The 288,358-nt window shown below is 33.7% G+C and overlaps 2 protein-coding genes and 1 pseudogene across 5 annotated transcripts; 2 read left to right on the top strand and 1 right to left on the bottom strand.

Annotated features, from left to right (window-relative positions):
- Nucleotides 1-4,346: 4,346 nt before the first annotated feature.
- LOC124367280 (fatty acid 2-hydroxylase) lies at nucleotides 4,347-183,099 on the bottom strand. Of its 4 annotated transcripts, XM_046824007.1 has the most exons (10): nucleotides 183,016-183,065; nucleotides 161,176-161,218; nucleotides 139,616-139,707; nucleotides 99,439-99,480; nucleotides 44,403-44,726; nucleotides 29,361-29,592; nucleotides 19,937-20,097; nucleotides 16,417-16,549; nucleotides 9,638-9,757; nucleotides 4,347-4,653 (listed from the first exon to the last, which is right to left on the bottom strand). In XM_046824007.1, exons 5-10 carry the CDS (start codon nucleotides 44,619-44,621, stop codon nucleotides 4,568-4,570), a joined length of 951 nt encoding a protein of 316 aa, XP_046679963.1. In that variant the 5' UTR covers nucleotides 44,622-44,726; nucleotides 99,439-99,480; nucleotides 139,616-139,707; nucleotides 161,176-161,218; nucleotides 183,016-183,065; the 3' UTR covers nucleotides 4,347-4,567. The 4 variants fall into 4 exon arrangements, with proteins under 4 accessions (XP_046679963.1, XP_046679947.1, XP_046679971.1 ...); XM_046823991.1 differs by lacking the exon at nucleotides 139,616-139,707 and having other exon boundaries at nucleotides 183,016-183,099; XM_046824015.1 differs by lacking the exons at nucleotides 99,439-99,480; nucleotides 139,616-139,707 and having other exon boundaries at nucleotides 183,016-183,068.
- Nucleotides 183,100-214,483: 31,384 nt separating this feature from the next.
- On the top strand, nucleotides 214,484-218,376 carry LOC124372166 (annotated as a pseudogene).
- A 5,375-nt stretch (nucleotides 218,377-223,751) lies between these two features.
- On the top strand, nucleotides 223,752-283,179 carry LOC124367301 (long-chain fatty acid transport protein 4). The gene is made up of 13 exons (XM_046824026.1): nucleotides 223,752-224,042; nucleotides 258,061-258,211; nucleotides 258,772-259,009; nucleotides 260,268-260,493; nucleotides 263,454-263,655; nucleotides 266,699-266,773; nucleotides 267,768-267,885; nucleotides 269,702-269,845; nucleotides 271,901-272,038; nucleotides 273,238-273,304; nucleotides 277,140-277,230; nucleotides 279,609-279,762; nucleotides 282,157-283,179. Exons 1-13 carry the CDS (start codon nucleotides 223,849-223,851, stop codon nucleotides 282,306-282,308), a joined length of 1,950 nt encoding a protein of 649 aa, XP_046679982.1. The 5' UTR covers nucleotides 223,752-223,848; the 3' UTR covers nucleotides 282,309-283,179.
- Nucleotides 283,180-288,358: the final 5,179 nt, after the last annotated feature.

The following is a 288,358-nucleotide window of genomic DNA, read 5'->3' on the forward strand; positions in this document are numbered from 1 at the left end:
CTCAAGACGAATTTGAACAGCAGGGTAAAGGGAAACGTCATAAGACATCTAGTAATGCACTCTCTGTAACTAAGCCTACATTAGTAATAGATTTGATGTATTGGCTGAGCTTAAGGACTCTGATCTGAACTCAAAACCCCTTCTGGTAAATGGATTAAACACTCGAACCAAAGTCAGAAAAGCATGTCTAAGGCTGGTACTAGTAACCACAAAAGTGTTAACAGCCACAGGTACTCTCGACCCAGTCCAAGGGTGAAGTCTTTTTCCTTAGAGACTGATGCTGGGGCTAAGCCTCTTCTTACTAAAACTAAACCTAAGTCATCCACTGAAAGGCCTATCTCTAATAAATCTTTTCTCTCTGTACCAGCTGGCCTCAAGTTGACATCTAATCTTAATGTGAGACGAAAAATCAGGGTCCTCTCAGACAGCCATGGTCGCTCTTTGAGTGGCTTGTTACACGACAGATTGTATGATGTTGTTGATTTGTTATGCTATGTTAAGCCCAGTGGTAGGATGTGTGATGTTATTGAGGAGATAGACAGGGTGTCTGATGATATGGATTTTAATGACTTCCTGATATTATTTGCAGGAACAAATGATGTAGAGACAAATATCGTTGGGCTCCTTGACTGTGTCAAATCTATGTTAAAGGTGGCTGAAAAGACTAACATTGTCTTAGTGGGTTTACCATATAGACATGATAAGCCTTCTTTGAATGATCTAATTTCATCTCTGAACACCCAGATTCAGAACCTTGTCTCCTCCCTGAAAACTATAACTTTCTTATCCCTCACTCCTATCAGAGGACCATCCTATTACTCTAGAATGGGCCTACACTTCAATTTGACTGGTAAAAGAGTGTTCGTCCAGCTTCTTTTCAAATCTATCCAAGAGGTCCTTGAGCTGGGCTTCTCCACTTCCTCTGTTGCCACACATGTGGGTACTCAAGATGCTTTACATTCAACTCAATGTCAGGTTGTATCCCAGCCTCTCCCTACTCCGGTATCAATTAGTGGCCAGAACTCTTGTCTCCCCTCGGCCAACTCCCCCCAGCTGGCTTCCCATGACTCGGATACCTTGCCTCTCCCTCGCACCCCATCCAGAACCGACAAGCCTTTTTTAGAGAAGAGTGCTGCAAACGAAATGGTGACCTAAGTAATCCTTCTATATGCTTCAGAATCATTCACCACAACGTTCAGGGATTGAAGAGCAAGCTGTGCCAGATTGAAGTATTGCTGGAACTCTACTCTCCGGAGATTCTATGCTTATCTGAGCACTTCCTAAAAAAATCGGAACTTGATTCATTTTGTCTCCCTGGATATAGTGTCTCTGGTGGATTTTGTAGAGCCAATATGGAGAGGGGAGGTGTTTGTATCTTAACACGTGATTCGTGCAAGGTATCACCGCTTGATGTGTCGGGTTTTGCTGTTGAGGGTGTGTGCGAGTTGTCTGCAGTGAGGATTGGAATCGTTCGTCATGCCTCGGTAGTGATTTGTCTGTACAGACCTCCCGGTGGAGGCTCTGCTGATTATGATTCTTTTCTGCTGTCATTGCAGCGTTGTTTGGAGCATGTAAATCGGCGCGGTGAGTGGATGGTTCTGACCGGAGATTTCAATGTGGATTTTTCAGTTGTCGGCGGGAGTGCTGGAAAGGTTGTGGAACTTGTCTCATCTTTTGGCCTTTATAGTGAAATTACTTCGTTCACTAGAGAATACAGCGGTTCATGCTCTCTTATCGACAACATATTTACAAATATCCCTAGACAGCAGGCTTCATCCACTGTCCTTGTCACTGGGATTTCTGATCATCATGCACAATTGAAGAGCATCTCTTTATCGGTTTCACCTCAGCACATTAATTTAAAGTTTAAAACCTGTAGATTCTTTTCCAGTAATAACATCAGCATCTTCACAAATCTTCTTCGAAGAGAATCCTGGAAAGAAATGGTGGCTGGAAAGGCTATTTTATCCACGTTTTCAAAGGTATTCGAGAAGCTCTTTCTTGCAAGGTTATCTTCTTTTCTGATTTCAAACAATATTCTTTATGCACATCAGTATGGCTTTAGAGAGGGTCTGTCTACAACAAACGCAATGTTTAGTCTTATATCAGACGTAACAAAGGCTCTAGATAACAAGGAACATGTGCATGGGCTCTTTTTAGACCTATCTAAAGCCTTCGATGTGGTAGATCATACTTTGCTTTTGAGGAAACTGGAGTATCTTGGGCTGAGAGGCAATGTGTTTGAATGGATACATTCTTATGTGACTGGTCGAAAACAGATGGTTGAGATTCCCTATATGGATGCTGACGGACTGCTAAAAAAAAAACTTTCTCAAGAACTAATTGTCAGAACCGGGGTGCCCCAGGGATCGGTCCTTGGTCCTGTATTTTTTCTCCTCTTTGTAAATGACATAGCCGGGTGTATTTCGGACTCTCACTTGTACTTATTTGCTGATGACACATCCCTCGTAGTCTCCAGTAAGAGTAAACCACAGCTGGAGAATCAAATTTTCATAGACGGGAGCTCATTATTTCAGTGGCTGGAGGAAAACTCTTTATGTATTAATACAGCAAAGACCAAGCTAGTTGATTTTGCAATCAGAAACCAGTTGGATAATGAATGTTTGAATATTATCATAGGGGATACCGAGTTTAGTCCGTCAGCCACTGTTAATTATCTTGGTGTTGTTTTTGACCGTAATCTGAACTTCTCAAACCATATTGAGAAAGTTACAGGTAAGCTAAGTAGCAGTATTTTTTTATTGTCTCGACTTGCCTGTTTCAAAAGTGCTGACATCCTCTTGTTGGCTTATCATGGTTGTTTTTACCCTTATTTATCTTATGCAGTACCAATTTGGGGCCATGAAAGCACCAAGACGCAGTATGTTTTCAGGTTGCAGAAGAGAGCTGTTCGGATAGTTTTTCACTTGGCCGGAAATCAGTCATGCAGATCGCTATTTCGAGAGAAAGGCATACTCACTTTTCCATCAATATACATCCTCAACAGCCTGACATTTCTAATCAAGAATTTTAGTTTATTTACTTCTCATATTACACATACTTATAGATACCAACTCCGTCACAACAATAACATAACCCTACCTCGCCATAGCACCACTTTTTTCAGAAATAAAACATATTCCTCCTGCATATCATTGTTTAATTCTCTACCACAGTATCTAAAGAATGTTAAGGAGCCCAACAAATTCAAAAGCCAATTGAAAGAATTTTTAATTCAAAAGGAATATTACAGTGTCCAGGATTACTTACTTGAGAAGAAAGACTAGTTTTAGTATGTTATGTTTTGGTTCTGTATGTAATGTTAAATTTAGTAATTTAGATAATTTTACTTTAATTTGACCTCTGCCTGTGCAATCCTTGTATTGTTTGTGGCAATAAATGATTTGACTTTGACTTTGAACGAAGTGGTCGCTAATTTAAACTGTTCGCCTTGTTACGGTTCAGGTTACTTTGTGACATCACATGACCACGCCCTATACAAATACCGTGATTACACTACACTACCCGAAAGGCCGAACCCAAAACTATTGTTTGATACTTTATGATTTAAACGAAAGGACAATTATATTTTTAACAACAGTCACTTTAATCAATTGAATGTTTGTAGACAAGAGTAATGGTAACTCCCCTGCTCCATGCTTAATTTATTTTTGAATACGTCTTAATATTTCGGGGTGGGTCCGGACCCCCCGGACCGCCCCTTCGCTACGCCACTGTTGTCAACCGTGCTAGTTTGGGTGGAGGTGTATATAGGAGTGTGTTAAAAGCATTAAAAATATGAAATGTGTTCTCAGATCATATTTTTTTAGCTTGTTACACTTAAAACCAGCTGTCAGACAGGTAAAAGATGTTAAATCAGCTTCAGCTAACTATACAGTATGCAGACCCTTAAGCAGCGATTTTCAGTTTCTTTATCTAGTTGTCTACAGTGACATAGCTATTATTTATGTGTCTGATCGTCAGTTTTAAGTATATCAAGATTAATAAAATATAATCGTTAAAACACATTATCATTTTCATATTTTTTACTCCTTTTGATACTCACTCATTTTGACCTCCACCAAAATTGACGACGAATTGAAGTTTTTTCTATTTATTTCTTATGAAAAATTTCTGTATCGTTTTCAAGATAAACCAGGTTGTGAACTTACTTATACAATGCAAATTGGTTCTTGGCTTCTAGACTATTCACACAAGGTTTCAGTTTTCACTTAAGACTGTAAGGATCTTTTAAAGATTATACAATGGATATGTATCACTGGAATTTCAGGATAGATACAGAATAATATGACTGAAACAAATATAAACCTAATAATAAAACACAGTTACATGTACAATATATAATATATTTTTACTCTGAGGAAACAAAGAAAGGAAACACAATAACAAAGGCAGTGAAATAGCGTATATGTATACTGTATATATATATATTACAATAAATAAATAATCAACATCACTGGATTAAAGCAAGCATACAACAACAGTGATGGGTGTTTGTGCTTGCGTAGATTGCGCTATTACGCAGCCTGCATGATTGCGTAGCGAGTCACCATTTCATGGTGTATTTCAGCTTCCTCAGCGAAAGCCCTGTGTTGAACACTTTGTCCCAGATGTGGTTGCTTATACCAAAACCTGCAATCAACAGTAATCAATTACTAATGTAATATATATTTATAATAGTTTGTTAGAAAAACGATTTCTGCTGTTACATGATTTTTATTAAGTTCAACTTATACTTAATTAAAACTGTAAATACTTTTAGTTTGGCCCTAACCTACCATTAAACCCACAGAAACCACCTCATTGAGTAATGACAACTGACTAAGAGACCATTCTAACAATCTAAGAACACTTAAGAACAGCTTAAAGTTCAACCATGCATTTCTTAAAAAATGTATTAAGGTACAAAGAGAGAGTGATGAATCAAACACACAGCTGTAACCCACAGGACAGAGTGTATATCTGGTTACTGGACCATACACTCCAAAACAGAGATAAATGAACAATGTATCTGAGAACTCTTAGAACTATATGTTACTCTGCTAAACTGTGACCTGCAGAACTAAAAAAATCAAGTCTAACATGGTACAACAGGTAGAAACAGTATGGGTAGAACTTCCTTTCACACATCTACTTTAACTAGCTTAGGAAACTGGAAACTTCCAAACAGTCTGTGAAAATAATTTCCAATGCATGACCTCAATTGCTACAAGGCACTTTTATCATGTTAGGATTATAGTACTGTATGCACTGTAAAAAGTGTGTGTTTCGCTTTCCGGCATTGTATTTCAGTTCAACCATTCAACTAACAATAGTTCCAATATCAAGTATGACTTTGGCATGTACATTACCATGCTTTTATTGATCTATGTGTTTGCTTGAACGTTTGAAAAAGAGAACACATCCCAGTTCTCAGAACGTATGTTTAACTTTTTGTTAACACATAGTGATGGGAAAGTCCTAAATATTGCTACTCTTTCAAGTCATCAATTTACAATAATGAGCTTTAAACAGAGAATTATTTGCCAAAATTCTGTAGCCAAACTGTATGCTATAGTAACAACAACAATAAATAACATTCTGGTATTGGGAATGTATTGAATCAGCTATACGATCAACTATCAGTGTTACTGATGGAAGGAAAATGTTCTGACAATTAACTCCACCAAAGCAAGATCAGAAGGAACAATAAATTAGTGTATTGATGAGGTTTATGATTGCAAATTGTACCATTGAGTCAACCAATATGGGATAAATGTCAACAACTTTTGAAATTTTCCTCATCAGAATATGCTATTTTGAGATATTTTCATCATATCAGGTTTCTAGCAGATCTGATATGACCTGTCATCAATATACAGGGTGTTTACTAAAGGTGTTCCAATATTGTGGTATTATGTTCTAGACGTGAAAATGAGCAAAAAACTTCATATGGAGGTATGTCCTAAAACTTTTAGTTTTCCGTCTATCTGTCTGTATGTGAATTTTACCAAAAAAGTTATATCTTTTATACCAGTAAAGATAAATTTATGAAACTTTGCAGTTGAGTTGACCTTTTGTATGCCCATTTGCAGTAGCGTAGCCAGAAATTTCGTTCGGAGGGGGGGGGGTCCAAAACCGGGGGATCCGGGGGACGTTATGTGTGTTATTTGCCAATGAATTCACTGGTAAAAGGTAAATACCAAAAATATGGAGCTTTAGTAATTACGCCTTATAGAAAGTGGAAAGATGTAATAGGCAAATTAAACTCTCACAGCAACTCTAGTACCACAAATATAGCTACAGAAACTTTACGAAGTTCGATTCTGGCCGAGTAGAAGGCACCAAAGTGATGTTGGATTCACTGTATAAGAAAGAAAAAGAACAAAACAAATTCAATCAAGAGTATAATTGACACAACTATATTCTGTGGAGAAAATGAAATACCCCTTCAGGGACATTGGGCCACTGACGGCCAAAAACCCATTAGAAAAGGAGGGCAATTTTCGAGCGTTGCTCGGGTACAGATCAAACTAACAGTCGGAAAATGCACAGGAAAAACTCTACTAATTAGAAGTTCGGCTACTTTGGATTTCACTGATTGAGGATTTTTTGAATGAGTCATAATGACGATTTTTTGTACCATTACACCGTATACGAGTATATAATTATCGGAAAAAATTAAAAAAATCACATTCTGTCGGAAATAAAATACACCTGAAAAACTCTAATGATTAGAACTTCAACTACTTCGGACTTCGGTTATTGAGGTAAACGAGGTATTTTTGATCGAGTTAGGACGACAATCATTAAACTGTACTCGACTACCTATATAATTATCGAGAAATAAATCACTTCCGGTCGGTAAATACCAAAGAAAAGCTCTCTACTGATTCAAGTTTTGACAATTTTGGATGTAAAACATGGTATTATGTTTAGTAGTACTCATCAGTTATTTTTTATTAGATTTTAGTGAAACAACCACTGTTAGATTTAGAATAAAGTTTACAACATTTCATTATTCTGGTAAAATTTTCATACTGGGTATCGATTTTGCGGAATTTAACATCAAAATTTATGATTGGCTGCCATTTTGAAACGGGTAAAGATTTGTTCATATTTTTTTCTCTAATGGGTATACAAAAAGTCAACACAACTGCATGCAAACTTTATCTTTACTGGTATAAAAGATATAACTTTTTTGGTAAAAATCACATACAGACAGATAGACGGAAAACTAAAGGTTTTAGGACATACCTCAGTATGAAGTGTTTGCTCATTTTCATGTTTAGAACAAAATACTACAATATTGGAACACTTTTAGTAAACACCCTGTATATACACTCTGCTGTACTGGCTAATAAGATACTACTTACACTAATACTATGTATATACTGCATTTTCATCTGTAGCTGCAAAAAGTTAACATTTTCTTCTGACATAAAACTAATTACTTTGGCTTGGATTCACATATTAATTATATGTGAACGATTTTCTAATTTTTATGGCTGTATTGTTCCTCATAGACATAAAATTAAACATGTTGGCTCAGTCGGAAGAAATGTAGATTTTATATGAGGCCTTCATCTCGAGATGCAAACTGAAGATGGATTATTAGTTTGGATGTTTAATTTGCACAAGACTCTCAATGTTGGCATAAGAATATTGTTGTGACACTTTCAAAGGTTTATGAAATCTATAATCTTGAAAACTTACAAGACAACAATTTTTGCATATGAATCTGTTTGTAAAATCATGACATAATATAGTTACAATCAATCCAAAATTATGTTTGTAAATATATTCACCTATAACATTCATTTGTAGGCTATACTTCTGTAACTTTAAGAAGCCACCATCTTAAAACCTTAAGAGTTATGAAAATAAGTAGTTGCTTGTAATTGCTTGACAATTTTAACAAATAAAGTGTCAATTTGATTTATGTTGTGAAATACCCGAGATAAAAATTCAGCCCAAATTAAAATTATCGTTATCTTCCTATATTCCTGAACAAACTATGGTAGTTATCGTGATCACAATTATTTCTGCTATGTTATATACTACTTAAAACATTATTTTGCCCTCTGTAAATCTTACAAGATATTGACAAAAATTAAATAAAAAAGTTTCTTCTAATTATTTAATTTTTTAATGACTTTTTTGGGTCTAAGTGGAGTTAAAAGTTTTGCTTGAAAATTGTCATTAGTTAAGACTTGACTAATGAACTCATCCAGGGATTGTGTAAGTACTTTTTTTGTACAAAGTTTAGTCTGGATATTTTAAAAATTATGGCAGTTACTGTGTTCACAAGCTTGCATCATATTGCATAAACCCATATATACATATATTTTTGGATTATGGTAGTTTTGAATTCTGGGGATCATGATCAGAGAAAATGTACAAAATCTCCTAGAAATTCTGTTATGAGAATGAGAGAGATTGCAATAGGCAGATTTCTATGATATCTACCTACAACCTGAGCAGCAGTATTGAAAGAAATGAAAGGGAGCATATTAACCCTGTTATATGATAAAAGAAGGTGATAACCCCAATAAACCCGAGATTGAAAATGGAAGTGTTCAACGTCACAAGAATTGTTCAAAAGTGTCCCCTGTCTGTCATGACCACTACACCTGGGCTGAAAATAACTTTATCATAGTTTTTACTGGGTTTAGGAATTCAGACCTTATTAAACTATGATTGATTAAAATAATCTATAAAACTTAAAACCAAATAAATCTATTTCAACCCTATAGTACAAACTACATCAAGAGAAAAAGGTACTCATCCTAGCATAGACGAGATCATTAAAATGTTTTATTTCATAAAGTTGATTTTAATAAAAGCCTTACAATGTTAGTAATGGTTCTTATAAGATGAAACATTATGAAAGAATAAAAGCTGTAGAATAAAATTAAATACAATTGTTTTTTTTAATAACAAACCTTACAGTATTAATAATGGTTTTTTAAAAAAGAAAAACACATGGAAGAGGGAAAGCCATAGTAGCAACATTAAGTCCAAGATGATTTTGTTGACAATTTTATCAAAATTATAAAACATTTAAATTTTATTTTCCTAATCTAAGAATTTATCATGTGTAATTAACACTTGGCAATAAATAGCTTTTCTTAGATTTGTATTTCAATCTAAACTCAGCACTTGACAAATTACACTTCACATTCTTTTGATAAGATAACCCATTTATGTCCAAATATTTTGCAATCTCTGTTGTCTTTTAAGCAATATAGTTTTAAATACTTTCATAATGCACTGGTTGGAGGATTTTTCAGGGCTGAATGTTGGTTCCTATAGTCCTTATTACAAGCATTTACTTATCCAATTTATTTCCATTGTCAACAGTACTTCACATCTGCAAGACTTAAAATGCCTTATTTCATAAAAGCACACAATAATACTCATTATAGACAGAGTTATTCTATAAATAGTTATTTTTGGTTTGGAACATTTGGGATAAAAATAGTATTAGTTCTGATAACTTTTTAATCAAATAAAGGTCAAATAAAAAAAGGTTATATCAGGGCTATAAGTGGATCAAGTCTGGATAAAATTAATTCAGATCATATCCATCACTTTTGATTAAATTGGGCATTAAACCACAAAGAGGTTAACTTACCATGGTTATGATGTACGAAATGATGTTGGTTATGGTATCGCTTCATGAAGTAAAGGTAAGTGCCTTCCCGGGGTGATCCATAGTGTAGATAGTAATGGATAAGGTCATACATGATGTAACCTGTAACAAAAATTACAAAGTAAAATTTTGGAATGCTCTATAAAATTACACGCTATCCTTTTGTCTAGCAAGCAGAACTAAAAATCTCTCAAAGTAATTTAATTTAATTGAAACACCATTCTGAAATGGTTAAATAAGAAGCTAAAAATCCCTTTTATGATTGTTAAAATTTATGGATGTTGAAAGATTATGAGGACTGGGAGTATAATTTATCTTAGCTTTTCTAAAATTTGAGAGTTAAAACAATGAGAGGAAACAAACACGCGTTCATTGTACAAGCAGCAGAAAAAGATGCCCTTGTGAATTCCTATACATCTTATCTTTAATTGCAGTAAGATCTTGATAATCAAGAGCAAAGCCTACAGTGTGCTATAAAACACTAAAGCAAAAAACTTCATTTAAAAATAATTAAATGTCTTTATTGTTTCTCACAGCAATATTTTATTTTTTAATTTATATAACATGCCCCTTTAATTTTGGCTATAAATACAATGTCAGATTAAGGCATTTACTCATGTCACCTATTAGAAACTCATTATATGCTTCCTTTAGAACATAGAGCAATGAATAATATTTTTAAGACAGAAAATTGTACATTACTTTTCTTGAACCTGAAAAAACTAAAACTATTGCTAACTTCATGATGGAAAAATCTTTATACCATGAAGATGAGAAAAAATATTTTATACATCATTTTTATAATATGATATAAGATAAACATATGAAACCTTATTATAGGTACAGACAGAAGGACTCTACTTAAAATGTTTATACATCTGATGTCTTGATTGATTTCATTTTTAAGAAGTGAGGTTTCTTATGAATTATGTTGCTAGTTTCATCCAGTTCTTATCATAAACTTTGGACTAATAAGTATGATCAAATTTTTAATTTTCTGTTAATCCTATGCTTTCTTTTATTCTCTTATACGTACAATCAAATAAAGCTTTAGTGTTAGTTAGTATTTTCATTTTTAAATAATTTTAAAATATTATAAACAAATTTCAATTGAATAATCTTTTTACTGGTGTTATCTATTGGTTTAGTAGTTGGAGTTTATTGAGATTAAATGTAAGAAAGGGCCATCTAACTCTACTTTCACCTCTGTACTCATATACAAATAAAGAAAGTATGACTATGACCATGTATGATGATATTTTTGACTATCTTATTTATTCCTTTGTTAATACATAACCATACTTTTAAAAATTAAATTTTACAATTCTAAAATATGAATAATATATGACAAAAGTAAAATAACATAAAAATTCACTATTATTACCATCTTAAAATATAGTATAAAGAATAAAAGTAAAGATCAAATAAAAACAAAAAAGTTTTTATCACACTATATTATAAGTTTTTAAGATTGGTTTTTCCAAACAAAAAAATTCACCAACCTTCACATTTACTTGAACTATTACCATTGGAACTAACAAATTCAGTAACTTCTAATTGCTATAATTATTAATAATCAATTTCCTTTGGATTGCTAATGATCCCTGACTCGTGAACTGTAATGTCAGCTGACTAATGACTCCAGGTTCATTTAAACTGAAACTGAACAAAAAAACTGTTGAAATGAATGAGTCTAAAGCCTCATTACGGTGGTCTGGCAAATGCATTTTGTGTAATTATTGATGAATCTTGCTTTATTTAGTTTCGTGTTTTTTGTTACAAAATTGGATGGTCTCAACTGGGAGCTCTGTTGGGTTAAGTTTCAATGCATTTTTCTCCTTCCACTTAAATACATCCTTTCTTACATAAAAAGATAATCTGTTAAAATAGTGTTTGTTGTGTTTAGTGTTTATAATGCAAATAGGGTGGTTATTTGAAAATAAAACTGGTGGCAACACCATTGATATAATAATTAATTACTAGCCGGTATGTAAAATAGTGTACAAAAAACTGTCTAGATTTAATTTTCAATTCATTTTGTATATAGAAGATTGGCATGAAAAATAATTAGTTGTTTATTGCCATTAATCTGTAAGTATATACATATATATATATATACAGTGCTCGATTTCTAGAAATTGAGGTACCGGAACTACAACCTGCCGAGACTTATCCCCCACCCCCTTCTATTATATATCATTCCATCACCACAAAACAGTGTTTGCCTGTGTAAAGAATTAGGTTCTTGAAAGGAAACAAGAAGATTTTATAGAACTCAAGCTTCTTTTATTAACATAAATAGCAGTAGAGCAATACAGTGTTACTTTTTGTATTCGGATTCTTTTTAAATGTTCTTTGGTGAGGCGTGATAGATAACATAGAGTTTATCAATAAAGGATTTGAATCTGATTACTCCTGAAACAGATTTAATAACGTCTGAAACTGCCAGCTCAAGTCTATGGTTTGCACAGTGCCAGACAATAATAGAAGGGAATTTCTGACAAAATAATGCCCCAATTCCTTTGTGTTTTACGAGCATGGTAGCAGCACCATCACAAGTTAAGCTTGTCAAGTTATCGCTTAAAAACTGCTCAGATAACCCATTTGAATGAAGGCAGTTCATTAAAGAGTCAAATACTTCTTAGCGGTAACGCCATCAGGTTCTACCAGATCCAGAAATACGTTTGTGGAGCCACACATACCAGTTTTTTTCAAAGAACACCGGACATATACAATAAAACTTGACTTATTACTTAAGGAAGTGGATTCATCAATTAACAGACCAATTTTTGTCTCATTCTCAATAATTTCACTTACAAATATTTTCTTCATTTCCTTACTGATGTGCAAAGCAATGTTAGCACAAGCTTTGTCAGAATGTAAAATGCGACCCATGTTAATCCCGTTAAGTTCTTGCAAATCTATTTCTGTTTCAAAATCATTAAACGATTGATTTTCTTTAACAACCTTGAATGCTGTTTGAAATATTTTTTCAGTCACTTCTTTTTCCTGGGAACGCTGTTTCATGATATTTTTCTCCAATGCTCCGTCTTTAGCTTCGGATAAAATTTCATCTGCTGCTTTATGGCCAGCACTCTCTTTGTGGTCATGAATTTTTTCCTTAATGAAGTTTGTTTTTTCTCTTTTGTGTCTCCATAACTGTCTATCTCACCAATTGCCCATTCTTTTGAAATTTTCATGCCTGTTTTTTTTCTTTACAGATAAGATCCCAACTTCCTTACAAGTCCTACATCCTAACATTCCATTTTTAATAAACAACCAGTCATACCTTTCACAAAATTCTGTTTTTTGCGAGTTATTCCAACAATCTGGCAAGTCATTGTTGCTTTCAATCTGCTGTTCTTTTTCTTTAGGGGGTTTCACATTAATTTCAAATCCGGTTACCTTTTAACTGCTAGAAGATGGTTGTGACGTCGATGAAATCTGTTGTTCATGGTTGTCTGGACATGCAACAGTTTGTTTAAGTCTTTTACTGTCACCCGAAGATGAAAAGTAATCTGTTAATTTTTTGCTCATTTTACTTCACAATAAACACTTCACTAATAAATACAAACACAGAAAAATATGTAACCTCAATGTAGTAACATAATAAATGCAAGAAAACCACGTTTTCGATGGAGAGGCGCATACACATTTGAAACCACTACTACTGAGCAACTGAGCGAATGCGTAATACGACACGTCAACACAGCCAAACGGGCGGTTCTATACGTCGCTGATGGAGGAGAGGGAACATGTGGGGGGGGGGGGAGTTAGTAATCGGGCGAGTCTATATGCCACTGACGGAGGGGAGGACGCATGTGGAGGAGGAAAGATTAAGAGGCTTCTGGCGCATTTTAAAAACTGTAGGCACTTCGAGATAGCTTTGTGATACATTTGAATGTTTTATTATTGATTGCGAGGTAAACTATAGTAATCATATATTTTAAGAATTTGATGTTCATAATAAATTTGGTAATTAACTCACCAACCAAAATTTAGTTTTGGTTTCAGTGGCTTTTTGGTACAGATTATTATTATTATTTTTTGAAGGATAGAGGTCCCCGAACGCCGTTCCGTCTCAAATCGAGCCCTGTATATATATATATATATATATATATAAGTATAATATTTTATAAGTATAATCTTGATTGTTGAAAATTTCTGGAACAAACTAGATGTCTCATTTTCAAGTGACTTCTTCACTCTTAAAGCATTTTAGGGGTTACAGAACCCTTTCAGATCTATTTATTTGGTTCAGCTTCCATGATATGCTCATTCATTGGCTGATCATTTCAAAACTTTACACATTTACAAAATTTTAAATCAAGAATGGTGTCTAAATCTATATTCACAAGGTGGTGTTTTTTTGCAGAAGCAAAGTGATGGTCGAGAGAAAAATATTTTTAATCAAACTCTTAAAACTGTTTTATTATGTTCACAAAATAAACTATTATTGCCACAGATATAGTTTGATGAATTTTTAAAACTAAATATTAATGAAAAGTTGATTTTATAATCTATTCATTTAAACTGAAACCCATCCACAGTGACAAACTAGTGACTGGTGAGATAAACAAAGTCCTGAGGTATATGCAGTAATTCTTCTTTGATAAAGCTCACCATTTCGCTTCTGCACACATGAAAGAGTTGTAAATTTTACTCATTATTCTTGTTATTCTAATTGTATGGTGTGTAAAATATAAAATCAAGTGGATAGTAAATGAGCATATCGTGAAAGCTTAAACCTGTAAACCCTTCAGTGGGATGCATTTTATAACATTATATACATACATACAATTACAGGATTTTTACAAGAATGGAGTTTCCTTGGGAAATAAAGTTGAATGTAGAAGTTCAAATAAATAATGAATATGAGCTTGCAGATATCACTATAATGGAGTTAGAACTTATCACGGAAGGTATAATGTAATGGATAGCCACAATACTCTTTTATTCTGATACTAGGACAAATTTATATAAGATAGTTGATATTTTTTTAAAGCTGCATTTAAAATGTGATGAAAAAGGCATTTATTAACTATTATAAGAGGAGCATTTAACTATCTGGAAATATAGCATAACAAAGTAGCCCTTGGAACATTAACAAGAAACAATGAAAGAAGGGATGGGGGTTTCAACAGATGGATGCAACATGTATTTGTACTTTGGAGCCTGTCCAGAATTGTGATTGCAAGGAGGTCAGAGTGAATATAATAACATCAACTGTAACAATAGTGGCCACCCTGGAGTGGCAGGGGGGGAAGAGGAGGAGGGGTGAGAACTTCTAACATCTGGAAATTATATCCATTGCTGCTGAGTTTATTATTATAAATGTACTGACAGTGTGAATCTGTAGCCTCATGCAACACTCCATCAACACACTTAGTTGTATTAGATGTAATATGTTTGAATATTTACAAATTATATGTATTTGTATGATTCACACTGTTTACTCAATGAGGACTTGCACACGATTCTGTGATGGCCAATTTCATTAGGTCATTTTCAGGTGGTCCTAAATTTCGTTAAGGAATAATTCCATGATAAGTACATAAAATATTACCTCCAGCCTTTTTATACATTCATACACTGTTAAAAAAATTGAAACAGAAAAAGATGTAATATCAATATGAATATTATAATATTAATATAAGAGTAAAATTATAGTAATTATAGACTATGAATTGAATAATCACTAGTAAATTTTAAACTGGTGAAATTAGTCCTTTTCATCCACAAGGTTATCTTGAACACTGTAACTCCTTTTGAAGCAAAAAGGCCCTCAATTGGCTTTAAACCTTTTAGTTTCAGATACACTTTAGAGATTTTGGCAAAGCGTTAACTTAAATAGTGAGATACAGATGGCATATGTTTTTTTCTGAAGAAAAGAAGTGTTATGGCGACGTAAAGTTATGTTGTTGTTACAGAGTTCTTTCAATATGTGATGTGAATCTACAATATGTTATAGCTCAATTCATTCTTAAAATACCATTTTAAGTTATAGAATTTGCTAACCCTCAGCCAAATCCCATAGAGGAACGTGCACTGTCATCGAACTCTATCTTTTCTGTATACAAATAAAGTGATTCAACGTAATACTGAAGGACCAGACAAAACTAAAGTAAGTCTTACTAAATAATAGAACAAAGTAAGCTCTTTATATGTGTTAATTTATTGTGATACATGGAAAGTGTCATACGACTGAACTCTATTTAAAAATTTGTTTATTCTATGATTGTTTTTTGGCATCATGGTTGCCCATAAGACCATTGAAAAATGCTCAGCCAAATTCCACGGAGAACATGCACTATAATAGAACTTGATGTTATCTAAATAGAAATAAAGCTTCATGTCTAAAGTCAGTTTGTTTTCGAGATATCATGTGAACAGAGAGACAGACAAAAATTTAATTTTTTCACCTCCTCAAGTGATAGGCTCTGCTAATGCTCAGCCAAACAGCAAAAGGTGTATTGCCCATTGTCAGTTAAAAGAAACAGAAATTAGGTAAAATTTCTTTAAATACACCGTACCAATAGAATGAACTTAAATTTTCATGTTACTAAAAGGAAGTAAGTGGTAACGCAAATAGAATCTGTCAGTGAGGATGGCACTGTATGATACATTATGTATTTTTAATATAGGTAGGTATTTGGGTGTAAGAACCGTACAGTTCTTTGTCATTCAATGCCATGAGAGAGAAGGGAGGAGTCACCTGATCTGTCATGTATTTACAACGCCAATGTAAGTGAGTGCTGTACCTGCAAGAGTGCCAGCACCAACGGATGTGGCAGCCCAAGGTGGGAGTATGGCGCTGTAGACGCAGTAGACGAGCGTGGCAAGTGCAGCAGCTGGAACAGGCGGGAACAGTAGCCTGCGCTCATCAAAAGGCACCTGTCACATTCAAACACTGAGCTTAAGAATAGTGATGGAGGCTGTATGCAGGACATCAAGTTTGGCTTATTGCAGTTTTATGGAATACATAGAAAATGTATGTACTTAACATCTAATGAAATAATTACAGTTCCTTCAAATTTGGTCCGCGTTTAGTCTAAACTAACAAATATTTTTCTTATCTCTTCAAGACAATTACTTGGATGTTATACAATTTGAATCCACCAACTCCTTATCCTACCCCCTATCACACTAAAAAAGAAGATGATTATGAAGAATTAGGTTTTTGGCTCATATGTTGATGAAAGTTGCATTTTAACTAGCTGAATCAAACTAAACAAGTCATTAAATCAATTTCATCATTAATATATTTTTGAACTCATATTGAACACTGAATTAAAATATTAAAGCCTAAGTAATGTGTATTTACGATTAGCCTATTAGTTTTCATTATTAAAGAAGTATTTTCAAAAAATTGTTAAATACATTTTGTGTCAAAACAAATGTTAGTTACAAAATTTGAAAATGTGTACTTTTCAATAAAGAGTTCTGATTATTGGCTAAAAGTTGAATGGATATTTTTTTCTGAAATAAAATATTACTGCTGTGTTCTGGGGAAAGTAAGAAGCATAGAGTATTCAGGAAAGGACTTTGATTAATGAACCAATGAGGTCAGGTTGATTGATGGTGTGAGATGTTCAGTCAATACTTTTGTGGTAATGGACAAACAATCAAATAGATGGACTTCTTCTGCACTTTCATTATGGCACTGCTAAGCCAAAGATAGACTGAGTAATGAAGTTGCTGGCTGATTGATGGTACACAATGTTCAGCAAGTTCTTCATGTAATGGGATAACAGTCAAGCATTTTTTCCTGCACCTCAACTATCACTGTGAATAAAAGGCAATGTGTTCATTGAAAGAGGTTTAAGTGAAATGGAATTGAGAATTAATTCACTGATTGGTTGATGGTACAAGATATTTACATCCATAATGTAGTGGAGAACAAACAATGCATGCATTTTAAATACTGATGTGGTCATGACCGTATCTATCGTCCGTTTTTAAGCCGTCTCTCATTGGTGGACAGATCGCGTGGTTTTAAGGGAGTTTTCGGTAAAATAGACTTGAGTAATGAGTCAAATGTGATGTTAAACTGATTGACAGTACAAGATGTTTTAGCTATTGTTTGAATAATAAACTAACCTTAAAGTAATGAACCAGCACTTATAAAGTTGTGTTCAAGAAAAACAAAGAAGGGATTGGTGAAACAAACATCTTCTTGAGTGATGACTATGTTTGACAGAGTGTTTGAGTAGTACACTGTCAGTTCGATAACAATGCAACTCACATTGTGAGGCTCAACCAATTCTATTAATATGATTCTACAATTGGGGAGTGATTACAATTTGTAGAGGTATGGAATAAAAAACATGGCTAATGTTTTTTTATTGTATGCATTAAATATAGTCACTTTCATGTAAGATACACCACTCTTATATTTTTGTATGTTTGCATTCTTAACTAACAATCCCTTACTATAACTCACACTCAAAATAACATGTACAGTGAGAACTATTCTCATCTCACTGAAATTAAAGATATACAACTTCAGACGAAACAGTATGGAACTAAAAATAAATATTTTTACTGTTTTCAAAATGGTGGCTGTTTTTAAATGTTTGTGTTAAATTCTACAGATAACAGTCAAGCAGCAAAAATATAAAGTTACATAGAAATTTTATTAAAAAGTTTAATAGTCACTTTACTATTTATATTTTTGACATACTTTCTGAATAAACATTAATCCTAAGTAAGTTTGCACAACAATGTAAAGTGATTTTTCCAAAAGATGTCTGTAAAAGTGGTTGTTAATGCACTCTAAATAATAGGAAGCAAAACAGCTGATTCCTGAATATTTTTCCCATGCTGTTCTCATCACATTGTTTTTATATTTCTACACTTCAGTAATCCAATTCATACACAGAATCTTGTACATTATTTAGAGCCAGAAAACAGTACACACAATGTTACACATTTTAAAATTATTAATGCCAGTTTCTAATAGCACCTTATTGTACACAGATATTGCTAACAAGATAAGTACATCACAATATTGATTACCAGGAAATGATATGTTTACTTTCATATATGTATTTTCCTAGTTTTTGAAACTATGATATAAAACTTATAGTGATTACGCAAGTTCATCTGATGAGGGCGTAGTAGTAATCAATGTGGAATAGTAATTATATGTCTGTTGACAGGCAATGTTTGCTTTCACTTATCTGAATGAGAAATTTAATTTCTATCTCAAGTTAAAATATCTTTGATACACATTTCCACATGAGCTGAAAGCAAGTAATCGTTTCTCTCAAATGTCACTTATTATACTAGTTGCACTAATGATTACTCTCTGTTGTTTTGCCTTTTTACTTTAAGAGATTAAATATTAAAACTTATGATGTTTTTGGATACATTTCTTATGAAAATGTTTTAGTATCATTTAAGTTATTGTTACAATTAAATACATAACAAAAACAAACATGCTTATCCAAAACTTACTAACAAATTAAAAAAGTGATAACATCAAAATGGATTTTAAAGACTGATGTTCATACAAACAATGTTATATGCTACAATGCTATCAGGAGGGAGAAGCTCCAAAGGTTGAAAGCTCCAATATATCTGGAGAATCAAGAAATGTAATACTCTGTATTCAGAGAAGGCTACAGGACAAGAACGCATATAACAATAGAGATTATTGTTTGACCCAGTAGGTTAAACATTCTAGGAATCAATGGTTCCAGAGAATAGGTACACCAAGAGACTATAGTGGTCATATAAGGCTAGGTAGACTTTTTTGTAACTTGACAATTTTGAGAAGCTGAATAATATAGTGAACGGAAAGGGTGATTTCAGAAGTTGGTTCCTAGTGCAAGGTTGCTTTAGAGATGTGTACACTCAAAGACCAAAGATTTTCATAGACATTATCCAGAGGTTTCAAAAGTTTTCATCATTTATTGAATTCGATTAAAATCTGTTTTTATCCTTTGACTTAAGAGCAAAAATCTTATTTTTTATAAAGTTTTGCATATTAATGGAATAAGAAAGTTAGTTTTATAAGATTTGTTTATTGATTTATCTGGCTTTTAAACTTTGTTAAGAAAGAAATCCTTTTTTTGGGTTTTCAAAGCAAAGAGATCTTAACTTTAAAAATGATAAAAAAATAACAGGTAGAACTAAGAAACACAGATTTTTTTACTGATCACAGATGCTGATTATTTGTGTGATGTATAATCACTAGTAGGACAAACTAGACTAATAAGACATATAATTTAACTAACAAAGTCGTTACAAAAATATGACAATTAAATACCAGGTTACCTTATGGTGGAGGCCATGTAAACAGAAGTGGATGGCTATGAGTAAGGGAATGGAGTCGGGTGGTTTCAGATGGAACAGCCAACGATGCGTTGCATACTCGATCATCGGCCATATAAGGAACCCTATGACTACAGCGCACCCGAGGTACACCCACACGTGCACTGGAAATACAGATGAAATAAATAGGGAGTTTCAACTCAAATTGAATGATAAGTTGAGTTGTCTTACACACAAATCTTAATTGTTAGGCTTACGAACTTAGTGTCATGTACAATCTAAGAAAAATAACCTACAACTTCACTGTGCACACTTAAAGTGTAAGAAATTGTAGTTGTGGCGCAGTCTATATTGGGAAAATGAAACGTTTAATATCTACTATCACTAATGAGTGAACACGTTAGTTACAGGCAACAGTTAGTTATAGGCAACGTCAGGATACGAAAAAATCAGACATAGTGAAGGACAATTCAGTTTCAAAATAAAAAATGAAACTAGATTTGGCAAAACAAAAGCTTGAAAAATTCCATACTATTATTAATAATATAATTAAATTAAAGTTAAAACACATCATGTCAAGTGAGAGATCCGGGTTCGAGTCCTGGCGGAGCAAGTACTTTTTGCGATTCAATGTTTAGTGAAATTAAATTAAATTAGGCTATTGCCACTTATACAAATTTAATGAATATATATATGGTGTTTCCTAAAGGTGTTCCAATATTGTGGTATTTTGTTCTAGACAAGAACATGAGCAAAAAACTTCATATGGAGGTATGTCCTAAAACTTTTAGTTTTCCGTCTATCTGTCTGTATGTGATTTTTACCAAAAAAGTTATATCTTTTATACCAGTAAAGATAAAGTTATGAAACTTTGCAGTTGTGTTGGCCTTTTTTATGCCCATTTGAGAAAAAAATATGAACAAATTATCTTTACCTGTTTCAAAATGGCAACCAATCATAAATTTTGATGTTAAATCGCAAAATCGATACCCTGTATGAAAATTTTACATGAATATTAAAATGTTGTAAACTTTATTCTAAATCTAACAGTGGTTGTTCTTTAAAATTGGATAACAAACAACTGATTAGTACTATTAAACATAATACCATGTTTTACACACTACACAACAGGAAGTATAGTTTTCTAAACTGTTTTACTCTGAACAGCTGATTTAAAGTCAATGAGCTGATTAATGTGAACAGCTGTTTATTTAAGCTATTAAAAGTTATTTATGTTTCTGGTATGGTTTGCATTTTACTCATAACTAACTTAACCTATTTCTTCTATAATGTAAAAGTTGTTTTGTCTCCATTCCAATTACTTTAGTATAAAGTATTGTTTGTTTTAATTAGTAAAAGTTTATGATTTAGTTTTTTTTTCATTAGCAACAGGAATGGCAAATAATGATATTACCAATTTTACCAACTCAGAATTAAAATCACATACAGATAGATAGACGGAAAACTAAAAGTTTTAGGACATACCTCTGTATGAAGTTTTTTGCTCATTTTCACGTCTAGAACAAAATACCACAATATTGGAACACCTTTAGGAAACACCCTGTATATATTATATATATTTATGTATATATACATATACATATCACTGTTTTCAAAATGGTGGCGATTTTCAAATTCAGATCTAACATTTCACAGAAATCTTTAACATTTTTAGAGTTCAATGAATGTAGTTTGTTAATTTTAACACAAATACCTACGTTATTTGCATGGGATCAAATAAACATTAAAAAATAGTCTTGAAATTTAAATAAGACTATCCTATTTAATGAAATACTTTGGATTACCACCCAATATTCAATCAATACAATTTATAAGTAGAGATCAAATAAATGAATGTAATATACTCTATTATGACTACATATGGGCCGAACCATGTAAAAAGAAACGTTTTATATTCACTGAATAATTATTTAGTTGTCCTCAGATTCCATGTAAGCAGGCTATTAATTAATTAGCCTTCATCAATACACAGATTACTCTATGTTAGTTTGTACTAAAGGCCTCAAAATGTGATTTTAATAATTCCGCTCTAGAATAATGTTTAGATATCTGATAAATATTAAGTATAATAATAATACAGTTTTGTGCAAATTATTTAAAATAACTTTTTTCATGAAATCGATTATTTGACACATTATTAGTTAAAAATACCAGCCCTCTTCAATCATTTAAAGCATGTATTTGATACTAAATATTTAATTTCTTACAGAACTGGAGACGAGTAATTAATTCATTTAAAATATATAATGTGCAAATTTATCCGAACAGGAGATGAGTCCAGCTGAATTTTTATCTAGATAAACCCGTTTTTAAACTGACAATTCTATTTGAAACTCTATTTCAGCATCACTACACTTTGTCCTGTATGGATATAAATGGATTAAATAATTTTCAATTATGTACGAGTTAGCTCATATTCTCTCCACCATCCATAATCACATCTTGAGAACCGCAAAACAGATATAGAATAGATCTGTATGACATGAATGTCTAAGTTCAAGTTATTGTTTCTTCATAATTTCAGTTTACTATTTTTGCCACAAATAGAATTTTAAAAACAAAACAAAATTAAATTCATATATTTATCATTGAATCCTTCATCAGAATTTTGGATTGACTTATATAATTTTCCATTATCGTATAAACTCATTGGTGCACTAGGTTGCATAAGTGGTCGAATAGTCTGGTCATCAGATCGCACTGTTTCAGTAAAACTGTATTTAATTCTTGCCTATGCTCTTTCTTCACTAGTACTCCTAAAACTAAACCACCTAAACTGATGTTGAAGGATATCACTTTACAGAAGAATGTAATAGATCTTAGGAAAAATAATTACTATTTAATTACGAAAGTAGCATTTCTTCGTGTTCTTTTATAAATACAGGTTTTAAGATTAATTAAAGATAGAATAATCAGATCTAGGATAATCAAAAACACAATAGGGAAAATATCGAGTCGGTATTTAGAGAGTGGCTAAGACAAAGAGTTATTGTTGACAAAGGGTTGCTGTGAAACAATCAGCTGACATTTACAAACACAGAACTGCCCAGCTCAGCTTTCAGGCCATTACTGCAGTGACATTGGGGGTAGGTCAAGTTAGGTACTTTTACAAATATTCTCTAATTATAAAGACAGGTGTCCAGTCAGCCTCAGACCAAATCTGTACACTTAGAAACACATATATATTATACACATATATAATCTGGTAATATATTGCTTCCATTCTTACGCACGCCCTAAACATCGTTTTCGAATCCGATTCAGAGATCCGCATACTCGCCTTTAATTAAATTAAAAGTGGATATGAATAGTACAAAATATTAGATTCGACAAATATATTCAAAACATTTGCAATAACGCACGCTATCATAATTTATCCACAAAACTGTTATATTTATTATTATACGTAGAATCATAAAAATAAGAATAACCTATGAGATTGTAACAAAAGATATTCTAATGTTTTTAAAAGAAATGAATTGATTTCGTAAATTTTGACAGCTTTTAAATTGGAGCTTAAGTAACACAACCTTAAAAATTTCATAATCAAGGAAAGCCTGCTGAAGCAGGGATAGTTCCAGACGATGCGATATTTCGGACAACATTTACTTCAATAATAATATGAGTAAACTGATCGAATAGTTAGAAAACAAATTATTGTAAAACACTGCTAGATTAGAGAAGCGTTTCGTTATTTTCCTTATCATATATAATGTTGTATGTTAATATCTCCTAACAGATTTTTCATTAATGTAAACTTTTGTTAGTTCAGATCAGATATTTATATAACGGTTTGTTTACGTTTAGGTAAAGCTGTCATTCTACTTTGAAAGCATGTGAAAAACGTAAACGTGCGAGGCGCGAAACGAAAGTTTTCCCCGTGCAGAACGTACATCCATATCCCGCCAAAAGAAATAGTCACTTCAATAAGGAGCGAGAATATCCTCTCACTAGCACGCTTAGGTATTCACTGAACGGAGAACGTACTGACATCAAAATGGCCGCAGCAGTCCTGCCCCTAGAGGCTACAGAGTGAACAAGCGTGACGTTCCGTGACGCGAAACGTAAGCCCCCCCCCCCGTGTAAAACGTACAGCTAATGCCCGCCGTGCGAAGTGGGAAACTGAAAATCTTAACTACAGACATATTTGCTTCTTATTTGATAGCATACGGTAGTAAAAACAATTCTAAACACACATTTTTTCCAGTATTTGCAACTATTAAATTCTTAAAAAAGTCCCAACTAAATGTCATACGATGTTGTACATACTTCACTATAAACCCATAGGTACTGATTGAGAAAATTATTTGTTCTCTAATTTCAGGTGCATCTACACCAACGGCCATTAAAGATTAATAAAAACTACTAAAACCCCAGGAAATGCAAAAATAAATTTTCACGGTGTTTCAAAGAACAGTAGGATAATACCAGCTGTAGTGCTGATTGCAAGCTAGCTTTCTTAATGCTTACAAATAAACCAGTAAACTGTTGACGAACGATATTTAATAACTGAAATTACAATTGGTGCTCCTCTTTACCTATTGTTAACTGTTCACACTCAATTGCGTTTTCAGATAAAGGAGGACACATAAGTATTGTAACCCGTCTTGGGAGAGAACCCGAACCAGCTGCCGGCCGCGTATCTGAGACTCCGGTTTTAACGTGGAACTGAAGTTGCTACAGTTTAAAACTATGTTGTAAATAGAAACTCGTCTCTACCCCACAGATTGTTTACTTCAGAAACTAAGAATTTAGTGCATCAGCTGTTAAATTTACGATTATCTTTTAGGACTACGTATTTATAATTTGTATTTAGTATAGATCTACTACTCCATGGATATATATGACTCTAAAGTTTCTTAAGTGAAGCATTTATTTATTTGAGACAAATTCCTATTTACAGGACAGTTTAAAAAAGTATCCCCATATTAAAAACAAATATTTCTTAAATAACAGTGTGGGGAAGGGAGGAGGTAAGTTTACTGGAATGATGGTGATGCACAAGGCTCTCCTAGAGATCTGTTGCAAAGTTAAAGGCTAATGCTATTAGTAGTCTTGCTCAGGATGCAATTGGCAGATTTCACTAAATGGCTTAAATTTCGATGTAAAGGTTGCTTAAACACTGTTTCTTTAATTGATTTTAGAATAAAGAATTTTATTACAGCAATAAAAAAGTAATAAGATTCCAAAAGAAACCTAAAATGTAGAAAAATATGTATTAAACAAATTTACCACTTACTTGTATTAGCAGGGGTTGCTTCGAGAAAATGAGAAACGAACTTGTTCAGCAAGTGTTCGATTACTGATGACACATAAGGGACACCCTTGCCGGAAATGGAAGTAAAGCCTAACTTTAAGCAGACTTAAGACTCCCGGTGGATAGACTGCACAAAGATAAACTCCTTGTTTTTCCAATCCCAACCTCAAAGTCCGAGATTAAGAGGACGGAGAAAGTGTCAACCAATCACTAGACTAGTACAAAGCCGGCTTTTGGCTGTCCAAACTCTCTCGACATCTTCTGGACAAACTCACTTCACACCCTACTTTGTGTCCAAATCCACCACGTTATACGGTAGCATCGCGATTGTATAATTTTGAAATATTCTGTACAGTTTTACCATTAAATGACAAATTAAGTATCTTTTCTAGATACAATATTTTTAGATGTTAATTTATTATCTAATGAGACAACGAAATAACACTCAAAACAATATAAAACACGAAAAAAAGAATTGCTTACATTACGTTATTATATTACTTACGCAATACATGGTGTCTTATATTGCATCTTTAATTTTATTAACACGTAAGATAAAACAATGAACTCATTTTAGATGCGACAAGAAAAAAATTATGTTTATGAATGACCCAAAGTTTTCATTATTATTATTATCTTTCTGACTGTAAATTAATTTCCTACATTCAAATAAATGAATTTTACAAAAAATAATTAACACATTGATAAAAAGGAATTGCTAAAGTAAGGAATTAAAAAAATAAATAAATATTTAGAACGTAAGTAAATCACAATACTATTTTATAATTATAAATTAAAATAACTACATTAATACAAATAATTCGTTTCACAAAAATCGAACGAGTGTTCTATCAAGAACAGAATCAAATATCATGTAACTACTTAATTTATTTACGGAATGTTTTAAAAGGGTAACTGTGTTTGATTTATTTGAAGACAACAAACACATTCTATTTTAAGAAGAATTCTCCTTTTCAAAGATAATATAGTATTTTTTTAAGGTGCAGATACAAGATATGGTTTTGAAGTGCATTCATTATTAATGCATAACTATTTTGCATTTTGAGTCAGCGGAACTAATCATCAGGAGGCTGGAAAACAGCCCCTTCCTATCTCCACTGGTTGTCAATTAATCTACAGAGTATTCAGAGAAAGAAATGAGCTACAGATTTGAAATTTTAGATATAACCTCAGCAAGTCCTGATGTTCCTCGTACTATTTATCTTACTTGTAATCTGGTATATTCAAACCTTTTTTTATAAGAAACACAACACGTTCTTCAGGACGATCACCACATATTGGGCTTGATTGAAGGAGGGGTAATAAATTCTGTCTGAGTTTGTATGTGAATATTACACATCCTTTCCAATAACATCCAGTTTATTGACTTTACGACCTAATTTATCATTTACATATTTATTAAGATGAAATGTAATATAATATGATATGTATGTAATCTCGTACAATATATTGTATTTAAGTTTTATACAATAGATACGGGTTTCCTTCTAAAAAAAACTGAATACACTAACACTAACACTAACTAACTTGACCAGTCTAAAAGATCTGACAGAAGATAAAGCATTGTTAGTGGGATATTGTTACATCATACAACACTACTGCTATGGTCCCGATACATGACAGAACTCCACTTTAGACTTAACCACTACATTTAATCGGGTCGCCCTGTCATTAAAGTCCTTGTATAGCTGGTAGTGTACTTATATTGGAATTCAAATCAAGCTTTGCACAACTAATTAATACCCTGTTAGGCACTGCTTTCACCTTGGTTGAGAGAAAACTCATCAACATTTTGTGACTTCGTGAGGGAACCTGGTTTTGATTTCCTGCATGTCTACAAAAAAGACATGTCCATCTATAGACAATTACGAAAATTTACTTTTACGTATTTTATAGATTTACTTATTTAAAAACAAAGAAAACTAAATTATCACTACAATAATACTTTCTTGAACATAAACACAAAAAACTGGAATTATAGGAAACATAATTAAAAATATTATAAAAATCTATAAAGATTCTTAAAAAATCCAAATTAATTATAATATATAAAATATTTTATGACTTCAAAAAGAAAAATAAAAGATAAAAATGTCAGAGAACATTTAAAATGTATTATTATCATGTTAAATTTAATAAATAAGCAATAATACAGTATTAACGATACAATATGGGACACACTGTATGAAAACAATTATAATTTATTAAAACACGTTATCACATTGTGATATAAACACATTGGACTCATGTTACATAGTTAAAATATATGCTGAAAATATATTTACGAAAGAAGGTGGACCGATATAAAATTTTAATTTTACTTTCACAAACACAATATTTAAAACAATTTGAAGCATTTCTAATTTTTATTAAGTACAATCCTAACTTACTAGTTTATTTGGTTTCCAAAGTAGATTGCGCAAGAAAAATGAGTTATTTATTATCAAAAAAATCACACGACGTCTTATTTTTTTTAAATACTGTAGTTTTGTGTAATGTATACTTAGTATTTACTTTAGTGAAGTTTCATATAAAGATAGTCATCCTGTTGAAGTTAAAAGTTTATAAATATTTGTTAGTTATAATGTTCAAACTTAGTGATACCTAGATTAAATAACCAGTATAATTTTTATTTTTAACGTTAGTTTCGTACGTTTCAAATCAATTAAACTAACAATGGTATTGTTGATGATGGTAACTGTTCTCATTATCTGTATACTTATAGCCTTAAAATGAATTAATTTATTTTTAACAATAGTTTCATTTTGATTGGAATTAAATTAAATATTAAAACAAATTATTATTAAATAGACGTTTTATTATTTGATAGTATAAGTTTCCAAAGAACAAGTATAAAAATACACGGCAAAATTACTCGTACGAATTTGATGTTTATATAATTTTACTGAAAGACTAAGGCAAATATTACAAAAAATCAGTGGAGATTACATTATCTAATTTAACTGCATTACACTATGTGGATCCAATACGGTTATAAAATAGACGCCAGAAATTCAGTTACCGATAAAGCAGCCATTGGCTTTGTTCATTGGCATACTGAAAATTCTCATGTATTGACAGCTCTAATAGAAATTGTTAATATCCATTATGAATGGATTGGATATTGTATGCTTGTTTGAGATAATTTTATTGAACATCGGATAACATTATTAACAGAGCTAAGACACAAAAGAGATTTAATTTTAATTTTTCCATATTAATAAATGTTTTAAACCATAATGTTGTTATTAGTGATAGCGATTAGTGCTATTTTAAAAATGTACAATAACTGTTGATAAAAAATTTTGAAAGAATACTGTGCCATTTTATTGTTACATACTCAAAACAGTATTGTTGTTTTCAACAGTAATTCTAAAGTTCATATTCTTAGTTACAGATTAAATCAACTGTAACTAATCATGAACCTCATTGAAAATGCATGTTGAATATTATGGCTATATTTAATTTTACTGAAGAGGCAAATTTTAAATAATTACATTTCAACTAAAATTTAGTTGTAAATTATCCCAACATAACCGTGTTCAGAAAAATAAGGTAATCAAACAGATTTTCAAGTGACTGCAAATAGTTATGTTCTTTCAGTTGGGAAGATAAGGTGCAGACTAAAGTTAGAAAACAATTGAAAAGGTTTTGGGAAATGTATTGGCATCCTTTTCCATGACTCCCTCCCATAGTATTCTACAACTATAGCTTTTCAGTTTATAGAATTTTAGACTATGCAGTTCAACGTTTGCTAGAACAATATAGGTGTTTCAATAGAGTTTGAGCTACCATTGATGCCCTTGAACAAGCTGAGTTTGCAACTTTAGTCTGCAAATGTCAGCTGATTGTCTCTCATTGTCCCGAGTCTTTGTCGTGAACAATGCTGATACTCTAAATGTCAACCGTACCATGGACAACCCCACGTAACACAATTAACTGACCTTCACGTAGCGTAGGGGTAAGGTTGCAGCTATCTAACCGAGAGGTCACTGGTTCAATTCCCGTGAAGATTAATAAAATGTTGCAAATGGACCATATCCTCCTGAATATGGCTAATATGATCGATTACTATCTGGGTAGAAATAACATGTCCATCACAAGTACTTGCTGTAAATGATCACTTACCCTGTGAGTCTATGACATTGACTAGTCGAAGGTGGGAGATGTAGAGAAGTGTGATGTACACCGGCACCCACACCAAGGGGATGACGTACCACTGAACGACGGTCAGCTGCTCCAGCCAGTCGGCATCGAACAGTCTCGCCCTGCGGTCCACTGGTTTCACTACCCATGAATGGTATCTCTCGCCCAGGCCACCCACCTGCTTCACTAGTGACTGGGACCAGTCTATCTGTTCCTGCAGGCAAACAGGAATTTCAGTGTTAGAAGGCATCGAGATAGGGTTTGCATTGGATCAGTCGTAGAAGTTTATTCCAAGCTGATAAACGACGGACAAATTGAACACGTAAATACTTAAAGTTAGTAAATCCCCTACCGAACAAAATTGTACGTATGGCATTATTTGTGTGTCTCTATAATACAGTAGAGTATTCTTAGTACGAGAAATAACATGTCCATAACAAGTACTTTAATTATACCATAATAAGTACTCGTATTTTAATTTTCATACCACTGAGCAATGTGTCGGCGTTTCGCAAAACAAAGTAAAGCAACAGTTTTACACCCCTCCCCCCCGGGCAAAGTAAGCAAAAAATTGTGAGACGAAGGCCGTTTCAAAGTGAGACTCCGCTAATGAGACCTCTGAGCTCTGGGGGAGTCGTCTCATTGCCTACCCCTACTCCCGTCATCCTTCGCTCCCAAGGTGACGTCACGCCGACAGTAAACTTTTCAGACATCGTGACCGGCGGCGACGCGAACTTTTAATTGTCTCCCTCCTCCATTGAACTTTTACAGCCGGGAACGCAAAAGCTCTTTGCAACTTCTTCTTGCATGATAAAGTAATTTCTTCCTCTTCGTTTTTGCAGAAGTTTTTTCCTGAACGAAGACGCGCCTTTTACACTAGTTTAAGAGATCTAATGAACAAATCAATCATTGCCTTCAACAAAGTGACTGTCCAATATTGTACTAAGTAGTGATAACAAATATTTTAGGTACTGAACGTAACTTAACTGCAGTGAAAGAGTTGCGTGCTTCAATTTCTAGAATATAACATTTTCAGAAGAAGAACTCTGATATGATACTAAGTCCAACTTCGTGCGTCCACGCTCTCGATATGATGATTGACGCGAGTGAGGAGACGCCGCGCCGCACCGCGATCACGTGACAGGCAAAGCACTCGAAACGTTTGACAAGTATATTAAAGAGGTTGACAATTCTAAATGTTTATTTTCTAATCTGACCCTATTGTAATGTCTTTGCTGTACAACACACTACAAAGGTATGAAAGGCGTAAGTAAGATACAGAGGTTAAATAACATAAAATACCAAACAATATCTAAAAACTCCTATACCGCCGCACGTGTCTCAGGTTAACCGTACCTGTCAATTCAACAAAAAAGACTAACGAAAAAGTTGGACTAAAAACATTTATTGAAGAGTCCAAAATAGTGAACTTAAAAACTAATCGCTTTCATTTCAGTAAAGAATGTTCAGAAAACACACCGTATAAGTTATATCATAGAACATTGTAAGTCTAATGATTCGATAAAATGTTAAGACATCAAGGTTTTACATATTTTAAGCCCAGGATCGAAACATTGTGAGAAAATGAAAGTTAACCTTTTTTAGGAAAATTTCATTAAACTAGCTTAGAAACAACTGCATACAACCAAGTTTTTAAATACGATATCTACTTTTTTAAATGAAAAATTACCAGTGATTTAAAATTCTTAAACACGAAAGAAGAGTTTTGTTACACATTAAATTAAAATCATTAAAAGCTGAATAATATTTTGATTTAATCTTTGCTTTGAGACAACTCTTGTATATAAGCTTAGCGGATACTTTGCGTAACATCACTGGATATTAGGTACTTTAGTGCTTAGTGCAGCGCTGAAATGTGACTGGTAAACTGGTGGCATCTGAAGTTGAACTGGAGCAAAACTCACTATTCATATTGAATCAACCTTTTCCGTTAAGTGTAGAAAACTCGGTTGTTACACCTTGCTTCGAGATCGTGCTATAAACAAGCGTGGTGCACTCAGTACCTGTAGTAGTCGTGTACCTGATGAGACAAGAACAACACTTCTTCACCTTTACATTTGATTTTGTAGTCTAGTTGTCTCTGACATCGAAACGATGTAAAGAGTTTATTTTGAACTTTTTTGTCGCCGACGTTGGATGGACATCTTTAAACTGGTATGCCTCCAGATTCCAGGAGTCAATTCTGCGACAGGGTCAGATTTCAGACGTTGCACTCAGCGGAAGGTGACATAGAGCTAAACTCATATCCACATTAATAAATTAGTATCTGTTACTTTAGAGGACTATTTAGAGGATATTTTATAAGTTCTAATCAAATCATAACTTTATAACCTGTGATCCATTTTGACCCAAAACTACTTAATAGGACTGTTTTTTTTTATTAGTTAAAAGTAATTTCTAGCGCTAAAAATATTACAAATTTTCGGCATTATAGAAATTCTAATTAATTGAGTTTATACTGTTCCTACACAGCTTAGGTTCCTTATCATAATAGATTGTTGTTTATAAAATAATTTTTACGCTTTCTTTCTTTTTTAAACGTTGTGTGATAATTTAGTTTTCCCTATGAGTAAAAACATTATATTTAGCCTTAATTTTTATTGTTCACATTGAAATGTTACTTTATGTAAAAGTAATTCAGTTCTTAAATATTTTGTAGCTAATAACGCCGCATGGTTTAATGATAATAATAGTACTACTAAAACAATATAGCTTTCAATAAAGTGTTTTTGAAGTCTTGGAAATTATTTTCATTGAATACAATTTGTCAAAACGAAATAAAGTTTTCCAAAAATAGTTCAAGTAACGGAAATTCATAACATTTTATTTATTTCCATTAAAATTCCCCAAAAATATAAATTTATATACATAACAAATACTAAACATACTTATGTACTTTGTATACTATACTATATACTATATATATATAGTATATAGTATATATATATATATATATATATATATATATTGTATACTAACATACTATATACTTTGTATACTAAACAAATATTTATGAACAACACTACCTTAATTACAGTTGTGATTTGTCTACAATTATAAAAATCTTTAAAAACAATACAAATTACACGAAAAAGTCAGAAGCAGAATGTATATTAAGTAATGTAAACCCGAATAATGACATACATTCGTTTAAAAGCCAGAAACACGAGGTCCAGAACAAGGGGTGGCATTAAACGAGTGGTGCAGCAAGGGGTTGAGTTTAATTGTGACATAAACAATTAGTTTCAAAAGGTCTTGAGAAAAATTAGTCCTTTTACTGTATCTCTTTAAATTAACGTAGCGTCCAAACAACTGTACTGTTATTTAAAATGAAATATATACAATTTAATTTTGTTTCAAGAAAATACCTCTACAATAATGAGGAAATAGGTAAAAAACGTATACCATATTTTAGGATATCAATAAATTTACCGAAGTTAATATACCAAGGAACCCCGAGTAAAGAAGACCGGAGCCTCTAGTCCCTAGGGTCGCTGAGGGAAAAAGGAAGCGGACATTGTAATCGAAAAGCTTATTTTACAACTGCACCTCAGAAAAGAAGCAGTTTTCAATTACTGGTAAGTTAATTATGTGATAAAACAGAGAATGTTTTTCGAAAGGGGATTAAAAATTACGTGATTTTGTTACTGAAAATTGTACAAGAGTGATTTTTTGTGTATTTTTTGGCTGAGCGTCAGCGAAGCTTATCACTAGAGTCCAACGATGGTGTTTGTCACAGTGGGATTTGGCTGAGCGTTAGAGAACATTTTTACATTGGTCTTATGAGTTACTACGATGGCAAAGAGAAAATATCAGTATAAATAAAGTTGTAAACAAAACATCTGAGTAAAATGTAACATGTGATAATAATACATGTAGCTATAGACTTGAACTTGTCCACGCAGTCTCAGGAAAGTCTGTTACGCGACACGGAGAGTGACGTAATCCTAACGTTTAAGTTTTTAACAAAAACTGTTAGTTCAATTGTGTCTATGTAATAAAGACTAATCTAATGCCAAGCCTAATCAAAACAACTAAAACATACATGTAGGCCTACATGTTTCTAAGTACTTGGTTTTCAAAGTATCCGCATCTACTGACAAACTGGTTTACAAAAAGTTATAACGTACTACATAATTTCGTAACATTTACATATTTTAAAACAATAACTCTATTTATGTTTACTATTTTAATATTAATATCTTATTCGTGTCGATCCAGTAACGACAATCCTACAACATAGAAACATCGCATACATTCCTAATAGGTTTTGTAAAATGTTTAAATTACAACAGCTACAACTTTTTTTATTAAGGTGTAAAAGAAATCTGGATCTTGATACCGGGAAATTGTTTACTGAAAATAGCTATTACATTTAATATTCATTCATTGTCATTACATATGATCTCAATAACGAATTTAAAATTCAATTTATTCTTTAACGAAATCTTCTTTTGAACTATTCAAATAAACCCGTAACCCGTAATTTTATGTATACCTGTTCACTGAACCTTATTGCTTCAGCGAACCAAAAACCATGATAATTAGCTACAATACATGGTAGGTAACTTAGGGTGTTCAATCAGAGACCTTGTGCTACGCGCAATCGAGAGCCCACTACCCTACTGAAGTTTCACAATACAGTGACATACGACATAATACATGAATATTACACAACTGCTGTGGTCTCTGACAGGTCCGTTTCCTAAAATGATTAATATACGCCACATAACACGAAAAAATGCACGCAAACGTATCTCAGAATAGATAGAAATATATTTTGTTAATAGTCCATTATGTCTCAGTTATATCGTAACGAGATTAAAGCGAAGCTGCAGGTAACGTCTAATTGGTTCATAAAATCATTTACCCACCCATGTCAGTAGGGAAGTATTAAAGTTTATAATAATTAATTTTCAGGAAACTTGTTTTGAAATTATTTCATAATGAAATAACACCCACAAAATGGGAGCAAAATATAAGATAAATTTCTTATATATATATAGGACATTGGGTTTACACATTTACCATATTGTCTGAAATGGTTGTCGTTGTCTTGACATGCAGACAAATATAATTACAATTTTGAAAAAAGTACACAATAAAAAGCGTACAAATTGTTTTTATTAGTAAAGATGGCAAAATATCAGAACATTATACAGCATCATCTGTATTTGCATGTATAAAGATATGTTTTTAGTTTCTGAGTTTACAAGTCTTTACAGCACGTAGGAGAGATTGAGAAAGTTAAATATTAGTACAAGTACAAGTTACAAAGTAGGTTGGTAAGCATATGAGGGCAATATTAAGTCGAAATCACATTCAACAGATGTCTGGTCCAGGTGAATCAATTGTTGTTTAATTACATTGGAGAGTTCTATGTCATATCCTGCTCTGCCGGGACAGTTGCCAGTTCACTAATTTAGCGAGCGGTGCCCCAGCTTTGCTTGGGCATATGTTTCTGAAACAACTCATTAATCCAAACATTCATTTCAGCAACTCTTAAATTCTGTAATCTAATTTTTTATAAACATATTTGTTCGTTATTTACATAATATAAACATTTAACGTTACTTCCAAACAAGTGTTTTTCTTGCAATAAAATAATAAAGTGTCATTAATATATAACTTATCCATTTACGTGGTCAGGTTAATAGAAAAACTTAGCAAAGGATCTGAACTGCCTTACAGTTTTTATATAAACGTTTGATAATTGGCTGAGCGTCAGCGAAGACTATCACTGGAAGGGCTGGAAAATGTTCATAGCTGTCTGTCTGTATTTTCGAACGATATCTCAAAAACGAATTGCCTTATAGACTTGAAATTCCGCACAGAGCTTAATTTCTATATAAAGGACACTAAGTTCAATCACGGTAAAGTGATTCCTTGGGATTTGGCTGAGCGTTAGCAAATATCTTTACATTAGTCTTAAAGGTAACCATGGTAGAAAATACAAAATATCACAACAAATAAATTTGTAAACAAACTAAACACAAACATACGAGATTTTAACATGAGGTGTATTAAAAAATGTATCTCAAGAAATACATTCAACATAATATTTTTGTGTATTCAAGTGTAGACGTTTGTTATTCAAACACTGACACGCAAACCATCTTAATGAACAAAATGTGAATGTGGCAAACTATCGAGAAAAATTGTTATATCTATGGGTTTTACAATATGCATGACACTCGTTACGCGACACATAGTGTGGCTGACACATATCTTGTTAATTTATTAGAACTAGATAAAAATGTCATCTAGAAAACTGATATGATTGATATGTAAATAACCACGCTTAATCAATCATGTTAAACCCTACTTCAAAATATAAAATTATATGCTGATAATAAACGGTTTATGATTTATGAATTTTTAATATCATAAGGTCGCTAAAGAATGAGGAAGATAAGATATAAAGATAAGAGGAAGTGAAACTCAATTCAAAGAACTTCACTTCTTTCATACAGGATGTTTAGGAGTTTTATAATTAGTTTTCGTGTTTAAGGTAAGTTTCATAGCAATGTGTCAATTAAAAACTAATTAGTTAACACATAATAACTCCAATAAACCATATGCCATGCCACTTTATTCAGCATCCGTCTGTGTATGGTTTTTATTTTATAAATACATATTTTTTTATTCCACTAATTATACAAATCCATAGATAAACTGGTTAAATTACATCATCATAATTTTGTACGGTTATTTTGGTAACTTTGTTGATAAAATCCTTGGTTACACAAATATGTTATATGTATAGTAGTTATTTTGTTTGTTTCTAATTGCGTAGTCTACTGTATTTGAGCAACTTAATTGTGGTTATATAGTTTTAATTTCGGCTGGTAAAATAAAGACCTCTTTTTGATTTTTATAAGATAAATTCTAAAAAGAAGATATAAAGTAATTTGTGGGAATTTAGAATTTCAATGTCTTTTATGTACAGAAGAAAGTGAGCGACTTATTTTGGGAAAACTCATCAAGTAATTTACTTATTCCTGTCCAACCAAGCAATATAGTCATTTGGGGCCCTCAATGCCCCTCAGTAGTTACGGACCTGAATGTTAGAAGCGGGAGGGAGGCTTTATGTCACGGTGCCAATGGACAATAAAATTGTTACTGTTACAATTCATTTATGATCGCATATTTTAGCGTCCAATATTCTAGTGCTTAGTGACAGTGCTGCCACCTGCCATGTTATTTACGCGCGGCGCAGCGGCACATAAACTTTTCTGAGCGAGAGTTAATTTGTAGCGCGGGTTCACAAATACACCATTTTAAATAATAGCTCTCTGGTTGAAAGCTGGAAAGAATGAGTCATTAGAACATACAAGTACAATAAAATAAACATTTTACAATGCACGTTAATGAATTTGTGAAACAGGTTTAATCAATTAAAAATAAATCTTATGGGCTTTCCCGACGTTCAATGTTAAGCAAAGTGAAATCGTTGGTAAAACTAAAAACAAACATACCGATGGACACACCTTCGTTAACACCAAGGCGTTCAAATTTACCGTCCGCCAACAAGAGGACGCACTGCGCGTATCTACTAAAGACGCATTGAACATGGGACTGAGATAGTGAATAGGATTGACTGTATTCTAATGTGGTTGGCAAGTTTGATTGTCATTTTAATGGAGCGGGAAAAAGAATTTGTTTGAACTATCAATATGTTATCCGTACAAATGCATTAAAACTGATTGATATTTAAATTACACTGGATGTATAAAATATGTGGCAAGTTAGTCTTGGTACGGTCAACAGGCTGAGATAAACTTAAATTTGTTGCTTATTTGCTATTAATTTTGTTTTATGAGCTACCTGGCTAAATAATCAGAGCTCATGCTTGAATGATGTTTTTCAAACATTCCTCAGGTATTAGGCTTCGGTAATTGGCTGAGCGTTAGCGAAGCCTATCATTCAAGAGGCTGGACAAATTTCATTTATTTATGCCTGTCTGTCCGATATCTCGAAAACAAACTAACCTATAGATTTAAAATGTTTGCATGTAGTTTTTATTTTTATATGAGCAAAACCGAGTTCGGTAATGGTACGTAATGGTCACTCTATGGGATTTGGCTGAGCGTTAGCGAATATTTTTACATTGGTCTCATGGTTAACTATGATGACAATGAGGAAATAGCAGAATAAAAATGTGTAAACAAGCCTTGTACAATCGTAAGAGATTTCAACATATAAAATTGTTATAGAGTCAAAACAAAAATAATTGAGCGGAAAATCAATGTTACAATTTTTTGGTAAGAAGATTTGATTTCAGCGCACTGTTGCGTTGTACCCTCCCCCCCTACCTCACCGAAACAGTTTATTATTTGGACACTGTTATGAAACCTAAATAATGGACAGAAATATGAATATATCGTGTGAGAAGATATATCACGAAACGGTTGCGCTACAACAAACTAACCAGAAAAACATGAATGAAATGCTTGAGTTGTGATTGAGACCTTCCAATGACATTTCGATTCCAATGTTGGCATTCTGAACATTTAAATTCATCGCCAATTCCTAGCTCGTTGTTCACGTGTGGTAGATGTTATTCAATAATTTATTTCATGAGCTTTAATTAATACATTTAAAGTTCCCCTGATAGTCCACACTCATGTCATGTTATTCATTTAAGATTATCACACCCTGCCTTCCCCTTGGGCGGATGCTCTGGAGTTCCCTCGTTAACAAACTTGGACCAAGATTATAGCTCTACAAGCATTACATTAAAATTCTTTTTCAATATACTATAATTTAAAACTACGATCTCTGTTGTGTCCAAAATAAAGCGACATTTACATAAAAACTTATTTAATACGAATAGCTTTTTTCGAATTTTCTATATTTAATGAAACCGCTCATTGATTCCAAGAAGAAAATGTGCTAACAGCAATGGCTTAACATGCGTGCAGCGCGTCATATGGAGTTATATGAGTAATCTTTTACTATATTATCTTATCTGAACCACTCCAACCTTGACAATTAAAGCCATTGAGTAATTTGCCAACTCATAGATATATCAGAACCGAACTAACCGCGTGTTTTAGCTGTGAAAAATTCCCCAGTTTTGTCTTCTCCACTTTACACTAGTACATATTTCCTTAAAACGAAAAACTCATTACAACATAGAATGAAAGTATTAAAATAAAATTAAAAATGTTCACAGATTTCTATATGATTTCTCTCTTCCGAAATTTAGAGATAGTTTGGCATATAATTTCGTTGTTAAATATATTAAATACATTTTGAGTACTAAGTATGTTGTACAGTATGACGAAAGAACAAAAACACGATTAGAATTAAATGTAAGATTCAAAATAAAACCATAATAAATAGTATAACAGAAATTTTAAAATGTTTCTATACAATGAATATATTTATGCTATAAAAAAACACAAGTAAATTAGTATATAAAATGTAACATTAGCTAGGTATACAACTGATTACAATAAAATACACTAATGCCTTCAAAAGTGAACATGCACTACATACACGAGTCTGTTTGGCAAACTGCCTGTAAATGTTTGAAGGGGCTCTAATTATCCGCCAAACCAAGCAACACGTGGGCTGAGGCAATACAATCAATATTAACACGAACATACAATATTTTGGTGCGATTCTGTGTTTAGTTCCAACCTCTTGTTTATATATAAACTGATTTGCATAAGTTACAAGCCATTACAATAATACAATTATTCTAAATAACTTAAAATTCAGCATTCTACGTGCCTAAAAGTCCATTTTTATTTTACAATAAATACAGTGCAAATCTCAGTGGTAGTCAATGTCAGAGTTTTAAGTAGGTCATTCCTTTCTCACCTTAATTCTAACCTAGGTTTTTATCGGAGATACATATATAGAATTACTAAATGTAATTAATACCTTTATTAAAATCAGTTCTAGATTGAGAAAAATGTTCCACTATTAGAGAATGTTTAAAGGCGGCTTCGATCGTGTGAACACGAGTGTGAACCAACGCATAGAACGCAGGGCAGGGTGATGCGCGAGGAGACAGTCCTCTGACGTAGATAACGCTATCTCGGTTACATAGAAATTGTAATTTATTAAACCTAAATTAGAACGGCGAACATTCTGCCGAAGTTTGGTTTCAACAAATATAAAAGATGTGGTTGTACAAATGTATAGACTGCCAAAGTCAGTGTCTGGTAGTGCAAACACCATAGTAATCTCCTACACTCGTTTTCAATTTAAGCAACGGATTAGGACACACACTGTTATAATTTTCTGTTTTAGTTATGCTGTAATCAACAGTCCATGATAAAATTCAAGGGAGCCATTTTAAAATTTGAAACGGACACCAGGAATTGCCAAGTCCAATTCGACATGCCGTATAAACTTAGCTGCTTGTAAACTTGAACCGCCTTGCCAACATGTCTCGGGTGTGTATATTTTGTATGGCTTGTGTTCTGGGTACTCATAATAACAGTCTCGGATGAGTTGTATTGGGACGGTTTCAAGTTTGTATGATAACAGTCCTTAATACAAATGAGGTGTATAAAGCTATGTAGTATCTTAGATAAACTCGGTTTGTACTGATATTGTTTAGAGTACGTAAGTCTCGTGTACGGACGAGTTTTACAGGTGCTATCTCCGTAAATATGACTTTGTATAGATACTGTTTGAAGTACGTGTGGTATCGGTCCGGATATGTATTAGTTGTATGGATACCTTTTCGGATGCGTCTAGTAACAGGCTCGTACACATATGGCAAATGTGTGAGTTGTACAGGATCATGGCGAGTGAAATATTCTTAGAGCAATAAGGAAAGTTTAAATGCAATGCAACTAACAATCATTTGAGTATAGGCAGCTAGGGGTGTCGTGACTATGACATACAAATCCTCCTAGTAAGCGTACTAAATGAGCTCCAGAGCTGCAGGTGCTGCACAATATTGTATATTTCCCTCTTCAATATCATGTACGAGAATTAAGTGAATAAAAGCGAAGCAAAAATAAGAAGAGTTTCTTTCATTTCTGCTCTTTAATCTAGTTTACAATATATTTTCCTTGTCTGTTTTCTTTGTTTTGTGTTTGTTCCAGCAAAGTATAAATGTTATAAATATGTATTACAAAACAATGTTTATACGTTAAAATGACGCCCCTAAATGTCCCCAAAGGTACGCCCCTGTAATCGTGGAGGCCAGTCATGTGACATCACCAGTGACAAGGATCAGAGTCAATTAGTCTCCAGTTGACACCGTCTCTGACACTGACCTCACTGACCACTATATCCGACCACGCTAGGCTACTAGGACCGATCTTGACATTAGTTATTTGGACATGATTTCTCTGTGAGGCAGAGACGGCTAAAACAGTGACTTCAATGGCAAGATATAATTATTTATAAGAAAGCGTCTAACATCCACAAATATAATTAAATATTTCCAGAATCTTCCTAGGTGGATTCTTGTTTTTCCAGGTAACACAATATAGGTAAAAACATTAAATCTAATCGTATAATACATTTATTCAAGTTTATTTAGTATTGTTAAAATCGGTTGACATGAGGAAAGTAATAATGACCTGCAATAAAAAGGTTGTATTTATTTATGCTTAATTTAATAATATACCCTGTTTGAAGAATCGTAATACTTGAAGGATTACGAGAACTAACTCGCCAACCCATGAACTCTCTGACGCGCAACCCCACTCCTTAATGGTCGGCATCCCCTTTCAATAGTCAATAAATTGTGTTCCTAACATGCATTGATGAGCTGTATGTATTCTTATAAAATTCGATTAATTTTATTACATATGAAATCATAAAAAAACAGAAAATGAGCCTAAATAAGATAATCACACGGTATGAACAGTAAACCTGACTTTGAAATCTATAGATACACTGTAATTAAAGTTAGGTTTCTGTAGGCAGCCGAAGGGTTGCCACCGTCAGCTGTGGAAGTGTGTTATTTACATGAGTATATACCGGAGTCTCGGCTCTAGGGACAGAGCCTAAATTAATATATATGACACAGTCATTTTGATAAATCAGTCATGTATAATACGTATAATGGCCAAATGGGTCAAAGTGATAAACTAATTACTTTAAGCAGTCATTATACGAAATAGCTAACGCGATATTGTTAAAGTAATAATAGTCCTAGGAAAAGGTTAGGTTATGTTATGTTGGGCTAGGTTTTAGATAAGGTTAAGAGATATTTTATTATTAGTAATTACCATAATGATTGGATAAAGTAATAAATAACGCATGACTAATTAACTTTCCTCAACTTCAGTAAGAAAATAGTTATAATTGATAGAGTCATAAAGAGAGCACTATTAATGGCTATCACAAAAATCACTAGGTAATAACTATTATAATCTACATGTTTTATATATATATATATATATATATATATATATATATATATGATAGCTGGATTAATTACTTTGGATTAACAATTTACACGGAATAAGCTTACGGCGTTTAAACTATGATGATTAATAAATGCAATTGAGTCCCATTGCTGGAATTTGAAATCCAATACATTACTTCAATATTAAGTTTAATTATAGGTCGCTTTTGAAATACACATGAATAGGTAATGGTTAAAGGATAAAAGGTAAGCCTTGTATTAATGAAAATTGTAGAATTGTAGGTCAGAAGGGGAGTGCTAAAACGAGTTCAACGTAAAGTAAGTTTCCATGCACACAACTAATTTACGGATATCAGCTAAACTCTTGCTTTCTTATCACACTTTTCCCCCCATAAACTCATTTACTACTTTTCTGTATTTTTAATGTTTATTAGGATTTGGTGCAAAATATGGTACAACAATAAAGTGCTCATAATTTTTGTTTCTTCGAATATTTATTTTTAATTGATTGACAAATGTCCAATCCTTTAAATGAAACAGATTCACAAGTTTGACTACTCCTATTCCCTACAGATAACATTTCTCAGAAGCAATCACCTTGATAATAAACACCTCCTTTTCTAAGAAGAACACTAGAAGTTTATACCTTAGAATTTTTTACCAGGATGAGAAAAACATAACACTCAACTGAATTAAAAGCTTATCTCGTCAGTGATACTGACTGCTCCATCCATTTATAATTATCTGAAGACCAAAGTAGCCTTATAAAAAAGAGATCATCGGCACAACCAACTGATCGGCTGAGTCTCAAACTTAAATCCTACATAACGTTGGAAGGAAAAGTAACATCCATTACAAGATACAAACAAAACTGGGTTTTCATCTCTATCTGAAAATTCTGCTGTCATAATCATTCGACATTTAAATATTGAGCATGTTTTCGACAAGTAATGTTTAAGAGTGAGATTCTTAACACATTTACTGACAAAGCATCGCTAACGAATATGGATTAAATTCTACTCCTGAAGAGGTAGACCCTACGCAATGATGTGGGGGTTATAGTTCAGAGTCAGAGCCCGACATCCTTGGATAAACGTGTGGGAGCATAGTGAGTGTGATGACCAACAGTTGGACCCGTGTTCCTGCGACGCATTTAATAGATAAATTTTCTTCTGTCTGGTCACATCATCATGCATCTTTTCTCAACTCTCCGCGTTTGTTTTGATACAACTCTAATATTCTTGCATAGTATCATCACCATGACATACTATTTGAAAGACCAGCCAGATAATATCACACCATTTACCGGGAGGATGGACACCTAAAGAAAACTTACTGCTTATACTCTTCCACCAAACGGCTATCTATTAGCGTTGAGTGCAACTACAAAGGTTTGACTAGAAATACGAAAAACATAAAGGAAGATAGAAAAGAGTGAGTAACAGAACATAGATTTTTATATAATGGTACTTGTAGGGATAATTGTTAATTGTGGGTACGGTACGTCATGGATGCTTGCGCCTGTGAAGAATTTATAAAGTATAGGGTGACGATCGAAAGAAGTTATACAATTATCACCACATATAACGAGGCTATAGTGGGAAGGGTTGCTTCAATGTGCATGTTGAGTTTAGCTCCAGTTCACCTTCCTCTTAGCGCAGCGTCTGGAATCTACTAACCCTGAGTCGTGGAGTAAGGAGTCATGTTCGTCTGAAGAGATCCCAAAATGTCGGCGACGGAGGCTCAAAACGAACTCTTTGATATCGTTTGACATCAGAAACACCTAGAATACAAAATATTGTCGCTGACGTTTTTTTGGATCTCCTCAGACGAACATGACTCCAGATTCCAGTAGTCAAGTCTGTGACGTCAGATTCCAGACGCTGCACTGTGGAAGGTGAGCTGGAGCTGAACTCAACATTCACATTATCACCACTTTCCACCTAGCTGCCAATCATAATAAACTAACGGGTACCGTTACACGAAACTTGGATACGATTCGGGATAGAGAAACAGAAATATCCTGTTTGAATCACTAAAGAAGTGCTTATAGAATTGTTGGTATTTTAAATAAAGAAACGGGTGTTTCTAGATATTTCTTGGATGTTTTAAAACCGAGGAGTTGTTTAGTCAGTTTCTGTCTCAAATACCTGTATATATGTCTCAGATACATATATATCTCAAATAATACATACCAGAGCAATCGTCTCATCGTATAGAGACTGGTTTACAGGGTCAGTTTTGGAGAGGAACGTTGATGTTTCAATGTTCTGTCTGCCAGCAACTTACCGTTTAGTGGGCTTTCTTTGTGGAAAAACATAGAATTTCCTCTTAGAATTTCTTTTTTAAAGGTACTATCAATGGTAAGTAAGCTGAAATTCGATGGCCACATTAACTAAGTTTTGGTTTAATTAATCACTTAACATTTCTATAAGCTCATAAAGCGTTCTTGCACAATCTAGATATTACCTCCAAGATGGGCGTTATAGGAAAATTTGGGTACCGTACATCTCAGAATTGGATTAGTGTGTTTTTCAGCCGTGTTCTCTGTAGGCGGCAGAGCTATAAACTAGATCCACTTTGAAGACCTCATATAAATAAATCAATTAACGCGCAGGAACAAGCCATGCGGTCAGTGATAACACATATCTCACCTCATCAATGTCTCCCTGGAGTTGGGCGCCTACCCTGTAGTCCTCCAGAAGACTGTAGGCCGCCTCGGAATGGTGGGTGTGGACAAGCTGGCTGGTGACGTCACTGCCCCTGAACCACGCGAGGGTGTTGGCACCTCCAGGGTGGAACTTGCGGAACCTCGTCACATCGTACTCTCGCCCGAGATACTTCACGTGGAGTTCTCCATCCTCATAGCCCATAGTACTTGATCACTATAACTTGCACTGTCACTGGCGCTGCTCTGTCCATTACTTCACAAGTCACAGAGGCGTGCAATCGTCACTCCGGACTGCTCGGCATCGTCCCTGCAACAGGCAAGTCGGCACTATTTAGCAGCAGGAACAACATACAATAGAGCATTGCGCAAGATGTTTACAATGTGTCACAATTATGTTACTTAGAAATCATTTTAGAATATTTGCAAGGTAAGTACAACGTTAATTCAACTTTACAAGTTCAAGTGCATCACATTTTACACGTTGGCTAGACATTTGAGAGTCATTCAGTTAAAATCTTCACTAACGCAGAAGCCCGGATGTACAGGCTTAACAGGATAGAGGGCTTTGTTCGGTCGTCAGCAAATGTGAGGTTGAATAATCGACATAGCCACAAATAGGCCTTCAAAACCTACCAAATCACTCAAACCACATTATTATATTTGGATGCAGACGACTATAACGGTAATTTCTTAACCTTTTATTAACAAGTAAATTTATATATGACTCATTTTTTTAGACGTAAAGGCCAAACATAAGGGTTAAAAATTCATTTACTGACTACACTAAATGCCATTCGGTAACAAAAAATACTATGATTAAGGTTCTAGATCAAAAAGAGATATAGTTTAAATGACAACCTCTGGTAATAAAAAGGTAGTTTATATAATCACGAGTTACGAACTAATTAGCCAGATAAAATGTTCTACGTAATAAAGTATTATACGTGTACCATATTGGATGAGATATGAACTCAGGAACTCTGGCTTTAGTCACCTTACTCAAGGATATTGAGAAAACCGTTAATCACCAGAAAAAAAGGGAGTTTGAAGGAAGAATGTCCTATGCAAGCTTTCTTAACATTACGTATTACAGTTATGTTAGTGAGGAATACATATCATGTTCACGGCTACATATTGCAGTTAGCATGTTGTGGCATCACTCAGTATATTATTGCAGCTTGGGAATTAATGTTTTAAGGTTGTGTATTATAGTTACATTAGTAAAGAATACAGATCATGTTCACGGCTACAGATTGCAGTTAGCAGGTTGTGGCATCACTCAGTATATTATTGCAGCTTGGAATCAATGTTTTAATGTTGTGTATTATAGTTACATTAGTGAAGAATACAGATCATGTTCACGGCTACAGATTGCAGTTAGCAGGTTGTGGCATCACTCAGTATATTATTGCAGCTTGGGAATTAATGTTTTAAGGTTGTGTATTATAGTTACATTAGTGAAGAATACAGATCATGTTCACGGCTACAGATTGCAGTTAGCAGGTTGTGGCATCACTCAGTATATTATTGCAGCTTGGGAATCAATGTTTTAATGTTGTGTATTATAGTTACATTAGTGAAGAATACAGATCATGTTCACGGCTACAGATTGCAGTTAGCAGGTTGTGGCATCACTCAGTATATTATTGCAGCTTGGGAATTAATGTTTTAAGGTTGTGTATTATAGTTACATTAGTGAAAGAATACAGATCATGTTCACGGCTACAGATTGCAGTTAGCAGGTTGTGGCATCACTCAGTATAATTATTGCAGCTTGGGAATTAATGTTTTAAGGTTGTGTATTATAGTTACATTAGTGAAGAATACAGATCATGTTCACGGCTACAGATTGCAGTTAGCAGGTTGTGGCATCACTCAGTATTATTATTGCAGCTTGGGAATCAATGTTTTAATGTTGTGTATTATAGTTACATTAGTGAAGAATACAGATCATGTTCACGGCTACAGATTGCAGTTAGCAGGTTGTGGCATCACTCAGTATATTATTGCAGCTTGGGAATTAATGTTTTAAGGTTGTGTATTATAGTTTACATTAGTGAAGAATACAGATCATGTTCACGGCTACAGATTGCAGTTAGCAGGTTGTGGCATCACTCAGTATATTATTGCAGCTTGGGAATCAATGTTTTAATGTTGTGTATTATAGTTACATTAGTGAAGAATACAGATCATGTTCACGGCTACAGATTGCAGTTAGCAGGTTGTGGCATCACTCAGTATATTATTGCAGCTTGGGAATTAATGTTTTAAGGTTGTGTATTATAGTTACATTAGTGAAGAATACAGATCATGTTCACGGCTACAGATTGCAGTTAGCAGGTTGTGGCATCACTCAGTATATTATTGCAGCTTGGAATTAATGTTTTAAGGTTGTGTATTATAGTTACATTAGTGAAGAATACAGATCATGTTCACGGCTACAGATTGCAGTTAGCAGGTTGTGGCATCACTCAGTATATTATTGCAGCTTGGGAATCAATGTTTTTAATGTTGTGTATTATAGTTACATTAGTGAAGAATACAGATCATGTTCACGGCTACAGATTGCAGTTAGCAGGTTGTGGCATCACTCAGTATATTATTGCTGCTTGGGAATTAAATGTTTTAAGGTTGTGTATTATAGTTACATTAGTGAAGAATACAGATCATGTTCACGGCTACAGATTGCAGTTAGCAGGTTGTGGCATCACTCAGTATATTATTGCAGCTTGGGAATCAATGTTTTAATGTTGTGTATTATAGTTACATTAGTGAAGAATACAGATCATGTTCACGGCTACAGATTGCAGTTAGCAGGTTGTGGCATCACTCAGTATATTATTGCAGCTTGGGAATTAATGTTTTAAGGTTGTGTATTATAGTTACATTAGTGAAGAATACAGATCATGTTCACGGCTACAGATTGCAGTTAGCAGGTTGTGGCATCACTCAGTATATTATTGCAGCTTGGGAATTAATGTTTTAAGGTTGTGTATTATAGTTACATTAGTGAAGAATACAGATCATGTTTCACGGCTACAGATTGCAGTTAGCAGGTTGTGGCATCACTCAGTATATTATTGCAGCTTGGGAATCAATGTTTTTAATGTTGTGTATTATAGTTACATTAGTGAAGAATACAGATCATGTTCACGGCTACAGATTGCAGTTAGCAGGTTGTGGCATCACTCAGTATATTATTGCAGCTTGGGAATTAATGTTTTAAGGTTGTGTATTATAGTTACATTAGTGAAGAATACAGATCATGTTCACGGCTACAGATTGCAGTTAGCAGGTTGTGGCATCACTCAGTATATTATTTGCAGCTTGGGAATCAATGTTTTTAATGTTGTGTATTATAGTTACATTAGTGAAGAATACAGATCATGGTCACGGCTACAGATTGCAGTTAGCAGGTTGTGGCATCACTCAGTATATTATTGCAGCTTGGGAATTAATGTTTTAAGGTTGTGTATTATAGTTACATTAGTGAAGAATACAGATCATGTTCACGGCTACAGATTGCAGTTAGCATGTTGTGGCATCACTCACTATATTATTGCAGCTTGGGAATCAATGTTTTAAGGTTGTGTATTATAGTTAGCCTACATTAGTGAAGAATACACAACATGTTCACGGCTACAGATTGCAGTTAGCAGGTTGTGGCATCACTAGTGAGTTCAAGTTATTATTGCAGCTTGGGAATCAATGTTTTAACGTTGAGTACTACAGTTAGTGTTCAAATCGTAAAGTTTTAGGTTGTTACTCGCAAGTTGTGCTAGTACTACTAATTGTACAGCATTGTGCAATACAGTAGGTGCTTTACAGTAGTACAATTTGAAACATATATCTATATAACAAAACATCTCAGAATACTCATATAGATAAAAGAAAGCTTTAGCCTCAATAAAATAATACCCTAGATTAACCACGAGACATGCCTTATCAACCCACGCACTATGTGATAACAGGGTACCACACGTACTTGATTTTAATGAGATGTCTATGTAAGGAACTAATCACACATAGGCTAGTGTTGAGAGCTCCATTTTTCTCTCTTTCAAACCCTTCAAAATTAACATTCCGTAGCTTGATTATTTATTGCATTCTTGTTTTACTGGTTGTTCTAATTTATAGCATAGCGACTAGCAAAACCGAAAATATACTATATGACTTGAAATACAGGCTAAATACATAGATATTGTATCGTAGATATTGATCAGATTATATTCGCTAATGAAAACGTAAACTCCCACACTTCAGAAATTCCTAATGACGTAACTAACACCCGCCTTTGTATCAAACCAGTAGATGGCGAAATTCCCATTTATGGTCTAACCTTTAGGAGAGTATCTCTAGAGCGTTCTGATCTTTAAATGTGAAACTTTTAAATGATTCTAAAAGACAACCAATCGACCATAAGTAAAAACTATTAATGATAAGACTCTTCTATAATAAATATTGAACATTGTAGTAATAGTTAAATGGCAAAACTGTTAATGGTAATGTCTCGTTTGATCTTACATTTACAATTTTGTTTTAAAATTTCAAGATGCCATTGGCCATGCCTTTTGGTAAGATTCTCAATGATGTCTTGATCTTTAGATGTAAAAGCTTTATTCTTAATAAATTCCAATAAACCAAAACCACTGGAATGTTTATACTGCAGAAGATTGATCACCAAATTTTGTTCTTAAGCAAAAAAATCCTAGATAGGGAGATTCACACTAACACAGTAGCTTCTGGAAATCAATTGTCTATATGAAAAGATTCCCAACGACCACTAAGTTTGAAAGTGTCAAATCCCAAAAATGCTTCAATCCTCACCAAGCCTGTAGGTGGTTTATGTTAAAATAAGTGGATATGTACTTAATCTCTAAATAAGGAGATTCCTGACCACCACCGAATTTCTACGTCCTTAATTTCTAAATAAGTGGATTCCCAAAAACCGCCAAGTCTGAAGTACCCACGATCTGAAGATAAATTCCTGACCTCCGCTAAGTCTGTAAGTGCAAATTGTCACGATAGGGGATTCCTAACCATAGAAAATCTATACGCACCAAAGTTTTTAGATAAGAGGACTCCCAACACTGCATGACAAGTCTGCATGTACCAGTTTTCAAGATAAGGGCATTCCTAATTACTCTCTAACTTCTGAATATTTAATGTATACATATAGTGATATTCCAGTAATTTTCATTACATTTAACGTTTGTAAATTTACACGGAAATATCATAGCTCTCTAACTATTAATACAGCTTACGTTTAAACAATCATGAAACAGTTGATTAAACTTGAAAATTATAGGGCAAAGTATTCAATATGCAATAATTGTAATATTCGGTAAACGTTTGTTCATAGTACTATCTATCCAGATTAAAACTTCAAACGATTGAGATGGTCATTCGTTTACATTGACAAGAATAATTATCAGTACAATAAATAATTATTTCGAACATTCTTTCATTATCAGATATTATAACTTAGATAAAATTGTACAAATATTCAAATTCTACAAAAATATATTGAATTACGGAACAATATTAGATACATAAAATAATAAAGTGAACAAGAAAGAGAAAACGATATTCGCGAGCTTAATTCACTTTTAATGCTTATTTAACGACATACGAACCCATTCATCCAGCCTCCCACAATTTTAATGGCCTGTTTACCTTGTGACATCCGCTTTAAATAAGGTTTACAGGTTATCTGACAGAATTACGTAATACTGTATTTCTACTGTGCAAGTTTCTTGCTTTAACTAAAAATACGAAGACATAAACATTAGCACAAATGCAACTAGAGGCACGCTATTCTTCTCGTAAAGTCCAGATGCCCTGTGTGGTTTTTATTCAAGGATAGAAATCTGTAATGGAGCCGATAAGGGCAACAAACGTTTTGTAGCGTAACAAGCTTCGACGAGGTTGCATGCAAATGTCGTTAGGATAAATGAGTTACTAAGTCACAGGTTAAAACGTCATACAATTCTACTCTGTTTAAAAATTTATTGATTCTGTGATTCTATTGATTCCATCATAGTTACTAATAAGACTAACGTAAAACTATTCGCTAACGCTCAACCAAATCCCACGGAATGACTCGATGTTCCTTGTAAATTTAAAATATGAACATCAGTTCAGTCAGTCTCAAGACACTGTGTGGAAACACATACAGTACATACAGATACACAGACATAAATGACATTCTTTCTGCCAATAGAGTGATACGAATCTCTAACGCTAAGCGAATTAATCCATATTAAATTATACGTTTTTATAAATTTACAAAATATAAATCATAATCAATCATATAGTTAACAGGACGAGAGTAAAAACAAATTTTGATGGGATTTTAAATTTCTCTATAACATTCTTTGATTATATAATTTACGGGTTTTCTGTAAGAATTTTTGGGTTTTTCGTTCGTAAATTTAATAAGTATAGCAATATTTACTATGAACGTACTAATTGTGTATTACTTACGATTATAATTGGAATTTAATTAAATAACCGGGAAACCCTTAACAATTTACTGATATCATTTGGAACAGGTAGAGAGAGTGTGACATATTTATATAACAATTCATGGTTACAATATATTAAAACAATAATAGCTTTTGAAGCAATTCGAAATATAAAACCTAAACTTAGAAGGAAAATTATCAAGATTATTATTTATTGTAATTAAGTAGAAATCTTGTAGATGGTCCACACGGTTAGTTTTATATAAATACTCTCAGTGTTCAACACTCTATACTCAAATTCTCACTTCCGTGTAACCGCATCCGTGCCCATTACCCCTCAACGTGATTCTTCGCCGTCTTCTATAAAAAGAGTTTCGTGTAAATTGTACTATATTTTGTAACACCTTTATCATTTAATAATTTTATAATATAATGATATTGTAGTATTTGTAGCTTTTCACTACAAGTAAACTATGTCGAAACCCCAATTAATGGTACTGTGCAGATTTATTTTTCTATATATTTATTGTATTTAATCTTTAATAGAAATTAAATTTCATAGCAATAAATATGTATAATAGATTAAATAAAATTTCTAACACATTCCACTTCATTGAAAAATAAAATTAAAGAAAAATCAAACGCGGCCACAAGTGGTGGACGTTTTGATTTCACTCATGAAGCAAAAAGTACTGTCCCTCAGGACAGAGTTAGCAGGTCGGGGTGTGCTAATAACTTGAAACGTACAGTTCCACGGATCCTTGAGATATAGTTTTGCCAAGAATTTTGATAAATTAATTTCGGCGTTATAAACAACAAGAAGACATCTTCGTGGCAACCAAAACCAGGCCAATTAATAAGTCCGGGAAGATTACCCCATGATATCCAACTCCCATTTCCATAGCCGAAACGTAGCTGCAATACATCTCTCATTATGTTGCTGGTACCTCTAGGCATGATGCTGTCACCTCTCGTCCTGTTGCTTGCACCTCTAGCCATGCTCTGACACCTATCGTCATGTTACTGGCATCTCTCGTCATGTTGCTGACACCTCTAGCCATGCTTTGGCACCTATCGTCATGTTACTGGTATCTCTCGTCATGTTGCTGACACCTCTAGCCATGCTCTGACACCTATCGTCATGTTACTGGCATCTCTCGTCATGTTGCTGACACCTCTCGCCATGCTCTGACACCTATCGTCATGTTACTGGCATCTCTCGTCATGTTGCTGACACCTCTAGGTCATGCTCTGACACCTATCGTCATGTTTACTGGCATCTCTCGTCATGTTGCTGACACCTCTCGCCATGCTCTGACACCTATCGCCTTTTTGTGGCATCTCTCTTCGTGTTACTGTCACCTCCCATTATGTTTCCTGGCACATCACACCATGTTCTGGCACCTTACTTCATGTTGCTGGTACCATCCACCTATCTGTATTCAGGCTGATGCCTGGTGATCTGTTGTATCTTTAAGTCTTAGTTTGTCATTGTTGCTTCAATATTAAAATGAGCAATGTTAGGCTATCTGAGTTTGTCATTCCTACGCGAGTTTCCTTAATTTGAGTGGAAATTATACACTCCTGAATTTACTGTTTTTTACATAAATATTACGTGTATTTGTACAATTCATGCACTGCTACGGTTTGATTTTTTGAATTTCCTGTATTGTCATAGCACAAGGAATACATTTATTTATGCTAATCGTAAGCATCTTCTTATGGAAGAAATACATTTTGGATGCTGACTTTAATTATAGTTAGCAGTCTTTACGATGGATTATGATGTCAGGTGGTATTCATTACACTGTTCTGTCCCATGAATAAGTTTAGAACCACACACAACTCGGCATACACTTACGTTTACATTTTCCTACATAATCCTCCATACATACCTTCAAACTGTGTTGGCTTAAACCATTATAGCGCTAGTATGGTTTATCCTTCACCTTCTACATCCTTACTGAGATTTTGGCAGGTTTAAATAAATTAAGAATTAGTACTAAAATTAAAAAAAACCTAAACATGAAGTATATAATATTGTTTTATTTAAACATTTAGATTTTGATGTTTATGATTTTTATCTCGTGCTTTTAATTCTATTTTACATTTGGCTTTATACACAGACTTGCAATGGATCAGTCATATATCGAGAGCGCTCAGCCACTCATGGTTCTAGGGACACATAGACAGACAGACGGATATGATTATTTGGGGCTTCTGGCCTCTGCTAAAAATTGTTTGATTCTGTCCACTGGAGACATTACTAACAGCCTTTCGAATATATAATAAAAAAAGTTACATTAATACATAAACATGACTATAAAACAGTATCAATGAGACATACATAAAGTTACATGAGTCGAATAAAGTTATTTTTGCAATACAAAAGTAAGTGAAATCGCACAATTCAACTTGTTTAATGGCAAGAGAATCCGATCTCCCTAGGGAAATGAAATTACAAAGCCATTCATCTTCTTTCCTTTGTTTCTCCTTTTCTTTCTTAGGATTTCAGACTCTCAAAACTTTCAATGCTACTTTCTATATATTAATTACTGGCTTTATTCAAATCAAAGGATAGTAATAATATGTTGGCTATGATTTCAATATGACTATTTTAAACTGTGATTAAACTACGAGATGTTAATATTCATGCTAAACTGGTAGTGTGTTCAGAAATGAATTAGATAAAAGTTCATTGCCTCCTGACATTACGATACGGACTCTAGACTCTAAATGATAAGTCTGAAATTGTGACTCAGTATTTAGAGAAATGTTATGACTACTAATCAACCCGCGCAAACCGTATACGATATATATATATATATATATATATATATATATATATATATATATATAAGAGATAGACAGAACTGAAGCCTGACGCTCTAAGGAGATTTATGAACGTATGCTGTGTGTGAAGAAAATGTTTCTTACTTCAGTCTTTCATCAATCTGTTCTTGCATTTGACGTAACATTACTCTGACTGATCGTCCAGAGCCAAGTTCGAGGAAGGCGGTGGACAGTAGATGGTGCTAACACAAGGTCAGCCGTAATTATAAGATAACAACGTAATGATAATAATAAGCCGTAATTACGCCGATTACGTCCTTGTAATTGAAGAGAACATGTAATTTATCCCTTTGGAATAAACTAGGCGTAGCGGTGTGGGCGTTTAGGCTTATTTGACTTTTAATATTGTAAACAATGTACTTGTATTTAAAAGATTATACATCTAGAAAACTTCACATTTATATTACAACACAACTAACTATGGGAAACGACGGCAACGAGTGATTGGTTATTATTACAAAAGATGATATCTTACAATATGTGATTAGCTATCATATACGATATTCTATAAAAATAATAACATAGTATTAGTCCATAATGTTGTATAACAATAATTTATACACTATTTTCAGACAATATAATGATACTTTAGCACAATTTTTGCCTAAGCGTTAGCGAGGTCTATCACTCGAGGAGCTGAAAAAGTTTCATTTCTGTCTATGTGTCTGGCTGTCCTGAAGATTTGCACGAAGCTTTACTTCTATACAAGGGATATCGAGCTTGTTGAGAGTGCACGTCACTCCATGGGATTTTCTGACCGTTAGCGAAGCCAATAAATCAGGGTGATAACTTGAGATTTAATTGAGTTATAAAATTTAATTTTGCTTAGCTGTTACTAAGGTTATGGAAAAGTGTTTTTTTATTGTATATCTGTCTACCTGTCTCAGCATCTCTTTTCCGCTGGATATCTTAAAAACGAATTGAGCTATAGACTTGAAATTTGCATGTGGCGTTATTTGTACGTAGCCAATGCTGTAATTCAGTATTTGCCGATGGGAATTTAGCTAGACCTTTACATTCTAACTATCTGCAGGATAAATGGAGAACGACTCCATTTATAGACTTAGAATTTGGCATGAAAGTTGGCTTAAGAATTAGTTATATGACGGTGTAAGTATATCCACGAGATTTGACTGAGCGTCATTGAATTATATCACTCAGTCGGCTGACAGATTCTATCTTCTGTTTGCGTTCAGGCTGTAAAAATTCCTGTTCTCTCTGATTGTCCACCTGTTTGTCTGCAGTGCATCTCGAGAATGAAATGCGAATAATTTGAGCGAACTCTATTACGCGACATTTGGTGTAGCATATTCTTACTTTTTATACGAAAATACTTGACTAGTTATGGTAGTATACAGTACCCAAAAGCTACAGTAAACGGAGTTATTTTAAAATATTCTCTCATGGTTAGCGACGGCACAAGCTGTACCTGAGTAGCTAGCAATACGATAGTATCTAGGGCAGTACAAGTTGAGCTATTGTAAACGATGTCGATAAAATTCTATAAACATGATTTATATTGTATGGTACACGAATGATATTATATGAATAGGTATGGTACACGTTTTAATGACAATACCTGACTAGATAGGGTGCACATAACTATATGCCCATACTACATTAACCATGTTTACGTTGTTGTATGATAATACGTGATTAACTATAGTAGACGATTGTGATATAATTGCATAAATTATTTACCTGATACTGTACTGAGACCTCCTCCGTCACCATTTAGCCTGCCGACTGACGAAAGGATGGACGTATATAAAGTTTAGAGTCTGAAGAATAACGTTATAATAGCGATAAAAGTTTGATAAACTATTATTTTTAACTAATCTAATAATTTATTTGTATTTCTTCAGACAACTGAAAACACTTCAAGGGTATATTTTAAATAAATATATGATGTCTAACAGTTATATGATATTATCGTATATATATATATATATATATATATATATATATATCGACAAGTATCGTATATATATATATATATATATATATATATATATATATATATATATACGATACAGCTTTGGTTATATCGTTTGGATAAGATTGTAAAAAATTTAATATAAAAACACATTTTTGTGTCTGCAACAATATTCATCTTCTATGCAACTATCAAATTAATATCTAATAGGTATATCAGAAGCACAACAGAACAAAATTTTAAAAGAACAGATTTTCAAAAATTTAAACTTAAACTCAAATACTGTAATTCACATTAGGTACATACAGCAAAATTATACGTAGAGCTAAAAAATTATTTATTTAGTTTATTTTCCATTTGTTTTTAAAGAGCCATGCTTCATTTGAAGTGTTTAACAATAGGAAACTTCAGCCATTGCTCATATGAGTGAGTCACTACTTAATATGATGTGTGTTTTCCTTACTCAATAATTATTATTACAGACTAGTGTATATCTCAACAGAAGATACGAGAATTCTATAAAAATATTTAAAAGCGTCTGCATCAACTAAGAGTTGGTCGCTCTTTAACTATTATCTGACTTCTGACCTTCTCTATGGTACTCAAGGTCAAATATAACCTGATAAGTCGATATCGGTTATAACACTTGAAATGCTTCATGACTGTCACACGCCTGCGGCTGAATCAGATTAATAATATATAGGTTACTATTGTAGTACTTTGTACCCGTATAGTAAATAACAACAGTGGTGCACACAAACTAAATACTTATTTTTAATTTAAAACAGCTTTGGTTTTTTTTAAATTTGTGCTTAAATTTAATGTTGTATATGTTACTATACAAAGGCGAGGATAACTACCTAAATAGTGTAGTAGTATATGCATTATAAGTATATGCATGTGTAGTCGATATGCATTGCTTATCTGCTACTTTCTGAATGAAAGAGTAGATCTGACAGAGTGAATTAAGAATATAATAATTGCAGAATTTGTCTTGAAAAAGGAATGAAGTCTTATTAAAATACTTTATTTTAAAAACATTATTTTTAAATTATATAAAAACCCCTTTTCGCCACTAGCCCACTCCCTTCCAGACATCCATTTTATTTTATTATTACTCTATTTTAGCAGTGGAAAGTCATATTTTTATTTTAACATCCATTTAACATACATTAAAGTGGTGCACGTAGTTTTTATTGGCGACATTTATAAGTAAACTTGGTAATATCGAGTATTTATTACTACGACCTTATAAATCTCCAACCCCTTGCGTTTCGTACAATTTTGAAGTGAAAGAAACTTAACCCATTCACTTAACCTATTCGGGTTAAACGAAAGAAATTACCAAGTGATTTTTACGACGCAGCCTATATAAAACAATAGAAACGCGATACATCAATATCAAATGAACAATGGTAACCCATATATCATACATATTCTGAGTACAAACCACGGAAATTGCGGTCTTGGTTCTGTTAGTGTGTTTCTAAAACTCGGTGTCTAGCAAATTCCTAAGATTCATTCTATTCAACTGTACGCTATGTTATTTTCAGTAGTACAGGCTGTGTACGATAGGTAAATGGAAGCAGTAGGTGTTAGACTGTCCCTAATGGATGGGATGATCCCTAATGGACTTGACTAGATTCCAAGTGTTACCGCATCGTCAGTAATAAGGATAGACCCCCAGCTGGGAGGGGAGGGGACATGAATGGGACTATTCTGGGATAATACCGGGAGAACAGTCTGCGACCACAGGCTTCAGGCCGACTGCCAACTGGTGTTCGAGCTGGTAAAACTTGGAGATATTTCGTTTGGAATAAATAATGTCTACTAGAACTACAGTGGTAGTGTCGTGACAAGGATAACATTAATTACATAACTGCAAAGACTAAAATATTCCTTTCCAAAAATACGTATTTCCTAAACAGTATTCACCTGTAAAATTATGTTAGTGAGTTTTGCCGCTTAATATGGTCAACGAGTTTCATTGAGCATAACTCACAAGACTGTCAAAACCTTTTCTACCAAAATAGGTCAGTTTTAGCATTCCAATAAGAGTAGAGTACTCTTAAATATGGGCCAGCACATTCATAATTTGTGTGTTGCTTTTTAGAATCGAATTTGCAATAAATTAGATTCAGCAACATGAACTCTGACAAATAGTTTACAGAATAGTCATGCTAAAACTATACACGAGCTATGTGTGTGAAGAATGTCAATAAGCATTACGTTACCGGTACTTTATCACATATATTTAATAAGACAAATAAAGTAAGTTTATTAAATGGTTTATTACATTATGTATTATAATTTAATGATAGTAAAATGATATCATAATAGTTAAATAATAACATAACGTAGCAAAAACGAAATTATTTTCATTTAATTTACTTTAATTGTGTTATTATGATATAATTTTTCAAATACGTAGAAACCTTACTTCTTCCAAAATACGAGTATTAGTATAATATAACTGGTTTATATTTATCGTATTATATGAGGTATTTTATTTACTTTAGTATTTAAAAATACAATTTTTATATAATATATTTTGTACATGTTTATGTTATTATTAAAATAACTATTTTTGGTTTTGTAGACTATAATTAAATTTAAAGTCTTATTTTGTATTGTTTGTGTATTCTGTTAAATAAATTATAGCAATGATAGAAATGATTACTTACTATGACTTTGTATGTCATATATACATTTAAAGTTAAAAAATATTGTTGTAAGAACATTTATAATAAACCTGTATAAGCAATAACGACATGAAAATAAACACTTAAAATAAAATACGAAATATCAAATAATAAATTCTTTTAAAGAGTTCCATAAATACATGGCTGGTCGAGTTTTAGTTCACCATTTTGCTGACAGACGAGCAAAGATTTATATCTTCTTTTGCTCGTACTTTCCAACACACCATTCGTACTTTCCAATACACCATTACTATCTTCTTAGGTCGCACACGAGCAGATCATGCACATGCCTCATGTTAACACCGTCCACTAGTGCTACATAAATTTCTGATTAACATGAAATACGTACACTATACATTTATGTATCAGTCTGAATATAAAACTCATGAGCCCTACCACTCCATAATTCATACTGCTTTAGTTACTCACATGTTCTTTATTATTTTCTGATCATTTTGATATATGATACTTATATATTTCACTTTACTAAGCCACATAAATAAATTTTACAAAGTTACAACACATGTTGTTTGAGTTTTACATTCTCGACTTTCATACTGTACTCATTCTGTAACTTTTGAAATATTGATATTTTTGTTTTATATTTATGTTGGCTACACTGCAGTACATCACCTGTATGGACCTGGGATTGATGCTGTTGTGTGAAAAAAGGCAATATTTTCTTTCCTCTTCGTTTACTAAAAACTTCAAATTCTCAACTTCAGGTAAACTTTTTTTCTAACATTTCTCAATGTATTGCATTGAAATTTTTACCACACGTTCCTTTCAACCTCCTTTTATGTTAAACCTAACGTTGCTGTATAATAACAAACAAACAAATAAATATTTAAAATCTTAAATGTTTTTTAGTGTTTGTTTTTACAAAATATATATCATATTTTTGTACAAAATCCTGATCATATATAAATTTAATTTTAGGTTTAATAGTCAGTTAAAGAGTCATAATAACAAGTAAGAAATTTGGTTTATTTTACTGTAGTAGTTTTTAAGAAAATGGTACCGAAATATGACAAATTTAACATTAGGTTAAATGAGACGTCAGACTCCCCTTAAACCAGCAGTATATACAGTGATAGATAATTGTTATATATATTATAGACAGTTTTTTCCGGTGGCATTGCAAGTATATCATACGTTACTGTTCCCTAGTACATCTAGCCATGGCATATGACAGTGGGTTTACAAATAAGTTGTTATTATCATTCTAACATTACCCACACAAATCCAAATGATTAAGTCCTTTGAACGACAATGACTGTGTTAATTCAGTACCAAAAAGTTTTAAAGAAAAGCGGTCTAAAACAACTTTCAAATAGTACTGACCTAACCGGGAATCGAACCTGTAACCTCTCGATTAGAGAGCTGCAGCCTTAGTCTACGCTGCGGTGAATACCCACAGCAGGAATGAATCACTCCGAGCACTTCAGGTACAAGTAAGGTATAAGTTTCTATTTGTCGTTGTTTTATCATCAACGTCTGTCGAGCGCAAAACCAACTAAGTCAAGTTTTGACGAACGAATGTTTAAAAGATATAGACTAAACTTAATTTTGAAACAAGTTTGGATTTTAACTACAGAGAAATGTTGCATATTTTTTTTGACATAGTTAAGTTGGAGCTATTTAAAAAATATTGCATTGGTTCCAAGGACGATGAAAAAACATTAAGAAAAGTTATAACAATTAACTGCTGCATTTCTGTGTGGAAAAGCTTCAGTCAATAATACACAATAACCACTGCTGATCGTAAGCAAAATGTATTAGACGAAAAAGATTTCATAAAACAATGGGAGTATTTGAAGGAAGAATTAAAACCGTTCAATATAATGTCCTTATTATCTCTTAGGTTAATGATGGTATTAAGGGCACATTTTCTCAAATTACTTGAATATATATTGCAGATTATGGCAATTGCGTTATGAAATGATACTTCTTCTATATTGAAAACATGCATACAGGTATTTTGGAAACATTTTTCTCACCGAGGAAAACTAAAGATACTTTAATTACAGTCATAGTTACCTACTAGCAGCATAATAATGGACCGAAATATTATCAGTTACATGGGGAGTCCGAACAATGGATGTATAGAAGTAGTTACCTAGTATCAGAATGAAAATTGACTGAAAGATTATCTGCTATATGGTGAGTCCGAACAATGGATGTATAGAAGTAGTGACCTAGTATCAGAATGATAAAATGACCGAAGGGTTATCTGTTATATGGTGAGTCCGAACAACAGATATTTAGAAGTAGATACCTAGTATCAGAATGATAACATGGCCGAAGGGTTATCTGTTATATGGTGAGTCCGAACAACAGATATTTAGAAGTAGATACCTAGTATCAGAATGATAAATTGACCGAAGGATTATCTGTTATATGGTGAGTCCGAACAACAGATATTTAGAAGTAGATACCTAGTATCAGAATGATAACATGACCGAAGCGTTATCTGTTATATAGTGAGTCCGAACAACAGATATTTAGAAGTAGATACCTAGTACCAGAATGATGATAATTGACTGAAGGATTATCTGCTATATGGTGAGTCCGAACAACAGATATTTAGAAGTAGATACCTAGTATCAGAATGATAATTGACTGAAGGATTATCTGCTATATGGTGAGTCCGAACAACAGATATTTAGAAGTAGATACCTAGTATCAGAATGATAACATGACCGAAGGGTTATCTGTTATATGGTGAGTCCGAACAACAGATATTTAGAAGTAGATACCTAGTATCAGAATGATAAAATGACCGAAGGGTTATCTGTTATATGGTGAGTCCGAACAACAGATATTTAGAAGTAGATACCTAGTATCAGAATGATACATAAGGGTTATCCATATGGTGATCCGAGGAGATTGATACCTAGTATCAGAATGATAACACTGGATGGTATCCGAACAACAGATATTTAGAAGTAGATACCTAGTATCAGAATGATAATTGACTGAAGGATTATCTGCTATATGGTGAGTCCGAACAACAGATATTTAGAAGTAGATACCTAGTATCAGAATGATAACATGGCCGAAAGGGTTATCTGATATATGGTGAGTCCTGAACAACAGAATATTTAGAAAGTAGATTACCTAGTATCAGAATGATAACAATGTCCGAAGGGTTATCTGTTATATGGTGGAGTCCAGAACAACAGATATTTTAGAAGTAGATACCTAGTATCAGAATGATAACATTGTTGAAGGGATTATCTGCTATATGGTGAGTCCGAACAACAGATATTTTAGAAGTAGATGACCTAGTATCAGCAATGTTAAACATGTGACCGAAAGGGTTATCTGCTATATGAGTGAGTCCTGAACAACAAATGGATGTTATAGAAGTAGTACCTAGTATCAGAATGATTAACATGTACCCGAAGGGTTATCTGTTATATGGTGAGTCCCGAACAAGAGATATTTAGAAGTAGATACCTAGTATTCAGAATGATAACATGACCGAAGGGTTATCTGTTATATTGGCGAGTCCGAACAACAGATATTTAGAAGTAGATACTAGTATCAAATGAATAAACATGACTGAAGGGTTATCGGTTATATGTGAGTCCGAACAAACAGATATTTAGAAGTAGATAACCCTAGTATCAGAATGATAACATGTGACTGAAGGGTTATCTGCTATATGGTGAGTCCGAAACAACAGATATTTAGAAGTAGCATACCTACTATCAGAATGATAACATGACCCGAAGGGTTATCTGTTATATGGTGAGTCCGAACAAACAGATATTTAGAAGTAGTTGATAACCTAGTATCAGAATGATGAAACATGACCGAAGGGTTAATATCGGTTATATGGTGTGAGTCCGAACAACAGATATTTAGAAGTAGATACCTGTATCAGAATGATAACATGACCGAAGGGTTATCTGTTATATGGTGAGTCCGAACAACAGATATTTAGAAAGTAGATACCTAGTATCAGAATGATAACATGACCGAAAGGGTGTTATCTGTTTTATATGGTGAGTCCGAACAGACAGGATATTTAGAAGTAGATACCCTAGTATCAGGAATGATAAACATGACCGAAAGGGTTTATCTGTTATATGGACGAGTCCGAAACAACATAGATGTTTTAGAAGTAGATTACCTAGTATCAGAATGATAACATGATCCGACAAGGGTTATCTGCCGTTATATGGTGAGTGCCGAACAATGGATGTATAGAAGTGGGGATAGTGACCCTAGTATCAGAATGATAACATGACCGAAGGGTTATCTGTTATATGGTGAGTCCCGAAACAACAAGATATTTAAGAAGTAAGATACCTAGTATCAGAATGATAACATGGCCGACCGAAGGGTTATCTGTTATATGGTGAGTAATCCGAACAACAGCTGATATTTAGAAGTAGATACCTAGTATCAGAATGATAACATTGACCGAAGGGTTATCTGTTATAATGGTGAGTCCGAACCAATACAGATTTGTTTAGATAGTAGTGATACCTTGTATCAGAATGATAACATTGGACCGAAGGGTTATCTGGTTATATGGTGAGTCCGAACATACAGATAATTTAGAAGTAGATAGTGCCTAGTATCAGAATGATATAAATTGACTGGAGGTTATCTGTTATATGGTGTGAGTCCGACAAATGGATGTATAGAAAAGTAGTGGAACCTAGTATCAGAATGATAACATGGACCGAGAAGGGTTATCTGTTTATATGGTGAGTCTCTATGAACAACAGATATTTAGAAGTAGATTACCTAGTATCAGAGAATGATAACATGGCCGAAGGGTTATCTGTTATATGGTGAGTCCGAAAACAACAGATATTTAGCAGGTAGATACCTAGTATCAGAATGATAACATGACCGAAGGGTTATCGGTTATTGGTGAGTCGAGCCGAACAACAGATGTATTTAGAAGTAGTGATACCCTAGTATCACGAATGATAACATGACCCGAAGGAGTTGTAGGGTTATCTGTTATATGGTGAGTCGAACAACAGATTTTTTTTTTTTTAATTTTTTTTATTTTTAGAAGTAGATTACCTAGTATCAGAATGATAACATGACCCGAAGGGTTATCCGTTTCTATGGTGAGTCCGATAACAACATGGATGTATTTAGAAGTAGTGACCCTAGTATCAGAATGATAACTGACCGGCCAGGATTATCTGCTATATGGTGAGTCCCGAACAACAGATATTTAGAAGTAGATACCTAGTATCAGAATGATAACATGACCGAAGGGTTATCTGTTATATGGTGAGTGCTGAACAACAGGATATTTAGAAGTTAGATACCTATGTATCAGAATGAAAAACATGGCGCGAAGGGTTATCTGTTATATGGGGTGAGTCTGAACAAACAGATATTTAGAAGTAGATACCTAGTATCAGAATGTCTAACATGACCTAAGGGTTATCTGTTAGTATGGTGAGTCCGAACAACAGATATTTAGAAGTAGATAACCCTAGTATCAGAAATGATAACATGTCCTGGAAGGGATTATCATGCTATTATATGGTGAGTCCGAACAAACAGATATTTAGAAGTAGATACCTAGTATCAGAATGATAAACATTGATGGAAGGGTTATCTGTCTATATGCGTGAGTCGAATAACAACCAGATATTTAGAAGTAGATACCTAGTATCAGAATGATAAAATGACCGAAGGGTTATCTGTTATATGGTGGAGTCCGAACAACAAGATATTTAGAAGTAGATAACCTTAGTATCAGAATGTATAACATGACCCGAAGGGTTATCTGTTATATGGCGAGTCCTGAACAACAGATATTTAGAAGTAGAAGATACCTAGGTATCAGAAAATGATAACATGAGCCGCAAGGTTATCTGTTTTATGGTGAGTCCGACTACAGATATTTAGAAAGAAGTAGATACCTAGTATCAGAATGAGTAACATGACCGAAGGGTATATCTGTTATATGGTGCGTCCGAACAAACAGATATTTAGAAGTAGATACCTAGTATCAGAATGATTAACATGACCGAAGGGTTATTCTCGTTATATGGTGTCAGTCCGAACAACAGATATTTAGAAGAGTAGATACCTAGTATCAGAATGATAACGTTGACCGAAGGGTTATCTGTTATATGGTGAGTCCGAACAACGAGATGATATTTTGAAGTAGATACCTAGTATCAGAATGATCACATGACCGAAGGGTTATCTGTTATTATGGCTGAGTCCGAAAACAATGGATGTATTAGAAGTAGATACCTAGTATCAGAATGATAACATGACCGAAGGGTTATATGTTATATGGTGACGTCCGAACAACAGATGTTATTAGAAAAAAGTAGATACCCTAGTTATCAGAATGATAACCATGACCGAAAGGGTTATCTCGTTATATGGTGAGTCCGAAACAAACAGATATTTAGAAGTAGATACCCTAGTAATCAGAATGATAACATGACCGAAAGGGTTATCTGTTATATGGTGACGTCCGAACAACATGGAATGTATAGCAGTAGTGACCTAGTATCAGAAATGATATAACATGACCGAAGGGTTATCTGTTATATTGGTGAGTCCGAACAAACAGATATTTAGAAGTAGATACCTAGTAGTATTCAGAATGATAATTGACTGCCGAAGGGTTATCTGTTATATGGTGAGTCCCGAACAACAGAATATTTAGTAGTAGATACCTAGTATCAGAATGATAACATGACCGAAGGGTCTATCTGTAGAAGTTATGGAGGAGTCCGAACAACAGTGCAATAATATTTTAGAAGTTAGTAGATACCTAGTATCAGAATGATATACATGGCCGAAGGGTTTAATATTGCTATATGGACGAGTCCGAACAACAGATCATTTAGTATGTAGTTACCTAGTATCAGAATGATAATTGACCAAAGGGTATATCTGTTATATGGTGAGTCCGTGAAACAATGGATGTATAGAAGTATGTGACCTCAGTATCAGAAGAGAATAAATTGACCGAAGTATTATCTGCTATATGGTGAGTCCGAACAACAGATATTTAGAAGTAAGTTGATAACCTAGTATCAGAATGATAACATGACCTGAAGGGTTTATCCTGTTAGAATGGGTGAGTCCGAACCACAACAGATATATTAGAAGTAGATACCTGTATCAGAATGAATAACATGACCGAAGGGTTAGCGTTATATGGTGGAGTCGAAAACAGATGATATATAGAAGTAGATACCTAGCGTATCAGAATGATAACATGGACCGAAGGGTTATCTGTTATATGGTGAGTCAGAACAACAGATATTTTAGAAGTAGATACCTAGTATCAGAATGATAACATGTCCAGAAGGGTTATCTGTTTATATGGTGAGTCCGAACAAACAGATATTTAGGAAGTAGTGACCTAAGTATCAGAATGATAACATGACCGAAGGGTTATCTGTTATATGGTCGAGGGGGGGGTCCGAACAACAGAATATTTAGAAGTGATACCTAGTATCAGAATGATAACATGGACCGAAGGGTTTTATCCTGTTATATGGTGAGTACGAACAACAGCTATTTAGAAGTAGATACCTAGTTATCAGAATGATAACATGACCGAAGGGTTATCTGTTATATGGTGAGTCTGGAACAACAGATATTTTTAGATTCCTAGTTTCAGAATGATACATGGACCGAGGTTATCTTGTTATATGGAGAGTCCGAACAAAGATATTAGATAGTAGATTCTAACATGATAACTGACCGAAGGGTTATCTGTTATATGGTGAGAAGTCCGAACAACAGATATTTAGAAGTAGATACCTAGTATCAGAATGATAACATGTCCGAAGGTTTATCTGTTATATGGTGAGTCCGAACAACAAAAACAGATATATTAGAAGTAGATACCTAGGTATCAGAATGATAAAATGACCGAAGGATTATCTGTTATATGGTGAGTCCGAACAACAGATATTTATAGAAATAGTTGATACCTAGTATCAGAATGATAAACATGACCGAAGGGTTATCCTAGTTATAATGGTGAGTCCGAACAATAGATATTTAGAAGTATGATACCTAGTATCAGAATGATAACATGACTGAAGGGTTATCTGCGTTATATGTGAGTCGAACAACCAGATATTTTAGAAGTAGAATACCTAGTGTATCAGAATGATAACATGGACCGAAGGGTTATCTGTTATAATGGTGAGTCCGAACAATCAGATGTATTAGAAGTAGATACCTAGTATCAGAATTGATAACATGACCGATGGAAAGGGTTTATCTGGTTTATGGTGAGTCCGAACAACAGATATGTATAGAAGTTGTAGATACCTTTAGTATCAGAATGATAACATGACCCGAAGGGTTATCTGTTATATGGTGAGTCCGAACAATGGGGGAATGATATTTAGAAGTAGATACCTAGTTATCAGAATGATACATGACCGAAGGGTTATCTGTTAAATGTGTGAGTCCGAAACAACAGATATATTAGGAAGTAGATGACCCTAGTAGCAGAATTGAATAACATGACCGAAGGGTATATCTGTTATAAGGTGAGTTCCTGAACAACAGATAATTTAGAAGTAAGTATACCTAGTATCAGATTGATACACATGGCCCGACTGAAGGGTTATCTGTTATATGGTGAGTCTGTACAACAGGATATTTAGAAGTAGATACCTAGTATCAGAATGGATAACATAAACCGAAGGGTTATCTGTTATAAAGGTGAGTCCGACAACAGGATATTTAGAAGTAGATACCTAGTATCAGAATGATAACATGCCCGAAGGGTTATCTGTTCTATATGGTCGTGTCCGAACAACAGATATTTAGAAGTAGATACCTAGTATCAGAATGATACTATTGACCATGGCGGTTATCCGTTATAATGGTGAGTCCGAGCAATGGATGTATAGAAGTAGTAGACCCCAGTATCAGAATGATAAAATGACCGAAGGGTTATCTGTTATATGGTGAGTCCGAACAACAGATATTTAGAAGTTAGATACCCTAGTATCAGAATGATAACAATGGACGCCCGAAGGGTTATGCTGTTATATGGTGAGTCCGAACAACAGATATTTAGAAGTAGATACCTAGTATCAGAATGATAACATGACCGAAGGGTTATCTGTTATATGGTGAGTCCGAACAACAGATATTTAGAAGTAGATACCTATATCAGAATGATAACATGGTCCCGAAGGGTTATCTGTTATATGGTGAGTCCGAACAACAGATATTTAGATAGTAGATACCTAGTATCAGAATAATAACATCTCCGAAGGAGTTTATCTGTTTATATGGTGAGTCCGAAACAACAGATATTTAGAAGATGTAGATACCTAGTTATCAGAATGATAATTGACCCTGGAAGGATTATCTGCTACATGGTGAGTCGAAAACAATGGATATTATAGAAGGTAGATACCTATATCAGAATGATAAACAATGGACCGAAGGGTTATCTGTTATATATGGTGAGTCCGAACAACAGATGGATGTATAGAAGTTAGTGACACTAGTATCAGAATGATAACTGACGAAGGGTATTATCCTGTTATATGGTGAGTCCCGAACAAACAGATATGTATAGAAGTAGATACCTTGTATCAGAATGATAACATGGACCCGAAGGGTTATCTGTTATATGGTGAGTCCGAGACAACAATGGAAGCTATTCTATAAGTAGTATACCATAGTATCAGAATGATGAACATTGAACGAAGGGGTTATCCGTTATATTGGGTGAGTCGAGCAATTACAACAGATATTTAGAAATAGTAGTGACCAGTATCAGAATGATAACATGTCCCGAAGGGTTATCTGTTATATGAGTGAGTCCGAACAAACAGATATTTAGAAGTAGATACCTAGTATCATGATAATTGACTGGAATGATACATGGACGGATAAGAAGTAGATACCAAGTATCAAATGATAACATGACCGAAGGGTTTATCCGTTATATGGTAGTCAACAGATATTTAGAAGTAGTTACATAGTATCAGAATGATAAGCATGATACGAAGGGTTAATTTCTGTTATATGGTGAGTCCGAACAACAGATATTTAGAAGTAGATACCTAGTATCCATGAAATGTATAACATGGCCGTAGGGTTATCTGTTATATGGTGGAGTCCGAACAACAGATATTTAGAAGTAGATACCTATGTATCAGAATGATAACAGATGTCTCCTGAAGGGTTATTCTGTTATATGGTGAGTCCGAAAACAGATGGTTGGATAGAAGTAGTGACCCTAGTATCAGAATGATAAATATGACCGAAGGGTTATCTGTTACATTGGTGAGTCCGAACAACAGATATTTTAGTAAGTAGATACCTAGTCTCAGAAAGATAACAATGAACTCAGGTTTATACTGTTTATATAGATGTTATATGGTGAGTCGAACAACAGATATTAGAAGTAGATACCTAGTATCAGTAATGATAACATGACCGAAGGGTTTATCCTGTTATAATGGTGAGAGTCCCGAATCAAATGGATGTTATTTAGAGTAGATACCTAGTAATCAAGAATGATAACATGACCGAAAGGGTTTATCTGTTATATGGTGTGTCCGAACAAACAGATATTTATAAGTAGATCCCTAGTATCAGAAATGATAACATGACAAAGGGTTTATCTGTTAAATGGTGAGTCCGAACAATAACATGTATTTAGAAGTAGTGACCTAGTATCAGAATGATAAACATGCACCGAAGGGTTATCTGTTATATGGTGAGTCCGAACAACAGATATTTAGTAGTAGTTGATTACCTAGTATCAGAATGATAACATGACTGGAAGACTATCTGTTATATGGTGAGTCCGAACCAACAGATATTTAGAAGTAGAGATACCTAGTATCAGAATGATACCAACATGACCAATAGGGTTATCCGTTGGTAGTCCGTAACATTGGATGTTGTGTGTAGTGATTACAGTGTTTCAGAATGATAACCATGACCGAACGGGTTATCTAGTATATATGGTGAGTCCGAACAACAGATATTTAATGGTCGTGATTGGCTGGGATCACAGAAAGATAACAATGACAAAGTGGTAGGATATCTTATATTGGTGAGTTGACAACAGCATGGTTTAGAAGCCGGTAGATTCTACGTATCAGAATGATAACATGGCCGAAGGTGGTTATAACTGTTATATGGTGAGTCCGAACAACAGATATTTAGAAGTAGATACCTAGTATCAGAATGATAACATGACCGAAGGGTTATCCGTTATATGGTGAGTCCGAGCAATGGATGTATAGAAGTAGTGACCCAGTATCAGAATGATAACATGACCGAAGGGTTATCTGTTATATGGTGAGTCCGAACAACAGATATTTAGAAGTAGATACCTAGTATCAGAATGATAACATGACCGAAGGGTTATCTGTTATATGGTGAGTCCGAACAACAGATATTTAGAAGTAGATACCTAGTATCAGAATGATAATTGACTGAAGGATTATCTGCTATATGGTGAGTCCGAACAACAGATATTTAGAAGTAGTACCTAGTATCAGAATGATAACATGACTGAAGGGTTATCTGTTATATGGTGAGTCCGAACAACAGATATTTAGAAGTAGATACCTAGTATCAGAATGATGTTATCTGCTATATGGTGAGTCCGAACAACAGATATTTAGAAGTAGATACCTAGTATCAGAATGATAATTGACTGAAGGATTATCTGTGTTTATCTGTTATATGGTGAGTCTGAACAACAGATATTTAGAAGTTGATACCTAGTATCAGAATGATAATTGACTGAAGGATTATCTGCTATATGGTGAGTCCGAACAACAGATATTTAGAAGTAGATACCTAGTATCAGAATGATAATTGACTGAAGGATTATCTGCTATATGGTGAGTCCGAACAATGAATGTATAGAAGTAGTGACCTAGTATCAGAATGATAAACTCACTTTGTTAATCTGTTTGTTATTCTGTTACATATACCGTTATCATTTTTATACTGTTACATATTTATCTCATTGTTACATTCTAATATATCTATATCGTTGCATATTTTTATATATTGATCTCATTGTTAAGTTATTACTATCATAATAATTGTTACATTGTTCTGTCTCTCTTTACTAGTTGCTGCTGCATTATTTGTTATGATTGCTATGCATTGTTATTAATTATTGCATAATGTCTTCCTTGTGTTATCTGTTATCATTACTAGTTCTGTTATGTTATTGGATTGTTGTTACTACAGTTATTAGTCATTGTATGGCATCTTGATTAGTTTATCCTTAGTTAAGTCAAATCATGTATAAATGGTGGAACCGTTGGAAGTAAATAAACAAATAAAGTTATAACATGACCGAAGGATTATCTGTTATATGGTGGATGCCTAGAAGCCCCCGTCTCTTCCTAGAGGATATTGCCAGTGTGAGGTGACACAGAAAGAGCTACTACAATATATCGTCCTCAAAGACAATCTGAAAGATACGTGGCTGAATTGCAGTGCTACACCAACAGGATGTCAAATTGTTTAATCTGCCCAGTTGTTTTAAACCGGACGGCGAGTAATCAAGTGGTCGCGAGCATTCAGGCAAAGCAGTATAATAAGCAATGGCACGAAATAAGTGTCCTCGATGGTTGTTATAGGGATACTTGGATCTACTGGTCCGTAGTCAAGAGGCAGGGAGTTCTACCATTCCCCTCCTCTCTCCACCACTCCACCACTTCTAGAGGAGATCGGGGTTCTGCTATTGTTACCAAACTTTCATTCAACCATGCTATAGTAAAGTCGGTGAATCACTATTCTATTTTGTAAGTGGTTCAGAAACCTAATCATTTACGTAATAAGTCCTTAACTAGTTCTAATCGTTAACTACTAGTTAACGAGTTCATTCATTTCATTAGTTACTATTATACACAACACTTGTCAGTATAATCAACATTTTCTGGACACAATACATTAGGCACTGCAATTAAAATTACACTTGTTGAAATGGTGATAGATAATATACATACCTGTATATTTCATTACTAAGCTATCAACAGCATCAATATATTTCCTATTCATAGGTAGATAAATAACGTAAGGAAGGAACGTCCTGTAAATGGATTAGGTAAATTAAGAGTAATATACTAAATACGCTCGATGCGTACTCAATTTTTGCCTCGTCGTGCAACCTTTTTGCGCATCCTGTGGTTGTCACTCGTTACTCAAGCATCAATCATAAACTAAAGCGATTTAATTTTACAGAAAAGTTACTTCAGTATAACACTGTATTAGTGGTAAATCGACGTGATCCATGATGTGTGAAAATAAATAAGTAATATACAAGTTTCAACACTCGTGAATCGATGTAGTGTTACTGTCAAAAAGCGAACAATAAGACTATATTTAAATTTTAAAATAATTCTAATTATTATTCTCTTAATTTATACGTAATGAGTTATTTATGAATTATGGATACATGTGGTAACAAAGTGTCATTACTATTTTGAAGTGTAATAAGGAAAGTTCTGTACTTTTAAATGAAGAGGTTTATGGAGTGAAAAGACAAGAATGGTGTAAAAAGTGAGCAAAAGAGACAATATGGCGGTGAGTGAAGTGTGAATTTTCTGAGAGTGCTTGGGGGAAAGTTGAGACAAAATAAAGAGCACAATGAACTCAACTCTGGCGTGAGGCCACAGCTCCTTCCCATCAAAAGTTGCTCCATCTCACACGAGACTACACTAACAGACGGATTTTCAACACAAGTACATTTGATAAACCTTTTAAAATATCTGATCAAAGTGCAGAATCATGTATGGCAACATCATGTTAATGTTATGTTTACTTAGAATTATCACAATAGAGTGTAAGGTGTAATCTTACTCATAGTTTATTTACTTGTAGTCGTTAAAACACCTTAGCAAAAGTTGCAAGCTTAAAAAGAATAACACAAACATTCGATAACATTTTAGAATGTTGAAAAAAAGTTTGTTATGACGTTTTGTCTGACATTTAACTCAACAAAATTGTAAATGTGAAATATAATACTGAAAAATATGATAAAAAGAAGTCAATCGCACTATGATGAACTAATTACATTCCACACCACACCACAAGCGACGTCACACTGTTTCCTGTAAGTGTGTTATTAACTAGCTGTAACTATCAGGACCCCAGTGACAGGAATATTGGTTATTTTATTTGATAGCACTTATACGTCACACTTACGATATCTCATACCCATAAATTAGTATTTCTGTTAGAACAAACCATTTTATCTAGTAAAAATATGCCACTAGTTCCATTTTTACATAACATAATTATGTAAATGTTATATATATGTATATAAAAATTATTAATTTTCAACTACCTCTGAGTTATATATCACACAATTAGAAGAAAATATTATTACATACACTTAATTATTAATTATCCTTGACACTAAAATGTTTACTGTTCATTTTTATTAGGAATTATGAGTTCGATAATTGCGTATGATAACAGTATTAAGAAACTATCTTTTTCTTCATTCCACATCTAGATTTATTGTCTTTATCTTTTAATTTGCCCAAATCTTCAAAATATTCTAGTCACTAACAGCCTTTCCAATAAATAACTAGGACGAATATTTTTATACCTTTCGTTCTCTAATTCTGCGGTGAAGAACTGTAATATCCGGTAACATCTCACCACAGCCCGTCTCCATTGTCAGAGGTATTGATTAGTACAGCGAACCGAGTTTTATCTCTTATTGAACTTATCATGACATTTTCAATTAATATATTGATTAATTAAATAAATTTAGTGTAAATCAATTTGAATATTCTGCGATAAAACATTTCAAACATTAATTTAAGAATTTATTTATTTAGCAGCACCAACAAATTTTACAAGACATTGATACAATATAAAATGAACTGAACATTACAATTACGTCTGTCATGAAATATTCAGAAACTTATACAATAGATAGATATATTATCTCAAAACAAACACATCGTAATTTCAAAAAGCAGAGATGGACTTAAAAAATAAAATAAACTTGTTAATTATTATAATATATAGTAGAACATTTATATATATATATATATATATATATATATATATTTACGTTAAATTGTATAAATGGCAATGCCTTATTTAATTTCAATAAACATTGAATCACAAAAAGTACTTGCTCCGCCGGGAGCATATATATATATATATATATATATATATATATATATATATATATATATATATATATGACATGGATATACAAGAACAAAAGATTTATTAGTAATAAATTATACAAAAAATGTGTTTTAATTTAAAACAAATTAAACCGTTCTAAGTTTTCCATTTTAAAAGAAATGTACAAAATATTGAAACAATAGAAGTTAAAAGTGTTTGAAAATAATTCAGTTGAGCTTTGGATCAGGGACAAGCGAACTCGTGAGAGTTGTGTTTGAGCTCATTGTAAAATATTGGCTCAATACATTGTACATGTAAAGATTTCAATAAGGATGTATTTTGAAATATACAAATATTGGCCAGGAGCGAACAGTTCTACTTAATTTAGTAATAATGGAAAGGGAGGATGTTTGAAAAATTATGGAACAAACCCAATTTCTAGTCTGTAGTACGTAAACATTGAATTTTATTACCACTTTAGGTCTCATAATATTAAAGTGAAAAGAAATGTTGTCCATAGATAGGTGAGAATAATTTTTCAAATATCGATTGATTAATTACATTTTTGCATAACTGCGTTGCAATCATAGTATCTTATTTTAAATACCATAGTTTTGCAACGATATAATTTACATGTTGCAGTTGCGCGCTAATTGAACTTTTTACGCAACTTTCTTCAACAGGCACAATTACTTCTCGTCTTTAATCCAGAAAGTTTGGTTTCTTAATATTTAACAGATTAAACATCGATGAAGAATACATTGATTATTTGAATATAATTTCATTATCCAATACAAACTTTATATTCATTTTAGTTATATTTAAATAAAACACAGAATGTAAACCTTTAAATAATATGTAATATTTTTTTATATTCCTTATGATGTAGTCTATAATATTATATATTAAAATAGACTATATTGTATGCAAAAAACCTATTCACGCGTTTTATACATACATACATATGTTGATAAAACACTTATTATATATAAATAATCCTAGTTCGTGAGACATATTACAAGAGGTTTCAAGTGTATAGGTTAGTTCATTCTCGAGATACCGTGTAGATACTGTATACATACATACATACATATGTTGATAAAACACTTATTATATATAAATAATCCTAGTTCGTGAGACATATTACAAGAGGTTTCAAGTGTATAGGTTAGTTCATTCTCGAGATACCGTGTAGATACTGTATACAGACATACATACATATGTTGATAAAACACTTATTATATATAAATAATCCTAGTTCGTGAGACATATTACAAGAGGTTTCAAGTGTATAGGTTAGTTCATTCTCGAGATACCGTGTAGATACTGTATACAGACATACATACATATGTTGATAAAACACTTATTATATATAAATAATCCTAGTTCGTGAGACATATTACAAGAGGTTTCAAGTGTATAGGTTAGTTCATTCTCGAGATACCGTGTAGATACTGTATACAGACATACATACATATGTTGATAAAACACTTATTATATATATAAATAATCCTAGTTCGTGAGACATATTACAAGAGGTTTCAAGTGTATAGGTTAGTTCATTCTCGAGATACCGTGTAGATACTGTATACAGACATACATACATATGTTGATAAAACACTTATTATATATAAATAATCCTAGTTCGTGAGACATATTACAAGAGGTTTCAAGTGTATAGGTTAGTTCATTCTCGAGATACCGTGTAGATACTGTATACATACATACATACATATGTTGATAAAACACTTATTATATATAAATAATCCTAGTTCGTGAGACATATTACAAGAGGTTTCAAGTGTATAGGTTAGTTCATTCTCGAGATACCGTGTAGATACTGTATACATACATACATACATATGTTGATAAAACACTTATTATATATAAATAATCCTAGTTCGTGAGACATATTACAAGAGGTTTCAAGTGTATAGGTTAGTTCATTCTCGAGATACCGTGTAGATACTGTATACAGACATACATACATATGTTGATAAAACACTTATTATATATAAATAATCCTAGTTCGTGAGACATATTACAAGAGGTTTCAAGTGTATAGGTTAGTTCATTCTCGAGATACCGTGTAGATACTGTATACAGACATACATACATATGTTGATAAAACACTTATTATATATAAATAATCCTAGTTCGTGAGACATATTACAAGAGGTTTCAAGTGTATAGGTTAGTTCATTCTCGAGATACCGTGTAGATACTGTATACATACATACATACATATGTTGATAAAACACTTATTATATATAAATAATCCTAGTTCGTGAGACATATTACAAGAGGTTTCAAGTGTATAGGTTAGTTCATTCTCGAGATACCGTGTAGATACTGTATACATACATACATACATATGTTGATAAAACACTTATTATATATAAATAATCCTAGTTCGTGAGACATATTACAAGAGGTTTCAAGTGTATAGGTTAGTTCATTCTCGAGATACCGTGTAGATACTGTATACAGACATACATACATATGTTGATAAAACACTTATTATATATAAATAATCCTAGTTCGTGAGACATATTACAAGAGGTTTCAAGTGTATAGGTTAGTTCATTCTCGAGATACCGTGTAGATACTGTATACAGACAGACAGACAGATATGTGGGTTTCCAGTCCACCGAGTGATAGGCTCAGCCAGTTACAACACTCACGCCATAGGCATAATATATGAAAATATCTCACAGCTACGTACGAAGTTACAATTCTCCGGAAAAGGAAAGTATAAAGAAGAGTAGCCTTTATCAAGGAATAAATTACCAAAAAAGTTGGACTTGACATTTTACAAGTAAACAATCAAGATTTGGCAGAACACCAACTACTATCTGATACAAAATGGGATCCTGGCGGTTGGAAACAAACAATACAGAATTTCATATTTGATATTAAAGCATTATTTGGCATAGAACTGAAAAAAAACAATTTTTCACAATAGTGATACATTAATCGACTTTTAACGGCTATTCTGAAAAATTTAAGGACTGTATGAATATCACGAATCAGTATCATATACCATTCGTATATTTAATTTTATGATGTTTGAATGAATCTTTGAATAATATAAACAGAAATACTCTGTTAACTGAGCCTGATAGCTACATGATGTTTAGAGCTAGAAACACTCCCTTTTTGGCTCATGATGACGCTACGCCTAAATGTAAAGTTCGGCTTTAGCTTATAGCATGTAATTGTATTGCATACTATAAATAATTTATTTCAATTTTAGGCTAGATACAAAATATCACAATCCCGCAAAGTAACAAGGGAACATTCTTGAAAACTGTATAGCGTTTCGCAAAGAACATTTTTCGAAATTAATCATTTAACAGCATTTAAACTTGTTTATATTACCGAAATTGAATTGGTAATTTACAGCTTGAATTCAAGTTCACCAACCATATCATACTTAGCGAAGCATGTTACGCGACAAGTGCTGTGTACCTTGTTTGATTATGTATATCATAGTAAAGTATATCATATTACGAGTACGTCTGACGTCTTCGTAACGAAATACTATGTAGGACTTCACATTTGTACAAAGCCCATATCGCTATGAGCTAAATAATCCTTGAAATAACTCTCCAAATGTCACAGAGCGAATCTCCACTAATAATGCATAACTTAAAAAATTATAGAAACAAACGTGAAAAGAGTATTTGTACTTTCGTCTGACCATTCGCTGGCTGTTTTAGAGTTAAATTGGTTTATTTATATCAATAAAGTGGCCGTTCTAAAAGCAGTGTAGACACTGAAAGGTTCGCATTCTAAACGATAACTTTTAGATCCATAAGAAAGAGATGGACACGATAAAACCGATGAGATGGAAAGAGGATAGTGAGATAAACGTAAATGAGATAGTAAATATACTTCACATCTCAAACAAACTTTAATCCGCAGCTATGAATCACATATTCGGCAAAATGCCAACTCCTTCTGTTTGTCCCCACATAAATATGTCCAGTTTGTGATCTCATATTTCTAGAATAAAGTTGTTTATAAACTGGAAATTCATTAATGATGCATTAGAAAACTTACATTTTCCAGCTATAAGTTTCATATGTTTTGTTCTTTCATCAAAGAAAAGTTTTACAAATGAAGATTATATGACGTCAAAATAATCTCAAAATAATCTGACGGTTGGTGCCCTGTAAATTAGTCTTATTTCTTCATTAACTCACACTGCGTACAGGAATGTTTTCAGGATTCCACGTAGTCCTACTTAACATTAAGGGAAAAGCACAAAGCTTCATTAATTAGGGTTACATTAAATTCGGCATAAATATTCTGATCGTACGTAAGGATCCAATAAAAACTTATATAGAAAATATAAAATTTCAATGAAAAAAATTAATAAAAATTAAATGAATTATATGTACATAACAAATTTCCAAACTTAGACATAAATTTCACATACAGGAAAATAAACCTAAGACAAAAAAAATTTTCAAAATTACCTCAAAGTTTCTCATGTCATTGATGTCTGGTTGAACAGGAATAATAAAAATGTCTTATTGAAAGGAATATGAGTATTTCTGAGATCACTCAAATAAGACAAGATGTGGTCTCCAAGACTTTGAGCTCTTTGACCTTCATGATGACAAGAGTTTTGAAGACGGAGCTGGAATTGCTGGAAACTTTATTATATTAATACATAAGTTTTCATTATTATAATTTTTGACCTCATCTGATAATGAGTAATAAAAGTAAATAGAGAGAACTAAATTAATAAAGTTCTTGAAAGTAATTATAGTAATTTAAGAAGTAATATTACGAGTTTACAAAATTACTTTGCGGCAAATAAATTAATTGTGGTACCTACAGACTTGACTTTTACGTCGGTGGGAAAATGTGGAATACATTTTATAATATCTTGTATATAAAAATAAAAATTGATTTAACAATTACAATATCTATCACAATAAAAGATATGGATGAATTAAAACTAAAATAACACTAGTTTAATATTTAATCTAAACAATTAATTCCATTCTGTTGAACCAGTAAAGCATGTAACATTAATTGCATTACTTTAGTACATTTAATTACAGTGACAGGAAGGAAATAATCAGTCGAGGATATAAGTACAAAACGGTTTCGGGTTATCGACGGAACACAATTTATGTTACGGGGCAGCAAGTTTAAGAGCCAAATGACACAAATACGACTCGTAGACAATGTTAGTGTTTCCCTCTGGCCAGGAGCCAGCCGTAACTCCAGACGTTTTCACTCTCTTGTGATCCTCCTGTAATTGAGTCAAGTGGAACAGTTATCTGCCGAGTTCTGCCAGACACAACTGAGCGAGTGAAGTGTGCGCATTCTTGTGTCCAGTCCTGACACGTTGGCTCTAACCTCATTAGGGGAAATGTTCTTCTGCCGTGTCCACACAATTTAGTTCACTTACTTCCATTTCAAGTTCTTTGTGGCGTGCTCCAAATAGTACTAATATTTCTAAAAATGGGACATTGCCCGGTAAATCAACCGATTTTTGTTGGATCCCTGACAGAAAGGTAAACTCAATAATAATATTTAGAATAATCTTATCGTTTAGACACATAAAACCTGTGTCATGCTTTTGAAAAACGATTCTTTTACGAGAAAGCGCACTTAGCGATTAGATCAGCTTTCATAAATCAGTGTAATGACGAATTGGTTTAGTCATTATTTCTGAATCTTGGTTTGAGTCACGTTCTTAGAACGAGTTCCGGTTATTGAAACGAAACAACCGAAACTAAGTAAAATGAAAGGTGAACAAATTGACTGATAAGGACCACACATTATGTACGCTGCAAGGTATATAGTTAATAACAATCAGGGATCCAAGAAATAAAAGATATTTCCTTTCCACACTACTGTTCTGAATCAATGATATTCATAATACTGAATTGTTAGATTGAAGTATAAATAATATACTATCGCATTTAGATTTGCAAACGTGTATGGCGTAATAAATAAAACAAATTAAATTAGCAGAATGGATATATGAAATAAAATGTGACTGAACCGGTGAACAAGAGAGCGTGAGAGGTTCCAACCTCGAGTTCAAAGCTGAGAACTTGACCCAGTCAGATTGCGGGATTGGGTAATGTGAAAGTTCCTGCCCGTGCAGCGTCGGGTGCGAACTTAAAGTGCGGTGCTTTTAGTGAATATATGAGTGAACTCGTATATACCTTGTAGAAATTACCAGAAAATGTTTTAAATTCGAAACCTTCCATGATAAATACTTTTAAAACGAACTGGCTGTGTAGACTACCAGCGATACTTCCAGGTGGATGTGACTACTGTACATATGACCATGGAGTACAGAATGCTCCATGTTTTATACTCAGTTCCATTCTACACTCTGTGATTACTTTCCGATCGTGTCTGAGTTATTTCCGGCTTTAGCACTCAATAAACTAGCTATAGAGGCATTCCAGTCTTGAACGGCGCAGGTAGGTTGAAATTGTTAGCATGATTAAAAGATCATGATTCAGAACCAAATATAAACTGTTAATAGATAAACAAATTTTAATATTAAAATAAAAACGAAAAGCTTTGATTTCACCATATCACAGATCGTTTAATTGTGATATTACTTACATGTATGATGTTTGGCTTTAAGAACCGACGCACGACACAGTGAAGCGATCTTGGTTTACCCCATAAGAACAATGTTAAACGTACAACACTTGTAAGCCCTTATATTTGATAGTAGTATTTTGCGAGTTGTAGAAAGGTATTCCTGTTAAGTAAAAAATATAAGGAATATGAAAAAAATGATAATTTGGTATTTTAACTCCTTGATTATCTTTCCATCACGACCGCGACCCTGCTGACATTAACGCGTCTGATTATCGATTTTTTCTTAAGGTAAAAGCACAAAACTAGGCGTGGCTTTATAAAGTGCAAATGTATGCATTTACCTCCTAGACTATTGTCCGTTGCATGTATTATTCCAAATGTAACGGAACAAACAGTGTGTTTTCTTCATTTCACGTTTACGTTATAAAACCCCATTATCGTAATGGCACACAAATCTTGACTAATTGTATTTATCGTTTGGCCGCTGTTTGTGGTTATAGCTACAACGCTTTTATCAGTAATGGTTCATTAAAGTCATTTTAATGAGTTAATTACAATATAAACCAATCGTATTGATAACATGACTTTATTACTCGTTTTGAAAGCCTACAGTTTGTCAAGATTTTGCTGCATAAAACACAACTTAATCATTTATTGCACCATATTATAATTTTTTAAATAATTGTATATATAAATATATACATATAACCCAAGATGTACACTGAGATATCTTATTTTTTTCATTTATAATAATAAAACAAAAAAGTCGACGCTGGAACTAGAAGGCCTCTCCTACAAGGTTGATGCAGTAACCCTTTGGTGAATTCACTTATATTGTAGTCATAAGTATCTTAAATAAAACAGGCGCGAAAATAGCACAATTTATAAACAAATAGATGACGGAAGAAAATTTTTGTAAGGTAGTGTACGTTTTGTTAAACAAATCATTTGTAGTTGACAGATATCGTTAAATATGTGAATAGTAGAGTATACGTTATACAGATTTAAGAATTTTTGTCGCTTTTGAAAACTTACCTTCACGGTTCAGGTAGGCTACAGTTAAAAATTTACCCCGATTTTCAAGGTTCACAAACGAGATTAGAAAATCAAAATATTTTGTTTATGTACTAAATTGAGATAGAACGAAGATATAATTGATATAAAACAAATATCCAACGTTAACGGCCAAAATGGTAATTCATTTTTAAATTGGGTTTTTTAAAACGGGATGAGACTATTAGAGACGTTTGCGATATTTTTTATTTTTTGTTTTGGATATTAAATGGCTTCATAGGATACAGCATGGCGGTCAGTACAATGTATAATAATTAAGGTGGAGCGATTGGTTTTTGTGACAGATTAATAAATATCACTTAAGTAAATCAAATTTTACTTTTTGTCATTATTTCGGTCATATTGCATATAAACGGTTTTGACATCGTAAAAAAAAATTATATAAATATCTTCATTCATAAACATGCAACTAACCAAATACAGACTGAACGATCTCAAATAAACAGACAACTATGTAAACAACTCTTTTAACATTTGAAGTGAAATTATTACGCAGTTGTTATCAAACTAGAGAAGAAGGTTTCAACGGTTCATGCTGATAAATATAAACATTACACACGGTAGAATAAACAACCCTGGCCGACTGTTTAATACACTCTATGTTTGTTTGTTTTCTTAAAATAGCACTTAGCACAACGGGCCGCTTGGCTAGTGCCGATATCAACTAAGTGAACACAATTAAAGAATTATGTTTTCTTAGGCTGATTAACGCCTCTAACGATTGTCTGTGAAGTGCTTATTGATAACAAAGCTAATAAAAGAGCAAGGAAAAATCTAACGAAATCGTCAATTAATATTTTCCACAATATTTGGCGTTATTCTACCCATAGTCAGGAACTATTTTTAATTATTCCGTATGGTAATGAACTTTTTCATCGGAAAATTGTGTTGTTGTATTGTATGTAAAGTTGTATTGACAACTGAGATCTGCGAAAGTCATCGTTTCCTTCGTAGAAGTCAGCTGATTTCCCTCTCCCAAACGTTACTTTCCATATGTAAACAATTCTTTCCCTATACTACATGTCTTTCCCTGTATAAACAATTTAAATTCCCGATTAGGCCCACAGGAGGACTAATGGATGTTCAAACAGCAGATTTTAACACCAAATACATTATAAAATTGTGATGTTTCCTCGTGGAAGAATAATTACTAGACGATGAAAGGTGATTAGATAATCTTTTAGAGGATGTCGTATGCTTTTTTGCATTGTGATGAAAGGTATCGTTCAATACTCGTCTCGAAAGCATTTTCCCACGCTCAGCTTCACTTCGCGCGTAAATGCAAACTCGCCCTGGAAACGGTCACTTTCAAGACTAGTAATGTAATTTTATATTTGATAGTTGGCAATGTTACCTAGTGGTTTAGGAATATAAATGAAAATATACATTTTCTTATTTCAAACATTAATTATTGTGAATTGGAAAAAGGAAAAAAATAAAGTGGGTTTCTATCGGTAGTAGGTTCCTGTAGTTGCAAACAACATTTCAGACAGTTAAAATAAAACATATTTTTGGCTTTTTTTCAAATCTAAACTTTAGAACACAAACAGGATGTTTACTGGTATATTAAACAAATTTTTAAGTCAGAAATATTTTTAAAAGTGTGTTATTTTTCTATAACTTTCTGAAAGTTTGGTGTTTTACCTTTTATTATGAATCCCTGACAATTGTTTTGTAGACACTTCGTCCAAACAAGTATATATTCAAAGACTAACTTCTTCACTAACACCACGAGGCGACCAATGAGATCGATATACGCTACCCTCTCCCAAGGTCAGTTTAGATTACATAGCTATCCAGATAAGACTACATAATAACGCCTGTATAGAATTTTACAAAGAGTGAGCTTTGTTTCAATGAGAAGTAATATAGAGATAAGGCTTTTGGTAAAAGCTATCTTAAACCTCCCAGATTCTCAAGACTAACTAATGGTATCGCTAATACTATATGAACATTCTATCATAGAAAGATATGCTATTTTCGCAATCAAATATCATTATATTCTTATCAGAAAACATAATATACAACTTAATGTATTTCCTAAGAAGGTGAACTCATATGTTTGTTCAAAACAAGCTTATACTGGAGACTGTTGTAATGATGAATAAGGTGATCATTAGATTAGAATACGTTTTATTTAATGGTATAATTCTATTACAAGGCAATAATAATGGTAAGTTATATTTGAAACAAATCATTACTTTCCAAATATCAGTGAAACCAAATAATTATTTTTATTTTGAATATAAAATAGTATATGTTGTATTTATAGTAATAACACAGATTAATAAGTTTGACTGTAATTAAATTAAATTAAAGTGTATTAAAAAAAGTAGTTATACATAACTAAGAACTATATTTGGCTTCGTATTTTAAAATGGTTTTGTTATTTCCTTCTGGTTATGTTGGAATTCATGTTTTTAAACTGGTATATTTACTGTTATAAACGATTATTTTTAAGATTTAAAGACCGTCCTATTAACAAAATGCCTTAATTACTCAAACAAAGGCCATTACTATGGAGCTTTTACAACTGGAGGAAGTTATTATATAGTATATGATAGATACTGCTTTAGTTTTGCATAAACAAAATAATATTTTGTAAAAGTATATATATATATATATATATATATATATATATATATAAAATACTTACCTGTATTTAAACGTTGAACACTTTATACAGACGGGGCTGGTGATGGGGGGAGTGGGGGTGGGAGACGAGTTTATGCAGATTGTTACAGTATCAGCGGTAATGATGACAGTGACAGTGGAGCACAAGCGAACAAGCGATCAGAAAACATTCACCCCTACAGTACCGGCGCGCGGCGCGACACTAGTCAGTCCAACTGTCTGACTGACTGACTGACTACTCATCCATAGGAGTGTGGACTATTGCACCTGCGCGAACACACAACTGAGCTCGCGTCAGTTTTGTTATCAGGATTGCGGCTCAATGCAGTGATAAGAGCTCTGCCACACAAACGGTCCTAACGCTTCATTATCCGAAGCGCTATTGTCGACTGAATAAGGCGTTGGCACGAGCGCGTGTAACACCCAGATGTCCGCGTTTCTGCACAGCGCTTTATGCGCCCTTGTGTAATCTTGCCGTGTCATCGTTATGAATCTGACAGCATCACTCTGACTTGCTCTTATTCACTCTCAGTTGTAAATACAGTATTTTCAGCTTTACACTTCAATAGACTCTTAAATTCTTTTGAGATAAAAACAATCTCAAATTACTAATCTCTGTGTGTTTATGTTTAGGAATCATGTTAAAGAATTTCTCCCAGGTTGAGCGGATGTAAGAAAGAAAAATATAATACTTCTAAATTATGATAATAATAGTGGTATTGTATAAAAAACGTTGTAGACAGCAACACAATTACATTACAATATTCAATAGTTCTACATGAGTTCTACGACAACTACAAATCAAGCCTACCAGCCCTTCATTCAGATTCATACACATCGACATACACATGTCAACAAGTTGAATACATCAGTCCAGAATGGAAAGGTGATTCAATATGCTGATGACACGACTCTCTGTATTAAATCGAAATCTAAAAATGATCTTGAAGTAAAATCATTTATCGATTTAAATTCATACATCGAATATTTCTCAAGACTCAATTTGTGAACAAACAGCTCAAAATCAAACTCAATATATTTTTACCTTCGGCATCGACAAGAACAGAAGTATCGTCTCGCGATAATGATGAACGATGTTCTCTTGAAAGAGGCCGAATCCGTTAAGTTCTTGGGATGTAGCTACCTTGATCGAGGACTGACGTGGGTCTTTCACATTGACAGCATCTGCTCCAAGGTTGCTTCTGACATTTATGTTTAGCGTAACCTTGCAAAATTCTGTTCTATCGGTGTATTAAAAACGGCCTACTTTGGCCTGATACATCCACATTTGTCTTACGGTTTGAGACTGTGGGGCAGCTGTTCTAAATACAAATTCGAAAGAGTATTTAGAGCTCAAAAGAAAGCTTCCAGAATTATTTACAAATTGAATTTCAGAAAGTCGATTAAAGATGCCTTCAGACAGCTTGGATTGTTAACTTTACCATGTCTCTATATTCTCGACGTCGTTCTATACTGTCGACTCAAATGCGAGTTGGTCCAAGGCAGTGACGTCCACCAAAACGAGACAAGAGGCAGGGACAACTTTCGGATTGTACAACATAGAACGACTGCATTTGAACACTTGCAGTCCCAAGTTGGTGTGAAACCGATAAACAAGCTGCCTGAGGGAATTAAACATCTCAGCGATTCTAAACGATTCAAATCTTGATTAAAACACCTCCTGGTGTCAAAGGCGTTTTACTCCGTTGAAGAGTTCATGTTGAGTTGCTGGGATGAAAATTATTAAAAACTATTGAAAACAAGAATAAAATTAAACCCCCAGTTCTGTTATACAATTAAATAGCTATAACTGCAACGGAATTAATGCAAATGTATATTTTTATGAATGTACCTGACGGATGCATGCAATCTTATAATTATTGACGCAATAATGATTATTATTATTATTATCGAGAACGAACTTCTATTTCACACGCAATCGCATTTGCTCGTCCAAGTTCTAGCCTCATTTGAGTTTTTAAATTAGATTAAAGAATATTCCCAGGGATACATAATTAATTAATCCATGGAATAGAGATATTTGGACACCAATACGTGTTCCAATCAAACTGGTTGTGATTTTAAATTTGCTTTATGCTGTTGGATGCGAAAGTTACCTTCAGTTCTGTACGAGCGAACGTTGTTACCTCTCACCCTTTCCAACTTAGCATTGGCAGTGAGGGATAACTTAAAAGATATAAAACAACGATCATGAATCCGAACTTTCTGCAAGTTTCACTGTGCGATTCTACGATATCTATTTTCACTCAGAATTTTTGTATTTATAGAGTTTTAAAAATAAAAATGTAATTAATGAACATCAAAGTTAGAAAAATTATTCAATTGTCCGAAGATGAACAAGCAGAAACTTTTTCGCGGTTTGCAAAGTTAAACTCGCTACTGATAGAACCTTAGTTTGTAAACCGATTCACTGAGCACGAGATCGAGATCTATAAATTATCAAACTATCTCCCCCCCCCCCCCGGTGCGGTGTTCAGTTAAAGTTAATAATGGAATCCACGGAGTTCTCGATAGAATGAGGACTAAAAAGCGAGTTCAGCTTCGATGGCGGTAACTGTAATCAGCAGAGAAAATTATTTCCATTAAGTGCAACCGAGGGAAAGAACCAATTTTATCTTCGTCGAACGAGCCCGGTGGGAGATTATAAGATAGAATAAAGCGTGGATACCGATAAACTGGGGAAATTAATTGAATTACTGCTTCATTTGATAATACACTTCAACTAATATTGATTCGTTAATCATCGTCAAGGTACATAATAAAGATTCTGTTTACAGTGAATATAATAAACAGTGGGAAATGTTCCCTACCCCACTTTAACTTGTCAATATTACGAATTTTTTCCAGTTTTAATTTTTTATCAACTTACGTGGTTGTTACATGATGGGGCCACTGTTTCAAACTTTTTACTTATCCCTACAACCACCCTTTGGAGAGTGATTATAACATATGGTTAACCATTGTACGACACCTTAATTTAAAGGGGTTTCATTAATTAACGTTTTGTCTCATCAAGGCCTTTAATTTGAGACATTACTTATTGGGCCATCCCATTTAAAATATTTCAGTTGCCCCCTTCCCACCATTTTAGAAATGTTTAATTCAATCAAAAAGGACCTCATACTTTTACATGTCCCCGAGGGACGTTTGAAAATTTTGAACGGTCTAAGAGTTAAGGTGGAATTGTGAACTTTGTTGTAGTACCCTCCATAGCTCAGCGCAACTTTTATTATTCGCACACTGCTATTAACATAACTTAATGAACAAAAGTGTGAATGTATCATTTGGCAAGAAATCCCGAGAAATATTTCATCCGTATATTTTAAATATCATTCCTAAATAAACAATATTGTGTTCTATAATTGGCTGAGCGTAATTTTTGTGTTAATTTATGTTGTATATGATTGTAAGTCTGTCTATGCTCCCGCAGGACATTTCGAGAATGGAATCAGTTATAGATTTAAAATTTTGCATGCAACCTTACCGAAACCTGTTACGCGACACGTGGTTGATATTCCTTGATATTCAATTTAGAGTTTCTTATGAGAAAAACTGTAGTTAGTATAAACTACTAACAGTTAGTATTAACAGTCAAGTAATTATCACTGAAGCACTAAATTATAAGTTACTACAGTGAAACAATTAAATACATGAGAAGAATTCCTACAAATAACGCAGTTTTAAACTTCAGCGGAGCTTCTGATGCGCGACCGTCCGACAGCTGGTTATCGTTCAATTTTAAAGTGTGACTTAATTTTCTTTAGAGGCTTTTTTAAAATTTAGTTTTGGTTTTAGGTAAGAGTTAACACAATTAAATAACCTATGCAAGTCAGCGCCTACATTCCTCAATCTACACAATGCTTATTGTGTATTCACAGCTCCTATAAAAGCAATCCCATGACATGAGCTAGCTACAATCTTGCTGGAAACCACTTAAGGCAAAGATAAAATAGTAACGTTGAAAAAGACTCAGAGAAAAGAGGAAGAGTGACTCCCCGCACATGTTGTGCAACTCCAAGTTGTCACTCCACTCCCAGTTCCGTCTTATCGCCAGCTATCTGTCAGCTGATAATACGCCGCTAGCCGGTCAATTAACGTCAACTGCAGCTTTTTACTCACTAGGTCTGCTCTTTTTCCTTTAAAAATGACTCATTTAGCTTTTCAGAATTTTTTTGTTCTACATGGTGTAGCTATTTTAAAAATTAAATTATTTGACTTTTTATAACGAACCAGAAAGTAATACTCTTTTTTATTTTCCTGTCCCAAACTGTCCCCAATTAAGAATCTACCCCACCCAATCGATGGATCATCCACAGGCAAGTTCGACTAGCGACTTTTCGACTATCAACCCCACATGCTTCTAGACATTTAATTTTCCTTTGAAAATGTATTATAGAGATAAAATGGGTATGGTTCTTTCCCTGGATGTAATCGCCATGACAACAAATATTCTATACAATCTAGATTGTCAGATTCGACTACGAACATGTTATATGCCACTTGTACTTATTTTTAGTACATAAATTATCCATATAAACTGTATACACAGGGTGGAACTCTCCTTAAAGTTGTGTTGCTTGAGTGCAGCCCTAAATACTCTCGTGCTTTATTATGCGGACAAAAGATTACTAAAAAATAACTTTTTGTTGCTGATCAGTATCAAATGAAGACCATACAAATTTAAACAAAACAGTATACCAACACTTACACGTTTTATGGTTGTAAATCCGTTTTATTCGTTAGTATACCAACATTTTTATGCTGATAACTTAGGTCTTATGTCCCTCAAAAATGTTTAAAAAACGTGAGAACATTTTACTATAGCTTAAATTATATACTATAAACTATATTACAACTCATTAAAAATGTATTGCAAATAAAGCAGAGGAACCCAAAACATTGTGCATGTTTTGATCATGTTATTCAGTATGTTGCGATTTGTAACACGATACTAGTTTTACTTCTTTGTAACCCTGAACACATAGAAAAAGATGTAACAAAACCCATTGCGCGTTAAAATCAAACAGGATTAGTGCTATATTTCTCTACTGGTTGAGCAGAGCAATGAAATCTTGACCACAAGAACCACACACACTGGAGCTGCAGAGACACAGCTTCATATATCAGTAGTGTACGTGTCTAGACAAAGACCATTCTGTATTCTATTCATCACTGAGAGCTCTGTAGAATTCTATTAGCTCGCAAAAATTGGAATGTAGTCGTAAACTTCAATAGTTACAACTATAGAATGATTTAGGTTATATTCTAGGAGCTGAAAACCAATTTGCACTTTGTCAGCACGCGACTTGTTTTATTTATCGATAGAGGAATTTATCCTAAGAAAGAAATCGACCGCCAGCCGCACTAGTTTTAACGGAGGTCGATATACCCTCCTATTTCAATCTCCAAAAGGGTTAAAATTGTGAAAAATATTTTTTTCCTCAGCTCATACTTTTCTAGCTACATACGCTTAAAGCTTACCGTTAGACACAAACATAATAATTATATCACAGTCAGATAACCAAACAAAGACTATGAAATTCGTCTCTTTCTTGGTCTATATATGGTTAGCTGACAGTTAATCAACATATATAAACACGTCTCACGATTGGTTTGACGTGTGTCAAGCTAAGAAGAATAATAATTTATGAAAAATTATTCTTTCATACTTTAAATCAGTAATAGACATACACGTAAAATATACGAGTATGTTCGAGTATAATCCAATCATCAAACGAGATAAAGAAACATTTTCAGTATATTTACCTATGATATGGTGGAATTGAAATGTCAGTTTTGTATTCCATAATAAACCTTACATTTCCATAACGTATTCGTTATTGGTTAAGAATTTTGAACCAATAATTATGTTAACTGAACTATTAATATATGACCGTTACATGACGAGATAAAGAGCCTCTATTGTCGCGATTGGCAGCCAAATAGCCGGTATTTATATGAGTGGTTGATGCTGATTTAACTTTTATTTGTGTGTCATACGATTGGTTTTATATTTTAGAGGAAATTCTTCTACTACTGGTTTGAGGAAAAACTAGTTTATTACTCACGCAATGGAAATGTTTTTTCGGTACACCACAATAATCTCAAGTAATTTATCAACGCTGGAAGAAAACTTTAAGAAGTAACATTATACTTTCGTTGACATTTTGGTCTTCGGCACTATAAAGAACCAATATAAGCCTATCTGTGTTGTAGTTTGCGACATTTTATATGAGCCTTTGACTTTGTAAAATAAAATATGTAAGTGAACACTTTCATATGCTAGTTTGAGTGAAAAGTTTAATACTTCTCGTAATTGCCAAAGGCGAAATGAGTCAAAAACATTGTGGTGAGCACAGCGCCAAACCTAGTGCCGATACGAGCGTTATCTTCGACTGTCTGTGATAAGACTTATCAGTGCGACAGCCGAGTCGGAGCTTACTACCTGTCGCAAGGACGCACCTGTATTTTGTCACGTTTACTGTCCTATACGTCATTAATCAGTTGCCCAAAATCATTCAATTCCTCTTGGAATGTGTACAGCATCTTGATCTCAGTTTTATAAGACCCTATCGATACAATCGTATAGAGATCTCCTAAACACGGCTACTGATACATTCATATGCAGTTTTATACAGCTTTTGTGAGCGATCATCGAACGTATCGATCAACCACACTGGCACATAGTGCAGTATATAATGATATAGTGTTAATATGAGATAATACAAGTTATTAATAATACACCTATCATTATCAGAGACAGAGAGTACTTATAAGGTGCCCTTTAAGGTGGGGATTTTGTCGAGACCACGAACTGATTACTACGGGAGTTAAACAACCTGTTTACTTGCTACTATTAAAGAAGCCAGTCTACTATCGATCTTTGTTAAGCCATTTATAATTTTTACCACCCATATTTTAAGTGATATGATTGGATTATACAAAACGCCGAATAACACAAGAAATCGTTAAGTTAAGTTGAGCCACCTGGATGAAAACTAGACAGCTCACTGTTAATACTGTTAATCATGAACATTCATTCAGTGCATATTCTTACGTAAAACTCTGCTTTGAATGTAAATTATAAACCACGCGCATTATCAGACTATCGTATTTTTAACAATTTGCTATCATTGAAACACTAAAATCTAAGTTTCTAAATTGAAACACTTATAAATTCGAGATAGGCTCATATTTTTACATTTAAACTTTATCTCCATGGTAAAAACGTAGCCTCAATTAATAACACCTAGTTGTATAAGAAAACACTCAACACTAACAGAATGTTTAGTAAACAATGTTATATGATTTAGAAATTAAATAATATGATCTAATCTTGATTGCCAAATGAGGCTGTAAAACGTCCAAGCATCCTGGTCATCACCGGAGTTATTTGAATTGATTTGGTGGGCTAAAAGTCGTAATGTTACCGTGGTGTAAGGCACAGCAAAGAGCTGAATTTGTTTCCCGTATTGTGGATATAGTTCTCACTATCGTGCACTAAAATGTGGGTGTATAATAACTTCGTTTCTTCATAAAATATAATACAATTAAGTTTAATTCAATTTACATGATAAAAAAATATGATAATTTTATACCAGGGTGGTGGAAGTATGGAAACGTTCCAATATATTTTGTACTCGTAAACGTACAAGCATAAATCTTTGTACAGTGATATAGGGCATAAAATCGAACTTTTTGATGCAATCAGTAGATCTTCACCACCTCAGATGGTTAGCCCGTAAGGAGTTGGCGGCAAATCGTAAATGTAAGCATAGGTTGATGTGCATACCATTTTTAAGGTCTTAATTAGTATAACTTCATACCGCAAATTATATCTCCTAAGGTTAATTCTAAAGGCTAAGGTCGCTCAAAAGTTTTAATAGGTACTGATCTTATGTGTAAGTGCAAGAATCGCTTAATTTTATTTATAACCATATCAGACGAAACTACAAAACTACACATGATTACTGTACACAAAAAACTACTTAAAGATTTATTCAGTGTCCTGAGATTCTTCTAAACTTTAACGGTCCTAGAGAGGTCAGTAGACGTTATGTTTAGGTCATATGTGGTATAAGTGGTTATGTGTGTATGTGGTTCAGAACCTTCTACTAATGTTCTACTAATTAAGACCTTTAAAATTTTATGCACATCGACCTATGTTTACATTTAAGATTTTCCGCCAACTCCTTACGGGCCATCCCTCTGAGGTGGTGAATGTCTACTGATTGCAACAAAAAGTTAAATTGTATGCCACAGTACAAAGTGTTATGTTTGTACATTTACGAGTACGGAATATATTAGACCGTATCAAAACTTTTGAGCACACCTGTAAATGAGATACTGCGTTATGAGGGTTACCTCGTACATACATCGCTCGTATTAGACTGAGCAAATGGCGTCACTTGCCTCTCTTTCTGTGTAATGATCTTTTTAGTAAACGAGGTGTGAGTCTAGTTCTTCTCAAATCACGTTTAAATATAGTTTTGGAAGTACCCAATGGGTTCTACCTCTTACCGAATATTTTCAAGTAACTCTTTGTGTGGGATACTGTGTTTGTACTTCATATTGAGAAATCAAATCTCTTAATAACACTTTAGTTTAATTCAAGACGCATAGCTAAATATATACATCTGTACCTTATTCATTAGGCTTTAATATTAATAATCAGCAAGTCATTCTTTGGCTTTTTGGATGCAGAGGTGTGCGTTCTAGGAATCCCATCTCTTGCTTTCAACTTCCTGGTTAAAACGCTTCTGTCGTCATCACTGGTTCCGAATGGGCCGAGAAGCAAATTGCTTGCGGTTTAAACAACTTTACTGGGAATTGTGGAACAAAGCTCTTGCGTATGAACGTACAGAATCATCGGGAGAAAGAGCATTTCAAAGTGCGACTGATTATTTAGAAAGCAAATAAAGAGTCCCGATAGCAACGCATCATAGCCTGGGTAAAATTGGTTTCCTCTGAATTAAAGTCGGGCAATTTACACTTTGTCGACGTTTCAATTAGCCTAATTGCAGTACAATAATACGAAATAAAACGGAAATGCCATGTTTACTCATCCTGTTCCGTGTTGGATGTCATGTACCGGATATTGTTGCACATACAATACACACAAGCTGACAATGGTTTCATTGCGGACAGACTGTGGTAGATGACTTGTTCGACACTTAAAAGAGACGCCGCGCCGTAAATCCGATATGCCTTGCCACATGAGACGATCTGTGTGTCTGTGTGTATGTGTGTCTGGTATCTGTGTTATGTGTGTCTGATGTCTGTGTGTCTGTGTGCCGTGTCCGTAGTGAGTGGGATTACTGTGCTGAATAGGTTGAGATCTAAGTATAATCCTGACGGTAGTATCGTCTTTTTCACCGGACACGATATTATCACATTGTGGGTTCCAACACCCATTAAACATTCCCCTCCTACAATCATTTTCGCGACAGTGGTCTTGCTGAAATAATTTTATTATTTTATGAGCCTGTAAAAATTGCTTCTGTCGAAATTTAGTCGGAATCCTTATTCCTACAATAACTCTTATTAATATTTAAGTTGTTACAAAAACTATCTTCTTCTTTTTCATACTGAACCGGATTTTCCGCTAGTATTCTGTTTGATAAGAATATTTAATTAAGCAATATCAATCACAGAATAGTTTCCGGTGCCAATGTATGTGCAAGCTATGGAGGAATAGATAATGAATGCCATAGGGGAATTGCTTTCTGTGGTGACCTAACCGCAGAGGTTACAACCAGAACTTCCTGAATTATAACATGACCTCCATGATCTATTATTTCATATAAAAAACTTAGAAGAATTTAAACTGATCGACACAAAAACTATTTCCAGATACTTCTACCTACATGACAAATAAGCTCGTTTTTGGAATGAGAGACGTCTTAGAATGTCTTAAAGTACCAAAAAACGAGGCATTTTTACATTTAATTGTGATAAACAGAATATTATGTCACTCAGTGCAGCGCTCAAAGATCCTGTTAGGACTAAATAAAACTTCTCAGCTTCTTGTCCTAAAAGAAAAAATTGTAAACATTATTAACTTAGTTAAAATAAATGTTTAGTAAATAAAGGATTGTTAATTTGAAAAAAATAGATGATAAAGAACAATTTACATTAATAACAATAGTAGGTTTTTTGTGTATCACCCATGTACAATTGATTGAATACTGGTCGCCTCACTAATGAATATCCCTATTGTTGTATAGTGTTTACCTCAGGCATTCCATCGGATGATTGTGTTTGCTAGTGTTTTTCTAGAGTAAACCATTCGAACGATTGCGATATTATCGGTCTTCTTGATCGGCCCATTACACGATCATCGCCATAAGGGTTTTCTGTAGAACAGTTTTTTATAATTGTCTCTACCTATGAATTTTTACGTCGTATAGTTCATTGGCAAGGTTTTTTCAAAATTAGTATCTTTCTTGGGCTTTCCACTGGCATAAGTCTTTAAACCTTTGCACTTTCTTGTTCTGAGGAGTGATTATGGTTCCTGAAAATATTTAGCCATTGTCAGTTTAACATAACGTCTTTATGTCGATTTACTGAATCGTCTTCCAGTTAAGAGTCCTGCGATTTGTTGCATTGCAGTCCAGTTTTAAGAAAATAATTAAATTTGTTCAAGACTGTTTCTACATTATATTTTTAGTGCCTTAGTGTGAGCCGTCCTATCTATACGGCGGTTCTAGCGAGAGGTCCGAGAACAATCTTGGAACAGAAGATGAGTGATGACTATTCAATTATAATTACAACACCTATTATTTAAGGATTGACGAATCCGATTCTCGGTTCCGGAATCATCCTATACAAATAGTTAATTCGGACACTCGACGCAATCCCAATACCCCAATAATTTTCCATTTGTCAAAATAACAGATACATCGAAACTTTTGATTATGCCGGTTTACTGCCGCGTATAATGAGAATACAAATCAGCGGATCGTATATATACGGTGGAATTGGAAATCAAAGTAAAATGTTGCATAAAGAAAGAAAATTTTGAATAGTTCGGTAATATTGATATGGAGATACCGACAATTTGATTGAGCCTGAACGTGGAACGGAAAGAAAGGACGCAGCAGTGAAAGGGCGGTCAGCAAACTTGACACGGCTCAGGTGTAATGAATGGTGTGGCACAGGGTACTTGTTCCACACAATCGAGATACGGATTCCGAAGCGATACTAAATGACAGCGACGTAACAAGAAGCTAACGCTCCCGCCGTAAGCAAAAGACGAAAATAAACCCTTAATTAATTATATGGCAAACAAGACGCAAAGTTCGTGTAATGGCTACTTATCACCGGATTTTTTAATGTAACTTCATAAATTGTTCAAAATAATTTAAATATAATCCGTGTAGTAAAACCAACAAACCAGAAATCCAAATAAAAAAATTGTCGAATAACTCAATGTAAGTAAAAGAAATCTGAATCAATTTCACACTGAGGGAAACATTTTGAAATTCAAATGGAATCTTTTGTGCAGGCGTAATCCTACTATTAACTTTCAGTATCTCTAACAGATTAATTAATCAAATTAAAATTCAAACTAGGACAAATTAAAACAGGTTTAATATAAATGTAAACATAGTTGCAATTGAACGACTTAGTATCGATGGATAAACAATCAATTTAACGGCTACAACAGTCCAGCTATATTCCACTAAGAGAATAAATTGAAACTAATTATATTATGTAATTAAAATGGATATAATTAAACTCTTTCACCCAGTAAAATAATACTATATCCCATGGGAAAACGTTGTAACACAATACAATTATAGCCAGTAAGAGTAATTTATGGACAGCTGCCGCGCACAATTACCCGTCCAATGTGGCTGAAAGCTCTCCGAGCAAACATAATTAAGTCCGGGGTATTTTTTTTCACCCCCTGCTCGTTGGCGAGACCTACTTTAGTTAATGAAATGCGATCAGATAACCGTTGGTGGACAGATAGACGGACGGACTTAATTTAATAATCAGATGTTTGACAAATACTCGCTATAAACTTGTCAGACATGATGATAACATAATACGATATGACCACAATAAACATTCTATATTTCTAGTCGCTTCACTGTGCGTTGACATTTAACGTTAGTTATGAGGCAAACCCTCCTCGGATAGCACCGAAATCAATGTATCCAGATAGAAATGTAAAGTAATGTTGACAAACTTAAATAGTCCTTTCAAAATATTAATAGTTTATTTTGTATTACATTTCCTTGTAATCGATATTCCAAAAACAGATTGTAATATTCTGTAACTGAAAAATATTCACAACAAAAGGTTTAAAAAGTGCTACATGTGTTCCAGAACACGTTTTAATTTTTCTCTTGGTTCATAAATAACGAAATTGTGAAGCGTATGTTTGGAAATGGCGAATCAAACTAGTTTATACTCTAAGCATAATTATTTAAAAGATTTTGTTATATCTATTTTATAATTTCTTTTGCCATTTTTTGAAACATTTTCTATGAAATTTACATGAAATTGCTGTCGCAAAATCTGTTAAATACACAACAAATGTACAAACAGATTTGTATTCTAGAACACGTTTTTTTCTGTAAGGATATAAATAACGAAGTTGTCATATTTATATTTTCAAATAAGTTTTAACCGCCGAGATATTTATAAGATAAGTTTTAACTTGTCTGAAGTAGTATGCGTCATCAAGACTACTATATTCGATACACGAATAGCTAAATAGAAACTAACTGGTCTCGACAGACAAATGATTTGATACCATATGAAAAACTTCATCAATAATTAATTATATTGTATATCGTTCTTGATTTAAGTACAAAAGAAATTTTAATTATAACGTTCTGCAGCGCTGAAAACCTAAATGTGAGTTGTTAAATTGTATTCACATGGAAAACCCACACAACAAGGTTAGATACTATCCTATCAAAGCCATTTTATCGAACATCCTTTTATATTCACTGTCGTGTTTTGCATCAAACATGTGCAATATTAAGCGTGAAATTTAAAACCTATATTAATGAGAGCAGGAGGAATTTTTAAAATATTAAAAATAACTTATTCGTACACAAATTTAAAAACATATTTACAATGCAACTATGAGAAAATAGGATGTGCCCTATGCAGTTTTTACAATCTACATTGACATGTATACAGTATTAGATAGTTTAGCAGCTAGCAAACTCAAGTGACCTAACCATTAAGGTATTTACTTACTACCTAATGTCAATTGTCATGTTAATTGCGGCTTAGCTCCGAATGGCGTCCCTAGTGGTCTAGAACCCAATCAGACTGGGATTGTTGGGTGATGGCGATGTTGGTCGGGAACAACATGCTGATCTCCAGACCAATACTACAATACTCTATACCTTCTGCAGTTAGACCTAAAACCTCAGTGGCTGGATTACAGTATTCGCCGCTAGTCATAGTTACGTTCCACTCTCATTCACTCTCTCCTGTGCGGTATGGCGGTAGTACACGCCTATTTCGATTCTGAAAATGGAAAATGGTTTTCAAAGTGTAAAAGACTGGCTAAAGTCACAGTGAGAGAACGTAATACACTACCAAAAGGACATATAGCAATAGTTGTAATCATAAAATGTAATTAAAGAATAAATAACTCAATCAAATAAAATAATAACAAAGAGAACTGTTCTTCAACATCACTACGAATCACTCTCTGAATTGGTAACAGAAGACTGAAACTTACGTAGTTTGGTATTCTCACTCTCCAACATCGCCATCGAACACAAAAGCTTTGCGTTTTCCCTTACTTTATAAAGTAAACGTACTAACTGTTGTCAAATCTTTAGTCATAGAATAGTTAGGTGAATCTGATGAAAACCATTATTTGGAACAGATTTCATACTTTCCAATTAACGATTTTACTAAGAAATAGGCTACATTCAAAATAAAGTATATGTCTAATTTTGTAAAGTCTACACAATCGAGAATGGAAATTCCGTAGTAATTTCCACCATTTAAACACTGGCATATCAAGACAATACTGTTAATAAAGAATAAAAACCAAAGTCCTTAACAAAATAAATATCTTTTTCAAATTGAATTATAGAGATTTTAGTATTCGACACGAAACTGTATCATATCGTGATGTTAAGTAAAATTAGAAAAGGAAATCCTACGTTACTTTTATTTTATTCATCGCAATGTAAGGCGACAAAGGATGGTTATAGCCCGTTACTTGTATGACTACTTGAAACCAAAACAATTACAGTTCGCCGCTTGATTCAAAACATCAGCGAATGGTTTATTTTGTTAATCACCATTACCTAACTGCCGCATTTATATTTCGCCTCTCACAATAAACAACATAATTTCTTAAGATTTTCTGAAGGGGGTGGAATGTGATTGTATGTTAACAATCAACGCTGTCAATCATGACATAACCACTGCTGAGTTTATTTTTGTTAAATGAATTAAATGTTATTGAGGACATGCATGGCGCCTACTAAACGTATCTTTTCCACCGCATCCTACCTACGGTTTCCACGTGTTTTCTTTTTCAATACAAAGTTATGGCCTGCAAATAGATTAATAAATTATTAATAATGAAACTTCTTCACTGATATCTAAAAGAGAGTTGGGTGAACTGGTTATATTGGCCCTCTAAGCGACGGAATGAATATGAGTGTTGCATTATGCAAAGGTTGGACAAGGATTTGTAAAGGCCATTATCCTGAAAGGTCCTTTTTGCATTGTCACTCCTTACGCTGCCATGAAAATATTATACCCTTCGGCCAACACGTATCACTTCTTTTTCCATTTACGAGACGGAAAGAAGAATGGAAACTCTTAGAATGTTGTCACAATAGATAATATTATTTCTTAACTAACATGTATATATTCAAAAGTAGTGTACCTAAAATGTAGAACATATAACAAATAGAGATTTATAACAAATATGTTAATTAATTTTGTGTACTTTTACAACATAACATAAATTACAAATTTACTTGTATATAAAAATGAAAATATTTGTGAGAATAATAAATGCCATTATTCTTCGAAATAATTTGTGAAACCATTAGTGTTTGCAAATATGAGATATATAACACCCAGAAACATAATCTAATCTCTTTTCAGAATAATAATCACTTGATTTTAGATTGAGTTTGAGAAAGACACATCGGACGTATTAAGTTTCGGAGTTAATATTTTTACATCTTTAACGTTTTATCGGTAAAGACTGACACACACGCACGCACATACACACACACACACACATATATATATATATATATATATATATATATATATATATATATATATTCGACTTATGATAGTTTTGGATTCTGGTGTCACGATCGGAGAAAATGCAATAAAAACTCCCGGAAATCAGAAATGAGAACGATATTGCAATAGGCAGATTTTAATAAAATCTACATAAAACCCTTAACAGCTTAGCTATAAACTTTTTTAAAAAAGGGTATAGGAATAATATAAACGTTTTGTATGATAGGAATTAAGTCAATTTAATTACATGACCTTATTCATTAATAATTGCCGAAGGAATACATCCATAAACAGAGTAATTGCCCTTCCACTTAAACTAATACTAGCTATTTAACCTCTTAAGATATCTCCTCTTACCTTAACCGGTCAATTTTCGATGTTAACAGCTTCACAAAATATCTGAAACACGATGAGTTCATCAAATACCGAACAATTTAATCAATTAGTGAAATTATAAGAAATTTAATGAATAAGGTAAAATGTGTAACACATGAGTATTCAATTTAACTGCTACAAAACAAGAATTTAGTAGATAATTTGTTCAATGTTAATTGAAATTATATATATTATTATATATATATATTATTAAATTATATATATTATATATATATATATTTGCAGCTTGACTTATTTTAGTTGCGATGATGCAGTGGACATACACTGAACCATTAGTTGGTCAGGAAGTTTTGGTTATAAGAGATTTATTTTTTTTGCTACAAGTGATACTACACATATTGATCCTGAGTATTTTAAATTAATCCTGGCTACTTTATGTATACCTGTATACAATTCAAACCAATGTTGTAAAACCTGATCGGATTGAATGGATGTTGGGATAAAGGCAGGAGGGAGGGTTAAATCTCTAATCAGTCAGCGACCCTGGATTGATGACACAGTGTCACGCCCCCTGCTGCTGCCCGCTCATAAATAATGTAGTGGCCATCCCCTTGATTACTTGGACGTCGCGACGCCCCCGCCTTCAGGCTTCACCTGTCTTTGTCCTGTATTTCAACTTCCAGTAAATAAAGGTCAGAGTTGTCTAACCGCCCGCTTAATAATGGTATGACACAGTGTGGAGTTAAAACGTTTAAAAATATTTACTGTAAGATTAGTTAGTGCAGACTGTTCAGTTTGCTCACTAGGAAAAACACAGCAATATTTGAATGCACATTTTTACATTGAGAGATGATGACAAATTTAATTCAAATTCGGTGTCACAGCGTACATATTTTTGTTTTAATGGGCTAATACGTTCATAAAATAATCAACGATTGTCTATTTATGTGTAGGTAAGGTAGAGTATGTTGTGTATATTACACACGTGTGGATGATGTGCTATTCATATAGCAATTCAAACATATGAAGAGTTTTAAATAATTAATGGAAAAGGACGAGGCATCACACACTTTATTCCATTTGGTTAATATTGTGTTTAGATTCGTAAATGGCCATTTAAACTAGCTTTCGTTGTGAGTTTTCTTTTAATATAGTTATTTGCCATAAATAGTCAGACGAATTAACTATGCAGATACCTAAAACGACTGTAATTAAAAGAACGAGAGTACATAAATAATTAGAATCGTCTGTACTTTAGGATAGCGTTCTACTTCTAACACGACAAAAATGTGTGTTTTACTTTGATAAATAACATTTATAACAAAAATATTGAAATAAAACCTTTTTATACCAAACGTACTTCCCTCTCATATTAAAATAACAATTAGGTAATTCATTTCTAGGAGGTCTCCATTAAATTTACACTATAGTAAAGCTCGTTTATAAATATTGAATATAAGTATACACATATGTAAAAAACGGTTAACTAAACTTATGCAGTTCTGACAATTTCATGGCTTCCAAGATGCAAGGACAATCTGCAAAATAGGCTATTTGAATCAAACCGTAGTTAAAATAGTGACAAATTCTGTATTAGTCAAAGATAGTATTACGGGCCAAACATAATTGGTCAGAGATACTACCTTGTATAAAAGCCGTGTATGAAATTAACATACCGTGAGATATAGCCTACTAGAAAAATATATAATTCGTCAATTAAAACTAAAAATGCGTCTGGTTATAAATACCACAAGAAAGATTCTTATGGATCACCAATGGATGAAATGCGAGTAGGTATAATACGATAAATGACGCCTTTTGTTAGACGTATATGCATCTGTAATGTGCGTGGTTTTAGTAAACAAGAGAAGCCCTCGTTTTGCAACTGTCCTCTCTCGTGCCATAATATAGTTCATAATAAATTATAGATGAAAATCAATTTAGAAACTGACATAAGGGCGAAACCCTCCATTAACCCCTCGTCCCAAGAATACCTGACTGCCTTGTGAACGCGTATGAAGAAAAGTCACGATTCTCCCTACTCAGCGACAAACAACTGCTTGTATGTCACAATCCTACCACCATAGCACAGAGTGCAGTCACAGTGCAGCCAGTTCACAGTATTATGATGTCATAGCAACTTATTTACATGTGCAGCAGTCTCCAATAGAAGTCAAGTGAGTTGGTAATGGACGTGTAATTGTCGTACTTGTAGGTTAAAACCATTACAGTCTATTCCACATAACATCAGTACTGGGATTGTACGTAGTCTCATGTACTCTACAGCGTTCAACACAACTGCTGCATTAGCTGAATTTTTAAATTTTTAACCGTTAGTCAGCTGCATTCTGGACTAAACTTTAAGGATCAGTCGATCTAATATAGGAACAAAACTCTACAGGACATTCAAACTCATTCTGAACGAAAGAAACTCATGCAATACAAGTATAAATGGGAAAATTAATTCTCGTAGTGTACGTCGTATGTATATTGTCTGAATAAATATATGGTTCTGGTGTAACCGTTTTCTACTGACGACCCTGAATGTCACCAAGCAAAATTAATGTGAATTCAAGGATATATTTTTGGTTTGTGCATCTTATATTTATCTCATACAGATATTTAGCCTCATAGTTTACGAAACACATAAAGGCTAAACGTAAAGAGGGTTCAAAACGAAAGCGGCAGTGACATACATACGAGCAATCTACATTAATCATTACTGCAAAAAATCTGTTTGGGTTTCCCTGGAAGAAGAATCAAAATGATACAACATAAAATTACTTCAGACTTGTATGATACGTTTTGTGTGATAGTGGGTACTTTATTGTTTCTATACAAGACTGATGTATTTACAATATACATTAGGATCATTGGAATCAGAAGGAACTCCTAACGCTATTTAAACCGATTTCTTGAAAATATTAAAGTTGCTTTAAATATGTTATTCATTATAGATATAAAAAGAAGTAACCTATATTTGAATTAGTTTAATTGTTTAATTTAACAAATGGAACCAATAAGAGTATGGGTACGAAATAGAAGCGTGCAAGTGTTACTTCTGTATTAATTGCATTGGTTAGTGGATGGATTTGATTAAAACTTTCCAGCTTTGTACTGCACTATGTATTAGTTATTTTATAAATTTTACTTACGAGTTAGACGATAATAATATAAATGTTTATGACATTAAGAATGTTCAGTTTTATTAAATGATACGGCCATATCAAATTATTAAATAATAATTTGTGCAAGGTTAAAAAACCCCCTAGGAGAGGGGAGAGATAAAACGGAATATAATTAATAAATAAACAAGTTAGAATTTATTAATCATGGATTTGATAGTATTTTAATCTCGTGCACTTAAAATAAAATTATCAGAATTTAGAGCAACCGTAACATTAATTTTGTCTTAAAAGTTAATGATATATGTTTACATTTAAGACTAATCACAAGCTCACATTAACCAGTATTGTCAATGTCAACTTCTGATAGTAACTGAAACCAAAGTTTCAAGAACAGTTACTACTACAATGAAACAAATACACGATTGTTAGGAAAGCAATAATAAGTTATAACTAACAAAAGATAGATAACTCCTCCAACATGTCTGCGGCGCTATGTTAAAAATTGATTCATAATTAAAATAGATTTTTAACAGAGAACATATTTGAAACGCTTGGGGAAAAGGATGAGAAAGGTTGAGTCTTTCATTGATAGGAAGGCAATGTGCTATCAATCCGTAAGAAACAATTACATTTGATATGACATATGAGTAATAATAACTGAGGATGAAAGTAATTAAATCCTCAATGATTCAATTCACGGTGCAGACAAAATTCCGATACGATCAAAAGCATAGTGGATTGAACCCCTTGTTATATTTCAATCTGCCATGTAGGAGTCCATCATCGGAGAATAGTTGATTGTAGTGAAGCGTTATCGATCAATCCCGGGTGGACATTCAACGACCTAGTTCTGTCAGCGATTGTCGTTAGTCCAGTCCGCGACTATTTCAGCGCTTCTGAGAACCTGGATACCGATAAGGTTGATAATGTTCACAAAAAACCGGTACTAAGCTAGATTCTTGTCGTGTTATTAAAACCTCTCTACAACAATGTGGTCTTAATTTAAAACTCTTTTCTCGAAGTTGGATTTATATTTTTCACTAAACTGAAATAATAAGTGATATAAGAACAAAACTAAATATACGCTAGAAAGTAATGATTATTACACAAAACTCAAATTTATCTTTACAATCGATGGGAAGGTACTCGTACTTTGGAATCAACTGAACCAAATTTGATGACTGAAATAAGATGCCATATATTGTCTAATGCTGTAGTTATTGTAATTGTAATTCGTATTTACTAAATAATTTAAATTAAATATTGATATTGAGTTTTATGAATGATTGTTTCATAAAGATGAGTGGCAAAACAAAATATCAAATTAAAATTTTTACAATAAAAACATTATCTCCTGCTCTACTGACAAGCAAAAATAGCAACTTTATTAATATCAAACTGACAGAAATCTTGGAAGAATGTTTTTACTAAGTATCAGCACACAAAGTTTACATATGATGTGAAAGAGTTTAACTTCCATTATTATATGTCTCTGGCCATAAAAGTAGATTGTCTTGCTAGTGTTGTAAATTATGATTTAAAACTTTAGAGAAAGATTTGTTTTTAAATTTGGTTACCGATATCTTGAAGAAGGTTTAATTATGACTGTATTAATAAAAATAAATTAGAAACGTCTCCTATTGTTCTAATAATAATTCCAGTTACTTACCAATTATATGTATTGTATTCCTATTTAAAACAAGGAATTTGCGGTTTATACAATTCATAAAACATGAATGACATTCCTGTGGAAATCCACAAACTTTCGGACTTGTTGCAGTGGGAAGGAATGAGGAACGGTGGCGGAGGTCATACTGTGGCAATGGTTTGTTCATTAATGATACTTGTTACCATCTGGCTATACAGACAAGGTTATAGATAATGTGTATTGGAGACATTGATTTTTTAGCTTAATCTATGCAGAGAGATTGAGAATTATGCTGTGAAGGAGGCCAGGAGTCGAGATAACCAATCACTAAGACTGGTGCTGTCTCGTACGTACATGTCGAAGCCCTCATATAATTTTCTTGTAGTGTAATATCACATACACAGGGATTGAGAATTATGCTGTGAAGGAGGCCAGGAGTCGAGATAATCAATCACTAAGGCTGGTGCTGTCTCGTACGTACATGTCGAAGCCCTCATATAATTTTCTTGTAGTGTAATATCACATACACAGGGATTGAGAATTATGCTGTGAAGGAGGCCAGGAGTCGAGATAACCAATCACTAAGGACTGGTGCTGTCTCGTACGTACATTTTCGAAGCCCTCATATAATTTTCTTGTAGTGTAATATCACATACACAGGGATTGAGAATTATGCTGTGAAGGAGGCCAGGAGTCGAGATAACCAATCACTAAGGCTGGTGCTGTCTCGTACGTACATGTCGAAGCCCTCATATAATTTTCTTGTAGAGTAATATCACATACACAGGGATTGAGAATTTATGCTGTGAAGGAGGCCAGGAGTCGAGATAACAATCACTAAGGCTGGTGCTGTCTCGTACGTACATGTCGAACCCCTCATATAATTTTCTTGTAGAGTAGTATCACATACACAGGGATTGAGAATTATGCTGTGAAGGAGGCCAGGAGTCGAGATAACAATCACTAAGGCTGGTGCTGTCTCGTACGTACATGTCGAAGCCCTCATATTATTTTCTTGTAGTGCAATATTGCATGTAGCAAGATTGGAGACATAAGACATTCTTGACAATTTGGTCCTAACTTCCCACATACGAACGAAAGCCACGACTATAATTCTCCGAGACAACCAAATGAGCTTCTGTAGGTGGATAAGATTATCTCTAGTCATCTTAGGTCCAGGCAGAAGTCGCGTGATGCCTGGTCGCATGATCCATCCACTTCCAACTCTGGTGAGTTAATAGGACAATATTGTATATATCAGAGCCTATCCTAACATTATTTACCTTTCTTTATTATATCCTTAATTATTTTTGATTTCCTTTAATAGTTCTGGCAATGTTGAAGAAATTTAAGTTCCTCCCAAAGACAATAACTGAAATTGAGAATACTTGGAGATATTCATTTACATTCCTAAAATATATCTTCACTAATATATGACCTTTCTTGAAAGCCACGAACTTCAAGATTATGTGCAGTCGAACGGGGTTGGATGTCGTGGCGTACTGATCTCTTGTTGGCCATTTCTGCCCATAGAGATGATAGGAGTGGTGGTGTCATCACACCATCCTGCTGTGGTTGTCTCATCCCACCAACTGTTTCGTCTGAAGCAAGAATCACAATGGGGAAGAGGGGATAAGTTATTTCTTGTAGATAAGGGCGGTTTTGAACATTTTATTGAGTAAAAGGATTCCAATCAGGCTCTTTTGGGTGGTCGCTGTGTCACGAATACTGGTGTAATAAGTCGCAAATGGTTTTTGACGCAAGGTTTTCTCCAATGACAAGCATAGACTTGTGAATATATCACCATGCGTGTAAGGATCATAACTGTCTTTGACCCTATGTTTCAGCCCCTACATTCTTTACATACAGGTTTTTAATTACAAAAATGAAATACTATGTTGAAATATAAATTGGCGTTGGAGTTTACCTCAATTATAAACAAATTACAAACCAAAGGAAAACCTGAATTATGTCTTCAGCAATGTCAGGTTATACAAGAAAATTACCAGTCTAACTTGCATGTGATAACTGCAAGTACAAAACTATAATAAATCATTCATTCATTTCAACTGCCTCAAACCTATAAGACAATTTTACGGCTTTTTACAGTGTTACGGCTTGTTTCAAACCGGTACTTGCTACTTTTTCACACGCACTAAGGACTAAGGAACTATTTTTGAACGATTTAAAGTTAATAGTGAAAATTTAAATCATAACAAAAAAATTAATTTGGAACATAGTATAGTGTGAATATTTCTGCGGTTAACGGCTACGGTTTAAAATAAGTTTAGAAACATATAGGTAGAAATAGTCGTCACTACCTGGAATATACAACTAGTAGACTAAATATCGGGTACATACATATTGGGAAGGGGAGCAGCGACATTACGGCTAGGTTTAGCTTGAGGAAAATACTTGAATACTTGTCATATTGTGGTCATAATACAATGTAATATTTGACATATTCCCATATAATTTACATTTTTTAATTGCAAGACAAAAAGACGAATTATTTTTCTGAATGTGCATTTTAATCTCAGGAAGAATACACATTTAATATCATACATTATTGATGTAAATCTTAAAACATTTTTCTTCTTTTGAAATTGAATGTTATGGATTTTGAGGTTTCAAAACCTATAAACGTGTTTACCCTCTTAAGTTTATAAGTTTATAGTTAAGAAAGATAAAAGTCAAGCATGCCACGCCCTTCTGTAAAATCTAAATGCGTATTAAATTTAGCAAGTTTAATTTTATTTTTGTAAGAAACTACATTAAAACACTTACATTAGCTCTTTATATACAAAAACATTATAAATATAAATAAGCTACAAATACGTCACATTTCCGGTTAGCATTACGTCATACTTCGTCCTAGTAGACTTACTAAATAACTGACGTGGGTATTTCGAAATATTTTACACAAACGCATATCGGACCAGACTACTCAAACAAGTTGTATTTTTAATAATCGATATTTTGGACAGAGAATATTATGGACAAATATTAAGAACCATTTAGTAGTAACCTTATAAGTAAAATGATGTGGCTTTTAGACACAATATGAAGGGGAAAATTATGAGTTTGAAAGCAGATTTATTGAACAGTACTTGCTATTAATAGATCACAAGACAAATTATTAAGGATGTAGAGTAAATAAAACGTGGTCTTTAAGTTTTTAAAGTAACTTATGTTTATACAATTCGAATACCTACACTAAAAAGTATACATAGCTGCGTACTTAAGTAAAAAGTTATAACTTTTGTAACAAGTAAAACATTTCTTTCCGGTTTTTACTTGTGATACTCCCAACTGATGAATTAAAGCAAAAAGTTTCGACATATCCACACATGTGCCAGCTTTCACACCGATGCGTTATAAACTACGTTCCTCATGTATTGTTAAACTTTCTCAATTTCTCCACTCCATCTTCTCTTTTCCGCTCTTCAATTGATTGATCACTGTCACCTCTACACTCACAACTTGCTTGGAATCCATGAATTCATGAATTATCGTTAAAGTTAACAATGATAGTAAAACACACACACACCCTTTTTAATGGAAGATATTAGTCAAATGAAGTTATTTCTCTGGTTCTAAACATAGCTTTAATCTAGTATCTATATTAAATGACTGGACTATGTGTAGTAACAGTAATTTATAAAAGAGATATAATTTTTCCAGACAATCGCCATTGTAAAGTGATACAAATAATCAGTAACACTGCGTTCCGAGATGATGATAATATGACCTCTTCCTGGGGAGAATAACTAACCTAACACAAAACTACAATCTAAGTCAAAATAAACAAATCATGTATACTAAAGCGTTGTAACACGCATGGTAAAAAAAATCACGATTAACAATAATAAAACTAACAATTATAGACAAACTCAAGTATTTAATACACGTTAAAAAGGGGTGGCATGACGGGAATTGGCCTTGAAATCTCCCGAATATCAAGTATATACTTATAGTTTCGTTTATTAGAAAACAATATTCATGTTTGCGGGTTAGCAATAAAATTGTTAAGTTATTTTAAAAGTAATTTTAGGTCGATTTTGTGTTGAAACTATCAAGATTATAGCTTTTTGTATCTAAATAGTTATAACTTATTAACTTTTTTCAATAAGAGAGATCATAATAACATTATGTGAATTTAAATACATTTAACTGAATAAAATCTAATTATAAATGAACTCAAATAATAATAACAAACTCATAACGTAAATACATATTAGGTAGACGGGCCTATCGATTTCATCGAAAAATATTAGAGTTTCTTTTTAGCCAATAGTTTTAGTGACATTAAGATCATTGGTGATATTATCAATAATAAGTGGAGGGTCAACGTTCGAATGACAAAAAATAATTTGTTTGCCTAACTGTATGTGTATTGGGAGTATAACTTCAGTGTTGTTGTGGTGGTCACGCTATGTTTACAGTTACGGTCGGTTGGCAACCCTGACAACACATGTGACATCACAATTCGCTCTGGGAAACTTGCTACTGACAATTGTGTCACTCTACTCTTCCCGTATTAATTCGATGATACGGCTTCAGTTCCGGTTAATTTTCATTAAATATTGATTGTATGTATGTAGATTTTTGAGGGTAATTTTATTCAATATGACTAATTTCAAATGTAAAAAATATTTTAATAGACACTGCATGCGTTGCAAATAAGTACTGTACGTATTCGTAGTTATAAAATAATGGTAACTTACCCTGAGTTCCTAAGTTACTTAAATTTCCTTCTACCATATTACCATCTTTCTTTCTGTGATCAAGGAAATATAGGGAGTTATCTATCCCTGGTCTTAGTATTCCTGCACACTTAACCATTGAATAGTGAAATAAAACAAAATAGAAAATATTTTTTTACTTTTAAGAAATAAAAGAAATGCACACAGTTACGTAACACTTAGATATTTTTAAAAAGTAAAGAAATTTAAACATAAAAGACTTTTTATTTATAACTCTTAGGGCATACACTAGGTTTATTGATAACATCACCGGCTTATTGGATTTAATAACATTTTGTTGATTAAGATCTACATTTTGAGATTCCTTAATGACTTAATACAACAAATGCAAAGATGGCCATTAAAAAAATGTATTGTTAATGTGGTTTGTTTATATTAGTGGCATTTCTTCAGAAAAAATGTAATTTTCGTATGGGATTCGTTAGAATATATACAAGCATACCCAGTGCAGTCTGTCTTGTGACAGTCTAAGGTCAAGTGAGTTAAGCTAGGTCTGTTCAATAATCGTAATTGAGTGAGCAGAGAATGTAAGGGACCTACAATCAGTTACAGAGGATGCTATTTACCGATTGCTGATCCATCTTTGTTGATCTTGAGTCAACACACATACTAGTCACCTCCTGTACTGTCATCCCCAACAGAGTTTCTTCATATTTGAGCGGGGAGAAGATCCATACTCTTTTTAAGAGATGAATCATGCGTACAGTGACTATTGCTCTGTGTAGTAGTATAATTTATATGAAGATGATTGATTGTCTTACTTTTTGTATCGTAGGTAATTTAAAAATGTCTAGCCAATGTAGAAGAGGCTACAATTTAATAATTACATTTTATCACTTCACATTTCTCACACAAAACCTCCATATACTGAAATCTATTACAACATTACCAGTTATAGCTATACTTGTAACATAGATATCACACTTAAGGGGAATGGGATGGTCCACTTGGTCAAAAATACCGATTTTTTGTTTTTTACATTTTTTTAAATCTATGTTTTGTCCTCTTTAATTTGAAACCATTAGAACAAACTTCTGAGCAATAATAAAATAATTATGTGCATTTTTGTAATGCTGTGCACGCTTTTCTGACTCGTAAACCTGCGCCACGCGAGTACTGAGAAGTTACTTCAACACTACATTGTTATTATACTTTATTATAGTAGGTCTACCTATTTCTAAATAAACATTTAGAATTAGGTAATAAACAAAATTCAAAGATGTATCTTCTCCTGTGCTCTTACAAAAGTGTCTGCATGGTGGCACCCAAAATCCTTGTGAGTCGCTCATACAAACAGTGTGATCTGGAATAGAATTCCAAAGTCTAATTTTGTGATGATTTCTACACTTGAGTTTGGTGTTTATGAGGGTATAGCTACTTTTAACAATGGAAACATTACTAAATGTAAAATACTAGGCAAATTAGGAATCACACCGGGCATTAATTGCATAAAATCCATCGACGAAAGAGAATCGAAGAAGCAGAGAAAGCTGTAGAAGAAATTAGAAAAAAGTGCCGTAAGACGCAGCAGTTGGCTAAAAGGAAGTTGGAGGACCAGTTTGAGGAGGAGGACCCAAATCAGCCTTCATATGGTGCAGGGATGTATTAAAGTAAACAGAATCCTCTGTGTTATAGCAATACATGTTTTACTCGCGATTCCCGAACATTTGTGTGTTTTTTTACATATGTACCTGTATCTCAAAAACTATAAAAGATACAAGCATGATTTTTTTGTTTTATTCCACATAATATGCCTTAAATTTTGAACAGACAACTTTTTGAAATACTGCTTGAAAAAAAATTATATCTGATCATATGAGGAAAAAATAACAAAATGTTATATATATTTTTGTAAATTACCAAAACCTTTACCTGATGGAATTTTTATAACCCCTCTGCTTAAAATATAAAGAAAAGGTTCATCTTCAAAATAAAACAAAAATTAGTGCTTTATCTCTTATGGTTATTGAGATAGAGGTACGGTACATAAAGTTTGTTAAATTTAACATTGCAGGAATAGGACAATCCCAGTCCCCTTAAATAACTGTTCAACCTTCCACATAGTCGTTTCCAACATTTAAATACGACGCCATTATTTATAGGTTTTTAATTAGTTTGATACTTGGATGTTTTATTACATAATTCCACATCCATAAATTTCATTCTTCCTTCCCAATTACAAATAACAGAAATTTCGTAACTTATCAGTAATATTTTATACAATATTTAGGATATAATGTTGCCAATGTGGTATATTTCAGTAATTCCTAATGGGTTTTTCAACGATTAAAATACATTTTCTGTAGGGGGAGGGGGGGAGATAATTCTTCTCCACGAAATGTGTCTATACTATTATAAAGGCAGTAAAAGTTTCAGGTGCATTAGCCTCCACCAAAACACGTTGTTATTATTTGTGTTCTCAAAAGGTTTGAGAAATTTAGAAAAATTTCGATTGTCTGACGTTTTATATTTTTTTTATTATTGACAGGGAGATATTTACAAGAACCCAATAATATGGGGCGGAGTTTTTGTACGGTTTTGCACTGTATAGTTACGTAATATACATTGGCATTCAAGTTCAAGTTCAAATTCAAAATTCCTTTATTCTACAAAATTTAACAATATTACAAAAATTACAATTTTACTCCCAGTGCGCTTCAGTCAGCGCGTGCGGGAGTGGAGTTGATGAATGCAGTCTATTTCAGTCCATTTTCACATCACTTGCTGTACATATCAAATTATACCATGTAATTACTCATCTAAAATATATTTATCCAATTAAAATTAATTTAAAGGTCTATAAACATGCAATATAAGTAAATACATAACTAAACACAAAAAGCATTGTTAGTTAATTTGTGTTTGGTTACCTAGGCTACTTTGATGTGCCATGCTGTGCCCTCTTTTAGGAATAAATCGGGTTCATAAGGGTAAACACAACTGCATTGTTAGTAAGAAAGTAAGTACTGAAAAGAATAATTTGTGTTGGTTGGTATTCGTGGTTAATATTTTTCTGGTACCTTAATGCTTGTTTTTCAGTGTTAAAGTGCTAGGATTATGTTTACTTATTTCTATTGCGATTTTTACCTCTCGACGAAAACAATTATTTTGGTTACGTTCCTTATATATAATTCCCATATACATCTATTTCGTCCAACTCGTGGTTTGTATCAAAACAATTTTTTAACGTACTCAATGAATTCTACCGCATGAATTTTTCAGAGTTTTATTGCCAACCGTTTTTAATGAAGTATAGTGTTAATATCGTTTAGTAAAAGTGGCCTGTATTCTCTATTCAACACAGAATGTGGAGCTTAGCTATTGATATTCTCCGGGTATTGTTCGGCGAATAAGGGACGGAGTGCACTCGCTACGCTGCAGTACAGGAAGGAAAATAAAACAGATCCCACTTCCCAGCGGTTCTGTGATTTAATTTACAATCGTAGCTCTACTTCCCTGACTGAAATAACAACAAGGAATTGTTGAAACCACGTACACTACTGGATTTAGTATATTTTATGCATGGATATTTTCAAGAGTAATTGTATCTATTGAATTATGAGATTGCGCTGATGTACGTATTATAATTAATTGTTATTGATTTACCTTAAAACACTAAGTTTGTAGTATAAATTATTATTATGAAACATTAAGCAAAACAGTTAACCATGCATTATCTAATATAATTACTGTAATATTAAATAATTTTACTAATCACACTTTGCTTAAATTTTTGTAAGTTATGTTTACAAAATTAGTTAACTAATGTTATCAAGAACAGGGGCCAATGCTAACACGATATGTAAACACTCAAAGATAAAACACAGACTACGGTTAAACATCGTTGTCCGATAAGTCTTGGACGCACTGTCAAACCATTATAATGATAAATATTTGGACGCACTGTCAAACCATTATAATGATATATATATATATATATATATATATATATATATATATATATATATATATATATATATATATATATATATTTATCATTATAATGGTTTGACAGTACGTCCAAGACTTATCGGACAACGATGTTTAACCGTAGTCTATGTTTTTATCTTTGAGTGTTTACATATCGTGTTAGCAACTATATCATATAGTTTTGTGTAATACGCGCTAATAAAATATGTAAATATGCTAACTAAGATTAAACATTTATTCATTTAAGTTAATTTTAGTATACATTTAATTTAATTAAATAGGAAGCATCATACTTATTCCGACGCACTTGATTAACCATTCCATTGTCCCAGGGACAATCGGTAGCCTATAGAGTCTCATAACTAAACAAAATCAATTTTAATCAATCACTGTTAGTTATTATAAAAAATACTGCATAATTTAAACTGTATTATAATAGGTTTTTAATCTTGGATAGTGCATCACACGTTTCTAAATGCGACTTAATTTAGTAAAACACAAAACAAGATTTTTAAAAAAGTGGGTTTTCCATATGTAATGCACCTTTTTCACCTATCTACATTCGTTTATCGCTATTAAGTACGGATTAACAATTATCGTCTTGATATTAATATTTTTACAGTCTTATTGCAAATGACTTATGTGGAAGTCTTATTATTTCAAGCACACTGCATCTTATAGTTAATATATCACAACAACTCAGTTACATAAATCCCTCCAAGTTTGGTAACTTACAAGTAACAATACATCAGATACTACTTATTTCGATATACAACATCGAACAAAATTATGGTCAAAAAACACGTTGATACAAAGTATTTGTAAGCCTAAAATGGAAATACAAGTGTATTATATCGGATACATCACTTAACACAAACAATACTCAAGATAAAGTTTGAAGGTAGATGCTTAACAAAAAAAAAAAACAAATTTTTAACTAAGACTGAACTATTTGTTGAACTTTGTTGACAGTGGAATGATGTCTGGTAACAAATTATTTGTATTTGTATTAGTGAACATATAAATTTAGATTGCAAGCCAATGTTCTAATACTTGGTATCATTGTCTGTTTTAGAATAACGTCTACGAGTGAATATGACATCCATATTACAATTCATTACACATTGACCCGTTTCTAACTTACTGAGTAATCCTAACAGTGTTAAACAATGATAGTTTGTGTTACAAGAAGAAGACGATTATAGCCCAGTTATAGCGCAAAAAGAGTTTAACATTAACATCCCCATACGAACCACTTGAAATAATCACTTTGAGTGCCAAGCAACATACATAAGGCTTGAAAGTAATGATAAGAGCTTTAACAGTGTAAGCGTCTGATGTAATACGCAAGTTTGGAACTGTTTCAAGTTCCACTCAAGTACCCAGAAGAGATAGAGCCGTCTGTGAACCTTTAAGCTTCCAGTTATTGCTGGTAAACGCTGGATAAATGCAGAAGCACCGACATGTTATGACATAAAACTCGACTATTCCATAAGAACTCAAGCGCTGATAAATGTATATAAAGAGAAATACAAGGCTGGTACTATACGCAGTAACTATTCCAATAAAACTCACTTGGCATTGCTTGCCTCAAATAAACTTCTGGAGAGTGAAATAAAACTAAGATCGAGGGTCAGAGTTCTAAGAACAACAGTTTGGAGTCGTCAAGTGGTTTTCCTTCCTCACAAACTCCAAGAACGATTCTCCAGTAACAGAGTCGGGTTCAGTTCCAGTGGAGGTGGGAGTTTTGTTTTACTTCTTAAATATCCTTGTAAGATTTCGTCTTCTTTCAAGAACTCAAGTACAAGTTTCACTTAAGTGGAAGTAATTTTTTGATAAACAAATCATAGGTCTCGTAGTAATAGATAACTGAGGAGGACCTATTTGATTTAACTTATGCACGCAAGTATACGGAAATACACGCAACAAAGGTAATCACTTTGGAAATAGCAATTAAATAGCTAAGTTGAATATATAATTTATTGTAATAAATTTTTAATTTGAAAATAACATTTTGTATATTGGCACTGCCACTTATTTTATATGTAAATATATATTAATATGTATATATATATATATATATATATATATATATATATATATATATATATATATAAATATATACATATACACACACACCCTCAAACACATATATACATATACAAGCACACATATATTAAACCAAAAACTATTTAATAACAATTTAAGGTACTGTTGATTTAGCTTAAAACATTCAAATTGAAGATACTTTGTTCAAAAGTTACGCTACCTTAACTACAGAGACCTGTAAATCAATCATTAAATGGGGTCTATAGTTTACAAAGAGGTAGGACTAAGTCAATATAAAGTTTCAGTCACTTTGGAAGTTCATTCCCTTCGTACCCACAAAGTACAGTCTGAGTGACAAATTTGTGCCTCTAGGGGTTGTGACTGGCAGCTGAAACACTTTAATATACAAGAAAACAAAGTTTTTAACATCTATTTGAAACTTCTATCTACACTCTCGTCGTTCGGCATATAAAGCCTAAAGCTCACGAAAAGCTTTTATTGCTTGTGATTACATTAATTTTCCTGCTTAAATAAATGTTATAGAATACTAAATGAGGAGTCTAAAATTACTCTTACTGTCTTGTAGTTCACAATTAAAACAACCAAGAGATCAGATAATTTGGACAGTGTATAAAATGATATTTAATGAAATTCGATTTTAAATTATAAACATTCGTTTGATCGTATTTTGATTCGTTTGATCGTAATGGGGCGTGGAAACTGAATCCATGGAGCGAACCGCGGCAAAATTTACGATATGACTGCTTTTACTAGCAGATGTCGTAGTGCTTTTTACTGTTTTGGGGTTTAGATCTCTCTCTTTCATCGCATTGAATACTCTCCAAATATTGTCCAAGTATTACAAACATCTGAGAAACAATGTTATCGCGTACGAACGAAATTATATTATAATACTAAATACACGATAAATATATGTTGAACTGTTTAAAACAATGATTTAATCTTAACTATATTCCATCATTGTTCAAAATACACATTGAGCTATGTATACCATTCACTAGCCAACCCTCTTATCTCGTTAATTCCTTATTCCTTTTGTTATTTCGGTGCAATGCCATGAACTTCTTTTTGAATTAACTTGGCCTTCGGCCTTTGATCCCATAACGTATATAATTTTACCTACGGTGAAGGCATTTGCGCAAATCCTTTTTTCTTTGGTGTACATTATTAGGTCTATAATTTAGTATAGTGTTCAATTTATATAATACGTAGAACTGTTTATTTACCATATTCAATGTATAATATTTCTGAGATTCCTACCAATAATTTACAAAACATAATATTGTTTCAAATATAAAATAAAACTTTTGCTTCAATACTGTTTAGAAAATGTTAAAAACAATTATTTAAGAATAATTAAATCCAATATTTATGGGATACTATTATATCTATATATATAAAAATGAATGTTTGTATGTTTGTCCTTTATGGAATCGTGAACTATTGGACCGATCATGATGAAAATTTGTACGTATATGTATTTTTTCCACGGAGAAGGTTTATATTTAATTTTGAATATTTTAAGTGAGAAAATTATCTGACGGTAACATTTTTAACTTGGGAATTTTCTGGTTTATTATTGACGATGATAGGATAACGGGTTTTTGGACATTTGTCATATTTAATATAACAAAATAGAATTTATGTTTCGAGTATCAACATATAATCTCTTCATCAGATGTCAAAGAACCTCAAGGAACAAGGCAATGAACTAACCAAAGTCATTATATCAACTGAAATACTTGTCGTATGTCAGCATGTGCCTCAGACACAGACCTTGGGTGATTGGAGCTAGCACCAAACCTTTTTCAGGTATTATCACCATATATTTATTAGATTTGTGTGTATGCTTAACCTTTTGGATTAAGGCTTTTTATACCTGATGAAGAGGATGGATTCCATTTTTTGAAACTTAACGATTTTTGTAATGTTAACTAATGTCCGAAAACCTGTTTTCGGTATTAATATTCATTTCACCTTGATCAACGTATACGTGTTAATTCCTGTCTCCTTTTGACAGTGCAGTCGGTTTTTGTACTTTTACGTTTTTTGTGAACATTTTTATAGTTTATATTTCTATAGATAACCCAGCCCATACATGTTTGTTAGTTAACTTGGCCTTCAGCAGATGTTTAGACATTTTATTCGAATTTTGAATTTCGGAAAAAATGCATAGCATTCGCTGTATCAATTATTTTATTTTTGGAATATGCAAAGTAATACCATTGGAATTAAAGAACGTGATTAGCCTATACGCATTTTATTAATTAAAATGAAACTTTTGTGAAAGAAATATGTAGATAGACCATCCTATAAACACATATCTAGCCAACGTCTGAGCTATACTACATTATTTAAGTCCACCGCCTAATAAGAATGTTCACGAATTTTCTTTTTTGTCTAGTTAACAGCGTCCATGTCATAGGATTTCAACATCCGGTATCGCTGACCCTAGATAAAGTAAACCCCGACTTTGTAGTTTGACTGTTAAATTAATACTAAACTTTAGAACTCGACCAAATTTTAACTTACGGTTAGCTTTATTTGGAAGTATATTAACACACTCAAATACATAATTTATCTGTATTATTCTGTTTTGCCATTTTAAAGGTTGATGTGAAATCTACTTAGTATGGATCAGTATTCTTTCATTTGCCTATGCCTATTTCATGACCTTCATAGCTCATTAGCTTAATATATTACACTGCTCTTCTTACTATAATTATGTCAGTACTTTCCCTCGATATATTATTAGTTCAAGGCTTTGCTCAAAAAAGTGCACGCAAATTCTTTAAATTTTGGTACATTTTGCTACGTTCACTGTCTAAAAACATAAACTGGCAAGTCTCTATTTTTTTCCGGTGGTTTAAGTACTAAGGTAAAACTTTCAGGTACACCAGACTCTAAGGTTTTTGAAACACGTATAAAAATAACTTTTTTTAAGTTTTTATGTTTTCAACAGGATTGTTTAGGTTACAAAATAATGTTTAAACTATAAGGTTTGGTTTAACAATTTCAATATCTCCATTACTTGTATGTATGAATTTGGAAGCGCACCTACTTAAATAAGACTGTGACGTTGGTTTGAATTCATTGTATTCCCAGGGCTGCTAATGAATACGAATAATTAAGGAATCGACTTTCATAGTTTACTATGTTCCAATGACTAAAGACCAAGATATGTTTAAAGATATTAATTACCTCCTTCATGACAATTTTACTTTGTATATTTTCATTAGTTCAATATTTATAATATTCATATTACAATTTCATTGAAAAGGTCGGTTGAAAGTTCTTAAAATACAAAAGGAAACAACACAATATAGGTCAATTACGGCCCATACCCTTCAAGCGTATAGTTTCTGTCAGTTTACAAGTTGTTGTCGTAATATACGGCAAGGGCATAACTTAATATTACTCCCTCTGTTACAACCCATCTTTGGGTGACTGAACGAGATCCAATAATAATAATGTGTCGCTTTTTGTTTCAGGACTCCTCCAATCGAGCGTGAGCTACTGCGGTTTGATAGGCTGGAAAGCACTTCGCTGTGACGAATACTGCTTGTGTTGCAATTGTTGTGCATACAGCTGAAATATTGGTAGTCAATTGTAAGTACTGTATATAATATAATAAAGCGCTTATTATTTAATGTTTAGGTTATTGAAAATGGTGAAATCTGTGTAGGAGTGAAACAGTTTGAATACACATTTACTGTAGGTAACATTAGCAAAACTAAATTATACTTTTCCTGTATTGTTAAATTTTAATATTTACCTTACATTACACAATTTAACATAACACAAATTACACTTCATAATGTTCAACATACATATAAAAATAGCAAGTTATTTATATTATAACAGTAAGTTTCAAAGGTATATTATTTGTTTTTGTTTTTTTTTCTCCTAATGTTTGAATGTGACGTGAAAATAGAAGTAAATAAGTTTTTACTAAACCTTTGTCTATCTGGCAGCACCAGAGTTGGTGATACACGTGGTAAAATACCCTTCAATAATTTTGTGTTGATGGTAATGATATTTCTGAGAAATTGGTAAAACTAAAACAGTTCTATGAATAATGTAAATCATCAGCTAGAGCCGGCGGCAACACAATATTAGTTTTAAACTCAGTATTGCAAGTCATATTACACGTTCTAATTTCCAAAAGTTGAACGAATACATAATTGAAAAGTTGAAACAACTATTTCTTAAACTTCATGATGATATGATGAATTAACAAACTTTGCTTGGAGTTAAAGGAAATTTCTCGCAAAGGGAAACGAGGATACAGTAAGTAAAGTTTTTCCTTTACTTAGTGATAAGTTAATCATCTAACAATTTCTAATCTCTCGCCAAATAAATACATACTTAGTTCTTTCCTTGCTGCAATCACTGTATACAACATAATAGTAGTTTCAGCATTAACTGTTACATAATATTTGATTTAATATAATATAAGAGTACTATAAAACGGGAATTGTGAATTTCTTGCGATCATGTCTAATCAACATGACACAGTTTACTCGGTCTAATAAAATTAAGGTCAAGATAAGGTCTAGGCTATTCAATCCTTTGGGAGAATTACAGTATATTTGAAAGTTGAATCAGTTTTCAATAGTTTATTCATAAAAATTATTATGTTCTGTAGGTATATATTATTGTGAGTTACCACTAGAAATAAACCGAAAATATTAAGAGATTATGGTCTTAAGTCACTTTTGATCGTATCATGTAAAAACACTTACGTAATTTATACGTGCAGTTATTTCCATGTTATAATAATGACACTCGCCTTCGGCTCGCTGGGGGCTACGCCCCCAGGCCCCCTTTTTGATGTTAGCCAAATTCGGGGATAAGAGTGATTTGGTGATAGGTAAAATTCGGACATGAAGTCATGCCAGGAAATTTCCAGGGGGGGGGTTAATGCTACCGGGGATTAAGACACCAGGGGGTTATCTAGTCATACCAGGAACTTCCTAAGGGGGGTTAAGAGATTTGGTGATTGGTAAAATTCGGACACAAGGTCAAGCCAGTATATTCCCGGAGGGGGGAGATTAATGTTACCTTGGTTTAAGACATCTCAGGGGGTTTCATTACTCAGGAGTTTATCTAGTCATGAATTGAAAAATTCCCTGGGAGTCAGTATTATAAAATTGCTTAGGGAGTATAATTTTCTCAGGATAAGTCATGCCAGGAAATTCTCTAGGGGGGGGGTTTAATGTTACCGGGGGTTAAGTCATCAGGTGATTTGATTTACTCAGAAGAGTATCTGGTCATACCTGGTAATTCCAGGGGGTTTAATGTTAAGACACTTGGGCCGCTTTTGGAGGGTGTTTGTTCTGTAAACATTCAGGAGTTAATCTAGTCATGCCAGGAAATTCCCAGGGGTGATAATGTTACCGGGGGCTAAGACATCAGGGGGTTTAATTTCCTCAGGAGGTTATCTGGTCAAGCAAGAAAATTCAACGGGGGTGGTTAGTGTTACCGGGGGTTAAGACAACAAAGGGTTTAATTTACTCAGGAGGTTTTCTTGTCAGACCAGAAAATTTCAGGGGGGTTAATGTTAACGGGGGTTATGACATCAGGGGGTTTAGTTTATCCTGGAGGTTATCTGGTCATACCATGAAATTTCCGGGGGGGGATAATGTTACCTGGGGTTAATGACACATGGGCCTATTTTAGAAGATGTGTCTGTGAACATAGTAAAAATTCACTTTATCCCTGTCTACTCTTGACGCTTAGCTAACGTTCAGCCAATTTGTAATGTGGGATATATTCACTCGTTAACTGGATTAGCGGTATTCAAGGAAAGTTTATGTCCGAGCATTGGATTAGGGATATTGGAGTTAAAAGAATACCTATTTTATCGAATTATCCAGATTTAACCAAAGTTTTGAATTTAATGGCATTTTGCAGCTAAACCGTTAGAGATACAAAAAAAAGTGACTGGACCTTTCTTGTCGGAAATTTGATTTTGTCTTTCGATTATGCCATCAGATTTAAGCTACGGCCTATAATTTAGGCAGTACAGAGCTTAGGACAAAAGACTGCACTGGGCAGTTTAAAAATATCACGTTAAACTTAAGAAATCAATATTTAAAACGCGTTATGCGGCCAAACCGTTGAGGATAGGGCAAAATGTTACTGGCACATTTTTGTAGATCACCTCATTTCCTAACTCCAACGCTTGTCTTATTTCGATCTCAGACCAATGGTTTCGCCGCTATCGAGCCCGAAAACAAAAGTTTCACGTAAAAATTACAAAAAAATTGCACATAATCACGTTTTTTCGGCCGAACCACTGGAGGTAGAGAAAAAAGTCACTGGACCTTTTCTGTAGATCGCACAATTTGCTAATTTGATGGGTCAATCAGATTTGAGCTACGACCTACCGTTCGGCCACTATCAGGCTCGAAACTTTATTTTAAGCAAAACAATCTCTGGAATGTCAAACATTCCCGCGTTTTGACGCTTAACCACACGAGATAGGACAAAAAGTCACTGGACCTTTTTTGTAGAGCACTTCATTCCCCACTAACGATTTCTCATCAGATCCGAGCTACAACCTACGGTTTAGACGCTACAGAGCCTGAAACAAAAATCTACAAGCGAAAATCGTCAAAATTTGACAAAATTTTCGAATTTGAGAGCATGTTTCGGGTGGACCGGTAAAGATGCGGGGAAGTATAATGTGCCCATTCTGTAGATCATAAAATTTGCTAAAACCCCTTAAAAATTAGATTTGAGCTACTACCAACGGTTTAGTCGCTAGACGGCTCGAAAGCAAAAAACTACACCAGTTTTTAACCAGTTTCAACCGGTTTTTAATTTTTTTGAGGGGTTTAAAATTAAAAATTCCCGGTTTTCAGACTTTTCCTGTTGGTTATACGGCGAAAGGTACCTGCATGCCAAATTTCAAGTTTCCAGCACTTCTAGAAGTATGTTAGAATTTGTATCTATATATCAGTGAGTGAGTGAGTCAGTTTCACATGCGGCTGTATAAGTATTTAGATAACCGTTAGAGATACAAAAAAAGTGACTGGACCTTTCTTGTCGGAAAATTTGATTTTGTCTTTCGATTATGCCATCAGATTTAAGCTACGGCCTATAATTTAGGCAGTACAGAGCTTAGGACAAAAGACTGCACTGGGCAGTTTAAAAATATCACGTTAAACTTAAGAAATCAATATTTAAAACGCGTTATGCGGCCAAACCGTTGAGGATAGGGCAAAATGTTACTGGCACATTTTTGTAGATCACCTCATTTCCTAACTCCAACGCTTGTCTTATTTCGATCTCAGACCAATGGTTTCGCCGCTATCGAGCCCGAAAACAAAAGTTTCACGTAAAAATTACAAAAAAATTGCACATAATCACGTTTTTTTTTCGGCCGAACCACTGGAGGTAGAGAAAAAAGTCACTGGACCTTTTCTGTAGATCGCACAATTTGCTAATTTGATGGGTCAATCAGATTTGAGCTACGACCTACCGTTCGGCCACTATCAGGCTCGAAACTTTATTTTAAGCAAAACAATCTCTGGAATGTCAAACATTCCCGCGTTTTGACGCTTAACCACACGAGATAGGACAAAAAGTCACTGGACCTTTTTTGTAGAGCACTTCATTCCCCACTAACGATTTCTCATCAGATCCGAGCTACAACCTACGGTTTAGACGCTACAGAGCCTGAAACAAAAATCTACAAGCGAAAATCGTCAAAATTTGACAAAATTTTCGAATTTGAGAGCATGTTTCGGGTGGACCGGTAAAGATGCGGGGAAGTATAATGTGCCCATTCTGTAGATCATAAAATTTGCTAAAAACCCCTTAAAAATTAGATTTGAGCTACTACCAACGGTTTAGTCGCTAGACGGCTCGAAAGCAAAAAACTACACCAGTTTTTAACCAGTTTCAACCGGTTTTTAATTTTTTTGAGGGGTTTAAAATTAAAAATTCCCGGTTTTCAGACTTTTCCTGTTGGTTATACGGCGAAAGGTACCTGCATGCCAAATTTCAAGTTTCCAGCACTTCTAGAAGTATGTTAGAATTTGTATCTATATATCAGTGAGTGAGTGAGTCAGTTTCACATGCGGCTGTATAAGTATTTAGATAACCGTTAGAGATACAAAAAAAGTGACTGGACCTTTCTTGTCGGAAATTTGATTTTGTCTTTCGATTATGCCATCAGATTTAAGCTACGGCCTATAATTTAGGCAGTACAGAGCTTAGGACAAAAGACTGCACTGGGCAGTTTAAAAATATCACGTTAAACTTAAGAAATCAATATTTAAAACGCGTTATGCGGCCAAACCGTTGAGGATAGGGCAAAATGTTACTGGCACATTTTTGTAGATCACCTCATTTCCTAACTCCAACGCTTGTCTTATTTCGATCTCAGACCAATGGTTTCGCCGCTATCGAGCCCGAAAACAAAAGTTTCACGTAAAAATTACAAAAAAATTGCACATAATCACGTTTTTCGGCCGAACCACTGGAGGTAGAGAAAAAAGTCACTGGACCTTTTCTGTAGATCGCACAATTTGCTAATTTGATGGGTCAATCAGATTTGAGCTACGACCTACCGTTCGGCCACTATCAGGCTCGAAACTTTATTTTAAGCAAAACAATCTCTGGAATGTCAAACATTCCCGCGTTTTGACGCTTAACCACACGAGATAGGACAAAAAGTCACTGGACCTTTTTTGTAGAGCACTTCATTCCCCACTAACGATTTCTCATCAGATCCGAGCTACAACCTACGGTTTAGACGCTACAGAGCCTGAAACAAAAATCTACAAGCGAAAATCGTCAAAATTTGACAAAATTTTCGAATTTGAGAGCATGTTTCGGGTGGACCGGTAAAGATGCGGGGAAGTATAATGTGCCCATTCTGTAGATCATAAAATTTGCTAAAACCCCTTAAAAATTAGATTTGAGCTACTACCAACGGTTTAGTCGCTAGACGGCTCGAAAGCAAAAAACTACACCAGTTTTTAACCAGTTTCAACCGGTTTTTAATTTTTTTGAGGGGTTTAAAATTAAAAATTCCCGGTTTTCAGACTTTTCCTGTTGGTTATACGGCGAAAGGTACCTGCATGCCAAATTTCAAGTTTCCAGCACTTCTAGAAGTATGTTAGAATTTGTATCTATATATCAGTGAGTGAGTGAGTCAGTTTCACATGCGGCTGTATAAGTATTTAGATAACCGTTAGAGATACAAAAAAAGTGACTGGACCTTTCTTGTCGGAAATTTGATTTTGTCTTTCGATTATGCCATCAGATTTAAGCTACGGCCTATAATTTAGGCAGTACAGAGCTTAGGACAAAAGACTGCACTGGGCAGTTTAAAAATATCACGTTAAACTTAAGAAATCAATATTTAAAACGCGTTATGCGGCCAAACCGTTGAGGATAGGGCAAAATGTTACTGGCACATTTTTGTAGATCACCTCATTTCCTAACTCCAACGCTTGTCTTATTTCGATCTCAGACCAATGGTTTCGCCGCTATCGAGCCCGAAAACAAAAGTTTCACGTAAAAATTACAAAAAAATTGCACATAATCACGTTTTTCGTCGGCCGAACCACTGGAGGTAGAGAAAAAAGTCACTGGACCTTTTCTGTAGATCGCACAATTTGCTAATTTGATGGGTCAATCAGATTTGAGCTACGACCTACCGTTCGGCCACTATCAGGCTCGAAACTTTATTTTAAGCAAAACAATCTCTGGAATGTCAAACATTCCCGCGTTTTGACGCTTAACCACACGAGATAGGACAAAAAGTCACTGGACCTTTTTTGTAGAGCACTTCATTCCCCACTAACGATTTCTCATCAGATCCGAGCTACAACCTACGGTTTAGACGCTACAGAGCCTGAAACAAAAATCTACAAGCGAAAATCGTCAAAATTTGACAAAATTTTCGAATTTGAGAGCATGTTTCGGGTGGACCGGTAAAGATGCGGGGAAGTATAATGTGCCCATTCTGTAGATCATAAAATTTGCTAAAACCCCTTAAAAATTAGATTTGAGCTACTACCAACGGTTTAGTCGCTAGACGGCTCGAAAGCAAAAAACTACACCAGTTTTTAACCAGTTTCAACCGGTTTTTAATTTTTTTGAGTGGGTTTTAAAATTAAAAATTCCCGGTTTTCAGACTTTTCCTGTTGGTTATACGGCGAAAGGTACCTGCATGCCAAATTTCAAGTTTCCAGCACTTCTAGAAGTATGTTAGAATTTGTATCTATATATCAGTGAGTGAGTGAGTCAGTTTCACATGCGGCTGTATAAGTATTTAGATAACCGTTAGAGATACAAAAAAAGTGACTGGACCTTTCTTGTCGGAAATTTGATTTTGTCTTTCGATTATGCCATCAGATTTAAGCTACGGCCTATAATTTAGGCAGTACAGTGCTTAGGACAAAAGACTGCACTGGGCAGTTTAAAAAATATCACGTTAAACTTAAGAAATCAATATTTTAAAAACGCGTTTATGCGGCCAAACCGTTGAGGATAGGGCAAAATGTTACTGGCACATTTTTGTAGATCACCTCATTTCCTAACTCCAACGCTTGTCTTATTTCGATCTCAGACCAATGGTTTCGCCGCTATCGAGCCCGAAAACAAAAGTTTCACGTAAAAAAATTACAAAAAAAATTGCACATAATCACGTTTTTTTTTTTCGGCCGAACCACTGGAGGTAGAGAAAAAAGTCACTGGACCTTTTCTGTAGATCGCACAATTTGCTAATTTGATGGGTCAATCAGATTTGAGCTACGACCCTACCGTTCGGCCACTATCAGGCTCGAAAACTTTATTTTAAGCAAAACAATCTCTGGAATGTCAAACATTCCCGCGTTTTTGACGCTTAACCACACGAGATAGGACAAAAAGTCACTGGACCTTTTTTGTAGAGCACTTTCATTCCCCACTAACGATTTCTCATCAGATCCGAGCTACAACCCTACGGTTTAGACGCTACAGAGCCTGAAACAAAAATCTACAAGCGAAAATCGTCAAAATTTGACAAAATTTTTCGAAATTTGAGAGCATGTTTCGGGTGGACCGGTAAAGATGCGGGGAAGTATAATGTGCCCATTCTGTAGATCATAAAAATTTGCTAAAACCCCTTAAAAATTAGATTTGAGCTACTACCCAACGGTTTAGTCGCTAGACGGCTCGAAAGCAAAAAACTACACCAGTTTTTAACCAGTTTCAACGGTTTTTAATTTTTTTTGAGGGTTTAAAATTAAAAATTCCCGGTTTTCAGACTTTTCCTGTTGGTTATACGGCGAAAGGTACCTGCATGCCAAATTTCAAGTTTCCAGCACTTCTAGAAGTATGTTAGAATTTGTATCTATATATCAGTGAGTGAGTGAGTCAGTTTCACATGCGGCGTGTATAAGTATTTAGATAACCGTTAGAGATACAAAAAAAGTGACTGGACCTTTCTTGTCGGAAAATTTGATTTTGTCTTTCGATTATGCCATCAGATTTAAGCTACGGCCTATAATTTAGGCAGTACAGAGCTTTAGGACAAAAGACTGCACTGGGCAGTTTTAAAAAATATCACGTTAAACTTAAGAAATCAATATTTAAAACGCGTTATGCGGCCAAAACCGTTGAGGATAGGGCAAAATGTTACTGGCACATTTTTGTAGATCACCTCATTTCCTAACTCCAACGCTTGTCTTATTTCGATCTCAGACCAATGGTTTCGCCGCTATCGAGCCCGAAAACAAAAGTTTCACGTAAAAAATTACAAAAAAATTGCACATAATCACGTTTTTCCGGCCGAACCACTGGAGTAGAGAAAAAAGTCACTGGACCTTTTCTGTAGATCGCACCAATTTGCTAATTTGATGGGTCAATCAGATTTGAGCTACGACCTACCGTTCGGCCACTATCAGGCTCGAAACTTTATTTTAAGCAAAACAATCTCTGGAATGTCAAACATTCCCGCGTTTTGACGCTTAACCACACGAGATAGGACAAAAAGTCACTGGACCTTTTTTGTAGAGCACTTCATTCCCCACTAACGATTTCTCATCAGATCCGAGCTACAACCTACGGTTTAGACGCTACAGAGCCTGAAACAAAAATCTACAAGCGAAAATCGTCAAAATTTGACAAAATTTTCGAATTTGAGAGCATGTTTCGGGTGGACCGGTAAAGATGCGGGGAAGTATAATGTGCCCATTCTGTAGATCATAAAATTTGCTAAAACCCCTTAAAAATTAGATTTGAGCTACTACCAACGGTTTAGTCGCTAGACGGCTCGAAAGCAAAAAACTACACCCAGTTTTTAACCCAGTTTCAACCGGTTATTTAATTTTTTTGAGGGGTTTAAAATTAAAAAATTCCCGGTTTTCAGACTTTTCCTGTTGGTTATACGGCGAAAGGTACCTGCATGCCAAATTTCAAGTTTCCAGCACTTCTAGAAGTATGTTAGAATTTGTATCTATATATCAGTGAGTGAGTGAGTCAGTTTCACATGCGGCTGTATAAGTATTTAGACTCGCCTTCGGCTCGCTGGGGGCTACGCCCCCAGGCCCCTAAAGTGGATGCTTAAAAATTTGGGGATTAGATGGATTTGGTGATTGATTAAATTCGGACATAAGGTTTCATGTTCCCTGCTCTATATCCGATTCCGAGAATCGTACGGGTCATATCGCTTCGCTAACGCTCAGCCAATTGATATGTGGTGTATAATAATAATCAATAGACATCGTAGAACAGTAATTTTATGTGTTCGCGAAATTAGAAGACAAGAAGAATTTGATGGTAACTAAAGTCAGCGTATATCATAGTTTAATTTTCCGGATTCACCCAAACTTTTGACTTTGAGAGCGTTTTTACGGCTTAACCGTTAGAGATACGACAAAAAAGTGACTGGACCTTTTCTTGTCGGAAATTTAATTTTATCTCTCGATTCCCGTTGTCAGATTTGAAGTACGACGTCTGGTTTAGGTGGTAGAACGCTTTTGATAAAAGTCTGCACTGGCCAACTATGGTGAATTGTTTAGTGTAAACAAAATAAAAACTACCTTTATCAGATTATTAGGTTGTTCAGGGGGTCTAATTTAATCAGGAATTCATCTACCAGAATATTTGCGGGAGGGGGTTTATGTTATCGGGGGTTATAAGAACGCGTGGTACTTTTTCTGGGAAATGTGTGTCTGTGCTACAAAAATATGTGTACAGTAATTTTTATTAAAAAAAGTTGATCAGAGGTTACAATTACTTAGGAAATTATCATTCAATACCACAGTGTTGATAAGGAATCAGTATTTAATTAAAATTATTAAAACGCACTCTTTCCCCATCTACTATTGACGCTTAGCTAACTCTTAGCTAATTTCAAATCTGGGGTTGTATTCACTCGTTAACCTAGCAAAAGCAAGTGCAATCGGAACCTGGAATGAATTACACAACTATTAGTCACATATAAATTAAAATCTCTCCAAAAATTGCCAATTCACGACAAATATTTTACTATTTAAGGCGATTTTCGGGCTTGCGAAAGCTAAATTTCGGGATATACGACAAAAGCTACTGGACCTTTTTTGTACACCTTGTCATTTTATATTAGTAGAAAATTTTATATTTAATCTAAGACTGAAGGTTCGACCGCTATTCACTCCAGAAACAATTGTCACGTCAAAATTACATAATATTAGCATTTATTAGCCAAAAAATAAAGATAGAGCAAAAAGCTACTTAACCTTTTTTGTAGATCACTTCAATTACTAATCAAAACAATTTTTTATATTCAAGCTAGACCCAACGGTTCGGTCACTATCGAGCCCGGAAGGTAAGTTTTTAAGTACAATCTTCAACATGATCACGTTTTACGGCTAAACCAATGAAGATAGAGTAAAAAGTCACTGATTCTTTTTTTGTAGATCGCCTTATTTTGTATTGAAATCACATTTTTAAATTTGTGCTAAACTTAAACTGCTGATCGCAATGTAGCCCAGAATCACAATTTTAACGGAAAACTTAAAAAAGTAATGCGTTTAAACGCGTTTTTCCGGCCAAACCATTGGGGATAGGGCAATATGTTACTGGACCTTTTTTGTAGATCGTGCAATTTCCTAAATCATAATAAAAATTTGTTTTGAGCTACAACCAATAGTTTTAGCCCGCTATCAGGCCCGAAATGTAAATTTTAAGGCGAATATTTCCAAAAAAATTCACTTAATCGCGTTTTGCAGTAAAAATAATGGAGATATAGTAAAAAGTCACTGCACACCTTTTTTGTAGGACCATATTATTTCCTAAATCTAACCTTTGTTTAATTTTGACCTCCGACCAATTGTTTCGCCGCTATCGACCCCAAAAAACAAAGTTTTCACGTGAAAATTACAGAAAAAATTGCACATAATCACGTTTTTTCGGCCAAACCAATGGAGATAAGGCAAACGGTCACTGGACCTTTTCTGTAGATCGCGCAATTTGCTAATTTGATGGGTCAATCAGATTTGAGCTACGACCAACGGTTCGGCCGCTATCGGGCTCGAAACATTATTTTTATCGAAAAAAATCTCTGGAATGTCAAATATTCAAGCGTTTTGTCGCTTAACAACCATGGAAGATAGAGCAAAAAGTCATTGGACCTTTTTTGTAGTTCACTTCATTCCTGACTATGAATTTTTCGTCAGATCCGAGCTAGCTCCAACGGTTCGCCCGCTATCGGTCTTACAAGAAATGCCTGCAGGGGTAAAAAATGCACGATTTTTTCTTAGAATTTTTTTTGAGGGGTTTAAAAGTAAAAATTCCCGGTTTTCAGACTTGTCCTGGTGGTTTCACGGTAAAAGGTACCTGCGTGCAAAAATTTCAAGTTTCTAGCACTTCTAGAACTATGTTAGAATTAGTATGATCTGTCAGTGAGTGAGTGAGTGAGTCAGTTTCACATGCGGCTGTATATATTATAGGATTATAAAGATTGGAACACAATTATATTGCAGAAGTTTATCTTATACAATTCAAGCAAATGTAAGTTTATAGATACCAAGAAGCTTCTATCAAGTTTCTAAATGCCAAGCCTAGTTCAACATACGTATGTTCATAAGTCATACATACATAAGTCATGCACATAATCCCATAAGTCAACAAGATTGTAATAGATTTAATAGTAAAAATAACACAATAAAGTATGCATGTTTCCGAACAATAACAATACACATGTGGTTCCTAGCAATATTCAAAACACAACAATACAAAAGTGATAACCCTAATGCTGTTGTATATACCTAAATATGTTGTATGTACCTAAACATTGCATTGTAAACATTTCAAAATTGTATCACTAAATTTAAGGGTAAGGGAAATAATGATAATTTTATATAAACACTTTTATAATACGTACTATACACGTACAGGTCGGCTTAAAATTGGACAAACATACGAATCACCTAGTTCTACCCTGACTCATAATATTCAGAAGGACAATTTCAATTAGTTATTTTTCTCATTAAATTAAAGGTCTTCCATTTTGAAATACAAACAGCACTTTTGTGTAGAGGATGTTGTATATTTAATAACCTAACACTTTGTAATAAGTATTAAAAATTTGAAAATTGACCTTTGTACCCTTTTAGCCATATTCATTGAATCTGAAAAATTTGGACTTTAGGTCATAAAATAACGATTCAAATTATATTAAACCAATGTAACCTATAATAATAAAAACAGTTACTGAAATATACTATGAGTAACTAATAAACTGTATGTAATAAACTAGTGATATATGTAGCTAAGAACTTAATGATTCATCAAGAAGTACATCCAAGTCCTTAAACTCTTTTACTCTCCTAACAGCAACATTTCTAATTGTGCATTTTTTTCAAAATAGGTTTGTCCTTCTTTATAATTGTTACTAATGTACACATTACAACCACAAAATATAATTTGTAACTCTTACACAAGCTCAAAATAGTGATGAAAATTATTTCCCAAAACATTAATCATTATAATTAATTAAATATACATTAGAAGAGCAATAATTATTACTATAAAATTACAATATCCGCATTGAAATATCTGAGTCAGTTTCAACATATCTGATAATCATTTTTACGTAAGCAAAAATATCAAATGGTACGAGATTAATACATTTTTGTAAACGTTGGTTAATTTTTAGTGTGAATAGCTATTAATACATTTGCGTCTATTACGATATGTATTATATTAAACAATTCCATCAAAATGGAGTACAACAAAACATTTAAATGTCCTTTCCAGTGCAGTTAAAAGACAAGTAGATTGTATAATTGAATCAAATTGTCTGCTGCCTTATACATAAAATAAAAAAAAAAACATTTCTCTGAATAATTCAGAAATCGAACTAAAGAGCTGAAATATGAGTATTTTATTCATTACTATAAAACAGAATAGTGATAATAATGTGGTCCAGGCGGCTAGAATCAGTTGGTTATGTCGGTGGGGGGGGGGGATACGCTCCCACACCGCCTTGATTAATATGAATCCGATAATCGTCATAAGTCACATGGACGGATCAGCACCGCCACGCTTAGTGACGCAAGATCTCTCATTTTAGAATCGGAAAACTTAAACACTCATGGACTTACATATTTTTCTTCAATTTTTCGCAATATCGTTAAACAAAAAGACTCTTTTGTATTGTTGTAAATTGTAGCCACTCATACCATTCAATTAGTAGTAACTTAAGGTTTTACGGTCTTTATCTGTAATTACAACTCAACCTAATTTCAAGAAAACAAACCCTTTCAGAATACATTAATAGTAAGTATGTAATAGAGATTAGTAAAACTAATTACAGGCTGCAATTCGTTATTCGTTGTTATGTTGCAAGGTCAGTAACCACTTTGTTTTTTAACCACTTTTAGCTTTCTTGCTGACATTACTTCTAATGTTAGCGCTAACTCTATTATATTGTTATCTTATTCATAGTTATGTTATCATTGCTACTGTAATTTATCATTAGTTAATGTTGTTGTTTGCTTTCTTATGATATCGTCGTTCTGTATCTGATACTTATAACTTTTGCCATCTTTTGTAATATCAGTGTAATCCACTGATCCAAATAAACAAACTCATTACAAGATACAGTTTTTAAATTCTGTGTAGTTAAAATATCTGTATGATGTTTACGAACAATGTTTAAAATATTGGCTATCGTAAGTATAAAAATATCGACTAGAACACTTGCATCCTCCCCGAATGGGTCAGGCTGCGTGTTATATAAGGAAGCCTTAAGTCCGGAAGGATATGAGGTATCCAGTATCCCTAGACAACCGCCAGGTGGCACACATATAGTTTTATATACTACATGATGTGGAGTATATAACAATATCGACTAGAACACTTGCATCCTCCCCGAATGGGTCAGGCTGCGTGTTATATAAGGAAGCCTTAAGTCCGGAAGGATATCAGGTATCCAGTATCCCTAGACAACCGCCAGGTGGCACACATATAGTTTTATATACTACATGATGTGGAGTATATAACAATATCGACTAGAACACTTGCATCCTCCCCGAATGGGTCAGGCTGCGTGTTATATAAGGAAGCCTTAAGTCCGGAAGGATATGAGGTATCCAGTATCCCTAGACAACCGCCAGGTGGCACACATATAGTTTTATATACTACATGATGTGGAGTATATAACAATATCGACTAGAACACTTGCATCCTCCCCGAATGGGTCAGGCTGCGTGTTATATAAGGAAGCCTTAAGTCCGGAAGGATATCAGGTATCCAGTATCCCTAGACAACCGCCAGGTGGCACACATATAGTTTTATATACTCGTACTACATGATGTGGAGTATATAAAAATATCGACTAGAACACTTGCATCCTCCCCGAATGGGTCAGGCTGCGTGTTATATAAGGAAGCCTTAAGTCCGGAAGGATATCAGGTATCCAGTATCCCTAGACAACCGCAAGGTGGCACACATATAGTTTTATATACTACATGATGTGGAGTATATAAAAATATCGACTAGAACACTTGCATCCTCCCCGAATGGGTCAGGCTGCGTGTTATATAAGGAAGCCTTAAGTCCGGAAGGATATCAGGTATCCAGTATCCCTAGACAACCGCCAGGTGGCACACATATAGTTTTATATACTACATGATGTGGAGTATATAAAAATATCGACTAGAACACTTGCATCCTCCCCGAATGGGTCAGGCTGCGTGTTATATAAGGAAGCCTTAAGTCCGGAAGGATATCAGGTATCCAGTATCCCTAGACAACCGCCAGGTGGCACACATATAGTTTTATATACTCGTACTACATGATGTGGAGTATATAAAAATATCGACTAGAACACTTGCATCCTCCCCGAATGGGTCAGGCTGCGTGTTATATAAGGAAGCCTTAAGTCCGGAAGGATATCAGGTATCCAGTATCCCTAGACAACCGCCAGGTGGCACACATATAGTTTTATATACTACATGATGTGGAGTATATAGCGTCATTCATCGCAAGAGCACCAACGTTCTTTAACATTACTCATCCGATTGCGATAAATAACGTTTAGTTATCTTTACCGGCGGTACAGGATAGAAGCTATGTGAGGTTGTTAATTGGTGTAATAGGTTTTGTTTAGGTCACAGATTTAATTTTGAAGTCTTTAACTTCATAAAACAGAGAATACATATTTTTCAGATTTTAAAAGCAATTATAAACAATAAATTAAGATATAACATATTGAAAATCTTGTGACCAGATCCAAATAAAACAACTTAGATAAACAGTTATTATTTGTTGTAATATATGTATGATGTCTTATGACTTCAGAAAATTACATTTTTTAACTATAGAACTTTAAAAGTACATTTTGTTTATTAAATATGACTTAAGGAAATTAATAGTGTTTATAAATAAAAGGCACATTTATCCCTCTATCCACCTTTCGAGTACGTATTGTAAAAGTTAATATCCTTATATTCAAGCGTTTTTCTTAGGGCCTTATATATGATACCGGTAAATACTCGTATTAATTTGAATGGTCTACAGCTCCTTGGGGAATTATCAAAACAGTTTTAATTTTCCTATTTTCAAAAAATATATCGTAAAGGAGTTTGATTTAAAAATTATTAAAAGTTAAATAAAAATGTATCCGACTAAATACCGTTGTACAGCCATAATAAAGACGTAATGCCTCTCTCTCATGCTATTGTCTTTAATTTACCAAAATTAATTACATCGTCAGTGACGAATTACACAATTTGATATTGTATATCGCCAACTGGTAAGTAATCGGATTTTTTACGTTAACCTAAATTTTACTGTACGGTACAATTATAATTTAAGTTTACAAATACCAACAATCAAATATCTTGCTTTCTATTTTTTATTGATTCATTATCATTATACGTATTATAGTTTTAATCTTACAGAGTGTAATTAACGATTTCAGGACCCAAGGTCAGCCCAACAGTTTTACCTTTAGACATTTCTCAGTCAAGAACATCATAGCTCGGAATTTCTCTTAATAGTCACCTTATAAATAAACATCGTAGGCTAACTTTTGTGAAGTTTTAGTCGAATATGAAAAAACGTACTCCGTTAAGTTAAAATTGTTGTTGAGTCCAACTTTTTCACAGATTTACGAAAACAAAATAAAGAAAATTTAGTGATTTTTGTCTATTTTAGTCTATATTTTACGAAGCCTTTAAGTAAAAAAATATCTAATGAATTGTTAGGCAACCCCGAAGGGTTGCCGTCACTGGTTTTCTATAGGGTAATTTTTGAGAACTTTACCGATGTAAATTAAACCATAAATAATAAACTTTGGACATGATAAAAGTGAAAGTACAACAATTGCTCAAACAAAAGTTATAATTTTAACTAATATGACAGTTCAAACGATACATAACATATTTTAGAATGTAAAGAATCCTTAAAAATCTTGCATTTTTATTAAATCAGTAGTAAAAATAAAAATTGTGCAAAATTCACAAGGCACACATTAGTTAAAATAACATGGTAGAAGAACATGAGAGTTCGATGTACGTACCACACCAATGAACCAACAATGTTCGTCCTTAATGTTCATCACAACAATAAATCACCACTCATCAAAATGTTGATGACGACGAAATACATTACCCTCCACCCTTCCAAACCCTTCTAACAACCACATGATTAATGTTATGTTTGCATCGCTCTCCGTGGAAACTTGTAGTGGTCGTATGCCCAACAAAACACTGTTTGCCACTTATTACGAGCCTACTCCTACATTTAGCATGAATAGTAGAATAAAATGTCTAAATAGCCATTACAATTTCCCACGAGCCATATGTTAAACATCGTGAATTTCTGTCGAATGATATGAATAATTGTATCTTTTGAAATCAACAACAAGACATTGAGTACTTTTCCTTATAACGGACTGTATAAATTAAACACAAAGGATATTCGGGTTATGAGGACTGTCTTAGTGACTATAACCGCCAATTTTATATACTTTTCCTTATAACGGACTGTATAAATTAAACACAAAGGATATTCGGGTTATGAGGACTGTCTTAGTGACTATAACCGCCAATTTTATATACTTTTCCTTATAACGGACTGTATAAATTAAACACAAAGGATATTCGGGTTATGAGGACTGTCTTAGTGACTATAACGCCAATTTTATATACTTTTCCTTATAACGGACTGTATAAATTAAACACAAAGGATATTCGGGTTATGAGGACTGTCTTAGTGACTATAACCGCCAATTTTATATACTTTTCCTTATAACGGACTGTATAAATTAAACACAAAGGATATTCGGGTTATGAGGACTGACTGGGACTATGTTTTATATACTTTTCCTTATAACGGACTGTATAAATTAAACACAAAGGATATTCGGGTTATGAGGACTGTCTTAGTGACTATAACCGCCAATTTTATATACTTTTCTTATTAAATTAATAACTTCTACTGTAGAAATATCACAAGTATATGCTTTATTTATTAATGTTAAGTTTATGATTTTACTTTTGAATAAGAAAACTGTTCTTCTAGAGGTGGTTCAGCTCTATGTAACTTGACAATTCAGTAACAAGAGAAACCAAACTGTTGAGTCTGATTTAATACTATTTATGTCAGAAAACAGTAGAACAGACAAAGTGACAATGTTACACTGAACTAATTGAGACCAGGTGTGATACCACTATCTACAGTTAGAATGGGGGCATTATAGGCTTACCACCGTCACAAACTTGCTTCAGTTCAGATACCAGCAACTAAACTCAACATCTCGACTATAAGTGAAGTGTACGTTCTCACTGACATAGCTACTCATCAGTAAATTACAGGATACAGAGTCAATTCTACTACAACAGTTGTCACACTTATTTCCACGTGATGGCAGAAGAAATGTAATTCAATTCAGAACACTAGGTTCACACTAGGTTTATAAAGCGATCGGCCTCCTTAAAAATACCTGACGCAGGAAACTATGAAGCAAACAGAAGCATGTAAAGGATTCAGAGAGCGAACCTCGTAATATCATCTCGTAAGCGAACATCTTTGTTACAGGTAATGAAAGTTTCAGATCTAGTGTCATAAATTTACTCTCCGTACAGGATTTCTCCTGATGGATTAAAAATCATGCCAAACACACATAGTTTTGTTTACTTATTAAGTAACTTATACATTTTGATTTTTAAATGTACGAAGATAGTGAATAATATTGTACCTATATTTTTAGAGCATTTACTAAGCAATTATTTTATTTTATTAATCGATTGTTTTGCATGCGTAAAATGTTATAATATAGATTACTTCGAATACTGGATGTTTAACAAATATAAGCTAGCATATTAATATTTATAATTAATTTTTGTATGCGTGATTATAATCATATCTCGGTTGAGTTCTACAAGATTCCGTAACATAGCCGTAGTTTAACATCCAAAGTATGTAAATGCATAGGAACAATTTCTCCTTTCGTATTGAATATTTTTATCTTACGCGTGTTTTCGTTGTTTTCCTTGAGTGTTTTACGTTAACTTGGATGCAATCTCAGAGCTACAGTGTCCATCGCTACACAACTGATTACATTTTAATATTAGTTACGGTTCTACACTATCAATCTAAGATGTAATTAGTTCTAAGTGGCTATGTCCGTTGGAATGACTAAATCAATTAAAATTTGTTCATCAGGTAAGCACAGTTTGCTAAAATCAGTCATTGTTTAATTTGATACTCCGTTTGTAAAGTTGTATATGCATCGCGTGAGTCATGGTTCAAACCCTGGCTGTTACAATTCTCTGACCTTAAGACTAAGAGTTCTAGCATAGTTTATACATACAAAACTTTATGTAATGCGGGACGCTCTTAAAACACCGGGTTTGTGTAAACTGTAGCTGAGCCAGATGAATAAAATACGGATTGGAAATATTCCCTGAAGAGTTTAGACAATGAAATGAAGTTCGGTGAAAAATCTGTCTTCGCTGGATGTTCAGGCTACACAATACCTTCATCGATGACTCCCCCTCCCCTACCCACTCTATCATTCCCACCACCTCTTTCTTCAAGCCTTCTCCTATCAATATCTGTCTCGTTCAATTCATTAAGGCCGCAGTATCGGATGTTGTCGATTCTCCGATGAATACTGGAGACAGAGGTATATATATATATATATATATATATATATATATATATATATATATATATATATATATGAGAATGATAATTGTAAAAATATGTAAAATATTTGAAACTTCTCATTACTGAAGTGATTGTTCATTTTTTTATTTATATTAACATATTCTTCAGTTCTATAAAAGACTTATTATTAAAAATTCTATCATCAGTTTCTTAACTGGTCTTAATCGACTACGATCATAGATAGGACTTTGACAATTGGACTACCTGTCGTTATATTAAATTTCGAGAAGACTTATACAATGCTGTGGTCACTCAACTATGTAGGTATATTAATATATTAAATTACAGTATTGCGTAACTAACTGATGCATGAAAGCTCTTCTTTTTTTACAGTCTTATTTTCTACCCCATCAAGATTATAGAAATAGTGTGTTCATCTCAACACCGTTATTGATATGCACTGTTATGATGTAATCTAAGCTATAGAAATCCAAAAATATGGGATTAAATTGATCGAATGAGTAGTTATTGTAATATTTAAATACGAGGGTGAGTCAGATATTAACCGGACCTTTCTTCTGAAGACTCGATTAGTGAAAGTGAAGTGATTAGCGCGTCTTTATCTATGCGAGATGGGAATGTCAATAGTTGGTAAGGGGGCGGGGCGGTCCACCAGAACAGCCGGGCAGATAGCGGAGAGATAGTTGTATCATATCAGAGCGAGAAGTGCACTCGACTGTTCAGTAACACGTTAGTAACATATGTATGTCACGAGAGGGCGTAACATTTTCCAAAGATTTGGTGTCGATGGCACGTTCGTTGTAAATCGCACTTCGATACACAGGTTTCAAAGTGACAAATAATTTTGCACATTATACAGTTTATAATATTGCACATTATACAGTACAAAAGGTCGAGACTCATTGGAAAACGAGAGCCAGGCACAACGACTGCGAAAGCCTAGACCGGTCTCTCTGCAAGGAAAAATGTCTACGGTTTTTGGGTTGCAGAGACATAGGCTACTGTTCATTGAGTTTCACCGTGAATGGGCAATTAATTCCGTATCTACTGTCAACTGTTTGATCGTGAAATATTCTAAGAGCTATTCAATGTTCGGCCACGAATAGCTGCACTGATTCAAGAAGAATTGGACTAAATACATTTGGATACAATTAAGCACGCTTGACATAGTCCCGGTGGCGTGTTGCCGCGTGACTTCCACGTGTTTGGGCCACTCAAAGATGAATCTGTGAGGTCACAACTTTGACGACGAACAGGTGGAAACGTTCATGCCCAACTGGTTACTGTCGCGACCAGTTTCCTTTTTTGGTAATAGTATTAAACGGCGGGAAATTTGTCAATAAAAGATGATACTGTGCAGAAAAACAAATTTGTACTAAAAATGTAGTTTACTCTAACACAAAAATGTTCCAAAAACTATACGGTTAATACTCACCCTCGTACTACTACTTTACAGTACCTACATGGGAAAGCTTTTCAATATATTTAGACGGAATTTCTTATTATTAAGAAATTATTTTCTTTTTCCTAACTTACATCTAGCGTAAGATTTATTTATTTTTAAAATAGAAAAGTAAAAGTTTCTAATAACCCTATAATTTAAATTTATGTTGGTCAAGAAAAAAATATAATTTATTGTCAATGTACTAAAATTATGAGGCAACTTACTACAGATATTACTCAAATTGGATAGGAGTATCTGAAGATTATCTTATTAATACATATACTTACAATAATTATATACCCATGATTACATATGAATCAATAGACGTCATATACTGTTGGCGAGAGAAAAGAAGAGACCTGGCCCGTGCCGGCGCACAGCTGTGTACTAGTGTGTTGCCGCGCGGTAATTTCAGGCGCTTCGCCCCACAGCCAACCCTGCGTATTGTTTATCCTAGCAATGGAACAGTGAAACAATAATGGAATTACGAAACAAGGCGCGGCAACATACTAGTAGTAGTGCCTGCAAATTTCAGATAGGCCAGAATCCAGGTCTCTTCTTTTCTCTCGCCATCAGTATTTACCAAGCAGAAGCTTTATTATTTTTTACATATTGTTTATAAAACGATATGAGAGCGCCCAGGAGCTGAGAGCTGATTCAATACAGCAGCATATCCTACAAGAGAGCGTAGCGTTAATTAAAAGATACCAATTCTACATGTTGCATGAATTAAAAGAGGTAAATCCTACGTGAGTGGATTAAAATATATCAGTATTTTTAGAACGTTTTATCCATATAACATTCCCTTCCTTTCACCATACTTTTGCTCCATTTATTCCTTTTGCAGTATTCCGCTGGTAATGTGGGAAAGGTATACATTGTACATGTATACGTACGCGATAAAGTGGTAAAACAATGTAACAGAATGTGTTTTTAAAGGTGATGTATGCTGTTTTAATTTAATGAACCACAAGTTTTAGAAATGTGACTATTAATATGATTTTTAGTGCATTCCATGGTGTAATGCATTCAAAAACGTTGAAAATTTTAAATGCCTCAATTTGGATTGGTTGTAAGGATACATGATGAATTTCATCAAAGCCATTTATCGCATCGTTTTATCGTGGAAATAACACATTGAACAGCTAAACACAATAGTAGAGAAAGGCAATAAGAACTATTTTATATTTAATGGGGAACAAATAGTAAAAGTTTTATCAAGACAGTTAGAAATGTGAACTGGTATCCCCAGCCATAACTGTTTGCCAAGTTTGTCTCACCCACACGCACACGCACTTGGCTAGTTTCAGATAACAACAAACATGTTTTTGCCTCAAAATATCTTCTCCTATATTATATTATGGGATGAGAAAGGTATATGCACTTAAAACATATTTTAAAATCGTTATCGAATTATAAAAACACCATTTTGACGTAAAACATTATTATTTTTATCATTTTAAATTTATTGATACTTCTACTGTTTCATAATGGTTGCACATAGTACAGTTCCCATATTTTACTAACATAATACATTGGTTTTTGGTTTCACTAGTAAATTGGAAAACTTCAACAAAAATATACTGTAGAACATGTTTTATAGAAAAGCTTCTACATATTACGTATTTTGATTAACACTACTGTCTATGGTTGACGTATATGACGATACTACGTGTTTTCATTGATCTCCCAACTTTAGTTTCTTCTTCATCGCATCAATAAAAGAATATATCGTACATCTTATGAGAAAAATATAACACGAGGCTGTTATTTATTAAATGTTTCAATCTTGTGAGTAGTGGAATATTACGAGTAGAACATATTCGCTATTTACTTATTTATTTTTGTTTCATAAATAATCAGCTTAATCCACTGTACGTGTTTTTGACGATTTCATGACATAGTAATGATAGAGTAATGGGTTTCAGGACAGTTTATTTCTCGAGCTGTGGCAGAAATGCCTGAAGTGTTTACACTGGGGTCGATGGGTGGCGAGCAGCATATTGAGGTCAAACGCTTGGGCTAAGACATTATCGGGCACCTTGGAACGGAGGTATTATTTCGTTTATCCAGACCTTGACCTTCGTCAATTGTACGAATCCACTTCTAGCTTGAAAATTAACACTTATTATTAATTACAGTCAGTATTTATTACAACTAACAATTAAAAGAAATGCATTCAAATGAAAGGGAACGACAAAATGCGCTAGGGTATGATTCCTCGGTACAATGATAAACCTTAAAAACTTTATTACTTATTCAAAGTAAAATTTCCAAATAGTTTATTGACATTCAGGGAAGGGCGGATTAGTCCTGACTTTCGGAACTTGAGTTTTAGTTTACTATTATCATTACTGTGAGACAGTTTTGCATTTCGATACAACAAGAAATAAAATGTTTAGAAATAAATCTACTCGTACTCGAACTTTGGTGCATAAAATTCAGTATATTGCATTTTGGTGGTTGCAATATGGGAGTTACTAAGTATTTTTTTCATAAAAGCGTCTTTTTCGAAATCTTGGACAATGGCCCCCATGGCCCACCCTTGATCCGCCACTGCGCTCTGTTACAAGTTTAAAACACTTAAGTACTTACTACACAAAAACTATCCGAGAATGTAGATAAGTTTGTATATTCGTACGTAAATATAGGATACTTAACTTAAGCTTAAATAAGCTTGGTAAGATTATACGACCAAAATAATGCTGTAAAAAAGTATAAGGTTTTGTACAACATACTTTATAATGGGATATTAAAACTCTGGGTCCTTTTATAGAGTTGGCACTTAAGAGATTCAAAGAGTACGTTAAGCTGGTGTCCCTAATTACTAGTCTATTAATTAACCCCTTTCTACAGAATGGTTGACCTACATCGTTAGTTTTAACTTTCTTCACCAGTATTTGACATTTGTTTAAATATAGCGGACAAAATCCTTTGTGTGAGACCAATTATAAGCAACATTCTGTATATGTCCTGTATAGTATTCTTGATATCTGACTTATATATAAATTCGGACATTTGCCATTGTTATATGTTATAAAAAAGAACACTACTTTTCGAGGATTGAAATCGACCCTCCTCTTCACGTTTCAAAAACCCTCATACATCAAGTTTAACAAGTGAAAATCTTAAAAACTAATAGAAGTGAAATATTAAAAATACTTATAAAAAAAGGAAAAAAGGAACTAACTTAAAGTTTATTTATCAATCTAATGAAATGGAGAAGGTGGAATTAAAATCTTATAAAAGATACCCCGAGAGAAATCAGAGAAATTATTGTTAGAGAAAAGGAGACAACGCCGTATTCAGTGCAGCGCTTTCGATATTCCAGGAGATAATGCACAATAAATTCGTATAGACAATATCAGTTAAACCTGATCTCATTCGATATTAAAGACAGATATTGATATAGATGATAAAGACCCAATCTCTTCCCGATTCAATCAATACATTCAATATGTTTCAATAAGTAAACCCTTCATAACGAGGATGAAATCCAACTAAATGAAAAAATATCGTATCCACTTCTGATGTATTATTGATATTTTAATACTTGAAATACATTAGAATGCCCGCTATATGCAACCGATACTTAATTGGACTACTTACATATTAGGGCAGTAGGATCGTTTCGTACGTTAGTAACTACTTGTGCAATGGTTTAGAGTAGAGATTAAAATATACTGAGCGACAAATTATTCGGATATTTAAATGCTTTACGGTGATGGTGTATTTCACTGTATTAAATTTGACTGAGCTTTAGTAAACATATTTATATTCCTTTAAGGGTAACCACGATGGATACGAGAAAATAATAGAATAAATAAATTTGTAAACATGTAGCATAGTAAGTACGGAATATCTAGAGAAAGATGTCATATGTAGACTTTAGGTTTTGTTTGAAAATTTGTATCTAGATAGATAAGAATGAGTTCTACGATGGTGCATGTCCAACCAAGGGATTTGACTACGGGTGGTTGAAACCTATCATTCAGTACGCTGGTACGACTGCTCTTTTGTCTGATGAGTAGGTAGAAATTCCTTTTCTCTTTAATTGTCTGCCTGTCTGTCCGCAGGTCATCTAAAGAGTAAAATTAGGTATATATTAGAAATATTGCATGTGACACGTTGTGTGAAGTACTCGTAGCTTGTGTTCTCTTGCTTCAGAGTCGCAATAACTATAACTGTCACTAAACACAAAGAAGTACGAGTATATACAAGTAATAGCGATGTACAAAGAAATCAAACGTGCAATAAAGATGGTGCAATCAAATTTTGGTTGGTATAAGTTTTTGTTAAAAAGCGTATTAGTCACAGTTATTTACCTTTTACAAAGACAGGAGAATAGACGAAAAGTATTATTTCAAGAGAAGTTAAAGAACATTTAAAGAAGAATTTATTGACATATAAAAGACTCGTACAAAAACCGTTGAAATAAGGTTGTAATTTATTTTTAAATACGTATATAAAAAGAACTGTATGGGCTGACATTTTTTAAATTTATAACTACATTAGTAATAATATGCTATTAAAAGCCATGCTATTTCTTTAAATTATATATAATTTAAAATAGGAGTTTCCAAGTTATAAATCATTAAAAACATGCCTTTTCCTGAAGCTAACACTTATATACTGTACAAATTAAGATTTTTTTATCTTCAGCCGTTTAATTTGGACCTAGTTGGAAATAACCTTAAGTTTCCATTTTAGATTTAACAGAGAGATTAAAAATTGTACATTTTTTCTGTCTTCACAATAGTTATCTTAAAGCACAATAAAAATAAAACAATATTCCAAGCAAACCCGTTTAATCCACCCTAAGACTAACAATGTCGTAACTGAGCAGAAATGTAATATATTTGTTTGTTGTGCATTTTCTGTAAATTATACACAGGAGGTATGATGTGACAATGGCAAACGGAAGTTATTGTAATTTCCTGATCATTTGTTAGTTTCCGCAAATAACAATAACATTGCACTATAATGAGAGGAAGTGGGACGATTCGTACTTTTATTTATTGTTAGCAATGTATATGTTAAAGCAATAAATTAATTTTTTTAGAGAAGCTTTATTAAAGTTAGTAGTAAGTACTATTTTCTTATCATTATGTTTCAAGTACTTACTTCAAATTAACAAGCATGTTTACAGATTCAACACATGTAAAGGTAATAGTATTAATAAATAAAAATGCAGGTATCTAACTGAAGTTTAGTTTATTCCATTTTATGTATTCCACAATTGAGTACTGCTGCAACTGATGAGAAAACCCGTACTTTCTTTCCATCAAGACCTTTGTTCAACAGAACAAAGCCCACTGGACGGCATTGTTCTTGTTTATGGAAGCCAAACAAAGCTTTTAGACTTCATTTTCTGATGCAAAGTTAAACACACGAGCCCCTTAAGGGAGAATGTTTTTGGCATATTCAGAATTTTCCGCATTCTCAAGTTATTTTAATTCTTGATTAAGGAAGTGATGATGACGTTCTCATAGTTATCTCGTCAATGATACTCGGATGGAATGAGTAGTAAAATATGGACATGACAATATTAGTATTCTTATCAGTATCTATATTTTGTGCTTCATTAAATTCAATATTCATTAAAAACATACTATAGATACAAACATGTTGGAATCTAATAAACTAATTAAAAACTTTTTCAAAACTGGTTTTGTTGAAATAACCCTTATGTTAAAATTTTATGAAAGGTACATTTATGGTAGAAATGTTTTTAATATTTACAGTGAAGACGAATTACCAGCTAGAACGCGACCTTATGTCGAGAGGAGGGCGCCTGACTCCAGCGGCCATCCATGCCGAGGTTGGGTATCCCCACCCCAGCGGAGGAGTTTCGAAATTACCTTATCTGGGACTATGGTACGGCATATTTATTGTTAGGTAAGGAAACAACGATGTTGTCATGGAGAGGCCAGTAAAGATGGTTTCAAGATGGTTTTATGAAATCAATAACTTCAGGGTGTGTTTTTTGCAGCGTTGAAAGTTACAATACCGATAATATTTAATATATATAATTCCTAGGTAGAAGATCAAGGAAATACAGCGAACAGAGGTCGTTAGTATTGCATCAAGTATTCTCGTAAAGTTGCCTGCCGATTTTATGTATACAAAATTTCCTTTAAAAAAGTATTTAAGCACGTTATTTTCTGTATATAATTTTCTTAAGCCTTAAATTAATTTATGACTCTCTGAAACCCGAGAGACCATGTTGATATTGCAAACATTTAAAATGTTTATCTTCAGCAGTTTTTATTTGTTCCTGACTACAAAATTGCCTTACTCAATGCCTCCCGATGACTGTGCCACTCGGGTAGCGGTCACCACTCCAGCATACTCATCACTGCTGTAATGGTCGTTACACTAAGACGCATTTTCGCATCGACGCATAAGACGCATCGGTTATTGCATCGCAATAATAGATGCAATAACCGATTGTTTGCAAATGATTATAGAAAGGAGTGGCTTATTATACAGTCCATTGCAGACCTTGAAGGCTTACCGCTTAGCGCTGTTCTTTTAGGAGCCAAGCTCAATAAAATGAAGAGTCAAGTCGCGAAAACTTTTCCTCGAGCAAACACTCGGTAAATTAATCTGTGAAGTTCTCAGCGAAAAGCCAACAATAGAAAAACTGAATAAACGGCAGCTCTCAATATGGGCAATGTCTTATCACAATAAATCTGCTCTAAACAAGTTATTTATTATTAGATTTTAATAGTTTTGGTGTCATTAGATTTGTGATACAGTCCCCTAAAAACTGTTATTCTTGTAAAACGTATTATAATGAAAGATATTCTAAATTTAAAAGTTTGACTGTCGGCCACCATTTTGAAGATACAAATGGTAAGATTACGATATTTTTTCACTGACTGGCATTAATATTATACATATTTGAGCAAAACTTGGTTAAATTTAATTTATTACTTTTTAAAGATATTATTTTTTTTATAAACGTCACATACAGACAGACATATGGGAAACTAAGAATCGGAGATCCATGTTCATATGGTGAAATATTTTTGAGTAAAGACCAGAGTAAATTACAATCGCCATTAATATACACTTTTTGACATGTTTTCTTGATCGTGGCAAAAAGGCAAACTCAAAATTGGCGGCGGAAATATAATTTACTCGAACCAGAAGTGTTCCACGTGGAAAGCCTACGAAATTGCGGGCGAAGCCGCGGGTAACCAGATACCACATTATCATTCAAAAGATTTCAATTCCCTGTTAGATTAGCATTTTCGGTGACCATTAACAAATCCCAAGGCCAGAAAATGTTCGTTTGCGGCTTAGATTTAGAACATCCATGTTTCTCCCATGGCCAATTATATTTTGCATGTTCACGTGTTGGTAAACCATCTAATTTATTATTAGCAAAAGACAGTTGTGCACCAAATAGCTCTAAATTAAATTTTAACTAATGGGTATCAATTATAATAACATAATTAATTGTTTGTAGTAAGAATCAACCTTTTCGTCAATGTTATAAACTTTAATTCATATATGTAGGCAAAGAATAATTTTATAATACTTATTATTTATTGCACTTGAATTTAATAAAATACGTAATAATGGATAAGTTGTTCATAATATTAATAGTATAATAACCAAGCCACAGCGACACTTGGCAGGATCAGCTAATTATGATGAATCCGAATTATAGTGGTTTTGGATTATGGAGTGAAAATTCAAAATATCTCCCGGAAATTCCATATTAAGGACGATTACAATTCGCAAATTTCTATGAATTCTACCTAAAAATATACTTTGCATGCATGGAGATAGCTACCAATAAAAAATATTTTGGCTGGTTACTGCTTGTATATAAAAAAGTCTGTATACTTGTGAATAACATTAATTAATTTACTTATCCGTTTCTGGAACCTTATAATATTAGTACAATATTATTTCATTGGACTCATAGAAATAGTGTTTCCATTCAACATCAGGGCTCTAACATACCGTTCTTTAAAATAAAATATCCAAATATTCGAAAGTAGATTCGAAGTTGGAAACATCTTTCTATTACCACAGCTTACCATAAAAGCGCTTGGTACTCAGGAGGTGCATAGGAAACACCTTTTACATGGCTGGAAATGTGTCTTATGACTTGTATCGTAATCCTTGTCAGAAGATCGTGATAGTTAGTTTGGGTAGTGTTCCGAGTCATATCGTATTGTAGAGAACTTTCACGTTAAATAATAAGCTGAAGAAAATCGCGTACAATGGCGGGTGTTAAACCTTGTTTGTTTTTGTATATATTATAATAAAGTTATTATAATATATTTTAATAATAATACTTATAAGAAAAAACAGCTCTACCTGTTTTTAACTTCGTGGAACCATTTTTAATTACGATTGCCAAGCGGCCAGTTAGAGTCGATCATGTTAATGGTTCGTGGTAAGTCGGATCTGGCCATTATATTAAAATACAAATAAAACTCAGTTTTGTTCCAGTTTTACGAAGTTGAAGATAATCACTAGAAAAAGCGTAGTACTCTCTGAAAATGTGGAATACTTACTAAGTAGAAAATATACTAAACAAACTGCATAAACTACTGTATTGTGAAGAGGCAACATTTAATCCTATAAGTGGTAAGCTAGGATAGATTCATTCATTACAGAAATAGAGAGGAATTTCTTCATTATTGGAAACACAAAGGGGGAATAGTGGGTAATGTATTATCGTGAAATGTTTGTTTTCGTTCCTGGCTGCCAGTAACTTTCACTTTACTTTCGCTTTGTACGCCGGAGCCGTTTTAATTCCATCTGTGGGCATATTACTGCTTCTCAAAACTCCAAAGATATCATTGAAGCCATTTCATTTCACACCTCAAAATCTATTTCTTCGTATATCAGTCACTGTTCATCCCTGCCTTGCTACCCCTCTGTACGGCATTGATTCTCTCTTCTACTCAGCGGGGTGTACTGGAATATATGTAACGCTCAGGTGTAGAAACACACTTTTAGTTACACTGTTTCATGTATACTCAAAACGGTGCTTTGAGAAAGTAAAGTAAATCTCCACTTATTGATCATGGAATCTCAGGAATTCTCTGATTCTCTACGTGGTGTGTACAGTAGCCACTGAAGGGGAAGGAAGTACGGTTACGGTTACGGTTACAGTGCAATTGTAGAGGACTACGGAAAGGCTGAATGGGCCGATAGTGGGGCGAGGCTGCCAGGTGAGTAACCTTGTTATGTAACCTGTTACGTCACTGACCTTGAGGTTACAACAGTCGCGGAGGACCCGTGGGCCGCTGTACAATGTGCTCCCACCTTGAGTGAGAAGGAACCGGTTTTTGCTAGAAGTCATCCACATATTTCTTCTCTCCACTATTCATATTATAAAGAGGGGGTAAGAAATAAGTGCCTCACTGAACTTCCTTATAATTTCATTGCATGCTTTTTATTTACACTACCAGTAAATATTAATGGCCACTTACACCGAATTGAAAAGAGGAAGTAATTTACAGGAATAAAGGTTACCTCACACACTTCCAATATAAGATTAATACATTTTCTGGCACGCATTGCTCCTGCAACTGAGGTGTCATTTTGCTCATTTGCTATAGTTCCTACGGCTATCTCCCTTGATTTCTCCAAATATCAGAACATGTGAGACCCCAACATTTTGAGAATAATCTTGATGTGTTTTGTCAGTTTGGTACTCACAGTCTATTCAAATCCCTTCCTTAATAAGCATACTCTTCTTATTTAGGTGGAGCGGAGTGCGGGGGACTTCAATGATTAGGCGAAAATCTTGTGTTTAGTAGATAGACTTTAAGTTATTCTAACAGTATGTTTTTATTTGTATATCCTTACATTCTAACACGCCCATTTCGGTAAAGTTTCTTTATAAACTAGCGTGCATTTAATTTTAATTTTTGTATTTTTATAATTCGCCCCAAATGTATTCATCAAAAGAACTGTATATACCAACACTGTGCAGTAATTGGGTATGAACCTAAATATAAGCTATGTAATTAGTATGTTTGAGTATGAGTTAATCGCGAACAATCTTAATGGTTTCGATAATATAAAAAATATAAAATAGAGAAATAAAAAAGGTTGTATGATGTTGATTACTTACAAATAGTTAGCATTTGACAATGTATATTTAAATATAAGATTACATTTAAAGTAAGCTAGATGCACGTAGATTATTAATACATGTATAACCTACATTTGTTGTTTAACGTTTCACAATACGAGTTTTTAAGTTATTTATAAGAGTAATATCCACAGAGCATTTTAAATTTATGTTCTTGCCGGTGTTCTTGACACTTATACGAGTGGTCTCAACGGCCTTTATCACATTGGAAATAAAATGAATACTAACAAGTTTTATTTAATGTTTATTACATAATAAGTAACATAGTAATACTGCCAAGTTTACTTACGGATCTGTGTTTTTTCAATTTATGTCTACTGAAACAATGACAAAGGTTTAGGTTAAAGCACTACAAACAATATTGAATTGCGCGCCAGGTAATTTTTCAAATTTCTGTTATAAGATAACGAAAAACGATCACTTTATGGACCAACCTAACTATCAAAACAGCTGTTATTTGTGCAGATGGAAATTGTTATTTCATTACTCAGTTAACAATAAATTAGCTATCTATGCGGAGGTAAACTATGAAATGACATAATAGAAACTAGTTATAAGTGTAAAGCAAAACGGTTTAGTGAGGGCTCTGAGAAGAAAGAAAGTCAAGTAGACTCCTCGCCAATTTCTTATCTTCTCTCCCCTCATTCATTCATTGCTCTCTCAGAAGTATTCTTGGCCGCTGGGACTTTGTCCACTTCTGGAATTTTGTCTGGTGATCTCGTGCCGCAAAGAATACATTGGGCCCTTATCTTGAACTCGGAAAATCAACTAGCTGCTTCTGGGAACATAAACGATAACTCTTCATCGGTGTTAATCTTCATACCTACGACGAGAAAAATTGAGCTTGTAGAAAAACTTTTTTAACACTTAATATGAATTAGTTTTACTGTAATGGCTTTCAGGATAATCTTTCTTTAAAACGTTCTAATTAAAAAATATAATTTAACTCTTCAGTTACAGGCTGAGTAATGTGATTCTTGACAAGTCGCACATTGTGACTGACGAGGTTACTCTATCAATAATTAGATCACATTACACAGTGACAATGAGTGTTTAACTAAAAAATCATTCACATTATGTCAATCGTATTAACTATTTTGTTCTCATTATCGTCCAGTAACAAATTTACCGTAGGCAAATATGAAAACGTATTGTTTTCCATCACAGTCTTTATTATTATATTGATTTTCTCAGAATCTACGGAAGGTACAAGTCAAAGACCACGTTTTGAAACACCTTAATTCACGAGTAAAACACAAAAATTCTACTGTGATCTTTCACTAGCCGTAGTTTACAAAATGCGTTTTCAACACGTACTAACTTTGTTTCTAAATTATCAGTTTAATAACGGGTTAACAGAGTTACAACATTTAATTTTCGATTACACGCATAAGGCAATCAGCCTGACAAGCAAAACCACGCCACAGTGAAATCAGGAGACTGCCTAGCGCAATCTACCGTAACACGCGGTAGGTCGGACACATCCTTGCTTGAGTAACCGCGCCATGCCGTATCGAAGCACGGAACAGTTGTCAGTGACACTTACCGTCCAGAGTGTTACTGTTCTACTTTGCAGAGAACAGTTTGTGGAAGAAGAAAAGATCACACATATTTTAACCATTGCTGTTCCTAACATTCAATAGTTTAACTATTTATTTTACAGATTAAAAACATACCTCTTTAGTACTCGTACCTTTAAAAATTGTGTTATTATTCTTCGTTTATAGAAATAGTTATCAATTTATGTTGTTATGTCACGAAAACAATCAACAACACGCCATTCAATGCAACAAACTATGAGGGTATGGGACGGTCCTGAGTACGTCAGCGCTTGTGGCTGTGTACTTAACGTCTTGTAATATGTATGGAATAAGGTATACGGAAACCTGACAGGACACGGTGTACCTTAATTGCTACCTCATTGTTACGGTTGATTATCCTAACCATAAGGCTATTTTACCAACAAATCCATATATTTTTGCGGTGGGATCTTGCGCGTGCTTTTGTGTGTAGTTATGTTTGCTTTTTTTTGCTAACCCGACCTAAAAACTCGGACAGACCTTCAAACAATTTGGCAGTAAAGGAAAGGACTCATTTTTACAAAAAAGCTTCAAATCTGCTCTGTCTCCTTCTTTACAATCTGACTATTGCTGGTCTGCTTCATCACCATTATTTATTTCATTGATTACCCATCTGACGCGATTCTTGCTACGACAAATCCACTAGGAAAACTTAGATTTCATTGGTATTCTATGTAATCTAGATATCTCTTTTTTAAGATTAAGTATTACACACTCCGCATATACGTGTACCAGTTACAGACGTTCTGAGATTCTTCTCTAGCAGAAAATGTCCGTACTGGTACGTCCTACAGTCTGAAATACCATATTAACAGCCTTTTTTGTCTGATCAATTCTCGAAAACTCTTATATATATATATATATATATATATATATATATATATATATATGTTAAAAAGTATGTGTAAAACCTGTCAGGCCTCTATCTAATATTCTTTTATGTATAAAAAACATGTATCTGAAGGGAAGAAACACACAATTTTCAAAATCGCTAATGAAAATATATGTAATTTAAGTTTGTAGGATTTTTACATTTTAATATTGTCCTGGAGTACAGGGTGGGTTCTCAGGATCTTCACCTCTTCCTCACCTTCCTCTAATACCATACCATCATGTTCAAAGTAGTGTCTTTTGGCCATTTCTTTGCCATTTGGTCAACGGCTTTTTCAGCTTTTTGAATTCGCACCGTGTGACTTTTATTTACCACAGCGACAACATTTTGGCCCGGTTCTAGGCCTAACACTTTGAACATTAGACACTTGGACACATTTCCCTTGTTGTAGCTGGACACTGCTTCATATATATCTATTTTCAGAGTACCCATACGAACAAACACTTTCTTAAGGATTCGGCTCTATATTACACAGTTCAGTGATTCGCTAACGTTGTGGGAACCGCCATGCGTGCACTTTGCTAAGAGCAACAGATTCGATAGGTTTCTGAAATCGTGTTTTATTTGCATCATCAGAACTTCTGGCAGGTGAGTGTGCTTTTCATGATCGTATGGAGAACCTTCAAGGGCCGAATTCTGATACTTGCATCCGGTATTTTCTTCTTTGAGACACAAATTGTGTAGCGTTTTGTCGTTTGTAGAACAGAGGTGGAAGTAAGTGGCCTATATGGCTTTCTGCAATTTTTCTACAACTTTGTCCTTGTTTCTTCTTATAGCTAGCCCGTAGTACAGCTGGATGGTATTTATTGCAGCCAAGGTTAGCCTACCTTTGCCACCGATAGTCTTTTCATCGGACAACACAACCTTCGCATTTTTCTGTTTGAAAGCTCGAAGACGTAAACCCATTCATACTTGTATTTGAACATGAGCTAAGCATTCCAACTTTTCGACTTCAAGCTGGCCACTATAGGGGTTTTCTGCAGAGATGACACTAAACCCCTCTGAGTCTCCGTCCTCGAGGTAATACTTGTAGCGTATACCGTAGTTCTCCTCCGATCGGTTGAAGATCTGCGGTACAGTATTTAGAGAAAATAGCAAAATTAAGTACTTGGCCAGTTGATATACTGGTCGCTGTCAAAAATAATTCAGCGAGGAAAACCCATGCCTTTGCCAACTGCCGTCGAACGCAGCTGCAATATCACGACAACATCATTTTCCTCCACCGCTACTACAACACCGCCTCTTTCATAAACTCAACACTGACCTTTTGAGAAGCTGACAGAAGAACTTTGTTGTATAAAGCATACTTTGAAATTCATTATGCCCGCAAAGGTTTGTCCAGTCTGTTGACCGATTGCTCGAAGTGCGTAAACAAACCGAAGTATTGCGTCGTAATAAGTGCTGTCACTGTTTTCCTGGCTTACTTTTGCCTAACATTTGAAGTTATTGCACTTCAAACTCATTGTGTTAGCTAGGCCTATTCGGTTAAAAATTGTTAATTTCAGTGAACCACCACATTCCTTAGACACTGCTAGGTTGTTGATCCATTGACTCAAAACTGCAAAATCTACTACATCGTTTTGAAAAGAACTGTCCCTGAACTGATTGTACTCATCTGAGTGTCTTTTCAATTTCCTTTTTAATCCACTTTTATCCTTAGGGCTAAACTTACATGAAGAAATGGGCCTAGTTCCACTTGGAGTTTGTTCATTGGTGCTAGCACTACTACTTGTAACACGGTGCCAGCCAACATTTTTACTCTTTTTAAACATAATTATATTTCTAACATAAAATTGGAGTTTGCCATTTTGCTCCGAGAAACAATATAAATATACCTATACATAATTTTGTAATGAGGTTGGATTCAAAACAGTATAGTTTAGGTAATGTATGTATATAGAATTGTATGGATTTAGATATTGTTATTGAAAAGTAACAACTTAAATCGACATCTATAATAATAACACATTTCAATACTTACATTATGACAGTTTCCATCCATATGTAAAGATAATACGTGATATAGTAAATGTCTTTCTTCCCAACCCATGTTCGCTATATCATACTTTTTCCTCGGTCCAGTCTAGCAATTATATCATTATACCTATAATCATATACCTAATCAGTATCGTATACGTGATCGGTGAGAAATGGATGCGATGTCACCTCGACGATTTTCTGTCATAAAAATTGCATTTAGTGTCTCGTGTATTGATTTGTGACCCAGAATATATAAATTGGTTTGCCTAAGATGTTAAAATAAGAAGTGTTGTTACTTTTGTTATGCTTTCACTCTATAAATGTAAATAAATTTAAAATATTGGTTAAAATAATTAAACATAATGGTCGTGCTGCCATGATGCAATATTTACACATAACAGTTGAATACACATAACTGAATTTTTCACATTATACAATTTAGCGACAAAGATGGGATGTTTCGCTGCTTTAGAGGCCAGTGGGGCGTAGCCTAGAAGGATTTACGAAATAAGAATAGGCCTATGTTCATCCTAGGGACCCAATCCGTCCGTGTTAAATTTCAGTATAATCTGTTGAATAGTTTATTTATACGTGAAAGCAAAACAACAAACAAAGTGGAAGACGTTGCAAACTGTAGTGTTTGTCCCATTTCGTTGGCTAATCGATTTACGCACACATTATTATGTAACAACCCCTTATATATCCTGGTGCATGATCTTCTTATTTAAGTACAACAATACTTTTTGGTAAGATATAAACGTGGTGCCAGTTGACATAATTGAAAAAAGTTTTCTTCAACTCTTTGAGTCTGAAAAAAACTCTTTTGAAACATCTTTTTGAACACAGAAACGATCGAAAAATATTTAATCATATGACTAGAAGTGGTATGTACAGTATTTAAGATCTTCTTACATTCAGTCCCAAAGAAAACTGTTGATTATGAAGACTATTAATGTTTTAGAATGTGTATACGATAGTTGGCTCGAGGAAATGACGTCTTTTTTGTTAATTAAAATATTTAGTTTTTAAACTTTTTATTTAATATTAAAATTTCAATTTACTCTAGTCAGAAATCATAAAAGAAATTTCGTTTCCTAAAATATAACTAACGCATATCCTATAAAAATTCGTATTTTAATCTACAACAATATTTTTCCATTACCGGATGTGGACATCGTAAAATACTGTCCAAAACCCCTTCTTTAAATATGTATACTTTCTCGTTTAATGATCTAAATCTTTTAAAATAGTCTATCTCCAGAGAAATTATATTGAAGATCTGTTACTTAGTAGAAAAATCATTACCAAATACGGACTGTACAATCTTAAACAACCGGAAATCCTTGATCGTTTATCGGTTCTACTCACTTACGTAAATCTGTCAACAGCAGAAGCATATTCTTGTCTGTGATCGACGCGGCTCTGAATCCAATACTGCTGAAAAAGGGAGTAGTTGAAATGCATCTATCGACAAACTTCGTTGACGTATTTTCTTACGTAATAACAAAAACAAATATTCAACCAGAATAAACGTAAATTTTGTCGCGTTTTAATTTGAATTGCATGTATCTTTTGAAACTTCAATAGTCCGCCAATTTGGTTAGTGTCAACCTTTTAAAGGCGGGTTTGTGATATTGTATTCTATCAATAAAGACCTTTAATTTGACATGCTATTCGACCTATGTCTACGTTTAACCTTTTACTCTACCTTTTTGCGGGCAGACCTACTGGTAGTGTAGCAATTCATTAATGAAGTGTTAAAACAGTGTTTCATATACTCTAACAATATATAAGTTTTGTAGCTCTTTTTGTAGTGGTAAAATAATATTAAACAGTACCAGCACTCAATTGACACCCTGTATATTTATTGTGGACAAATGAGAAATATGTAATTACTATAATTACTTACTTGAATATTTTATGCTTTCCATTATTACGACCTTGAGCAAATAAAAAATAACGATATTCTATTTTTTACAAACAAATTTAACAAAACGTAAAACTATTTTTTTAAAGTAAAATATGCTTTATTTTAAAATGTTGTTTGTTTTCTTCTACGCTGTGAAAGGTTATAACCGATTAATGTTAATTTCTATCTCGCGTGTTTTACATTTCGGTGTTACATCTATTAGATATACGTATGATGACATTAATTTGTCGTTACAATGCAATTCACGGTAGATACTAGATCAATAAACAAGAGCAACAAACCATGAGAGTAAGGGGTGGGTCCTACCTACATCAGCGCCAGTGGCTGTGTACTTATCCTGTAATATGTACGGAATAAAGTAGGAGGAACCTGGCAGGAAAGGGCGTACTTTAATTAATTGTTGCCCCATTGTTACGGTTGGATATGAAGGTAATTCGATCTAAGCTGAGCTAGGTATTTCAGTACAATATTAATCGATTTTAATAATCTAGCCTATGTACTAATTTCCCAAACAATGTGATTTTGTGATCTATGCGTTGTTATAATTTGTAATATTTGAAGAACCGAGGCGCATTCTTTATTGATTAGTGTCCACAAGGAAGTGGGAAGTAAATAAACACAAATCAACATTTAGTTGCATGTAGGTGTGACTTTATTGTTTCCACAGGAAACCGCAGCTATTTTCAGCCATTTATAGCGGAGAACGTCCTTGGACGTGTTGCACAATGGTTCCCCCACCACATATTACTGTACTACAGTAGAAACAGATCGCAGTTGATAACATGTCATGGATTGTGTGCACCTGATAACGCTTGGATTGAGGAGAGGGGTGGAAGAACAGGTGGATAAACTATGAAAAACACGAAACAGGGGTACTAGGGAAGGTGAGAAGGAGAAAGTTTAATGACAGAGGAGGAGGATGTTCAAAAACAATTCTGAGATATATGTGTTGAGATCAAGAGACAGATGTGAAATCTCCAATTTTATATTTCTTATGAAAGACTTTAAGGATTTTTAATTGTAAAATTGTGTATTTCCTCTTGGAAGAGAAGAAAATGTAAATCAGGGAGAGATAACAACACAAAATAATCAATAATTGTAAAGTTGTCAATTAGCTACAAATGTAAAAGTAATGATATTGAATCGATAATGATAATGAATTGGGGACATGGCAAACAACATGTCGATACTGCACTTAATCTAAACACTAATTAAATCGGTTCTAATATCAATTAGTGGTCACCAACTGTACTACTCAGAGTTACGTACGTTTTTAAGGTTTATATTCCGATTAGAATGTAACATAATGCTATTTGTAAAATCATTTTTTAAACCCATAACCCCTTACTGGTTGTAACGAGAAGTTTTTATATGGGCTTAACATATTTAGAAAATATTTATAGCGTAACTTGTAGTATTCGCTTCTTTTACACAATTAATACGCGCTGCTTACTAAAAAAAGCAGTATCAAAGAGAGAGTGTGTCAGTTACTATCCGACTTTCACCAAAATATTTAGCATTCATATGTATAGTAGTTCAGACGATTCAGTAGTTCAGACGAAGATGGAAACCACGAAAATAGTAATTGTTGTGCATTATATTCGAACGTTTATATTAACCTTTCGCATTACAATATTAATTTATTGATCCCGAAAATCCCATGTGTGGTTGCCAATTTTATATAACACATGGCGCCTCGCGTGATTTATATCCAATACAATTTCATTATTTCTTCTATTTTGGGTTTTACACAGCTCAGCTAAACAGAATAAATTGGAAATCTGTTACAACATGTAAACTAATACTTCTCTATGATGTATCAGAATCTCAAATCCCATCCTCAATGAATCCTTAGGCTTTAGTTTTAGAGGTTACTTCGGAATTTTTAATTACACGATTATTCTACACAAATGAAAATGAGATATGTAAGTGTAGGTATGACAATATTATTGCATATAACAAACTTTAAAATTGTTCCTATATGAAATATTCTTGGGATATGTATGGTTATTATAAGGTAAATGAAAATCAATTTTTAATTGATGTTACGTCCTCCCCATTAACCGTAATTGTTCCACATAGAGCACACAGCTGCAGGCTTCTTTTATTGCATGATATCCAAATTGTTCAGAGTATATACTCAGTGCCCTGGTATGTGCATTCTTTTGGCCAAAACTGTTATATTTTGTATTTACATTTTTTGAATAATATTTTTTTTTATATTACACAATAACATGTATTTCTAGATGTTCGCAAGAATTGCTTTGTATTGTAATTATTCTTCAACTCTATGTTTTAAACACGTCACATTTCTACGCAACTGAAAGATCATTCCAATAGTCATTATCACAAGAAAACTCATATCAAACTTGCCCAAATATTTTCCAACTGTATTAAGAGATCGTAGAAGCTATATGACTTATGTAATTTAAAACAACATTTAGCAAATACGATAAAACCAATACTGTGTTCGGAACCCATATTTAATGGCTCTCCGTTTTCCTGCTCACTGGTTCTAAACTAAAGAGTCTTATCTAGAAAATGAATTTTATACAGTGCAAATTCTACACAGGTCATCTCATTCTAATTACTTTTGCCTGTGGCCGAATCCGACGTTGGATTAAAAATATAAATCCAAACAATGTTGCCATTGGAATTAAAAATTCCCGCTTATATTGGATTTATTAAGTAGAGTTTGAGTAGTTACGTATTCGAATTGGCGGGAACGACTACTAGTAGCAGCGTATAGTGTGGAAGGTAGTGCGGGTGGGGGGGAGTGACCTATAGACCGGGTTCCTCCCAAGGTTCCATGGAATGACGCTGGAGAGCGCGACGTCCCGGTCGATACGAAACGCCTTCCCTCACGTTCCACTTATCTCAGGCACGGCGCGGCGAGGCGGGAAATGCCGCACATTCCCGCCAAACGTTCCTCCGCTCCTCTAATTGCTTTTTGCTCCATAGAATGGTGTGTGGGCGATAAAAAGAACTAACGTTTTTGTCAGTGATAACATAGGATAACAATACTGTCCCTCTAAGTTTTTAGTACACATAGTAGTTAACAATTTAAGAGAAAAAAAGTTGTAAATTCCATTAAAAATGTTTTAATGCGCTACAAGTCATAAAATTTAAATCATATCAAATCAAAATCAAATTTATTTCAAAATTTACAAACAAGCATAGTACACGTAATATGCATGAAATTAGTCCATATACGTTAATATACATGGGCCATACAGAGGCTTGTGCGTGGTGTCGAGTCTGTTTCTAGTTACTGTGCACAGCGGTATTATAATAGTTATCCTTAATAATAATAAACTATTTTGTATATATTTTTAAAACAATTATTATATATCAAATCTAAAATAATCTGTGCAATGTTGTTTTTGTAATTTGTGTAAATTCAATATAAAACATTCAGGTAAGTAATTCTTTATACACATTTCATGGTATTTTATATCTAAAATATTCAAAAACATCACATTTCTCCTTCTTCTATTAAAGGCAGCTATAACCACTACTATTCTGGAGTGTGGGAATTTAAAATAATTTTATAATGTTATTTGTATTGATAACATTATAAAATTATGTGCTCGGAATTTCCCGTCATATACAGTCCTATTTCCAAATTCCAAATAATCGATATTTTTATATTACATTTCCATGAGTGGGAGAGATGGAAATGTCTCAATCACTCCGAATAATCTAAACCAATGAATAGTGATTTATTTTAGGTTCTTCAATTGAATTTAGCTAACTCTACAGGTAGACCCTACTCTCAATGAGACCGAACTGTCTTTTACTTTATATATGGCCGATACTAAGCACAGTAAACAAATGATTACCAATCATCGGTAGTCATTTACAGTTAAAATCTTTCTCGTGCATGACAATCACTACCAATGGTACAGTAGGAGATCAACGAGCGTTATATCCTCACAAAATGTATGCTTTACCTGTACGGTTATTTATTCCTATACATTATTCTACACTGTTAACTGCTGCTAAGAATCGGTTTTACGGCGTAATCACTGAAACTCTACGAGCCAAAAATCTTATCACTAAAGATAAATGATTTTCAACTGTCCAGTCTAGCTTGGGGCGGACACTCGCACTCGTCTTCTCCTTGTCGTAAACGATTCTCTCGTGTTTATAGCATATACTAGTCGGATTAGCTTCAGAATCGGGAGCTGTGTTTGAGTGTATTTCCAAACTAGAGTGACCAGTTGAAAATAATTTATCTACAGTGATAAGATGTTACGCCTCCAAGGCTGCTAGAGTCTTGTGGGCATATAACTGTGGGCCGACTTCAACGGAGATAGACTGCTTCACCTGGCATGGTTAAACTTTTAAAATCCTATTCTGTTATTTAGAGGCAACATTGGGCTCTGCAAAAGACACCAGACTGTAACCATAATTGGTCATGCGAGCACTGCTGATATCAAGAGGCATTGAACTGTACCAATGCCAACTTTCCCATTTAAGTCTTTCATTTCCCAACTGCCTGGGTTGTCAATAACATCGATTTCTTACCAGTTGGAATTATATTTTCTACCCTGTTACTGTAAAAAATTCTAATTTGAAGGGAAACCTATCGAGTTATATTGGGCCTCCTGATTCTCTAACAGTAACATTTAACACCACAATTGACATTGTCCCTTTTCGTCAAAACATCGGTACTTTGTTATTACACCGAAGCCACTATTAAACTCTCTCTCTATATACAACTTGTTATCAGGCTGGTTTAGATTAGGTTAAATGTTACTAGTAGTACCAAAGTTAGAGATAACCTTTTCGAGTGCTCACGCGATCTGAGCTTGAACCACGTGCCAGATCGTCCAACGTTGATCTGACGACGCGGCGGTAAAGTACCGATCGGAAATGCCCCTGGCCGGCAGTGCGGCCTTCGGCGCTACCCCGCGTAAGTTCATAAATTATGATTACGTACCGTATAGATGATGTTAGGGACGCCATTGGTCAGTCAGGAATGTGGAATTGCTAAGAGTGGATGTTTGTGTAATTTAAAGCTTATATATATTGTATATTGTTACTTGATGTATGATATATTCTCACTAACAATATAAATCTTTGAAACACTATATTTAAAAAAGTACAAATATCATACATGACAAGTTATGTAAACATCTACCCACAGCTCGTGCTCGCCTCGTGCAATTTTCTCTTTCATGTTACAATAAGATTTTCCGTAATTTGTTACGTAAATATCAAAATACAATACTGATGTTTCAATTTTTAATTTACATACAACAATTAAGATTTGGTCTTAAAAGATGTAAGTAAAAATTTAGATCTGTAAAAACTAATTTAGTTTCTTATCTCATCGAATGAAGTTTGGTTGGGTGGAGCTCTTCCTGATTCTACCGTAAAACTACACCACTCTTCCCACTCCCAGGAGCAATTGACCTACATAGCTCTCCTCAATAAACGAGGGCGGCGCGGCACCGTGTGAGATCGCTTTTACTCCAGTCACTTTTCTACATCAGGGGTATCGAGAAATATGTACCTCGCATACAATGTACAACTCCTGACAGAGTACTACTCATATTTATTGTACACATTTAGAATATACAATTGAAATATTGAAAATGTTATTCAATAGTATTGTACTTACAGAGCTAGGAATGGATGGATAGTCGGGACTTATTTCCAATGCCCTGAAACAATAAATAATTAAAAGTATTATTTGACCTATTAGGCTTATACATTTTTCACCAAAGGTTAAAAATATATCTATACCATTTAGGTATAGATTAGCTCGGTAGCGAGCCAAGACTTAGTTTTAATTCTTTCTTAGGAAACACTATATTTTATTGTGGTTTCGGATAAGCAAGGTCATTATAAGATTTGTTTGATAATGATTAATATACAAGTCATATATGAAATACAGAAATTCGAAGTCAAGGTGTTAAGTTCCTAACGTTGAAATTGTGTAAGTCACAGATCTGACAGCATTCGTTAAATTGAGAACTGTTTCGTTTTTAGAGAGGTTTCAATATGTATTACAATTTTTTTAAATAGCCGCCATTTCCCGTATGGTGGACAGTTTGATTTTTCTTGTGAAATACCATGAGGGGGAGATTCCCCACATTGGCAGTGCTGACAGCCTTCCCCTCCTAAACACAGATTCTTTCTTATGGAAACAAAAATACAGTAATAATAATAGCTAGGGGTCTACCTGCAAAGAGTTCAATAGCGATTTCACAGTAAAGTATCCGACAGTTAGGCGCCTTGCTGTGGGATGCAGAGCTATGACATTCTTCGCTATGAGATTCTACGTTGTAGGACGCCTCACTGTGAGTATCCTACCTAACTATGAGATTCTTTGCTGTGGGATTTCTTATAAATCTTTTGCTGTGGGACCCCACGTATTCCGGCAATTATTATGGTTCACACATTACGCAGTTTGCACTCCATTATCGGTCAAACTATCGGGATGACCAGTCCTTGAGAAATATATCTCACATCTCCATCTGTCTGTTTGTCAGTATGTGCGAAAACTCGTGATAGAAATGTCCTAGACACTTGAAACTTAGTACTTTGGTTCCTCTTGGTCCAAAAAAGAACCTTATTAATTTGGCCAAAAGGTCACTGGGCAGTCCGTCTCCCTGTCTGCCCGTCTGTGCGCTGACTCTTCCGTTACGTTCTGTCAGGTCCTTCGATACTCAAATTATCGTGGTTTATTACTTTCTTTTCACTGATAGTCATCACTGCCACTTCGAACTCTCATCTGAGGTTATGGTTGCAATCACCAATAGCAGCACTCTAAGACCATTTATCACCACAACTTCTTTTCTCAAGGATATAGTGTTTTTGTAATTATTCAAATTTTTGTTTGCCTTTTTCAAATTTAGATTTATTAAGGCTAATATTTGCGTATAGAGAATGGTGGATTAATATTGTAAAACTGAACTCCATAGCATACTATGATTATTGGAATGCTAAATGAAAGACAACAATCATTGTAGTGCTCAGAAAACGATTCCCATCAGATCATATCAAACAATAAAGAAGTTCTATATAAGTTCATTGCTATTCTTTATTTTTTAATCACAGTAGTAATATAGTAAATCTAAAATCTTCCTTATTATGCCCCATCACAAATAAACACAATTTGCTTCTTAACTCAATTAGGCAGTTCTTAGTAGGTTTATGTTAAAGTGCTTACCAGTAGGAGATTATATTAAAGAACTAAAACAAAACCTCGAGAAGGTGAAGTTATTTAAGCAATAATACTGAACATGCACTGGGCGTGACTTCGTGCGGATTCAAGAGTCAACTAAAGGAAGAAAATATTGACGAAGCAGATAAAATCCTTGGCGGGACGTAAAATAAACCAAACACAGCTGTCTTCTATCGATTCCTTGTTAAGAAGTGAATTTGTTAAGAGGGTCGCGGGTGGGCGCGTGTGCGCGTATGTGCGCTGGTACATGCGAGTGCGGGAGTGTGACATAGTACTCCAGGCGTCCCGACGTCGCGACGCCCCGCCCCCATTAACCCCAGAACCAGACACCCCCTACGTCATTCTGGCCGTGGACGGCGCCTTCTCCCCAAGAAGAATCCTTCTTAGATAAGATTCTCTCTGGGTATTGAATTTAAAGGACATATGACTAATAAATCACTCAAAAGGATGTTCACGATGGTATATGATTCATGTGAGATTTATAATGTGAATTATGTTGACCACCAAATAGCATACGTTGACCAACCCTAGCGTTTTCAAGTTAAATACCCTTAAACGATTTCAAAGATGATAAAGATAAATAGGCAATATTCCATTCTTGTGTCTATTCCTTTTAATGAATCTTCACAATGATTTCATAACATATCAAATGATACGGGTGTAATTAAGTTGACAGAACCCTCGAGGAACATTTTAACGGCGTACATTTATCTATATCCTCTAATTTGAAAAATTCCAAATGAGAAAAATATCAAATATTTTTAAGATAGAGAGTTTTGTGAAAGCAATTGTAATTTATCATGGATTATGGTTTTATCATAGTGTATCAATTTTCTGGTAGGTGTTGGATATATAGTCACCGTCCCTTGAATTTTAAGTTTACATACGGAGATGTTTAGAACAAAACGTTCAATTGTGTAGTTTATTCTACAACATAGACATGGTAATAAGAGAAATTGAATTACCAAATACATATCCTGATAAAATTAACATGTTGGATATAATTCGCTGAGCAAATGTATTCTTCTCGTAATAAGCTGATCATTCTATGTAGTTAATTTGTTATGAGGTTTTAATAGAGAAGTAAGTTTACACAACATGTAGAATGTGAATTTGTATATAACCAGGTTTATCGTGATATAACAGTGAGGTCCCTTTACACAGGAGAGGTTCATATCCTCGCACCCTGTACATTCTCACTAGACCTAACACGACTGTCACAGACCACATTAGTCTGAATTTGTATCTGTTTAGACATTTCCGAAATCATTACAATTCGCTGCAGCTGCACCAGGTTTGGAACTTATATAATGCAAGCATTTCCGAGCCGTATATCGCGTCAACAGGCTTGGAAACTCACAGTTTCATGGAACACCACAACATGAGTGGCAACATGTCTATTCAAGCATTTTCGAGCCGTATATCGCGTCAACAGGCTTGGAAACTCACAGTTTCATCCAACACCACAACATGAGACGCAACATGTCTATTCAAGCATTTTCGAGCCGTATATCGCGTCAACAGGCTTGGAAACTCACAGTTTCATCGAACACCACAACATGAGTGGCAACATATCTATATGGTAATTAAAGATAACAGAGAGAAATGAAACAGGAGCATCTACGGATAACATTATTATACATATAAATGGAAAGATGTTTCCAAAACATTTCTGAAGTATGTTCGAGTAATGAGAGAAACCCTATCCCTGCTCCCCCTTCCACCATAACTGCAGTCTCCAACTCAGAGATGACATCGGGAACCCGTACTTGATTTACACTTGTACTGCCCGCGCCGGTTTGGTTCTCAAGGACACCGAAGAACACATGTGCCAAGTTGCGTAATTCTGCGTAGTCGGTATCGTGTTGCCATCCTAGCCCGCATCAGGGGTTATTACATAAGACTGTCCGTTAGAACGAGGAACAAAACCAAATTCAATTTTTACTAACTCTCCTGATTTAACTAAATAAAAAGAAATTGCTGTTATTTATGATGGGGTTTATGCTTAAGCTTAAGTATTTTTCCAGAACTTCTAGTAAATTATTCCCATTTTTAAGGGTCGTCCAAGTTTTATATTGATCACTGTTGATTAATATCCATCAACTACGCCCACATTTTTAACTATTTACAATTTTACATGTGCCATCTTTCTGATGTCGAAACGATACGGGGGATTCATTTTGAGCTTCTTCATTCTTCGTCGACGACTATTTTTGGATCCCTTCAGACGAACATGACTCCAGATTTCAGGATTCAAGTGCAACAGCATCGGATTTCTGATGCTGCACGTAAGAGGAAGGTGAACTGGAGCTAAACATAACATTCGCATTGATTTAGCCCTCTCCACCATAGCTGCTTTATGTGTAGAAGAGTCGGTTGCTCCGCCATGCTTTGGGATCGTGTCAACATCGTAGTGCATTCAATTGTACACCTAATGAGACAATGAGAACACGTACATTGCACTATTTTACACCCTGGGTGTATGTGATGTTGAAACTATGCGGAGGGTTTGTTTTGAGCATCTTCATTATTCGTCGCCACGCATTGTTCAAATTGTTATTTGGGTTTATATTAACATGAAATGCCGTGTAAATATTTGTATGAAATGTTTGAATCTTCTCTCTCTAAACTGCATGTGTCCAACACAAACAACTTACCATTGTTTTTTTTTTATTTAACTACGGCTTTTTGTACTTTTTTTAATGTTTCTTGTCAGTCATATAAACAAAAAAATTAATACGCAAATTACTGACAGCGTTACCGTTTTTTAATAATATTGAATTAATATGCGTTTTTAAAACTAATACCTGCATGTTAATTTTTGTACGCAAGTTTATAAACTTAACCATTCTTTTAAGTTTGTCTATATCCTTAGAACAATGTTCTGGAATGTCTTACACCGAGATTCAATCATCCTATATAAACAACAAACCCATTTTAAGAGTTCTTAATTATAGGAATTATAGACACCATGGGTGGAATACATGAACAAATTGGACGCTATGGCATGGCGTCTTTTTCGTTGTGATTTTGACCCAATGTGTTTCTAACTCTATTTTTCATGATTTTTTTAGACCAGATTTAAACCCTAAACACATTACAGAAGATAAGTTTACATTACATTCTGTACATTACATTACATTACATTACGTAATTTTACAATGAATTCATCCATCGGTAATACAGTTCGTAAAAATAATTCGATAACTTTATCAAATTATGATAGTTTAATACTCTTTTTCGGGTGAAATTCAAACAAAACACCTGAAGGTGGAATCAGACAGGGAATGATCGAGATAAATGTAAGTAAATAAATAAAGAATGAATTTGAATGTGAGCAAGTTAAACAGCTAATTAATAATTTAATACGTAACTAAAATGAATTTAGAGTAAATAAATTTTTCTTGCGTTAGTAATGTATAAATAAAAATCTAAATCGTATGTTTCAAGTCCCGAGGTGTTATTAACTATTGGCATCGCCAATTAAAGTAGTATTCAACTAGTTTCGTTTATTATTATTAATAAGTGAACATTTGTAAGAACCTACATTTCTTTCTCGGTCTTATTGGAGACTGTAGGTGTGTTTTAGAGGATTAAGGTAATATTTCTTTTACCATAAACATAAAATTAAAACACACGATATGATTACTAAATAGGATTAAGTATTTTTAGTTTGCGTAGCTTAGTAGTAACATAATATTATTCACATTTTCAGATAGCCAAAAACAGTTTAAAATATGCCGAAAAAACAAGTATTTGTAAAACGATGAAACTGCACTAAGGGTGAAGGGGTAAATTGGCTATATTTTACACTTGTTTAAGATTTGTAGGCAATATTTATTTGGCAAGTATTCAGTCCTATGGCTTGTTACACGAATAGAACATAATTAGTAGTTACACTTCATTGCACTTACTAAAGTTTCAATAATTTTAAGACTTAAATTCAACTTTTAACAGTACATACCATTTTGGATTTAATAGTCTTATTTAATCTAAATCATATTTAACGTTAATTCTTACACTTACAATTTTAATAGTCAAATATTACGAACAATTTATAAATTCGGTACTGTAACAAATTCTATGTCAATCTTTTTATTTTAACTCCAGTTTATTTTCATCGCCGAACTGGAAATGACGCAACATGCTTCCATGTACTTGATTTATTTACTGTCAAACTTGACGGACAGTGTTTTTCGTGTCGACAGCTGCGCTGTGACACAATTTCGCTAAATCTGTGTTCGCCCAGCCTGCTACTGTAAGAATGAGCGAACTACTAAATCTCTCGCACGTAATTGTCATACCAAACAAGATTTATTCAGTATTTTGCACATAGCACATTTGGAATTATTATTGGACTTATTTATTTAGTCTAGTAATACTTTGTAATAGACAGGTATAACAACAATAATGTATTGTCTTTTACTATGAAACACTAAATATTCAATAATAATAAAGTCTACAACAACATCATTAAAATAGTTTACAAACACTAATTTAGTCTGAAAAATTAACTAACATTAATTTGATTTAATACTGTAAAATTTATAAACTTATTTGTTATGATACAAAGCTGGTTCTGGTATTTGAGTTCCACGTAACACAAGGCGGAAGATGGGGTATTATGTCTAAGACATACACTACTCTAGTTATATGATAGACACTCTCTTTCAACCGTCTGAAAATGTGACTTTCTTCTAACCGGCTATTATTTCAGTATTCTCTTCGGCCGTGTCAAGCACAAAATGGAAGGCGGTAATGTATTGCCTCCTTTTTATGACCAATGAATACTGAACCTGAATCAGAGCCGCCCAAAGGGAGCGAATAAGCGACGCTTGTGAGGCCCGGCACTCAAAAGGCCCGAGGCCGAGATACACACAACGTTTAAAATACCTTCCGTTCCATGATATGTGTTCTATTCTAATAAAACCAATAGAGCATGTGAGAGCCGTTTTAACTTTTTAAGATACAAACAGTTAAATAATAGGAACAGAAATAACTAATCCTAAGCTATACTTCTAAATTACACAATTTACTGAAATAAACATTAACGGTTGTTAAAGATTTTACAACTCTTTAAATATTTAAACTACTAAAAAGGATTAATACACAGAGGTTATGAGACCAGATTTAGTTCTATGCTATGTAGCGTTGTTTCTTCTGGTGGGGACTGTTAGGTGGTAATGACTTTGTTGTACCTTCACTTCAATCCCTGAAATCTGAAAACGTTGTTTTGAGTTCACTGCTTGAAGCTGCAATTTACTATTACCTGAAGATATACGTGAAAATTGAAACACACTTAACTTAACTTAACACGTAACTTAACAAGGAAGGCGAAAGCTGATCCAGGTAGTCTTGTGATTAATTATTTAAAATTTGATAACATTATTTTGGTTATTTGGGCAGATCTGCAATAAAATAATTTAAGAAATTCATTTCTGCAATCTCAGGATATACTTCAAATATAACTTTAAAGGAGGGGGCCGGGTTGTAACAGTGTGGGAGGGCCCGGCAAATTTATGGACGGCCATGTAACTGTATCCCTTTGGTTTTACTATGTATAATGTATTGGGCGCTGTAACTTAACCAGTTTTACGGCAAATCGGTTTAACGGGTCACAGCTTGGCCTACAGTCCGGATGTGGAGGCTGTCTACTTTAGGGCACGGTGTTAACACTTGGGGCTAAACACACTAAACTCGTAAGATCTTGTAGTATTGTTAACGCGCGCCTATCTGATTTTAGTGATTTGGGGAAAATAATTTGTAAAAGCCACGAGCCCGAAGTGTGTATGCACACAAACCACATAAATAACATCACATGTCACTATATGGGCATGTTATTCATGTTGCTAATAGCATGTGTCAAACAACTCCAACATCTCACTCAACAGCACGACTTTTGCAATGACTAGGTAAGCATTGATTGCTACTTACAAAGTTATTATAGAGTAATAGATTAAGGAAGTCACTAATTTCAGTGCTGCTACTCACAGAATATAATTACACGTGAATCATAGAAGATTGAAAGCCAAATAAATAGATATCGACAGAAACCACGCGAAGGGGTCAGTTGGATGGGCGTTGTCACGATGAATAAACAATGGTGTTTTGGTGTCGTGTCGAACAGCCATGCTACTCATCAGCTGTTTGACAGCGGCAGTCGATCAGCTGGACTTGCATGCTGAATGTTCTGAGTTAAATTCAAAATACACTGATTTGTTACCGTTTACGCATATGAGATTCTCTGGCAACTACTTACCTATCGCTAAAAATGATTAATTCTTTTAGCCAAAATAAAACACTATTAATTTGTATTAAGTTTATGTTGAAGTAAAAACTTCTATAGCGACGTTCGGAGTACTTCAGCAGCAGTTTAGTGTCACTTAACGATTTCTAGCGCGACAACGCTTCGAAAATATCTTGCAATACTTTAGTATGTATTTCTCAAATAAAAATATTTACTATTGAACGAAGTATCAGCTGTTTCAATTGACTTTAGAAGTTTTCCCACTATTGGGTGAACTCTTACATGCTTAAATGTTTTATACTAGTAATACTTTGATGAAAACCAATAAATATGCGTTGGAAATATGTAGTAAAGGGAAATTTTCCTTGTAGAAATTACTTTCCATTAGTAAAGATATGCTGCAAAGGTACATTTCCAACCAAGATGACACAATAATGTTATCCTTACACAACAGGATTTGGATTACAAATTGTTAGCTCTTTATGATATATGGGAGAGAATCGAATGTCTACAAGAAGAGATAGAGCAAGGCACTTTTGAAGATACTACATTAGGAAAAGATTACCGTTGTGAAGTGCCCTATATTCAGTCCATAACGCAACATCATAGCATATCGAAACCAACATTTCTTGGTGTGTGTGTGTGTGTGTGTGTGTGTGTGTGTGTGTGTGTGTGTGTGTGTGTGTGTGTGCGTGCGTGCGTGTGTGAGCGCGCGCGTGTGACGGCCCTCATCGATTTAGGCTAGACAAACATTCGTAGACTATGGAGAGACATTTTTATCTAGCCCCCACTTAAACTGTTTCAACGGGGAGGATTCTTTTTCAAAATTTTTAATTGTCCTTAATCGAAAAAATAATCTATTTTTGTGGATAATGAGGCACAGAAAAGCAATTCATGAATATGAAGTGTGATCTCTTGAATCTTCTTGACGTTCCCACGCTGGATTATAATTGTCAATGTTGGTTGATTATAAGGACAATGTGTAGGTGAGAAATATAATCATACTATTGTAATAAGCCTGGATCGACTTTTCAGTGCTCACTGTGCACGATCATTTGAAAGAAGGTGTCGAAGGGGGAGAGGGGAGAATAGTCTGGGATTGATTGTCTGAGAGTGAGGAGTTGTCGATTGTTCACAATTCCCGTCCATGCACCCAAAGTGTGAGAAATTATCCTTATATTCCTTTCACCCAGGTCATAAAATATCATTTATATTTATTTTATTATAGGCATATAGTACAGACCATTACGTAAAGCTCGCTGGGGTTTACATAAATGTTGAAAGAAATTAAAAATTCCTTCACTTGAGAAATTTAGTGAATTTAATGTAAAATGTGTTATTTTTATGCATCGCATTTTTTGTCTCTATTCATTTTTCGCGTTTAATTCGTTTTCTTAAAAGGTTATTATTTCATGATATCATATAGTATAAGTTTAGGTTCTTAGTATCATTTTCCTTTTTATTGTATGTTTATTAGATCATTCATGCTTTTTAATATGGTTTAGTAGTGAATTATATTTTATTTCAAAACTTTTTAGTATTATTTTGTTTACTCGATTCTTATCATGGAGGAAGTCTAACAGACTTGTCAACACATACCTGCCTACATATACGGTATAATGTAACCTTATAAAGTCTAAAAGATTAACCATATGTTTGTTTTTCTTTATTTTAACATTCTTTTAAACATATAGGACACTGTGTATTCCTGGGTAACTGTATGCTTTATTATTGCGATAAGCGAATAGCAATAGCTAAAGTCCTTCTGTTTCACCACACAAGATATTTAAATGTTTACGAATTCAAGAAGTGTTGATGAATGCTATTCCCACCTTGAGGTATTCTAGTTCATCAAGCAGATGGCTGGAACAGTTCCAGTCCGTTCCTATTTCTGGACATCTGTGGCAGGGGCAGCAGCCAACGCACTTTTCGCACTCCCCCTCCATTCCCTTCTCCCGCCATAACACAAACACTTTACCGCCTATTATTGCGTCATCGGTCCAAGAAGTTTGCCCACGTGTCCGGAAGCGAGCCGCTTTCTAAACCTACGTTTTGAGTTGAAAAGGCAAGCTTCCAGCTACGATGAAAACATACAAGTGTTTGACAGAAATTAATATTGTTCCTGTAACCCCGATTATAAAACGTGAGGTATTTATGGAAATATGAAGTCAATCCAACAAATACCCAAGATTTTGAGTGCTGCTGTTGTTTTTTTTTCGTTCTCGTTAGTTTTTAATAATAATTTTAGTTAATAATAAGTTTATTTTATTTAAAACAAATCTATGTTCTTGTATTATGCCTAATCGGCTAATGTCTACAATCGTGTATTGAAGTATTTCAAGTAGTGGAGTTTCATTGTGATGTACTGTTAAGTGGTTAATTCCAAACAAGAAGAGAATTGTGGGACAAAAATTGGCTGTTTCAGCTTTACAGACATGTACAGCTATCATGTTACATTTTTGCTACATATCATCCATCGCCAATTATAAACTATAAACAACGAATAGACTATAATTAATTGTACGTGTAGTAGTTCATGTAGAGTTTTAATTTTAATCTAAATGAAAATACAACTGAAAATTGTATATATTATACGTTTTATTTTCGTTTATTTTGCTTCTAACAACCGTTTAATCTACTATTTTTAGAACAAAAGAGAGATAGTTTGACAATCGAAAGAGTATTCTCAATTTTGTAACGGGTTTTAATTTAGAAGTGTTTGGTCAGTGACAAAAGTGTTTGTTTAAAGACGAAATCTTCTTAATCTTTTAAGTGGAGTTAGAACATTAAAAATATTTATATGTATCTCACCTCACAATTAGTTCAATTTATATTAGTAAACATTTCACAACCGCTTCACGAGAAAATAAATTCTGTATCATTAGTGTATCTGTGAAAACTTGTAAAACATTTATTAATTTATCAAAGACGTATTAGAAACGATGTAATGCTTAGTAATAAAAAGTATTTGAGAGAGGAACCTTATAAATAAAATACTTTGTTGTATAGCAGGCATCCTTATAAAAAAATTTAATAAATCTTATAAAAATCTGGTATCTCAGCAATCAAGAGCTGTAAATATCAAAGAGCCGTTACCGTCAATTGTGTTACTAAAGCGCAATTTCTATTTGTGTGAAAATCTGTTCACAACATAATTTGGACAACTCAGACATCTGTAGGGTTAGCATTGAGTTGCCGCCGTTCACTGTAGGAAACTGAGCGGATAGCGTCTCAGATTATCTGCTCAAGAAACCGGTTCCGAATGGCAGTTTGGGCACGTCGTTTTGGCACCCTAACAGTTACCTTACAAGTCTAAAAATAAATCAAAATACTAATTTTCTTCGTTCTTATTACATATTATCCACTAATAGTATAAATTCCAGTTATTACAATAATTTTACTATTCACATAATAATTATCAGTTGATTTTGATTTTTACATTTTACCCAACCAATAGCCTACCACATGTCATTAGGTCGTCAGTCTGGTGACCTGCATCATTGAGTCTCGGACGGTAAATGCAGTTCTTGAGTTAAGTGATTTGCACACTACGAAATAGCCAAGTTTATATAATCATTGTATGATGTCAGCTCTGTCTCAGAAATAACTGGAGAATAACACCACCTTTTAGTTATGCACGATTACTTAGTGAGGGATTTGTTCCTTTTTCTTACGAGAATCGCGACGGAAATTTTCAGCAGGGGAGCTAAAATGATCACGTGATCCGTCCACCTCTCCCAAGTCTGGAAGAAGGGTGAAATATGAGTGTCAATATTGGTATGGGAAACAGCACCCATCTTGTTGCTACGTTCTTAGTTACATTTACTTCATCTTTGTTTCCATTTATTCTAATAAGGGACCAATACAAATCTGGAATTAACTCCCAGTAACCATTACATTACCTTATATATTATTGATGACCCTTTATAATCAAAACAGTAATGTTTTACTTAAAATGTTATTAAAAACTTATGATCAATGACAATCCTAAGCCAGACGACGTCTCTAGGACCAGCTACAGAGTTCGAAGGTGATGTGTTACGTATTGTTTGTGATACTTCTTAGGTCTGACCGTCAGATTACGCTGTCGAAAATGTTCCAGAATTCTATGTACTTTGGTTATGGTATGGTTAAACGAGAGTTAGAGAAAACGTTTCATGATTTATGTTAAGTGTTGGATTGGTAGAAGTTGCTAAGACTGTGGGATGAGATAAGATAGTGTACTGGGTAGCGAATGGGTTTAAAAGATTGAACAGATTATACCAATAAATAAACCTCTTGAATTCACGTGGTATTGGTTATCATAGAGGGTTTTTTAAGGCGTGGAGTATGATTCATTTATGAATGACAAAAACTATGGCTAATAAAATTATTCTGTTTATTTTTTAATTTTTACCACCTGTAACTGTAAATGGCATTCTTATGATACGGATTCGAAATGTGAAAAATCCTTAATTTAGATTGTTTATTCTACTACTAATTAACGAAACAATCGATTTATGCTTGGCATGGTTATCTCATTTACCAATTAGTTAGCTATCGGGTGTTATTAAGAATGTCATAACTAGTATACTAAGTAATCGTATTTAAAAATTTTGGCATCCACCATCAACACTTCAAGAACAAATATGAATATCGATAAATTAGCATACTGTACTCAACGAAGCATCATGGGAATGTCATTTGAGGATAGCAAGAAACATACAAGCTCCCTATTTAAATATTCAAATACTATAAACTGTAAACACGTATCGTTTTGAAAACGTTAAGACTACTACAAGCACATAGCATCCATTACTTTCCCCAATACAGTAATCATCACTATACGTCATCAACTCTATCATCAATCATAAATGTCACAAACAATAACGGTGAGCTGCTGAGGAAGCCGATCATTAACAATCATAAAAATAAGCGTGTCGATAAAACCTACTATTGTTTTTATTGGACATGGTGATATTAGAGTTTGCAGGACACAGAAAAATAACTATATGGATGATTATAATGTGCGTGTTTAAGCTCGATAACAGTGAAAATCGATAAAGCCATCGACAAATGGTTGCACAGGTCGTGGTGATTAACGTGTTTTCGACTTACACTAAGTGAAGCACGGTGGTTTAGATGATAATTTGTGTATCGCTGACAAATGGTTATATGCTCGTAGATAGTAGTGATGAACGAGTCATCAGGCCACACTGAATGACGCATAGTAGGAAAGATGTGTATATACTAGTAGTTTGTGTAGGTGATGAGAGAGTTTGTATGACAGGAAATGACGTACAATATACATAATTATACCATGCGTGATAAAGATGCTGAAAGATCGATAAAACGAACTAATAGTTTAGTTGTACACATCGTGGTGAGGAATGAGATTGCAGGACACAAGGAATGACGCACGACATATGAGTACGTGAATACCATGCGTGTTTATGATTGATAAAGATCGCTGACAGATCGATAAAACGAACTAACAGTTTAGTTGTACACATCGTGGTGAGGAATGAGATTGCAGGACACAAGGAATGACGCACGGACATATGAGTACGTGAATACCATGCGTGTTTTTGATTGATAAAGATCGCTGACAGATCGATAAAACGAACTAACAGTTTAGTTGTACACATCGTGGTGAGGAATGAGATTGCAGGACACAAGGAATGGACGCACGACATATGAGTACGTGAATACCATGCGTGTTTATGATTGATAAAGATCGCTGAAAGATCGATAAAACGAACTAACATTTAGTTGTACACATCGTGGTGAGGAATGAGATTGCAGGACACAAGGAATGACGCACGACATATGAGTACGTGAATACCATGCGTGTTTATGATTGATAAAGATCGCTGACAGATCGATTAAAAACGAACTAATAGTTTTAGTTGTACACATCGTGGTGAGGAATGAGATTGCAGGACACAAGGAATGACGCACGACATATGAGTACGTGAATACCATGCGTGTTTATGATTGGATAAAGATCGCTGACAGATCGATAAAACGAACTAACAGTTTAGTTGTACACATCGTGGTGAGGAATGAGATTGCAGGACACAAGGAATGACTCACGACCATATGAGTTACGTGAATACCATGCGTGTTTATGATTGATAAAGATCGCTGACAGATCGATAAAACGAACTAATAGTTTAGTTGTACACATCGTGGTGAGGAATGAGATTGCAGGACACAAGGAATGACGCACGACAATATGAGTACGTGAATACCATGCGTGTTTATGATTGATAAAGATCGCTGACAGATCGATAAAACGAACTAATAGTTTAGTTGTACACATCGTGGTGAGGAAATGAGATTGCAGGACACAAGGAATGACTCACGACATATGAGTACGTGAATACCATGCTGTGTTTATGATTGATAAAGATCGCTGACAGATCGATTAAAACGAACTAATAGTGTTTAGTACACTTCTCGTGGTGTGGAATGAGATTGCAGGACACAAGGAATGACTCACGACATTATGAGTACGTGAATACCATGCGTGTGTTTATGATTGATAAAGATCGTGGTGATGGACAGATCGATAAAGATTGACGAACTAATAGTTATTAGTTTAGTTGTACACATCGTGGTGAGGAATCGCTGACAAGATCGCGATAAAACAGGACACAAGGAATGACTCACGACATATGAGTACGTGAATACCATGCGTGTTTATGATTGATAAAGATCGCTGACAGATCGATAAAACGAACTAACAGTTTAGTTGTACACATCGTGATGAAGAATGAGATTGCAGGACACAAGGAATGACGCACGACATATGAGTACGTGAATACCATGCGTGTTTATGATTGATAAAGATCGCTGACAGATCGATAAAACGAACTAATAGTTTAGTTGTACACATCGTGGTGAGGAATGAGATTGCAGGACACAAGGAATGACTCACGACATATGAGTACGTGAATACCATGCGTGTTTATGATTGATAAAGATCGCTGACAGATCGATAAAACGAACTAATAGTTTAGTTGTACACATCGTGGTGAGGAATGAGATTGCAGGACACAAGGAATGACGCACGACATATGAGTACGTGAATACCATGCGTGTTTATGATTGATAAAGATCGCTGACAGATCGATAAAACGAACTAACAGTTTAGTTGTACACATCGTGGTGAGGAATGAGATTGCAGGACACAAGGAATGACTCACGACATATGAGTACGTGAATACCATGCGTGTTTATGATTGATAAAGATCGCTGACAGATCGATAAAACGAACTAATAGTTTAGTTGTACACATCGTGGTGAGGAATGAGATTGCAGGACACAAGGAATGACTCACGACATATGAGTACGTGAATACCATGCGTGTTTATGATTGATAAAGATCGCTGACAGATCGATAAAACGAACTAACAGTTTAGTTGTACACATCGTGATGAAGAATGAGATTTGCAGGACACAAGGAATGACGCACGACATATGAGTACGGGAATATCATGCGTGTTTATGATTGATAAAGATCGCTGAAAGATCGATAAAACGAACTAACAGTTTAGTTGTACACATCGTGGTGAGGGACGGGATTGCAGGACACTAGGAATGACGCACGATATACGAGTACATGATTATACTAAGCGTGTTTGGGACTGATAACATCACAGAAAGGTCGATAATGCAACAACAAAATGTTTATGGTCTTTGTCATCAATAAAATCAGCAGATTTATGCTGAAATAAGTACATATTAAAACAAAATATTATTTAAGTTTTTAGGTTTTAGGCTATTTTTTAACCTAGTCATTAGTTTTAATTCTATCAGTCTCATTTTGCCATCAGTCAAAATATGATGTATTCCTTTATATTCAATTAAAGTATAAATTTAATTCAAATTACATCCAATCCTTTGTTTAAAGTTTTGTATCTCTGTTCTTTATATGTATTTACTAGCTGCTTCCTGCTTCGCACGCTTTTCGTAAGCTTTACCCGTGTACTTCTGGTGCAAGTGAATTATATTCCAACGCCGATGTAGAGTTTGCCATGTTGCCACGATCTATAAAATATGTGTATGTTTATAGCTATTGCACACGTACATGTACTTTCTTGTAAAGTGGTCTAACACTCAAGCATCAAGTTTAACCAGTAATGTATCTTAAATAAAAATATACATCATAACTTAGCACCTTCAAATAGTGTTTGGCTATTTAATATACGTAACTGTCCCGTAATTGCAGTTTATAGTGTGGAGGCGCTTTTAAAACTTTAATCTTTTGCAGCGCCGCCTGGTGGCATGGTACATCAATAGGCATAGCATATGAACCTATTGCACAATACATATATAAAAATACATATACATAAAAAATTTTAATAATGATCGGTCAAATAGTTTACGATTCTATAAAGAACATACAAACAATTACATACGGATGTCAAATGTTCAAAATTCTTTTATCATTTCAAACCTTCTATAGTCAATAACAAAATTTTAAAAAAATAAAAGGAGGAATTTCGTTGTATCCCACTTCCCCATGCGCTGGAGGGACGTGTATTGTGATTCTCGTACTCGGGACTTATGCTCGGGACTTGCATCCTGTGCAGTGACAATGCCTGCACTGGACTTCATGCAGCTTTTGGGTATGTTTGAACCCTTTTCTTTGTTTTGTTTTCTTCTTTCTGTTCTTTAGTTTTGTATGTTGTTAATATCCCCCCCCCCACCCCACTAGACGAAGTGGTTAGATTTGAATCCTCGAAACGTTGTTTTATACCTTTTGTAACATATAACGATGGCAAATGCCCGAAATCCTGTTATCCTTACATACTATAATTTGAATTAATTTAAGAAAATAACAAACTTTTATTTTCAAATTATAATTCTTTTGACTTTGAGTCATACATTTATTGAGTTTGATTTGGCTACCAAAACCTTCAAATATTCTCTATGAAAAAACGTACAGATATATCGACTTCCCCTACGTTAATTATTTTATTTTTTTATGTACCATTTTGACAATATGTTTTGTTTTCTGTTTTATTGGTGAAGATAACGAATGTAAGGTTTACGAAGGGAAGAAGGTATCTTAGTTCCTCTCCGCAAGTTCATTGAGAGTCATTTCCGATGTAAATTCACAATCGGAGATAAACTGCAACAACTTTATACAGCGTCAGAGCAGAACTATCTTGACGAGGCATATCTCAAGTCTCAACATGGCAGTGATGTCAAGAGACATATCTTAACTGTATTCACGTCACCTTTTCTTATATATATATATATATATATATATATATATATATATATATATATCTTGAAATATGTCTATAAGTTGAGATATATCTCCTAGCTAATTTTTATAGAAAACTCTCGCTGACAAGGGGGACAGTACTGCGAAAACGATAACCAACAACGAGTACTCTCTCACTCAGTTAAATAGCTTTTGAACGTGAGATCTGTCATTGATTGATGTTGATAAAGTTCTCCTGAAATTTTTCTCACAACGAGGTGAAACCTGTGTCGTAATAGATCGTCTTTCACTGTAGCTGGATAAAGTTTAGACATTGTATCTACGATAGTGGATTTGGGTGGTTGGAGTTATCAGAGAAAACTCTAACTACACTTACGGAATGAACTTGGACATATCTATTTCCGTTCGTAAACTGTACGTTCGTTACCTGATATCAATCGGACTGGAACAAAAAATATTTTTACTAGTTAGGTAGGAAAACAAACATAAATCAATGATTGTAAGACTAAACGGTAAAAGAATAAATACTATTTTAAATGAAAATCTACTGTTTCTTAAATCAGTTTAAAATATTCCAAATTATAAATGACTAAACTCTTTTTATTGAATCTATGAAATTGGATTTCTACGAAACCGATGTTACCAAGAAATCTCTCAACTACAATTGCAAACTGTTGTTTTGCAGCAACTACAACTTTATAAGGGGGAGAGATCCAATATATTTTTTACCACTCCTTTATTTTTACCTGTTGAAAACAGGTTTTGAATCTGCTCTATTTCTCAGATAGATCCACAGCCCGCCGCCTTGAACTGTGTGGCAACCAGATCTTCCACAATATTCGGGACTCACGTGTACATTTTACGTACCCGTATTGGCATATACTCAGTCAAAATGATTAGCTGGAAATATGTACAAGATGAGGTGACGCGGAGCATGCTCAACTATTCCATATCTCAGTCAAAATGATTAGCTGGAAATATGTACAAGATGAGGTGACGTGGAGCATGCTCAACTATTCCATATACTATGAGATGAGTATGAGTTTTACGTATTCACACAACAATCAGAGATAGATCGTTCGGTTAAGAGCTATCTCGCTATGTAAGCTAGTTTTCCTTGTTAGCCATCGATGTTTCAACTCTGCCCCACCTTAGGAGCTCATGTATATATCAAGTTTGAGCCACCTTGAGAGCTCATGTATATATCAAGTATGAGCCACCTTGAGAGCTCATGTATATATCAAGTATGAGCCACCTTGAGAGCTCATGTATATATCAAGTATGAGCCACCTTGAGAGCTCATGTATATATCAAGTTTGAGCCACCTTGAGAGCTCATGTATATATCAAGTATGAGCCACCTTGAGAGCTCATGTATATATCAAGTTTGAGCCACCTTGAGAGCTCATGTATATATATCAAGTTTGAGCCACCTTGACAAGGTGATCTCACCTTGATAGGAGGATATTTATAACTTAATATGGAGCAAGCTATGTCCTGATTTTCCACAATAGCATTGAAGTAACTAGTTTACACTGGAAATACAAAATATAATAATTATCTATTGCCGATTACAACCACGTGACCATACAACACGAATGGAGAAGAGATTGCATTGTTTATATCACGAGCGATAACTGCATACAAGTGTAGGTACCTAACGCAACGTAAACGCTGTAACAACCACACAGATATATCGCAACGACAAGCTCACTGTCTTGTCTCGCTTAGTTATTAACAAAACAGGTAGGTCTTAAGGTATGCTGGAATGTTATGTAAAAACTGCCTTGTTTGTGTAACGCGTTATAAAACCTAACAGATCAGTTAATTATAGTTTTATACTATCACTTTACACTTAAAGATATTAGTAACCTAACAGAAAAAAGTTGTATTGAATTTAATTGCAAATTTAATTTTTGGGACAGCGTTTTACACTGTACATCACCTTTTAATATTATAATAATAGACTTTCAAACGGCTCCCAATTGATATCATACCTTCAATATATCAAAACCGAATAAATAAATAGTCCTCAATGTCTTCCAAATTTCTATAAAGAACTGGATATTTGGGGGGAAGGAGGTTCCTCACATCTGCCATACCTCTAAATACAATTCTAATCCAAACATCCTTTAGTAGAACAAGCACACTTTAGCCAAACATTATATACTACTGCACACATAGAAAATCTAAAAATGTTTAACATTTACCTAATAAAAAAACTGAACAATGAATTAGGGAAGTGTTCTTCACTAACGTATCAACAAACGCCTATAAACAAACGGGCCGTCGACATGAAGATCGACCGTCGGTTAGAAACAAGGGATCTGCACGGTTCACTCATGTTTTGGCAAGGGTACGTCTGCCTGCCTATCTGTCTGACAAACGGTTTGGAAAGGTTCCCGTGGTCTGTTCTTCTCATTACTCGTCATTTGTGTTGCTACATTGCATCACAATCACTTTCTATATAAACAGCCAACTTAGACATCGCTACAACCTTGACTTGAAATGTGTTATAAGATTCTCAGTGGAGGTGAAGTGTTAAATTATTATTCAGGGCTTGACCATATAACAGGTGGGCAGGGAAGCCGCCTAGACACTTAGTTTTTGTGGAGTGGAAGGAGAGAAGACTGTTGTGTTAACGGACTGAAGAACTGTGTTAGCCAATTATTATGCTACAATAAAAATAATCGTAACCTTTCCGTACATTTACCGAAGGACTGAATTTATTTGTTACCGCCTAAATCCAACTCGATAACTAATTGTTGAACCATGCAAAGTACGTTCCTATGTTAGCTGCGCCTCATATCTTCGTTAGTTTCTAATTACAATAAGCTTCCTTATTTTTTAATAGTTTGAAATCACCTCTACGAAAGGTTGATTTTTACTATACCCTCTTGATCAAATAATCCAAAAACCAATATTACACAGACGTGTTTAGACCATTGCAAAAACAGTACAGAAATTTAAATGTTTTCAGCATGTATGTACTACTTTAATAACGTTTTTAACATACAAACGTATGTTGCGTAGTATTGTTTTTTTAATTGCTGCCTAAATATATGTAATAAACCTATTTAAATACTGAATATTGCATTCCAGGAGCTAAGACGTGAATTTTTAACACAACTGCCTTACGCTTTGGTGAAAGTTTCAATACTACTACGTAAGAATGTAATTCCGGTATTTAATTTTTTTTAATACGCCAAAGAGTATTACAGTGCTTAGGGTCGTTAATTATACGTATCATTCCACATCAGTATTACTTAACACTATCTATATGCGAATGACGAGTGAAATTCAAAAGACAGCAAAAGGATATTGCAACATTTCTTTCAAAAGTTTGTTATGACCAACGAGGAAATAATAAACTATTATATAAGGGAAAGCGCGTTATAATAGAAGTAAACTTACAGTACATCACAACGGTGGAACAGAATAGAGAGCTCTTATTTCTAAATTTAAAATTAAATGAATAAAATATTTTAATAATGTTTCTCTTCTATACTAAATAACAATTATAAGACGCTACGTTGTTATGGGTAGTTAAATATATTTGTGATTTTTTCCAGGTCCTAATTAATAAACTTGGCATGTCCTTACTTGTGGGTTTAACGTTTTTCATTTCAACAATTTTGAAATACATTTAAATTCAGAATTATTGTTTTATGCAGAATCTAAACGTCCATGCCTAGAGTCTACATTAATAACTTTGGCACTTATACCAGTTGTTAATGACGATGTTCGATATAATTTTCCTAAACAAATAACACTTTTCTTATGGTTTCATTACTTTTGGCCACTGGTCCAAATTGAAATACTGAAATTTATACATAGATTATAGCAAGGAATTACATAATGTAAGTTTACGTAAGAACACACAAATCTCTCAGCTCAAGCTCTTATATTTCACATTTATCTGTTTTAAAATGGTTTTTAATATAATTTTGTGTACGTAAAACTGTAATACAAGGATACTGAAAAAGAAACGTAGATTTGCCTGTGAAAACAACAAATCTATCCATTAGTTATCCATTATTTACATATAAGGAATAATTGATGAATAAGCAATAAACCTGTTGTTAACAAACGCTTTCATAATAAACACCGAAGAAAATATAAATATTATTACAGCAAAATAGTTTGTTTCTCTGGGAAAGATTGTTATAATCGTTAATATTTTAATTCTCAACTCAATGTTTCAATACCAAGAACTTACAATTTTATTGAACACTATGAAGCATATATGTAAGAACAGTATCAAATCCACAAACATGTCATCACTGTCAGAAATCAAAACTAATATTTAAAATTCATGTGTCAAAAATAGATGAGAAGCTGCTCGGAACGGAATAAAAATAGCAGTTTTATTTACGCTCTCCGAGGTCATTGACAATATCCAGACCAGAACTTGTGCAAGTCGCGTTTGTACAATGGGTATGAATATTTTGAATGTTGACAACGCTAAAACAGCTGTTAATGAATAAAAACGCGGGAATATATGATAACACAGTACATTATCAGTTGTTACTCAGCAAAAATCGATAATCTTGACATGAAAAATTAAAAAAAAACACCAAATAGAAACAAGGTTAGTTAGTTCTTATGTAACGTTGGAATAACGGAGCGGATTTTATAAAATGATTACATTTTTATTCACTATCACTAGCATAAAACACATTGCTTAATGTAGTTTTAGTAAAAGAACAATACAACAAGATGCTTATCTATTTATAATTAGCTTTCTATTTTTATTCCAATACAGAGTATTACAACACATGAAACAGAATTACGTAAATACATACCGATTTTCTCGTCCAATCGCGCACTAGACTCCACACAACGTTGCCGGCACCCGACTGCCGCCTTCTGCTCGCTACCAACATAAACCTTAACAGCACGAAAATACCCTTCCTTCTTACAATTACCCGCACCTGCGATAACACAAGATTGGAAGTCATCAATTCTTTTGGGTGTTTATAAGAAACAAGTATAACAAAATTCTCAACACAAATGATACCTCTTTTATATCCGGTTTTCAATTAGTAAGGTTATACATTATTCAATTTTCAAAATCGACCTTCACCAATTTGTATGTCGTGTATAACTCTTGACATTGTTTAGTATACGTGTTATAGTATTTATTGGAATTCAGTGTTCAATCGTTTTTATGGTATTCAGCATGCTCTCAAATTACACTTTATGAGCATGCTGAATAAAAGGAAAAATTAGCTGTCAACAATAGAATATAATATCTCTATGCATGAAACATATCAACGAGTGGTGTCTTTATTTGACGATTTTTTTATTTTGGGTCACGATAAAAATATAAAATAATGTGTACTCCTTCCAAAAATCAAGTATGTATGTAGAGCAGCATTTTACAGAATTAGACATAATAAGAATCAATACATCGCTACGTATTAGTTATAGTTAATGTATTATAGGAAATAATATTAAATACAATAATACTACTCGTATTTTTTGTCGTTTCATTGTTTGTACTACTGAACAACATAACACTTAATTAATGATAACAGAAATATTGCTAATAATAGTTAACACCACAGACAATGGATACGTTTCTATAGAAACGTATCCATTGTCTGTGTTAACACTTAACTTTAAGCTCAATATTAACAACGAATACTTAAACAATATGCTTAGATAAAATGTCTCGTGACGTATACAATCTGCCAGGACTGTTAGGAAGCAATAACTGGAAATTTTACGATCCCACATTTAAGGTTTCTTCGAGAGAGTAACTTGTGGGAGTATTTCTCCCCGAGAGTGGTAACACTGTTAGATAAGTAAGGCGACGCCCACCGATTCTCAACTCTTAAGGCTGGTTGTTAGGACTAATCTCGTATAATAGCACACTTTGTAGTATTATCACCTGATCGAACGGGGGATATCCTTGGCTGCACATTCGTCAAAACATCTGTTGTTTATAATACGAAATGTGTCTAAACACATAAGATTTCATATTCACAATGGTTTGGCGTTCACAAGGTTGAAAGCATATTAAATATGATAATTAATTAAGTAGGCCTATTAAATGAAATCAAAATCTACCTTTTGTAAACTATCGATCGCCCTTTATCGGGTTCCTGGATCGTCCGTCCTGGGTATCGGGAGTAGTCACGTGCACGCACCAACGGTCACTGGTCAGAGTCAGAGTCCATGTCCTAATTACATACAAATTGAGCGGATGGTTAATTTTCAGGGACAGTCAATGTGCGCCGGTTGTCACTTGTCAATCACCTATCTGTTACCCAAGTCTCAAACAGTCCGCCTCAACAGTATAGTTAGATTATCAATGAGAAATCAACTTACATAGTCATAAACACCAAAAGTAGTAGAAAAGATACATCTGTAACTGCGTTAAAAAACTGCAATGGTTGACGTTCCCAGAAAAATAATCTTGCTAAGGAAAATATACTTGCATCGAGTTTTTAAAGGCAGCTTTTTTATGTATGTAAATAAAAAAAGACAAAATGTAAGCATGATTGTTCATATAAGTAAAATTGACATCAAATTGTATATCTATTTATTTATCCTTTTACCATATAAATAAGTACCATCTAAATCTCTATATACACAAACACATTATCAATAAACGTTGAATCAAAAAGTACTTGCTCCGCAGGGACTCGAACCACAGCAAGTACTCTTGGTGATTCAATGTTTATTGAAATTATTAAATTCGGCTATTGCCATTTATACAAATGTAATTAATGTAAATATATATATATATATATATATATATATATATATATATATACCAAATAGAATATTCCTAACATAATACGGCCAAATACAATATAATTGAATCGTAAAAAGTAAGGGCTCTGTGGTGTGATGGTAGCACATTCACCCGGCAAGTGACAGATCCGGGTTCGAGTCCCGGCGGAACAAGAACTTTTTGTGATTCGATGTTTATTGAAAAACTTAAAATATTTCAGTATTACTTGAATATCTTAGACCAGGAAGGGGAATTATTCTAAAGTCGAAGTTTGTTATCTTCGTTAGTGAGAACACTTATGATGTAATATGAAGTAGTCATATACATTTTTAAGGAGATTCTCCCTACGCCAATTACCTTTAATGGGTAACGGTCCAAACCTACTTACAAATACTTATTGTCCTCCCCGAGAATCGAACCCGTGACCTCTTGGTTAGAGAGCCGCAGCCCTACTCCTACGCTACGGTGAAGGTCTGCGTAATTGATTTTAAAATTAATTTTCAAACTGAGATAGACATACGTATTTCAATATTTGAGGATCAGGCTCACTCTATTCGTTTGTATCCTCGGTTTTCGTTCTTAGAAAGTATAAATCTGTACAACTCATATAATACATTGCAAGTCCTTACTCTCTGATTTCTGTTCTCTAATCTATCCCATTTCCTTAATTCAGTCTAGAAATGATATAATTTTTTATAAACCTCTTGTCGTATCCCTCATCAGCGCTAAAACGCACTCGCTACTCCCTAGATGATTCCTCGCCCTAGATGAAAGTACGAGTATACTACTTAATGTGTGGTCCATTGCTTTGTGGTTTTATGAGCAGTGCTCAAAGGCTCACTGCGTTCCTAAAATTAAAGTAAACGAAGGAATGGCTCACTGAGTTATGTTATTGTTTATCCCTCTTGTTTTCCCTCTTCTGTAAATATTCCGTGCTACAAAATTGAGATAACTCAATATCGGTTACATTGCGCCCACATATTATTAATTTTGAACATCAAGTCGTCTTCTTGAAATTTATAGCGATGTTAACATAAAATACATAATAGATTAAGTTACGAGTAGTTTGAACTTGTTGCTGGTGCGAGCAAATTGTAAAAGGTAAATAATATTATTGTCATTCATATTTGCAGTACACTACTACTCTCGAAATGCTACAAATTACTAGTTTCAGTGAGATATAATCCAACTTTCTGTATTTTCATTCCATAAAAACTTGTATTAATACGAATATTTTAAAACAGAAATAGCAATTTGGTCCAGCCGGCCTCAGGCAATGAGCTTAATGACCGTATTGTAGAGTATTGTACCAACTAGTACTGGAATACACAGCTAATATTTAACCAAATCTTTTAGTAATAATATGTGTTTGCTACAATGCATTTCACATGGGAATTTCAGCAACTGTAGAGGCTCGTGGAGTGTAGTACGCGGTTTAGAGAGAAAAGTCCGTTGTTCGCATCAAGGGTACAAGATAAAACATACGTAGCAAATTTGATGTATCTTCTTTCAAATTTGTTGTTGGAAATTGAAGAATTAGCTATTCAGTCAGTCTGAATTTAGATTAGTTTTGAAATTCGCTCTTATTTTTGGAATCTTATTACTAAGTTAGAGCCCCACTCGCAGGGTAGGACTTTGATTCGTCTCGCAAGATTCATCACTTAGAACATACGACAATGATTGTGGTCTAAGAAGTTTCAATAATCATATTTGCTCAGAGCTGCTTCTTTTGGGTCGGCGATAAAACTGCCCTCATTATAATTCTGACCATCGGCACAAATGATACACACCAGGTGCCTCTAGAAAATCCTATATGTGCACAATATGCGGAACTTCAAGTTGGTGTGTGTGTGTGTGTGTGTGTGTGTGTGTGTGTGTGTGTGTGTGTGTGTGTGTGTGTGGTGTGTGTGTGTGTGTGTGTGTGTGTGTGTGTGTGTGTGTGTGTGTGTGTGTGTGTGTGTGTGTGTGTGTGTGTGTGTGTGTGTGAACCAGAAGCGTAAACTTAATAAAAAAATAGAAGAGTCTATTAAAATGTTTAAATATTGCGTAATAAATAACCAAACCCTACAGTTTAGTACCAGTTCGTGGAGATGATCGATTATCATGCCCCTAAATGTATAAAAATGAAATTACTTTCTGTTCACTCTGCACCAATTACTACTAGATAATTAATTAGAACCTCACAAGTGACGTATCGTATGAAGTTCACTACTGTTGAGCAGTGTATAATCAGTTTAATTTAAAAGGTCTTTACACGTTATATTATGATTTTATGATAGTTTTTTAAATGAACTTTCGGAGTTTTACTATTTATTGTTTAAATCTGAATATTATTAGAATTTATTCGAAATTGTTTAACAATTTGTACAATATGGTTAACTCATATTGATTTCTAAAGTCAATTTTGTTGGTACTAATGTTTATTGTTTTTAAATATATGTAAAGTTAGCATAAGTAACATACATTGACATTTTAAGATTAACCTAAGTTTTCCCGATCTTCATTTTCTTTCGTTGGCCACTGGAAAACTTCATTGTAGAAGTCCAAAAACTCCTGTGGAATGTATTGCTTGAACGTTTTGATGTCATATATTTTGGCCTTGTTTATTGGCAATTTGTCTTGATTCTATGCTGATGTAGTTGGGAAATTTGCCGCTTACAGGTAGATTTTTTTAGGTCAAATTTATGGGTTTGTAGACCACCAAAGTTTTCGTTTTGACTTCATGACCTTTTGCGTAAACAAATTCAATATACTGAGACACCATAAAATGTTGTTTTTGGTCTCTTGCAATGTTTCTGTTGATATGGTGGTCTTCTTGTAGTGTGTTGGCCACCAAGTCTTGAAGTCTTTTATAAGACTTGAATCAGCCATAGTTACTGTGAATTTGTCGAGTTTATTGGTTGAATTCAAAATAATCTCGGCACACTCTTTAATTGTGTATATTCTGTCGGTTTTTCTTAGCCTTCTTTTGATAATACTGAAGAGTGTCCCCTGATAGGAAAGTAGTGATGGATGCTTTCACATCGACACAATTCAACAAGAACTAGAAAAAAAACGGATAACAGTATTATTTTTGTTTCGCCCACCTGTACCGTCCGAAAAAACATGAATATGTTTGACATTCTTATCCAAACAGTTTTCTATATAGTCACTAAGAAAGGAACAAACCTCATTTGGCCCTTTTTTGCCAAACCCTCATAGTATACATAAAGCATGCCCTTTCATCCCTTAAATTGTGAATATCAAATACGTTGACACATAACTGCCTCAAATAGAAAGTTTCCTGAACCGGTACCACACATACACCAGCAACTGTATTGTCATTGGGGCACATTTCCTTAACCTTTTTGATTTGCTCAGAGAATCTTTTTGCACGCCTCTTGTGGACGAGGGGATCTGCCACGTAAACTTGTTTAGCAGCGTCATTCAAAGAAGGGTTTTTAATTTTTACAGACAGTTCTTCGCATTTACAACACGTGTCTACCTGTGGCCTGCCAAAACTTAAATAATGGAAATGTTCATTAAAAGTTTTTAGGTAGTACTTGTAATCAACTTCACCTTTTGGTTCTGGGTGTTTTAGATGAAAAAGACTGCACATTGTTTTTACATTTAAATCTGCACTTAAATAATAGTAGCTTTTGCTTGTATAATGTGCTTTTTCGTGGAAATGAGCCTATGTGATCCACAATAGCCTTAATAATATGACCAGGCTTTGCATTTCCAGAAGGGGGTTTTCCCCGGATATCTTTTGGTACTTTGTTTTGAACGAAAAGTGAACAAAGTCTTCGTACACGATCAGGTTTAATACCATGTACTGAGAGAAAGGCTGTTTTACAAATTTCAACGTTACCTTTGGCAGTGGATAGTAGGTAATTAAATGAATGTTGTTTTGGCTTGCGTGGTCCAGCCTCATTGTTTCGATTACGTCGTTCTCTTTGAATTGGCTTACACTCGACTAAAGCCTGTAGGTAGGCATCTTGTTCATTTTTGGTTGAAAAGTCCAAAAACTTGGAGTATATTTCCATCAAAACATCAGCTGATATTTTTCTTGGTATGGTACAAATATTGAAACAAGTGGATCTGAAATTGAAACAAGAAATCTAGACCAATCTAATACAGTTTCTTTTACTAAAAACTGTTGATTTGTTTTACTTTAATTCATAAATAGATCTAGTCATAATGAACCTTATACCAAAGTTTTGGTTTTGAGGTTATTCTTACCTGCAATCAAATCCATGTTCATTGGGTTGAACTGTTTTTCCCTTTCAGTTGTCATATTCTTTATTAAAGTCTTGGCTTTTTTATCTTTTCGCATTTGTAAATCAGTTGCTTCGCACCTTTTTTCTTTTATTTTGATATGCATTTTGCTCATTTTCATCTTCATTAGAAGTCATTTAACAATAACAAACTATGTTAACTGTTTTGGTTATGCAGACATTTTTAACAGATGTAAACCTCAGCAAAACAGTGTTGCCATCACACACAAACACCACATGTCCGGGACATGTGGGGTTACTCAAAATGACTGTAAATTTGTACTAGCCATAACAGCTTGTATTGTTGCAGGACATTTGGGGTTTCTAAAATGACCGATTCAAATATTTTTTATGAGACAATAAGTAATTTTGCTGTGTAACAATAAAAAAATCCAGCCTTTGCAAAGAAGGTTTTTATTGTAAAACGTGTGGAAGTGCATTACAAATCAAACTTCCACTTTTTACCTCTATAGAATGTTAAGGCACGTCCTTGTATTGAATGAGGCCATTGTGGTCGGGCATGACTGCTGAACGCAATAATAGTTTACTCACTTCACTCGTTTATCATTTTGAGGGTGGGGGGGGAGGAAGGAGTACAATAAACAATTTGACCCGCTATTTTGTAGTGGCTGGCTAACTTCACAATTTTACCCCGTTACTTTTACCTATACATCGCTTGTAAGAAAGACCGCAAATTCTACTTTTATCGCGCCAAACAAGAAATCATGCAATGGTTTTAAAATGCACGACTGCTGACAACATTTTATAAAGTTAGGTGTTTACTACTAATATCTTACTATTAAAAAATAAATGAAAATATATTTAAATAAGTATACTTTGAATATATATCTATAAATAATTGAAGATAAAATCTTTTTTACTTATGAAATGTTATTCTAAAATTTTGAATTTTGTTATTTGTATAGCAGAAATCCTAAATTTAATGGTGGTTCGCTAGCACGGTTAGCTGATATCTTCCTTGGAGATGCCTACGACGACTCATGATTTGATTATATTTCATTACATTAATATTAACTATTTCAAAACGGCTCTATTGAAATTTAAAAACATGTTTTAGGCAAAAAAAAGAGCAGCTAATTAAAATTATGAAAATATATTATATGTGTACTAATTCTACAGTGTAAAATAATCTTTAATCTTGTTCATTTTTGCCAAAACTCCGAAGTTTTGCTCCACAGTAAAAAATAGCTTTAAATCTAATGACAAATGAGTATCGAGTATTTCATATACAATACCCTTTTTATCTTTTCCCTATTTATATAAATAGGTAATATATATTTCCACTCCTCCATTCCCTTTTATGATACTAGCAACGTGCAAGTCATTTAGCTGCTATAGAATGCAACGCATTCAGGCTTAGTAATATATAACGTACTCATCTTACATGTAAGGTATTACATGGTTCCTCCAAGGCAGTTCTATATATCGCCATCGCTAAGTTACACAATATGTCAAGCTAAGCTCAGTGCAAACCTTAACAAAGTTAGCAGCAAATAACAAACTCAAAGTACTTGGTTAAAAAGTGAATAGATTTTGATTAGTGCTTTTTTTTGTTAACGAACTTTACGAGTAAATCACATATTTTTAAGTGAAAATTATGCGAGTATTACTTAAGTTTTGTAGTAGAGAGTTTATGATTTAATAAAAGGTTGGTTAGTGAACTTGTGTAACAGAAACAAACAAAATGACCCACAAGTAAGCATGAAAGTTTAATGTGTAAAGTTTACGTATAATTATAATTACTAAAGTGGTATTAATTGTGTTACATTCGACTTTGATTGGAAAAATTAACCAACTCTGATTTCTTTACAACCTCGATAATTAAATATAGTTCTTCATTGAACCGTGAAGAAGCTATGTAGCTGTTTCAACCCCCTTGGACCTGTTTATCACGAGGTATCACAGATAAAAATATATATAGACAGGCGGGCAGCGACACAACTACACGAGTTTATTTTCAATATCTCTTATATAAAAAGAAGAACATACTAAAACAATGCTAGCCTTACCATAACAATATTATTATTGTTTACAATTTATAAACATCATTATGTTAGTTTTTGAAATGCGTATTTCGAACTCTGTTTTAAAGTAGTTCGAACTTACATCTCCGAAAAGGCGATACAGCAAGGGAGAACTTCAATAATTTTAATTGTAGTTCATAATTACAATTTTCACAATATACTTTCGCGGTCGAAAAGTCTCAATAGAGACTATAAAACATAGTATGCTTGGAGTAGAACTAACTATTAATTCTTACCATAGTTTTATAGTTTAATCGTTTTATTTGAAGTTCGTTTGGTATATTGAGTAATGTTTTTGAAATACTGACCTTCCCGAACATGACGAAGTTCTTAAACCCTTCGATGAACTGATATAAAAGTATCTGCGTGCATAATTAAATGCTAGCTTTCTATGCAAGGCTGTCTTGCGATGGGAGGGTGGGGAGAGAAAGATGAAAGCATCAGTAGGGTGGATATCAACAAGTCTAGGCCAGCCGGCTCCAGGGTGTCTGGACCATGACGTCATATCGATCTGCGCCTCACTACCGCCGGATATCTCCATCACTACACTACTCCTCACTCATATGAGTAGAACTTTGAAAAAACACATTTTAACTTGTTAATTTAAACATTATAGCAATGTCGATGTATTCTACAACTTTTTAAGAAATATGTGTTCAAGTTAGTGACATCTAAACTTTTAATGAATGGAAATATTATAAAGGTTTCAATTGTAATGAGGCACATAATGGTGCAGATATTCGGGATGAACCCTACCGGAAGCATTTCTTTTAAGGAAAATGTCGTTCATAAAATGAATTTCGAGAAACCTTCCAGGAATCGAACGATCAAATAGGGTTTCCCTTTTATAATAGTTTAGAGTAATAGGCTGAGAGAATTTCTAACGAATTATGATATTTCATTATTGAGTTTGCCACACCCAGACATAATTGCATATTAGCAAATATTAATTGTTTGAATCAGAAAATTAGAATGTTATCCACATATTTTTTATTACACCTAATTTTGTCCAGGGTGAATAGTGTGTGACAGGAGAATATTTGTTATAACGGAGGGACCCAAACGATTTCTTGCACAACTAATGCATTCAAAGATATTACTGAAAGAACATAAATTTATCTTAATTTCAATATATTTTAACTGTAATGCAAATTATAGATACACCACAAATAATTACGCCATTTAGTTTATCTATGCCTTCTATACTGCATAACATACACAATGTGAGTTATTATATGGGATCGTGTTTTGAAGTTTGTCTGTAAACCTTAAGTAGTAAAATAATATTGGTTGGACTTCATATACTATTACTTATTGCGTACTAAACGAGATAACGAATACCTTAATTTATTGCAGCGAAATGATTAGTTACTATTGAAATATAGAAACAATAAATCTCGATAAAGCATTCCATTAAACCTGGTGAAACAATATAAAATGCGTTGAAGGTTTCACGTCTCATCCCAAGTATCCGCTGGTATTACCAATGCTGCAATAAAGAACAGAAACTGTGTTGAAGCAATGATTGGTTCTATGGGGTGGGAGGAAGATGCATAGTGGCATTACCTTCTCTGAGATATGAAAAATGTTCTCTCCAAATAAGTTTTCAACACTTTACAAGAGAATTTGAATATCGATATTGTCAATAGTTAATTGAGGGCTTGGTTTTGCCTCTGAGGTGTCCTAAGTTATAATCTTGTGTCGCGGAGTTTTTCCACTTACAAAGGAAAATTACTTTATCAGAATGATAGTTTTTGTAAAATTGTATTAGCCCTTAAACGTGCTTTGTAACCAACGAATTATACTAATGGAACGCGCTCTGGGCCGGAGAAACCGAGCCGAAATCCTGGGCTGCGTTCCGAGTCTGCAGGCGCTGGAAATGGGCAAGAACTCACTCCGCCCATATGGCTGACATTATAGTAATGATCTAAAATCACTTTAAAACGCATTCTAGACCCATGTATTTATTATTACAAATGTTAATAACTGCTTTTTACCGTGGATTTTTATTTTTTAGTAAAAAAAAACAGGTTTTTGTACAATATCAAAATAACTGAGATTTTGACATGGTATTTTTACTTATAAAGTTGGAAACGAAGATTCTGTAAGATTAAAATATTTCCCATGTGAAAAAAACAACATTTTTATTGACAGTATTTTATTTCAAAGTAAACTACATAAAATATACAAACAAGACATACTTAATCTACGTGTTAGAAAATAAAATTGTTTTTTAAAATGTTTGCCTTATTTCTAAGTTAGATTTTTTGTAATGTCAAAAGTTTTCTGTTTTGTGATGTGATGAGATATTATTTTAAAATATAGTTTAATCACAGTTTTAATTAAACGTAACTCGTGGCTTCCAGTGAATTCGTCATAAGTTAAATGCCCCTTGAAAACACTACCAGTAAACTGGTTACAAACTCTCAATGTCAATTCAGAAGTGGCCACATTTGTTTGAGATAACTTGAGCAAATAACAATCTTTTTACAATTTTCAATACATCATCACTTGATGTAATTAATTTACCCTTAGATTTAAAATCAATAAAAAGTTAATGTGTTCTAAGATCAGAATCATTGGCATGGAGTATAGAACTACAATCGTTACATTTAAAAAATTTTTCAAAACGTCTTACAATGACGCCACAAATATAGTATAAAATTTCACCCTTAAAACTCGAACTATCATAATTTTCCGTGATATACATGGCACTCTCAATTTCATCATCCAAAGACAAATCCAAATCACACTTATCTGCATTAGGTAACTTAATGGATGCCTTCTTTCTGACAATAATCCTCCTTCGTTTCTCCAATGGCTGTTGCATATGAGATGGAAAATAAAAAATTGTTGGAACTGCTTCATTTTTTAGACATTTAGTGTGTCAGGCAAAATTAAATGGTAATCATGTTCTGTAAAATTTTTACTGCATAAAACAGTATGTTTTGTTGGCTTAAAATTGTTTTCTCTTTGTCGCAGTAATCCACTTTTTTAGTAATTTGTCATCATTCAATAGAAAGCCAAAACAAACAAATTAACAAATAATAAAATACAGGTAGCTGAAAATCACAAAGATCCCATAATTATAAAGTGGAGTAGGACAGTAGATACTGTTTTTAGCAATGATTTATAAGTTTATGCATTTATAAGTGCTATAACGACCAACATTGATATCTTGGAACAATGCGGATAAAATAATTAAGTGATAAGCATGTTTTATTCAACTATATAATTATTGTTCATGATTAAAAAACGATAGCTTATTAATGTACTCATTAACAGTCGTACCGTAGGCCTACTTTTAATTAAATAATTAAAAGTACGATACGACTCCAAATGGATAACCCACTTAATATTTTGGCATTACAGAACATAATATTGGTGAAAATTACTATTTTGGAAGTTGCAAATAGATATTGACATGGTTGATATAGTAAGAACTTACTTGTGAAATTAAATGTGGATGCGTTTAGTCCATCTGGACGTGCAGTTGTACGCAGAGCAACTCTTCACAATGTCACGAAATAACAAACATTACTAACATTGACAAATAAAAGGAAAACAAACTAGTTGAGTTGCTCAGATAAGACGTCTTGCCGGAATAAACAGGAAGAGTTGCCAACAATGCAAATAACACCAATGATTTGTGTTTCGTCATGAAAAGGCGTGATGCCGTATCGTCCCGTTGATCGCCGTACAACTCGGTGAGTTCTTGCCCACTTTAAGCGCCTGCAAGTCAATGGATACACCAGTAACGCACAGCTGTGTGCGACCGGAAAACACAACATGTGGCTTATGGGCAGTGCGCGTTCCAGTAGTATAGTTCGTTGTTTGTAACAAGGGAAAGATATTTATAAGAATGCAAGGGGGTATGAAGAAGAAGGAAGAACCATCAATGGTTGGTGAGAACTTAAATTTCATTGCTAGAAGATAATAAACAGTTTTGGCAACTTTCACAATATAAAAACCTAAAAAAACTTGCTTAAAACTTAATTAAAACGTAATCTCCCCAAATTTTAACCACCATGTTATTAGATTAAAAACACGAAATTGATTTATTTTTCAAATTCAGCCACCATACCAAACTTTTTTCGTAGAAGGTTGTCCCAAGTTTCATTCTTCCATCTAATACAGACTAGAAATATGACACACATTATTAATGTATTATTACACATAACACACACACATAATTAATATGACGAATAATGATGAATGTTTTTCCTGTATATATATATATATATATATATATATATATATATATATATATATATATATATATATATATATATATATCACTGTTAAGAAAATCACAGCATTTATTTTGATTTTTCAATTGATTTATTATAGTTTGTACACGTTAAGAGTGGTAGGGGTTGGATTGGTGCGGGGAATTCCCTAAATAATAAAATGGTAATAGTCTGGTGCCCTCATTCTGAGCAGCGGCATGAGAATTGCGAATCTTTTATGGATCATCGCTTGTATTACATGGATTTACGATGTTAATAATGTACCAACTTCCAAGTCATGTTACAACCATTTTTATAATCTTCCCAATTATTGAAATTATGAGCGATTTAACAGTATCATATTTATCAACTCCACAGAAAAGTTTCATTCAGAAAAAGTATAATTCAGCAATACAACGAATTTATTATTTTACTTACCGTAACAAATTATCGGAAAACAGAATGTGGGTTATTTTTACAGTATTACAGATGAATTAACTAAAAAATTTAAAAATAAAATATTATTGAAAATCACATTGTTGGGAAACAATAATTCAGGCCAATATTTGATTTAGAGTATTGAAAAGCTGCACTATCAGTTCCACGTACAAAATGGAAAAAAAATTCAAAACTTCACAGTTCAGGATTTATTTTGTGGATTCTGTATGGGTGGTTTTGTATAGTTCCACTAGGACATCTATAGAGCTCACGTGTATGGTGTCAGGTTAGGATTGTATGGGTCCTTTATTAGCATCGTCAAGTTAGAGTGTATATATATCACCCTGACAATCTTTGTTCGTTTCTGTCCACCGATGGTCCTGACAGATTACCAGTCTCACTGGATTACGAAATGTAGGTCACTGCTGCTTGGTTATTGAAAAAATTTGAAATTTTGAAAGAAACTGTACTTCATACTCTATGGAATAGATTAACAGTTGTATTCCTTTCTTGAACATAAAACCTAATTAACATGATTTTGTTGTATGTCTTTTAGCGGTTAAATACAGTATGTGCAAGTCAATATCGGCTTTGTAGAATTACAATTGTTACGTATTTTCTTCATGTGCTTCTGATGTACCGGTGGGTGGAATGTTGCTTCTGTAAAAATTACCAATACCATTCCACTCAGAAGTCATCAGTACCTGGTGCAGGTTGTAAACAAGGGGAATTCTCCTAAAAACCATTGTCAAGGAAGATTTGAAGATATCTTCTCACTCAAATCAGAATGTCCAATAATACCCTATTAGCAGTGTCAAGGTTCTAACCCTAGTGGAGCAAGGTGAGATAAGATGTGGTGATGGGTATTCAGATATTCCCAGATGGTGAGATATTCATTTTAACCTCACGAACATCAACGTTAAACATCGCTATATAGATGCAGGCACCTAATGACAACCATGCTGGAGACCACGAGTTTCCCACACCAAAAACAATGGTTTGCAGAAATGGGATTCTTCCCAATGTTCATGAACTATCTGAGGGAAGCTTGAAAATATCGCCCCATGCTTCTGGCTTCAAGGCTGCTCCAACGAGATGGGATTTGGAGTGAGGAAATAGACTCTTCCTTATATGTCTTCTAATACCATTTACTGCACTATAGTTTCCTAAGGGTTACCACACACCCAGCATAAAGCTGTTCACAAGCATTCTTCTGAAAAATTACAAGGTTTCACTCCCGGTAGAAAGAGAATATATGGGATTTGAATCGAAAGTGAGATTCTCTAAATAGAAAATCAGTAACATCGCTATGACTATGGTTTGTGACGATTTTTCCGTGTAATTCTTCCAAATCTCGACCATTTTGGAAACCATGAAATTTCAGGTAAAGCAAAATGGAATGAGGAATTTTCTCAAACTTTTTTTAATAATCTTTGGTTATTTGGGAATTTCTTAAATTCAAAGACAGTGTCTGTTGACACACTGTTTTAAAATAAAATAGAAGGGTCGTTTATTACCATAATCACAGATAATAACTTTGTTCTGAAAATTTTCAAACATAAGAAGGGCGTGTCTCTTCGCCATCTTCAGCTATTAAAGCTCAAACAAATCTTATAGCAATAAGAGGTGGCATATCCATGGTTTCATCAACTCATATTTTGTGTTGGTGGGGGGCAGATAGTTTTCTTTTAATTATAAAATGTTTGGAAAATGTGGTTTAAATTTAAAGAAACAGGTATAACGATTTAATAACACAAAAACAAACAGCTTCCACCACTATACAAACCTACCTAATTAATAAAATTCATAAATCTATGACCCTATTTACTGCTTAGTGATGTGTAATACAAGTTAACGAAATTATTTTTATCTACGTTATTTTTTAAACAGACCTATATGAGTTACATTTGGTTTTAAAGTTAATAATAAGTAACTCACACAAATTTATTACTCCCAAGTCCATATATATATGTTTTAATTTTAGTTCTTAAAACTACAAGTTAATGAAATGTACAATTAGATTCAATTCCAATGTTTTAGTTAATTAGTCTCTTACCATTAGTTAAGTGTATTATTCTATCTCTTCAATTATAGGACTGATTCTTCCTTACACACCACTGGTAGGACATCTCAGGACTGGTCCAGGATGCCTAACTAGAAAAATTGCATTTTTTACTAAGGTTAAATTGACGAGGACGAGTAAAAAACCAAATAACTTAAAATTTATCTCAGATATCTTAAATTTAATATTTCAACATTCTCACACCTTGTCTGTGTATGGGGTTTCATATTATCTGAAATGATGTACATATATTACACCTTATTTTCGTTACATTAGAACCAAGTCTACCGTATTTTCTATACATTTATAGATCTCAGAACATTCTTTCCGAATAAGTCAATATTATTATAGAAAAATATTTACCGGTATAACAGAATGATAAATAACCCTTTCATTAGCCGTCAGTGTATTCTCCATTGAGTCCAACACTGTACTGATTTCAGATCTAAATATTTCATACTTCAAGATTTGTCCGCTATGGCTCTAAAGCAGCACAAGTCGGTGGTAATGTAGTGAACCTAACCTCAATTAATTAAGAAGTAATGAAGTTCGCTTAGATATTCCAGATTGTATAAAGCTGATAAGATAAATAATGTTTTGAAGTGACCAACATTTGAACAAAATAAGACTTTAAAATGTAACAGCAATGGAAACTGAAATAGCTATTGATGAAAAAATAAATTATATAAATTGCATTAGTAAACTCGCACACAAAATTTGTAGTAATAACAAAAAGCTATTACCATTCTATTTTAACTGTATTATACATATAATTCTATGTGAATGTTTATGTATTGATCATATTTCAAATCATATTAATAGCAAAAAACTATAGTTTTCCTTTTAATAAATATTCGTAATGTATTCTAATATCCAAACTTCCTCAACAAAAAATAACTTTCTCAGAGTTACAGTTAATTGTATACATGTGTCCTACATTTTAGAACTTATTATTTTTTTATAATAAACTTAAGGATTTTTATATACATGGTCTATGGTCATACACTTATAGTTTTATGATCTAAAAATTGTCTTTTCCCACGGAACTGGGTTGATTATAAAACTAAAATTTGTATAACAGTTGTTGATGAGATATTTATTATTTATGTTCAGGGTCTTTTTATGAAAGAGAGGCCAACGAATTATAATACAACTAGCACATACCCGTGGCTTCACCCACAATTTTTATGCAACATTCTGTGTATTTGATTGAATAGTTCCCACAATTTCAGTAACACTTCAAATATTTTGGACCAATTTAGAGGAATTCCAAAGTCGAAGTTAATATCTTTCTTACGGAAAGCACTTGTAATGTAGTACGGTAGGGTCCTATGAAAATTTAAATTAGCCTATATATCATGTCTCAGGTACTCATTTCTCACTGTTAATGATTAAGAGGTTAGCAAATTTGTGAGTAATAATGTTTTCATGTTTTGCACGTCTAACTCCAATTTATTGTATTTCTAACCCAGAATTGGAGTTTGCTATTTTGCCCCAAGAAACAATTATAATTTTTTAATGAGGTTGGATTGGAAACAGTACAGTGTTCTAAACTGATAGTAAAGAAATGCATGTTCTACGTGATTGTAGGACTGTAGGTCCACGCCTAGTTTTGACGAGGGTGGCTGACGTCACTTTTCTGCAGGGTAGGACAGTTAGTCCACAGTTGTCGGCGTGGACTAACTGTCCTACTTTTCAAAACTGACCTGGCCGTGCTATAATTTTTCTACCTGCGCTCATTCTTCATTATGTGGAAGAATGTGAGTGATACTTCCACTACACACGCACAGCGTACTGCTTAGGCAGTAAATATAAACAATAGTTTACTCAACCAAAACTCAAGTTATGGATTGCTTCAAGTGGATTGCTAATTGGGATTATATTTGAATAAATTCCACACATCACTATCTGTGTAATTCGGCAATATCCTAATGAATGATAAACATCTACAGTAAGTTTGTATTAATTATTCCTTATCTTGGTCCATCGTTAGTATAGTACTGTATATGCGAGTAGACACGCCAATCATAGTACATGTTAATTGAAATGGATAGTTGATTGTTTTATTATTACTGTTATTAATTAAAACGACACTTTAGATCATATTTAAGATATCACATTTATGAAATTACTTAAAATAGATAACCATACATGGACAAAATATTTATTGTATTACCTTAAATAGTGGCTCTCTTGGCCTATAAACCAAAAATTCAATGAAACTGTCTACAGAGATATATTAGCTTACACAAAAGAGTGCGAGTATAATATACGAGTACTAACATGTATATCAGGAGGTAAGATGTATTAAAATCTAAACTTTTAAAAGAGGTATAACTCAATCAGGGAAATTTGTTGATTATTGGTACTAGCAACGAACTTTATGTTTACTAAAAAGCATGCTTGCAGTATGGACAATTTTACTAAAGGTTATGAAAACTAATTATGAACTCATATTAAAATTCTTATTTTTTAATTTACTTAATTAATAATTTTCAAATTACAATCTATGTATGGTTATTTATTTAAAGTAATTTCATACAATTACATCATTAATTGCAATTTACAAATAAATGCTGAATTGAATAGTAACACTAGATTAACCTAACATGTAAATTAACTTTCGACTTACAAATTTAATATAATTCTGGAAGAAAATTACTTTACCGACGGACACTGTTATTGAAGAAAATAATAACTTATACAAATTTAATAATTGGAACTATTGCCCAAAGTCCAGGTAGGTGATAAATTAAAAAAACGTGTATTACTTATATATGTATTTATATCCATAGTAAAATTTTAAAAGGAGGACGACTAACAATAAAATAATATTTTTTAACAGAAAGTTTATTAAAATGAAGTTTATTGCATCTTTGTGTATTTTATTATTGTTTAGCGCTAGAGATTTATATGATAGCCATTCAGTAAATATTATACGTATATTTTAAGTTAAACTGTAAATTTACAAAGTTAGAAACCTAGTACGTTCTTCTTTGATATCAGCTTTACAGTACTCACCAAACACTGCATACTCAATATTTGCTACAATGGACAATTAAAAGTAGATTTTTACCAAAACTTTTAATTTTCTTATCTGAATATTTTTCTTACTCTGTGTTCAACAGTGGTTGCAGAAAAGGTTAAATAAGCAGTGGTAGCTATCAAGCTAATTCTATGCTTTCAACATCAAATATAAATAAATTGAAAATAGTGGTAAAATGATTACACATATGATTGTACTGTCACATAGTAATGTTTAAACAGAACAGTCTAACAAAACTGTTAACTAAAGTATTATATAAAATTCTTGCTCCAATTACCTGATTTTTCGGTGCATTTTACGATACTTAATAGTTGTTTTGATAGCGGGGTGAAAACGAATCCACAAAGCAAAGACTACTATAATCCTTACAGCAAGTTATAAATGGTGTATTACTTAATACACTTAAACGACTTTCATTTATAGATTTAGCTTTGTGTTTCAAACTTTCTGTACATGTCTTCTTCTGTAGCGAGTCAGAAAAGAAAAGTAGTAAAAAGACAGTAGTCTGCTGAATAATATTTAGCAGATATAGAGTATACTAGATATCGAAACATCCGTTCAAGTGCTGTAGAGTGAGTACGGCGATCCCCTGTCAACCCCTCGTCAAATGAAACCGGTGAGTCGGACAGTAGGTCCACGGTCCCGGCCTGGGACCCACTGTCCACCCCTTCAGAAGCAGGTAAGAAATTATCCCGACAGTTTTACGAGGTTTTTTTTTGGACCTACAGTTCAGGATTTGATTTGATTTGAAATATTATACAAACTGTGTAGAGTAAGGAAGTGTAGTTATGCAAGTTAGTACGCGTCGGCTTTGAAGCTCCCTTTATAATCCGAGGAGAAACTCTCAGCCAACAGTGATCTGAACGTTCACCAAGACACTCTAACATACAGGTGTGTATTTAGTTCAATTTCATTTCATTATTTTCTTTGTTAGGAGGCTCTTCCTAGGCCTATATTGTTCTTCCAAAAATATATTAGCGATAAAAAAGCTATTATTAATCCGATAAATATTAACGATAATAAATCGTCCCTCTCCAGTGATACTGACGTATCTCAGTTTTGTAAATTGTTCAGGAGAGCCAAAAAACAAAAAGTACCGACATGTTTTCGGTTGCTAAGACAAAACTATGGGAGGGAATTTGTTAATATTTGGCGGAATTGTGCATGAAAGACCATGCATTTGAATGAATGTAAATGTATTTCCATACATAATAATATACACCATACAAAATATACTTTTTTGAGGTACGTCACTACGACTGAACTGTATTAGCCAACTTTGTATAGTTACGCTACAATGTAAAAGATATATTATTTTCTAAATTGTGCAATATATGTCTTTAGTAGGGTATATTTACATAAATAAATACATAAACGTGTATAGTAATGAAAAATAAAATAATATGCACTTTTTCAATCAATTTATTTGTTACATTTGAAAATTATAAAGCATTGTTTTTATTAATAAAAAACACTGTCCTTGAAATTAAAACTAAAATAATATTTTGTAATCAATGTAAAATACAAAACGACAGGTAAAAATATGTTGGGAAAAGTAAAATATAATATCTTTAAGTTAATAAAATCAATACATCTTTAGAACTAAAAAATTGACTAAATTAATGATAAATCATTCTGTAACAGAGATTCAACCTAAAAATAATGATAATAAAGACTAACTTTGAGTGAATAATATTAATATTTAGGAATTAAACTAAAACTAAATACTTTTTAACATCACTATAACAAAGGAATAAGACTTACTGAAATAAAAGAAAAAAACACTTAATACATCCTCCGAGTTTAAAAAAGTGAACTCTATTTATAGATAGCCTATCAAAACAAACAAAATATAAAAAGATAAAGGCTTGCTACCTAAAAAACCTATTATAAAACCAAAAATAGTTCCACCCATAACTTAAAATTATTGAGTTAAAGTTTTTTCAACTTCCATCCTTCTTGTCAGTAAGTCAAACCTTTCAAACTTCATGTGGCAGAAGTTGAAAAAATTGCTTATGTTCTTCAGATCTGATGACTGGGATAGGGCCTTGACATAGTGACAACAGATCGTTATATTTAGCTTTTGGGATCATCACCTTTTTTTGTTTAGTTTTTCAACTTTGATTTTTGACATCTGTCCTTTTTGTCGCTTAAGTTGCAGTTTGGTATAGTTATTCTGTAAATGGCTGGTCTTGAACTGGATTTCATGTAAATTAGTTTTCGATACCTTCAATTCTGTCATTTTTGTCCAGTCCACAACCAGAGTTGGGGTTCCTTCAACTTCTTCGATTTCTCTTTCTTGTAGTATCCTCAGGTCTTTTGACAGTTTCTTAAAGTCTAGAAAATCAGATGATTGAAGTGGAACAACGTTGTAAGGATCAGTACGTCGGGCAAGACGGAAAATGGGGTGAAACTGTGAAGGAATTATGATGTCACCTGCTTTTTGCACTGCATAGGCTATTGCACTATGGCAGGAGTCTCCTTCGTTTTGCCCGTGGTATGGTTAAAAAATCTCAAACTTATTTCGGTAATAGACTTGCTTTGGGACACAAAATACAGTAGCATAGTCGGGATGATGGAATTTTTATTTTGTCCCGGGCATCCATCTGAAAACAAATTTACATTTTGTACTCCTTCAGAATCATAATGTTTTAATGCCATGTACAATGCTGTAGATATTTCGGAGGACCCTCTTTCTCTGAGACTCCTCCCACGTATAACAAAATACCTCTTTTGTTCCAATGTTGTAAAAGGTAAGATTAAAAACACTCAGTCTTCTTTTATAGAACAGGGCACTTTCCTTGGTTATGGGTAAATGAATAACCTGTTGCAGGTCAAATGAGGCACACAATCTTTTAATTTTTGATTTATCTGGATTTTCTTTGTTTTTTTTTTTCAATTTCAGTTACACATTCTTTTTTTACATTTGAAATTGACAGAGTCGTTAAGAAAAACTTTTTACACACTATAGCCTTTCATTCTTGTAAGTCAGAAAATATTTATTACTCTTTTGTCTACGACTTTCAGGATTCTTAGTAGTTTTTTGTTTCGTTTCTTCACTCTCAATATGCCTTACAATAAACTCTCTTTGTAGATGCAGATTTCTTAACTCATAATAGTTTCTATTTATTTCCTCTCTAGCTTCTTCACTCAACTTGTAACATTCTTTTCCTATTTTTGTACAACAGATACGTCAATGGCATAGTTAAGTGCAACCCATTTTTTAAGTTTCATTCAAACTGACGTATCTTGAGATACGCCTATATGCATGAAATTTGTGATATCGAGTTCTTTCCATTTTTCCTGCAAACAGGCGTAACTCAAGTTACGTCAGTATGCATGAAAAATATAGTCTTATGTCGGAGATACGTCGATACAATATTGTTGTATAACTCCTAAGCCGATAGAAGTAGAGATACGCCAGTTTGGGAGAACGTAGAGGAACACAAGAGCAATCACTGGAGAGGGACGAAATGTTTCTAATGGTCAATTTTAGTTCGATAATTAACAATATTTAGATATTTATCCACTTAAAGTTTGTTAAATGGAAGATGAAAATCATTTCGATTTGTTGTTGATATCAAATAATAAACAAGTTAAAATTCATTTTTACTCTGTTTTCTTTAAATAATCATTACTGTTGAAATGAATTTCGATTGTATAGAATTTCGATTGTATAGAATTTTGATTGTATAGAATTTTGATTGTATCGTTTATTAATTATTGATTTTCAATTTGTTGTTGATATCAAATAATCAAGGTAATAATTATTACCGTTGAAATTAATTTCATTGTATTGTTTATACTGTTTATTAATTATTTTTATTTTATATTTTAGAAATGAATCCTGAAACAATTGATCTAACTCAGCGATTTGAAGACAAACTGCCATCAGTCGCTGCTTCTAAGAAACTACATAAACTGCTAACTTATACTTTTATTGTACCGAACAAACACCATCAACAACAACAAAAACAGCAGCAGCAACTACAGCAACAACAGCCACAACAAGGACATCAAACTCCCACTACTTCAAATCCTGGTACGTCAACATCGATTATAGGGTTTTTAACTTTAACTCAAATCATTGAACATCTTTGGATGATAGGGTTCAGATATTTAGATACATGGCAACAATTAGTAACTGAGCTTCAAAGATCAAAAGAAATATATATGAATCCTATTGCTGTACAATTACTTTACATTTTTTCAAAACTTATGTGATGTACTTTCTAAGCATTATATGATGTCTAGTGATCTTTCTCAAGACAAACAAATGTACTATATGTTACAAGAACAGCCTTGTGATGAACTGTTATTAAGTTTTTCTGATGTTGTTGAAAAAAATATAAGTTTTTCATTTCCAATAAATATTATTCAAAAAATTCAAGACATTGGAAGGAATAGATTAATTTCACTTGAAACTGGTTATGAAAAGAAAACTTATGATAAAAAACAAATCATAAGAGGAATTAATAGACCTAAAAATGTAGCATTGTCATGTTCATCTGATTCCGATTGTGATATCAATGATGATGACCAAGGTGATAAATTTGTAAAATTATTTAATCAAAAGAAAAATAACACACTTAATAAAAATAGAAATAACCGATGTTCGAGATCTAAAAAAATGTAAAAACGAAAGATTCTGAAAATTTAAGTGTTGTAGAATGTGCTAATGATACTGTATTGTTTAATAAACCCATTTATATAGGTTTCACTGTGTTAGAGTTAAGCAAGTATCACATGTATAATTTTTATTATAGTATAATGAAACCTTTTTATCCTAATAAAATTAATTTACTCTACATATATACTGATTCTCTTTTTTATGAAATTTTTACTACTGATTTTTATGAAGATTTGACTAATTTAGAAATTAAAAATTATTTTGATATGTCAGACTATCCGAAAGAACATAAATGTTTTTTTGAACACAACAAGAAAAAATTAGGTTGTTTTAAAGACGAGTGCATGAGTGTTCCAATAGTTGAATTTCTAGGATTAAGAAGCAAATTGTACACGTATAGAACGATGAACGATAATTATTTAGAAAATTGTAAAAAAATGAATTTAAAAAAAGCGAAAGGTGTAACTAAATCAGTAGTAAAAAAACATATTAATTTCTATGGCTACAAAAATTTTTTATTTATGTCTTGTAATTCAAGAAAAAAAATAAGAATATTTCAATCAAGAAAACATAATTTAAGAACAGTTACAATAGACAAAATAGCGTTAAATGGAAATGATGACAAAAGATTTATATCAGACGACTGTATTCACACATCAGCGTATGGCCATAAATTACTAAAGATAAAATTTGTTAACATTTGTTTTCTTGTCCATTACTGTATGTGTATATATATTATTCATAATGTACTAACCTTATCATATTATGTTTTTATTAAATAAATTATTTATATGTAACCATTTACTATTGTTTTTATTTGTATTCCTATTTGTAATCCAAGGATAAAATAACAACATCAATATTTATAAAAAAATTTTCATTTATTATTACATAATCTTTTGTACAATTCCTGATAATCGTGTGTATTGTACAATTGTGTATTGTAAATCTTTGTCTACAACTAAATACACAAAAAAAACTCATAGGCTCATGAATTTCATTGACTAATGTATATTTCGACTGTTGTTCATCAACTTTTTTTAAAATACATTCAAAGTCACAATATGCAACAACAGGAACTTTGTATTTAAAGTGAAAATTTTGAAATTTTAAAATTGAGGGATTATCTTCATTTTCAACAAAAGGCATTTTTGCATTTAACGGTTTATTAATTTTACAATCTTTTATATGAACCTTTAATCTGTTAACCTTATCATTTCCAAAATAGTGGGTAAAACAACGTTTACAGATCACCATTTTTTTTGTCGATTTAGAAATTTGTGATCGAACTAATCTTGAAAAATCTTTAATATAATAGTAATGGTTATTACCTTGATTATTTGATATCAACAACAAATCGAAATGATTTTCAGACTCCATTTCACAAACTTTAAGTGGATAAATATCTAAATTGTTACCGTAAACATTTATACTAATTCCTATATTATTCTTCTCAAACTTTTTAATCTGTCTCAAAGGACATGGAAAATCCAAATCATTAAAATTAAATTTATTAATAATAGATGTGTACCTTTCATCAATGCGGTCCTTATGGTCACCTTGTATGTACCGAGCTAAAATTGAGCATTGGAAACATTTATTATCATTAATATTTTTTTTATTAATAATAGCTTTTTTGTCTTTAATAGTTTTTGGAAGAACAATATACGAAGAGCCTCCTAACGGTCTGTATCTACTAAACCGCAAGAGGATTCCGTCTACTGATCTAAGTGTCCATCCACTACCTTTTCCTAAGTATTCGCTTTCCTCATTACAAATTTTGAAAATCATATTGCGTAGTATATTGTTTAGAGAATCACTCTGAAACACTGTAAAATTTGATGTTTTAAAAGCGGTCCCTTGAATTTCGCCTGTAAAAGGCTTAACATAAGTACATTCAACTAGAATATTAAATTTTAAAGCTCCATATTCATTTAACAAATTTTCAATAACTTTTTTCATTTCCTCTTTTGAAACTTGTAATATTATACAAATATCTTTCATATTAAAATCATTATTTTTTAAATAATAAGTTTTTAATATACCTTTAAACGCGTTTTTAAGTTCTAAAAATTTATTGTCAGTACAAACTAAATCTAATCTATCTTTTTTTTAGTTTTAAATTTGGAAAGTTTAACGTATCGTTATTGACAGTAGAAAACGATTCTGATGATGATGAAGACGAATTCTCCTCCTCTTGATCTACTTCCATTTCATAGTCACTTTCTATTTCCATAGCTCGATTAAAAGATGAATCCATTATTTATCTGTAAAACAATTTGATAAACTAATTTAGTCCTGTTGATCCAAATCCTTTCGCTCCTCTAACTGTGCATTTTAATTTGTCAATTGTAATTTCCTCAATTCAGGATAGAATATGCGTTCACATATTAGTTGTGCAATTCTGTCCCCAATATTTACTTTAAACTCGGTACTCGATAAATTAAACAATAATACACCAATATTGCCTCAATAATCTTTATCAATAACACCAGCTCCTACGTGAATCCCATATTTTAATAATAACCCTGATCTGGGCACTATCCGTCCATAACAACCATCTGGTAACACTACAGCTATGTTAGTGTTTTTTAATTCACGTTCCCACGCTTTAATAACTACAGTTTCACCACTTCTTAAATCAAAACCAGCAGCACACGACGAATAACGATCAGGTGGAAATCCGTTTTCTGACAGCCGTGTACATTTTAAGTTTGTGTTTTCTGAAAAAAATAAAACTAACTATATTATTTAATTAAACCCATTTACTTACACTATTGGTTAACTATGCCTTATCTTTTTTATCATAAGTGACAGTTTCCTGTTTGACGTTTTCCAGTTTTAACATATTTTGTCCTACTGTTGTTAGTACATTACTAATTGTATCAAAAGTATTCTTATTCTCTACGTTTTGTTTAACATCTAACAAGAAATAGCCTTTTCTAGAAACCTTTTGCCAGTAATATCTTTCGTTTTTACATTTTTTTAGATCTCGAACATCGGTTATTTCTATTTTTATTAAGTGTGTTCCTGTCTCGCCAGGTGTGGAAATTTTCTTTTTTTTATCACCACATTGGTACTGTAAATGTTGCGAAATAAACAACGATCTATTTTTCTTTTGATTAAATAATTTTACAAATTTATCACCTTCGTCATCATCATTGATATCACAATCAGAATCAGATGAACATGACAATGCTACATTTTTAGGTCTATTAATTCCTTTTATGATTTGTTTTTTATCATAAGTTTTCTTTTCATAACCAATTTCAAGTGAAATTAATCTATTCCTTCCAATGTCTTGAATTTTTTGAATAATATTTATTGGAAATGAAAAACTTATATTTTTTTCAACAACATCAGAAAAACTTAATAACAGTTCATCACAAGGCTGTTCTTGTAACATATAGTACATTTGTTTGTCTTGAGAAAGATCACTAGACATCATATTATAATGGTTAGAAAGTACATCACATAAGTTTTGAAAAATGTAAAGTAATTGTACAGCAATAGGATTCATATATATTTCTTTTGATCTTTGAAGCTCAGTTACTAATTGTTGCCATGTATCTAAATATCTGAACCCTATCATCCAAAGATGTTCAATGATTTGAGTTAAAGTTAAAAACCCTATAATCGATGTTGACGTACCAGGATTTGAAGTAGTGGGAGTCTGATGTCCTTGTTGTGGCTGTTGTTGCTGTAGTTGCTGCTGCTGTTTTTGTTGTTGTTGATGGTGTTTGTTCGGTACAGTAAAAGTATAAGTTAGCAGTTTATGTAGTTTCTTAGAAGCAGCGACTGATGGCAGTTTGTCTTCAAATCGCTGAGTTAGATCAATTGTTTCAGGATTCATTTCTAAAATATAAAATAAAAATAATTAATAAACAGTATAAACAATACAATTGAAATTAATTTCAACAGTAATAATTATTACCTTGATTATTTGATATCAACAATAAATTGAAAATCAATAATTAATAAACGATACAATCGAAATTCTATACAATCGAAATTCATTTCAACAGTAATGATTATTTAAAGAAAACAGAGTAAAAATGAATTTTAACTTGTTTATTATTTGATATCAACAACAAATCGAAATGATTTTCATCTTCCATTTAACAAACTTTAAGTGGATAAATATCTAAATATTGTTAATTATCGAACTAAAATTGACCATTAGAAACATTTCGTCCCTCTCCAGTGATTGCTCTTGTGTTCCTCTACGTTCTCCCAAACTGGCGTATCTCTACTTCTATCGGCTTAGGAGTTATACAACAATATTGTATCGACGTATCTCCGACATAAGACTATATTTTTCATGCATACTGACGTAACTTGAGTTACGCCTGTTTGCAGGAAAAATGGAAAGAACTCGATATCACAAATTTCATGCATATAGACGTATCTCAAGATACGTCAGTTTGAATGAAACTTAAAAAATGGGTTGCACTTAACTATGCCATTGACGTATCTGTTGTACAAAAATAGGAAAAGAATGTTACAAGTTGAGTGAAGAAGCTAGAGAGGAAATAAATAGAAACTATTATGAGTTAAGAAATCTGCATCTACAAAGAGAGTTTATTGTAAGGCATATTGAGAGTGAAGAAACGAAACAAAAAACTACTAAGAATCCTGAAAGTCGTAGACAAAAGAGTAATAAATATTTTCTGACTTACAAGAATGAAAGGCTATAGTGTGTAAAAAGTTTTTCTTAACGACTCTGTCAATTTCAAATGTAAAAAAAGAATGTGTAACTGAAATTGAAAAAAAAACAAAGAAAATCCAGATAAATCAAAAATTAAAAGATTGTGTGCCTCATTTGACCTGCAACAGGTTATTCATTTACCCATAACCAAGGAAAGTGCCCTGTTCTATAAAAGAAGACTGAGTGTTTTTAATCTTACCTTTTACAACATTGGAACAAAAGAGGTATTTTGTTATATGTGGGAGGAGTCTCAGAGAAAGAGGGTCCTCCGAAATATCTACAGCATTGTACATGGCATTAAAACATTATGATTCTGAAGGAGTACAAAATGTAAATTTGTTTTCAGATGGATGCCCGGGACAAAATAAAAATTCCATCATCCCGACTATGCTACTGTATTTTGTGTCCCAAAGCAAGTCTATTACCGAAATAAGTTTGAGATTTTTTAACCATACCACGGGCAAAACGAAGGAGACTCCTGCCATAGTGCAATAGCCTATGCAGTGCAAAAAGCAGGTGACATCATAATTCCTTCACAGTTTCACCCCATTTTCCGTCTTGCCCGACGTACTGATCCTTACAACGTTGTTCCACTTCAATCATCTGATTTTCTAGACTTTAAGAAACTGTCAAAAGACCTGAGGATACTACAAGAAAGAGAAATCGAAGAAGTTGAAGGAACCCCAACTCTGGTTGTGGACTGGACAAAAATGACAGAATTGAAGGTATCGAAAACTAATTTACATGAAATCCAGTTCAAGACCAGCCATTTACAGAATAACTATACCAAACTGCAACTTAAGCGACAAAAAGGACAGATGTCAAAAATCAAAGTTGAAAAACTAAACAAAAAAAGGTGATGATCCCAAAAGCTAAATATAACGATCTGTTGTCACTATGTCAAGGCCCTATCCCAGTCATCAGATCTGAAGAACATAAGCAATTTTTTCAACTTCTGCCACATGAAGTTTGAAAGGTTTGACTTACTGACAAGAAGGATGGAAGTTGAAAAAACTTTAACTCAATAATTTTAAGTTATGGGTGGAACTATTTTTGGTTTTATAATAGGTTTTTTAGGTAGCAAGCCTTTATCTTTTTATATTTTGTTTGTTTTGATAGGCTATCTATAAATAGAGTTCACTTTTTTAAACTCGGAGGATGTATTAAGTGTTTTTTTCTTTTATTTCAGTAAGTCTTATTCCTTTGTTATAGTGATGTTAAAAAGTATTTAGTTTTAGTTTAATTCCTAAATATTAATATTATTCACTCAAAGTTAGTCTTTATTATCATTATTTTTAGGTTGAATCTCTGTTACAGAATGATTTATCATTAATTTAGTCAATTTTTTAGTTCTAAAGATGTATTGATTTTATTAACTTAAAGATATTATATTTTACTTTTCCCAACATATTTTTACCTGTCGTTTTGTATTTTACATTGATTACAAAATATTATTTTAGTTTTAATTTCAAGGACAGTGTTTTTTATTAATAAAAACAATGCTTTATAATTTTCAAATGTAACAAATAAATTGATTGAAAAAGTGCATATTATTTTATTTTTCATTACTATACACGTTTATGTATTTATTTATGTAAATATACCCTACTAAAGACATATATTGCACAATTTAGAAAATAATATATCTTTTACATTGTAGCGTAACTATACAAAGTTGGCTAATACAGTTCAGTCGTAGTGACGTACCTCAAAAAAGTATATTTTGTATGGTGTATATTATTATGTATGGAAATACATTTACATTCATTCAAATGTATGGTCTTTCATGCACAATTCCGCCAAATATTAACAAATTCCCTCCCATAGTTTTGTCTTAGCAACCGAAAACATGTCGGTACTTTTTGTTTTTTGGCTCTCCTGAACAATTTACAAAACTGAGATACGTCAGTATCACTGGAGAGGGACGATTTATTATCGTTAATATTTATCGGATTAATAATAGCTTTTTTATCGTTAATATATTTTTGGAAGAACAATATAGGCCTAGGAAGAGCCTCCTAACAAAGAAAATAATGAAATGAAATTGAACTAAATACACACCTGTATGTTAGAGTGTCTTGGTGAACGTTCAAATCACTGTTGGCTGAGAGTTTCTCCTCGGATTATAAAGGGAGCTTCAAAGCCGACGCGTACTAACTTGCATAACTACACTTCCTTACTCTACACAGTTTGTATAATATTTCAAATCAAACCCTTTCCAAAAACAATCACAACTATGCGGTATAACACAACCTATAAATTTATTATTATTTTCTTGTATTAAGATAACAGATTCATTATTATTTGGTTGAAAAAATACTTTATTCTGAGGTATGTACTTATATATTGAAATATATTGATAATATAAAATTATTTCGTATAAATTTTATTGCATTTAAGTACCAATCTGGTTAATACTTTATGTTAACACACATTTGGTTACAGAATATTTTGAATCTCCAATAAAAATTATATATCGTTGTCGGCACATTTTACACTATCAAACGGTAAGTAAATAAAAATCTTACATTTAATTTCAACATGCAAATCAACTATTATTTGCAACAAAGTCATAATAGAAACTGTTATTAGTTTTTACATTGTCAAATGGTAAAATCATAATTTTTATATCAGTTGATGAAGCTAGTATTTGTTGCAACAAAGTCACGAGGCTGTGACATTCACTTGTCCTTTCACTTTTCCTTATGCATTTTCAATCACATCGGTAAGAACAACAAGCACTATTGCACGTGGAATAATTAAACGCGCTATTTTCTGGTCACATCATTATGCTCTTGCAAGTGGAATTAATTAAACACGTTCTGTAAATAACTACTAACCAAGGAACACTTATACTATAACGCGTTTCTGATCTCCTGATATCAATAGTACCACCACTCCACTGTAAAATTTTCCTTAGTTTATACACGTCATAAGTACATTACATCATAAATAAACTACGTATAGTCATGTGTTGTCACAGTTGTATGACGACTCAAGTCTTATGACGAAATGTTCTTACAACTCAAGGTCAAGGTCATCGGGTTACCTTGAAGTCCAAGGTCGTCAAGGTCAACGACCGACCTTGCGGGGTAATTGACTGACCTTGCGGGGTGAATGACCTGAGTAGGTGGGAGGGGGAGGGAGAGGGGGAGGTCATTCCTTGACCTTGCATTCCTGAGTGATGACGTCATGTGACCTTGAATGGCGTAGAACATACATTTCTTTACTACTACTGTTGGATATAGATATTGTTATTGAACATCAATAACACTTACATTATGACAGTTGTCGTTCATATGAAGAATACACGGGGAAAAGATGCTAATCAACAGTTAGCAAATTTTACAGGAGAGGTGTTTTTTTTTTTTTTTTTTTTTTAACTAAAGTCTTTTATATTTTCCCCAAATTTAAACATTTTTAACAGGATATTTGGATTGAAAGTCTTAGTTATTTGTTAACCTTTTAATATATGTCACTAACTTCATTGGATGTACAAAGCTAGACTGGTAACAGGGGCTCATCATTCCGCTTACGGCCTCTGGTATTGGTGGATTAAAACCGAAAACCTTACCATAAAAACCTAAATTTCAAAAAGATTCTTTGCTCCCCTTTTTTCACATGTACCCTTCATATGTAAATATGATACAGTAAAGTACATGTTCTTTCTTCCTAATTAGTTTTTGCTATATATACTATTTCCGCGATCCAGTCTAGGAATTATATCAGTATATTTATATACCTTATCAGTGTCGTATACCTCATCAGTGAGAAATGAAAGTGATGTCCCCTCAGCAATTTTCTGTCATAAAAATTGCATTTAGTGTTTCGTGTATTGCTTTGTGATTCCACCTACTACTATAATCACAGACTCATTGTACTCGCTTGTTTCCTCGAAGTGTTGTCACGGAGGAAATGGTTTGTTGAATCATGCTAATGCCCAGTTCCTCCGTTTTTTTGTTCTTTCAGCTGCTTTAATATACCTTCCCACAATGTCTAAGGCAGGGTGCACACTGAAGAAACCTGTTTCAGGAAACCGTTTTCATGAAATTTGTTTCAAGAAAACCATTTAATTTAAATATGCACACAGCAGAAACGGGTTTCCATCAGTTTCATGGTGGATTAGGATGATGGTGATGTGGTTATTTTGTGGTGGTGGCTAAAGAAAAAGAAAAGAAGAAAGTATTGGGTTCACCCGTTGATCAGGGATCGTCAACACAGTACTTATGTTGTAGCTCGTCACTTGTGCAGTGATCCTGTCAAATTTAAGGATTTTTTTAGAATGTCGAAGCCTCTTTTTGATCGTTTGGTGGAATTAGTTAGTCCTTTAATAACGAGGAAAGACACCAACTGGAGGTTAGCTTTGAGTGTTGAGGAAAAATTAACAATTACAGTGAGGTAAGTCAAAACCGTGTTATTATTTCCAAATATTTTGCATTAAACATAAAACCAAAAAACGAACTTATTATAAGGGTTTACTCGTAATAAAAGGTGCCAGTTCAGTATACAATTGACTATTTTCTTCCACACTGTAGGTTTGAGAACGTAGAAGCTGATTGGCAGTCGATGCTGATTCTGAAGACTCCCCCGACCATGACTGTGTTGAGATTGGACTGAATGATGACTGATGATATGTAGGCCATCCTGGTTCAGCAACCTCATCAATCAAATTGAGAACCTCCCTCCGAAATTTCTTGAATTGTGGTGCAGTCATTTCCTCTACATGTGGAAGTAAACTCATTAAAAACTGCTTTCTAGGATTATCACTAGCGACACTCTTTTTTGACTTTATGTAATCCATTTCTACCGCATCAGCATTGACTGGCTTGTCCGTCTTTTTTTTTTGTAGGGTGGGGGTGAGATATGATTGTCCTAGTTTCAAATCTGCAGCTTTATGGAGAAGATTAATGCGGGAATAAACGATGGGAAATTTGTAACTGGACTGTTTATTGATATTAAGAAGGCATTTGACACCGTAGATCATGAGATTCTGCTAGAAAAATTAGGTAACTGTGGATTTAGAGGTACAGCTCAAAAGTGGTTTAGTAGTTATTTAAGCAAACGACAGCAATGTGTCAAAGTGGAAAATAGTTTTAGCGAAAGAGGGGAAGTTATTTGTTGAGTGCCACAAGGTTCTGTATTGGGTGCAATCTTGTTTATTAATTTTTATTAATGATTTATGTAATGGAAAATTCAAGGGGGAATTAACAGCTTTTGCAGATGATACTGCTCTCTGCTATAAGGATAAGACAAGGGAACTTATAACTTGCAATATTAGAATGGATTTAAATGCTCTTAACTGGTGGTTTAGAAAGAATAAATTGGTCTTGAGTACTAAAAAGACTACCTATATTAATTTTTCTTTGAGACAAAATTTTAATGTACAAAATGACAGTTTATAAATGTCAAGTCTGTTTAGAAAGTGGAATTGTATGTGATAATTGTGCTAAAGTTCAAAAAGGTACCAGTACAAAATATTTAGGAGTTTTATTGGACCAAGATTTAAATTGGAAGTTACATCTTACAAAATTGAAAAATAAAATTCTACAAAGTATACGTCTGTTCTATTTTGTCCGCGACATGTGTCCCCAGAGTATTCTAAGAACTCTTTACTTTGCTCTAGTTAATAGTAGATTAGAGTTTGGTATTACATGTTGGGGAGGAACCTACATTACAAATTTGAAACCACTTGTTACTTTGCAGAAAGTGTTTGTAAGAATTATTCTGAAGAAAAGTAGACTTGATTCGTCTTTTACATGTTTTATCCAGCTAAGAATATTACCATTGAGATCTCTTTTCATATATAAAACCATGAAACTCGTATTTAATAATAAAAAATTTAAAAATAATGAAATTTTGCATACAATGAATACAAGAAGCACTTGTAATATTTTTGTTCCGAAACCTAATTTAACTTTTTATACTAAAACATTTAACTTCTTAGCACCATGGCTATTTAATAAACTGAGTGATGATATTAAATTACAAACAAACTATAGATTATTTGTTAAACTAGTCAGGGAGTGGTTGCTAACTCAGGAGAATCCTGAGACTTTATTGTGTATTGTGCAATGACATTACATGATTACATGAATAAATTGACAAAATAGGTTTTTGTTTTAAGGAGACATTGTTAGGTAACAATGGTAGGCATTCATACAGGTTTCATGTGTACCTATGTATGTATGCGGTATGTTTGTATTGGTATGTATCTGTATAAGTGTGTGTGTGCGTGTAAAATATGATTGATTAGGCATTTTGTTAAGAAGAGAAAGTATTTTGTTTTTTGTATGTTGTACTTGATTATTGTAATTATTTCTATTTTTAGTAAATGCAAAAAGGTATAATGCTTTGTTTTGTTTTTAGGCTAATTAATTACTTCAGATGGTAGATTAGTACATTGAAATGTATAAGGTTTGGCATAGAAGCACATCTTTTGTTTTTAGTTTTTGTTTGTTATATCACAGTAGAGTTGTTAATAAATTATAAACTAATGCTCCTGAACTCATTGATTTTTAATACTTATAGTTATTATGATGGAACCCCTAGATGGGCTAATTAGTAGCCTTAGGGGCCCTATTATTTTCCTTTTGAGGTCAGCCTGGGTCTTAGAATATGTATAATTTTATTATTCCATTGTATTGAGATTTAAAAATGCTAAATATGTTTTGTAAAGTATGACTTCATGAGGAGAATAAAGATATTTATTTATTATAAATGTACAGGAATTTTCTGCATCAGTTTCTCTGTTCGTTTCTTCACCTTCCTCAACAGGTTCCTCTTCTAAAGGTACAACATCGTCAACACGTTCTCCCTTGGTGTTATCAGCTGTCGATGAATCGTCAACCGCGGATGTTAGAGGTGGTAGGTTACTAGGCTGATCGTTCCCTTTCGCAGTCACATACGGTTTTAGGAACATAGTTTGTAGAAGAGGCCATGGTTTCTTTTTGGCCTTGGCACCAGACGAGGGTAATTTAATATTCCTGGTAAATACTATCATCATGTTTCTCCAAGTATCTTTGCATTCCTTCGCTGAAAAGAAAAACATTAAATTAATAATAGAATGATTTATTTTAAGTAATTACATTTAATGAAATTTAATTAATTAGTTACAGTTCTAATTTTTACATTTTTTCAGGTACCTTGCTACTGGTAGCTCGTTCAAATGTTTGGCTCAATATTTCATGAGAGGAGAACGAACTATTGGTTTGGTTGTAGCCGAGACAACGGAGGCAATATGGAGTTGTTTACAACCTCAGTACATGCCAGTTCCTGACGAAAACATGTGCCAAACTGCATTGGTGCAATAGATGGCCAACATGTCAGAATTCAAAAATTTAAACACGCAGGATCAGCTTATTTTAATTATAATGGTTACCACTCTGTTCATATTATGGCATGTGCTGATGCAGATGGCTGTTTACAACCATCGATGTGGGAGATCTAGGACGAAACAGTGATGGGGGTGTGTTCCGTACTTCACGTTTAGGTCGGTGGTTGGATCGAGATGAGTTGAATGTACCACGACCACATCCTCTACCTTTTGACACTAATGAGGCTCCTTTCCCATATTTCTTTGCTGCAGACGAGGCATTTCCTCTTAAAAAGTACCTTACGAAGCCTTACCCAAGAGCTGCTTTGACAGATGAACAAAGAATTTGCAATTTTCGGTTGACTTTAGGTCGCAAGACAGTAGAGTGTGCTTTTGGAATGCTAAGGTCAAAGTTCCGTATATTTGATGGCCCTATTGGTTGTTCTGAGAAAGTGGTCAAGCTTATAGTTGCAAGTGCGTGTGTTTTGCACAATTACATCCGGAAATCAGAAGGTGTTGCATATAAACCTTCTTTGCCAAAATTTAAGGGTAGTGATGAAAATGTATGTCATAGTATTGTTGACAAAAATTTGAAAACAGCAAAGGCTATCAGGAATTATCTTAAAACATATTTCTTGATTCCAGGGATAGCAATTCCGCCACAATGGGAGTTGACACATGAAAACAGGGATTAGGTGCAGGCCATATTGTTGTTGTATTGAAATATGTAAAAAGGCTTAACTGTTTTATTCAATAATGCATATGTCTTTTAAAGTCGACATATTGTTTATCGTGTTATACTTATTTAAATATATAATAAATATAAATACCTGATGAGTTCAATTCTTGTGCCACCGATTGCCATGCTCCTTGTACTTTATCCCTATTGATGTATTCCTTTAGGTGGAAATCATAGAGGCAAGGATGGTTTTCGACGGCTTCTGCTAACTTCCCTTGGAAAGAAATTTCTGCCATACTAAAACAGCAAATTCTTTTCGATATATTAGGTTAGAGATGTGTCATTAAAAACGTCACATAATTTTAATGAATATAAGTATCAATGGTAGTGGTACCGAAAATCGAAAAAATAAGTATCGACACTATAGTATTATTTTTATACTGTGGAAAGCACTTTTAATACTTTATTTAAGTCATACATGGTAGTAAAATCACTTGAAACATGAAACTAAAGCCATTATGAAATCTGTTTTTTGGGTTGCGTGTAAACCAGTTTCAAGAAATCAATGAAACTACAGTTTCATGAAACGCAGTGTGCACAGCCCTGCGTTAATCTAACCTATCTGTTGCAAGCAATTAAAGTTTCTCATTTCATGAAACCGGTTTCCTGAAACAGGTTTCTTCAGTGTGCACCCTGCCTGAAACCAAAATCAATACCTAATTACACAATTACATTCACAATTTAGTTCATTAATTAAAAGTAAGAACAATTAATTGGTTAGTCTAGTTGCCACGATGTTGAAATAAGAAGTGTTGTCACTTTTGTTATGTGTTCACTCTATAAATCTAAACAAGAAAAATAGTGGTTAAATTAATAAAACATATGTTAGTGCTGTCATAATACAATGTTTACACAGATATTTGATTTGCATTTAAGGGGGCTGGCCCAGTATCGCAATCACGTTTGCATGGTTTTGGAAAACAATTTTGTATTCAGTCAAATATTGCCCAATTTGTTTGAAACTTTCAGGTTAAGTCAAAATAGACTTTTTATACACACTTAAGAAAAAACAAAATTGTAAATATAAAATTTATTATTTTTTTTTTAATTTTGGTTTTTTTGCAAAAAAAATCTTTAGTCTAATGGTTTTAACATGATAAATAATCTACCTTATGAGATAATTTCACAAAATAAAATTTATCTTGTTCCTAGGCAATAGTTTCTTGGCCTGAACTAAAAATATATAAAAAAATGTACAAATAAAAAAAATTACTGAATTTTAAAGTAGTTTTACCAAAAAAAATTGACTTTTTAGAAGGTAAATAGGCTTGGAATATAAGAAATACTTTACTCACCATTTTAATTTTAGTTCAAGCCATTTACACAGCTAAAATGAAGATCTGGTGAAAATTTGGTGAAGATTGCTCCAATACTTTTGGAGTTATGATGTAAATAATAGGAAAAAAACAATGTTTCGGGAAATCGCAAACAAACATATTTTATTGATAAATTTACTAAAATGGTACTCTAAAATCCTCCAGCAGCATAAGAAACACCTTCCTTTTCCTTGTCTTGACTTTCCTTTTCTATTCTAAGCCTTCTCCTTGCTCTCCTTTCTTCCAGACTTGCCAACATAGTTCTTTTATTTGCGTCGCGCACTCGCGTCGAACGTCAAAAGTCTCCATGCAGCTGTTGAAGTGTTTTCCGGGTTTGATTTTCAAGTGGTCTATCACTTTTGACTTTGCATTATTCCCTTCACTAAATATCAGGGAAGCTTCATGAGCAGCTATTTCCACAATATCCCTTCCTGCAAATCCTTTTTTAGGACACAGTGACCACAAAGTACTGTTGAAACTTTCGTTGGAGTTCTGTGTTTTTCCCATAAGACATCTTTGGAGGAGGTTTGGCATTGTTAGGTCTACAAATATTGGTTTTATCTCCAGCATGATGGCTTTGGGGATAGTGTTTTTATGTTTAAAAGTCCCAAGACTGTTTGAAGCAACTGCTTGTTGGTATAAAAGACTGGAAAATAGAATCAAAACAAAGTCTTGTCTGACATACGTTTACACTTTTACCTGTAACAAAAAAAATCGTATGCCCATGATATTTACATCAAATTAATTGTAAATAAACAAGAAAAAATTAAAAAATATAAAAAAAAATTGCAAAAAAATTTTTTTTTACTGGGCCAGCCCCCCTAACAGGCTCTTTCAATTAAATTTCCCAAATTTAAAGACCAAGATGGGATTATTAACTGCTTTAGAGACCAGGGGGGCATAGTCCGGAAGGATTTTTTTAAAAAGGAATATACTTATATTCATCCCAGGAATCCTATGAATGTCAATGTAAAATTTCATTACAATCAATTGAATAGTTTATGCGTGAAAGAAAAACAAACAAACAAAGGTACTTTCGCATTTATAATATTATTAGGATGTCTTTTTATGAACTTAGGAATAGTTCTGATGTGTCGAGACATACACTGTGACTTCATTGCGCCTATATTTTAATACGCAATATTAGAACATGCAGTTCTATGCATTGCCTAGGCAGTCAGTTCAGGCGTTTTGTAAAATAATTATTTTATTTCCAGACAATCCGTACAAATACTATCGCTGTTGTTGTTATATAAGATTATATATAATGCATTGGAATTTGATGAAAAGACTGCTCAAGAAAGATGTTCAAAAAGACAGTGATTTGATTTTTATTACATTTACTAAATATATGGATACCGGAATTTAAAGCCTAATTAAATATGTCATACCATAATGAATGGGCTATACGACAAATTGCATTTTGTATTAAAATATATATGTTAATATAATACATCTTGACACACAAGATTTGAAATATATTTTATTATAGACCCCTTAACCTTACACTATTGGTACAATAAGTATAGGAGTTTTGATTATAACATTAAAAAAGCAGGCCTTTATATTTTGATAGACGGCTTTTTTAAAATTTCATGCAAAAAGTTTTTTTACGAGAAAAGTAAAATTTGTATAAAAAGTCGGTGTGTGTCTTGGTGTCGATTAAAAGAAAATGTATTTCATGTAAAAATACAATATTCATTGTTAGCAAATCAAGAAGTAAGATTTTTCTCTTTTGTTCGTTGGTCACAAAAATACGAAGCTAGTGTATTTATAAGGCATGTAGATAAATTAGTCAAGTGAACGTGTGATTTTAGAAAACCGTAGTGAAAGTAGTTAATTTAAATAGTGATTGAAAAGGTTTTTGATTTTACGGCGAGTAGGCGTGGGGGCGGGTTGTACTCTACACGGTCGAGCTTTACAACCACAATATAAAATTATATACAACCTCAAAGTCTTTCATTATGGTTTAAAATTAAACACTTAAAATAAATTCGGTTTAGAAGCTTTATAGCCAAACTAGTTAGCATTCATTACCCCTTATTGAGATAATTCATCGTGAGAATAAGTTGACTAGATAAATTAATGAAATTTTCTATTTTTATCTTAATTCCAAATATTTTATAATTACTAATGATAGTTTGATTCTAATATATTTAACAAGCTAAATTTTTGTTTTTAGGCTTTATTTCTCGGTTAAAGAATTTCAAATGATTTCTATGAGCAAACGCTATAATATAGTGTAGAAAGCTTCATATGCAAATGGCTATGTGCAGGTACGTGCTGAGCTATCCCGAAAATATTTGGCGCCCTCTGAAACTGACGAATTTTACAGCCAGAATATCGTTGTGAAAAATATGTGACACACACCATATGGTTGTAATATATCTGCCCAAAAACCTTTCAGTTTAAAGTACACATTTTCTTCACCCTTTCAAGCAGAACCACCAAGATTGGCATTAGTAGGCCTATTATCTCCACGGAATGAAATCAATTTTTGTGTTAACTGATGCTTTTTATATCACACCTATTAAATAATTTACGGTAATATCCAACGATTCTCATGTGAGGGCTTGGAAATCTAATATTTTGACTTTAACGCCACCATACTTGTCAAAAGAAATTAATAAACAGGATACAATTTTTATCCATGATTTGAGGCGTTTGTTATTGTACAAATGTAGTTGTAACCATCCAGTTCTTTTTTAAGCTCAGATTCAGCCAATGGCACTATTACTTCTGTTACAATAGTTTTTGTGTTTTCGATCTTGCGCAAATGAAATTTTGGTTCAAAGCATGTATTAATTACCTTTTTGACACAATTGTTGGAGCGGAAGCTTTGGTTTTCTCGGACAGTGCAATAGGCCCACCTTGGGCAGCAGAAGCATCCAGACTTTTTTTGTTCAGGACGTTGCATTTGAAAAATGAAGAAATGGTTTTAGTGGAGCGAGTAGCTTGGTCGGGAGCTATATGTTTCTTGGACTTTAAATTATTATCAATGACTCTAGATCCTACATGAGCAACGTTAAACTCCGTGCAACATTTTCCACAAACAAAGTTACTGCTGTATGTGCCATTTGTTTGTTGTATAAAAAGATATCTAGCCTGTAAGTAACTTTTGAATAAGTAGGCCTACTTCCGTTTAGGCATTTTAAAAGACGTAAATAATCAACAAACGTTAACGAAACTAGAGCACTACATCACTCGCACGGAAAATGTGAATAGTGCCGAGCGGTTCCGAGCGCAGCCGAACACACATGATGAATTTACTTGTTTTTAATTGGAGGGATAGAATAGAAACAAATAGTTAGTTCTTCGTTATTATCTATGCTCCTGCAATAATATTTGTATTTTAACATTAACTGAAAGAAAAAAAAAAATATGCTATACAGTATACATATTGTTACTGAATATTTAATGTCTAACCCTCAAAGTGGGATGTATGGTGACGTTACCTATATGTAGGCTACACGAATTAATCGTTCATTCAAGCCGCCCCACAGTTTTTAGATCCACTACTTTTTTAGATCTGAATATCTAGTTTTATTGCTATTTGCCCAGTGGGATAAATAAATTTAAAGTGAACTTGAAATGTTTGAATTTAGAATAAGACATCATTTAACATTTTAATCAAAACATATGAACATAGAAATGATTAACTGAAAATAGAATGTCAAAATATCCATTACACCTGTATTCTCAAATGTAATTTTTTCTGCCTCGGAAGTTATCTCTTAATCCCGCCATGTGATAAAATTATAGGTTCATTATAGGTATCAGTGCAAGCTACTGAGCAGATCTCAATTGAGGACGAAGTTATAACAACTCCCCCTCTCTTCTCTTAACCAACTTAAAACTAGACAGGCAGACGTAATAAATTGATGACCTTGAATTTGACCAGCTCACTTCTCCCGCCGAGTATTACAACTGACTATAGCTAAAGAAGAGGGTCACTTAATGCGAAAGGTAAATTACGGGAGGTTGTGGTGGCCAGCCTGTCACGAGCAGAACAGCTGTCTGACCAGGGCACTCTCTCGCTCTCCCTCATACTCGTAGGCGCAATTGACGTTTTGTTAGCCGGTCTTGCTCGGTTGTGTACGAGTCCGACAGTGATGGCTGGAGAGAAAGGTTTGCTGTCGGCGCTTTCTACAGCCGGATTTGTTTTTAGTGTTTTCATAGTGTCATCATCGCTTTTCATTGAAAGATGGAAGCAATTCGTGATAGTTTTGTGCTTTTGGTTTTTCTTTACCGAAAAACGCTATCGGTCCTTTTACTTAGGAGTGCAAACTTTCCCAAGAGATATGAGGTATGTCATTTTTAGGTTATGTGTAATTATAATTTAATCAGACACTGATAACTAAGAATATTTCTGACAATACTAATTAAAATAATTATATTTCTCACTTAATGATGAAGAAATCCTATTATTATATAAAATAGCTTACTCTGCGTTTTTACCTATATTAATGTTAGAGACAAATAATATTAGGGTGTGGTGTTGTGCCGGTTGCATGGATATACTTGAATGAGAAGGTTCCTTTTTATGCTCGCATAAAGTTAAAATTCCAAATTCATTATCCTAATCTAATGTTTATTTTATACATTTTTAAACTGTATGGGTCTGCTATGTTCTGAACACTGCTATATTTATAATGTTCACTTCCTGCAGGCTGTTAGGGTAAATGGTTTTGATCTTAGTTAAAACACTGTTGGTTAAAATTTTAAAATTTATTCTGAATATAGCTCTGCTATAAAATATCAATTACCTTGTCTTATTTAGTGAACAAATTTTTAGGATATTTTGAGTGTTTAAAATTGTTTTGTGGAATACCACTTTACTTGAAATTTGATGAACCAACTTAAATTTTAGCTGGGCCTAGGCAACTATAAAAATTTTAGTCAATTATATATTTTTTAAAATTTTTATCATTAATAAATTGAGTTTGCTTAAACTGAAAAGATACCAAAATTCAAAAATATAACGTATTCAAGTTTTTTATGGAAATAATCAATAAACTTAAAATTTATATTCTTTAAATTATACATTCAAGCTTATATAGTGTATATAAAGTGTGTGCGCGCATGTGTGTGTGCGTGTGTGTAGTGTAGTGTAGTGTAAGTGTGTAGTGTGTAGTGTGTGTTAAAGGTGAATTTGTGTACTATTTAAATTGAATTGTCCTTGTAGTTGATTTTTTAATATAAAGTATACAAAAAAGCACATTTTATGATTCTTTTACTTATCTATAAATTCTCTTAGGCCGCTGTGTACATTTTTGTGAATTTTAAAATTGATGAATAATGGTTAACACATTTACTGCGGCAGACATCTTAACATACATAATATGAGTTAGATTAGTGGATTTCATTCAGTATAGAGGCGCAATGGATATGTAATACAGTAAACAAAAAAATTTGTCATAATAGATTGTACATTTAAACAGCAAGAGACAGATGGAAACTGTTTTTCAGGAAGTAAGCTACTACATTATGAGTGTTACAGTGCTGAAAAGGTTTAGTTTGCATACATTCACCTAGATTAATGTATTCAGTGTATCATTGGTAGCAAAACAGACACAAGTAAATCGTATTCTTTAGTTCTAGTAACAAGTTATGAACTGTGGGTTTCTATTTAAGTAGAGATCCTATGGCATGTATTTTGTGAGATGCTTTCTCTTTGGAAATAATTCACTATTAAAACAATCTATAAAACCCATGTTTTTTAAGCGTGTTGTGGATGAACAAACAAGGTTTTGAAGAGAGGTTTGCTATTAGGAATCAAAGTAGCAAAGTGGCAGTAGATGTAAAACACTCTTTAATTACAGGCACTTTGACCTCGAGTAGAGTGGAGTTTTGGTCACAGGGTCCTTGTTCACCCTGGGGTCAGCTGTTTTGTAAACAATGGTGCCCCTTACTGTCAATCTCCATATGTCACAGTTGTGAAACATAGTCATTTAAACCTAGTACACTAAACTGTATTAAGTAGATTTATTCTTAACAGAAGAGATATTTAAATTATATATATATATATATATATATATATATATATATATATATATAATTGAAATGTCTCTTCTTTTTTGTTAGAATCATTACTGATTAAGATTAGTCCTAACTGGATATATAGGATATATATCAACATAATTTTAACAATAAGAAGTGGAATAAATTAATTGGACATGTAATTCGCTGAACATTAATAAACATTAACTGGTAACTGGTAAACCTTCCTTCTGTCCACAGGATATTTCGAGAATGAATATATCCATGTAGACGCAGAATTTTGTATGAATCTTCACTTAAATACAGGTAACATTGAGTTCGATGATGGTGCATACATGTCTTATCATAAGTGGTTGCTAAACTGATAAATAATAATATTACGGAAATATATAATTTCCCTACAAAGTTTAATTGGAATCAATGGAAATTACAGCAGAACTTAATCAAAAGCTGTTTGTTATACTGTTCATGCCCATATTACCCATATCAAATACACATGTTTATTTTCGGATGTTGGTTTTCGGTTCTGGGAGCCACCATGGCCAGCAAAAATGCAAAACTTGAAATCCTATTGTGAACATGATTGCAATATGAAATCTGCAGAAGAAGCCTAAAATAAATTACTATTCACTATTTAGGTGTGTTGTGTAACATGTTTCACTGAGGTTTAATGCAGTATTTCAAGTCTATAGATCATTTCATTATTTGATAGATAGAACAACCGACAACCAGATGGAAAAGAAATTTAACATAGCCCAACAAACTAAAGAGAAACTGTATCAGCAAACCAAGTGATAGATTTCAATGACTGTCAGTCAAATTAAATGGTTAGACATGCACCATCAGTTTATTCTTGTCTATGTGGGAATGAAGTTTCGTTCAAAATTTCAAGTCTGCAAATGAAATCTTTCTAGAGATGTCTTGCCAGTGTTTAAATAGCCAGTGTGTAAATAACAGAAGTCTACACACTAAGTCACCATAAAATGATGTAGGTGTTAATATATCACATGTTAAGATATCTTATCGTTGCCATCACGGTTACCCAATAAAAAAATATTTCAACACTGCCAAATACCATATAGAGTAACTTGTACCATCATCGAACTCAGTGTTCTTCTTTTTGCACAATTTCAATTTTATAGGTCAGTTCGTTTTCAAAATATCGTGCTGACGGATTAACAGAAATTAAATTTCTTCAGATCCTGGAGTGATAGGGGATAAATTGAATTAATGGATATTACATGATCAATTATTGCATCGTATTTGAAAAACATGTTTACTGCCTTTATTGATCATAATTAATTTTCCCCAAAATGTCTTTAATTATGAATAGATTTAAGCCTGTTTAAGTTGAATATTTGTATTGGGCTGCAGTATAATAAGCGGCCACGAACTACCAAAACCAAAATGTGGAACCGCATTTACATTTGGAAATTTCAAATTACTTATAACTTATTACTTATTTTTAATTACTTATAATTCAGCAGTTTTTATACGTAAAAAGGTAATAATTTAGTTATGAATAAATATACATATAGTTAGGCTATATGTATTTATTACAATGTAACAAACAAAACATGTAACATTTAGTTACTTTTCACTATTTTGAGTGATAAACATGTACAAAAACTTGTGACATAAATAACACATATACATCTACATTTTACTCAAATACCTTACAATTGATTTTACTGTATTTGAATTAATTTGGAGCAATATTGCTGTTCAAAACATTAAAAGGAACTGGCAGAAAGTAATTAAAAATAACTATAATTAGAATGTTTTTGTATTCAATAGTTTAGGTATTTTTAATCAATAATTTAATACCGTGATTCGATTGTGGTGATGGCTGCTTTGTAATAAAAATAAAACTACCATAAATGTGGTAAAAATAAAATATTGTAACTAAACATACAAAGGATATGAAACCAATGTAGAATTTCTTTGACTCCAGGACTCCGACAAATAAGATTCTTTATACATTTGCATGTATAAAATCCCTTTTATTTAGCATGTATTCTTATCTCTAACATATGCCTTAAGTTTCCTTTTTGTTCCTTTAAGTGTCGGGATTTCTCTATATGGTAATAGATAAAGGTGTCATGGTTTCATTTTTTACATTATATCTATGGAGAATATTCTGAATACTGAGACTAGTAGCGTACAATACAAGCAAGACCGAAGATGGTAGCACATATTCTTTGCTCATTCAAAGCAGCCTCTCGTAAAAGGTTAACTACTTTGGAAAGGTTACTATGCTACCAAAAGAAATGGCAACTGTGAACCGTAAAAGTATTTTGCTCTTTTTTTAACTTCTATTTAAAACCTTTTAGCAAAATTAGCAGGGTTATATAATAATAGACCAAAATTGGTCTCAACTATGGGGAATAGCAGTTTCTAACTCCTCTTTACAGTAATAATAATAATAATTATAATAAATAAAATACAATACCTAAATCCTTGTTAAATCTAAATTTGCCCTGGATGCATAAAATACAAGCATGCAGTATGAATCGATAATAATGAAGAGGTGACGTTGCATATAAATAAATGGCTTGATCAAAATAAATTTGTGCTCCATTCTATTTTGTAGATATGAAAACCCCAAATTTATCTAAACTTGCATTTTTAAATCAATGTTAGACACAAACTTATAATGGTTTGCAAACAAGTTATCACAGAACATTATATTAATCTGAGAGGCCTATACAAATTGTTCATTTTTTTCTAGCAACTAGAAAATCAGCCAGGAACTCAAATGTTTTACCAGGAAAAGCAACAGTAAAAATTACAAAAATTGTAATATAGAAGAGGAGATAGATCTATCTATAAAATATTCACAGGTTTAGGCGACTTATTGTGTAAATTATTATTGTTATTTATTGTCCATTCTACTTGGTATCATTAGAATGTAATTACTGGAGAAAGCTGGGTTTGGAACACTTACAGAGATAGATATGATTTTATCAAATACACTCTACAAAGAAAAACAGTTACATTGAGAATGATAATGTTAGGATAGATAACTAAGTGATGCTTTGTTATATTTTCTAATATTTAAAATCAACACCAAGAAATGTAACAAGTTTGAAATATTATTTGTTGTACTTTTATTCAATCTTATTGTTTTGATTAATTTTTGAATGATTATTGTCTTATTGAAGTCAAATTGCTACATTTTATTGTTACTGCATCAAAGTCTGTGTAACTTGTATTACGCCTCTGAGGACTATGGTTGAAGATCTTGAACTGGGTGAATGCAAATTTCAGACATCATTCCATGACGTTATAGTAAGTAAATGAAATATATTTACTTATATAATAATTTAATGCAAACATGCCGTTAATAGTATTTAATACACAGGGAGTTACTTGGCAATAATTTGAGTGTTGTATTAACTGTAGGCCTAAGGCGAAGTATGTGTGAACCCTATGAATTGTTCACAACAACTTCGAGAGATTTAGATTTTAGGCATTGGGATAGAAATAGATACTGCTTTACATTTGGTGGTGGATTCTATTTTTGGAATATACAAAAATTGCAGATGATCTTAATGGTCCTCTTGGGATGTTGCAAATAAGATTTTAAATATTGATTGTGTGTAAATAAAAATTAACGATTATTATACTGAGCTTTCATTGCAGAGTATTTACATAATAGACAGTTTTTTCCATAGCTTAATTTTCTCTGAAAGTTTAAATAGGTTCTATTAATATTTCAAAAGTAAAATATGAACTTAAAATTTCTACAAGAAGTTATGAGTGTTGTGATATGGAAAACAAAGTCAGCACTAAATTTATTGGTATTATTCCTATTTTAGTAGTACACCAACCACAAAGGAAACAGTTTCCATTTGTAAATTAAGTTCATGGAACTTTTTGGGGGAAAACTACACATGCAATTTGAAATTTGAAAAAAGTTGGTTTTTTAAAATATAGATGTATTCTCCAAAATTCCTTTTTTATGTGATTTTTGAAATCTTTTGCTTGGAGCAGATTGTTTTGATCAGGTCAGGTTTTTATGTAAAAACAACTATAAATTGTTTTAGAAGTTTTAAGGCAATCGTAAAATTTGACTACAGAAAGCAAGAGTAAATCATTCATACTACCTATTGTCATTTGTAAGTGTATTTCATGTACAGTTGATGGAATAAACATTCATTCATTCATTCATTCCAGTTATAAAATGAAGTGACGCAACGACCTGTGAATCAGTGAATGCTAGTAGTAACACAGTTTTAAAAGTTTTAAGGAAATCGTAAAATTTGACTACAGAAAGCAAGAATAAATCATTCAGACTACCTAGTTATAAAATGAAGTGACCCAACGATCTGTGAAACAGTGAATGCTAGTAGTAACATCTGGATACAGTAGTAACATAGGTACAGTAATAAATATTAAGTTCTTGTTAAATCTCACAGAAGGTGCACACAAGAATTAATTGAGACTATTGATAGTATAGTAACAGCTCCAACTGTGTTGATTGTTGAGAGAAGTAGCCTTGACAACCCATTGTGTTGATAGCAGCTTTCGCTGCATTTGTTGAGGCAGCTTTCACAGGCTATGCGCTCACTCAGCAGTTCTCCTAGGAACGTTTACAGTGTGCATTCTGTATAACTTAGCAAACGTTGTGTAGGAAAAGTACCGAACAGCAAGCCATCCCTATCCATTTCCATTTCAAACTTTCAATGCAACTGACGCATTCTGATTCCTTCCAAAAATTTTAAATTTTGAACTAAGATCAGGTTCTGAGATGAAGTTATCCAATGTTGTTTTTCCTTCATCAACATTACATATATTATGATCTTCGCTTTCTTCAGTGTTAGGGTTGTTGCTAGAACTGGTTGTGGCTATGTCTACTTTAATTTCAACTAGTTTAATTCTTATGTCAAATAATGTTATATGTATATCCTTTTTTACTTTCAATTTTCTTTTGCTTTTCTTTGCGTTTTTGAGCACAAGATTTATATTTTTAAGATTTATGTCCATTTTTAGTTATAACCGTGTTTTTGAGATATACAGTAAAGCAATAGTAAAACTAGAAAAAGTAGGGCATAGTGTGATAACTAAAAGAATAGAATATGCATTTTCGTTGGTTTTTCTTGTAACTGGGATTTTATTTTTATAATGCTGTCTTAAAAAAATCCATACTTAAGAATTTTTATAATTTATATATGAAATAAATTAATTATTTGCATTCATGTACACTTACATAGCTTAGCGGAAAAGAAAGTTATTAATGCTAGTATTTAAAAAGTATTAAAATAGTATTTATAAAGAAATGTTTGGTTAAATTAAACGTTTACAGTGTGCATTCTGTATAACTTAGCAAACGTTGTGTAGGAAAAGTACCGAACAGCAAGCCATCCCTATCCATTTCCATTTCAAACTTTCAATGCAACTGACGCATTCTGATTCCTTCCAAAAATTTTAAATTTTGAACTAAGATCAGGTTCTGAGATGAAGTTATCCAATGTTGTTTTTCCTTCATCAACATTACATATATTATGATCTTCGCTTTCTTCAGTGTTAGGGTTGTTGCTAGAACTGGTTGTGGCTATGTCTACTTTAATTTCAACTAGTTTAATTCTTATGTCAAATAATGTTATATGTATATCCTTTTTTACTTTCAATTTTCTTTTGCTTTTCTTTGCGTTTTTGAGCACAAGATTTATATTTTTAAGATTTATGTCCATTTTTAGTTATAACCGTGTTTTTGAGATATACAGTAAAGCAATAGTAAAACTAGAAAAAGTAGGGCATAGTGTGATAACTAAAAGAATAGAATATGCATTTTCGTTGGTTTTTCTTGTAACTGGGATTTTATTTTTATAATGCTGTCTTAAAAAAATCCATACTTAAGAATTTTTATAATTTATATATGAAATAAATTAATTATTTGCATTCATGTACACTTACATAGCTTAGCGGAAAAGAAAGTTATTAATGCTAGTATTTAAAAAGTATTAAAATAGTATTTATAAAGAAATGTTTGGTTAAATTAAACTACACCAAAATAGTATGATTGGCATTTTAAACGGTAGCAACTTGTGAGATAGCAAGAATAATTAATTGATTAATAATAATGACTTGTAATGACAGAGAAGGTAATGACAACGTCAATTAAGATTGGTGGGAAATACCAGCTGAACTCGGTAAAAATAGCCTCCTATGGCAAATTATGGGACCCAGACACGTATTATTTGTATTATATATCTACAATTTTACACACTCTAGAACTTACTTATTACTTAAAAAAGTGTGTTAAGTTTAGGATTTTTTGTAGTAAATGTAATTTTTTTATTTGTGCCTGAGTATAAGGAAGTAAAGCACTTTTTTCACATTACCTGCAACATTTAATTTCATATATATTGAGAGCACACTTTTAAGATAAATATTTATTGTAAGTAAACAGTCGGACCAATAAACTCAAAAAAATATTAAGTATAAAAGTTGACAGAATAAGTTTTTCATAAAAGTATTTTCTGAAAACAAACAAACAGATATTCACATAGCAGCTGTAAAGCATTTTAAGCACTGGATTGTTTTTAATTAAAAGTGTGTAATTAAAATACATATACATGTCAGCCCGGGCCCTCTGTGAGACTGGCCCCCTATGCATTTGCCTTTTAAGCCGCGTTTACACGAGGCCAGTAGGCGGGCAGGTTACTTGGAGCAGGCAACCTGAGGCAAGTAACCTGCCCCGTGTGGACGACCACACTTGTAAATCACAGGCAAGTTGCCTGTCAACCTGCCTGGTAGGTCGACTTGCACGAGGAGTAGACAACCTGCCCTCCCACCACTCGAAAACAGTACCTGCCACACAGCCTGCCTTGCACTGACGCCGTGTGGACAACTGATTGATGAGCAAGTGAGCGAATTGGTGACAAACAGTGCTTTATTGGATGTTTGTTTATTGTTTAAATTGCTAACTTTTATATATTTGTGTAATACTGTACAAATTCAATGGCTCCACGTTAGACCGAAGAGATGACAATTAAGTTTTTGGAACTTTACAAGGACCAGCTTTGCTTATGGGACCAGTTTTCTGAACTGTAAAAGAACAAGAATGCACGCGAATCTGTCCTTGGTGAAATAGTTTCCGCTATGAAAATTGAAGGGTTTGATATAACTGAAGCTAAATCTAAAATAAAAGCTTTACGAACAGATGCATTACTGGTATCTCTCCCTTAAGCCACTCTCTCACCCATAGTTTTTTCTTTTCCAGTTCTTCCAATAATATTTCACTGGATTCACTTACAAATTCCAGTTTAAGATTACGCGTAATTTCTTGTACGTCATCATAAGATAACACAGAAGATGCACTTTCTGCCACTTTAATACAACTTAATTAAACACTGGCTCGCTCACAACTGAGTCGTATGGACAGGGTCAACGGCAAGTCCCCAGTACAGTAACTTGCGTCAGGTTACCTGCTCCAAGTAACCTGCCCGCCTACTGGCCTCGTGTAACCGCGGCTTTAGTGCAAGTAGGCTACAGCCTACCAGTATGTAACTTGTAAAGAAGAACTCTGTTCCCCGGAAGCCTGAGGGCCCAGACGCTGTAGGGTCGGCCCTGTTACTAACGAGCTGCGTCACACAACACGGAGACGTTCTCACTGTCACTCTCTTGACCTTGACCTAATCCTCTAGTAGCAGTATCATAACTGTGTGTAAGCGATGCCCTCAAGGTTATATCATTCCTTCAACAACCATGTAGACAACAAATGTACGTTACTCGTATTTACTTTTTACAAGTTTAACATATTTGGTTGCTAAACAATACAGATTACTGCTTTAATCCTCTATAACTTCGTGCTCTATAACTGAAACTTCTATTAATGGCGTAAATAATCATCTTAGTGTTGCGAAACTACAAATAGGAAACCTTTGCTTGAAGCTTAACCTGATTAGTATACCCTCATATAGATACAAGAAAAAAGTGGGAGGTGTAACGAGACATAAAATGTCAATGAGAAAATGCGTGAGTACGATTACACAATCCTGGTCCTTAACATATAATTTATAAAATGCTGTCAGTGAGAAATGCTGTTGAATGCCCTGTAAGCGACTAGGGACGCCACGTCGCCCACATCCGATGGCGGTATGTCTAGACGACGGGGGTTACATTGAATCATTGGGTCCCACCCTCTCAACAGCCCTCTCAATAATTGAGCCCAATTCATTTATATACTCAGCTTTAAATAGTTACGAAAGCGGTGGGAGCCGGTCGTCTAGAGGATGATTCTTAGGAGATCGGAATCCATGACGTCATCGTCGTGGGGAGATACGACAGTCTGAAGCTATCGTAGTTTAATACTGTTTTCTGTCCTCGATTTATTTGCACACTTAAAATAATATAAGTTCAATTCAGACTGCAAGCTTCCAGATTTCTGGTTTTAATATATATATATATATATATATATATATATATATATATATATATATATATATATATATATATACAGGGTGAATATAAAGTCAGGACCCCCCCCCTCTACTTTTTTCTATAGGTAATATAGGGAGATATCCTTTGGGTAGTGGTGCAATATGGAAGGGAAGTTTCATTTTATGATATTGAAAATTTTTTGTGTCCCCCAAAAATGCGAAAATTTGGGGGCAACCCAAAAATTTCAAATGTAAACCCCTATCAAGTGACCCCTCATTTTAAAGAGCATGAAAAACTTAAATAGTGGTGAAAACCAGAGATTGCTATCTCTTTCCTAATCCGAAATAATAGCCAATATAACCAGAACAATTTTAATAACTCACCACGTCACGAAGTCACGTCACTTTATTGGGAGATGTGCATGTCAAATTCGTTGTGTTTATATGAAAATTGGTATTTTAGGTTTTCGCTGATAGTTTACACGGATCATAAAACTAATGGTGGAAGAGATTTTAATTTTCTTGCTTTGAGTCTTTGTATTTAACCGGTTCTTTGTATCGTCGGTGTATGGAACATTGTTTTGTTCTAGATACACAAGTGTTTCGTAAGAATACTGTGTATGTTTCAAAGACGGTTTTTATAATTACTGTAATCTCTGTCTAATCGATAGCTCTGATACACTTTGTGTTAGAATGAGTGATGTGAACATAATGTCTGTTTATCACCTGCGGACTCAGAATTGCAGGAGGATTTGTGTTTACGACTGTTTTAGATTACTCACAATACAATGTAGTAATAATAGTAATATAATCTAATATAATAGTATAACATTTGTAATATAGTTTGCTTATAGTGTGTACAATAGAAAATATGTATATAGAGCTATAAGAATATTCACTGTTTTTATTGATATTCCCCGTGTGAAATACAATTCTGTATACAATAAGCCCCAGCACTCATCTCATGACATACCCAGCTTTTTACAACATGTTTGGTTCTCTTACTTAAATTATTGATTTTCCTTCCAGTTTGCTGATGGATTTTGAAATCAAAATCTTGTTTAATAATGACATCAGTCCTACAACGGCAGGCAGTTAACGGTGTGAATGGGATATATAATGTCTCACGTGTTTTGTTTTAGTAGAAAAGTTTGATCCGTAAAACGTTCTTTTTCTTACAGTTAGTAACACATATAAAAAAGACTTTACCTTGTCCTGATTGGTGAATGAAAGAATAATATCAGTAATTGTTATCATGTCTTCTTAAGGGAAAATAATGGCCATACGCTTATTTTATCCATTTTGGTTTCAATAGAAATAATCTGAAGCCAAAACTTACCAGTTTTCCTTGAGTATCGTTATGTTCACGTACGTACACGAGTACTAGTGGTGGTAGATATTAAAATTCTATCGTTGTAAGAAGACCTTGGTCTCCGGCACTATGATGAGTAGGATAGTAGCTCCACGGGCTAGCGGAACACGAAGCTGCTGACAGCTCCTTGCACGCTGTATGTAACAATGTAGTAGTGGTCAGTTCGGCTGTGGTATGTCGCGTACTCGTATCTAACTGTACAAGTCCTGGGACGCTTTGTGCAGCTAACGGGGCTGTTTGTGTCCCAGTCGCACGCTCTGTATTGTTGAACTTCGGGTTCAGATATCTTTCAAATATTGGGAACAATTTAATGCTATAACACTATCCTGTCATATGATCAATAAGAATAAATTGACATATGATCATATAAATCAGTAATTGGGTTCAAGTTTTAAATGGTTCTGGATGTTTGTGAATAAAGAATTGAATAAGGTGGATGTTTTTACGCCTCAAGATTATCCAGACGTACTTTTTAGTTGTGATGGTTTGGGTAATGCCAAATTCAATATTTATCAAAAGCTCTAAAAGCGTGAACTTCCATTATTACAAATCATATTTGCATACTTTTGTGAAGTAACATATCCGTTTTGTTGACTTTTCAATTCACTAAGAGAAAAGCAACAATAAATATAATTAAAACCATACGTAGTTGAATAAAGCTTGTTTTTAAACCAAAACACATCGTAAGTACTAATCATATTACAGGACAGTACCATTGGATTACTTTATTGCCAACATTTGAAAGATATAGGTTTGCAAGTATTTAAATTCATATGTAACACTGTATAGCATACAAGACTACACATGAACTACGAACAAAATCATTTAGCTACGCCTCAACCACAAATAATGAGACAACTCGCAATAGGTTTTTCTTAGAAGGCAAAAATCAAGAAGGCCGCAAGTACAACTTCATAACGACTAGGTCTCCAGACATCCTCAGGAGTGTGAGCTGTACAATTTTACAAACTGCAGTGTCATCATGTAAACAAATTTGAAACATTTTGTAACAAAACTCTGATTATGATCTGTTGCATATTTTGATTGTCTGGAAACAATGTTGCCTTACAGTGCTGTAAATATTTATAACACAGTTTTAAGCCAAATATGAGTTAGAAAAGCTAATTTTAATGAAGTCGATTGCTTTTTTTGTTTATCCAAATGAAAAATGTAGTATCGACATCCTTTACTATAAATGTTAATCCCATTTATGGGAGTGGAAAACGTGATCCCTTTCTTACCTCAATCGAGTTAAATTCTTTATTTTATTTTATTTCACAACTGAAAACAAATGTGCTAATGGCTTTTACATATATTAAAATATATTTACTATTTTATGAATCGTTATTATTTAGTATTACAGTATTATTTTCATACTTCATTGAAATGTTTATATGTATGTCCTGATCAATAAAAGACTGTCCGTGTGATTTAGCCTATTGGTTATACATAGAGCAGGTCATATTGGTAATAATTTACTATTTATTACTACTACTCAGGTTTATATTAACTTTACCAATCAATAGACACTACAGCTCCATGAGGTCTTTGACCTTGTTACCCCAGACGCTCACCCGCATAGTCCAGGCCCATCCAAAGGATCCTTGGTTTTCCATTTCCGTGTAGCATCGATGATGGCATTAACGAATTTCCTGTACACTCTGGCGTCTTCCACCTTCAAGAAAAAAATCAACGGAGTCTTTGGATCTTGACCGTTCAGCATTTGTATATTTCCCTATTGGTACGGATTCGTTAGTCTGTCTCATTGATTGTTAATGCTTCATATTCTTATGATTATTTAGCGCTAAAATAGTGTAATTTTTGTCGATTTTGTACCATAAGGGTCCCTCATGTTTTATAACTGGCCGAAATAATTTATGCTTTTGTATATGTTCAGCTTTTAGGAGGTTGTTGAAATAAACTTCATTGCTATTTGAGGTTCGTTGCCATTCTTATCAGGAAAATACTTGTGTGGCTGAGAGTGTCAACATTGTAGAGTTTAGGTAGTTAAGTGTTGCTATGTATCCTATTATTGACGGTTGAAATTCATCGCTGATTTTCTTTATTACTACTCGTACGTATCTTCACCTTCTTTATTGAGATCTTGAATTCTCCTTTATAATTTCGACTTTCTTCCTTTTTCAGTATCTTCTTTTCCCTTCTCACAATCTATTTTGTGCTCTCAGTTGCTCTAGTGTTACTTGACATTATGAAATCTCTAACTGTATTTTTTGTCCACATCTCCTTACAGATATCATCAAACAATTCTCGTCTTGTTGTTTTTTCTCCTAACCGAGTGTATCGTTCGCAGATCGAGTATTCTATTGGCTCCTTTGAAATTTCACTTTGAAGGTGGTACTATCTGTCAGGTCCTATTGTTGCTTGATCGGATGCTGGTACGTTAGAACAGTGAACGTTTTTCCTCTGCTTACTAATTTGTCCAGATAGTGATCTTGGTCGCAAATCGGTTCTTGATGGGCTCTGATATTTATTGTGGAATCCATTATCTTTTGGACACCAAATCATTGTCTATTTGGTTGATTCTTCTGGGGCGATGTATTCTCTTGTGTGCAAAGTTATACTCCTGATAATACTTCCAGGGGAAAATGTGATTAAACGTCTTTTATTGGTTTTTTACTTCAAATGAAAACCAGCTTTAAATCCTTCATCTCACCAGCTGTCACATGCAGTAATGCTGTGCAATGGGTAGGTAAAATATTGAAGTCTTAGATGTTACTGTTTACATTGGCAATACCTTGCCTCTATACAGAGTAGTGGCGAACGTACAATTATCGGACGATACTGGAACATAATACGTACCAAGATTACCCGCGCAGACAGGAATGATGGGGTGCACAGCAACTAAAGCTAAGAGCGAACCAGATTTGATAGTGAAATCTTCCTATTATGACGTCGTAGAAAATCCAATGGCTTTTAAGTTCTGACAACTCAATCATCAAGCGAAGTGTGTTGGTTTAACTCTTCACACGAAGTTGGCTATTTGTCCTTGGTGGTGACGTCAAAGCAGGCAAATATTTGTGTATAAGTTAGTGGCCGTCAATCTCTCGACTTCCGGCCTAGTCACCTCTCGTGGGCTTGTTCAGCTGTGAGGACGTAAGATTAAGTACTTACGAACTGAGCTTCACAGCTGAGACATGCCTATTTATTCTTTGAGTTTTTATACTGGAAGTGGGTGTCTAACTTCTGCACCGAGCGCCGCGCCGCGCTGAAAACTGAACACCGAGCTTTTTATTTCATATTTGTAAGCAGTAAATTAGAGTGTGATTTATGTGAAACAAATAATTATGGTTTATTTAGAATTTTATCTCCTCAATTGCCAAATAATATTATATACATTTTAGTATAATTAAGATAATTGGATTTCTTTCTTTCATTGCTTTGATTTATGTAATAAGGTGCAACATTTTACTTACTAATAATATGAAAACTCAAATAATTTGTACAGTATTGCCCTTTTAGTACTCTATGTATTTCTGAGAACTGTGTATGGTGTAATATATTAAGTCAAGCAATGATTATATTGTACTGTATTTCGCCTGGTTGATAATTAATTACCTCCTAAGAATGCAATAAAGTTTGCATAATTTTTCGCAGTCTGCATTTATTAATGATTAAACATAAGTATAGTCATTAAGTTTGACCAATACCAACCTTAAACAATTGAATTTAGGTAGATAAAGAAAAAAGTTTACCTCGAATGGATTTAAAATCGGAAGAATTTAGTCCCGATAACGTAACACTATTACATCAGTTGTAAGCACAAAACCTTACGGGATATTTAATGTCAATTTTACGCAACTTAAATTTCCCATACGTGAGTCATATTCGATCTGCTTGTGCATTGCTGCTTTTAATTATAGATAATCACCGTTGCCAATACAATTATAAATGTAACGTCAAATTTACAGTCTATAAAACAGTTTCTAACTCATTTGTTGCAAAAATTGACCATAAACTAAATCGCAAACCATGAACTAACTAAAGCAAGACTTTTACGTATTATGAAACCAGGGATCGTTTCTACTTTGTGAGGTTGAAATATGTTTATATATCGCAAATACTGACGTATTTAGGACAAGAATTATATAAATTCTAGTATATTCAAAATTATGGAAATTGTTCAGAATTTATGAAAGTATCTTCAAAATTCCAAACGTCATCTTTAGTCTAGATGTAGTGGAGCAATGAGGAAAATCCTTGATAAACGCTGTGACCTTGATGTAGAACAAACAAGAACAAACATCAAACAATGCACCGTCAGCACCGACGTGACGCAAGCAAGCGGCTGACTCGGCCAATCACCTGTGTCAATTTCCATGAATTGTTGTTAGAAATATTGGTATTATTTGAAGCTTACAGGATGTTCAAGTTACATTTGTAAAAAATAGGGAAATAGTTTATAAAATGTAAATAATTTCTATTTCAACCCGAATCCTGGAGTAAACAGTCGTAGTCATTGGAAGAAAAGTAATCCTAATCGAAAAGAATAAAAGTAATTTTAGGTGAGATAGTAAATCTTTTATTTTCTGCGCATCCTAGAAGTGAAAACTGCCAGGAACTAACACCCCGATGACGCTAGCAACTCTGCACAAGTTATGTGACAAATTAAGAAACTTCAATTGTTTTTTTGAATTCAATTGACATTGGTCTGGTTTGCTAACACGTTGTCCGATGTTGTACGATTTCTGAACGTTTGTTTATATGGACAGGCCACTTCATAATGTGATATGTGTATCTATCCGTCAGGCCCATTTCGTATGTATGAATGTATGTTTCACGATTAATGTAACACATATTATAGTCCGATGTTGTAATTTTTCTGAATCTATGTTTATATGGTTAGACCGTCTAAGTTTATAAATGTGATGTTTATCTATCCGTCAGACGATTTTCGTATGCATGTATGTTCCACGATTACTTGACCGATTAACACACGGTAATGGTAGTACTTAATACGCTCTCTCTATGTTATCAGTAATGTTTCGCATAATTGGTTATTCACAAAGTATGTGAGCAAATTCCATCAGAACTATTAACCATCAGTTAGCAGTTTTTATTAGTGTTAAATGTTGAGCGTGGTATCGTATCGACATATAGGCAATCAATATTTTCTGGCTAAGGTCAGATATAATCCACTGTTATCAGCGACCTACATAGTGGATATCAGCAGATAACATGAATACTGTCTTGTCAATAGCAGTCTCTTTTCATTGATTTATTTCTCAAATACAATTCATCACTTTTATTGAAACTTCATACTGTGTAGTATAATTGTTAATAATAAAATAGACTTTGGTAGAAATTGTGGTTGTTGTCTTCACCACTTCCATGTTATTGGACATCAAACATTTAAGACTGTATTTTTGTTATTATATTTTTGGCAAATTTCATACTTTTTCTCAAAAGCTGTTCACACTACAACCTCTAGAGTGGTTTTATTAGATTTTTCAGGTGATTTTCCTTATAAACCCACCTTATTTGAGTTAAAAAGTAAGAACAAAACATTTCAGATTCACTTAATTTCATCAGGTGAACTGAAAACAAAGCAAATCTTTCGCCAGCCATTACTCACTAATGGAGTGTTTCCGGACCTACCTTTATATAACATTTTTTTCTTATTTTTAGCTCTACAATCACGTCTTAAAATATTTTACCATATTTCTGACTCACCCTGTATAAAGAAAATATCACTTGGTCACAGTTCACATTTTTAGCGGGATAGGCGAGTTAAGAGGAGTTGGATGGTCTTTATGTTAAATTTAACAAGTTCCATCTACCTTTTTTTACACAGTATAACAGATAAAGGGTTGGTTTATGTTTTATTTTAAAGTTCGAGCCTTGATCTTTAATATGAGCAGACAGTTGTTTTATTATACAAGAAATAAAAAAATAAAATTTTCTTAAGTTACTTTTTAAAATAAAAAATAAAAATTTGCCCTAACATTTTATTTTTCTTTGTCTTGGGATTTCCTCTGCTGAAAATGTTAAGTAAGTCTAATTTTCTAAAATAATACCGTGATATCTTGAGTGGTTCTTGAGAAAAGGTACATTGATTGTAAAATATAAAACTTTCGGAAATCGAACATTTTGTAAAATATATGAAATTATAAAAGTAAAAACCTAACTTAGTAGCCTACATTCCTGGACCATATGAACTCCTGCTCTTCATAATCATCCTCAAGTTTACTTTTGGCTAATGCTTTTTCATGCATTTTTTCAATTTCCGGATTGTACTCGTAATTTGATCAGCTTTCTTCATATGCTCAATGCAGTTCTTCCCAGGACATATTACAATTTTCTACAGAATCTTTCATTTTATAATATTTTATACTTATCTTGGTTGTATAGCTATGGTTTCACAGAAACCTAATTCAAGTATACGTTTACGCTATTTAGTTTCTGTGCAGCATTTTTAGTTTCACCATGTAAGCATCTGCGCAGCAGGGCAGGGTTTACCAGGTCCTTCTATATAGACTTCAATTTTTCTATCTATATGCTGTCAACGTAACTGTATAAATACATATCTTACTAGAGTAAATGAAATGTGTACTGTGTAAAAGTCGTATTTGTCAAAGAACATCAAATTTTTGCGAGGGTGTCTTTTACACGCACTTACGTTTTAGGTCATAACTGTTTTAATTAGTAACAGAATATAATAATCTTTGTGTCACATTTGGCCTAAAAGTATATTTAGTTAAACTGAGAAAAATAAGGAATATTTTGTGATATTCACCATCCAACTTTCCTGAGTATCTCTAGGGATGCCCTATAAATGGTTGAGATGCTGGTGACCGTGATCGCGGTTTCAAGGTGATCGTCTGCATGTAAGGCAATCAATCGGTGGACGTTGGGGTCAGGCACCATGGTCGTAGTGGAGGCTATTTCTGCATGTTGCGTTATATACCACAGACGTTAGCACAAAGCGTTTAGCGGTCGCTAGCTTTCCCTAAATGTCTAAATCAATGGTAAACATTTGTTGTGTAAGTATAAGGAGGGACTTTGGGAAACTAAATAAATCCTCTCCCCCACCCGAAAACGAGCGGTAATACTATAAACCCCCTCTCCCCATTCACGATGTATGGTCCTTGCCTGTGTTTAAATTAGGCCTCTACAAATTGATGAATTAGGTACTGATATGTTGGAGAAAAAAATAACTTTGACAGCAGTCATGTTACCAATGAATGAGTTCTTTAGTTATTTCGATTTTATTGTTATTCCAAATATAATAAACAAGCCCTTAATGGAAAATAAATCTAAATTTATTGGTATTTCAATGTTAATGTTATCGTTACACGTGGTGATAACAAACATTAAAAGGCAAACGAAAGCATTACTCACGTTATCGACTTACGTTGCTTACGTCAATACTTATCGGCACATCTAGACCAAGCAATCTGCCACAAATTGACTACTGTATGAACATCTTAATATAAATCTGTTGGTTTTCTAATTGTTGGTTACGTCTTTTCCATTTTCCGAAATTATTATTTCGTAAGTGTTACGACTATGTATATTTTTAATTGTTGTAGAAATTTGATAAATAGTTACAAGAAAATTGTGCCCGAACTTTTTATGCATTTAAAGAGACAATATATATTACAATTAGTATTACGTAATATAATACGTTGACTACGGCAGGGTAAGAAACACTAGTCAAATTCACTCAGTATAAACCAACAGTGAATATGTTAACTATTTGCATTATAGTTAGACAGACATTGTACAGTTTTAGAGATTTGATCGACACTAGAAAACTATTCAAATTATAAAATAAAACAGCGACAGCGAAACATATTCTTATAAAGGAATAAGAGTACATTGCATTCTTCCCCAGCATTTCTTCATCTTAGCGCGTGTTCAAAGTTAACCTTGAAACTTCATCAGGCGCGTGTTTACTTCCTGCAAAAGCTTATATTGTTATTTTGTAACGATGTCAGTAAAATGATGCTGCTGTTTAAATGGCAGCACATAATTTACGATGAATTTGTATTATGTCTTTTCAAACGTGCGTTTTTCTTAAATCGTGGTTGCACTAAATTACAACGTAGTTATAGCCGCTCTTGCTGGGCTACAAGTTCACAAGTGTCCAACCAAAATAAATATCATTTTCTTTGGTTTTATTTATGTTGAGCATAAAAATGTCGGCTCGAAATCTACTCGAGACAGAGTAAAGTGAGTCTTGCATCGATATGTCAGTCATGTATATCAACATTAACATCAATCAGAGTGGTGTCATTAGCGTAACAAATTACATCAGAGTCGGTGTTACAAGATATGTCGTTTACCATAACAAGAAAGAGCAATGGTCCAAGAACGGATCCCTGTAGGACTCCGTGCACAACAGCAGCTGCGGCCATTTACTGTGACAATCTGCTCTTGGCTGCCCAAATAAGGCCTGAACAATTCCAAGTTATAGTGATTTACACCGTAGTGCCTTAATTTTCAAGCAATATATCACGTGATACACAATCGAAAGCCCAGAGTGTTACCGCCGTAGCCTATGCTCAAAACCATCTAGTACACCACTAACCATGTGAGGGACTGCACTCACTGTGGAGATGCATTTCCTAAAGCCGTACTGGGTGTCCGAGACCAAACCACCTTCCTCGAGAAACCTTTGGAGTTGAATCTTAATAAGAGACTCAAAAACCTTCCCAAAAATTAGAAACACGCCTGTAGCTCTCCGGCAGTGAACTGTTTCCCTTCTTAAAAATTGGAGTGACCCGAACAACCTTTGACTTACTGGAAAATACACCTTTATTTAAACATGCATTGAAGCAGGCTATCAAGGGTAACAAGATATACCCGGCTATTCGATAGATAATAAGTGTCCTTACTTTTACTGCCCTTCATACGCCCAACCGTTTGCAGAATCTGGTCCACTGTCATAGAAGTCCACTTCATGTATTCCACTGGAGCATTAGCTCTTCTGACCATGTCCATCGGATTGAAGGGAGCAGCCTGAACATCTTGAGGCCTCTTCCGCAACACCGAGGAAATATTTATTACAATTATCCGGTGTAACCGAAACTGTCATATCTGTACCCGACCTTTCTTGCCTAATTACCTTCCAGGCAGCAGACCACTGCACCTTCAATAAAAGCAGCATTCATCTTCAGTTTACCATTTTTCTAGCAGCGCTATAGACTTGCTTAGCCTCCAAGGTTCTTGTTACCTTGACAAAGTCCCGATAAGACATTAGTCTCTCCCTCATCACTCTGAGTTCAGAAGTGAACCATTTACGTCTAGTAGGCCTAATGTTCTAAACCCTAAGTATCACTTCCTGAAAACAAAAATGAAATTCATTTATAAAAACTTGAAAAAAGTAATTAAACCTTGTTTCAGCGACCTTGACAGAGTTTACCACAAATTCCCAGTTAATCGTTTGGAGATGGTTAGTAAAAGTGCATAATTTATCAGGTGTGTTGCGTCTTCCAACACTAACAGTTTGATTATTCTCATTGAAAGGTATATTTGGATCTGTCATCCAAACATTGGCACAAACTGAGTCATGGTCACTCAAACCATAATCAATTATTTCCGAGTCAATCGATTTAGTCGCTAGGTCGGTTATTATACTATCCAAACACGACAGTCCTCTTGTTGGATTGTATTTCATAAAATACATAGCCTATTTAATGCTTTAAAATGATTTTCCAGCCTAACTGTATTAGTATCACGCTTGACGATATTTACATTAAAGTTTCCACTTATAAGAAAGTTACATTTATGTTTTTCCAAAGACAGAATCATTCTTTCGATGTTAGATATAACAGATCCAGGTTACCACTAGATGATCGATAGACAACTATTACAATGATCTGAAATGTACAGAGTTTTCGCGTTAAAACGAGCAGTTGCCGGTTACAGTAAATTAACAAAACGTGCTCAATCTAATCTTTTTTAAAAATTAAACGTCTTAAGTTTCTATTAATTTTAAGATAGGGTGGTTTACAAAATTACATACCCAAGAAAATGACTACAAGCTCAATAACGTTGACCAATGTCGAATTTTGTGGACCACCCGGTTAAGAATAAAAGTTAAGATAGTAATTTAATAACAACTTTAATGTCATACTATTCTAAAACTACATACTCAATTACAGTACACTTGTATCTATCTTGTATAAGCATTTGGTCTTACTCGGATGACAATTTACCGAGGTATGAAGTTTCAGAGATGCAGTTTGGTTCAAAAGCGCCCAAAAACGATAATTGTTCGTTGTTATCAGTATAAAAACTAGAAGTTATTGTTAATACTCGGTTTTAATATCGAATCGCAAAAATAAACAAGCTTCACTACAATGTGAGTCTCGTTATTATACGTTTATTAGTTAGTTTTTTATCAATTTTTAAACTCGGATATCTGTACTTATTTGAACAGAGAGTAGACATCAAGAGCTTTGGTCTTGATTTGTGGTTTAAACTTAACTATTTTTAAATATTTTGTTAATGTTGTGATTGAATTAGGTTTTCGTTAAATACACTTCCTATAAACTGTATTTGTGGTAGAAGATTGTAATTATCTCTATATAAGCTTCCTGGTGATTGGTGGTAGCGTAGTGTTACTGTAAATTTTATACACCCTGACCTGAAATTTGCCATCCTTTCATTAGTATAGAAGTATTATAAAATAACGATTTTGAAATAACTATATTTCAAAAATATCCCGGGAGGGCTCCCGAACCCCCTTGCTAATCTGGGCCATTTTCCTTACCCCTAACTCCCCGGTGTTTCGGACAACCCCGGAGAATATTTCTGGGTGTGCCATTGGTTTCAAGGGTTTCGAATTAAACAAAGTACCTGTATTTCTTATAATTTATAACATTTTAGCTCTTTTACATCCTCCCATTTCAACCCCAAACAAAAATAGTGTGGCGTGATTGTTTTAACTAGAGCGAATTCCTCTTACGATGTCATGAAAGATGAGGTCGTACTGTTGTTATGTAAGCAAATTTGTATCCTGCGACCCGCATCACGGGCTATGAGAATACAACCAACACGACCCCCCGACTGCGGCGCGGCGGTCAGGAAATCCTTTATTCTAACTTAATTTTTAACTGTATAAACATCATCATTAAGATGAACTGTGGCCATAAAATAAAGAATAAGTATGGTTAAAATCGTGGTGGCAATGATTGTCGCTCGTGTTTTATACTGATGGATGAAGGTCAAATCGGTAACCGATTAGTCGGTGCGATTGTCGAGGGGAGGGGGGAGGGGTGGAGGCGTCACGTGGTCTGAGAGCTTTGGTCACGCGACCCACTCGACGTCTGTGACCTGAGGTTTAATTATTCTCAAACGGATTCTTTGATTATATTTATCGAACGGTGCAGCGGATAGGGTGAGTAGATGAGGGAGGGGGATCACAGTAAAGGTAAGCATTGTACAATGATCTGAAGTTTATTAGTAGGAAATGGAAAATATATGGAGGAATTCATCCACCAAAAAGGAATAGTTCTATAAACTCGCAGCCAAGTATTCAATACATAACACATCATTTCTGAGATTTATCGAAATGAAGGCGTTATCAAGGTCTCCTTCGAAAGCAGTGTCAATAGTGATTGTTTTTCCACCAAAATGAAATTGATATAGATATAAGCTTACTAGTTTGTTTATTACGTTTTTTTGTTGTAAATTCAGCTGGTAAATGAGATTATTCCGTACACCTAGGTATATAAAATCTGTCTGCCCTCGGTATAACGAGCCTTGGTTATAGATAATATCTTAGCGATGTGTTCATTGGCCAGCTTGGTACGGTATTTCGTTCCACCATGGCGGGCGTTTAAACTTTGACATAATTGATATAGATATAAGCTTACTAGTTTGTTTATTACGTTTTTTTGTTGTAAATTCAGCTGGTAAATGAGATTATTCCGTACACCTAGGTATATAAAATCTGTCTGCCCTCGGTATAACGAGCCTTGGTTATAGATAATATCTTAGCGATGTGTTCATTGGCCAGCTTGGTACGGTATTTCGTTCCACCATGGCGGGCGTTTAAACTTTGACATAATTGATATAGATATAAGCTTACTAGTTTGTTTATTACGTTTTTTTTGTTGTAAATTCAGCTGGTAAATGAGATTATTCCGTACACCTAGGTATATAAAATCTGTCTGCCCTCGGTATAACGAGCCTTGGTTATAGATAATATCTTAGCGATGTGTTCATTGGCCAGCTTGGTACGGTATTTCGTTCCACCATGGCGGGCGTTTAAACTTTGACATAATTGATATAGATATAAGCTTACTAGTTTGTTTATTACGTTTTTTTGTTGTAAATTCAGCTGGTAAATGAGATTATTCCGTACACCTAGGTATATAAAATCTGTCTGCCCTCGGTATAACGAGCCTTGGTTATAGATAATATCTTAGCGATGTGTTCATTGGCCAGCTTGGTACGGTATTTCGTTCCACCATGGCGGGCGTTTAAACTTTGACATAATTGATATAGATATAAGCTTACTAGTTTGTTTATTACGTTTTTTTGTTGTAAATTCAGCTGGTAAATGAGATTATTCCGTACACCTAGGTATATAAAATCTGTCTGCCCTCGGTATAACGAGCCTTGGTTATAGATAATATCTTAGCGATGTGTTCATTGGCCAGCTTGGTACGGTATTTCGTTCCACCATGGCGGGCGTTTAAACTTTGACATAATTGATATAGATATAAGCTTACTAGTTTGTTTATTACGTTTTTTTGTTGTAAATTCAGCTGGTAAATGAGATTATTCCGTACACCTAGGTATATAAAATCTGTCTGCCCTCGGTATAACGAGCCTTGGTTATAGATAATATCTTAGCGATGTGTTCATTGGCCAGCTTGGTACGGTATTTCGTTCCACCATGGCGGGCGTTTAAACTTTGACATAATTGATATAGATATAAGCTTACTAGTTTGTTTATTACGTTTTTTTGTTGTAAATTCAGCTGGTAAATGAGATTATTCCGTACACCTAGGTATATAAAATCTGTCTGCCCTCGGTATAACGAGCCTTGGTTATAGATAATATCTTAGCGATGTGTTCATTGGCCAGCTTGGTACGGTATTTCGTTCCACCATGGCGGGCGTTTAAACTTTGAAATAATTCAGAACTTCGTTATTTGTAAACTTGGACAAATAATAAAAAGGGGTTTAAAACTATAACGCTTATAACATTCCTTAAAAGTGTTGTAATAAACAGGTTTTTATATCTGAAAGTAATCTACTTGTTCGTACATCCTACAAGAGAAGTTGGTAACATACCAGTTGTCACAAAATCTACATACACTTTTCCCAACTGAGCCGGAATGGCTATTTTAATTAAAGTTTGTTTATTATAATCTTTTATTGCTAGTACGGAATCCATTAAAATATAAAATTGCTACAAAAAGCAAAGAAACCAATGTTGACGCAAGAAGTGTTATAGTAGACACAGAGTGAGTGTCGATACAGGCGACCTGTGACTGTGCAGTTCCCGCAAGCGCCATATCTCACGCTTGTCCTCTGAGTATATTCTACAAATTAGTATAAAGTTAATTAATGTAACTTTGACCACATCTAGTACTGTTTTCATTAATTTGTGTAGTCTCTGGAAAGACTGTGGTAAGACTGTTTTAGTGCTCCTAAGTTCAGTGTACTGTTCTTTAAAAAGTTATTGCCCTGGGCCTATCGTGAGGACGTTGGACAATCTCGCACGCGACTGTCCGACCTCACCTGTGGTCACGGCTTCACAACTGCTCGCTGTCGTTCTTTGTTGTTGTTGTGCAGTGAAACATTACTCGGAATATTAAAGCCTCGTTTGCTAAAGTGTCACTTTTGGCGTTTGGAGTCGAAAGTTGCTGGTGTTACGTCGCATTCAGTTCTGATGATTATAAATTATTGTTTCAATTTTTAATACTCTGAAAATAGTTCCACCAGAGATAAGCCCATGAAATAGGGTTAAAGAAGAATAACTACGTGTTTTCCGTGTGCAATAATGTGTCGTTTGAAATACAATCACGACCACGTCGGCATCCAGATTGAAAAGTTGTCAAAAAACAACTAGTAGTTGCCTATATATTCATTAAACGTGACATTCAGTAGGTATTGAAATAAAGTTCAATTTGAATTGTAATAAAGCATGCTGATAAACTAAATATTAGTTTCTATCACGTTTGCCGCACAAGATTCTTAATAAAGTAGCCGAATAAAAATTTGGACTTGACACGGACGTGACGCGCTCCTCTGCGGCTCTGTGACAACTGGTGATGATCATGATTACTGCTGCCGCGCCTGTGGTGTCTACTGTTGTCAACATATACCATTCAATAAATCCAGCAGATCATTTTAACAACAAATTTACATTTTTTGTACCTGATTAAAAATAGAACATTTTATTTATATTGTTGAATGAAATAATTAATTTAGAGCTGTTCTCATCAGTTTATCTAAAAGTAAGAAACATATTAAAACCATGGTTTTGACATTATATTAGATAAGACATAATAGCATTAAATTAGAGAGGCTTATTTCTATTTTTAAATAGGCTGGTTTTGTATTAAAAGTTACCTGACAAAGATTGGGGAGGCCTTTAGCGCAGAGGTATGATCTCCGTTTGGTGTAATATGTCACTCTATGGCCTTAAATTCCATTCTAGTATGACGGGACCTAAAGGAACCTTACACAACACTTTGCCAATTTAAAACCATTGCTTTCAATACAAAGCTTGGTTGAGTAAGTTAATTGCGGTATCATGTTTCCCAATGGCTGTTTGTACCAAGGCAAGTTCCGGTTGTCGCCTGTTTGCTCGAGTCGTGGGGGGCGTCACTCCGTCTGAGGGCTTTGATCACGCAACACGATCACCGCGAGTCTGATATTCAGTTATGCACCGCCGGGTCTGTAGTGAGTGGTCATGTTGTGTGTCGAGGTGGTGCTTGTCTGACCCATTTTCTCGAGAGGCACTTCGGTGGAGATACGCCTCAGGGTGCCATATCTATGGCGTACTTCGTCTGAGGGCTTTGATCACGCAACACGATCACCGCGAGTCTGATGTTCAGTTATGCACCGCCGGGTCTGTAGTGAGTGGTCATGTTGTGTGTCGTCGTGGTGGTTGTCTGACCCACTTTCTCGAGTGGCACTTCGGTGGAGATACGTCTCAGGGTGCCATATCTATGGCGTACTTCGTCTGAGGGCTTTGCTCACGCAACACGATCACTGCGAGTCTGATGTTCAGTTATGCACCGCCGGGTCTGTAGTGAGTGGTCATGTTGTGTGTCGAGGTGGTGGTTGTCTGACCCACTTTCTCGAGTGGCACTTCGGTGGAGATACGCCTCAGGGTGCCACATCTGTAGCGTCTTCGTACATTTACTGCACGGTAGTTACCGAAAAACATGCTGAACACTCTTCACTCTCTATGCTGTGTAATTTCGCTTGGATCCGAAGTCTACGTTATAAGTAAATTATTTATTTCTTTCATCGAATACTTACACAAACAAGCATTAACGTGGTAAACTACCACATCGTAAGTTCATGTGGTCGACGGGTACTTAAAGTACTTTAATAAATCATTTGTTTCAATTAAACATGTCTTTATTCTTGAGGGCTTCTTAGTTTTACTGTTTTACTCAAGTTAACAACTAAAACTACGGTAAAACTAAACCTATTAATAAAACTTAAAATTAATAATTAATTAGCTTAAACATTATCATTGTAATTTTAAGCTGGCAATGTTGTCACCAAGGTACTGCTTTCCCTTCAGGTACTGCTGCTCCCGCAGTAACAACACACGGTGGACAAGGAGACAACTCCGCGTTCTACATACGGTACCCGCTAGTAAACCCCCGGCAGCTTTCCGGGAGACAGATACGTGATCGTGTCTACAAAGACAGCAATTTTTGTATTCGTCTTATTTTTCGTGTTCGTTTCGCTAGTGCCGTGTGCAGGGAAGTAAAGCGCTGACAAAATTGATTATTAGGAGAGCTGTAGCTTTACTGCTTCTGGTAAGATAAGATCGGTACCTGTACAGATCACGCAGCCTTCCTAAAGCCAGATATGAAACGTGAGTGATGGAGATCAGAAAATGTGATGGCCACTGTCAAATACCACGCCCAATGTCACTCATCCTCGAACCTTCAAATTACAGCTGTACGTCTCCTCCAAGGATTCTCTGAATTAAAATGTCCGGTGTAAAGTGGAGAACAGTGCATTTGTTAAAATGTAACTTAAAAATGCCTCACGAAATACGATTTCATGACAAATACGATTTTTACTCCAAAAGGGTAAATTTGTTATTTGCAGTTTTTGTAGAGCATAATAATAATAATGCATTCAGACGGCTGTCAAACTTACAGTTTTAATATTGTTAGCATTTAAAATATTCCAGGTGGAGGGGTGGGTAGGTGCTCCCGTTCACCAGCTTGACTGAGAGGTACGAAAATTTTGTAGTGGTAACCCCATTAGGTCATCCTAGATACGCCTATTATTGGCAGTGATACGTCAGTTGCATACGGACTGGAGCCAAAAGAACGTTAGATGAGACATTTCTCGCTGTCAGCTCTGTAGCGCTCGTAGTATCCGACCCGGGTGCTGTTAAGTTAAGACCGACGGGGCGTGGCGAGCCACCGCGCCGCATGGCCAACACGCCTTGCACGCAATTTCCGTTGTGGCAACTAGACCGAATGGTGCGAGACTACCGCAGGCGTCGGCCCGTCTGATTCCTGTCACGCCACGGAAATGGCTTGGCCTCAACAGTTGTCCCTCTTTTCGGTCCGCTGAGACGTAACTGATGCAAATCTACTCAAGTCGAAATTCCAGTGACTGATTTTTGCAGTCAACCGAAATGTTGCCTGACGCGAAGTCGAGTCTGAGTGTTGTCTCGCACGCCAAGTCGTGAGTAAATGTTGTTGCCTGACGCGAAGTCGTGTCCGAGTGTTGTCTTCGGACGCCAAAGTCGTGAGTAAATGTTGCCTGACGCGAAGTCGAGTCTGAGTGTTGTCTCGCACGCCAAGTCGTGAGTAAATGTTGTTGCCTGACGCGAAGTCGTGTCCGAGTGTTGTCTTCGGACGCCAAAGTCGTGAGTAAATTTTGCCTGACGCGAAGTCGAGTCTGAGTGTTGTCTTCGGACGCCAAGTCATGAGTGAATGACACACCTGACACGCATTCGAGTAAGAATGTTATCGTTGAATGACAAGTCGTGAATTAGTGTTGTCGTCGGATGCTAATTCGTGTGTAAATATTTGGAGGAATGTGATTTAACTTCTTGAATCAATTAGCGTAATTGCTATACAGTTCTCACACCACTGGATGTAGGTCGATTGTAGGACATAGATTCTTGTTCGATAATAATAGTAGTAAACCTGAGACCACAGCGTTACAGTGCATTTCGCTCTTATTCGGGCCATCTTCATTACTATATACAATATAGAAGTTTTAGCAAACTTCCCATATTGGATTAGCCACTTCGACGTGATTCCAATCCAAATAGATGTAGTACATTAGCTGTAGTCAATATTTGTCTATAAGTAGTTACATTATTAGAACCATACATTATCACAACGTGCCAGACAAAGTATTTGTGGTTCACAACGTTCCAGACAAAGTATCTGTGGTTCACAACGCGCCAGACAAAGTATTTGTGGTTCACAATGTTCCAGACAAAGTATCTGTGGTTCACAACGCGCCAAACAAAGTATTTGTGGTATGGAGTTGATAGCCTTATTTTTCTTGTAGCTGTGTCGATGACTTCACCGATCGTAATGGGCAGGTATCCATTTGATTACTGAATGTGTTTGATATCCCGTACAGTCCGGGCCAGGCCGGTCGTGTCGCAGTGGGCGCCCTGCCTAAAGCTACGTTTACACTGGCAAGAAATTGCGCAAATATCGTGTCCGACAGTACACATTGCCCGTTCTTACGTTAGCAAGAGCTCTCGCGAGCAGTGTCGCCACTGGCATCGTTAGTTTTTCGCAAGAATTGGAGAGCGGTGCCAGACATTAACTAATTACATTAATTCTAAACATTGCCGAGATATCACTATCGTAACAACCAGCGTTCAGCTATCGCAAGTACTCGAGACAGATTATACAACAGTTGCATAGTTAGTTAGTTTTTTTAGCAATAGTTAGTTATATTTTTTATTTAAATGTTATTGACGTGCCAATAAATATGAATAAAACTTGATTTAACTGGATGAAAAAATAAAGAAAATTTCTCTCGCAACTGTATTACGTTAGGCATTTCACTAAAATAGCTGTATGGATGAAATATCAGACCTACAACTGCACATGTCCTATCCACTTGAGACATCTCATTGAAGATCTCGATCATCAACAACGTTCAGCAGTGCATGTAACTGAAACAAAAACCAGTTCTAGGATGAGTTAACTTCTTGCACGCCATAACAAATGGAGGAAAGAGGAAGCGCCTTGTGCTCAAGGACTTGGCTGCATTCCATTCACTGACACTGGAGTGGACTTGGCCTACTGGGAGGCCTGAAAGCTTTTGCAAACAATGCACTTGTAAGGAACCTTACAGTTTTCGTTAAATTTTAAATAGTCGTGTTAATCGTGTTTTATGCCCAATGAAGTATTTTGAGGTAAACAGAGTCATGCAACTAGAACAGTAGTAGTAGTTTATTTATAGTTATCTGGTTGTCTGTGGGATGCGGAAAGGGAGACAGCAGTTGCTCTACATGTGTACAGACAGAGAACGCAATCCAGTGATGTACCTAGGAGTGCAGTGTGGAGGGAGGAGGGGCGAACCCAACAACTCATAAATCTTTGTGGGAGGGAGTATTAAAGTCGTCTATTTTTATCTTATTAATTGTAATATGCAGTATGTTAGAAAAATGAGACAAAACATGAAGTGGGTAAGTATATATTATTAAACTTCCATCATATTTGTCGTCCTCATTGTCTTTTTCAGTACATGTTTGAAATTTCGTCTCTATTACAATGCAGTGGATGACGTGAACTAACAAGCATATTTATTCTTCCTAGTCTTATTTGATTAGTATTTATAACTGGAAACTCCTCTTAATCAAATGTTTGACTAGTCAAAAATTTCTAAACTTAAAACATGTACAGTATTTAACTAAGCAGGCAGCTTTTAAATTTATACGTATCACTTTATTTCTAAGACTTCTTATATATTCGTAAACATATTAATAATGCAGAGAAAGGTGTCAAAAAATGTGAATATATATTTTATAGCTTCCAAGTATTATGATTCGTCACTCGAACTCGCTTACCGCACCACGCTCACCTTATCTTGTGGTCTGGGTTGAAGTAACTAAGTTTAAATTTACCACTCATACATTCATTTTTACGTAATTGACTTTTGAAATAGCAGCCTGGTGAGATTGCTATGGTAGAATGATGGATTATTACTAGAGAAACTTAGTAGAAAATGTAATTATTGTCTATATGATTGGTGTTCTCTTTTCACTCCAGGCGACAATAGCAACACTACATGAATGCTTCCAATCAGAAGCATTTCTATCATTCCCAAAATATATTGCCTTTACTTCACACTTAAGTTCACGTGGCCAGTGTCATGACAGTCATCAAAATTGTCCAATTCACACCAAGTCAAAAAGTTGCTATCTTCAAATCTTGAAATATTTTGGCCTCGCTGTGGAGAGCCATCTCAGTCAATAATTTTTTAAATCGATTTGAATCGGAAAACCTTGATGATTATTTTAATAGTAAACATCAGTAGTACTCCTTTTAGCTTTCTCCTTCGTCTCAAATAGAAGAGAAAATATAGGGTATGACATATATATATATATATATATATATATATATATATATATAATATATATATATATATATATATATATATATATATATATATATATATATATAAATGTATATATTTGTTTTAGTATCAGGTTGAAAGCCCTATGCTTGGAAAATTGTTTTTCCAAAAATGTAAGCAATTTAGAGTAGGGTATGAGGTAGGTCAGGTAGACTAATGTATGAGGAAATAGAGTTTTCCTCAGTTAAAGAATTGCACTAATTAGTTTCTTCCAAAATAGAATTGTATAGTGTAAAGAGTAAATTACTATTTAACTTCTGGGATCAAAATTCTTAGTTTAAAGGGTATAGTGATTTTATATATATCTAACATATAAATAATATGTGGCAACTAAGATCAATTTGATTTTTATATTACAGTTTCTACAAGTTAAATTATAATGTATTAACCATCCCATTGTTAAAATTGTACAATGTAAATTTTTATTCAGTAAATAAATGTTGAGGCCATTTAATTCTTTATTTTAAAGAAGATTTAAGTTTATGCTGAAACTTTCAATTGGATTTTGAGATCTGTTTTGCAGAATCAGCACATGTTATAGTGTTGCAAATTATATTAAACGTGCCCATTCAAATTTTAATTGCCATTATTTATTCATGATTAGGTCACTTTATTTATATTTAACAAACAGGCTTGGAAATTGCAGAGCTAAGTTCAAAATTGTTTTGAAACCTACATTATCTGATCTGGAAACAATTGACCAACATAAACATTGTTCTGATATTGTTATCTATCTGCTTGCACTGTGTAAAAACACAATAATCAAGTAAGTGATATCAGCTTGATTTATAATACTGTTTGCTTAATGGAGACAATACAACCAACAATCTTATCTTTCCAGCCTAATAATAATAAACTATGTATGTCCTAGGTTATGATTTTACTTCCATATGTAGAATGGCAAACTATTTTTGTCTTGGATTTTAAACACATGATAGCGACCTAATACAAGATCCAAAGTGCTTTTATATATTTGCATAAATATATCTACAAAAATGCTGTTCTAGTTTGTCTACATGAAACTAGTTTGAAGCAGTGTTGTTATAAAAGTTACAAAATGATTACTGTTTGTTTTTTTTTGTCACAGGGCAACACAGAATTAGGTATTGCTTGAATGTTTATTGATTGCCACTAAGAAAATAAAAGATTCAGCTAATATCATCACATTATAATTAATGTAGCCCACATCTCTCACTTAGAATAGAGTCGACTAATTTAATATGTATGTTGCATTATCATTTTATATCATTTTTGAACACAACCCCACAATACCCTATCTGACTGGGATGTCGAATTCTTCAAACCAGTGGTTACTAACTGGTGGTCTGCATCCCCAGGGGTCAAATTCTGTGAGGTAAAAAAAAAAAATAAAAGGTTAATGAAGACAAATGCAGGTGTAATTTTAATGAAAACCCAATATTGGTTGATATGAAGTCTCCTAACTCGTAGCAAAGTCTAGAACATTTCAAACAATTGCTGAAGAGTTGATATTGTGCAAGAGAATGATATAGATGATTCAACCGCAAACTCACAAATATTGACCGGACCTAATAATGCTATTCAATTTGTGGTTACAAATTTGGTAATATTAGTCTTCGTTTGCTTTATCTGGAAAAAGCAATTATACAAAGAATTTTTATTTTCATATGAATTACTTCACACACAACTGCCCACAACATTTTTACAGAACTTAATGAGTTTGTAAAGTACCGTCATTACTTTGGAAAAATGTAGGCTACGATAAATGTGATTGGCAAAAGCATGACTGGTGACAGTAGGTATTCGGACATCTATAAAGTTGTAGATGTTTTGTATAAACAAATAACCTGCTCAACTTCAAGATTTTCGTGTTAAACCATGAAGGACTTAGCTTATCAGAACTTATTAAGTAAAAAATAAACTAAATTTTTCTCACTAGTATGAATACAGTATATGACACAATGCGTGCTGAAATATGGATTACAAGAGTCAACAAGGCAATTTTACATAGTTGTTAAGTACACTACTAAAGTGAATACATGATCTTTATTACTGAGTAGGTGGTTAGTTTGTGTTAAATATTTGGAACAGTTTTTATTATTAAAAAAAAGTTTAAAAATGACTCCTAATAGCACATTTTTTAATAATAATTTACAAAGTGAATATTTATTTCGGTTTTTAATGTAATTTAAAAAACTTTATGATGATTTGTCTAATAGCTTCTTTTTTTAAATCAATCAAGCAATGCGTATTAAGAGTTACCTGTAATTTCATGAAATTAGTCCTCCTGTATTTGTTATAACTGAAAATAATTACTTATAATAAAAAACATTGATTAAATAAAATACTTATTTATGCATAGTGTGTTATTTAATTATAAGTGTATGACAATATACAATAAAACAGTAGTATAAAAAATGATTTAACAGTGCATGTTTTAGGGGTTTTTCAACAAATTCGGTTGAGAAGCACTGCTATAAACCATACCAGAAACACTCCTCTTCACTTTACACCAGTCAATTATGTATGGTTGTTGTGAACCAACATATACCGTACATGGAGATCGTACATTTAATAAAATCCATATTATTGAACTTGATAGTTCATTGTTATGTACTGTATAGTATTTAATGTAACATGAATATACATTTAGAATTCCATTTGTATATTTTCTAAATAGTTCGAAACTTTTCCATAATCTTTGGATGACTTGTTAATTCTTGGGATTGGTTTAAAAAGTCATCATTCGAAAGTGAAATATAAATATGTTCGTACTCTTTTCAGATCAGTGGGGAAATTCATGTTGACTCTATCACAGTTCTACTACTGGAAGGTACGTGGCGGTGGAGTTGCTGCAATTTTCTTACACAATGTTCGGAAACATCCCAACAAGATTGCTTTCTACTTTGAAGATCGATCTTGGACCTTTCAAGAGGTAAGGTGTTAAATGTTGTCTTATAAGTAAACAAGTAGTTTTGGTTTGCAAATTCTAAAAGTGTTTTAGTTTGAATTACTGAAATTTAATGTTAAGTCCATATAAATATTGTTGTAATTATAGACACTGTAAGGGAGTATGTCAGGATGACAAGTTACAATGTTATACTATGTAACTGAAGTTTACACATTATTAACAATTTAACTCATTATTTCATTCTACTGGACTTGCAGGCATCTCAATTAATTAATATGGCAATTAATTTCTTTGATAAGTTCACCAGATAACAAATATTTTAGCAATGAATGCTGGTTTTCAACTCAAAAAGCATGTAGTGGGGAGATTGGTTGTGAGTCAACATAATATCTTATATTAATTTTAAGTGCTCTGGTATCACGTAGTTTGTCAATTGAGAAAACTGAGCGGGGACACTTATTGGTGAATCAAGAAATAATAACTTTGATAATCCTGAGGTTTTTTTTGCATTTGATCTCTGAAAGTAAAGTCTATATAGTGCTCTAAAATACTAGATGAAACATCCAGTACTTGTGTGATGGTAGGTGGAAGATCAGAGCAACCGGGTGGCCAACTACTTCAGAACACAAGGTGTGAGCAGAGGGGATGCTGTGGGATTGCTGATGGAGAACAGGCCAGAGGTAGTGATCTTATGGCTGGGGCTAACCAAGCTGGGGGCGGTGGCCGCTCTTATCAACAATAACCAGAGGGGAGACATCTTGTCACACTCCATCCTGTCTGGAGAGTGTAAGAAGGTCATCTGTGGCACCGAACTTGTCGATGGTTGGTACCACTCATGTCTTTCTTGAGGAGAAGTAGGTTGTGATGAAATTTTGTGTTTAAAACAAGTAAACTTGAGATTTAAAATTATTTTCATATGGCACAAAAGTAAATTATTTTCTCTAACTATTAAAATCACATTCAAACTTCCTTACTATGCCAAATAAAATTATTTTTCAATTTAAATGAGATTATTTCATTACAATTGGTTTTTTTACTTAAAATATGTTTCTAGTATTATAAAATTATCTATAGTCTGGGAGCTGAGATCTAGTCTGCTCATTCTCCACCTCATAGTCTGACACTATATAGCTTGTTTATGGTTTTGTCTTCAAGTATCTGCATTTTTTGGTTACAGGTGTGAAAATCTAAAAAATATGATGTATAACAAACTTTTCATTGGTTATTTTCAACTCTTTGATACCCTCCTACCTTGACTCCCTCCAAAAGTAGCACGGCTCACGAATTCTTTGTTTCTTCGAGAAATTCTTCTGTTGATTTTAGAAAATAATTGTTTGTTTGTAAAAAGCAAATTGACTCTAAGCTCCCTAGTTAGAAATTGACATTATTAATTAGGTGTGTTATTTATATATGTAACAAGAATAAAATTTATTGGTGACTTCTCAAAAAACTAGATGAAGTTTCAGGAGTTCAGAAGCCGGGAACCAGTTTGCACCATATAAACATACGGCCTAGAATTTATTAAATTGATGGAGGAATTTCCTCTACGGAAGAAATCAACTGTCTCTGTGAAAATTTTTGGAGGGTGTGGTTAAGATCATAATTATTAAACAATAATAATAATTTTTTTTATTTGTAAATATTGTAATTATTTTCCCAAATTCTCAAAAGAATAACTTTTCTCTACTTTATATGAGTAAAATATTGGCGTATCATACCTAAGAACCTGTCCTAATTCATAACGAAGCCAACAGTGAAAACCGTATCAAAATCCGTTGAGAAGTTTAGAAAATTTTTATGCACAAACTGACCAATACAAAAAGCGACTTTAATTTATGCTTTATCTTGATTTTGGATTTATTATCCATGTCCATTATTCTTTTGCCCGGCAATTAATTAACACCTTCACTGCCGCTCTATATTGTGTAATCTTGAGTACTTTTAACTACCACTAATGGATCTGCCACAGTCAACGTGTTGATTAGTGCCTTCATTTGTTTTAACTTAATCTTCCAGTGCTATCTGGCTACAAGAGGGGTTTAACTGCTCAGATGGTGAAACTGACTTGTAATATTTACAGCTCTGTCAGAGATCCTGCCCAAGTGGCCAGAGCTGGGGGTATACACGACAGGACCTACCCAGAAGGAACTGCCTGGCAGCACACACCTGGACCAGGTTCTCCCTCACTCACCCTCTACTCCTCTACCACAGGAGATCGCCAAGACGGCCATGAATGACACTTTCCTCCTGATTTATACCTCAGGCACCACTGGCCTCCCTAAGGCTGCTAAGATGAACCACGCTAGGTCAGTTGAAGATATTACATAATTAAAAAAATAGTTTTTGTAGAAATCATTGTCAAACTGCTATTGGAGGACTAGTACAAGACTCTATTTGAAATTAAAATGTTCAGGGACAGACTGTGTTAAAAACAACCACATTCTAAAAGGCGTATCTCCTTTTTTTACTAAACACTTTTGTTAAAAACCTTCATTATATTTCTTTTTGCCAATATATTTTCATATTGTATAATTATTTAATGACTGGTCCGTTAATTATATCTTGAATGATTTTATAATTTTTTTCAGTTAATTTTATCAAACATGTTATTTATGTAAGAATAAGGAGTCTTTTAGCCTTCTATAAAATAAATATTTTAAGATTAAATAGTAACCTTTTAAGAGTTCATTATATATCCTCCAGAAGTAATTTAATTATGGTGTTGGATAAGTGGTATTGGTGTACTGGTTATACTTTTAGGGAAGAAATTTTGAAATGAAATGTTTCTAGATCAGTTGTTCTAATTTTTGTTGTCTCTATTTCATTTCTTATTTTATCCTGCCAATGTGGTAATCCTTAAACGATTTGACACTTGTAAGCTTAAAAAGATATTTGTCTTTAACTTGTGCATACTAAAGTTGGTTCAGACATTTTCTTTGTCATAACTTTTTATCAGTAAAGCATATCAGTAAGGCTGTTTTTGTACTCCAAGTTGACATGTTCGTGTCTGCAGACTGAGCTTTCTGTTTAGCCATTTTTTAAAATTTATGACACCACTACTGTAACCTCTTGATGGTCCAATTAATACATTGATGTAATTTGTAAATTTGTCAGTATGCCTCATACATCTAATTTACCACCAGCAGTTAGTTGGTTTGATTCCTGGACCTGTTGTGACTTTTCTGGTGTAAGACATTTACTAGCTTCTTCTCATTTCTATATCAAGTCAAATATAAAATAATAATGTAGTAGCATACTTTTGAAGAATTCTAAGTAAATTTAAAATTTCTATGTTTATTGCCTTTTATTGATAGTAAAATAATGATAAACTTTAAAAATTTGGTTTGTGCAATGCTGTAAAAACAATTGATGCATTTCATCAAAACAACTGATGCTGTATAATTTACTCACATGGTCACTGATATCACTGCATATTGTATCTTTACAACAACCAAGTCATGACAGGAGATGCTGGTCTGTCCACAAATCCTTGTGTAATAAATAAAAATGTCAGATATTGATCAAATAGATCTATGTGCGTCATTACAATCACATAAATAATTGGTTTTCTATACATATACCTTTTTTTCTTTTATTTAAATAAATTCTAAATTATTACTTTATTATCAGAGTAGTATCTATGATTAGAAGTGTTATACTTTTGAACCAAACTTCATGTCTAGATTGAATCTATTTAAGTGCCTGGTGGAAATAGGGATGTTAAGAATTGAACTTGGGAATAAGATAGGAGGCGTGTTCAGAGAGTAAGTACCATTTCATTCTACTGCCGCCATAATGCTGCAATTGGTGTTCCGTGCATGCGCACTAGTAGTCCTTGTTCGTTGGCTATTGACTCACAACATTTTAGTTGTTCTAGATTGTGTTTTCAGTTTTCTCTGAACGTTTAAAATGTTTAAGACAATTAGTGATCCCACCGATTGTGAGATTTGTTCTGTAATAAGATATTTAAATGCAAGGAATATGAAACCGGCTGAAATTTATCGTCAACTTCGAGATGTGTACGGGGGAAGACGTGATGAGTGAAGGAATGGTGAGAAAGTGGGTTAGAATGTTCAATGGCGGTCGAACAAATGTGCATGAGAGAATCAGAGCGGTCGGCCTTTTCTCGTCACCAATGATCTGGTAAGGCCAGAGAACAGACATTTCACTATGAAAACGCCATCTGATGATTTCCAACAAATTTCTCTCACTCTTTTGTACAAATTGTTACGGATCGCTTAGGTTATCGCATACTGTGGTCCCAATGGGTTCCAAAAATGCTTATTGACATGCACAAAACCAAGAGACTCGGAAGTGCTTTGACTTTTATCACACGGTGCAGTGATGATGGTCAGGATTTTTTAAACAAAATTGTGACAGATAATGAAACTTGGATCCTTCATGTCACACCGGAATCCAAACAGCAGTCAATGAAGTGGTGCCCCACGCAATCCCTGAAGAATCAAAAATTCAAGATGACAATGTCTGCACAAAAAAATCATGTGCAATGTCTTTTGGGATCGGAAAGGTGTTTTGCTGATTGATTTTCTCCCAAGAGTTGAAACTATTAATGTGGCAAGGTATTGTGAAACCTTATGAAAACTAAGGCTGGCAATTCAAAACAAACCGAGAGGAATGCTCAGTAACGGAATTGTGTTGCTCCTTGACAATGCTTGGCTCTATACTGCTGGTGACACTGAAACATTGTTTCAACAATTTCGTTGGGAGCAGTTCGATCACCTGCCTTACAGCCCGGACTTGGCACCACCTGACTACTACTTGTTCCTGCACATGAAGCACGAGTTAGCCGGCCAACGCTTTGAAACCGATGTAGTGAAGACTACCGTGGAGTCGTGGCTACATTTGTTGGCAGGAACCTTCTACATAGAGGTTATAGACAAATTGTTCACCTGCTACGAAAAGTGTTTGAACATCGGTGGAAACTCTTGAAAAATAGTTTAAGGTTTGGGCTTTCATGCAGAAATAAAATTGTGTTGGATAAAATGTTTTACTTGTTTTTTTTTTTTAAACGGTACTTACTTTTTGAACACCCCTTGTAAAAGAAATAAAGTTAAACTGCACTGAACTTCTTTATAACTAGTATGATTGTCAAAATCTTAGTTGTAGATTTGTTCATGTCAAGTAGATGATTATTATAATCAAACTAATTATTATAGATGGAATAATGAAATATATAACTTTGTAGAAAAAAATACAGTTTAAATAACTAAGATTATTATGCTGAATGACTGTTGACTTTTGTCAGGTGTTTTATGATGGCACGAGGTATTTACAACATGATGTGGATGAGTGGAGACGACGTGGTGTATGATACCCTCCCTCTGTACCACACGGCTGGAGGAGTACTGGGTGTGGGACAAGCACTACTCAATGGTCTCACTGTAGTTGTGAGGTCAAAGTTCAGCGTTACGAACTTTTGGACTGACTGCATCAAGTACAACTGTACGGTAAGTTCATGTTAGATGTGGAACATGAACAACTTAAACGTCTCTGGATACTCTACTTTTACTTTTAAAATTTTGTCAACCTAGAAAATTAATTTACCAGTATAGTGCCAATTTTTTTTCTTTAAGATTTCATTACTTTTAATTTTTACTGAACAATACAAACTATAATTGGATTTATTTTTAGGTATGAATTATATTTATAAAATATTTTGTGCATTGGCCCGACAAAGTTGCTACAGGAAAAGATGTTAAAAGTTTCAACCATTGATTCAGACCTTGGACCTCTCAACCCCTGGGTTTAAACCAACCTAATTATAGGAAAATTTTGTTCTGATGGTTGTCATCATAAATAAATGTGTGCTTATGCGTTACTGCAGGTATATCAGATGGCTATTTCGATGGTACAAATGTTCTTAGTCTCTACTGAGGCTTTGTTGCTACCATGTTTATTGAGATTGTGTGCACACTCTTCTGTTTTAGTCTGTTCAGTATTACACTGAACAATAGTTACACAGTGTTTAAATAATATTTACAATGCATTAGATGTTTTAAATTCGTCATTGGTGCAATATAGAGTACAAGTTAGTTATTGACTTTGTATTTGATATCTGAATTACAATAATGATCAATAAATATAATATAAAATTTAAATGTAAACAGATCCCAGGATGTTTGTTGAACTTCGTGTGAAAATGTCAACAGTTATTTAGTGTCTGTTAAATTTGTATTATAAAACATAAATATTAAAAATTTTTTAAGAAATTAAAATATTTCAGGTAATTTTTATTAACTTACTCTTCTTATAAACCTTCTTTGGAATACAAAGAATATTTTACAAAAGGAATTAGCCATATTGCTCCAGCTGTTCTTAATAGCGCTTAGCAATGTATTTGGTGATTCATTTTTATTTTTACGATTGTTTGGTGATCAAAAACTACCAGATATTTGACTATATTTTTTCCAACAAAAAATCAAACATGTGATTTGGCATTGAAAAAAAAATATATAAAATTACTCTGTAAAACCATTATAATTCCTATAGAACAATTTTTTTGTAATTTCCACTTATAAATAATAGTGGCGTTAATAATAATTGAGGTTTTGAATTTTTGCAAGGAAATTAAACTTTTTTGGTAATTTGGTAGACTTTTACTAGTTTTGAAATTTTTATTTTATCATATATAACTACAGTAAAACCTCTCATATCCGACCATGATGGGACTGAGCCATGGTCGGAATGGCCAAAAGGCCGGATATCGGAAGGAACAAAAATTGCCTTTCCCAGTTAGAAAAAAAACTACATGTATGCAGTGTACTACAATAAGTGATCAACTTTATTGTACTTGTAAATATCAGCATTTGTATGTTGCTTAATATATTTCAAACATTTAAAGATTTTAAATTAAATGAAAACGTGAATAAAATGTACGTGTATGTACTGTACCTTATTTAAAAAATTCAGTAATGTGGATTTTAGTTTCAATTTTGTCAATTTTGACCTTGCGGAAGTATCTCTCTATTTTTTTGCCTACAATACGTGCATTGGGGTTGCATTTGGATGTTGCTTGATGTATTTCAGGGCAATGTTGTAGGTGTCTTTAGCTGCAGAATGACTCACTACGTTGTCACTTGTGGTTTTCTCTTCATCCGAGTCAATTTCTTCTTCCTCGGCTTTGCTCTGCACAATAGCATTGATCTTCCCGGAGATCTTCATTGATCATGACCTTCATCAAGCTACACTTCTACATCTGTCATCTGGAGATCGTGCTGAAGCACTTGTAGATTTTGTAATGTTTCTCTTTTATCTATCTCAACATCTGCTTCAACAACCTGGCTCATGATCAGTCTCAGGTTCTTCTTATTTCAATGATGTCCAAATCTTTTTCCAAGCCTTCTGAAGGGTGGTTTGTTTAATTTTATCCCAACCTGCAGCAACGATATAGATGGCATCTTTTATATTTATACTTTTCATTGCCTCAAAAAGGGTACATCCTTCTTTTTTTTTCCACGAGATAGCTGATATATTTTCTTCTGTATCCACTTGATGATGCCCTGATTGATGGCTGTATTAAAGATGTAACACAAGGCGGTAAAAATGAAGCTTTGGTGCTTCTTTTTGTAGTTCAAATTCAGAGGGGTGACTGGGAGCATTATCTAAGAGCAAAACAGCACAAGCAGGTAAGTTTTTAGACTTTAAATGTTTTTTACCGAGGAAACAAATTCGTCAAAAAACCACTCCTGAAACAAATGACTATCCATCCAAGCAGATGAATGATTACAATAGAAAACTTGAAGTGTTGCCATGTTTAGCTTTTTAAATGCTCTTGGCTTCTTAGATTTCCCTATGATGAACAACGGCATTTTGGGGATTCCTGCAGCATTGCTATAAGTTGTAATTGTGAGTCTGTCTTTTGCAAGCTTTGTTCCTAAACACAGGCTCATTTTTAGCAGCTAGAGTGGTTTTTAATTGCCAAATTTTGTTATTTAGGCCTGTTTCGTCTACATTGTAGATTTGTTTAGGTACAAGTTTCTGTTCTATGACCAACTTCTCAAATTTTTCTATAAATTCTTTAGCAGCATTATCATTAGCGGAGAGTTTTGTCCCCGCCCCAACTTGTCACGCAATTTTAATGCATCATCTGTCTCGATTGTCGTTGAGTACGCTTCCAGATCTTTACGGCTTGTCTTCCAGTACTTTACCGTAGTCACACCTACACCCAACTCAAAAGCTAGCTTAATAACAGACTGACCATGGTCCAATTGTTGCAACACTTCAAGTTTTTGTTGCAGAGAAACACAAAAACACTTACATTTTTGAGTTACCATTGAGTGTGTGAAGTTGCCATCACACACGCCACTTCACATTAAGGCACTTTACATTCCATGGTCATATTAAATTTTAAACTAGACCATTAAGAATCTAAGTTTATTTTATTTTAAAGTTTTTCTTGTGAATTCCACTCTAAAATGTTAAAAATAAAAGTTTATTTTTATTCTGAAGAGTATTTAAAAAAATAATGGTTTTACACTGTTGTGGTTGCAGGTAGCGCAGTACATCGGAGAGATGTGCAGATTCTTGCTTGCTAGTCCTGAACGTCCCGAACAAACAGCGCACAAGGTAATAATAGGAATGAAAATCTTTAGAACAAATGTGCATCAAGTTTATGCTTGGGCAATTCGGTACAAGTTAAACTGTAATCAAATCAAAATCTCTTTGATCATAGTTTCTATGTTTTGTTTTCCCAATATTCTCAATAGATCCTAGAGTATGTTTAAATAATTCTTTAGTAACTATTAGTCAAATTACTTGTATTAATTGATGAAGTTCTCAATAAAAATCAAAGTACAATAGCATACAGTATTCATAGATTTAGTTTACGTTTTATATAAATTTGCTTTTATGAAATAGTTTAAAGGATTAATTGCTTTAACTAGAATTTTCAATGCTATTGACAATCTCAAATCTATTATCTGTACTAATAGAATTTTTAGGACAGTTTGATAAGCAAGTTTAACCCTGTTAAACTGTTAAAAATTTTCTGAAAATATGTACACCATCTAACAATAATTATGTTTAATTGATAGGAACGTTATACACATTATTATCAAGATCAATAATTTTAATAGTTTTATATTAATTATAAAAGAAATTTGTTGTACAAGAGGTTTATTTAAAATTTTCTCTCTGAAACAGAGCATATGAGGGTGAAAACTGAGTAGAGCAAACATCCCAAACACTCATTATACCGACACACAGAACCAAATTATCAAGCAACCCAAGCATCCAGCATTCGTGTTGTTTAGGGGGGGGATTCTTCCCTCCTCAACCCATATAAATTCAAGAACAAGATATTGGAGTTCTCTGTGTCCCAGTAATGAAAGAGTATGAACACATATGAGTTAAGCCTCCCAGTAAAAATGAGAGTGGACACTAAAGTATCTTATTCTATTATCAACTATTTTTTCTAGATTTGTTTTTAAAAATCATGAAATTTATGATTTGTTGTTGTAAAAACTTTACTTTTTAAAATTATTGTTTAAGTATTCACTGTGTATTGATTTTCTGAATTTGTTTTTAATTTATGATAGTATTGATGATGTGTGAAATGCAGGTACGTCTCATCATTGGAAACGGCCTAAGACCCCAGATCTGGTCAGCATTTATGGAGCGTTTCCACATCCAAGAGGTTGGGGAGTTCTATGGCTCTACTGAAGGCAACTGTAACATGAGTGAGTAGAGTGATTCATTTTCCGGCTCCTTGATTATAGATTGTAGCAAAACCAAAATGTAGAAATGAGTAGACTTCTTTATTTGTAAAAGGTTGGTGAATGTGCTATTTGCAATAAAGACATTGGGCTTCCAACAAAATAGAATCTAGATTTATATGCTCTAAGGGAAAGCACTTGCCTATATTGTCTTATACAATTTTTTTTTTCTTTTATTAACAACTGTATCTTCACAATAAAACTTCCAAAATAAATTTCTAGTTATCATAGTTAGAAAGATACAAAAGAGCCACAAACTCTGTTAGAATTTATAACATCTTCTATTAGCTTGAGTGACTTATCACAAAAAGGTAATAAAATAATTAGATTCATCAATGGTTTAATGATAATCTTTTATGTTATCGTGGTCTCTGTGTTTTTACATTTAGCCTCAATTAGTAATATTTTATTCCACTGAATATGACACTCTGGCAGACTTAAAAGAAATTTTTCATTTGTTGATTAATCAGAGGTATAAAGGAAATTAAAGAACATAAACTGGACGAAACTGTATACTACGTATAGCCATTGTTTGTAGACAGGCAACTAAAATAATCATTTTAGAAAATAAAGATTCACAAAGACTCGCCTAGTTATATCTCATTCTTGGTGACCATCATGTATTTTACTGCAACTCACAATAAAAAATGTTGGGTGTCTTTAGGGATGTTTATTGTAGTTTGATATCTTTTTAACTAAAATCTAAATTGAATTTTTATAGCTTTTGACAAATATATTTCTGAGAGATGGAATTTTCACTGTTATGTTTATTAGTTCCATCTTGATACAAAATACAAATGAAGAATGGGTATGGAATGTGAACAGAGCATAAAAGTTGATTAGAGTGTACATTCCAGTACACTACTGTCAAGGTAGTCGTTGTATTTGAAATTGAACCTTAAATTCACCAAATGTCAAAAATATATTCCTAGACAAGAATTCATTGTCAAAATTTGGCAAAGGAATATGTAAGGATTTGTCACTTCACGATCTAGTGGAGCTGGTTATGTTCATGTTCTATCATTGCCAAAAACGTTTGTTTATCATTGATGTTGAAGGTAGCATGTGTATTGTCTTTCTGCATAACAAAATCAGACATCCCTTCAGATGATAGTCGAAGCTGTTAACTGTTCTCCTCCTCCCACGAATCTTGTAACATGCTTACAACATGGACAACCATACACAACCAATAGAATGACTCAATTTCCAATTAAAACTGAATAGTAATTTAAGGAAACAAATTTGCCATGTCTGTATTCAGTAAAAACATTCAAAAGTTCAAATATAATTTTCAGTTGACAAAATTTAGTAATTAATAGGCAGTGCTTTTTTTTTATTTCAGCTTTCAAGTAAAGTCATGAAAAATCAGTACTATTTCCAAACCTTTCAATTCTTTACTACACAGATATTTATACATTTAATGTAATACACATTTCTTGTATTCCAAACTGAGTCAATACTTTGGTAGTAATATTTTATTAATTTTAACGAGTAGCAGAAATGTTGGAAGTCATAATGTGGAGGTTTGGTAACAGTGTGCTCAAGTTGTTAAATTAGTGACAGATGAAGCAAATGATCAATGAATCATTTTCACCGATTAAATATATTATTTTTGTATTTATCATCTATTATGATGGTTAATTGATACTACACGTTGTGAATTTTGTTTGTAACAACTTTTAACCACAAGAATAAAAATTTAACCTCAATAAATACACTGTTTTAAAGAAAAAAACATTAGTAATGGCAATAATTAGAATGCTGTTTTTTTATTTTTCAGTTAACACTGAAAATAAAGTGGGTGCTGTCGGTTTCCTGCCTTGGTTTGCTCCATTGCTTAACCCGTACTATCTGATCAAAGCGGACCCAGAGACTAATGAGCCAATCAGAGGCAGTGATGGACTTTGTATTTTGTGTAAAGAGGGTAAGTTCTTAAATCTAATGGCTGAGTTAAAATTGTATGTCTAGTTGAAAGTGTAAATAGTGTCTAGGAAAAGACAAAATAACACACTGAGTTTAAATTCTGCACTGAGTAGAAAAAGCTTTAAGAAATTACAAAGAGGTAGGATAAAACTTTTGAAGTACCTTTAAATCAGTTTGTTAGTCAGATTTTATCTTTATCCAAGTCTGTTTTAATATATTGATCCACTGCTAAGTCTTTGAATGCTGGGAATTAAGCTAACGCACAATAACACTAGTTAATCGTTTTATTGGATAGAATATGGCACCTCCTCGATATTTGAAAATTTATCTAATATTGCAACAGTTCATTAAATTCTACAGAATATCCAGCATGGTATATAATAAAATAAGAGTAGGAACATCTACTTTTTCATATCATGTTTACTTTCTTTGGTAAGTTCAAAGAAAATATAGAATGGGTTATTCATTGGTGAAAATTAAATTACCACTTGGGATCCACATAAAATTCATATGATTGGCCTCTCATTGCCTGGTAACAACGGTGGCCATGGTTGTTCTCTCCTCAGGTTAGCCAGGATATTGATTTCTGACCATGTTTTGTCCCTCAGCTCGTCAGGCCAATAGGTGTGGCTCACTATATTGCACAATTATTAAATTCAATCCCTATCCAGTTTTGGCTGGAAAGTGTTGCAATCTCTCGGCCAAATAAGTAATTAAATGAATTTTCTCCATTTTCAGCACATACCATAGTAAATATTGTTCTGTATTGTTTTTGTCTGACTGTCAGTGTTACTATTCTAACCACCTGAGATATTTTTAAAGGAGAGGCCAATCCCCTTTTAACCCATTGCGGATCGTGAAAACGGCGTGCGCGCGGGCCTTAGAGTACGAATTAATCCGTATTACAACGCAGCACCCGCAGTGGTTGCATGCCTACCTGCCTGATTAGCGCGCTCGCTAATTATACATGTTTTGTTTGTTTATGTTGTTATTTATGTTATATAAACATTATACAGATCATATTAAACAAGTATATTATACTAAAAAAAAATGTAAAAATACAGGTATGTAACACTTTTACTAACGTTTTTTGCGTGTTGTAGCTGCTTGATGTAGGACGGATCAAATGTTTTACACAATAAAAAAATGTTGTAATAATACTGACACTTCAAGAAACAACTAATCTAATATTTACAAAATATTTACACTGTATTGAGACTGTCTTTTGTCTTAGTAGTGGATTTTAGTGTGATAGCCCGCTCGTCACTGTCAACATTAGTATCCGCGTAATTATGAAAACGTGGACAAATACGCGTGATAGAACCGTCTACATCCTCAATAACACTATCGATATCACTTTTCATCACTTCCAATTTCTAATAATAGTCTATCTAATTCAGATGATCGTAAATTGTCACCCATTTTATTTACGTACACGCACACGAGGCAAAGGAAAATCGAACGCCACGACTGTACGCCTTAGACAAACTATTTGTCGCAAATAATAACGTTATTGACCGATAACGAGGGGAGTATTTGTGGACGAGTACCAGAGATAAGATAGGAAGCCAGTCCAGGAAAACAGACTATAAATATCTCCGAGGCTTATAACAGCGATAAGCGTTCAAAACAAATGAGTCATCCGTACCACGTCATCCGCGTGAGGGTCACGTCATTGTGCTTTTGGTCCACGCCTCGCTCCGCGTCACCCTCACGTCGTTGATCCGCAATGGGTTAAGCCTTATTTTGTTTGTCCTCATGGGCCACTGGCCCGTGCAAGGATCTTATCAAACAGAATAAAGGGAAGTGTCAATACAGTACAAGGTCAATGGTACTGATAGAAAGTGCTTCGGTCCCAGACAGGATTTGAAGCTGCGCAATTTCCAACTTCGGCCCAAAGTACATCTTAGACCGCTCGACACTCTCACTGAACAGATGAGACTAAATCCGAACTGAACAAGAAATAAGTTTTGGCCACATGTGAGGCCTCCCGAACACAAGGTTTAATATTTATGGTAATTAATATAACTTGAAGAATAAATTTTATGTTTTTCAGGAGAAGCAGGAATTCTGACAGGAATAGTGAGGAAGGTTCATCCCTTCAGTCAGTTCACTGGCTACGCCGACAAGAAAGCCACAGAGAAGAAAATTATGCGGAATGTGTTCAAGCAAGGAGATGAGTACTTCAATTCTGGTAAGTAATTGTACAGTCCCTTGTATATCTTGTAAATCAGATATTACAACTCTACAAGTGAATGTATTAGATTTTTTATTGAGTTACTGCAAATACATCACTACTAAGTTAAACATCAGAACACCTATGCAGGTGTGCCTGGTATTCGATCTCGTTATATAATAGTGACAGAATGCGATCCATTGTATTGTTTAAAACATGTTGGAAGAGTTTTTTCATCCATAAAATTTATAGCTGAGGTGGTATTAAGGAATGGTATCTTTTATGTGTTTGTAATGCAGTACACAAATACATTTATAGCATGTTTTCTGCACTTATGTATTTGTTGTGAATCTGATTACTTGCAGATTGCTAAAGTATTTTTAAATTTTTCGTAATTCTTGTGAACTTAATATTTTGGTTGAATTTAATGGCTGTACTGCTGTGAATATTGTAAATTAAAATTTCTGTATGGAAATGTAATATCATAACAAAATTACTACAGTTTATTACATACCATAAATTACAACACAATTATATACTCCCAAAAGACCTTCAGTACCTTTGGGCAACCACACTAATTGGATTAGGTGTGAATGTGTTAAGGTTCAGATAATCCATTACAGATATAGTCCACAGTTACAAATTTCTTGAGATTTGCTCAGTGTTCTAGAATTTACTAGTATGGCTAATATTAATAAGACAGATAGAATCACAGTGAGACACTCTAAAATAGAACTTTGGAAATTGTACCTTGTCATTTTATTTATTGATATTTTGGTTCACAGGGTTATCCTGTTCAACACATCCATACACAATCATTAGGAAGGGAACACTGTAGCTGTTGTTACTTTTATTATAAAGTAATTTATTCCAATTTACTGTTGAATTCTCTTCTTAAATTCTTTTTGTCTATATACCCAAACAAAAACTACCATGTCTTTGCTCATTTAAAATTGTGTTGTTATCCATCCGTCTTTGCGATAACTCTTGATGGAAGGGTCCTAGAGACTTTAAATTTGGTATACATGTCCCCCTGAGTTCAAGGAAGAACAGTATTAGTTTTTGGTAAATAAGTCAAAGGGCAGTCCGTCTGTACGTTTGCTTGTCTGTGCAATAACTTTTGATAGAAAGGTAAATTTGAAACTTGGAACATAAGTTCCTCTAGAAAAAAGGAATTTAAGTCAAACTGATAATTGAAACTGATGTTTGAATTTTAGGTGATATTTTAGTGAAAGATGGGCATGGCTATTTCTACTTCAAAGACAGAACTGGAGACACTTTCAGGTAAGGAGTAATTTTAGAACGTAAGCTGTGCTGTGAATGTGAGCTAATATCCTTGATCCTACAATGGCTTCCATCCACACACGATAGTGGCGTGACTGGCAGTTTGCTTGATAAGGACAGTTGCTTGGTTTGTGAGTAAGTGAACTGACAATGGCAGAATTTACCAATGATGAGATGTGCATGATTGCTCTAGTTCTGGATCAATAAGAGGATGAAGTTGCATAAATAATGGAAAAAGAGACAAGGTGAAGGGGACTTCTTTACTCTTTATAAACAAAACAAAGATGCAACAAAATTTATTTAGCAATTTAATTAACATAAAGTTTACTTAAGATTAGATATGTCATACGACACCGGATAGTTATGAAAATTCTCTATAAGTTTTTTGTTCGCTTTTCAAAAACTCAGTATACAGCAATAACATGCAAGACCAGAGCACAGGAGTCAGTCCCTACACCGGCTGTGATTTGATGCAAACATTATCGGCAACATTCCTTGGTACAGTCACAGTAGAACATGAACAGAACTGATAAGGCACGTCTTAAATTCGTAGAAGAAAATTTTAGAGCTTGTTGGAAAAACCTGTCCCAGGCATGTCACTTTCTCTGCACTAGTGTGTGAGTGTGTGTCAGAGTAATCCTGAGGCAAGGGTTGGAGTGCATAATTATTACTCTAACATACAGTGTAAGTAAAAAGTATGGATACACTGTTTAGTTAAATTTTTCTGTTAAAAAAACTCAAAACTGGTACTAGCTTCACCTTGCTATTAAAAGCGTACTTTGCACTTTTCCTCTCACACCTTTTGTATGGAACTCTCCTCTGGGGTAATTCAACTGGTGCTAAGGAGGTTTTTCTATGCCAAAAGAGAGCTTTACGCACAATTTTCAATATAGCCTTTAGTGACTCATGTAAACCTTTTTTTAAAGAACATAATATTCTTACTGTACCTTGTATGTTTATATTTCAAAGTTTAATGTTTGTTAAAGAAAATCTTGAAACACTTAGTCTTAGAAACTCTAGTCATGATTATTCCACCAGATATCGAGATCTTATTGACTTAGAATACGCTAGGCTAACTAAGACCCAGCACACATACTTTTATGTTGGTGTAAAATTATTTAATAAGCTACCTTTAACGGCCAAAGATGTTTCCTGCACAAAATTTAAAAATGCTTTGCTCAAAAGGTTAAAACAAAAAGCTTGTTATACAGTGGACGAAATGCTTTCTTGTAATGTAGACAATTTATTCTTTTAGTTTTTATGCTTTGTGACTTGTACTATTTACCATAAGTATGTAGTATGTATTATTTTATTCTTTAATGTTGGTGTTATACTGTGTATATGTATAAACCATCTGATGACATTGTCAATGCAGTTATTGTGGGCCGACAATAAAGATTCTTGATTCTTGAGTTTTTGGTGGATCAAGATGGAAGGATGGAAGATGGGACACATTTCTAGCAAATAGAAGTAAACTTTTTAGTCACTGTAACAACTTTGTCCATTTCTCAAAATCCCATTTGGTGCAGCTCAGAATTTTTAAATGTAGAGACCCATTAAGTGACACCTCATTTGAAAGATCTTGATAAAAGAAGAAGAACAGTAGAAACTCGAGTTTTCTATCTCAACTTACTTAGTACAAGGTTTAATTAATTAAGTTAAAAGCATGGGTGAATCCTGCTCAACATTTAATGAACATAGATAGAAAAATTAAACTTAGGACACTCCTCAAGGAAACAAGAGTGAACCATTTCCTCAAAATGGGCTTTTTGTGAGATAGTTTAAAATGTCTAAATGTGGTTATAGTAGCACTAGTAATTACAGTTACAATAAGTAATAAAAGAGCTAAAACTTATTAACTTGTGGTTTTTATATCAGATATTTAAAACTGCTGTCCCAAGACAGTTTGAGAATGTCCAAACCTGTTATAGAAACTTGAAACGGAGATAGAAAACTCTAGTTTCCAGTGTTTTCCTTCTTTTATCAAGACCTTTCAAATGAGGTGTCACTAAATGGATCTTTACATTAACAAATTTTGAGCCGCCCCCCAAAATTCCATTTTGGATTAATGGGCAAAGTTGTAACAGTGACTAAAAAGTTTACTTTTATTTCCTAGAAAGATGTTTAGAGTTCCATCCCTCCATCTTTATTCATAAAAAACTAAACAGAGTGTATCCATACATTTAATTCACACTGTATAATCCCTTAATATTCACTACCTATCTCCTGATTGTAGGTTTCGGGGGCATATTTTTTATGTATAATATCATTTGAAATTAAATTTCTGTTAAATAGTAAATATAATTGGAACTGTATATTTAGTAAGATTGGTAAGCAATAAAAACTCTGAAGTCACAATTTGGTAAACTATTAATGTAACACTTAGACTAATACTAAATAATAATTTAACACCCAAATGTAAAGCAAATGTGGAATATCCATTGATCAAGAATATTTAGTGGTTTTTTGCACACTTCGGAACTTAAAATTTGTATTTGGTTATTAAATTTTAGGAAGGAGTATTGCGTCATATGCTACTTTAATACACAAAAAGGTTTGGTATACAAATTAATATCGTGAACTATAAATTTTGTATTCATGTAAAATCTCGAATTGATTCCATATATTTTCTGTATCCTATATAGTCAACTTTCATAAATAAAAAAAAACTAATATTTTTACTTTTTTTTGAAGTTTTTTTGACAATGGAAGGATTGTGAAGGAAACAGTATTTTTCCGACATTTGTCATTGTTCAGTAATACAAATAATTGCCTCTTTTATAAGTCACTGAACAATGGTAAATGTCAGGGAAAATAATATTTTTATTTTTACCAAATTACTTAATTGCTCCAAAATTATAAACAAATTTGTACAAAAATGTTTACAACAAACAGTAAAGAGGAGGGAAACAAGTGGAGCTAGAAAACGTCCAATTAACTAATAATTGAGGTCAAACTGGGTGTGCATTCAACTCGGATTTACGCACAGGCCATTTTGCCTATGTAGACCCTTTTCATTAGAGCAACCCTTCTTCAGGCATAAAATAAGAATTTATCATAAGAAACCTTTTTAGTTACTTTTATTTGTTCCTTTAGAATAATACTAATTATTACGTGTATATTTTTTGTTCCTGTGTATATTGTAAAATCTTGATGGAAATAAACTAATTCATTCATTCATTGAAAGACAACTGTTGAACGTAGTGATGAGTTGTAATATCGCAAATTTAAGCCTGTGACATGACAAATTTGCTTACCATTGATATAAAATTAACTCTTACAAACAAGTTTGTGTGAGGGAACTTAAAGTTTTTAGTCAAATTTTTATTACATTCTATTGTAATCAATTTATGGTTTAAAAAATGTAAACATCATATAACATTTCTAATAACTATGAAATATTGTTACTTTTACTCCTAATTGCTATTAAAAAGTACAGTACCAATAAACCAATACCTATGATAGATATACAACAAAACAGGTCTATTATTACTTTACCTAACCTAAATTGTTAAATTCACACTGATATACAATTTTGTGCATTACCTATTGTACAAGGAATGAACCATGATTTTAGATTATCTCTTGTTTCTCTCTTGACAATTCTGGACAGTTGTTTTATTAAATTTACTTACCTAATGTGGGATGTATGGAGAATTGTTATATTCCTTAACAATGAGTATCACTTGCGATTGGAACAAGCAATATTTTTGTTCATGAAATACAGTGGTCTTCAAACACAAATTAAAATCACTGTTATTTCTTATAAATGCATTAATAGATATCCACAGATAAGTTATTGCTCCCAGATTTAATAAAGGTTATCTTATATCAGGTGGAGAGGCGAGAATGTAGCCACCTCTGAGGTAGAAGCTGTCATCAGTAATGTCGTCAAGCTGAAGGATGCTATCGTCTACGGAGTTGAGGTTTGTTCTTGCTTAATCTACTAATTATGTTGTTCTTACCTAGATGGTTATAAACATTTATCGAGTATTTTATCTGGCTGCCTGCTGTTCTCATATTCTTTTTGTATAAAATCAAAAACAAATTAAAGTGATAGGACATCAACAGATGATTTATCCGCTTAAATTTATGCAAAAAGCAAATAAAAAATTCAAACTTAATCAGTGAATTTGTGTTACATTTTGGCAGTGAGGAAGTGTTATGAGAACATATGGAACTGTAGTGCCACAAGATATCGATAATTTACCAATGATGGAAGGCTTGGAACGATCCAGCATTGTCAAAGAACTGCGTTATTAATAGCATGGAGCGTTTACATGGAATGTTTTTCTAAACATTTCCCTGTTACTAAACCTTTTCAAAGGTTACAACAGGGATTTTACATGATCTTCGTAGATTTTACTTTTTTAAATTTTTTCAGAACTGTTCTAGTTTTGTTCTAGTATTTTTAGACTTATTTCTTCATGACTGTGGAGTAGCAGTGTTTGTAAGTTTATACGGTTTAAGTTACCAAACACCTAAGCTAAAAACTATAGTTTTAGTTTTGTAATTATTGACCCCTAGAGTATCATTCAAAAGCGTTTGATCATTCAAGTCTGAGGAGTAGCAGTGTTTATAAATTTATACTTTTTAAAATTTACCAAACACCTAAACATAAAATTATTGTTTGAATTTTGTAATCATTGGCCCCTAGAGTGTCATACAAGGGTGTTTGGTCATTAAGAAGGTTGAATACTGATTCTGTCTCAATGTTTCTTGTCAGTCAAAGTATAAATCAAGCCCAGTCAGGGGTTTTTAATTCTGTTCAAAGGGGTAGGGAGGCAGGTTACTATATACCAAATTATGGTTCTCTCTTAGTTACTATATTGTAGCCTATAGATACCGACCGATCCTATATGTTCTGTAAGTTTATGACATACTATTTGCTGCACTCGAAGGAAATGAAAGTTCTATTTTGATTTTAACTGTCCATGGTTGTGAGCAGTAAAAGTTTGGCCATATGATTATCACTTCACTCTCAGCTTTGTTTTTTTGGTGTGTCATGCTTTTACTACCATAAATAGTCTATTGTTTTTCTTATGTCCAAGTTTTGCAAGTACAAAATGTTTATATAAGATTAATTGTATATAAATTTTGTCAAAAATTATGTTATCCTTTAAGTTTATTTGATGAAATCTTAAAAATAATACCTATAAGTATATAAAAATTATTTATTAAGTAATATATAATTATATACAGCCATATGTTATAGTTTTAAGTATTAAACCATAAGTTTATCAATGCTTACTTTTTTGCTGCAAATCAGTATAGTTATTTATAATTTGAAGCATACAAAAGTATTTAATTTAATAATCTATGTCAAAATTATTATTTTTGGGATGCATATTTTACCAAATACATATTGGATTAGTAGCATTATTGAATTTTAATGACAGTTTGAACTTGCAATTTTCCAGGGTTTTTTAGCTGTAAAATATATTTTCAGATTTAAACCTAATTTCTTAGGAGTTTTCAAAGACACTACTGTATAACCAGTGAACAATGTTTTTATATTCCATTTTTTAATTTCAATAAAACAGTAAAATATGTAAATTTATTAGTTAGTTATTTATTAATTTGAAATACATACTTTTGCAGAGTGTATTTTTTGCAGTCTAGTCCTTTTTCAAGCCTCAAAAATAGTGAGTTACTATGTAATATTTGATGAATTTTAGTTTTTTTATATTTTGAATTTTTATACATCTCAGAAAAAATACAATAACTGTTTATTAGAGGCTGTCTGGTGAATGAGATGGTCTGTGATGGTGGAGAGCATGCAAAATGGTTGGGATCAGTTTTTTTTTGTGATGGGAATGTCAGTCACTCATTCTGCTGCTCCCTTTGGTCAAAACCATCTTGTCATATGTACCTATCTAAATACATTGTTATTTGCTACACAATAATCCTATTATAATGCTATGAATATTCATTCTCATAGCCTCATCTCATTCCACACACAATCTATTTATATGAGTATTAACTTTTACATTTATAAATATTTTTTCTATCAGCACTTTGTTATGTGGATGGTAAAAAGACATGGAAGAAGAGTCCATAGAGAATTTAAGAAATTTGATTTATCAAAGAATTCAGTTTGTGTTGAAGTGGGACAGTATTAATTTTTCCATCTGTCTAAATACAGATAAAATCTTGCTCTCAAAGACTGGACATTAATGTACTCCAGTGGTTGTAAATATTATTGTTCAAAGGAGATGTGCTTAGCAGTTGAGTTAAGCCTTATCCTTAGCCTGTAATAGTTGTGAATTTTAGTCTGTAATAGTTGTGAATGTGTGTGTAATAGGTGCCTCACGTGGAAGGTAGGGCCGGAATGGCAGCCATTGTGGACACAGACAACACACTAGATTTGGCAGAGTTGGCGGAAGGGATGAGGAAATCATTGCCAGTCTACGCTCGTCCTCTCTTCGTGCGCGTACTGCGTAGTGTTCCTCTCACCGGTAAGTTAGACTAATTTGTGAATGAAAAACGCCAGAATAATGAAAATTCCATTTCACTTCACATTATGACTTAGTGGACTTACTTGAAAGTCAAACAGTAAACATATTGGGTAAAAGGTATAGGATAACTAGCTTATAAATCAATGAAAGTTAAAAAACAACATTAATATACAGGGTCTGTATAATAAGTAACCGGACTGAGCCTGCCCCGCTCCGTCAAAGTGTCTGCTAACCGGTATCTGGTGCTGTAGTGGTGGTGGGGGGTCTAGTGAAAGGGAACCGGGCTGCAGCAGTTGCCTCCAAGCGCTTGGAGAGTTAGTATCGAGCGAGAGCGGAGTGCATGTTCAGTTACCCCGTTGGAGTGAAAATGGAGAGTACGATCGAGCAACGTTTTAGCATTAAATTTTGTGTCAAACTCAAGAAAACGGCCACGGAAACTCTTCAAATGATTCAAGAGGCTTACGGTGAGGATGCTCTGTCCAGAACTCAGGTGTTTCAGTGGCACACAAATTTCCGGGAGGGCCGCGATGACGTCCATGACAAACAGCGCGTCGGTCCTCCATCAACGAGTCACACGGACACAAATGTGCAAAAAGTGCGTGATGTGTTGAACAGTGATTATCGTCTGAGCATTCGGGCTATCGCAGATGAGGTCGGAATTGATAAGATGACCGTTCAAAACATTATTAAGAACGATCTGGGCATGAGAAGATCTGTGCGAAGCTGGTACCCAAACACCTGACTGATGAGCAAAAGAAGCGTCGTGTTGCTGCCGCTTCGGAAATCCTTGATCGACTGCAAACCGAACCAGAGTTTTTCAACCACGTTATTACAGGAGACGAGACGTGGGTTTTTGAATACGATCCTGAGACGAAGTGGCAGAGTTCGGAGTGGCACACACTGGCGTCACCATGACCGAAAAAAGCGCGCATGAGCAAATCGAAGGTGAAGTCGATGCTCATTGCTTTCTTTGACGTGAAAGGCATTGTTCACAAAGAGTTTGTGCCACCCGGTCAAACTGTAAACGGCCAGTACTACAGAGAGGTGCTCCGTCGACTAACCGCCCGGGTTCACCGAGTCCGTCCGGAGATTGCCGATTCGTGGATACTCCATCACGACAATGCACCGTCGCACACCTGCCTGCTCATCACCGAACAGTTGGCAAAACAGTCGAGGGCAACGGTGCCACAGCCTCCTTACAGCCCGGATATGGCACCACCGGACTTCTTTCTGTTCCCCAAGATCAAGAGACACCTTAAGGGGACGCGGTTCGGGACTCTGGAAAACGTTCAACGTGCTTCGACGAGGGCTCTAGACAACATCGAGGTTGCCGACTTCCAGGGAGCGTTCAGGGATTAGAAAATACGGTATCAGCGTGTTATCGACTCCAATGGGGACTACTTTGAAGATTTCTAAAGAAAAATTGTACATATTTTGCCAATAAAAAATTTCCTGAAGTCAGTCCGGTTACTTATTATACAGACCCTGTAGATATAAATAAAGATGTACGAAAATATTAGATCTCTTTTGAGAGTACCACACCACAAGTCCCCGTAACAAGCTTTGCTGAGATTGTATGCAAATTTTCAAATCTTTAACTACATGTATTACTATATCACTTGTTAAATATTGTCATGTGACTCTACTCAGTTAGTTTGTAAGTTTATGTATTTGTTGCCATCATCATGACCACCTGTAAGACTAATATAATAAATGTTCACTAACTCTCAGCCAAATCCTATTGAGTGACATGCACCATCATGGAACTGAATGTTACCTATATAGAAATTAAGGTCCATACAATATTTCAAGTGTATAGGTTAGTTCGTTCTTGAGGAACCATGTGAACAGACCCTTGAGTGGTAAGGGCTTAAAATCAGTCAATAATCATTCCACTAATTTAACATGTCATATTTATGCTGAGTACATTTAGTCTTTAACCAAGAATTAGGTTTTACATAACGATTGTGTTGCATATTAGATAATAAGAAATTACAAAATATGTAATGATTTTATGTTTAAATGATGCTTTTGAGGTACTTTTGTTATAAAATATGATAACATTTCAAGTTCAACTTAACACTCGGTCATCAAATTTACAAAAGTTTTTTTTATTGAGTTTTCACATTATTAAAGTTAACACAAAGAGGAAAGTTGTAAATAATATAACTTAACATGTTGAAAGTGGTAGGTGCCTTATGGCGTGGAGTCAGATTTATATACTTGGCCTCATTCAGTTAAAAGCCCCAGTATTTTAAGCAGTTAGTATTTCATATAATTTAATGTAAGATGTTTGTACAGCTCAAGTATTTGCTTTCTCTCTCCTAAATTAGTATTAATAATAATAATAATAATAATATGGAAGTCCTTTAATTATAACATTTATTAAAACAGGCACTTTTAAACTGAAGAAGGTGGATCTGCAGAATGAAGGTTACAACCCATCCTCCATACAGGACCCTCTGTATTTCCTTCAGGGCAATTCTTTTGTGCCTCTCACTCTAGAACTACACCAAGACATAGTCAGTGGAAAGGTGAAATTGTAACGAAACTACCTCGATCTCTACTCGTCAAGTCCTTGCTCATGTGGACGCCTGTGATAAGACTGCTATCAGCATCCAACTATACATTGTGCTACAACGATTATTTATTGTCTTAGACTACTTAATATTTAGAAAGCATTGACTTTTCAGTTAGTTTGCCATGTGGGGTGTAATGATTTAGTTAATGTGTGTGCAATACAGAAACCAAATTTAGTTTCTTAGCCAGCTAGCTTAGTTTATTTATTGAGATGGTTGAAAGTCTAGAGAATACTAGTATTTTAAGTCATAAAATAAGAATCTGTAAAGAAATTACTTAAAGTTTTATGCAAACATATATCTGGCTATATTGTTTTATTATTATTTAATCAAACAAGCAAAGCTATCTCTGAATTAAATTTTTAAGTAAAAGTAAAGTTAAGCATCGCTGTAGTTTTCTTTTAGATGTTTGAAATCTTGAAGTCTGAAAGAAATTGTAATACTAAATCATGACAATCACTTCAAAGTTTGAGATGAACATGGTTGTATGGCTGGAAACCGAGAGGTTAAGGGATTTAACAAGAGCCATTGAAAACGTTTAATGCTGAAGAATTTATGAGGTATGTTTATAAATATGGCCAGTGGTTTTCGTACAATTTTAGTGTGTTTGTATATTTTTTGTTTAGTTTAGTTATTTTTGACTAAAGCAGAAAGATAAATACATTATGGAGATGTTTGTACATTCCATATAGACTGCCTTTGGAGCTCTGTGATCTGTCACAAGATTTCCTGTTAGTAAATATTTATCACTGTAAGCTATTTATTCTGTGACCACTTTATATTTTTAAGACGTCTTATTAAGATCATTTTTTAAATTGTTAATAAATGTTTTAAGAGATTTGTGTTGAAGGTGTTTTAATCGATCCTTTCCTGACTAACAGGACACATTTATGATGTGGTTGGCTATTGCTAAAAACCTAATTTCCAGTTTTTGAAGCATAATCCGAATTTGTGCAAAATTACAATTACCAATTTTTTAAAGTTCTATACTGTAATATTTTCATAAATTATTTATAATTAAGCTTTTTATATGCATGAAATGAAATAGAAAGAGGATGGTTGTAGTTTAAAAAAACATGTATCAGATTGTGTTGGATATGGTGGGAAGAGCAGTTATAAAAAACTGATGGAATTTCATTCAATGGACTTACTAGACCATATTAATGTACATTGGAAATACAGTGGGTTTGAAAAAGAACTCCCTAGTTGTAAGTATAAATTAATGAAACATTATGTCAGTAAGTACATGTCATGAAAGAGAATTCCTTCAAGTTTTGTTTAATTCTTCAATAAAACCTCAACGTGGGATTCATTTGTTGCCCTGCACACTCCGAGATGATATTAACACTTTCACTGCCGGCCATATTTAAGGCCGTTTTTATAGAATGACGCTTGTTTTTCTTATAAAAGTTTATAACTTGGCATTTATTAATTACACATGTATGAGACATCTTGTTTTAAAACTTGACTCTTCCTCTTTATGAAGAAATTAATAAAAATAATAGTTTACTCAGAAGTTTTAAAGAGAACAGGGATAAATGATGTGCCTTTTTATTACATTTCAAAAAGTTTACAGAAAACAGTCAGTATAACAATGTATTTATTTATATGCTTAAAAACAATTTCTACTTAATTATTATATTAATAAATGTAAATTTCATAAAAAATGCAAAAAAGTCTTTTGTTCCTCAAAAGCTAAAAATAAACAATAAATTGTAAAAACAATAAAAGGAGGGAATATAAATATACATATCAATCACAGGTGCTGTTATTATGAATTGTTTCACAACCTAAGTTTCAAAACAACTTATAAACATTGATCTACTTACTTATTGTCAGATGTCATTAAAAAAATACTTTTGATATTTTGTTATATTATTAGACTAGATTGTTTGAGTGAATGAACTCCATAGAGTAAGAACTGAAAGTATAAAAAACACATTTAACAAACAAACATGCCATAAAATGCGGTGGAATGTACTTAAAACTGCATTAAATACTGAGCCCTCAAATGACATTATCTGCATTCTATAAACCTGTACGATCGCAACCACACCATCAAATGATGTTTCTAGCAGTATCAGTTTCCTTGAGAGACTAGCCAATGGTGGAATGTTAGTCCTGTAATTAGTTCACCACTATACTGATGTCTCAAATTACGATGACTGTTGTAACTGATTCAGTTTTCACAAGTTAAATAAAACAGTTGTAGTTGTGAACAGTTTCTGTTGTGAAGTACACATTTTTTGCTGAGTTACTCAGTACTGAATTGCACACATGCCAGGCTGAACTGAGGGAACAAGAGACAAAAACAGCACTTGTAGCGTCTCAAGGTCAAACAGACCTGCCAACTGCAGGAAACCAAACTTGGAGAGTTAACGGATCAAACACCACAAACTATAATTGTGTATGTCACTTTGTACAGATTATAGGACACATTGAAACTAAGGAGTTCTTTTTCAAACTCCGTGTACATCACTTGGCAATGATTTAGTTTAAATTACCATTCTTACCGGGAAGTATGGCGAGTAAAATCTTTTTCTGGAGGAAAATAGAATTGTCATCAGACTTGTTTGCAATTCTTCAAATGTTATCAATTTACAATAACGTGACCATGGAAAGGTATGTTCATTTTTTTTTCCTGAAAACTACAATTTTTCCTGAAAACAATAGTGAAGAAAAAAATTCGTCGGCAACGAAAATCAAAGGAGTTACGATTTTTTGAAATCCTCTGAAAACTGTTTTTGACAGTACCTCTGGCAATTTTACTGAAATGATGCTGACTAGTACGTTAATCCTGTCAACGATGCCTGCCCGCTGCGCAGTGCTGCGCACTGCTTGCTCTTTTAGAAAAAAAATTAACTCGAGCTTGCAAAAGTCGATCACGTGATGCCCCTGATCCTTAATCCTCCAAGTGTTGTTCGACAAAATTTTGTCGGTTATTTTCCATCCTTAACGCAATAATGCCCGAAAGGCATCAATATAATACAATAATATACTTTCCCCCCAGTTTATATGCACCTGTGATAATAATAATTGGCTATAAATGCCCAACCCATGAAAAAAAAGTCTGTTTTTCATGGTCACGCTATTGTAAATAAATACCCTTCAAATACAACAATTTAGTCTAAAAACATTTTTTTTTTAAGTTGGGTTAGAGGGAAACAAATATGGGGGCGGTGAGGTATTTCTACATTGTTAAATCAATGTCGGACAAATTATCTAATACCTTTAAACGGGCAATTGTTGTGTATATTATATATATAATCTGAATCATGGAAACGGCTCCAACGATTTTCATGAAATTTAGTATGCACAGGGTTTCGGGGGCAATAAATCTATCTAGCTAGGTTTTATTTTTAGAACACGTTGTTTTATCCGTGTTTTCAAGTAATGAAAAACTGCTACAAAGTCAATATTTATTTATTTTTTATATCTTTGTTTAAATTCTTTAGTAAATAACATCTGGTAAATAACATCTCAGTTTCATAACAAGAGGAGTAAGGCATTCCTCACAGCTGATGTTTCATCAGAAATGCCAAAGAGTAAAAATTACAATTTTTGTATAAATTAACGAAAGTTCAAACCGACAGGAAACTTTAATTGTAATATAAGTTGATAAATAATGTCACTCCTTTTAAAATTAAATCTATTTATTTCATATACTACGCCCGACACATACTGCTAAAGTCAAATGCCTGTAAACCTTAACTAATATTACACGAGCAGAAAGGTCTCATGATTTAGATGTTTCGACGTCTACAAGATTTGCGGCAGCGTGCGTCACAGTGTGTAGCTGCTGAAAATGACGTGCAACGAGAGCATCGTCTGCAAGATTCGCGGCACAACGTGTACCTACTGAAAATAATGAATAATGAAAGCAACGTCTATAAGATATGTAGATATGGCACAATATGTACCTACCGAAAATGACAAGCAATAAGAATACAGATTAGAAGAACAAAGACGTGGTAGGGCTTTAGAACTTAATAATTATTTACCAACATATAAATGTACCCTTACTACAGGTGCGCAATATTACACCTTAGGACCATTTGAAATTTGGTATATCCATTGCGATGCATTGCATTTCCCTGAGGAATGGGTTTCTTATTGCATAAATAGGAATTCTTTTGGTGACTGCTGTTTGCATGGGCGAATTTTGAGCAACAAACATTTTCAAATGAATTAGTATGTCTTTTTTCAAACCGTCATCCATAATCGGAAGAGTTTCATAAAAAAATAAGAAACATAAAGGCATCTTTTACTCTAGCATCCTTTAATGCAGAAGATGACAGAACAATAAATACCCACGGCATTTATAGTTTTATTGTTTGCGGACAAGTATATCATAAAATGAATCACAAAACAAGATTTACCAGAAAAAACACCGAGCAAGGCACAGTTTCCTGATATTTTTCTAACAATGATTCATCAAATGATTTTCTACATTAGATATTTAGACTGATTTGTGTAATATATGGATAAAATACTACACAAGAACCATAATATAAGATTTTTCCAAAACTAAATATGTAAGATAATATGATTATTTGGACTTTCACCATTGTTTAACGCTGGAAGTGCCACACATCTTTCCCAAAATGTCAAGGGATTCTTACAATTCTTCAAGCTTTTTTTACATAAAAATAGTTAAAATTTTGTAAGTATATCATCTTTTTAGGCTTAGTCATGGAATGAAAGCTGCCCGTTCTGAACTGATAATTTAGGATCACTAATGACTATAAGGTCCATAGTATCAGTTTCAGCATATTATGAGTTGTGTGTGTGGCAGAACAGTAAAGTTATAAGAGGGCCTTATCATCTATCTATACACATTTTTTTTAATGTTGTATAATCATAAATCACTTGAGCTTTAGAGTAGAGCAAGAAACTTCTATTTTCAAAACCTATCAAACCCAAAGGTATTAAAGCAGCAAGGTATTAAATTGGGATAGACCAATTTCTAGAAACAGAAAACAACTACACATATGTCTCTCTTTTCAAGTCTATCATTTCTAAACAGATTGTACTCTAACTATACAATTCATTTGGTTTTAACCATAGTCTCATATGGCGATTACATTTTGGGTCAAAAGTATAGTTCTCACCAACAAAAACACAATATTGAATCATTCTCTTCTTGCCAACCTGATTGTTTTCACCTGATTTCAATACGACTACCAACTTACCATCTTGCTCCAAGTCGTCTGCACCAGATCATGGCACAGTCAGAGTTATTACCCTCTTATTACTATATTAACAATATTCATTAACTATCACACATACAGCTTTTTAGGTGTAGGATCTATATGATCGTATAAAGAAGTAATCTACTATTGCAAAATTCCAGGTACATTGCAGAAGTAATGTTTCCTTCAATGTAAAAGGGTCCAAAAATTGACCTGAAATTTTTCTTGATACTGCAAATGTTGCTCTCTTATCTAGTCAGGTTTTAACATCAGGCAAATACTGATTTGCTGTTTTACATTTTCGTTTAGCATAATGATGCCTCGTTTTTGAAAACAAAGTTATTTAATGCTACTGTATTATTATTATTTTTAAAATATACCATACCTTTAATATATCAGCATGCTCATCATAAAAAATAAGGTAAGTAATAGCATAATTAATATTGTATAAAAATAAAAAAAAGTTATCTATATGAACAAAATAACTATGCAGTTTTATATGCTTAGTTGACACTAATAAGCTACAAGCATACATATTCCTCAGTACATGAGTTCTGAAGAGGCAGCCAATTAATTATTTCTTGTTCTTGTAAATAGATAATCTAATATTCACTGTAATGAGTTGTGGCTCTTATCATACCTCATCATCATCATCATCATCATCTGACGTTTCCGTTATCATGGGTCGTCGTACACAGCCTCCTCCACTTTTGTCTGTCATTCCAGGTCTCCTCTTCCTCCACCTGCATTTTCTGTAGTCCCCTTCTCTCTATGTCTTTCCACACTTGGTACTCCCATCTTCCTCTCGGTCTTCCTCTTGGTCTC

Source organism: Homalodisca vitripennis, chromosome 1, assembly GCF_021130785.1.
Source record: "Homalodisca vitripennis isolate AUS2020 chromosome 1, UT_GWSS_2.1, whole genome shotgun sequence".
In the NCBI taxonomy this organism is placed as follows: Eukaryota; Metazoa; Arthropoda; class Insecta; order Hemiptera; family Cicadellidae; genus Homalodisca; species Homalodisca vitripennis.

Coding starts and splice junctions, on each gene's coding strand:
- LOC124367280 (XM_046823991.1), bottom strand. CDS start 44,621: ATGGGCTATGAGGATGGAGAACTCCACGTGAAGTATCTCGGGCGAGAG. Junction 29,593..44,402: donor TCCAGGGAGACATTGATGAG/GTGAGATATGTG, acceptor GTTTGCCTGCAG/GAACAGATAGACTGGTCCCA. Junction 20,098..29,360: donor CAATGTCATAGACTCACAGG/GTAAGTGATCAT, acceptor CTGTATTTCCAG/TGCACGTGTGGGTGTACCTC.
- LOC124367301 (XM_046824026.1), top strand. CDS start 223,849: ATGGCTGGAGAGAAAGGTTTGCTGTCGGCGCTTTCTACAGCCGGATTT. Junction 267,886..269,701: donor TGAAGGCAACTGTAACATGA/GTGAGTAGAGTG, acceptor TTTATTTTTCAG/TTAACACTGAAAATAAAGTG. Junction 272,039..273,237: donor AGATGAGTACTTCAATTCTG/GTAAGTAATTGT, acceptor TTTGAATTTTAG/GTGATATTTTAGTGAAAGAT.